This window comes from Rhopalosiphum maidis, chromosome 4 (genome assembly GCF_003676215.2).
Source record: "Rhopalosiphum maidis isolate BTI-1 chromosome 4, ASM367621v3, whole genome shotgun sequence".
NCBI lineage: Eukaryota > Metazoa > Arthropoda > Insecta > Hemiptera > Aphididae > Rhopalosiphum > Rhopalosiphum maidis.
Window position 1 is genome coordinate 2,942,405 of NC_040880.1, and position 288,358 is coordinate 3,230,762.

Below are 288,358 nucleotides of genomic sequence, written 5' to 3' on the forward strand. Positions count from 1 at the left end.
AAAGTGAGTCGAACTCTTTAAAGTCTAAAAATTAGTCTTAAATTCAGGCGTTTATTTCAAATTTGATAGTCGATTCAAGTTTTAAATAAAACGAACTGATTTGAAATCGAATAGAATAAAATTGTGAAACTTTATAATTAATCCATTTTAAAATAGTTCTAATTTTATAAAAATTTCTTACACGAAAAATAATAAAAACATAAGAAATATTTTCTTCAGTTTTCCCATTGTTTTTTCTTTGTCAATAAATACACTGTTATTTTATGCTTGTTTATTACTTTTAAATTAATCGTATTTGCATTATTGCTATTTTACAATGATGTGTGTTTTTTTTATGATTATACACAATAAGTAGTAAATAAAATGGTTCAATTATATCTTATAAATTATAAGAAATGTGGGATGTTTTGGATAGCAGATTGAAATTAGTTTGTACATGTTTGAGAATTGAATATAAAATTCAAATGAGTGATTAATTTCCGAGTTAAAAATACCAACATTGTTTAGTTACAATATTTTTTTTTATATGCATTTCAACTTAGAACTTAAACAAAAATTGTAAATTCTTTCTGGGATAATGCAAATTATAGTTTTGTAATTAGAAGTACATGAAAAATTCTGTTTATACAAGTTTTACAAGGTATATAAAATAAAAAAATCAATCGTATGTCAAAATAAATTGTATGAGCTTGTTTTATGAGGCTTCTACGTATGATCAAAAAGTTCAGTTAGAGTTCGGTTCGAGACTATAATATTTTTGATTTAGACCCACTGTTTATAATTGTATACTCTTATAACTGTGTAATGTTAATTTATTTCCACTACTATTAATAATTTTTAACCTTATAATAATATATGGCTATTTCATTTTATAGATTCTATATTTTGTGAGTATTTGTTTTTCAGCTATATTTTATATCTGTCTAATTAGTTTAAATGTATTTAATTTAAAGTTGTTTAGTATAATTTTATAGACTTAATGTTTGTAATGCATGGTTTATAAAAATTGTAATCCCACGTAGACGCAAATTATCATCACTTATTTTTGAGTAGGTACAAACGATTTAAAGCTACAGGAGTTAGAGATAGTTAAATAACTAAAAACTATTATAAGATTAAAAGCTAAAATGTAGATTTATAGCTTTAGTTTAAAAATAAAATAAAATTAATCTTACAAAAATTATAGGAGTATTATAATTGTTTTTTAAATTAGAATCTTTATATTTTTTTTTTATAGGTAGCCCAGAACAGACGGGTAAATATTTAAGTTATATATTTTTATTTATTGAAGTTAATTATAAAATGAGGGTATTGAGTGCTGGTTATGTGATGTCGCTTTTGCACTTGGTAACAAAAATTGAAATAGAATTTTCAAATAAAGTTATCTTCATTTGATTTCGTTACGCGTAAGTTAAAAATCTTGAGAATATCTCGTAAAGAGATTCGGAACTTGAGCTAAAAAATAGTTTTATACTCCGTCTTTAATTTAGCTAATGCATTATTATTTAGTATATTAAATAACTTCTCCCATACCTTTTTATCTTTGATTGTGTTTGATATATTATAATTTATAGTTGCTATCAGACTCTATATATGGACTGACAATATTATATAAGAGTCACTTAGTAGTAACGCGTTCCTGTAAGAGTTTCCGTGTGTGATATATCGTCGATAAAGTTGTTCAAACATCCCAATTTTTCGTGTCACCCGTTGATTACGTATCGTGTATTTATGTCATTAATAAAAAAAATTATTTTTAATATTCTCTTTATTAGATGGCATGATTTTATTCAATATTATATTATAATTAGTGAATATTATATGATAAATTATATTGTTATTGTTAAATAAATTATTCTTATTGTCTATTAAGCACAATAAAACAGTTATTATATTATTAACAATTTAATATTTTAACCTTTTTTAATAGAGTTAATAAGTAAGCTAAATTTCAATAATATTATTTCATATGGGTTTTAACCATAATAATTAATAACTCAGCATGCTTATATATTATGTTTTTATTTTATTTAGCTAGAATATATGGTACGTAATTTGTGTGTTTTAAATTACATTAAAGAATAATTGTATTTTATATTTTTATTTGATACGTTTCTCGTACTTTATTTTATAAATTTTCATCACATAACAAAAAGTATTGGAAACTACATAAATGAAAAAAATCAAATATGCTGCTGTTGTGTCATTATTATTTTTTTAAGTTCAAAATATTATTTTCACTATTTTGTATTGTTTAAATCATTTGTATTTATCTGTAAACATTTTTTTTTTTTTAAGTGGTGTTAAGTATGTGTATTTTTTTTTTGTTTTATCGTTCAGAATTTAGATCTTTACTTTGAACACTTTTGTATTTTCAATTTTGTATATTATAATGTTATTAATAATACGATTTTATATACATTTTTTTTGTAGGAGATATTGGTAAATATTATATATATATATATATATATATATTTAGTTATTGTATTTTTTGTTTCTCCTGATGTATATCATTGCGTGATTTTTATAATAAACATTTATTTATAAGAAGTAAAATATATAAAAGCTTTTAAATTAAAATTAGAATAAGAAATGTTTATTTAGAATATAATGGGAAAAATTATAAATTAATAAATTATAATTATTAGTGCTAAAAATGGTATCATAGGTTTTATGAAAAATAAATGAGAATCTGTCTAGAAATCTTTATATTCTAGATTTTAGACTAATTTTTCTATCATGACAACAAACTGGTAATCAGTCGATCAACATTTTCTAGTTATAAAGAGGTTATTTTATGTATAATTGACGGGTCATGTGACTGGGCAGGACACATTACCTGTAAAATGTTTATTATATTATGATATGTACCTATTAAAAACTAACTAAAATATTATTGTTCACAGATAATCAACGTACGTTTTTATTTTGTATATAATTAAAGTATTTTGTGTGAAACAGAGCCTACAATTTTAGATTATAAGTGAAGAATTTTGTAGAATGTATATTTTATATATTATTTGATACGGTAAAAATGCTTATAAGTGCAACAAGGGGTTATTAACGAAAATTAATGTTATGACGGCGAATAAATGGGGATATTTACGTATCACTAATTCTCGACACAAATAATTATAGATGTAATCAAACAATAAATCATCTGATCTAAACAAAGCTTTTTGGTTCTAACCTACAATGTTAATTCAAGTTAGTTGTAACTACGTGTTAAAATTAATTAGAGGACACCAAAAAGTATTATCTTATCTTTATTGAGAAAATAATAATTTAATACTAATTACCCTGGTGCAGTATTATCAATTTATTAAAATGTATATGGAACACAAGAACTCTATTTCGGCCGGGTGCTATGAAAACTGTTACTGACTAATACCTATAATTGTAGTACTGCGAGAACTATGGTAGCCCGGCAAAGACAGTGTATAATCTGAGAATCTCACGAATTTCTATAATGGATTTGAAAATGGTAGACACAAATATGGAGTAGGGTTTATGGTCAGTAACACAATACTATACCTTACAGGTAAACTAACACATAATACAAATGAGGTAAAATGAATTGTACTCAGTAGGAATATGGCCATATGGGACTTATAATATTAACAATAACAACGATTTGATACTCGGATTGTTAACCTTTAAACATGTAGATAATTTTCAATATTTATGATAAATATCAATTATAAATTCTATATGCACATTAAGGTTAAGTAGATGATTTAAAATGCATTTAATCTTACCTATTATGCACATCCTAATTTATGTTTTTTTCTTACATTACTTTAATAACTTTGTTTTTAGAGAACCTAGGTATGTGATTATTATATTTATTAAGCTTATGTTTAATTTAGCCATTATTAATTTGGAATATAAATTATAAATAGAACTGTTTAGAATCTAAACTACAGTGTTAAATTCTATTTTATCTACATTGTAAAATTAATTAGACATTACCAAATAACAATATCTTATTTTCGTTATGTAAATAATTTAATGCTTTTTGGCGGTTAAATATTATTAGTTAGATACTAAATTTTATTTCTCTAGAAATATACATTTAAAAAATGTCTAATTAAGCAAAAAAAAAATTAACCACTAAATGACACAACCGTAGAACTTATTGATTCCCAACTGACACTGTTTTTTACTTTAAAAAAATATATTATAGTTTGAAGCAGCTTTGCTATGCAGAAAATCTGAATATTTTTAAATTCTGATAATTCATAATTCTTAGTACATTTTAATACCTAGCTAATGACCAATTAGTAACAATTATAATTAATTTCTTTTAGGCCAACTTTCTGGTAAGTAAATATTACTAGTATGTTTTAATTTTATTTTTATGAAATTTCAAATTTGCATTACCTAAATATGTGTGCTCTAAAAAAGAAAAAATTGTTAATTTGATTTATTTTTTAAATTAATTTTATTTTTGTTTAATTAACTGTTTGGTAATCTTGTTGTAATTATTATCATTGTGATTGCGGTATCGGTTTGTTGCGTGTAACAATATTTTTTCTGATAACAATGCTTTCCTTTTTGACCGTTTTTAGTTATCACGTATCGCCGAATTGTTTTCGTTGTACCGTATATTTTCGCTAAGTATGTTGTAACTGCTTGTAATTTTTGAAGGTTCGTTTACTGTACACCTTTCGTGGCTTCGTCACCATGGGGCGAGACTATTTTCGACCAAATTTAAAATAGGTGGATTCCCTTTTCGGCCAAAATAAAAATAATAAACAAAATGATATTGATATATAATTTTTGTAAAATTAAATCAATTATATAATTATACAGTTTTGAAAATTATTAAAAATATATGTTTTTTGTAATTATTATAAATCAATTTAAACCATATGAGTAGGTTTGTGACATATTAACATACAAATAATATTAATATATAGATATTCTTAAATATTTTAAATTATTGTCGACATTTAATACTTATACTTTTAATAATTTTTTATAAATATAACATAAACTATAAAACATATAATATTAATTATTACTAATATTTTCCATTATTTTACAGCAATTATATACCAATAAGTTTATTATTAATTTATATATATATATATATATTATACACATTATTATTATGCTTAATAATTATTGACAAAAATTGTATGTTATTTTTTTGTATAATATTGTACATATTGTAACATATTAACATAAAAATAATGTTAATAATATATAAATTAAAAAAATTCTCTATATTTTATTTTACAACATTTTATGCAACTTATAAAATATTATATACCAATATTATTCTATTATTTATATATAATATATACATTTTTGTTTTGGCCGAACAGGGAAGAATACATTTTTGGTCGAAAACGGCCATGTCCTCACCATCGACCTTCAGATCTTCTCCATTAGTATTGTTTATTTTTACGTGAGGCAATCGTCACCACAAACGTATAACCTTTTCAATGTTTATAATTTAGTATTAAAATTACAAAAAGAATATTGAATTAAAAAATTATTTTGATAAAATTTGATAACTCTTCTATCTATTATAATTCCGGCGGTCTTCATAACTAATCACACCAATCAATACTACACACATTTATTCTATTCTTAAAAGGAAAATTTGAAAGGTCGATAGTTAAAAACCACTAACCACACACATTTTATTGACAGTTAAAAACTAAATAAATTTGATTGTTATTAAAAAAATAATAATTTAGTATTAATTAAAAATAATTTAATATTTAATTAAATTGAAATAAATGTACACCCTATTTTTTTTTTAACAATTAATTAAATTAATTTCATTGATAATGGAACGATCATATAAATATATAATCCATTATTATTTTATTTTTGGAACACCCATATGAGTTGTTTCTGTTTTACAAACGTACAATATAGCTAATTTGTCTTCAGACAAAAACTGATTTTTAGTTGTTAGCTTAAATATAAGAGGAATTGACTTATAGAGGAATTAAACTTTAAACTTGAATGTAGCATTTTCATCTATTATCTCTCGTAGGTTTTTTCGATATTTAAATTTATAAGTGAAGTATAATACATAAAATATTAAAAAAATAAATACGAATAACTCGCTTAAAAAAATCATATTCGTAAAAAATTATACGAAAGAAAACTAATATTATGTTCCTACCTTTAAATTTGTTTATTAAAAATTCATCATAATTTTAAAGCCAGCAATAAGTCAGTTATCACGAATTCAAATTGGATATGTTGTAAGATGATAAAACACATTACGATGTATTTTTTAAATTCAAAACACAATTGGTTTCATTTAAATGCAAATCGTAAGCAATTAAGATTTCTATACATGTATAACCCAACAAAGACGATAGTATATCATAATTTAATGTTTTCCAACGATTTTATTTAGTACGGATATTTTATTCATTGATTGTAATTAAAATTCACTTTATAAATATGATATGGATTCGTGGTAACCGTTCACATTTGAATAATTTGTTCTGTTCTAATTTATTAACTATGCAGTTATTTAGTCTGAAAGTGTGTGGTTAAAATTAATGAAACAATAGTGCATAAATAAGAATAGTTACACAACGCCAATTTTTGACAAAGCTGATTTTTTTTTTGTCTTCCATTATGAAATTATTTGATCTAAATATATAATTATTACTATTATTATAACCTAAGCATTGGGTCTATAACTACAATACTAAAATCATAAGGTTATACAACTCATAAAACATTATTTTATATTTATGCTTGAATTCGGTTTTTTATAGCAGTCAAAAAAAAATTAGATGAGACGTTTTATAGATTTTCAAATTGTTGACTGAACGAATAATTTATTATCGACATAAATATTTAAAACAAATAATTAAATAAAACAAAATGTAACTGTTTCGTTGTTTATTAGTAAGTTTAAAAGTTTTTTTTTTATAGAAGATAATATTACCATTTATAGAAAATTTTATTATAAACATTCAGTAAAACTTATAGTTATTTTTTATTTAACTACAACAAAATAAGATAATTGATTCTTGTCTTTCCATAACTTTTTTATATTAAGAGAGAGAACTATTAGAATTTAATTACTCTTAACCCCTAATAATGTACCGATCACCGACTTGACCCAAATTTTTACTAGAAACTAGGCATAAATTTGTAAATTAAACCATTTTTCATAGTAAAAATGTACTGTTTAACATAAAAAAATAATATAATAAATAAGAAACGTATATATTGTTACTATTTTAATACATTCATCGCTTGGATTTGAATATATGCATATTATCTCCACTCAGTTTGCAGTGAATGTAGCTCTACAAAGAAATTATTGAATAATTTAAAATTTAGATAATTCATAAACCTTAATTATTTTTAATGGTTATTTTATTATGAATAAATTATTATTAACAATTGTAATTACTTTAATTTAGCTCAATCCGTTCGTATGTAAAAATTATTATAAAATTTTAATTTAGAAAATATTTTTTTACATAATGTTCAGTGAATACAACATAATATTTCTTAATAAGTCTTATATCATATTTTTTTTATAATTAATTGTATATGCTCAGATTAAAATTTAAACATTTGGTCTGTAATTAATTTGAAGTAAATGCTTAAGCTCTACTAAAAAAATTATGAATATTTTAAAATTAAGATAATTCGTAAATCTCAATAATTATTATTAATAACTTATTTCTAACAAATGCAATACATTTTTAATAAAAATATGTTGTTTTCGCAGAAAATTATGTAAAAAAAAAATAAATATAAAAACTGTAATATATTTTAAATAATAATTGTTTTTCAATAAAATATTAATTAAGTAAAAAGTATATATTTTGTACGTAATAAAAATTAACTAAAAAATGATTTTCTGCAGCTGTCGAAGGTATATGCTATTATATTTTCTTTTGTATATGTTTATGGTATTTTTTTGTGACATAACCTACAATTATTTATTTTATATGAGAATTTTCAAAAATATGTGTTTTTATTTCATTTATTGAAATGGTAGAAATGCTACTTTCTTAATATTTTGAAAATTACAGTACACCGAATTATCGGTTTAACTCTTTTATCGTTCAGCACTGAAACCGGTAAAAGTAGCACTTATCATTTGTCATAATATATTTGTAAAAACAATTGATTTATCCCAGTATATTAAAGTATTGTTTCTATAATTTCTTAGTAGGTATTATAAATTATAACTTACAGTTTAAAAAAAATCAATATGTCGCTAAATTTTAAAAATTCACACATACTAAATATTTTGAAATTACGCTAATTCATACATCATTATACATCTAAAACATTATTGTTAATAATTTATTAGTAACAACTGAAATTAATTTATTTTAGCACAAAATGATCGTACGTAAATATTATCATTATTTTCTAATTTTATTTGTATGTATAATTTATTTAAAAAAAAAAAATTGTTAACATAATTTCTGGTGAATAAAACAACAAATTTCTTAATAAGTTTTATTTTAAAATAATTTTTATTATTAGATATTTTCATGATTCTTACTTTTTTGAATGACGATATACATTTCTAATTTTTCTTCTTAATTAAATTAAAAATTAATATAATATGCAATAAAAAAATTAAAAAAATGTTAACAATATGTGTAATGTGAAGAAAATAATAACTAAAATAACTTGCCGGAAACATTGGATGAAATTTTTCACAATCATCCTCCCTTTCTCTTTTCGTTTTCCAAACAAATATGTAAATGTATTATGGTTTGAGCTCTGACAGTAATGTGTATTTTAAGTTAACGTTTGCAGGGTAGTATATCTACATTTTATAGTGTAAACTTTACCAAACCACTCTACTCACCGAGTAATCGTCCAATTGTTAATTTTGATGTATTGAAATACTCCAAAATATATTCTGCTTCAGAATATAAGATTAAAAGTAAATGCCGTTATTAAAAAAATATAATAGTTAGATATGTTGTTTTATTTCAACAGAAAATTAGACAAAAAAAATATTTTCAATAACTTCAATACATTTTAAATAATAAATATTTGTATCAAATATAAATTTAATACATATTAAAAGCTAACAAAAAAATAATTTCTTGCAGCTGCCCAAGGTATGTGCTATTAATTAAATGTTAAAATGCTTCTTTCTTAATATTTTGAAAATTACAGTACAGTACACCGAATTATCGGTTTTACTCTTTTATCGTTCAGCACTGAAACCGGTAAAAGTAGCACTTATCATTTGTCATAATATATTTGTAAAAATAATTGATTTATCCCAGTATATTAAAGTATTGTTTCTATAATTTCTAAATAGGCATTATAAATTATTCACACATACTAAATATTTTGAAATTACGCTAATTCATACATCTTTATACATCTAAAATATTATTGTTAATAATTTATTAGTAACAACTGAAATTAATTTATTTTAGCACAAAATGATCGTACGTAAATATTATTAATATTTTCTAATTTTATTTGTATTTATAATTTATTTAAAAAAAATATTTGTTAACATAATTTCTGGTGAATAAAACAACAAATTTCTTAATAAGTTTTATTTTAAAATAATTTTTATTATTAGATATTTTCATGATTCTTACTTTTTTGAATGACGATATACATTTCTAATTTTTCTTCTTAATTAAATTTAAAAATTATAAAATATGCAATAAAAAAAGAATAAATATTTACAATTTGTGTGACGCGAAGAAAATAATACCTTATATAATCTGCCAGAAACATCAGCTGAAATTCTCTACAATAATTCTCAGTCAATATCCAAGATCCAACACCATTAATTTTATCATAGCCACCAAATTTCAAAACAAAATTTAAATTATTAAAATACTTAGAATAAGTATCTATAGTAACTATATTTCAACACAATGGCCTATGTTGCTGAGGGTCTTAGTTAAAAAAACAAACAAGTAAAATATGCAAAAACAATTTGAAAATCTTTTTATCAAAAAATAAATATGTATCTTCATATCGTATCCTATTTCTTCTACCTATTTCCCAAACAAATTTGAAAATGTATTTAGTTTTTAGCTCTGATAATAATATGTATTTTAAGTTAAAGTTTGCAGGGTTGTATACCGACGTTTTACAGTGTAAACTTTACCAAACCACTTTACTCACAGAGTAATCGTCCAATTATTAATTTTGATGTATTGAAATAATCCAAAATATATTCTGCTTTAGAATATAAGATTAAAAAATATACACCGTTACTCAAAAAATATAATTTTTATAATTTTTAAATATTTTGTTTCAACACAAAGTTACGTAAAAAAAAATATTTTCAAAAACTATAATACATTTTAAATAATGAATGTTTGTATCAAGTATAAATTTAATACATATTAAAAATTAAACAATAAATTATTTCCTGCAGAAATCCCGGGTACGTGTTTTTTTTTATTTTTGTATATATTTATGGTATTTTGCGTGACATATAGCCTACAATCTTTTATTTGTTACGTAAATATTATTTGTATTATCTTATTTTATTTGTATGTATAATTTCATTTAAAAAAATATTTGTTTACATAATTTTCGGTGAATAATAATACAGAAAATTAGACAAAAAAAATATTTTCAATAACTTCAATTTATTTTAAATAATAAATATTTGTATCAAATATAAATTTAATACATATTAAAAGCTAACAAAAAAATAATTTCTTGCAGCTGCCCAAGGTATGTGCTATTAATTAAATGTTAAAATGCTTCTTTCTTAATATTTTGAAAATTACAGTACAGCACACCGAATTATCGGTTTTACTCTTTTATCGTTCAGCACTGAAACCGGTAAAAGTAGCACTTATCATTTGTCATAATATATTTGTAAAAACAATTGATTTATCCCAGTATATTAAAGTATTGTTTCTATAATTTCTAAATAGGCATTATAAATTATAACTTACAGTTTAAAAAAAATCAATATGTCGCTAAATTTTAAAAATTCACACATACTAAATATTTTGAAATTACGCTAATTCATACATCTTTATACATCTAAAATATTATTGTTAATAATTTGTTAGTAACAACTGAAATTAATTTATTTTAGCACAAAATGGTCGTACGTAAATATTATTAATATTTTCTAATTTTATTTGTATTTATAATTTATTTAAAAAAAATATTTGTTAACATAATTTCTGGTGAATAAAACAACAAATTTCTTAATAAGTTTTATTTTAAAATAATTTTTATTATTAGATATTTTCATGATTCTTACTTTTTTGAATGACGATATACATTTCAAATTTTTCTTCTTAATTAAATTTAAAAATTATAAAATATGCAATAAAAAAAGAATAAATATTTACAATTTGTGTGACGCGAAGAAAATAATACCTTATATAATCTACCAGAAACATCAGCTGAAATTCTCTACAATCATTCTCAGTCAATATCCAAGATCCAACACCATTAATTTTATCATAGCCACCAAATTTCAAAACAAAATTTAAATTATTAAAATACTTAGAATAAGTATCTATAGTAACTATATTTCAACACAATGGCCTATGTTGCTGAGGGTCTTAGTTAAAAAAACAAACAAGTAAAATATGCAAAAACAATTTGAAAATCTTTTTATCAAAAAATAAATATGTATCTTCATATCGTATCCTATTTCTTCTACCTATTTCCCAAACAAATTTGAAAATGTATTTAGTTTTTAGCTCTGATAATAATATGTATTTTAAGTTAAAGTGTGCAGGGTCATATACCGACGTTTTACAGTGTAAACTTTACCAAACCACTTAACTCACCGAGTAATCGTCCAATTATTAATTTTGATGTATTGAAACAATCCAAAATATATTCTGCTTTAGAATATAAGATTAAAAAATATACACCGTTACTCGGAAAATATAATTTTTATAATTTTTAAATATTTTGTTTCAACACAAAGTTACGTAAAAAAAAATATTTTCAAAAACTATAATACATTTTAAATAATGAGTGTTTGTATCAAGTATAAATTTAATACATATTAAAAATTAAACAATAAATTATTTCCTGCAGAAGTCCCGGGTACGTGTTTGTTTTTATTTTTGTATATATTTATGGTATTTTGCGTGACATATAGCCTACAATCTTTTATTTGTTACGTAAATATTATTTGTATTATCTTATTTTATTTGTATGTATAATTTCATTTAAAAAAATATTTGTTTACATAATTTTCGGTGAATAATAATACAGAAAATTAGACAAAAAAAATATTTTCAAAAACTTCATTACATTTTAAATAATGAGTGTTTGTATCAAGTATAAATTTAATACATATTAAAAATTAAACAATAAATTATTTCTTGCAGTTGCCCAAGGTATGTGCTATTTTTTTTCCTTTTGTATATGTTTATGGTATTTTTTGTGACATATAGCCTTCATTCATTTATTTGATATGAGAATTTTGAAAAATATGTTTTTATTTCATTGACTGAAATGTTAAAATGCTTCTTTCTTAATATTCTGAAAACTATAATACAGTATTATACCGAATCATTGGTTTAACTCTTTTATCATTCAGCGTTGAAAATCAATAAAATTGGCTGTTATAGTTTTTTATAATATATTTGTAAAACCATCTGATTGATCTCAGCTTATTAAAGTCACAAATTTATCAATAACTTATAAATTAAAACTTTTACTTAATTTAAAATCAATGAAACTATATTTTAAAAACTGATTCATACTAAATATTTTGAAATTACAATAGTTAATAAAATAATCTTGATTCATTGTATATACTGTGATTAAAATTTAAACATTTTGTCTGCAATTAATTTGAAGTGCATGTAATTCTTTTTAGAAATTTCTGAATATTTTAAAATTAAGATAATTCATTAATCTTCATAAATCTCAATAATTATTATTAATAACTTACTTGTAACAATTGCATTTATTTTTTTAGGTCAAGTTATTCGTACGTAAATATTATAAGTATTTTCTTATTTTATTTTTATGTATAGTTTCATTTTAAACAATATTTTTTTTTACATAAGTTTCAGTAAATAAAACAACATATTTTTTAATCAGTTTTAGATAATAATATGTTGTTTTAATAGAAAATTTTGTAAAAAAAAATATTTTTAAAAACTATAATACATTTTAAATAATGATTATTTTTCAATTAAATATTCAATCAGTAAACAGTATATATTTTGTACATATTAAAAATTAACTAATAAATTATTGCTTGCAGATGTCCCAGGTACGTGTTTTTTTTTATTTTTTGTATATATTTATGGTATTTTGCGTGAAATACAGCCAACGATTTCTTATTTGATATGAGAATTTTCATAAATAGGTGTTTTTATTTCATTTATTGAAATGGTAAAAATGCTACTTTCTTAATATTTTGAAAATTACAGTACAGTACACCGAATTATCGGTTTTACTCTTTTATCGTTCAGCACTGAAACCGGTAAAAGTAGCACTTATCATTTGTCATAATATATTTGTAAAAACAATTGATTTATCCCAGTATATTAAACTGGTAAATGTTTCTATAATTTCTAAATAGGCATTATAAATTATAACTTACAGTTTAATCAAAACCAATATGTCGCTAAATTTCAAAAATTCACACATACTAAATATTTTTAAATTACGATAATTCATAATTTTTAATAAATCTAAATAATTATTTACATGTACTTTTTAAATTCGATATGTATTTGTGCTAAATTGTTCACATTTGAACAATTTGTTATGTTCTATTTTATTTACTATGCAGTTATCAAGCTGGTAAAGTTTGTAGTCAAATTTAATAAAATAATAGTGAATAAATGGTGAATATTTACTCAACATCAGTTATCGACTAAGCTGATTTTTTTTGTCATCCAATATGAAATTATTTTATCTAAGTAGTAGAACTATTAGGTTGTAACTAAAATATTAATATCAATAGCCTATAGATTATAAAATTCATAAATAATTTTTTTATATTTATGATCGAGTTGGTTTTTTAATAGTAGTATAAAAAAATTAAATAAAACGTTTTATACATTATCAAGCTGTTGACAGATAGAATAATTTTTATTGACATAAATATTTAAAAAATCAATTACTTAAAACAAAATGAAACATTTTATTTAAAAAGTTTTTTCTTTTTTTTTATTTAAAATTATAATATAAACATCCAGTAACACGTATGGTTATTCGTCATTACACTACAAAAAAATAAAAAAATCGATTCTAGTCTTTCTATAACTTTTTTCCGTCAACTAAGAAAATCATTGGAAATAATTACTCATCTTAAACACCTAATAATGTGCCAAAAACTTACTTGACCAAATATTCTACTAGAAATTAGCCACAAACTTGTAAATTTAACCAATTTTCATAAAATAAAAAGTGATTTTAAACACCAAAATTAATACCTATAGGTAGTAATTAAAAAACGTACACATCGTTACTACGAGACATATCCAGAAAGTAAGTGTACTAAGGCTCTCACGACCGCAGGAAATATTTTTTTACTATGTTCGCTACACTTCTGTATAGCTTTACTCCTCTTCTTTATAACAAGACCATAACAAGTTCAGTACGTTGAAAACTGTGGTCACAAGAATTTTTCTTGTGAATAATGTCGATCGAGTCTGCCGCCACCTCCTTTGATCACTTCTTGATCGCCCCTTCACTTCCTCGTCAGTAAACAATTTTTTTCCACCCGTGTGCTTCTTCAGGGAAGTGAACAAATGGTAATCTGAAGGCGCCAGGTCGGGGAATACGGAGGGCGGTTCAAAACATCTCATCCAAATAAGCCCAAAAATTGTTTCACGACATTGGCTGTGTGGGGTCTGGAGTTGTCGTGCAGCAGGCAGACTCCTCTTGTTAACAGACCCTTCCTTTTATTTTGAATAGCTCTCCTCAATTTTTTTAGGGTTTCACAATACCTTGCTGCTTTGATGGTCTCACCCTGAGGTAAATATTCAATCAATATGACGTCTTTGTGGTCCCAAAACACTGATGCCATGGTTTTTTTGACTGAAATCGGTTTTGAACTTTTTGGTTGAGGGTGAACACTAGTGTTCGGACAGTCTCTTGGTTTCAGGCATATAGTGTGCAACCCAAGTTTCATCTCCAGTAACAATAGACTTGAGAAAATTATCATCCTCCAGTTTATAGCGTTCCATAGAGGTAATGAATGACGGCGCGGATTTCGCACTTGGCGGCAAACTCGATCGACATTTTTCACGAAAAAAATTCTTGTGACCACAGTTTTCAACGTATTGAACTTGTGATGGTCTTGTTATAAACGAGAAGAGTAAAGCTATACAGCAGTGTAGCGAACATAGTAAAAAAGATTTCCTGCGGTCGTGAGAGCCTTAGTACACTTACTTTCTGGATATGCCTCGTATATCAATACATATATCGCTCGGATTTGAAAATAAGCATGTTATCTCCACTCAGTATGAAGTGAATGTAGTTCTACTAAGGAATAACTGAATATTTTAAAATTTAGCTAATTCATAAATCCTTATACATCTCAATCATTATCATTAATAATTAAAATTATTTTTTTTAGCACGTATTGATGGTACGTAAATATTATTAGTATTTTCTAATTTTATTTGTATGTACAATTTCGTTTTAAAAAATATTTTTTAACATAATTTCCGGTGAATAAAACAACAAATTTCTTAATAAGTTTTATTTTAAAATAATTTATATTATTAGATATTTTCATGATTCTTACTTTTTTGAATGACGATATACATTTCTAATTTTTCTTCTTAATTAAATTTAAAAATTATAAAATATGCAATAAAAAAAGAATAAATATTTACAATTTGTGTGACGCGAAGAAAATAATACCTTATATAATCTGCCAGAAACATCAGCTGAAATTCTCTACAATCATTCTCAGTCAATATCCAAGATCCAACACCATTAATTTTATCATAGCCACCAAATTTCAAAACAAAATTTAAATTATTAAAATACTTAGAATAAGTATCTATAGTAACTATATTTCAACACAATGGCCTATGTTGCTGAGGGTCTTAATTAAAAAAACAAACAAGTAAAATATGCAAAAACAATTTGAAAATCTTTTTATCAAAAAATAAATATGTATCTTCATATCGTATCCTATTTCTTCTACCTATTTCCCAAACAAATTTGAAAATGTATTTAGTTTTTAGCTCTGATAATAATATGTATTTTAAGTTAAAGTGTGCAGGGTTGTATACCGACGTTTTACAGTGTAAACTTTACCAAACCACTTAACTCACCGAGTAATCGTCCAATTATTAATTTTGATGTATTGAAATAATCCAAAATATATTCTGCTTTAGAATATAAGATTAAAAAATATACACCGTTACTCGAAAAATATAATTTTTATAATTTTTAAATATTTTGTTTCAACACAAAGTTATGTAAAAAAAAATATTTTCAAAAACTATAATACATTTTAAATAATGAGTGTTTGTATCAAGTATAAATTTAATACATATTAAAAATTAAACAATAAATTATTTCCTGCAGAAATCCCGGGTACGTGTTTTTTTTTATTTTTGTATATATTTATGGTATTTTGCGTGACATATAGCCTACAATCTTTTATTTGTTACGTAAATATTATTTGTATTATCTTATTTTATTTGTATGTATAATTTCATTTAAAAAAATATTTGTTTACATAATTTCCGTTGAATAATAATACAGAAAATTAGAAAAAAAAAATATTTTCAAAAACTTCAATACATTTTAAATAATGAGTGTTTGTATCAAGTATAAATTTAATTCATATTAAAAATTAAACAATAAATTATTTCCTGCAGAAGTCCCGGGTACGTATTATTTATTTATTTTGTATATAATTATGACATTTTGATTGACATAGGTATGGCCTACAATTTTTGATCTTGATATGAGAATTTCCAAAAATATATGTTTTTATTTCATTGATTGGAATGGTAAAAATGCTTCTTTCTTAATATTTTGAAAACTACAGTTAGTCCAGTCAAATTTGCAAAATGTTCAAAACTAATTCCACGAAAGCTGAATTTTTGTTTTTTTTTTCTTAGTTTATGTTTTACTTATAAACATACTAAAAGTCCTGACACCTATCCCTTGTGCGTAGCCCTCCTTAACTCTTCAAAGGGTTGTGCACCCCTTTCACTGTTTTTGCTTATAACTCGTCAGATTTTCAAGTTGAAATAAAAATATCTATTACAAAAATTAAAGGCCATACAATTTACTATAACAAAACATTATTTTATTTCACATACATATTTATAAAATTGAAATATAAAAAAATGTTGATTATGAAATAACTATTAACTATAATAATATTTAAAATAATTACAAAAATTGAAAATTATACATATATATATTTATACGATGTGTTTCTAAAACTTCAATACATTTTAAATAAAGAATGTTTGTACCAAGTAAACATTTAATACATATTAAAAATTAAACAATAAATTATTTCCTACAGACGTCCATGGTACGTATTATTTATTTATTTTGTATATAATCATGGTATTTAGTTTGACATAAGTATGGCCTACAATTTTTGATCTTGATATGAGAATTTCAAAAATATATGTTTTTATTTTATTGATTAGAATAGTAAAGATGCTTCTTTCTCAATATTCTGAAAACTTTGGTTCAGTACACCGAATTATCGGTTTTACTCTTTTATCGTTCAGCACTGAAACTGGTAAAAGTAGCACTTATCATTTGTCATAATATATTTGTAAAAACAACTGATTGATGCCAGCTTATTAAACTCGTAAATGTATCCATAACTTATAAATTAAAACTTTTAGTTAATTCAAAATCAATAAGTTGATAAATCTTAAAAATTAACTCGTACTAAATATTTTGAATTACCGATAATCAATAAAATAACCTTAATTTATTGTATATTTTTAATATAAATTTAATAATAAAAATTTTAATAACTTTTTTCAGATGCATCTCTTAGTAAATATTATATTTTTAAATTAATATTTAATTAGTTCATAAAATTACGTTTAATAAATACAGTTATTTTTTAATTGTTAACTAAATAGAACTGTTTGGTTTTAATCTATAATATTAAGACCAATAGGTTTTATATACGTGGTTAGATAAATCATAGATTACAAACAAATAATTCCTTATATTCATTGTGTGGTATTTTAATACTTATTTGATGGTTCAATATTATTAATTATTTTAATTCCGAATCTGTGCGTTTCTCTGGAAACATACATTTAATGCTGGCTCAAAATGTTAGCACTTCTGATTGAAAAAAAATAATTTAACAACCAAATGTTTCTACATTAGAACTTTTTGATAACTAACTAATATTTAAGTCTTTACTTTAAAAGATGATATTAAAAGTTGAAAGTTTAAGTAACTTTCCAACAGAATTTCTTTACATTATGAAATTTTGATGACTCATAAGTTGTATTAATATTGATAGACTTCGATTTGTATACATGATTATTAACACAATAATATTTTTAATTATAGCAGGGCAATTTATAAATATTTTGTAACTATTATTTATTACTTTTTTATATTATTACAGAATTTACAAGTACGTAAATAGTTTTGTTTTCTAATTAACAATTAAAATTAAGATTGCAACTTAGATTTAAAACTAATGGATATGACATTGTATAAAAGGTTGACGAACTTAACCTACCCTCCTACCCGATAAGGTATAGCAAAATCCTATGGGTGTTCAACTAGAAATTCTGCCAAATAGGCGTCTGTACTAAGCATTTGCCTTCGGGCCTCATGGGTGATACGAAAAAAAAAAACAGTTTTCTTAAGTGATGTAACGGTACAGATCAATTCATAGGCTATAGACTTTACTGTAGTGTCCAACCAATTGAATCGTACTGTCGCCCCGATTGGTATTTCATCTAGAACAAGCAATCGTGGATACCACGTCCGGTCGTCTAGTACTCGTGGATACAATCGCGAGTTCTGTAGAGTCCGACTATTTAAACCTTCGCACCGCCGCCGTCGGAGTGGAGTGCGAGAGTTACCGTCACCGCCGTCCCACTAGTAGTCATTACCGTTGCGCCGCGTTTTCGTGATAACCTAACCGGTACGCACCGAGCCGGTATCACTGTTCCACTGTCTCCACCTACCACCCACCTGGAGCTGCATTCACGTGAGTCTTTATATATGTGTCGATGTTCGGAAGCGAGATTGTGAATTACAAATTGTATTTAATTTATCCACTATAATACGTTAATGTATATTATATTATATTTCGTTTATTAATAAAAATGTACGTTAATGAACTTATTTAAAATATAACGTTTTTGAGTTCGTTACAAGTATAAACACATAATATTATTTTAATTATTATATTAATTATTTTTTTTTTCTAGGATTTGCGCGTAAGTATATTATATATTAACACATATTTTCATAAATTTAATTTATGGAACTTTGTAGGTCCATTTATGAAATTTGTTTCTTGTTCTTTTATTGTGATTATTTTATTTTTAAACTTATGAATACTTACTGATAATCATGGGTATAAAATCATTCAATAAGAGATTGACACAACATAATTTACTATTATTATCATTAATCTGGTTGCCATATTCACATTATCGAGACATGTAGATTATTGACAAGTAGTATTATAACAAACAATTTTAAAAACGTGTGTGTATATTTTGTTTATATTCTATCCCTATTTACGTTAGAATCATGCACAAATAATATCACATGATTATTACAATTTATATATATTTTTTTTTAGAGCTAGCAGTAAAATGTATGTATGATTTTTACTTAATTGTGTATAAAATAAATTTTAAAATATTAAAGTGCGTTATTTATTTTAAAAAATCTAATAAATAATATGCCTTTAAATAGTTTTAATTTATTCAAAACTGATATGAAATATAAAATAAAAACTATTAAATAGCAGAATATTTTGATTTGTATAAATAAATCACCTTACAATCACTAATGTTTTAAATTTTAATTGATTAATTATATAATATATTATATACTCTATGTCGAGTGAGTCACAATAATAGTATAGTGTTAAATATGAATTTAGTTATGTATTTGAAATGTATACGAAAAACTCTTGTGAGCTAAAACGTTTTGTCATCACTAAGTGCACTGTTTATTATTGCCATTTAAAAATATATTATAGTATAATAGGTTAGGTTCGGGTATTGGGTTATACATATATTAGTTATATATACACTAACTTTACTTATATAAAATAATTATACTATTAACGATTTCATATTTATTATAATATGTAATTTATTTTTAACAGCTATGGCAGTCGCGTACAAACGTGCTATCAGTAATGAAGCCACTCGACACCGTATGAATTATTCTATATCAATATTAATTCTAAATACCAAAATATTACTTATGTGGTTATATGCAGTATATATTGTGATGATATAACTTGTTGCAAAATAATAACTGGGTTATGTTATAATTTGTATTTATATTAATCAAGTAATAATTAAGTATATACAAATAATTTGAATCAGTATTGGCCTCGAATTAATGTATGTATAGTAATCGACACAGCCGGCGATCCCGGAATCATTGCTTGAATGAAGTATTGAATAAAATGTACAGGGTTTGAGGTAAAACTTTACCTTCATATTATTTGTATATAAACGATTCTTAAGGTTTTATGTTGGTAAATATTCTACTAATCTAATCCAAATTTATTTTCTAGAGTACATATTTGACCCGATAGGCCCGCTGAACAAATACTGTGTTTATATAAATGAAGTAAATTCTCTATCGTATCAATCGTATTATCGAGCACTTTTTTCTGCGATTATTACGGAGATGATTGAAAATCCGCAAGCATTATAGTTTTGATGATGACTATTCCAGGTGTCAATGAAATTTTCTTTAAAATAAAAAGTTTTATTTAATGAAACATTCAAGATTTATATATTACTTTTTTTCAAATTATTAATTTTAATTTATGTTGTATTCAGTAATTATATCCATATTCTTTAGTATAATGACTTTAAATGTTACAAGTTTACAATCAAGCAAATATGAAGTGTTACATTCAAATTCATTACCTAATTAAGAAACAATTTTGTAAAAAGAAAATGCAATAAACAATAATATAACTATGTGTGTACATTTGGATTTATATTATATTTCTATTTTCTATAATTAAATGGAATAGAAAATCAGAAACGAGAGATATTTTTTTTCAACAAATCTATTTTTTTTCATAATAAAATTTGGTTTTTTTGTTGTCAATTAAACAAATAACTTAATAATAATACAAATAAAACATATGGTTGTACTATCTGATACTGATGAAGCACCTTATTATTACTAGTGTGTTAATCTGTATATTTAAGTGTATGTAAAAAAAAAGGCATTAAATAATTTAATGGGAAAATAACATATTTTTTTTTTGCAAATTTAAAATAATAGCATAGTGTTTTGATTTTAAATATGTCGGGATTATTAATTTCAGAATTGAGATCTATGAAAAAGATTGTTAGTGCATCATTTGATAGTTTATATTTTATGTTTGTGACATTTCTTACTCGAGTTCAGTTAATGTGTGATGTAGTCTGTATAGGTTGAGTGGTGAAGATTTTTAAGACAACACGGTAAGGCTTGTCTTCTTAAGCTTGATATTTAGTGTGATATTCAATAGAATTTTCAATAAGCAATTCTATTATTTGGTAAAAAGAGTCTGATGAGTATAATGATTATTTGAGGTTTTTAAACGTGAATTTAAATAAGGATCCTTCATCGCCAGAATTAATTTTTTTTATTACAGAAATCAATGTAATTTATTATATTGGCGGTGGTAATGATGGTTGGGGAACGTATTCAGTGTTGATTTTGTTGGTTTCGTCATCAACGTTTAAGACTTCGTAACGGTTTGGCGTAAAGAAATAATTGTTTGTTTTGTTCCCGTTTGGTTGAGGAGACGTACCCGAAGAAGACGAATGCTATGTTCATAAGGTTCAGCCAGATCCGTTATTGTTTGAATTATTAGTGGAACTGAGGTATTTGAGCCACTTTGTATGGTCGATAGAAGGTTTATTTTTTACTTGAACGATTAGACGAAATCGTGTCACTAATATGGTTATCTACTGTTCAAAATACATCGAATGAACCCGCGGTGCCTCGAGGGCTCGAGGCGGTAATTAGATACCTAGTCAAAATAATAGTAATCAATTATACTACTTTTTAGTCTTGACGCGGTTGAAGGTGACTACAAGAAAACAATAACCATACGTAAGCCAGGATTTTTTTTTTTTATTTATTTATTTTATACTCCGAGTTAAAACGAAGTCCATTGAGTTTAGAGAAAGTGGTCAACGAACAACTCGGGAGTGAAATTACACACGTGTGTTTTATAAAGATACCCTAAAAAGAATAAAAAAATAAATAAAAATGATTTACCTGTGAGTAAATTGTTCAACCGAGGTTATTCTTTGCGTTTTGTTTAACAAATTAGTAGTAAAGTCGTAACTCAAAAGCAGCATACTGCATCTGCATAGTACCATGGATGCCCACGCAATAGACCATATTATTATGGCCATCCGTCGACCGTCATCGGGTTGTCCACATATTATCTATGTTGTTTTTTACTGTACGAGGCTCGAGGCAATGTTCGACGACGGTAAGTCGGTAAGTATAATAATATTATGTACATAATGTTGATCACTATGACACGGCTACGGCGGTAGGTGCTCAGTGAGTCCACGATGAACCGGTCAGAATAAAAGAACAACACGAATTTCACTATTTTTGCGATACGACTTACCCGACTAGAAGAACTTGTGTGTACGAGTTGCTATGTGTACGGGTGACGGCTGGACGGTGGACCGCGGGACTGCATAGTAATGTGGCCGTTGTGCGGTTACACTACGCGCTTCCGAAAAGAAAAACGTCACGCTCCAAGATAAGATTGAGACCATAATCCAGAATGTGAATTTTTATCAATGTAAATTTTTTTTTAATATTGGAATAGAACTGATTTTTCTATATAATCCCAAAAGTTTTTTTTTTTTTTATAATTTTGTGATTTTGAAATATGATTGATTTGTGTGCGGTACTAAACAATATTGTTGTTTTAGTTAAATGCATACGATATTATTGTTATTAATATATATCAATCTTTGCAGTTTTGAACGACGACCTTTTTTTTGAGTGTGCGACTATGAACGACGCCCAAATGTCCAATTTTTTTTAAGTACAATGAATTATAAGCTAAAAATCTGATACGAATATTTTCACATACCTATAGTGAAACGAAATATTCAAAAACATATTTTATCGAAATACATTCAATTCTACACATTTTTTTTCTCATGTTTGCACGATATTTATGTTTCCATTATTTATGAATTTATGATGACACAACACTTTTACTTACGGTATTATATTTTTTAGTTAGGTTAAAACGAAATTTCAAAATGCATGTTTTTGGAAAGAAATCAATTATTCAGTTTACTGTATAACTAATAGTAAAATAATTAGGTTAAAATCTGTACCAAAAACATAGCATATAAGAGTTATACTTCAAACGATGTACGTTGATAAACCGTCGTTTATTTATTCATAAAGATTTTCTTACACTACGGTCTACGATATACCATTGAGTTAAAATTTTACACATTTATTCCAGTAGCCAACTTGATACTTATCGTTCAGCAGAGTGGTAACCATTTGACTGTAATTTATCATAAAACCTCAAATTTTCTCAATTCCAACCAACATTTTTTTTTTCTAATTCCCGAATTTAAAATTAAAATATTCCAGTACGCCAAATTACACGAGTACACCTATAATAGTGGTCTACTCGACACCTAATGTACTTCAGAGTAATACTAACTAGATTACCCTTTTTTTACCCCAATTATTTTAAAAAATATTTTGAACTCTTTAAAGTACAAACTAAACACAATTTGTTATCAAAAATCGCTCTCAATTAAAAATTTAAAGATTTTATCGACAAATGATATTGTACATATCCTCATTATAAATAAACACACACAAACACATAATTTTAAAATCAAAACATTTAATGTTCTACCCCAAATCTAAAAATAGGGAAAAAGAGTGTCACTTTATAATATAATAGTTATAGTTGTTCAGATGATCATTGGAGGTGCTACATTTGAATTCATTCATATTTAATTGCCTTATAAATTGAAATCAGTATGTATCATATTAAATATTATGTTTTTTGATATTTTTATTAGGTAGTCATTGAATTTATGATAATTAATACGCTTCAGGTACAATATAATTTTATAAAAACTTTGCATTTTAAATTTTAACATATCATTGTACAATTTTGGGTTTATAAAAATAATTATTTACATTGATATAATATGGCGTTATTGCGTGTATAATTAAATTTGCGTTAGGATGCAGTCAACGTGTTAACCTAATTTTTAATATTGCTTTGCTAATATAACCAATTGATTACACATGTGTTGAAAAAGTAATATTATACAGTGGTATAGGTACGGTATGTGGTTAACCGATTGACTCACGAGTTTCTCACAGATAATCTCCTGAACTCAATAACCCATATAGCAGGGACGGATAGGGCTGTTTTATATTACCAGGAATTTAATTCAAGGGCTCAGAAGGAAAGAACCCAAACATTTTCTGATCGCTTCGCTCGCAATATATTTACAAAACAAGACTATATATAATTCTTACTCTAATATTATTTTATTTTAATATAAAATTACTCAATCATAATTATTAATACATCACTTTATGCAGTCACCTTTCAATAACATTAGGGTTAATTTTAGTAAACATTTCTTTTTCAATACTCATTGACATTAAAATTTCTAAATACTCTTGTGACATTGAATTTCTTAAATAATTTTCTACTTAGTTAAGAGAAAAAAATCCAGTTATTTTATTGCACTAATCATTAAATGATCATTTTTGTTATTTTTTCTTTTCTGAGTATCACTCATACATACAATGCATTTTATAATAGGCAATAGTATAATATTCATAGAAAACGTGCATGGACCAATTGCGCCTAAAACGAAATTTTCATTTGGGGTCGGTCTACCAATTGCGCTTGTAAAATATATACTAAAATGCTCACAAATTAAAACTTATTTAAGGACCAATTGCAGATTACTGATTTAAGTGATTGGGTATTTTATATCAGTATCGGGAATTTTATGAAACGAATTATAATGTAATATATAACTGGTATTTAATTTTGAATAATTAACCGATCAAAAAATAACTTGTATAATGCGAAAAAAAATTATTAATTTATTTATTTATTTTACTTATTATTATATTAAGGGCACGGGGCCCGAAGTGAAATTAAGTATTAATACTCATAAAAAAATCGGTTAGTGTTTTCATTTATTATACAAAAATTATAAGTTATTAATTATAATCCATAACTAACTAATACATTTTCCTTAGGTATTTTAAAATGTTTTGAGCGCAATTGATAAACTGCCTAGAAAACGTACTATAATATGTCTATATACAATGTCATGTACATCATTAACGTACAAGCAAAAGTATTTATTTCATTTTTAATTATAAACCAAAAAGGATATACCTACCAATAAAATAAACTTAATAAACTGTTTCCAAATTACGTATGGTTAGATATCTGTATTGTATGTTAGTAAGACAAAAACCGCACATGGGAGGGTAGCGTCTTATTTATTCAAATTGTTAAACATCAGGAAAGAAGAAAAAAAAATGCAAGGCCTTTAAATTACCCAAGAATTTAACAATTATTTTGTTATTTATTAATCAAGTCATACTTTGTTTATTATAAAAATAATCTATACATTTGTCCATAAAAAAATATAATATTTACGAAACTTATAATATAAATGTATAACTTAAATCCTAACATAACAATAGATCAACTATGAATATATATATAAATATATACATACATACACACACACACACATACGCAAAAGTCGTAAGTATTAAGTAATATGCATCTAATAACTTTTGGACTGAAAAAAACATATTTTGTACGCTAGTCGTAAAGCGGTATCAAATATTTTAGTTATTTTTTTCCGAAATATGCATTCTTATTTCCAGTAATTTAGATTGTACCAAACTACAAAAACAATGTTAAGTAGAAGTATAATATGTATGTGTGTGTATTGTATTAGTATACATTAATATTATACATTTATATAAATATATAATATTAAATATGTTATTCGTACAGGTTTAGTAATTCGATATTTGTTTAATGTTTAAAAAAAAATAATGTATATTATATTACATGAAATTATAGATGAAAAAAAATAGTTAGGCACTTTTGGTGGAAAGGTTGTGAGAAATAATATTAATTGTTAAATAATTTACAATTTATTGTTGCAAAAAAAAAAAAATAATAATAATAATTATATATAAAAAAAATAAATAAAAAAACGTGGTTGTTTTACAATTAATAACAGGACACAAATACTAAAAACTAAATAGGATATTTTTCTTATTGGAATGGCACAGTGTCGCGGAAATTTAATATAAAATTTTCGACATAATTTAATATTATTATTATTTTTTTCATTTCAATGAACACAATATTTTTGAAAAAAAAAAAAAAATCAGTTATAAGAACAAAAATAATTACATTTATTGCCTGATGCTTCATTCAGTCATTTGTAAAGGGGAAAAATACAATAGATTTACAAAATTTTAATGAACGTTTTATACAAAGTATAAAATAAAAATACGACCGACCTATTAGTAGCACCAGATATATTAGCACTGGTTAAGTATTTCTTATTAATTATTAATAAGGACTAGGTGGAGTGTAGTAGGAGTACATACAGTCTGTACCAATCCAATGGCTGTCAGATAATGATAAACACAGGCGGCGGATATGGTAAGAGATCATTTTTCCAATGGGAAATGAAATATATTAAAAATAATGATTTATAAAATATTTTTATGTACTGGACAATGGTTGTTTTTTTTTTTTTTTAGTTATTCAATTCTAGGGGCAAAATTATAACTAAGTAAAAAAAAATTTAGAAAAAAAGTTGTCAAACTATCACAGAAGTACATTTTTTTTTTTACATATTATGTAAATAGGTAGTTAAACATTAAGAAAAGCATTCAGTCTTCCCATATTAAATGGGTCAAAATAATAATAAATAATATTAATTCTATACAAAATGAACATAAAAAAAACAAAAATTGTCAATACCTAAGTTAGTAATCAACTTTATAGACGGTAATCGTCTCATGGAATGTTCTATAATGTTAATGTACCCTCATACAGCAGTAGACATGGGCATATCTGGATCATCAATCTCACATACATTAGTAGACAGTTCACTCTGACTTGGATATCGTTGTGGGAAACCGTATGTAACTACATCATCATCCTCGCTACGGTACGATAAGTATAACTCTTCGTCGAGTGTTTCCAAATCTCTGGCTGGATCTATTGGGTGGTCATACATTATAAGCTTAATGCAATATGAAAACAACATACACTTACCTATTATATGGTGATGTACTTCATCATTGCTGTCACTATGGAAACTAGAGGAATCGGGCACTTCACTACCAGGAACTTCACTGATATTGGGCAATGGGTTTTGGCTGCGACGCACCCAGTCAGAACAATCCCAATGGTAACCACCTAGTATTTTTGTGTCCTCATCAGAACTGTGCATTGACATTCTTGGCACTCTGGTTACATCAGGAATAACTTTGAGGTCTATAACAATTTTTTGGAAGACATAAATTTATTACCTTCATATCAAAAATGCATGACATATAATTTGCATTCAGAAGTTCATGTTAAATTTTATTTGTTTTAAAATATTATCAAATGTATGTTTAACCCTTTTTCTGCTGAATTATTTTTTCCCAGTTCATAGTACTGTGCTGGAATTAAATATTATTTTTAAATATTTTTTTTTTGTATTGTTTTAAATATTGTTATAGTTCAAATAATAATTATCGATAAAAAAAAAATTTCTAGTAACTTTTTAGCAGATATTAGTTAATTAAGTTAGTGATTGATTCCCAAATAGTCGATAATGAATTATTATTTCAGTTTATCAATTAATGACAATTTGGGACCCCTGGAAAATCAAATAAATTATTTTGCTTATAACTTTTTTAATAATTATCATATATTTTTTTTATTGTCTCTTTGGATTCGTCTAATTATTGACCATTTAATGATATTACCACATTATCAATAACGGCTTTTGTTGATTTTTAAAATTATAGAACGCATATGTGCATCCATAGCAGTAAAAGGGTTAAATAAAAAATTTAAAAAAATAATCAGAAAATACTGTTACATAAGTGGGTTTATTATATAATATAAATTGCAATCAAATGATTTTTTTTTTAAATAATGAACTTTTAAACTTTCAGTTTATTAATTATTTATACTATATTTGTATATTCTAACCTTTACCGTTCATTATTTTGTTATTGCTACCACCACGGTTTAAGTTGCGTAAATAATCAAGTGGAACATTTTCTAAGTCATCACCAGCTGAACCATAGCTTCTCAGAGTGTCTAAATTGTTAAGTTGATTGGCAGCTACAGTAGCCATGTAAGCTGCGTCTGGGTTGCTTGCTATAGCTGTATAAGAAACTGGCCGCTAGAAAACAAAAAATAGAAAATTAATATGATAAAAATAAAACAATACTATTTAGTGTTATGCACACACTAAATACCTGAGCAACTTCCAAGTTACTGATTTTTGCAGTTCTTTTGAATTCTGTGTTTAATACATGTATATTCTTGTTGCGACGGGCATTTCGACGTTTCACACGGCACTTTCTAATGGGGTAATCCAAAAAGTATACAAAATAGAAATAAGTATTATCTTATCTTAAAAACATGGCTAAACCTTAAATAACAAAGAAATTACTGACCTGCATATGATCAATGCACATATGACCATAATGATAAAAACCAAGGCAGCTGAGGCGGCGGTAAGTTGAATCCAAGTTATGTGCAAGTTAGATAATATTGGGGGCCAACAGGCAATTTCATTCCCAGCCAAGCAACGGTCGCCAACGCCTCGTGGCTTGTCACACTTGTATGTTCCATCAATTTCATTATCCGGTACACAAATTTCGTCTATGGAGCACTGGCACTCAGTAGTCATTTTATTTTCGCATCGTTTACCAACAAAACCTAATCGACAAGCGCAATGTGGTTGATGGGTATGTGCAGGTGCCACAAATGTCATCATATCTGTAACTATTGTCTGCACCTGATCTGCTAGCCAAGTTATACGTTGACTACAGACACCCTGGCCAGGCGTACAATTACAAGGTAGTACATTATTTGATATGACCAAACCAGCCTTTTGAAGAGCGTTATGCATGGTATTTAAATCAGTTCCCTGATTAAAATAAAATTTAACAAATTAGATGATAGCCAATAGGTATAATTCCAAAATTCAAAACATAATTATTCAACTTACACCCCTAATGTATAGCAAGATATCTAGATTGCCTTGTGGAGCATCCTGGATGCTGATCAAATTTACATCCTTACCAAGATTCAATTTTAACGTACGCATCAATAATTTCTTTTGACTGGATATGAAATGTTGTGGTGTTACAGACTTCAACCTATAACAATTTATAAATATTGAGGTTTGTCTGAAAAACTAATATTTTTATTGATTTATGTATACCTTATACTGATGGCTTCGTTTAGCATGTCATCGGTCAGCGAGTCTACAACCACATTAACTATGGAGTATGACCAAAATTTACCATCACTGACAGATACATTAATGGAATATAAGCCAGCATCTAACCCTTGTGGTGCTCTTAACTCTCCTGACCTCTCTTCAATTTTGAATAGTTCTTTGTTGTTCATTAGATAATATACTAATGTATCATATTCATCTTGATCAGTGGCATGTACGTGTCCTAATGATCCTCCTTCCCAACGGTCTTGCCAAGATCCTACCCAGACCTCTAGAGGTGTTATAATAGGTGGGAACTGTGATTCTTCGATTACCTAGAGAAAATTATGGTTAACATTTGTAGTTTTACTTTCAAATACAAATGTAATTAAAAAGTATTCAATTGTAAAAGTTAAATACTAAACTATACGTTTATTTTTTTTTAATAATAATTTATAAAAATATTAACATATACAATGTTTATTAATTTTTAATTATTATTCATATTTACCTTAATATGAAGCCATGTATCAGAATGCAGATATGGTTTGCCATTGTCAAACACACGTATTACTAGTTTATAGTTTTGTTGGAAACGATGGTCTAGTTGTGCAGCTGTCTTAACTGTACCATCAGGATCAATACTGAATGCATTGCCATCAGAACTATTGAGAATGTCAAAAATGAATGGTCCACCATTTGGTTCCAAGTCAGCATCTGTCACAGACAGTTGGCAAACAATCCAACCGGGTTTTTTGTCCTCCTGAAAAGTTTTTACAAAATATTATAAATAAAATAGAGGGTGTGTATATTATTTTTATAAAATTAGTGTAAAAATACTGGAAGGGGGTAAAGGGTGCTATAATCCCAATAAATAATAAATGCATGTTATTATACATAGAGGAATTGCATTCCCCATTAAAACTAATGTAATAATGTCATTTTTTCTTCCTTGTTCTACTATTGTAATTTTATTTGTAATTTTTTTACTTTTAATATTGTATTTGATTAACAATATTATGATTCCCAAATCAATAAATCCCTTTTATAATATACATTATTTAAATAATTGAATATATTATAGATTTTGTTTTGACAAAGTTATGTTTTATTTTTGATATTAATGGTACAGGGCATATTGTTACTGGGTGTTATAGATCCCCAAGTGATAATATTGATGCCTTTTTATCCTCATTAAATAATTATTTGACACAAAATTCTGAACTTAAAAATCATATTATTTGTGGTAATTTTAATATTGATATATTAAAATTATTTAAATATTTTTACTGGTTTTGGTTTTTATTCACGTATTAATAATGTAACGAGACAATTAAATACTTTTGCTTCGTGCATAGATCATTTCTTCGTTAAGATAATTTTACCAATTAATATTCATTCTTATATTTTTCTTTTTTCTATTACAGATCATTTTAGTATAATCTTATCTATTAACTTAATTAATAATCCTTTACATTATAGTAATTGTAATACTACTAATAAAGTTTTATCGATTATTGATTATGATGAATTAAATTTAAGTATTAATAATTTAAATTGGGATAGTATGTTAATTAGTAAAGACATTAATAATGATGTCACTATTTTTATGAACAAAATTGATTTATGTATAATTAATTCTATCAAAAAAATTTCTAGAAAATTTAACTCTTATAACTATAAATTAAAACCATGGATAACAAAAGGAATCATTGTTTCTATCAGACACAGAGAAAAAATGTATGGTCAAAAAATTAAAAATCCAAATAATATTACATTAATTTCTAAATATATCAAATTTAGAAATTTACTTAACATTTTGATTAAGAAAGCTAAAAATATTTATTACCATAATAAAATAAATAATAATAAAGGTAATGTTAAAAAACTTTGGAAAACAATTAAATATGTAACTAATAACACACCAAATAATTCCAAAAATACAGTACATTCATTAAAAAACAATGAGGGTACTAAGATATTAGATAGTAAAATAATTCCTAATATTTTTAATGATTTCTTTTCTACAGTAGGTAAGAATATTTATGATAATATTTTAAATAAAAATTATACTAAAGAAAATTTTCAGGATCTAAATAAGGGTTGTTATATCTCTGAAAGTATATATTTAACTTCTATTACTTGTGATGAAATAGCAAAGTATATACTTAAGATTAAAGATCATTGTTCTTTTTATGAAAATAATTTATCAAATAAGGTATTAAAAATGACTTTTACAACTATTTCAAAACCTTTGGCAATCATATTTAATAAAATAATTAAGTTAGGTATATTTCCTCATAACTTCAAAAAAGCACGGGTTGTCCCATTATTTAAATCTGGTGATAAATGCTTACCTGAAAATTATAGACCAATTTCATTAACCCTATCAATTTCAAAAATTTTAGTAAAATGTATTAAAACCAGAATGATTAATTTTTTAAATAAACAACATTTTTTTTCTTGTAGACAATTTGGTTTTAGGGAGGGAATGTCTACTAATGACACTTTATTTCATATTACTAATTATATTAATGGTAATGTTGATAAAAGTAATTATGTAATTGATGTTTTTCTTGATATTAAAAAAGCATTTGACACCGTAAACCTTGATCTATTAATTAGGAAATTACATTATGCTGGGATAAGAGGTAATATTTTAAAATTAATAAAGTCATACCTAAGTGATAGAACTCAAATAGTTAGAGTTAATGGGGAATATAATAATGTAAATAATATTTTGATTGGTGTTCCGCAGGGTTCTGTCTTAGGTCCTATATTATTCAATATTTATGTTAATGGACTTCTTAATGTTTCTATAAAAGGTGATATTTATAGTTTTGCTGATAATATGGTTATGCTGATTAATAATAAAAGTATTGAAGTCTTATTTGATGAGGTAAATCATTCATTAGATATTGTTCAGAGTTGGTATGATAATAATTTTTTAGAGTCAAACCTAAAAAAGTCTAATTATATATTATTTAATCTTAGATCTAATTCAGTTAACGTACATAATCTTTTTATATGTCCACATTCCATAAATTGTAAAAATAAAATTGTATCATGTAATTGTTAACATATTCAAAGAGTAAATCATATTAAATAATTAGGGTTAATATTTGATGAAAAGCTAAAATGGAATTATCATGTAGATGAATTGGTATGTACAGTCAGAAAACTATTTTATAATTTTAAAAGCTTAAAATATGTTTTAGATATTAAACATCTGAAAATTATATATATATATCTTTAGTTCAGTCTTTAGGTTACTATGGATTGCCTTTTACTTGACTCCGTTAAATACAACTATTAACAGTTTAATAAATGTTATTAACTCAAAGCCATTTTTATACCCAACAAATCAGTTATTCATTGACTTTAATGTAAAACGCATATCAATATTATATTATAAATCATTACTTGTACTTGTATATAAATACAGACATTGTTTGAATACCATAGATCATAATTATAACACTTAGAAATAAATGTCATTCTAATCTAAATTCTATTAAATTTTATAAGACTGTAATATCTCAGAGGCCTATTTAAAAATATACATTGTTGTGTCGTAAATTAAACTTAAATCTTTTTAACTTTAATAATATTAACTCATTAAAATTATATATTAAGTTTAACCAGTTTGATAATGTTACACTTAATTATGATTTATAAATCTTTCCCTTTCTTTTATTATTTTGTTTTATTTATATTATTTTTCATATTTAATTAGCTTATATTATGTTGTTATACTATTCTAAGTTAACGTTTATATACTAAATGTTATAAGAAACTTTCACTTCTTAGCACAAGCTTTTAGATTTTTAGAAGTGAGCCAATATAATTCAAATCTATCTGTTATATAATATTATTTTAGTTGTTTTTTTTTAAATTGTTACTTTTCTTATGTAATTTTTGTTTTTGTTAAACTATAATGTGATATTGGCGAAATAAACTTATTATTATTATTATTATTATTATTATTATTATATTGTAATAATAAATTGTATAATTTATTCAACAATTTTCCTAACAAAAAAAAAAAAAAGTGTTGGGAGTTATTTGCTCTTTTTATTTTCGAAGTTGAGAGGGGGCACTAATTATGTATATAATGTATATAATACTCACATGGACAAATGCTGAATAGTTATGTTGTGAAAACAATGGGGGATTGTCATTAACGTCATTCACTTGAACTTGGACTAACGCAAAACTCATGAGTTCAGGGACACCAGAGTCTGTAGCTCGAATTTGTAGATTATATGTTGATATCTGTGCAAAAAAATGAATAATATGTAAAACCAATATTCAAGTATTTTGCGTAATAGAATACCAATTAAGTAAATACTTTTTAATGAAACTTTAACATATTTAACATAATGAAAAATCCAGATGCCAAAAATATAAATAAATATTAGAATGCCTGTAAAAATATATTAGTACCTGTTCACGATCTAAGGGCTTGGCAACTGTTATATTGCCTGTAAAAGGGTCGATGGAGAACTGTTGATGGTGGTCTCCTTTGACCAAGGCATAACGTATTTTTCCATTAAGTTCGCTGTCCAAATCAGTTGCCGAAACTTTAATAACAACTTCACCAATGTGTACGTCTTCACTGATTTGAGTGGTATATGCTAATTGACCAAATATTGGTGCATTATCATTGGCATCTAAAATTGTGATGTTCACCAATGCCTGGTTACTTAATGGTGGTTCACCCAGATCTGTTGCTTGTATTGTCAGCAAATAGTCACGCACTCTTTCATAGTCGAGCATTTCAAATACACTTATAACACCAGTTTCAGGATTTATCGAGAATTTGTTGTGTTCGTTACCACCAGCAATTGAATACATAACTTCGGCATTTTTACCAGAGTCAAGTGATGTGGCCAATACTCTAGTTACTTCGGTGTCAATGGGTGCAATTTCAGAAACAGTAGCATAATATGTTCTAGAATGATAATTTATAGTTAGTTAAACAAAAATATTAAATATTAAAATATAATATATTTTATAAATATTAAGTTTGATTTAATTTACCTTTGAACAAATATTGGTGGGTTGTCATTGACGTCCAATACAATTACAGTTAATTGAGTAAGGCTTGAAAGTGGAGGGGAACCATGGTCAATGGCTTTGACAGTAATATTGTAGGTTTCACAAGTCTCGCGGTCTAATTTTTTAGCCAGTGTTACAATACCGCTATCGGGCGAAATAATAAAATGATTGTCTGCTGAATCTTGTAATGAAAATTTGAGTTTTCGATTTAAACCTAGAACAATCATAAGTTTTAATTATGTAAATCGTTCAAAAGGTGTGTACATCAGATTTTATTTTACCTATGTCAGCATCAGTTGCATGCATTTTAATCACTATGGTACCAATTTGTGCGTCTTCGGACAGGGAGGCAGTATTATTATTATTAGAAATAAATAATGGAGCATTATCATTAATATCCAACATTGTAATTTCCACTTTAGATACACATTCCCATTCACTTTTCTCTCGGTCTTGAACGTGTGCTTCTAAGTTGTAGCGTGACTGTTTTTCACGATCTAGAGCCACTGTTGTTTTTAATAATCCTATAAGCATGAACAATATTTTATGTTTAATATAAAATATAAAATATTTTATTTACATTAAATTAATAATATATATTTAATTATAAAATGTATGTTTTAATAATTGAAGAAATTAAATTAACTTGAGGAAAATTATTCTAATATATAAAATATAAATGTTTTAGTATGAAAGTTACCAGTATCTATGTCTAAACTAAAGTGTTCTGCTCCATAACCAGTTAAGTAATATCGTAACTTTGGATTTAAATCAGCATCACGAGCGTCTATCTTTAATATAAAATTGCCAATTGGCACTCCTTCTGAAAGCATTCTCCTGTAGCGGTGATGAAGACAGTAAGGTTTTTCATCTAATAATAAAATAAAATGATAATTTTTAATTTAGGAGTAGTTTTTTTTTTTTTTTATTATGTGTATGATATACCATTAACGTCTGTGACAGTGATATGGAGCTGTGTAGTCGAAACATAAGTTCCATCGGTAACTAATATTGACAGTTGATAATTGTCTAATGTTTCTCGATCTAACGTGTTGGCTACATATACTTCACCAGTTGACCGAATGGCAAATTTGGAATGCATATCTCCATCACGAATATGATACATTAATGTGGCCGGTAAATCATTATCATCATCCACTAATGTCAGTTGTACTACAACTGTTCCAGGCAGTGAATCCTCCTCAACTGTGATATTATGAATGCATTATATTATGATATTGATTTCAAAGTTGAAATAAATATATTACCTGATGCTGCATATGAATCTTGAGAGAAACGTGATGGGTTATCGTTATAGTCAACTAAAGATATATGTACTTTTACAGTGGAATTGAATGATGGTGTTCCACTGTCAAATGCCATAACATCAAATGTATAAGATGATTTTACTTCTCGATCCAAATTTGATACGGAAACACTAATTGATCCCGAGTATTGATCAATCACAAATGGAACATTAGATTTAGAATTTATTAAATATTTGATTTCACCATTTTTGCCTTCATCTAAGTCAATTGCTCGAGCTAAAATAACAAACACAATTATTGATTATGAAAATAAATAACCAAATTCAAGTATAAATATTGCATTACTTTTCACTACTACAGTGCCTTCAGCTATGGCTTCTGATATTTTGGCATTATAAAAGTCATTGTCGAACTCTGGAGCATTGTCATTTTCATCTAATACTTTTACATAAACTTCAGTCAATGCAGTTAATGGAGGAGATGATTCAGTATATGCAAACACGCCAAGTATGTGGAATGCTTGTTTTTCTCTATCCAACAAGCCAGTAACAGTTATTTGGCCTTTATCGTTTATTGTAAACAGTTTGGCAGTCTCATCAGATGCGGTTATTTTATATTTGGTTTCAACTTCAGACACCAATTTTACAGTTGTTACAATAGTGCCTATTAAATTTAAAACGTGTGTTTAAATATTATTCAGTTTTGGGATTAAAATATCATAGATCATACCAATAGGAGAATTTTCAGTTAAATTAAACTTCTGGTCTTCTTGAAGAAACACAGGAGGAAGGTCTTCAGGTGACAACACAAATAGCTCAATAGGAACATCAGATTGTCTTGGTGGTGTTCCACTATCCGTTGCTCGTATAAAAAATTGATAAACATTATTTTCTAAGAAAAAAAAATTTATATTAATTTTAAATTTGTTATTACTAAAAGATTTAAATTGGTATAAAAAAACTCATACTTAAGGATTCAACTGTTTTCAGTAAAACAAGAGCACCTGTGTACTTATTCACAGTCATTAGTTTTGTTATGTCACTGGGTTCAATATCATTAATTGAATAAGTAATTTGACCTGATGGTTCTTGGTCATCATCAACTGCTTTTACCTATTATTTTTGAAAAAAACATTTGCAATTTAAAATTTAGTTTATGATTTTTAATTGCATTAAACTATTATAGTAAGTCAGAAGTCTAACCGTGAGAAATCCTGTATTGACCGGAAGTGAACTGTGTATGCATGTTTTGTATTCTGGTAAAAGGAACCGCGGTGAATTATCATTTTCATCGCTCACTCGAACTCGAACCAAAGTATATCCGCATCTAGCTCCTTGGTCACAAGCTAAAACGCTTATTTCATATAGTGACGCTTCTTCACGGTCTAATGGCATCCTCGATATAATTTCACCTTTATTATAGAAAATACGTGTAATTGTTATAAATTATAATAATATATATATTATGTACGTATTATTTTTGATTATATATTATACATACCAGTAATATTATTAATATTGAATATTTTTGACATCTTCTTTGATGGTATTGAGTAGCTAACCTCACCATATGGACCTGTATCATTGTCTATTGCCTGAACACGAAGGACCAAAGTTCCTGATAATTGATTTTCTAAAATGCGACCATCGTATTGAAGTTTTTCAAATACAGGGTTATGTCTATTGGTTGATACCATTTCAATTCTAACTCTTGAGAAACTTGTATACACTCCATCACTAACTGATACATTGAGGACATGTTCATGTACAGTTGTTAACTTGTTCAAGTTTGAAACAATTATAATACCTAAACCATTTGCATTAAGATTATTATAAATATAAATATTAATACTGATATAATTTTATTCATTCTTACCGGATTTTGAGTTTATATCAAACATTTGTTGTGCATTTCCTCCAGTTATGCCATACACTAGGCGTGAGTGATCAACGATGTCTGGATCAGTAGCAGTCACCATAGTTACAAACTGCCCTCTTTCAGCATCCTCGGATAACCAGCATGAGTATGAAGATTGTTCAAATTTTGGTGCATTGTCGTTAACATCTAGTACTATAATCAAATTATATTACAAATAATAAATAGTTGTTAAATTAAAAGGGCATTAATATTAATATTTTACCAGTTATCCAAAGGTGAGTAGTAGTGCTCAATGGCGGTAGACCTGAATCAGTTGCTTCTAATACAACATGATGAAATGGTCGTGTCTCGTGGTCTAATGATTGTTTCAGATAAATTGAACCTTCTTTTTCATCTATGTGAAAATAATCAGTAGAGTTTTCATCGTCTTTTTTGATGGAATATTTAATTACACGATTAATATCTAAAAAAGTTCAAACATTTTATTTTATTTAATTACATTTTAATTTAACCTTTATACTTTAAATTCTATAAAATTGTTTACCAGTGTCATTGTCAGTAGCCGTGACTCTCAGTATAAATGAACCAAATGAGGCCGATTCTGATATAGAGATATTATAAGAGTCTTGAAAGAACTCAGGGGCACAATCATTTACATCAGTTACCATGATACTAACTAACACTTCTGCTGATACTCCAGACACACTGTCTGTAGCTCTTACAGTCAATGTGTAATGTTGTACTTGTTCATAGTCCAAATTGTCCACAGCATACAATAAACCTATTTAAAAGTAATTCAATTTGATTACATTGGTATATACAAGTAGTTAAATATAATTCATGCTACACAAAACACATATGTCTTAGATATTGAGCCAACTTGTATTCAGATTTTTTACTTAAAAAGCATATAAGAGTTATATTCCATACAGATATTTAAAAATACAATAAATTATAAAGAAAAAAAAATGTTTAAAATTAAATATATATATTAATGATCACCCAATAAAACTTGAACGTAGTAATTGAAATTAGGATTTTATTTTATTACAAAAAGCTGTGTTCAAAGGTTAGACTAAACATGCGCAGAAGTAAAGTTTTATTATAGTGCTTTAATTACTGATGTCCAAGTTTTATATTGGGAATCTAGAAAGACTCCAAAAAAGCACAAAACACACACAATAGAATAACTATAATGTGTACTCACTAGTACCACCGTAATCATCAGCTGTTGAGACCACCAAGAAAAGAAATAAAAACAAATAGTAAGTGATGTGTTATATAGAGGTATAAATATCACTAAATAGTAATAATAAATCAAAGAATTTATTATCTTTCACCATTAAGCGTAAGGTAATATAATGAAGAGTTATTAATTAAAATATAAAGTAGTTAATGAAAAAATAATTTAATGGAATACTAACCAGTGTTGAAATCTATAGCGAATTCTTCAAACGTGTTTCCGGCTACAATACTATAAATCAATTTTCTGGCTAATGGAGAGTCAGCTCTAATAGTCAACGGAATAGGTGCGTACAGATCAATATTTTCTGGTACAGATACGGAGTAGAATTGTTTATCAAACACAGGCATTGATCGATCCATGACTTTAACATTGACTTCTACTTCAGTGGAATAAGACTGTTGTCCTAAATTTTTTTTTAAACAATAGAGATTTATAATAAGACTGAAAATTAACTAAAAATTATTGTCGATCATTACCCCCATCGAATGCAGCAACAGTCAATTTGAATTCGCTTATACGGCCATTGTTTTGACTTTCAAGATTATGTCTTAAAAATATTTCTCCAGTACTTCTAGACACTCTAAACAGTTCTCCAGGTCCTTTGGTTAGTTCGTATCGCACAGCAGCATTTTCACCTTGATCCAAATCCACAGCATGAACCTAATTTATAGAATAAATAAATATATTATATTTTTAAATCATTTTAAATTTTTCTTTCATTATTTAATTACCTTTGTAACGAGATCATCTTTTTTTGCGTCAATAGATACAATTGCGTAATATGGTAAGTTGACAAACATTGGTGCGTTGTCGTTGATGTCTAAAATAGTTACATTAATTGGAACATGCGCAACTCTTAGCGATTCACTGTCAGCATCCATACTTTGGACCTTAATATTTATAAATACAATATATTAACTATGCGAATTTACTATTGTTTGACAATATTGAAACATACCTGTACAATAATTTGATAGATTTCTTTGACTTCGCGGTCAAAAGCAATTCCTGTTGTGCTGAGTATTCCAGTAGTTGAACCGATTTGAAAATGACTGCTTGGGTTGGAAATGGAGAATAGTAAATGTTCGTTAAGATGTGCTCCAATGACGGTGACTGCACAAAGGAATCTGACTTTAGTATCGTTTTCCACAATTGTTGCGTAATATATAGGTTTTTGAAACTTGAGACTAGAGTCTTCGCTTCGATACCAACGGACATTGACATTTCTAAAAAAAAAAACCATTATAACGTATGAAACAATGATATATTAGAGGGGGAAAGGTTACATGTGCCCCTTAGACTTTTTTCATTTAATTTAAAGCGGTATAATATTATGGCTATAACATTTTATTATCTGAATGATTTGATTTATTAATGTTACTAAATGTGGTTTTTGACGAATAATGGTTATTTTGTCAATATAAATTATCGAAAATAGTCTTATATATTGTATATGTATTGAAATAACCCTTAAATGAGTTTCATATCAATTAAAAATTAAAAATTGCATTCAGTTATAATATGTATAATATATATATATAATATACCATTGATTTTTTTAATTATTATAACAGATAAGTATAATGATATAGTATTCATCATTAGGTGACTAAAATTATGTTTATGGGTGTTGTCAAGAGATTTTTTCGTAGAAATGGACAAATTATTTTCATCGAAATAAAAATTTTATATTTCATTTTTCTACCTAGTAATGATATAGGGCGCGTTAATATTATTATGTTACTATATTAGATAGCCGTATTTTCAGACAGTAAAAATTTGACCATCTGCTTATTATGAAATTATATTATGTGTGAGCACACATGAAATTTGGTCAAAGTTGTTTTTATTGTCAATGATAAAACTAATAAAAACATAGCTTTATTACCTATTTTTTCTTCTTAAAGCACAGTTTTTTAATATAGTAACTACTAAAAATACCTATCATAGATTTTCATAGTATATAGGAGAATCGTTTTCAACCGGTATGCTACGACTGCTACGAGCGTTGGAAATCTGGGAGCAACCGAAAACGTTTAATCGTGCGTGTTTGACTTTAAACGAGTACAAAGAAAAAAACACGGCGCGTCATACCAAAAAAAAAAAAAAAAAAAAACGTTCTTTATATTATAACGAGATGCATAATTGGGTCGTCTATTGAATAATTCCATTAATACGTGTGCGGTGGTATTTACACACGTATTGTAAATCTCACCGACAGTTGGTAACAAATTATTAAGATACAGACTTTATTATATTTGTAGTATAATTTAACGTTACTTATACGTCGCGGTGACTTGGTGGCGTGCGTAATAATTTTGATAAAGTTACAATATGCCGTATTTTCAAAAATTTCCTTTTTTAAAATTATTATCACCGATACAAATAGTGTTAATAATGTATAATATAAGTATAGGAGAAAAAAATGCTTTAATTTTTCACATCTGGATATACTAGTCAGCTAGATTACGCGACTATTTTTAATACGATTTTATTGAGATATTACACAAATATACACATTGCAGTATAATATGCAACTAAAACAAATTCTGTATACCTGTCGTATTCAAATATAAGGAACTGGTGATTAATTTTATATCCAAGTGACTAGTCGTGCAGTTTCTTACCCTGATGTGTCACCATATATAATCCTTAGGAAATGGATAAGGCGTTTCGTTGGAGCGGAAGTGACGAGAACCGCAAATATACCTACATATATCAGAGACAATGACACCACTAAGATTTTTTTTGAAAAATTCATGGGTGAATGCAACCAAGAAATCTATTTCTATTAAATAAATTTTAACTAAAACGTATTTATCAAATATTTTAATATACGTGAGTTATTATTTATTCATACTTAGATAAAATAAATACCATATTACTAGTTGATAGTAATACAAATAAACTATAAAAATTATCATGATAGAGGCTGTCTTTAAAGCGAGTGGTTATCTCCTTAAATAATCTTATTTACGCTTATGTCTATATTATGTAGTTTTTATTAAATGCCGATATTTTACAGTCAGAAAATAAGCACAGATCATATAATATGTGGATAAATTAGATAAGTATTTAATATTTATTGTTCATAGTAATTAGGGCTGAAAATTGAACGTATTAAAAAAACCTCAAAAATATACTATAAATCTTGAAAATTTTATTAAAAAAATCAAAAGTTAAAAAGTTAAAAAATTATTAAGATTTATTGAAAAAAAAAATAAACTATAGTTTTAATATGAAGGAAAAGTAATACAAAAATGAATAAGATCTAAAAATACAAAATTAAAGTAGTATTCATTGGTACCTATAATTATAAATTTGTGATGAGGAAGACATGATATTATAGTAAGATTATATTATTAATGATACATTTTTTTTTACGATTCGCAGCCCTAACATAAACTTAAATAATATGTTCACTATCCACATAAAAAATTTTATTCGCGGTATTCGTTTTATTGTAGAATAAATGGATCAGTGAAAAAAAAAATAGCAAGAAAAAAAAAACCAGGAAAAAATGGTAAGATAAAGGCGGTTGTCTTTGTGCAAGAAATGTCTATGAGCTTTCTTATAGGTGATTGCCAATTGATGAAATATATGATTTTGGGTATATTATGTATCTTGGCTGACAGTGTCTAAATAGTCACCACTGTAATCTACACTAGGGCATTGCTTAACGGCTTACAATAAAATCAATAGTTATACTAATTTAACCTCGGTTAAATATCAGCTGATACAGTTTTACCGTACTTTTGATGTATTATAACAAATTAATAATAATGGGAATAATATGGAACAATTATGAAAATGATTGAGTCAAATAATTAGGACTTATGAACCGTAACCGTAGTGTTAAATTGCCTACCCAGGGCGCCGTGTAATAATAATCTTATTATTATATTAAAGCGGTATACGACTCACAAGTAATATGAAAAAGAGAACTATTAGTCTAACGACAGTGTAATACTGGCTATTAGGTATCTATAGAGCCATAAGAATACACGGAATTAAGCGTTTTTTAATATTATCCCTTACTTCGCTTAACTGGAAAACTGGGTCAACATATATCAGATTATAACTAGTTAACAGTAACGTATTTATTTCTAAAATCTTACGATTGACTGGAGTATTTTCCATCGGATACGGAAACAGCTAAATTATGAGGACTCGACTTGATGCCCAGATTAGGTTCTTTAACTGTTATAAGTCCTCTATCGGCATCGATTGTGTACACGTTTGCTTCGTTTCCACCGATAATTGAATACGTCAATTTTGTCTGCCCTGGAGAATCTCCATCGGTAGCGTTTAGTTGCACGACGGCCACATTGACATAGGTGGGAACTAACACGGATGCATTGTACTCATAGCTCGTAAACACTGGCGGACAGTCATTAACATCCAAAATCGAGATGAATACTTTGGCTAGTACGTCTGATGTCCGTCTCGGATTGCCTTGATCGATTACTCTGACGCGGAATGTTATATTCGGCGACGTCTCATAATCTAATAGCGTTGTTGTCCTGATGGCACCTACAAATTATAAACAAATAAAACCAATCAACAATCGATAATATTCTTTATTATATTATACATAGACGTGTACAGTGTATACTGTAATGTATTATTGATATTGCTGTATGTGTGTCACATTGGCGTATTTTAGATTATTACCTAATATTTTAAAATTAAATTAATAGATAGAATTATAGTCTTTAAAATCTATATTTTATACAATCTATGGATAGATCAATCGATACAAAAGTATCCAACAGCAAAGCGTTTGACATTCAATATAGTTTAAAATGAAGTAAAAATATAAAATGCTTCAATATTTTGACAATTTATAGATTCAGTATAATATTGAATATATATTTAAAAAATTAGGATTATTATTACCGATGATGTGCAATGGTTACCGTATTGATACACTTACCCGTGTTGGAAACAACGTGAAACATTCGACTCTGGATAAATTCCACTATTTCGTATTGCAGTAAACCGTTCGAACCAGAATCGGCGTCTGAGGCTTTGATTAACATCGGCAATGTGTCATTAAGAAGGACCAGTGAACCGATCGGCGCAGCTTCGCTGATGACACCCTTGTAGCTTGTGTTCAGCAGTACGGGTGAATTGTCGTTTCTGTCAAGTACGTGAACCGATACGCGGCAGACAGCTTTTGAACCGGCCTGTAAAACAAAACAATGAGGGGAAAATTAAATTCGAGTCAAAACCAATATTGAGGTGTAACAAGTGATTATCACATACAATATACATATAGGGTGTAATAGATAAACTTGACCAAAAAAAAAAAAAAATTTGCTATTTGAACGTATGACAAAAATTGTTAATATTATATGAGTAAATTATTTAAGAAATATACTCATGTTAGCAACTTATTAAAAATCATATTTTTAAAAATTCTAAAAAATAAACTACTTGACTTAGATAAATCTGTTTACCATCAAAATTGTTCTTAAAATCAGATTTATACATTTTACATTTATCCGAAAAAATATAAATACAATTTTTATTTTTATATTTTCAGTACTAAAACATAAAAAAATTAAATTATACATATAGCCCTAGCATTTCTTAATGATAAATAAAAATAAAATTGAAAATATTAAATAGAACAAAAGTTATTCCAAAAGTCAGTTCTATCTGTAACACTGTACATTGAGAGAGATAATAATTGTGACTACGAATTCAATGAATGATAATATCGTGATATCTTAAAATGCATTATGAACTTTTGAACGTAAATGTAACATAATATATTAATGTCTGCACCGGTAAACGTAGATAAAAACGATTAGACGCAAGATGATGTTAAGTGAATCGAAATAATTAGAGAACGATAAATTTATAGTACAAAAACTTACAATACCCCATTAGAAACAATATACTAAATTACTTCGTTAAAGCGATGAATTGGTTCTATAAGAAACGTCACGGTAAAAATCTAATACACGGCGTATTTCTATTTTGTCGATATTGTTTTGGAATGGGAATTTAATCATTCAGTAGTACCCGGACATAAATAGATGACTTTACTTTATTGAGATATTCACATAATATACTGAATAAATGTTAAAGTAAATACATAAAAATAGGTTATAAAAATGCATGCAAATGAAATCGAATTATTAACATATTATTATTAAAGCAATAAATATGTAATGCAGCTGCAAGTCAGGTACGAGACCATGAAATACCGAACAATTTAAAATCATAATAATTAAAACTGTCGTTAAATTGCTTACCATATTCGTAGCAGTGACGCTCAGGTTGTACACGTGACATGATTCATAGTCTAATGGCCGACGGGTGACCAGCACACCGGTGCTGGGATTCACCGCAAACAAGTTGTACGTATCGCCCTCGACTAGTTCGAACAGCAAAGACGATGTGCTCCTGGCTTGCAGACGTTTGACCACGGTCCCGGATGGTTCGTTCTCGTAGATTTCAGCAGATTCTTCGGGGTTGTTGAACCTTTTTTTTATTTTTTAAAAGGAGGGGCCAAACGATTTTTGAAAAATAGAGAAAAACACCGTTAATATACATATACTATACGTTCGATATTACACAATATACACTACTATTATAGGTATGCAGCCGTGGTACTTACTTAGGCGGAGCGTTGTCAGCCATGACGACCATTATATACACGGGTATGGTAGAGTACAGTGGTGGTGATCCCGAGTCCACGGCTTTCACTATTAACGTGTATTCCGACGATACGGACATGTCCAGCTCTTTCATGACGTGTAGTGTGCCCAGCTTGCTGTCGATGCTGAACACGTTGCCGATGTTTCCTGCATAGTGTTTAAGGTATTTTACAAATTATATAAATGAATCCAAAATGAGGGGCGAGAGAATAAGAGATATTTAGAGGTATTGCATAGTTATAACGGTAATAATGAAAATAACGAAAATAATATTGCAGCAATATTAATAATAAAATCTTGTAAAATATAAAACTTTATTATGAGATAACTGAACAGTTGTGACGATTATGATGAACTTACCGGATATGATTTGATATGATATGGCAGCGTTTTCGCCATGATCTTTGTCTGTGGCTAACAACTGTAGAACGCTAGTACCCACTGCGGTTGTTTCAAATACACGTCCTTGTACTATGTTGGAACTGAATTCGGGTGCGTGATCGTTGCTATCAATCACCGTAATCAAGACGCGGGCAAAATTCTTTTTGGACGGCGTGCTCTGATCTTTGACTACCACGGTCAGCTCGTGTCTAGCTATGCTTTCTCTGTAAAGGTTAAGCTCAGTAATATTAATTCATAAATTGTCAGAAATTACGTATGATAAACTTCATACCGACAAAGCAGTATAAAAAAAGAAAAAAGAAAAGCAATATGGCAAATAATACAATGTTAAGTGCACGATTTGAGTATGAGATAGAACTTTACACTTACAGGTGACATATTAAGTTATTTAATGATACATTTCTATTTTATTTGAATGTTACTCAATATAGAGGACAATTTTAGATTTATATAGTAGTTTCATTACGGAAACACTACCAAAAAGTCGTAAAAAAAATATATATTACACATTTACATTGATATTTGTGATTTACATTTAAGTAATTTCATTGCATTCAGAAAATATGAATCATAGAAGTTAAAAATTATAATCAAATTTCATTTAAATTAGTTTCATATTGACTAATAGTAATAAAACACGCGTGTGTATAATATTACCTGTCTAATGGTTGTTGTACCGACACGACTCCAGACTGATAGTCGACTGCAAATGATTTTTCCGAGTTGACGTGCTGAGCGCTATGTATGCCGTACAATAGCTTCAGGTCCTGGTCGTCGTCGGTGGCCATCAGCCGTACGACAGGAGAGCCGATTTCCGCGTTTTCCGTCACGTTTACCTCGTACAGGTCCTGCGAGAACTTCGGCCTGTACTCGTTGATGTCTTTGACGCTGACAAACAGCTGTGTGGCCGTCGTGTACACGCCATCCGTCACAGAAATAGTCAGGTTATACTCCTTCTGCTTCTCCCAATCGAGCTGCCGGGCCAGCAACACGTTGCCGTCGTCCTCGATCATGAAATCCGAATTTGGGTCACCGTCTTTGAAACGAATATGCATTATTATATATAAATAATTATATAACGCTGTATGATAATATGATGTATTTGATGCTGTACACTGTGAAATTTTTTTTTGCGCTTAAAAGTAAATCAGACCTATATAAATTGTTTTTTGCATATTCATGTGCAAACCTCTATATATATGTATACGTCAACTACGAATCGACTGCAAAACAATAATACTGAATACTGACGTACATCGGATACTGTACTGTAATTAATATGATATTGTTTTACTCGTATTCGTGAGATAATGTTTTAAACAGATGTATGCACATTCAATGTGTTTATGATTAATATAAAAACTTTATTTGGTCCGCGCATGTATTGGGTATTTTTTTTTTTATTTTAGTCAGATAAAAAAATATTCTTTAAAGCCATAGTAATAGAATTTTATAAATTCAAAAGTACGTGGCTACTACCTATAGTATTTTAGAAAACATTGCAAAACTTTTAACTGCGAAAAAGAAATTTAAAGTAATCTTTTTGGAAATAATTAAATAAGTCTTTAATACGGTAAATGATAATACATAAAAATGTGTATACAAATAATTTCGTAATAGTATAGAAAAACATTTTGTAGCCTTTGTATCTGAAATTTATGAATTAAATGAAGAATTGCACTAAAGTGCTTATAACAATGAAGACATTTCACAAAGAATTTAAAATACGAACATTAATAAGCATTTTATTGTTGTTTAGATTTGAGATGAAAAAATAAATAGAATTTTGCTATTGGAAATGGACGTAAAAGACAATAAAGACATAAAAAATGGTTTCGTTTGTATTTACTTATCAAAATCATAAATATAGATAGTGCTTTATACTTGAACGCGTAATTGTGTTACTGGGTGTTTTGAAGTTGGTATTTCCAAAACATTTTCTAGGGTTTTTTATTGTAATAGAAAGTTATACAAAAGAAGTTTGGATGATTAAGTTGTTTTAGAAATAATAGTACGATAAATGAAATGGTTCAAGTCCTTTCATCAAATTACACATTTCGGGTATTTTGTAATTTTGTGTTACCCTTAAAATGTCTGACATATTATTATATTTATTTTAAACTTGTTAATCGTTATAGTTGAAGTCATTACGTAAATATCAACGAACATTTACAACTTAATAGAAGACGTTGACGGCAAGGAACTCGGAGAGATAAAGTATCGATTAAATGATGATGGTGAACTTACTTTCGATCCGGTACCAAAGGTAATCTTGGTCTTTGTCCACAGCATTGATAAGTGCCACTATGTAACCGACAGTATCGCTTTCTGTAATGTCTACTTTTTGATTTGGATTTTGGATTTCGGGCACGTGTTTAGAGTTCTCGGGTATTTTTAGCACTTCAACGATTACTTTCGCTACGGCACTCATGTTTGGAGATCCATTGTCGGTGGCTCTTACCTAAATCACGAAAAAATTGTTAATCTGATACAGGTAGTATTATATTTGTTAAGCGATTCGTATTTGAGGTCATTTCGGTTATCAATTTTTTTTTTCAGTGAAACATGACGACCCCCTCGTTAGCACTAATGAGATGTTATAGAAAATAAATAATATGTATCCTATATATTCCTATATATTTATACGGGTTACGCGTTCATTAACAATATACGAGTCGATTTCTGTGGTTTAAGCAAAAGGGTATATTCGTGTATATATTATGTATACGTATTTAATATGTGTACGCACGTTATCCACGCGGTTGACTTATTATAATAAACGAAACCATCCAATTATAAAAATATAAAAATAATAAAAATAAAACCGATTGTTTTTATCAAAGAGAAGATAATTTTTTTTAGTAATCTTGTTGAGAAAAAAATATTTTCATCATAAAAAGTGGGACAGTTTTTTGAGTACCTACTTGTATAGGAATTACAATTTAACGAATCTGTTATAACAATATAATATTATAAATAACATTATGCATATTAATACTTTTTAACAGGAATATTTATATACGAGACAAAATATACCATAAAGGTTATACCTGTACAATACGTATACATATTTGATATTGTTTAGAATATTCACATGAAACTTTGTCACGATTCGTTCAAAATTGAAAAAGTTATAAACAAACAACTAATTGTACGTAACTTTAAGGACTAAATTTCCCGAGCTTTTAATATATTTATATTAACTCAGATTTGATTTTAAGCTTAATGTAGAAATATTAATCTGGCAAGTATACACAAATACACAATACACACATATATATACACACAGGTCAAACAAAAATAAACGCAAGAAGTTATTATTATAAAAGTAATGAAATATATTGTTAATAAATAATATTTATTAAATAGTAATTCATTTTTCACATTAATACTTGAATGCATTATTATTATAAATCATAAATTATTAAATAGTAATTAGTTTTTCACATTAATACTTGAATGTATTATTATTATAAATCATAATTTATTTTATTTTGCTTAGCAAATATTCATGTAAAAAAATATTAAATATAATACAGTACATTATACACTAAATAAATCCAATAACTAGTATATACAAGTTAGTATAGGCTATATAGCCTATAAATTGATATATTTTGTTGTTCATAATAATTCAAAATATATTTAAGACTTTCTAAAAATAAAAAAAATAAAAACGTCCGAATGACGAAGATTAAAAACAAAATCTACAAGGACTGCGCGGAAGCTAAACGATTTTCATGATTTAAACCGTATACAGTAATGTTAAGTGGAATGAATCCAAGATACGGATGAGTTTAGATGTTCGATCCGGAGTAAATAATGATGGTTCGAACGCGTATATGTGTCAAACAAAAAAAAGTTCTTTTTTCTACCGAGGAAAAATGTGTTTGGCTTTATACATAGAGATTCCGCATGAAAATAAATTGGATTTTGATGTTTTCATACCAACGAAGACGACCACGACAACGAATATATATGCATGAAACGAATAATGGTGTAATAAACCAAATGGCATTATAATCAGAATAGTATTAAAGATATACGCCCTCTGGTATGCATTGGTAAGTAAATTAGCATTAGAACGGAAAATGCGGTTTGAGTGAATATATAAATGTATATAAGTATATATTATAAGTCATCTTTTGCTGGTATATCCAAAATGGAATAATTAATTGGGTTGTCACTTATTACGAAAAAAAAAATAATTTCGAAAAAGAAGAAAAATTAACCAATTTTAAACAATAGTTAGTGTACAATTTTATAAAAGTTAATATATACTGGTATAAACTGGGTGATTCATTAAGCATGATCACCTCCATTTTTATTCTTTGATAATGGATTTGATAAAATTCAGGATTTCGAAACTTTAAAATATACTCAAGCTAAGTACTATTTTTTAAATTATTTAGATTTTTAATGATATTCAAGAATTGTTATGTGACTTTAAAAAAAAAAAATGATTTTCATTTGAAAGAAAGATGTATTTTACTTTACTTATAAATAGGATGTATTTCTAAGTATAATATATTTTTTTTCAAGTTTGTATATCATTTATGGAGTGTCCTAACCTCGGTCCTAACGTTACCAACTGTTTTTTTTTTTTAATTATACGTAATTTTTTCTAGTAAATTGTTTATCAAATTACTTTTTTGAAAATGTAGATGATCTAAAATTCAAATGAGTTGTTTTTAAAAGTATTTAATATTATAGTGTATTAATTTAATACTAAATAAAGAAAATAAATTTATGATAATGAGTTTGGAAGATAGTGGTTTGAAGACTTTATTAACTAACTAAAAAAAAAAAAAAATTATATTAAGTAATCATATTAGAGCTCTACTTATTACATCATAATAGTAAAATATTACAATTTAAGTGCATTAAATCTGAAATGAAACGTCGTAAGCTTCTTACAAACATTTTATATTCGATTAATAATAGCTCGTTGAAAGTATATAAACCCTATTATTTTTCTATTTTCATCGTAGAACACGAAATACTATTGGACGGAACAAGTTGTGTGTAAAATGTGAAATGATAAAAAATAAAATAAAATATAACAAAGGACAAAATAATTTCTATTAGTGTATGTATTTTATTTATCTATTTTAAAGATAAAAAAAATTATGTTGTTTGACTTTCTCATAATATATCTACACTAGTTTATAAAATGTTATTGATTTTATTCAATATTGTTAAATGTAATAATGATATCTTGTGCCGTCGTAAAATTAATTATAACACGAATTCATGAAATTACATTACGGGTGTTTAAAATGGCAGATATGATAATTACTTCGAACTGCAGTAATATATTTTAATGCCATAAACTATTTAAATTATATATTTGTAAAAAAAAATAAAATAAAATACCGATAATATTTTATGTTAAATTAAAATGGAACAATTATAGTATAATTCTATATTATATACTGTGATCTGCGGTTGAATAATAAATAACAGTCATTACAAAATGACTTAGTTATACACGTTTTTTATGCGCAGAATTCAAATAAGTCAAACGCAGTAAGTACAGATTAATTTCCAATTACATACATACACCAAATGGTTCAATTATTAAAATATAAATTATTATAAGTAACAGTTTCAAATAATTTTTACTCACGTAGAATGAAAAGTCTTGGTTGCCTCGAAACGAGTGGTCTGAATATATTACACCGGTGTCGGAATCCACAGAAAATATATCATCGTATCCTTGTGCGGCTTTCATAGTGTACGTTAATCGAGCATTATCTCCAGAATCCTTGTCGCTGGCCACGATCTATAAACGCACATAGGTATACACAAAAAAAATCAAGGAAACTATTGCACGCAGCATTACTGTAGATTTATACGTATTCTTTATATTATAGCGATGCATGGATAACTTAATGATATCTGTTCCAGTATTGGGTCATATTGTTTAAAAAGTTTCTATACATATCTAGGTAAAGTGATAAATGAAAAATGGAAAGGGAGAGCAAAAACTTATTTTGGCAATCACTAGATAGTTTCTAAAATGACTTCTAAAAGTTCGTTTACCCATCTCTTAAAAAAAAAAAAAAAAACAATCAATAATACCACGTACAATATACAGAGTGTTTTTTTTGTCGACGTAAGAAATTTATTTACTTAGCTCATCCTGAAAAAAATTAAATAAACGACTTTTTTTTTTTTTTTACTTATTCGAAAAATTTTTTTATCAAACAAAACTAGATTGATTTACAATTCATACATTTTTTGATGTGTCAAACCATCAAAAAAACAGCAATAGTATAACATATAACACAATGAAATAGTAAGTTTAAACGTATTATATTTATTATACCGACCCTGAACAATGCCGGTCCTGCGATGTCACTGGGTCCGAAACACGTCCATGGTTTTTTATCCAGCAGTTCGTCGATCTCAGCCGTTTCCGCAGTGACCGCGGATGTACTGTTCTCCTGGACCAACGGTTCTTGTACAGGCTGCGTTTCGGGGATCTTAAACCGGTACGCCTTTTTCAACATTTCAGGGGCGTTGTCGTTTACATCCTCGACCGCGATCACCACGCTAGTCGTGGACGAGAGAACTGGCACGCCGTCATCGATGACAGTTATCTGTTGTAACGAATACAGTCGTCAATAATAATGATATTATAATAATTCTATGAAATCAAAATATGTCATCGACAGATTTGAAGAAACAACGATATTTTATGCTTTGTGCACGTATAGAACCGCTGACCACGGAAAGCGTAAGTAATACGATTATAAAGCAGTTTTACACGAGTTAAGTAATTGGTTTAGAGGATTTTAAATTTATAACAATGTATTTTTTTTTGTGAATTGAAAAAAACTTTTCTTAAAAATAATTAAAACTGTGAATTAAAATATTTTTGGTAAAAAGTGTAAAAATCTAAATAAGACGAGAGGAGATGATGGTGTTATAAAAATAATAATAACGTGGTTTTAGAAAGGACCTGCTGCGCGTTGTTAACGTTGAATTTCGTTGCACGAAACTGCCATAATTTTACAGGTATTTGGAAGTAGAGAAAGAGCTTGTTTAGTTGTTATAAGAATGAAAATATTATTACCTAAGACAAATACATCCATTAACGGCATTAACTCAGACATATCTAGTAATAATTACATTGCAGATGCAGTAGGTACCTATTCGGTATTTTACTCGTAATGTTAACACTACCGAGGAATCGTGTTTTCGTTTGTTTTATGATTATTTAACTAGTTATAAATTATACATGATAATTATAAACATAATATATTAGTACCTCTAGTATGTGTTCTGATTCAGTCTCTCTGTCGAGTTTCCGTCCAGTAGTGGTTATGAGACCTGAAAAGAAAAAGTAGAAATTTATTATATCGCTAGTTAATTTTTCAAAAATGATAACAATTGTATTTTAAATTCTATGCACAGCCCTATCCATTTTCCTATCATATCATCGTCAGAACTTTAACGGATGCGAATGACGGGTAAATATTATGTATATATATATATATATATAAACATGTACCAGTCGCGCGTTAGTTCGAATACAATAGGCATCAGCTCTCCTGCTTAAAACTGCGTGATATTACGATGTCCTTTTGTGCTTTTCTAAATCGTAGACGTTATAATTATATCCTTTTCCTTATCCGCACATGACGTATCCCGTTTATTATTTTACCAGCGAGACAAAAATTAGAATTAGTAAACATTTAGTAATTATTTACCGTCGACCAATTATTGTTTAAGTACTTGTCACATATAATAATATAATACGCGTATAGATTATATGTTGGATATTGCGTGTTATGTGTTATACGCCAGTATAATATAGTTAAATTGGTATTTTTATTTTTCAAGTTATGCTTTTTATGAATTTAAATCTGAAGGGATGTTACGCGTCAATTAAAGTTTGAAGAGTGTTTACATAAATAACAATGATAATTCACTATTTTATTTGTGGAATATTTTTGTCTATTTACTCCATAATAAAATAAGTCATATTAATAATACAAGTCATAATAATAACGAAACTTCAATACTAAACTTTATACGAGTCATCGATTTTTTTCCTGCGTAATATGGGTATTACTGCGCAGTCATCGTTTTATGAATGAATAATAGATTAATTGTGGCAAAGCGGTTGCTTTCTAGATATTATAAAAGCTTTATTTCTACTGGAAATGCCAATAAATTATTAACACCGTTAATTAATGTGTATCGAGATCGCTGGAGCTAACTTATCGGCCGAGCGATCGTAAAATATATCAGTGTCTTCTCAAGTTAATATACAAGTATTAAAGCCCTACGATACCCTAAAGACTGTGTGCGTATACATGTATATAATATATACATAAATATACCTAATTGTACATACATAATCGATGGTGCGTTTGCATACCATTATTTTGCCAATGTCCAGAGGATAATTTGAATTATGGTAATTGCCGTAATGGTTGTGCTTAAGTTTAAAATAATCGAGTTTAGACGATCATGTTTTGGATTATGTGCAACAATGAATTCAAATTGTTTCAAAATCAATACACAAACATATATAATATCTGTATGAGTATACATAGACATACATATTGTATAGGGTAGGTAGTCTATCAAACTCTTGCAGTGGAGTTTAATTCGAGAAACTTAGGTTTAAGTATAACTTCGGCTGGATAATAGTATTTTGTTTAATAATTTAAACTTGTTCAAATAGTCATCAAGGAACATTCATTTTGTACAAAATGTTAAAAAAAAATTTACATAATTTAGGAGAGAATACGCTTAATCGTTATTTTTAAAAACGCACAATACATAATTATAATCTATGTGTTATAATATGTGCATAATATGTAGGAGAGTTGGAGAAAAAATACAGGTACACACACACAATGTCAGTGAATTCATTTCATAAAATTTTTCATCATTTGATAGTAAGTTTTTATGTGATATTTTTTTTTATAATAACTCAATAACATATTTTTTAAATTCATTTATTTGTTTGTTAAGTGTTACAGACAATTGTTAAATCGGAAGCGAACTAAAATAAAATGGAATCTCTTTATCCCCATGCAACAACGATAAATGGTTGGAAAAAGGAATACAATTTGACAGGTGATCATTTACAGAGACTACCTATTATGTTTTCCAGTCAGGTTTTTAAATAGATTAACAAATGTATTATTAGACGTTATGTTATTATAATCCATACATCCGACACACATGAATAAAATTTATTATATTATAATTGTAGATATGCGTACTAATCTAGATTATAACAATAACGGGTGTAAAAAAAATATGACAGATAATCATAAAAAGGGACCAAATTGCGAATAACGATAATTTATTTTGTTCAGGAATATAAAAAATTATAAACAAATATACGTTAATACAATATTTCGAATTGAAATACGCAAGAGATCTACCTACCTACCTACCCAATGTATTTATAAATGTAAAAAATTATAAATTAGTTAAAAAATAAAATAAAACTATCGAATGCAAACAGATAAAAAAATACGTCATAGTACGTTACCTTTTATAGATAACACATTAGAGATTAAATATTGTTCAATTTATTTATTTTTTACGTGCATCACCACATTATGTATAATATGTGAATGAGATTTGTGATGATAATCCTGTCAACCATTTCCGAATCAAGGGGTGAAAAATGTGTACAAATGTCGATACATTGTCGCTTTTACTGATGCAGTTTTAAATATTATAATGCAATTTTTTAAAGGCATTCGCTTTATCATTCAGTCATTATATTTTGAGGGATTTTTTTTAATTTAAAAAAGTTATAACAAACTTCACTGAAAAAAAAAATGTTTAAGCTTATTTTTGGTCTTAAATAGTAATATTTATGTATAATATTTGTGCTGGTCATTTTTTTTATATAAAACTATTAAAAAAGAGGGTATTTCTCTGCTGTATCTACATTAGGTGACGAGAAGGTTATACTATTATGGGTGAGTTAAATTTCAACTTAATGCCTCTATTAGTAAGTATATTTCATGAATGTTTTTTGATATAGTTATTTATAGCCATTTATTTTAAATATTACGGTAAGTTAATTTGATTTTTTTTTTAAATATTACATTTATTATATATTAGGTATTATAGTATTTAATTATTATATAATAATATATAAAACATTTTATATGAGTATCAACTTATATAAATTAAAATTTAATAAAATATTTCTGTAAATATCGTATAATAGTAAAAAGAATTCCCTAGTATAAATAGATAATAATATCTTAAAAAATAAAATAAAAGATGTCATGCATATTGCATATAGTAAAATTCATAGTTATAGTAATAAAATATAATGTATGTAAAAATGTTGAGTTCCTACAAATAATATTTTTAAATTATACCAAAATAACATCGTTATTGATGATTCAATATTGTATAATATTATTTTTGTCTAAATTTTATCATAACATATTTATAAAAATAATTGCCTTTACCTATTTATTTAATACATTATATAGTTTTAGAATGAACACTTATGAAGAATCTTAAATTACATTTTCAAAACTAATAGATATAAAAGAAAAATATATAGGATTTTCGTTAAAATTTTAACTTTTTATACACTTATAAAAAATGTTCGTGTCTATGCATTTTCGATATTCTTTATTTGAGAAATTAACAACCTATGAGAAAAACAACCTAGAAGCTTTGTATAAAATTTTCCAAAATTTTTACTAATCGAATATTTTTAATCGATGTTTCTAGAAATAAAACTAAAGTATTGATAATTTATCACACCTATAAATAGTTCAAAAAAAGTTGGAATATTTTGAAAATCTTATCGTATATAAAAATGGTAATATAAAAATTTAAAGTATCTACGTGCGGTTATTTGTTTTTGAGTTGCACTAAAAAAACCATAATCGATTTTGTCGAAAATTGAATTTGCGTAAAGATTTTCATTTTTCCTTAATTTCCTTTATTTTTTGTTTTTTCCTAATAATAAAAAAAGTAGAATATAGAAATTTTTAATTTTTACCATTACATAAGGTGCAATCTAGATCAAATTTGCTATAAAAAATCGAAGCATTTTTACTGACCCAAAATAGATGATAGATAGAAAAAATAATACATCATTGTAAAATCAATACATTTATCACTCCGCTCAGCATCTAAAAATGACCCAATAGTCTAAATTATTTATTATTACCATTTAGAAATTTAAAAATGTAGATAAAAAAAGTGTTTGAATGAGATACTACATCGAGAATACCTATACTATTATTCTGCTCATTTAAATTTTAAATTTTAAATACTTATAAATTACAAACTATCGATTGAATATTTTAAACTTAAGAATCAATATTTTGGAAAAATATTCTGTTAGAAAATTAATTTGCTAAAACGTAGTGTTTCGAATGCTTTAATAAAAAAATTGAGTAGAATATTGTTTTTAAAAACACGAGAATTTACTGATAAAGTGAATGCCCTATGTTTAAAAAAGAATCACCTTTTATTTTATGTATTATATTAAAATATATATATATACCTTCTAGAAGTGACCGGTATATATAATGCATATACAGTATACATATAGGATAAAAAAGAGGCGTGGGACGTGACCGCTTATTGTGTCTGTGATAGTGAGTAGGGGCGAGGGAGGTAGTAAACGAACTTGAGCGGATAACTATTATACTGTAGTATGTGTTTTACTCGCTGTAAAATTCGTACGTCTGCACCATCATATATATATGTATGTGTGTGTGTGTGTACATATTATTATACTCATGTATAGTTTAATCAAAAACTTTTTCGGGAAATATACCACAACCCCATTGCTTAATACACGCAACGCTCCTCCTTGGAAAATTGAACGAGCGAATAACTGCTATACGAATCGACGGTGGATATGTATACCTATTGTGTGTGTATATATATGATATGTGCGAGAGGGCGTTTGACGTTTTACCACGACAATATTATAATATACATGGTATAACGCGCGGATAAACATTAAAATCATACCTACGATGATAATCAAAAAATAAGAAAATCGAATTTAACGACATTTCATATTACCTGTTTATAAATAATATGCCCTATACGTATAATAAGTGAATATGTCTTTGACGCATTTGCTTGTATAATAAAATTTAAGCGCCACAATGTATTTTAGCTGGTTATGGTGGACACCTGGGCCTGTAGCATGGACTATATTATACAGCGTAAATTATACTCATATCTATCTTTCTTTCTCTTTCTATACATGTATATAATATATACGAACAACGAATGCACGGATGGATTTTAAATTGTGTCCGTTAAACGCGTTGGGCGATGCCGACAACGTTGGACGTCGCAAGGGTGGGTTTTGAATTATTTATATTTACCGACAGTTAACGGGAAACCTTATAGGAAACGTCATGTTTTAAATCTGAAAGCCGAATTGAAGAAAAAGATAGATAGAGCGAAAGAGGGTGATAGTGTGAGAAAGAGACGGCGAGAGCACAAAATTATACGGGGTCAAGAGTCGAGTATTGTGCAGTCGGCTAAAAATGAATGTATGAACGAGTATTTCGCAAACAGATCGATCACTGGAGATGATCAAACAACAGATGATGGAAGTATATGCTATCCATATTGTAGGTTTTTATTTATATATGAATTATTCCCTCTTAGGTTATTTCAAATTAATGTTATTTCATCGTTTTATTCAACCTATACATAATATACATAATAAAAAAATTACTCTCCTTTTAGCACTATCTTATATACATAATATATTTATTGATTATTATTAAAACTGACCAGTGTTTGAAGAAATTGTGAACAGTGATTGTGGATTTCCGGTGGTGATTTTGTACGTGATTCTTGTATCGGAAATATCAGCATCCTCGGCTTCCAACTGTATGATCGGAGTGTTTGACGGAGCATCTTCCTTCACTCGCGGATAATACACCGGTGCTTTGGTCAAAGGAACATTATCGTTAATGTTCTTCACTTCCACATACACCTATGAATAATACATTAACAAATTGTTTAATTACTATTTGTGTGACGTACGTGTAATTGTAATGGGTTGAATGAGCGGAAACCAATAATATCAATAATAAGCTATCACAGTAACAATAGCAGAATTATATAATTTCCGACGACGGCATCACCGTCTTAATTCACATTTAAACGACTTATGGATAGACGGAAATGTGATGTGTTACGTATGCATGTAAATATCCTCGTACATATTATAGTGCACACGTAGACAGATTGTGTGTACCCAAACAATATTATCTGTACTGCCACCTCTTCCCTGTATGGGTAAAGAGAGAATGTTATTTATAAGACTTTTTTTAGTTCATAACAGTATAGCGATACTTTAACGACAAAGAAAAAGAAATAAAAAAAAATGATTTTGATAACTGAATACAAAATAAATTAACGATTAAAGTTGTTAACAACAACAAAAGTTTTAATACATAGTCAAGATGAAATTATATTAGTGGTGCACGCAATTTTTTTTTTTTTTTACAAATGAGACTTTTTATATTGCGTAATATGTTGGAATATAAAGTTTTGTATAAATACGATAACTTTACTAATTATAAAAAAAAAAATCACCGTTTAAATTAATAGGTGTGTTTTAATAATGTACTAAATTTTTTTAACTGAGCCCACTAAAAATAAATTTATCAATGTATTATTTATGAATTTACTCGTATAATTTGTTTTATTACTTAAGTTTAGGTACGTTATTATCTTTACCAATATATTTTATAATATTCACGCATGCAATACACTCAAAATTACTGTAATCATTATAGTGCAAAGTGTATAATGACTACAAGACATCAAAATTTAATACATTGTAATAATCAACAACTCTAAACTATGAACCTTATTATAAGCAATTCGTGCCTATAGGTAATCATATTGTACGTAAATATGCATACATTGAATTTCTGTGCGCTCATCATTTCAAAAGTTTAAAAGTTTGAATATATTTTCTTAAAATATTTGTTAATGCTAAGAAAGACAACTTGGTTATAAAACTTTTACCTCCTTCTATTAATTTTAAACTGAGTAATTGTAATACTCTATTATTAAATAATACCAAAAATCTACAAAATATTGACTTTATTTAGTAAATATTTATTTATACCAGTAGTCTACCCCTGCAATTTTGTCACCATCAATGTCATACTAAAACTGTAATCTTGATGTAGTGTATATATTTTCCTTTTAAATGTAATTTATCGGTAAGTTAAATTAGCTTAATAATAACTGATAAAATAATTTTTTGAAGTATTATCTTATGTTATTCTTACATATAAATATACTTTCAATATCTTATTAAATTGAAAAAAAAATATATTCCTTTTGTTAAATATCTCAATAGATAATAAATATTAGATTTTAACACCAAAGGTAAGATATAATTCGAAAACTGATAATTTTCATAGTTTATTTCCGATAAGGGACAAAGAATCTTAAAAAAGTAGTAAATTTATATATTTAATGGTGAATGATGGGTTGAAAAATTAATAAATGTATAATAAATTAAATTATTTTAAATTGGTTTGACATTTATGTTTTAAATAGAATAATACCTCTACCATTATTAAATGTACACGTGAAATTAATAAAATAACATTGCCGATTGATAAATAATATATATATATGTATTTATAATTTACGGCAAGTGGGAAAAAAATTACGATTACCGCAGCTAGATGATTTGTACAGAAGGTAAAGCCGTTAGATGATGAAAAAAGTTATGATTTAAATTATGGACCAGTAAAGCTCAAAAGCGAGATAGTGTCAAAGATGAAGAGGAAATGAATAGTTCTAGAACGGGTGGTGGCTATGTAATGAAATATAAAACAGCTAGGGATGTTCGGAAGAATTGATTTCGATGGTGAACGACCAAAATGTGGTTAGTGAAGTGAAAAAAAAAAATAATAATTCTACGTATTTGCTTTGTACATTACAATATATTTTGATTTTTGAAATTCAAATGAGTATTGTTAAGATATTCTAAATGACTAGATTTTTCAAAAGTCAAAGGAAATCGATTGATATACCTATTATATATACATCAAGTTGAATTCAAGTTATATTTTGAGAAGTACAAATTTGAAAGCCTATTTAAATCACTTAATTATACTTGCAGAAAAATGTCCTTATTATAATATATAATTAGAATAAAGATTAAAATCAATATGTTTTTTTCTTTGAAAGTACCTATAATTATATCCATAGTTTATGATTCCTGTCTTGTGATATGAAATAATATATAATAATTAAAGTACTTATAGATTCTGAGCAGAGCGATGAATGTATGCGTTTTATAAGTATCTATTTGTTTTTTGTGTGACGCACTTTTAAAGCAGTATATAATAAGTTTAAATTTTCAATTTTAAGAGTGATTTCTGGTAGCAGATTGGATCTAATTGTCAAATGTATACAGCGGAATCACTCTAATTTACAATAGGTTTCGAGTGTACCTCGTTCATGAATCACTTTAATAGATGTGTTTAAATTTGAACTTAATGATAAATAATTAGCAAACATTTTACTAGTCTTAACACCACGATTTATTTTTATTTTTGAAACACTATTAATTAATATATTATAATTAGTGTGGATTTGTATTGTATAGGTCTACATGGCAAAATAAAATTAGACAGTTGTATAGGAATAACAACTCTGAACGGAGATAGAACTCTTGCTGTTTTTTTAGTATAATTCTTTATTAGCAATACAGCATTGGTTGAATGTATTTTTATCGAATACTTCACATTTATTTATTATTATTATAGTACCTATAATTTATAACATAATATATTATTGTTATTAACATTGTAGGTAATTTAGATTTACCATAAAATAATGAGAATAGGACTATGGTATAAATAGTATATAGCTTAAAATTAAATATTTTGTGTATAATATATATATATATATATATATATATATATATATATATATATACGTACAAGTTCAAAGTACCTTCGATTAATATTTTGAATTACAACAATATAATTGAATAAAATCGTTATTCTTTGTTTAAATATCCAATTTAATCAATATTTAAACTCAATAGTGTCTATAAAAAAAAAAAAAAAGAAATGTTCGTGTTTATCAAAAACTAGGTATTTATGATAAACCTATATAATATTTTCAAGTCTACACTAAGAATAAAGAACGACATTTTTAAGTACAGAATAATTTACAAATTGTATCAATATTTCAACTGAAATGATCCAAATCTAAACATTTTAATAAAAACTTGAAAAAAAAAATACTAAAAAAAAATTTAAAATAGAAAATGTCATAAATATTTTTGAAAATTAAATCATACATAAAAAATACTAATATTAAGTAAATCTATGTTAACTTGATTTTTGAATTATAATAAAATAATCGAACTCGTTGAAAATTGTTTTACATTAACATTATGGAAAGATTTTCCCAATTAATGAAGTATTAAGTAATTTTTACTATTGACCTTTCTCAGATCTGATTCGATCCAAATTGTTACCACAAAAGATATTGAAGTTAAAGATTGGATTAGTTTTATAGCGCCAAAATGTGATATAATAATAGTATTTCTCCAATAAAAACAATAACATATTCTAGTTAGAAAATATTATTCCACTTTAAATACTGATTTCTTAATCAAAAAAAAACTTCATAAAGCGCTTTAGAATTTATCTAAATGTATCTAATTAAATATTATGAATATAAATTAAGATTATAGTTATATTATACTTTAAATTTTACCTCGGTTGAAAGCTGGGTAAAAAAATAAAAACAATTGAAAATAATTCTTTTTATGTACTACAAAAATGAATATAGTACGATAAAATGTATTGATATATTGATTTTAAATATAAAAGGTATGCTATTATATGGGAGAAGCTATTCGTGTGCACTTTTTTAATAATGTTTTGTAAGTGTTTCGGATTTGCGTTTGCCAACACATTATTTTCTTTATATATTTTGGTATTCATTTTAAATAAATTATTTTTTTCTTTCTTTTCTTTAAGAAAAAATAAACAAATTCATCGTTTTTCATGCCCAAAATTAGTAATATTGATTTTATACAATTAGAAAAAAAAATGTACAAAAGTTCGTGTATTTATTCTATATATATATATAAGAATCAGCTTTTTGTATTCCTTTATATTTCCGAGTTTATTATAAACAAAAACCTACCCGTATTTGCGACTGTTTAAAGGAATCGAATCGATTGAACCGACATTTTATAAAAGAGGAATTTAGTACGTTTTCTCTTCAACATTTTAATATCACACTAACCGATTGAGCGTTAACAAAGTCACAAAGAATTTGTAATTCGTCTGCGTCGAGCATGGCACACACACTGCAGTGGATAGGATAATAATACGAATATATATATAGGTACGTAAATAGCAGCCAAAGAACCCAAAGAAAAAAAGTATATAAAAATAAACCATATTTCCGAATATCATGTACATTAAATGCATACTTGTGAGATCGAATCGTATAAATACAATAAAATCGGAATCGTATGTAGGGGAATGAAAGACGAATATGTAGCGAGACATATTATTGTTCGAACACTCAATATAGTCAATTCGAAAAGCTGAAACTATGTGTGAGTATAAACCAGACGACCGCGGAAAAACTATAACGCGCCAGAATCGACTGGTTTTTCGAAAATCGTATACTGTATAACGGTAGTGTTTTCCGGTTGTCATATAATATCGTAAAAAATTAATGCCAAACGGTACGTTATCCGCGAAATCTAGTCCATAAATGTTTCAAACGTTCAATATTTATATACGCGCATTATATACACATACAACGGAATATATATATATATATATACATCACGGACCCCAAATTCTCTTTCGCCGACACTCGATTTACACATTCGTCCAGTCATGCCGCCGGTCGCATAAATAATTGATGCAAATTAGCGTTATAATAGCATCGTACGTACCTCGAGCCGAGAGTGCAGGGGAACGGTGGCGTGGTCAAAAGCCATCACAGTCAACCAATACGACGATTTGGTCTCCACGTCCAGCACTACCATAGTCCTGATGTTGCCTGTGAAAACAATAATACAAATACAATTATTAATACATTAAATAAGCTATATTATTATCGTGGCGGCATAGAATAAAATCGCATAATAATAAACAGTGTTATGCTGCTCGCATGTGTGTGTGTGTGTGTGTGATTATTAATGTTTGTTAGAATGACGTTGGTGGTAAAAAAGTACACAGATTAGTTAAAAAATGTATACCGTTTACGTATTCATAACCAAATATCGCCGTATTGCAGCATATAATGCGGCGCAGAATACGATTCCCGCGCGTATTTGAAATTGAATATTACACATCCACGTGTCAATATAATAATATATACAGAGTATATATATATATTTTTTTTTGTTTTTGTTTTTCACAACAATAGCTTTTGACACGAGTAAATAATAAATATAAATATATACGTTTGTGCTTCTTCTCCTTTATTTATTTTTTTGCTATATGCATTTGGTGTTGTATAATTGAATTACTATAATAAGGCATTTATTTTGAAATGTATAAAGGGATATATTACTGTTAGACAGCTTGTCTGGACGAAAAGGAAATATTTGCGCCATAATGAACGCTGACAGAAAACCGGTATACGGTTTGAAATTTGATCAAAAACACAACTATTTTGCTACCCGACTTAGAGTTGTCTCGATAGGATATGATATTTTATAAAACGTAATTCCGGGAACATATACCGATTAAATTTATTTTGTCTTCAGTATATCATAATAATATATATATCGTATTTAATACATGATTTTGATTGATTAGCAAACGAATGAGCTGTAGTCTGTATATTATATGTAAATTTTAGATTGAATTACGGATTGTGTTTATGATAAAGAATATCAAATTAATGATATATTTAGTCGTCCGGAAAGGATACATAGTGCGTTATCGAATAATTTCGTCTGTGATGAATGACTAAGAAATGGACTTGCGAGAACTATGTTTCAAAGAAAGACGTTGCATTATATATTATATCCTATGGTAGCAGACTTTCTGAAAATTCTCCTGAAAAATGTCCGAATACAATACATTTTGCTTTTCGGTCGTATTATTATTATTATTTCCGAACGAACGTGCAAACATCATCGACTTCGACGTTTTGAAATAGTACACACCATATTATATGAATATTGCTGTGAAACTGTATATATGACGCCGTTTAAGTCTATATATATACATTAATATATCGACGAAACAGCATTATCGTTTGGTTTCGAGGGTATTTTAAACGACGTTCATATTTTTGTCTAACTTAACCCAACCTAATTTAACCTAACAACCGTAAAGAAGACACTACAAATATGACTGTACAAACATTATATGAGTCTGGTAATTATTATAAACGATTTCAGGTAAAAATTTCTCTTTGGAACATTATACAAAAAAATGAGTAAGAAATATTAATCGGATTAATTTAGATTTAGATTTTATTTTTAGATTCATGGACTACCTATATGATTTACAGGAAATGACAAAAAAGTCATTTTTTTTCTCAAATTATTACATAATATATACTAATGTAGTTTTATTATATTTTAAATTCATAGTAATAAATTGGTAATATTTTAACAAGGCTTGTGAAAATCAATTGTCCTTTAGACTGTACGTGACACAGCTACACGGACTTCCGAATTTGACTATAGATAATTTGTCTTAACGTATAAATGGTATAACTGGCGACTAGAAATTCAACTCGCGAACCAATTCGCACGTAAAGTCACTGTGATAATATATATTAAAACGATTATTATGCAATCATCATTATTATGTATTGTTATTTCTATGCCTCATCAAGATCGACGGATGAGTGGCGGTGTAAAAGTTTATGACGTAAAATTCCGGAGGTAGGTCGAGCAGATTTATTCTCTTGATTGAAGAAATCCTTCAGATCCCAATACTCGAGCATAAGATCACAACTATACTATATATTTTATGCCACTACAATCGTCAAGGCCACTATATCCATACAATAAATAATCGATTACTACGAGGTCTAAACGCGTATTTATTTTAGCGCCATTAACGCCGTCGGACGTCGTCGTTGTTTGTCGTTAATCAACATAATAATTTATGAGTTATGATACCAATACACACTTACAGGTTTGTTATATAGATTCAGTTAATTTTTTTTCGTCCGTCCCACAGGCAAACATATATTATATATACATGATATAAGGTAATTAAAAATTCCACTTGTGCGACTGATACACTCCTACACGGATCCAGTGATTATTAACCGAACGAGACTCTACAAGCGAGTGTTCAATAATATGATGATAAAATATAGATCACCTGAAATAACTTTTGTGTCAGCCGATTACTTATTGTTTATTAAATCGGAACAAACAATTGAACAGCGTGCTTTGTTTAAGTTGTTAGAAGCCTATTTAAATATTAAACGATAGAAAATTCATGTTTACGTTACTCGATAGTTTAAGAGTTTGAAAAACATGCAGTCTTGAATATTATATATATATATATATATATATATATATATATATATATATATATGCAGTACAATATAAATATAGTATATATCTATTACCTACACAATAAACGATGTTTATTAAATGTATGTAAACATTTTATGACTTTACAGAAAAATTATTCAATTATGCAGAAATGGTTAAATATATGTAATATAAACAAAATTTTAACCAATTTGAAAATGTATAAACGTCAGTTAATTTGCAACTCAGGCGTATTCGATTCAATACTGAATACGTTATATGCATGTTATGATACTAAATTTGTGACTCAGAAGTAATTTACAATAATTATACTATTTCAATGACTTGTCACAGTACAATTTTCTATTGAAATAATTTGCAAACAATTAAATCAGTGAATGCTGTGAAGGGTATCATACTCGTTTTAAATAAAGTCCTTTTTAAAATTAACAAGTATTGTTTGTTGTTTTAGAATTTTCCAAATACAAGTAAATTTTTTTAAGTACTATAAATGCGATGCGAATTTCTGAATGAATATATTTACGAAGTATAGATCTTAAAAAATGTTCTTTAGATCTATCTATACACTGTCATTTTTGAAAATAATTATACATCTTATTAAAAAGCAGTCTTAACCGATTTGATTGGTTCCGCACGGTAATTTATTTTAAGCACTTAGATCTTTTGTAATCAATATTTGATCTATCACGAAACATGCAATAAAATCTAATATGACGGACAACTTTGAGAAATAATTTGGTTGTCATAATACTATAGCGTGCGTGACTAGTACGTTTTTAGCTAGTATACAAAAATAAAAAAAAATCTGTATAAGTTTAATGTATTTCGTTGAGCCCTCGTAATCGAAACTTAAGACCAAACCAAACGCAATTTTAAATAAATTGAGTGTTATGTAATAAATATAAAAAGAGAAAAATCAACTTTTATAAAATATTATTGATCCAATGATTTCTGACGTATAATAAGCTATTTTTTTAATTTTTAATTTAAAATTTGATAAGTTTTTACTATTTACCTAAAAATGGATTACATATGATGTTAATAGTTTATTACATTGCAGCTGGCTTAAATTCGGTATATACGAGTATTATACAAAAATTGAACTGTAATAGCTGTACATTAAAAAATCTATGCATATATAGTTGCTCAGTGTTTTAAACGGAAACGACCACGTTGTCATTATACTATTACACTAAATTCGTCACAATAAGTAGACAGTTGAAAATCGCGTATGACGAGTAAATCGCGGGAATATACGCATACAATTAACAATGATTTTTGGTATTTAAGAAGAATGCACCCGAAATTTAATCTAAGGTCATGATGATACGTATTAAACGTATCATTATAAAATAATATAATATTATGCTTACAATATAGAGATTGAAAAGTTTACGGTTTACCTTGTAATATCATATCAGAAAAATGGAATTTTATACAACTATATATTATAAAAATGGCAGCCGTTTTCAATTCGATTTTATTCTGTCGACTTTTATTTATCTCTCCGATTCAAAATGGAAGCGCTCATTTCCCATATCTTTAAATGTGAAATATTTTTCTTTGAATACCTTTATGAAAACGCAGGTACGTTAAAAAAAAGACGAATATGGTAATATACACGGGGAATCATTGAAACATATTTAATTTGTTTTTATTTTTTATTAAAGTGTAAACACATATAATATGTTTTGTGCTAATTACAATAAGATCTCTAGCTGATATAACTGTATTGCTGAAATAAATACCAATACATTTATATTAGTCTTAACATGATTTTTAAACTATAAAATAGTTTTGTTCCCATGTGTTTTGAGTAGAATTGTATTACATTTATATATATTATATAAACATACGTTTATTTTGTTTCAATTCATTGAAACTATTTCTAAAAGTTTATACTCAAGTAAGTGCTCAGTGAAAATGATTGTTCTTTATGATTATTATTTTTCTTAATTATAATGAAATAACCAAAAAATAGATGTCGTTGAAAACAGCTAGGTGATGAAACTATATACAGTTTTTTTTTTGTTATTTTCTTGAAAACTACTTAGAAGTTTCCAAAATTGACCTCTTTAAAGTACCATCCGTGTCCAATCACCAATCTATTTGAAACTTTGGCACATTATTTTGACACGGAAAATATATACACATAACTGAAACAAACATGCCGTTGTCAGACCAACGAACATTTTATTCAGTACTTTATGAAACAATATATTATGTTGAACTAATATAGTACCTAAATTTTTTTATTTTTAAGGAATCAAATCATATAGGTATATAAAAATAAGCTAAGGACAATACATTATTTTTGTATATAAACTGAAGTTATTTAGTTGGTTTAATAAAATTAAAACTTGAGTATATATACTGTCTATTTCAATAAAATAAATTTAATATAAATTTATATATACATTATACGATAATTTATAATTTATAAATACTAACCGGTGATATTTAAAAGCGGTTCAGTTAAGGAATTATAATGTATTTATATTGTGTATAAGTATGTCCAACCTTTGAATTATAGCTGCATCATATAAGACCCCTACACAGCAGGAGATTGTATTCAGTTAGAATATGTTCAACGACTCGACGTAAAATGAACATTTTTATGATTCATACTTGATTCATAATAAATATTCTCCAAATTTCTCTAATTTCATAGTTCTTTAGCGTTCTAAGTCCTATTTAACATTCCTATACGAACCTGATATTTATACAAAATATTATCTGAATTGTAATACATTTTTGTGTTTTGTATTAAATATGTTTAATAAAATTTAAATATATTTTATTCTCCATGTACAGATGTAAAGATTCATTCAATCCGTTCAGAGTTTTAATCTTTGTACTGCAGCTGCAGCCTTAACAGAGATTTAAATTGACTCATATACCTTGAATATTTCCAACCCAAAGAAGTGTTTCAAATTTTATATTTTCTTCATGAAATTATATTTACTTTATCCTACTGCAAAAATCATTTTTGTATTATCTATACATATATACCAATATTATATTACTGTCATTGATTGACGTCCTATTGACACAGCTGTATTGAATTTGCCTATACAACACGCCGTCGTTGACAAAAGATTGGTACGTTTTCCTATTCATTTTTCGTTAATAAATTATAGTGAATTTATTGTTAATCATAGTTACAAAAATATTGTATACATCGTAAAAAACAGCTACGCTATAAATACACACTTATACCAAAGTGTTCGTATATTTATATATAGTACAACAAAATCACGGTAATGTTTTTAATAATCCAGTACGTTTACTGAATATTAAATATAAACAGTATGATTATATTATTATGAACGTATAGAATTAAATTGGTTGTAAGTATATAACTACAATATAAGCGTCTATGCCAAGTACAAACAAAACATGAGGTGAATGTGCAATGTGCAAGCATTGTATGTTTATGAATAAGTGCTATCTGTAAGTTTATAACGAGTGCAATAATATTATGGTGCGTAGCGTAATTTCAGTATTGCTCGATCATCAGTAAAGTAAAGAAGTGAAAATAATAATGAATTATAAAAATGCATATAGAAAAAAATTGAACTTTGATTACTTTTATATTTGTATTTTGTTTTACTTTTTATTGTTATGATTGAACGCCATTTTAACATTTTTAAATTAACGGTACAATAGTTCAACTAAGATCAAATAAATTATAGTCATTTTATTATTCCTCATATTTTGTGAAGATAATTTAAAGCTTTTTTTAATAATTATTTTCTATAACATCATAATAATTATATTATATTTTATTTTTTGAAACCAATTTCAATGCATTAATATTACTAAATATTGTGGTTTTTCAAATGATGACGGTAGTCTTTAAAAGTTTAAATATAATAGCAGGACTCATAGGAAAAATGAAATATTCTTTAATCTCCCCCTCCACCCGGACTCAATATATATATTATTAATGGTATTGCAACAACACAGTCGCATAAATCTTTAGCTAAGCTACCCTTAGCCATCGTAAATCCAAATTGAGCAACAGGCTTAAATTCGGATTATAATGTACCCGTTTATGATCGTAGACAAGTCCCATAGGTCTTGTATACAACCCATGTAATGCGTAAATCCTACTTTCTTTTTTGTTTTTTTTTTTTTTTTTTTTTTTTTGTCGAGATGAAAAACGAACTACCGAGGGATAAAAAATAAAAACAAACCAATGAAACGTCTGTGTTTTACAAACGATTATAGGTACATCCGCAATAAATAAAACTAAGATAACAAATTAAACTGTTTTAAAACCATTACATATTTATATAAATCTATTCCAGCAATAAATGACTATTGGTTGATTACTTTTTATTAACATAAATTAATTAATCAAAGGGAAATTAATTTGTAATCAAACGGAACGTGGAAATCGATGAACAAACAACCACAATAAAACTATGTGACACATTTAATTCATTTTTCGAGTCAAATTTAAAATACTTTGATTATGATTTTGTTCTCTAAAATATAGTAGTAGAATTATAAAATATTTTGCATAATACACATATACGTCGAATTAAAATTAATGGTATGGTCAGTGTATTATATTTTTATATTTTTTTAAAGACAATTATACTCAATTCAACAAACCCGATTTTTAATTGATTTGTATTGTTTAATAATAAGTGAAGTATATTGTAAAGTATATTATTACGAAACATCAATTTCGATAAATAAAAAGTAAATTAAAATTTTTAATATATTCTTTTTTTTCTATTACCGTATTTCGTATGGAATTCATTTCCAATTTTCTAATTAATTATCAAGTTATATAATACTATTTCGGGTATAAAAGGATTTAAGGATTTCACTTTATATAGTCCATCATTAACCATAAAACCACAAGGTGAAGTAGTTGAATATTTTCAACTATTATGTATATATTATAACACATAGTCATTGTATTACATGGTTTACACTAAATACTATGGTAGAATAGAATACTATATAATTTACCTATATAAATAAAATGTAATGATGTGCACACAAGCTATCATATTCTTTTTAAGTTTAAAATATATAATAAGATAATTATAACAACTATTAGGCATTAACGATAAGATATTGTACACACACACACACACATACAACAGTATATTATATAAGGACTCCATTCTGCTGGTCAAGGGACAGACGCGTTTTTATTATTTTATTGTGCGGACGGTCAAAAGCGAGTGTAAGAGACTACGCAGATCGTTCATACAATAAGACATAATAATAAGTTATTAATTATATATGTTTGTAGTAAATTAAAGTACGTGAATTAAATTTTGTTAAAAAATAGTTAAATAAAATTACAATAATTAATCAAAGAAAAAAGGTGTAACTATTTTAATATATAAATCAATCACCTCACGTTACATCTTGAACGCGAACTGCGATTTCAACAAGCAAGTCGACACAGGAATCAGAGAGGTAATATCACCAAGTTATAATTATTTAATAAGTAATGATTTAGAAATATATAATAGTCCCCGATTAACTTAGGGTCCTTTTTCTATCATTACAAAAATTTATAGAAATAACGTAATTTCGAAGAAAAAAATAATTATCATGTACAAGTTACCTAAATAAGACTATGTTAAACAATAAAAATATATAGTTAACACAAAACGCACATATACAATACTGTGTGTCCAGTTGTCAGTATGGTGGTTTATTATATAATATTAGCCGCCATCGGATACAGCATCTTACATTCAGACACGTATTATGATGTTTTAACGATATTGCCATTATATACGACCGGTGGACGTCAAGTAATCTAAACATTTCAGGTTTTATATAATATAAAATATACCGATTGTCCCGAGTTTAAATATTAGTACTTATTATTAATAAGTATAATGTATATACATTATATGCGTGTAAATCACGATATAAAACACAACACTAGCGAATGATCAACACGCAACCCCTTGTCTACCTTTAACTTGAAAATCGGTTGACAAAAACTGTTACATAGTATATGCGTTTACACTCAACGCGTGCTTAATTAAGACTTATTTATCGGCCAAACGCAGTTAAAAGTGTTTTTCGTCGAGTAATATAGCTGCATGTATGATTGTCATTCTCGTAATAGATTGCTGAAACCATTTCAAATTATACTATGATATAATATGTACACGAGTGCAACTGCAGTGTGGTCGCAATAGTTTTGGCAGACGCGAAGAAGACATCAGAACAGACGTTTACGAAAACAACGTCGTAGAGAAAAGGGACGACAGGGTAAACTAGTATTACACGCAAACTCAAGCGAATTCATCAAATATTTTTATCTTTTTCTGTGATGGTATTCACGGCGTTTACGTTGGCGGTTTCCATGTTTTGATTAAAGCGCGATTGCACATTATATTTTGGGCGTTTGATGCAACGAAGCGGCTGACTCCCACGCTTGCTTCGGCTAATTATTATTGTCGAGATTTACGACAAAATTGTTACGGGGCCGGGAAGTTCATAGTACACAGTACACACGATTGCAGGATGGCACGTGCTTTTGAGACAGGCCGTGACGTGGGTTTAAATTAAAAAAATAAACTTGAACAATGGAAAATATTTAATAATTGATTGTGCGACTGTAGGGTGGTCGCGTAAGAATCTACTCATTGGATGTACCCAATGAACACGTTGTTATAGTTATTCAGAACCCGAGTGAGGGAGCTACATACTATAGTGACTGTTATGTAATGATGATCTGTGAATAGGATTTTAGTAATTTTACTACGATTATTCAGAAAATTATAAGGCTAATGCAATAAATTCTAGCTTTTAACAAAATCTATAATTCTTATATATAATAATATACAACTAATACACAATCGACAATCTTATTGTGTAATAATAAATTATATTTATTTTATAATCATTAGTAAATTCGAAAATTTTACTATTAGATTGTAGGCGTTAACTATACATACATACATACATACATATTATATATATTATATACTGCTAGGTAGAAAAAATGAGTTATATGTTGTTTATAATTTTAAACTGTTTAATTATTTTGAATATTATTGATTATAGATTTGATAGAGCAATGATATATACGTTTGTGTAAATATCAGTCAGTAAATCGTTCCAATATTATATAATTAAACTATTTTTTTTTTAACTTTGTTGGGTTTTTACACTCTTAAATATGTAATTTTTTAATAGGAAGTAACTACAACATTACCTCACCTTATAATCACAGAATAACTGTTACCTATTCAGAGATATAATCGCTGTGAAAAGCAATACGTGATTGGTATAAATTACCTAAAGTTATCAACAATTAACCACGACTTAATGTTTTATACTGAATTTTAAGTTTATTAGATTACATACATGATGCATCGTTCAATTATTTGTCGTATTGATTATTATTATACATTTAAAGATTAAACTAGGTAGGAATTAAAAGAACATTACTTATTTTGTTTTTCACTTATCAGTTAGGTAATTACGTATTTACGATAGTAGTTTTAGTTTTAATCTTTTCTATACACAATCTCAACGGCTGTTGTGATTTTTTAATTACCCACTAATCAAGTTCTACCTAAAACTAGATTCCTTTGACCTTCAGATACACATAGTTATAGATATAGCCATTGTACGTATATTTCTTGCGGAAACAATAATACTGTATCATGTATTATTGGAGCAGCAAGTGGAAAGTGGCGGGGGTGGGGGGAAACTCGAAACAATTCTTCTTTTAATGTAATAATAAAAATAATGAGTGACACAAATGTATATAATATATAAATAATACTATTGTCTCTAGCTAGTCTCAACCGAAACCCGACGTTTGTCGGGCGGAGATTTTCGACGGCCTCTCGAGCGGTGGACTTTTAGTAGATTTATGAAACACAATACATTTATTATTATTTTTCCCTCACATAAGAAAGCCATAGAATCGCCGCCGCCGTTGACGTCGACAACGACCCCGTAACGCGCACTACCCGCGACGGCGGCTGAAATCCAATAAGCGTAACTCGGATACGCGTCGAAAGTGTTTGTCGGTTGTTGTTTTGTTTTTCGCTACGCGGACCCTCTGCGCGCATGCAAATGCACGTCGAAAACATAAATTTACATGTTTTATAAGCGATAGTGGAATACACGCATGGGGCAAGAGGGTGCTGAAATAAAAATAAAAACCAAAGATTTTTTTTTCTCCACGTTGAACAGTAAATTTCTTTCGCAAACTCAATATCGTTATACCACGCGCGTCCCACAACCGAACATACGGTGCGTTGTCGCGAACAAACGGTACGTTAAACCTTCAAAGCTATATATTATGTAAGAGCCTTCGAACATACGAAAACGATTAAAATACAACCACTAGTCGATTTAGACCAGCGTTTTACGCTCATCGATTATAATAATATTTAATGTACACTACCACCGCACAGTTCTTATCATATTATTATTGTCATCCAACTATTACCGAATAAATATGAAGATATGTATAAGTACGTGTAGTATTCAGTTATAATAAGTGCGGGTATGGATGAACGAAAATAATTCTTTCGTGGCAAAAAAGAATTAAAATTATATTTTAATCGCCCATCGATCATACCGTCATATTAATATAATATACATTATTAGTGAAAACGTCGAGGAAGTCGACACCAAAAGGCTATACGGGAAATGCGTTGAATATAGAAGCGATTGAATCGCGCCCGGCAATTTGACAGAATATCCTATTAAATGCGCGGATATGGGATTAGGAGCAAAGCCAAAGAAGTTAACCGATCAATATACGCACATAATAATAGTATTATATTATAACAATATCGCAGTCAAAATATGTACGTTATATATATATAACAATAGTTACGGGTTTCGACAAAAATGTAACAGCGGGGTTTTTCGTCATCCTAAACAATTAATATAGTCACGCTTTAAAACTTATTCGAGCGTAGATCTTTTGAAAACCAATACACACTTGTTTATAGGTATATACGTGATTTATATATATACATTTATATAAATATATATTATATAATAATAATCTGTACGGCTGCATCCGAATTGGTTCCCGATGTTCTAGGTAGGCGACACACGTCCGAATTGGTTCTCGATAAAGACTTACGAAAAAGCAAAATACGAATAAAATGAACTACTAATTGCTGTAAAACATTTCACAGCAAATTCAACAGTTGCTTTTATTCCGCACATCCGAATATACTTCAATTTATGGATGTATTAAAAGAATTTCAAATTGAAACTAATATAAAATTGCGAAGTTCAAACAAACTACAAAACCTGAAATCTAAAAATAAGGAAATATTCATAAAAACAGAAATGGACTATTATAAAAATAACAAAATCAGTAGATTTGAATTTTTAAAAAATGTTTGTTACAAGTTTTTACCTTGTTAAGAGTCACTGATGGGTGGCTGCTAAATCACAACATTCATGTTATTATTATTATTACACTCATCTAATTAATTTATTGTGCAATTGTGTATAGATTGTTTATGTCAAATAAAAATGAAAAAAAAAAGTTTTTACCTCAATAATAGAAAATAATAACTATAAAAAAACGATATATATACCTATATTTATTATATTTATTTTATATTTTTAAATTCAGATTTGAATTTTTTAAAAATGTATATTAAAATTATTTATAAAGCCACAATTTTTAACAACTCGGGAACCAATTCGGACACTCTGATCTGTACGTATTTGGATACATGAAAGACCTTCATTAAAGGTAGTTTTAAGTATAGTTTAAGTTCTAGTTAATTGAACAGAGTATTTATAAAATATACTCGTCGCGCCCGTACAACCACCAGAGATCAGAGACAGAAATACAAGTCGTGTACGGTAGGAAGAATCAGTTGAATAAAAACCTAACACATATGTGTGTACGATAAATATGCGTTTCAAAGTACACATAGTACTACTAAAAAAAAAAAAAAATCATTCGAATATGAAAAAATAATTTTAGTCAAGAATCAAGCACCTCAAATCCACTATCAACTATCATGCCCGATTGATGCTGTCATTTCTCTATCACTATGACACGGTGACATAAATTATATCATAGGTATCTATTTCCATTATGGCGACAATGTCATTAAAATATTATATCAGTTGATACGAGGATTGCGACTATATAACGGGTTTAATTATAATCGTGTAGACTCGGTTTAACAAATGACGGTGGAGATCGCCGATTAGATTTATCATAATCTAAATATTGAAAATCTATCTTGTATATTAAATTTGTGTATAATTTACCATAATATCATTACCGGGTAACATAAACAATAATTATTAACCATTGAACGAATCAATAGTAGGTAAGCGTATATGGTTCCTCGCCATGATTTGATGGTCAGAAAAGGTCAATTACATTTTAGTGAAAAATTAAATTAATCAATTATTTAGGCAACTCAGCATATGAGTAATACAGATAAAATTATGATAGTTGAGTAAGTATTATAAAAAATTTGGATAATGATGCAGATTTGAAAATATTATTATTAAGATATGTAAAATATGTAATAAAATAAATATATTTTCTATGAATATGGACAATATTATAATATTAAGCTTTTTCTAAAAAAAAAAAAAAAATAATAATAGTAATCTTTCATTTATTCCCTCACTGTTTTGAATTTATGATTTATGACTAGCATGTATATACTTTGTTTGTAATTTGTTAAATACTTTTCAAAATTAATTTAAAATGCTATTTTTATGGTATTCAGAATTATTTTTACAGGACTTATTGAAAAAAAAAAATGCCATATGAGATCTGGCCTTAAAAATCCCTTTGTATACTTTATTAAACACACTGCACTTCTGAACGTTATTTTTCGCAGAAATGATTAACTCAATATTCGTGAAAAAAAAATATAGGTACTTTTAAAATTATACACAGTTTTATCGGCTTGGAATTATTTAAAATTTTGAATTGAAATAGAACACAATAGTCCTTCATATTATTGTATTCCTATCATCAACTTACGCATATCAGTATATTGTAATAATATTATATTAGTTGGTATTTGTTTCAAGTTTTTAACAATATACATTTTGTACACATAGGTTGAGCTATTATACGTACCTATAAAATAAACCATATTGGTGTTTTATAAAATATCGAAAAAATAATATCATCGACGATTTTGCCACTATATTATGATTTACGTAATCTCTATATATAAATATACACTATACACATGCATTCAATTGGAGTTTATCGTGAGCCACGGAATAAGTTTAAATAATGTTATATTATGTATATTACGTTTTACGTAGCCAAAAGCCAACAAATATTAACATGAAATTTATTTTATCGCGTCAAAAGTTCTTTTCAGTTTCTAATATATGTAGATTACGAACAAACTTTAATATAAACTGGAACGGCATAATTATAGAAAATTCATATATTACACGGGGTCACAGCGATTAAAATTAAACTTTAACCTTTCACTTGTAACTATACCTATGTTATACGCGTGCAGGTAGGTATATCATTTTCGAAATTCTGCTATTGTTGTTATTAAAAAAGTACCTCTACTTTTCGATATACTCACCCCGATGTGTTGAGAGTACATGTCAGCCCGTTACATCGAAATCTAATAACTCAGAGGATCGATTAAAATATGGAGTTTCTCCGATGCACGCGCGCATATAACGCCAGAGGGTAGCGTGGGTACGACGGAAATATTATATAATATTTGGGTCATGTCGGCTCGACGGAAATATTATACAATATTTAAAACATTGTATAGTGTATAAATAATTTGGAGTTTATAAAGAACAGAATTGACGGTACCAGGGAAGTGGCGACCGTGCAACTGTATACTATACAGGGTTCACCCCATTTATATTTTTATTTAGTTATGAGTTTATTCAAACTTAGATTTTATATCATAAAGGAGTATTCTGTGGTGATAACAAACTTATTTTTTTTAAATGAGAACCTATCTTATTTTAACAGAATATTATTAAGCATCCATTTTTATTTTTTTCAAAACTTTGATGTACCTATCTAAATCAAATTTGAACTAGAAGTTCCTGATTAATAATATGTTACGATATACTCGTATATTAAGGACAATAATCCTTGAAAATGGTTTTACAAATTATAAAATTTTAAACGATTAATATTAATTACTCGAAATTTTTAATCCTATATTTATTCCGCGCTCATTATTATGCATTTGTTATCCTTAGTACATTACAAAATTAAATATCTTAAAAAATCTTCGAATTCCGATTTAAATACATTATGATTAAAAAAAAAAAACTATCTGATTAATAATTTATAGGGAAAATGTTCGGTTATAATTTAAAAGAAAGAAGTTAGTATCGCCTCATATAACTCATTAAATGGTTAAATGGTTAATAAGTCTTAGTATTTATACAGTTACTGAATAAAAATTATAAAAATCACAATCAAAATAAAATGTATTATTGAAGGTAAAATTAATGATGGCATGTTACGTGGATTACCCTGTATATATAATATTACACCCACTACGGTGAAGAATTATTATTATTGTTGTGATGGTCCGTCCGGATATCGTGTTCCGGTTAAGCCTTCCTGGACCCGCACACTACTATTATACATAAGCACACACATACATAATATATGTCTGTGTTATAAATAATATAAAATGTATAGTATACCTGAAAGTATTTTATTGTCGTCTATATATAGACAGAAAAAGGGGCAAAAACTCAACGAATCGCGTGCGCCGCGAACGTTTGTATACAGGCACATAGCTGAGGAAACGGGACTTGACCGGACGACGCTCCTGCGGTATAATAATAATTAATAATAATATCTGACGTATACGTTCTACATATAATACGATCTATACAGGACCATCAATGGTACATATTATATAAATATATGTGTGTGTGTGTGTGTGTGAGTGTACTTGATCTCGTGCGTATGCAACACTATTCGGGAACGTATATATTATTATTATTAAGATCCTACAATAATATATAAAAAACTTGCAAATAAAATTTTTTTTTTTTCTAAATATTCTCTAACAATATCAGTTAAAATACTAATTTATAAGCTAAAGATTTATTTATTCATTTATTTATTCATCTCATCATGATAAAAAATGCAACACATATTATGGTTAAAATATTTAAGAAACTATGAATTTAGTGTAGTTGTTTATTTTTTATATACACACAATATTCATATAATGAATAGCTTTGATTTGAACAATCAAAATTAAGTTACAAAATAGATTTTTAAATTTTAAAATCGAAAACTATCACGAAATAAAACTTCTCAATATTTTTTAACTGCTTTCTTAAAAATGTATGACTTATGCAAATGTTTATATTATTATGCAAAAATATGCAGAAATTAATTTTAACATTACATATTATATGACACGTACAGATTTAAAATCAGATGGTTCTAAAGCATAATTATATAAAAATACAAATTTGCATAATTATCTTGGGCCCAGTTGTTATAATATAATATTATTATACTTGACAATAACGCCGACAAAAAGAAAAGAAAACCGGGATTTCCCGCAATTATATACTACTCACTACAAGGCATACCACGTGCATGCATATATTATTATTATTATTCGATTTGATCGGGAAAGGAAAAGTGCTTTTTTTATAAGGTGCCGTTCCGACGACTCGGAATACGTGCAATTTTTTTCGTACACGAGGTCGACGCTTTTGTTCGCGGAAACAGAAGGAAAAAAAATAACTCGTTATTATTGTCACACGCGCGTGTCTGCGCGTCCCCCGGGACGCATCTGCCGGGGCTCGCGGAGTCGTAAAACCCACGGTGCGGATAGGCTATTGCGAGGGGGTGGGTCATCCATGGGTGATAGTTGAGGGGAAGGGTGCGATGGATTTTCAGAAAATAAACATCCTGGGTGATGGTATGGGCGTGATGCCATTTTTTGCTTTCTTTTTTTTTTTAGTCTGTGAACTTTGTTTAACCGGCGATGGTCAAGTTATTGTTATATACGTAGGTATAATATATATAGCCTATGTTTGGTTACATTTATCTCTTTACACTTTTATTTTTGTCATCTTTTGTTGGTTACTGTATTATGGCAAAAATCATTGTAACAATTCAAAAAAATCTCTTCCAAGTATAATAATTTGTGTTGAATTCTCCGTTCGTAAATATAAATAGGGGCGATTGTGCATAATATTGTTTAAATTCACTTTAAATACTCAATATACTCAATAACAAGTACTTAAAAAAAATACACATATTGACTATAGTACAACAAAAAGCCCATTTTCTTTGCTCAACTCAAAATAATAATAAAATAACTAATGTTTTTAACAATTTTTTGCATATACAAAGTTATAACATCGAAGAAAACGCGCTACTTCACAATCGTATCATTGTTATTAAAATATTCTCCAAATACGCGGCGCAATAGATGCAAATTTAAAAGTATATTGAAAATTGCAATCATGAGCTACCTTCAAATTTACCTGCACTTTGTGAAACATGGTAGTCTAGGCCTCTGTATAGGAATAATAATAATATTCGCGACAGTTTTCGACAACTTGACGGTAATTTTACGGTTCGGTTGTGAATATTATATCATGTCGTTACGCACCGCGGCGTATCAATCAGACGAAGAATTCAAAATGCTCCCACATTCGGAGCGTGTAGAACCGTCTTCGTCGTAAAATGTTTTTTTTTTCTTTCCTAAATCGTAACGTCTATAGATTTTTGTAGCCTGTCACGTTCAAAATTATTTTTACGCAGAAATTGTTTTCCTTTTTGTACGCATACGCATCGCATTCGTGTCACGTTATACCAGTCCATATGACGTTGACACAAGCGGCAAAGTAGTTGAACTACACGCGGCGCGGGTGTATACAAATTTGGCACTGCTTTATTTTTCATCACAAATTTTTTTTATACGTAAGTGCCTACGTACCTTACATTTTAAAACTTTATTTTTTTAGTTTCAAGAGGAATAAATCGTAAAAACCTTAGCAAAAAAGTAATTGGTGAATAAAAAATAATAATAAGAAACATTTATATCCGACGACCGTTTACATTTATATTAAAATAACGATATTCGTTCTACCGTTTATTTATTTTTCATCGACTATGCTTTTTGAGATAAAAAACGAGACGGGGCACAATATTGGTGTGTAATTTTACTATGGATACAAAAACACTACCGACAAATTAACTCATTAAATAGTAATTATGATTAATATAAAATATTACATTATACAGGAACGGACGAAACTGTTTGCCAACAGCAATGCAGTCAGACAATTATGTGCATTTTAATTATTATGCTCATTAGTGAATACTCTGTAAACACATATTATCTCTGTTCACCTATAATATTGTATATGATATAGACGAATTTAATTAACGAATCATTCTTCCCTTTGAAACACTGTAATTTATTATCATCAGCTAGCACAGTTTCGCGGATGTTGGAGCTAACACAAATTTTGTTCCGTCATGTGTATAGGTACGCAAAAATTAACTTTATTAAACGGTTATAATAACGACGGTTTAAATCGTATTTTACAAGAACAAATTGTAATATCTATATATTACGTTGTATATTGTATATGCACGGTATATATACAATATGCGAGAACTGAGACATAATTACAATATAATACAATTATACATTATATAATTGATGATGTGTATTTCTCGTAGATGAAACCAATAATTATTATCATTTGACAATAGACAGGTGTGCAGGTATACTTGTTTAACAACTCACGTAGTAATATACCACAAATAATTTTTAAGATTCGAAAATTCGACAATTGTCAGCATTACGTTTAGATATTATATACAGTAGTTCTGAAACTTAATTTTGAAGTTTTTGACCTACACTATATCATACTAACTATTTGCAGGTTAGTTAATATGAATTTAACTTTTTATAACATATTATAGCCTGACTCCAAATCAATCGACGAAAAACTTATTGACATGGTCCAAACTTCTAACGCGATTTTAAGTTATTTATGTTTCGGTAAGACAAAACACACTGAGGATTGTCAAATTAAAAGCTATAGACTACTCATCACAGCTTATTATCGACTATACTTGTTGATTTTTAATAGTATTACCTTGTCTAATAAAGTAGTATAATACATGTATTCAGCATATGTACAGTATAGAACAACTATGTATTTATTGATATGTAACAAACACTAAAATCTTTGAATTCCATAAATTTTCGTGTTTCTTACTTCATATATATATATATATATATATATATATATTAAGATAGTTCATATTGAGTACAAAAGTAAAAAAAAAACACGTATATAGCTATAAAGATAAGCTAGGTCGAAGTTAAGTATGCACATTATTGTAAATATATAAGAAACCCGATTTTTAATATCAAATTACTATCGTCTTAATGTTTCATGATTTTATTCATTTTTAAATTAGTTAATACAATACAGATGGAATTTTCTTCTACTATTGTTATAAAAAACGTTTATAATTGTAAACCTTTTCAGTAAATCCGCATTCTCGGAAAGTGTACAACATGCTTTTATACTATACAATTTTTTTTATATTTTTTTTTACTATTGAACACTCTTTGTTTTTTATTTTTATTTAATCTTCAAGAAAATAATGGGCCCCACTGAATATCTTGGTGTTCACTATGTATTTTAGTTTTATCTATATTATATTTATTTATATTTTTTTATACAAAATCGTGTCGATAATAATTTATATGCATCACATGGTGTCCATAAATGTCGAATTAAACTGTTTGTGAGCAAATAATAATGTATAACTTATATTAAATACCCTTCCGCGGATAGTCAGAGGTTTGAACGTCATGCCGTATACGAGGGGTGAGTGTGGTTGGGGGCACACGCGAGATTAAAAACACAATTGGATCATTAAGATGCACGGCTGCCAACGCTCTTTGCCAAATAGCAACGACGATCGCAATGCTTTAGCGTAATTTAGTGCCGCAGAACGGAAGAGTCCGATCGAATGAATAGTTCCAAACCGAGCTGCTCCGTCCGAATAATGCCAGGAATTGTCACGAATAATAAAAAAAAAAAAACAAAAACTATTCATCTCAAAATCGTTTCGTCTAAGAAGCTATTTATTTTATTGTTTACTGTATTGGTCAAGTTGTCCACGCACTTTAATCAAACCGTTATATTGTAATATACATAAAATATGATTGTATAATATATAGTTGTAGTTTTCGCATAAATTTCACAGTGAATTTATACAAGCGGGACATGGAAATGGTCGATTGTTAAATTGAGTTTGTCAAGTAGCAATATGAATTTTTAATCAGCTGTAGAATATTTAAGACCGTTGGGCATTATAGTACCATGTGAACGTTAAATAATGTAAAATTATTTCATAACTACATGAAAATGAGATAGGAAATGAGAAAATGTATTTATTTTGGTAACATTTAATCATTTCACTTCTCGAGAAACAATCTGCAGGGGCAAACAATAGCTAGGTCAGGGATTGGACCACGGAGGTTCACATATTTATTTTAAATTTACCAAACCATAACATTTTGGATCAAAGGTTTTTGCAAGAAAGTAAACACAAAATAAGTGATTATTATTCACCTAACATTTATATATGGAGGCATTATAGAAGCGTCAGAAATACAATAAAACTTCATAATATTATTATACATTATTTTAATCAACGAAATGTTTTCTGTCTTAATAAAAAGGAGTTTTCAACTGAATTAAATCCAAAGTATAGTCAAAGTAACGACCGATATTATTAATATATTTAGCAGCCTTAAAAGTTAAAGTTGTGATATATATATATATATATATATTTACGTATGTCTAGTTGTTTATTAGCCGTCTATACACTATGAACACACACACACATATATATATATATGTCTGAAGTAATTACGTATATACATATTTATTGATATCACTGCGATCGTCGTTTAGCAAATCCGGTACATTAATGCGCTAATCGTCTAACCAGGATAAGTTCAAGCACATGTTTAATGCACACCAGGGTTATCATCATCATCATTACCACCCATTGAATCGAAATTTAATCTCACGACGATTGCAGTGGAGAAGAGTTATAATACGTATTGACTTGGCGGATCACGGTCTCGTCCGCATTACGAACAAATGGACGCACCACCGCAGTCAATATAATGATATGGATATCGACATATTACATTATTACTATTATGATTGACGACTTGCATGATGGCAATTTCAATATTATATTATATACCACGCGTACTGTGCAGCAATAATAATAATAATAATAATAATAATGCTTTGGCGAAATTGACAATTACCGAGGGTTTGAGCCACTGCCGAGGGCAAGACCGATTTCCGTTAATCCACGCGCCGGCGTATATGTAGAGAGCTATCCAGGGCACAGTGGCCACCGTCATTGCACCGACAGACCCGAGGGTTGTTGTTTCCCTTTTGACCAATATAATAATATAATAACGACGTCGAGAAAATTCAAAAACGGAAACTCCCTGTGATTAATTGTGTTAATATAATAATAATAATAATGGTATATTATATTATTATATAATATGGCGTGTAGTATAATATACATGACGCGTTTGTGATCATTCTAGCGCGGCGTACCATGAAATGCTGTTCGAGGGTAGGAGAGGAAAATAGGGTGGTCCATATATTGGCAAATATAATATGACATAAGTATATATAGATGCACTATGAAATCGGTATCATGGGTATTTTATTTATAATACCATTACTACTATTTTTATAAAAAAAGTTTCTAATCATTCTGTATAAAATTGTAATCGACGAACACCGCTGGAGAGTCAACCAGTTTTTTTGATCCTCAAAAAACACAGCGTTTCCTTGACAAACCACCATATATGTTGAACTGTATCATTTGCGATGTGGGTGGAGGGTTAAGTGTAACCATGTCGACTCCTGCAAGAGCGAATTTTAAGGGAGCGTCATTCAAAATTGTCATTAAGAAAACAAACATAGCTGTAAACCGTGAGTGGCGGCTTATCGTAACACAAACATTCAATGTTGAAAACTATTGAACTAGAAAATATATATATTTACAGCTTTTAACGCAATACGCAAAATGAGGTACCTATATTGTTGTAAAATATAACGACGAGAAATAACGAGTTAATGTTGTCAAGTAGACTATACGAGTAGTTTTAGGCCAGAGTTAGAATAGTACGATTCTTATATACTTTGGGTTAGAATACGGCCACATATAATATAATATATTATGATGTCTGTGATGACATTTCATATTGTATACAGCCTATAGCCGTCATAGTTAAATCACTCACGATTACTTTATACTAGGTGTGAATTCGTATGCAAGATAGTGCTTTAAATTATGAGCGTTTTCGCCTAGATATATCTTGAGAAATTACGCACGTAGGGCATGTGCATATGGCACAGAATGAATATAATACATTATGGAGAAAAAGTATACCTTAACCTTAAGGCTTACCGGTTTTTGAAGTATATTTTCAAACGTTTATCAATGACATTTGCCTAAATGATATGGGTATATTTTTTAAATCTATTACCGTAATATGCATGGAAAGTTTTTTTTAGAAATAGGAAATTCCCGAAGAAACAAGTGGTTTTAAATACAGTGTTGGAACCGACGCAGTTTTAGTACTAACACACGGGAAAAACTCACATGCTGGCTGAAATTTCAGATTTCGATAACTTTTATTTTTATTTTTTTCATTTGAAAGCGAAAGACTTTATGCGTGTCGGATTGGATTTCGAATTTTTAAAGTTGTATTAAACGTATAAACATAAAACATATTTGAGTATTCTGAAACTATTTAAAGTTAATTAAAAAATCAATATCCAATGAAATCTGATACAAAGTTTTTCTTGGTAAAAAAAAAAAATTGTAAAGTACCTGTAAAGTAATTTTTGATAATTGAAGTGAGGTGATTATATTTATCTGTACTGTCGGTCTATATATCTAGGAATTGTATTAATTGTTATTCCATAATAAATAGCAAGATTCGACCACCATAATACACGTTATATGTTATACTATACATCAATATGTTTATATACTATATAGTACAATTACTTAGGATACTTTATGAAAAAAAAAAACTATCTACCTATAATGACCACGTGTATGGACAGTACGCACACGCCTTGTTCAATATCTGCGCTCCGATGGCTTCCATATTATAATTTGTTTCATCAGAATATCACGTCAGAGAAATATATTGCAGTCGTTGATGAGTGAAAATGTATATTGTTCGTATAGTGTGTTTTCTGACCGGAACTTTATTGTTCCCTTATTACACCCAAACGTCCATCTAATCGAAGGGCATCCTTTCGTTTATAGGTACCGCCGTTTACCCAGTGGGTAAACTCTACACCCCTGCCACTCATCCTACCAATACCTCTTTGATTTCGTTGGTATCTATATATATTTCACCCAACATTGTAAGCAGCAACGAGCGGATATATATCATTGGTATTGAAGTTTCAAAGGGTATTATGTCTGTCGAGGGTAGAGTGTGTATATACATATATATACTAATAAAGTTGTTGAAGAATGAATGGCTTCAAGACCCGGTGGAAAGGTTATCTTTGGTTATATTATATAGAGTGTTACCTTGAAAATTATTCAATACTACATCCCTTAGAATAAATTCTTCAAAACAGTTCTTTTGAATTATATTTTTCTTCTATTACAATGAAATAACTAATATTTTGACATAATGTTTATTATGCATTTGTAAGAACATTTAACAATAAATAGTGTTTATATAAACACGACTAAACATGTGGTCAGAATAAATTATTTTTAATTTATATAGTAGGTATATATATATATATATATATATAATATCTGACGATGTAAAAGAATTTTGGTGTCTACATACACATACACTGTAATATATATATATATATATTGTTCCTCGTAGACAAATACAAATACAAATTGAATTATAAATCATCATTACAATTCCTTTGTATGCAACTATAATTTCATAACAAAACGAATAAAATATTAGCAATAATAAAAATAAAAATATTATGAAAAAACGGTACGTTTTATGCAATTAAAAATAAGTTAAACGGTTTCTACTGGATTATTTTATAAGCTTTTTAAAAATAATTATGATGAATAAGTATACGACTACGTATAATTTCAAATGGAAAATATTATTTTATACCTAGGTAAAAATATTAATAATATTTGCACTGTGTAAACTTAAATAAATATATTTTCTGTACTTCTTAAAACAATTATTAATTAGCAATTAATTTACTTAACGTAATTTTTTGTTTTCAAAATAAAAAAAAGGTTTCTTTTCATTTATTTTAGTCAAATATAATATTTCCATAATGAGAAAACAGTCAAGTAAAATATTAATCATTAATTAATTGTATAAAATGCAGTGTAACCATTTGACCATCCATCGTGTCAATTATCGACGTTAAAAGTAATTTGGTTAAGAAACAACGCGTGCTATCGATCAATTAATTTTAGTTTTCAAAAGTAAACAATATGAAAATATATAATAGAATATATTTGTACATAAAAGGCTACATCGTTTAATTTAAATCCGCAGGTTTTGAAGTATTATGTTTAAAGGGTTGAATCGATTTTTTTAAACATTTTATTTATTTTTTCACTCCTCTACTTCTTTTTAAAAACGTTATTAAATAATTTAATGGTTTCCTATAATAATATAAAAAACAACTCTCCTTGTTTCAAATTTCAAAAAGTTTCATCGTATAAGCGTGAAATATAAACGAAACTGTCATAAAAAAAATATTAAAATATTAAAATTACTTGGGATACGATAGGTTTAGTTTGAAGAACGTCTTCAAGAGAGAACAAAAAGTTATTGTTTGTTTTTATTTTTATCACCGTACATTTTATTATTATAAAATTAATTAAACGGTATTCATTTTGTCAGAATACTTTGCATATAATTACTTATACGCGTATATTACAAAATGCATATGGTAAAAATCAAAATACTTCAGGCAATTTTTGAATGCATAGGACATATAACTTCTCTCCTTCTCTTATTTTATTTTTTTTATACATTAATAATATATGATATAATATAATTAATAAAATAAATAAAATATAAAATTTAGGATTCAGATATTTGTATTGGGTTAAGCCGTTTAAGGTTCTATACACAATACGTGTTTAAGAACATAAATAATATAATACATACGAGTCGTAATGATCTCTTTTTTATATTAAATAGTTTTAATTAGTCAACAGATAACAGCTTTTTTAAACGTGTACTAGATATTTTGCTTTATTTAAAATTTGTATTTTATGATACTTTTTTTTATATATAAATGCCTATTAAAATACGTACTTATAATCAGACATTTAATATTTATTATATTGTAACGCAACGCCAGTATTATTATTATGTTATATTATATTATGAAACATTCCGTATCTGCGTAGTAGGTAATATCACTAAATATGCTAGTTTACATAATATTAATTTAAAAAAAAACGTAGAAAACTCCATCAAATATGTTCATTGGAAAACCAACCGGGAAAGTTTATTATTATGCGGAAACACGAGTATATATATATGTGTGTGTGTGTAGGGGGGAGTAATTAACATAAACACAATAATAATATATATATTATATAGCTAATCTACCAAATGTAATAGATGATTTTAAATAACATTCAAATCATTGCATTCGATTCGTCATCATAATTACTTGTTTTTTCATTAATATATTCCCTTATCGCGCAAAGATTCGTTTTTGATAATATGTTAAACTTCACAGAAGTAATAAAAATCAAATTTAAAATGTAGATTAATTTTATTATTTGAATGTATAATAAATTGCATTTAGTTATTATTAATAGTATAAACTTCAATTAGGTATTATCAATTATTTTATTTTTATCAATAATACGTACAATGCCGTAATTGGGGGGAGGGTCCAGGGGTCAAATTTTTAAAAGTAGAAATATTTTAGTGATGAATATAGTTTATTGACTACACATTTTCAACCTTTATATATAAAAAATATTTTGGATCCCCCTCCCCGAACTTTTTTCAGTTACGGCCTTGAATACGTAATACGTAATAAATTTAGATATACAAACAATATTGTTTAAGAAATAGCAGTGCGATTTCAACTCTACATTTAAATTTAATCTACAAAAAGAGCAGATACTTTTTTTTTTAATATAACTAATGATTATTTATATTCCGAAATATCTAAATAATATGTATATGAGTAGGTAAAAAAAAGCAAAGAATTACATAATTTCCAAAAATCGACCATATTATTTATAATTTAAAGGCGCAAACATTTTTTTTTTTTTACAAAATTAACCGGTAGATATGATCAAGATATATTTGGCAAGTTATACGTATATTCTATCTCAATATATCAGATACCAAATATCATGATATGATCATTTATCGACGACACAATGTGGTTATAAAATGTGATGCTAATTATGTTAAAAGTAGGTATGTCAACATTAGGTTTTACTAATTTTAAATTACGTTGTTTTTAGTTTCCAGGATAATAATTAAAAATATAATACTTCATATTTCCCGAATGAATAATTTTATGGTATTGCTTCAAGAAGTGATTTTCAAACACTTCTAACTAAATATGCTATCGAACAATGTCTACTGTAACTACGAACGATAAACTTTTGTTGTTCGACTTCCATAACTTTATCGATTCGTTGTTTTTTTTTTTTTTTTTTTTTTTATCGAAAAATCATATACCATACCATACCACACAGCATATAATACATTGTTCTGAATATATAGGTACGATTGTCTTATTGTTGTTATTGAATTTAACAAAAGGGTAACGGCTTTTATATATTTTCATTGATAAGATATACATATGTAGTACGTACGTGTGTACATTGTACACTTGTTATTTTTTTTTCAAGAGGAAGAATAATTCACATTAAATTGATTACTACATTTCTTGAATAAATGGGATGGATGGGCGTTTTCACTAGCGAATATACAAAACATTATTTATTTTCTGTCACAAAAATCCTTTGCAAAGCATAAGAAATATATTCATCCCAAATACCACACATCCACTTAAAGTATATACCTAATGTAAGCGTACATACCATGTATACTATGTATGTAGTAATATAGGTACTAGTAGTTTAAAGTGAGTATTCAACACCATCTTACGCTGTCGTATTTTACAGAAATCAAATTACACATGTCTAGGAAGACTTGAAAATCATCTCACAAAAATGTACTTTAAGCAAAAAAGCAAAAAAAATATTATGTTATTATTATTATATTGTGACCTTCACTTGCGAAAGAGAAAAATAAATCCTCACTAACTCAAGAGTAGAAGTCATCATCATTTTGACGAATTTGGTGCACCGTATTCAATGTTTATAAGGTCCAATAGATAGGAAGTCATGGGAGCTGCCCTTATATATACGTATAGTGGTCAAGACTACGACGAAGATGACGAGTGGTGGACTAGCGATGAATCATTTGAAACGATGATTGTGGGGTATTGGGGTTGATATGGGTTGATCATTGTAGGGAGGCAAGAACTGTTTGAGTGAATAAAAAGAAAGCAAAAACGACGAATGGGGTTGAATATAACGAGACCCGTTATTTTATATACGTATTATATTATGTAAGGTATGACCGCGTCACATGTATGTGTACCGAACCGCTTGTCGTACTCGTTGCCTGCAAGAGAACTCAGCGCTAGTGATATTAGGAAAACTATTATATATATTTTCAGTGTGAAATTGTGATAATTTTGTATAAATATTTATACATGCAGTTTCACGAGAACGTTTGCCTCAATTTATTCAAAATACGATTTTTGGAATTTCAAATACGTCATACAATATACTTATTATTTATAAAGACTTATATTATAAAATACTTAGTTCTATGTGGAAATATAAATGATTTCAAATGTGAACCATGATTTAAACAGAAATATCAAACACAAGTATTTTAAACAAATGCAAAATTTAAGTATAAAATGGTAGTGAATATTATGCTTTAATTACCCTATAGTAGAAATATATTTACAAAAACTGTATTATAACATAAAATAATTTGTTATAAACGTTTCCACATTAGCATCAGAAACAATTATAATCCTTATTGATGAAAATCGCAAATCCGTCACCTATATAATATAGGTAAACGAACCACTGAATTACGATATAGATTATAGAATAAAAATGTAATTGTTTTCGATTATATTTTTTAACGCCTGGACGGCAGTTAAATATTTTTTAGGTGCACTTTTCTTGACGTTGCTAAAACAGAAGTATTTTATTAAGAAAACTAACGAACGCAAGGCATAGGCGAACCTTTGATTCTATTATACTATGACTTACAATCTCGTTAATTGAAATATTCGGTTGACCGATTTCTCACTATATAATATATATATATATGTATATAAAACATATAAAGAGATAAAAATTGAGGCGCTTAATATTTTCTTTTATTTTTTCATTCAATGAGATTTTGAACAGTCCAGCAATGCAGCAGAAAGGCCGAGTTGAAATAGAAAAATACACTGTACAGTTACCAGGTTTTTATTTTATGTTTCCCCTTCGCTGCGCTTCGTTGCATTCGAGTTTGGAGAATGAAAATGTTCAGAGGCTTAAAAAAGGGGGGTAAAAAAGAATTAGTGGCCTTTCAAATCGCTTTCCATTCCTCCTATATATATATATCGACGGGAGACGTCGAAAACGTTCCGAGAGATTAAGTCGGCGAATCGAAAGACCCTTTTCGACCGCCGTCGGTCACCACTCACAACACCCGAGAGAGATTTCTGTGCACATCACGGTTAAATACACACTAAAATCAAATATCCCGCTTAACACATAACAATTAACTCAGGTCAAATAATTACATAAAATTACGTTTTTTTTTTTATTTTTCAGCCGTTACTGATTTCAAACGACGTTCTTTCATGACCGAAATCCGAGTATACACATTTTTACGTACATGTTATATTAAAAAGATAGCCTCTTCGTGTTTAAAGTTCTTATTTCTTACGAATGGTTTTTTTGTGTTTTCCTTTTTATAGAAGAACACACGTCAAAATTTACAAATAAGAAACAAACAATAAATCTTCCGGAATATTAAAAACATGACTTGACGTATGATACATTAAAAAGTCAGTTTTCAGACGTAAAAAAAACAGTTTGCATTAAAACATATTTTTAGTATTGTGTATTATTATTATTTCCTTACCATTTGTAAATATATATACTTTTTTAAGACAAAATATGATGGTGTATAAACATAATCGTATTACATTAGTTTATTTTATACATAAAATCGCACTGAACGTACCTATACTTCAGAGATATCAAAATAGATAGTTTTTATTCGTGAATTTACGGATGAGTGTAATACATATCTTAATTCTTGATATATATATATATATATTTTAGATTTTACGGTATAATTTGAAAACACGACACTGATAAATTAAGTATAACTAAAGAATATGTTTCACGTATATTTTTGTAACTACCTGTATATCATACTGTCAAAAATATAGTCATAATAACAACAAAATATATTGTTTTATTTTGAAACCAATTTTTTTTTAACTAGGGCAACGGTCATAGAGATTTAATGGGGTTTAAAAGAAGAACAAGATTTTTTCAGAATTATCCCATGTGTAAAATTGCCATCGTGGCAATCATCTCAAGAATATCAATTTTTGGCACTGCACTTTATCCTTCTTTTCATAATATTCCGTATTCTTATTTTTCAGAATAAACAAATGCGATTTTAATGCGACAAGCGGTTTTTTCATATAAGGAACGAAATAAAAATCCGTCATCCTGTGCACCATTATATACCAATCTATATTATATTAAAACACGGAATTCTCCTCTCAAAAAAAGAAAGAAAAAACACATTTATAACATTCAAAAAACATTGTATTGCTTTTACCTTTTTCGTCAATGTGAGTAACTTAATAATAAAATAAAATATCAAATAATATATTAAGAATTGCAAGCTATGAAATTAAATTTATATCGAGACCACAAGGAAGCAACGAAATTTTGAAATATTAATCAAGTTTTATTTAATTTTAAATTAATTCGCTAAAAATAAAAATTGTATAATGAATAATATTATTGTTTACCCCACAGACAAAAAAAAGTTAATTTTGAATTATTCAAAACATTTGAATTTAAGTATTTTTAAATTGTTATAAGTTAATAAAAATTAAAATAAATAAAATACCATAGTATAAATATTTCTGAAAATCTGTGCGGAAAATAAAGATTATATTTTTTTAAATTTTACCACGCTTTTTTTGTACGTGTATGAAAATATTAAAATATTTAAGTTAAATAGATATAATGCCTTAAAACCATAAATACTTAGTCCACAGTTAATTATGTAAGATCATAAATTTTTTTCATCGACATTTTGTCTTTTTAGAAATTTATTACAACACGTATACAATTTGACCACCAATTATTTTAATTCAGTTAATCATTTCTCTTTAAACATATTTTTAAAACAATAAGTATAACGTAGAATAATAAATAAAAGCTGGGAAAATGGTAACTGTATAGTATAGGTTTCGAGTGTACCTTGTCATTGAGTAGGTCATTGAAATGGACGTATTGAATTCGAATTCAATGATAAATCATATGGTATAAAAAAAAAAACAAAACAAAAGAGATTTGGTGGATGAGGGTTTTATTTATTATATTGACGTAAGAATAGAATCGTGTATAGGTTATATTTTTGTGCAAATTATTGTCCTTTTATCTTGCAATTGTAAATGTAATATTCTTATAAAAATAAGTATAACAGTAGACGAAAACACTGTTTTTTTAAGCATGTCTCGTATAAAAGTAAAAAATAATAATAATAAAATATGTATATGTATGTATATATATATCTTATAATATAAAACGATATCACAAACCGTCAGCGAAACTATCATTTACCGAGATACCACCGAGAGGGTTCTCGCGAAATGGACACGAATAATACAATAACGATAATGTCAATCAACGCTTGTGGCGGCAAATAAATGACAACGCGAGTGTTGAAAATTCATTTATTTAACAGAGGCGACGGCGGGTCGGCGTGGTCGGATGGATTAAGGAAACTACAATATTAATATATTATACAGAACGTTTCACATATTATATAATCCTTTTGCTATGCGTTGATTTAAATTGTAATGTATGCATTTACGTAAAGACCTATTTTTCAAAAAAAAAAAAAAGTCATGTAGATATTTTTATTTAGGCATTATAATAGGTACTTAATTTCGACTTTAAATAAATTAAGTCAACGCTATTTTATATAGGTTTAAAATAAATATAAGAGCGTTATGCATCAAACATAAAATATATGTAATATTTTGCAGTCTACTTAAGTTGTATTATCTATATTCAGACAATTTTAATAAATTATAAAAAGCTTATAAATCAATTGAAAGGGATTTCAATAACTTTCCAAACATCTCAATACCTTAGGCCATTTAAAAATCCTTGGCACACTCGATGAAATGCCTTATATTTACGTATTTTCAACGGGAAACATCAAGTCATATATAAGTCAATCTGTGAAATATTCAGTACATAATTATTATTACTACTAAGCATTTATAAAATATCAGTTAGCAGCACTAGTATATATCCATAACTGTCACTCGATTGGTGGTGAGTGTTTTACGTTTGGTAGTAACATCACCCGACGAGATAGCGGACTGATGAAAAGGAATTCGTGGAACATAAAATATTATGCATCTCCACCTGTATAGATAGGTACCTGCCTACACGGACAAACGATATTAAATATCCATCGCGTAAATAAATATTGTTCGAATAATGATTTATACACGGATAGGAGATAAAAACGTTGCTCCGGAACGTGCAAGGGTAATATTAAGCGCTTGCGTTGATAATAATAATACTACATCCGCCGGTGCGAGGTCGGGTAAATTTTTGCCACATGGCCTCATTGGCGAGAGGAGGGGGGTCAGGTGGCAAAGCAACAAAACATGAAATGAATGATGGTCGTTTTCACGCGTTGGCCGGACTATTTTGTCCATCTATCAACACACCGAAGTACATTTATGTTGTATTATTATGGCTTTTATACGAGAATTTTTTCAATTGTTGATTGCGACCAGGGGTGATCGTCTCGATATGGAGAATCTACTAGTATTGGTCGTTTGTGCCGGATGTAGGTATAAATAATAATAATAATAAAAAAACGTAGGTACTCTGAATCGGATGTATCAGAAAAATAAATCGGCTAGGTATCGTATAACGCACAAGTTTAACCCCCGATAACACCGGCTGGCGGTTATATGAAATCGCCACAGGTACATTACGCGTATTTTAAACCGATATTTTTGTTTTCACCATTGAATTATTTTGACGAATAAAACAAGTTTTTTTTTACATCAATAGGTGTAGTAAAATTAGTTAAGATGTCAGAAGTATACGAATATAAGGCTATATATAATATATTATATACTTATCGTTTTAATAAATTATTTGATTCTCCTTTTCTTGGCAGTATATCGACAACGTTGTTTGAATATAATTGTTTTAACAGCGTCGAATAAATCACACTGTCAAATGTGGCTGTCAAAGAAAACCAAAATTTTTCATTTCAAATAACTCAAAATAAACGTTTTGGCAGCGATATTTCAATGCAGTTTTTATAATACGTAATACCTTAATAATAAAGATACATTGATATTCAATAAGAAAATACGTATGATAAATTCAAATATTTTCACATATTATACTTAATTGTTTGAAATTCTGATTATGAGAACTTATTTTGGTATATATTACGTATTATTTAATATGTAATATTATATAATTTATATTTATTTATTAAGGTTACTTGAATATTATTATATAGTCATTTTAGATTCAGAAAATCCTAAGATAAAACATGTTAATGAAAAACCATATATTTGGTTGAACATTAATTGGTTGAACGAAGAATATCTGTTATACACTGCACGTAGATATACAAAATAAAATATTTATCACGGCACAATAGAATTGTGGGAAAATATAAAAAAAAAAAAATATCTATAAATTAAGAAATACGAATAAATATGATAAAATAACAAACGTAAAGTCAATTCGATCAGATAAGTATAGTGCGTATATAACATACGTTAATATAACAATTACTTGCTATGTTTACATACAGTAAAATAAATAAATAGGTAAATGTATATATTTATTTGAATTAAATATTATAGTTTCGGTGATACAGAACGTTAAAGATTATTTGGACAGTAAATATGTGAATTTATTCAAGAGTTGATTATTTTAAGTGTAATTTATCAATGTGTTAATTAAGTTATTGTTTTTAATACACCAATAAAAAATAAAAGTATAGGAAAATACTCATTATAGTTAGATAATTTTCATACTATGTCGACTAGTTGCAATGTATTACCAAATTTTATATCCGACGTTTCTAATATTAAGATAATATTTGCTATTCAGTTTTAAGAATTTTTAGTTTATTTAAGTGCATAGTACTATAGGCTATAGCTTTGAAAACTTAGATATCAAACAATAGTCTTACGACGAAATGACGAATATAGGAAATTACCTGAGGGGTTATTTTTACTGCTAATAATGTAGGTCCGATTGATGACATTTTTTACCAATCGCAACGGGGCTATATGAAAGAGAGCCAAGAAAAGTACGGGTAAAGCACACCTTTAATCTTTTAGCGGGTCATTTTTCAGTACCTACTCTTCTTTTCTATGGCTTGTCAGTCTAGAGACTACTTTATTATTCTCTCATACACCCGCAATCTATCGTTTTTTTTTCCTAATTGTTCTCCATAAATTTATACATGGTCCAGACATCTATGTGTAAATAGATAGAGCATAGAAACTTTTTTTCACATTGCTCGGATCAATAACTTAGAATATACTAAAACATATATATATATATGAACTTTATACGACATACGTTTTTGATAATTGATTATAAAATCATTATAATATGATTAGAATACAGTTAATTATAAATTAAAATTGGCTGTAGTTTAAATTAAAATGAAATATATTTATATCATAATAAACAAAGTGTAAATATTTCATAATAATATAAGTAGTTCATTTCGTGTTTTATTCAAATATTTAAAAACAAATATCGATATTCACCGATTAAACTTCAGATACTATGACATGTAAATAATTTATATAAATTTAAATTTTATGTTAAAAAGTAAATAATAAATAAAAATAAAAAAAACTACACGTATATAGGTACAATAGCATAGTATGGACAATAAGAAGATGGTCATATAAGTATGACAAGTTTGGAAAATTTGTATAAATAGCATGATTGTGGTAAGGCGATAAGCTATTGAACAGAACTTTTGTGCTACTGAAAAATAGATAAACGATAGGTTGATCGACATCTCGGTAGTATAAAGGGAATTTAAAAAAAAAAGGATGCGAAGTAGAACACAAAACAGGATATTGTATGGTTTTTTTGTATATTTTATTTTGAAGGGCGCTTTTGGCCAAAATTTAAATGACACTCGGTAAAATGGAGCCCATTAATCATTGGAAAAGGTGCTCTCACCTGTCGACCGGCAAACAATTCAATGGAAAGAGTATCACTAATGGGATCTTTTTTTTTTGCGAAAGTGTTTAAAAAAAAAAAAAAAACAAAGACCGACCGACGATTATTTTTCACATTAAGCCTTTTGGAGAGAGCAACAAATGGTACAAGAACGTTTACGATAAATATTCTGAACAAAAAGCATAAGTTGATATTTTAAAATTTGACAACATTATGGGCAAATACAAATAAAATATTGCAATACGTTTTGTGAAATTAATATAGATTAAATTATTTCAGAAACCAATCTAACGAAAAACATCAAACATTTTAACTGTAAAGATAAAAAATATATATATATGAAATATTAAGTAATAAATAAATTATGTATAACTTAAAAATTAAATGGCGTATTTATAACTATTAAGCTGATGCTCATCTCTGATAGGTAAACAACACAATAACAAGCAAATTAGTTGGTAATTTTTAAATTGAAACACGTGTAAACAATTAATATAAACAATTACATTTTATTTTAATAGCAATAATTAGTACTTTTTTTTTAACAGACAATTTATATTATATTAACAAGTTAAATCAGTATTCGAATAAATTATGCACAGAGGCGTGAAGAATACAGATAAATGATTTTGATTAAATTAATTTAAGTGAATAACAGTGTGCTTGGAATAAGAATTAGTCGTTCGAGTAACTTGTTGTTTATACAATTACATGCAAATATTTTTTCATTATTTTAAACAAATATAGTTTTGCTGAAATATACTAATAACTAAAATAATTTAAATTGAGTACTTTAAACCTTAATATTTATTCTATAGCTAATAACGACGGCCATTGATAACAAAATACACGTTTAACATATTTCATTTAAATGCCCATTTTATTTTTGAATATACGCTGATCGGTTCTTATGAAAATGTTTAAAATTAAACGATAATTATTATGAATAGGCAAATAAGTATTATAATACGATAAATGTGTAACTACAGGCTACAGCATATAATATTTCCATAAAAGTAAAAAAAAAAATTGGGTTAAATATTTTATTTGAAGTCTGCACGGATATTTTAATATTTTAATCAGCATTCCCTGCAACTGACAGTGACCTGATGGATCTATAAGGGATAACCACGGTTTCCGTTACTAAAATTCAGGTTTTAATCAAAACTCCGCGATTTTTCTTTCTCACTCGTCTTTATAAAATATTCTTAATAACTCTTTGTCAGATCGATTTAATTACGGTCGAGGTCTTTGAAGTAAAATATTAACTTTCGAGCCACTATAAAAGTAATCAATAACTTAAAAGAGTTGTATAAAAGCGTAAAAAATGATTATTATTTAATCAATATAATAGCTAATAGGTATAGTTATTAACGCCTAACGGTATTTACTCGAATCATAATTGTCTTCAAACAATCTGCAGTCTTAAATAATAAAATATCGTAAAAGTATAATTGCAATCAATTCTCATTTTTGGCGATGTCGCGTCGCCGGTAGAGCAAAAACCCTATTCCGCACGATTACGTTTAAATCTCCAAAAATACGATGGACGACTTACATAAGCATCATGGGAGGTATGGGCATGAAAATATCGTTCGAATGCAGGGTGGCAAAGTTAAGAGGTATTACGTTGATAAGCAATCAAGTGTAGAGAGAACATGAAAGTTGGCAAAACGCCAAGCCATTACTTCTCGGGAGGTAAAATACGTAGCCTGAATCATTTGTATGACACAAAAGGAAACGGGAGAAAAAAGTAAGAGAGAATAGATAACTGTTTTTTTTCCATTTTCTTTTGCGGAATAGCGCCAACTGTGCTGTATACGGCGAATTAAGAACAGAGGTGTGATACTTTGTTGTGATCCTTTTCTCATTTAGACATAATTATTAACCGAGGTTGAAAAAAAACTAGACGATAATTGTGGTCAGGCAACTGTTAATCTTTTATTTTTTTTTATTGAATGTGTTTTAAGTAATTAATAGGATAGTGAAGTATATTAGATACTTATGAAAAAAATATTCATAAATAATTGAAAGAACTGAACATTTTATTAAAAAATTAATGATAATAGACTATTCAACAGTATTTAATCATAAAAATAAAATTGCTATAAATATAAGTATTATTATTTTTTTTTAAAGTGATATTTTAAATTTGTTTTAATATTAGAAATTTATTTCTATTATAAATATATACATATACGTATATATATAAATATTTGATAATATACAATGATATTAATGGTATTACAAATAACTATTTAAATTATTTGTTATTGTAGTCTGTAAATTAGTAAATTAAATACTAATGGTTAGTGTACGTTAATTTGTAAATAAGTATGTAAAATATTGTTAATACATTTTATAAAAATTAAAGATCCATTTCTCCTATGATAGGTTCTAATGTTAAACAGTAACAAAAAATAAGCTACCATGTTCTTTCAGCATGATTTACTTTCGAATTTTATTTTAGGCTAAATTATAGGTACACAAAATCGAATTTTTTGAAAAGTTTTAAACATGTCAAGTCAGGTGAATTATTGTGCACCATTTACTCACAACCAAGAATCTAAATTTACAACGTTAAAAAAAATGTCACAAAAGAGCTTTATTTCTTTATTTTAGTTGGCTAAATAATATCAATTTTGTGTAGAAATACTACGCAATGAAAAATGAAAACTCTTAGCGATATCTTTAGCAAATGAAATATGCGTCCCAAGAGGTCTTGTCGGGTATTAATCCCAGCTAATGAAAAAAGCTATTGCTTCGGTTAAATAAGAAACACGGTAGTCTACAAAAACTTTTATACACAGCTGGTTTAATTTCTTACTAGTTTAGCCTTTAGACCAGACCATTATTTACTTTTGAAGACGCGCACATCATATTATCGACGACGTGATCGTGGTTTTTAGTGGTAGTTCATTTAGGTATTTGAAGTATATATTCTTAAAATAATCTTAGTATGCATAAAATGGTTAAACTAAGTTTTGGTTCATTATACAACATAGTTTAATTTTCTCATAAATAGTTTAGAAATGAAGAATATTTTATGTTTTGCCGTTATATAATTTATAACGTGTTCGTTACAGTAAATCATTAATTACTAACATTAGTTTACTTATACATATACTTATAGTAATTTGATTTAGAAATATTAATTGGTACTTTTAAAAGGAACGCAAATAAAAAGTTTGGATCATCATAAATTATCCAAAAAATTGTAGAAAATAAAAACAACTAACAATAATAAAATCAAATAGGAACAGGTTAAGTATAATATGATAAAATAATATAAAGTTGCAAACATTGGATTTTAAGATTCGATATAAATTGTATGAGTAATTCATACCAATTATAAGCATCGTATACACGGTCTATCGGTAAACATTTATCGCTTGATATTATTCTACTCGTATTAAACCCATTAAAACCAGCAATGAGTGAAATTAATTTCAAATACATAATTGCATAAGTTAGTAGAAAATTGAATTGTTCTAATGATCACTTTCCATTAATAAACATACGAGGTTAAAAGCCAAAAAAAAGCATAAATAAATATTTGTTGAATTTTAAATCGCATTTAATAAACTAAAGTTTTACATATTTTTGAATCAGGACAATGATTCAATGAAAATAGTAATTCTAGTATTACCTCTTTCGTACCTAATTGTAAAATGGTAAATTTTGGTCCAGCAGAATCAATCTTATTTCATTTAACTTTAGTAATAAAGTGAATTGACATATCAACATTCAAACTTTAAGTTAAGAACGTGTGTTGGTACGTTTACTTTTTTTGTACGATATTTTCTATTTTTATGCAAGTTATAAGTACATAAAATATTACAATTTAAAAATTCACAAATATCACTTTTCATCTAGGTATCTAAATAGTGTGCTTATATCAGCCTTATGTCAAATAGTGCACTAGTTCTACTTAATGAATATTCAACTAACGTGATTAAATATTATTGTTAATATAATATTTAGCATTGTTTATCACATCTATAGAATATATGATTTGTATAATAACTCCATAGTTACTACTTATTAGTAACCGTTATATATATATATATATATTAAGTATCTCATAAAAAATGTATAAATACCTTCACTGTCGATTGAGAAGTAACCTAAACCATCACCGTCTACAATTGAATAACCAACTCTTGAGACATCTCCAGGAGGATCTGCATCCGTTGCACTGACTGTGGTCACTAGAGTTCCGGGTGGTTCATTTTCGTCAACGAATGCAGTTGCATAAAAACTGCCAAACTCAGGTGCAAATATGTTTTCGTTTACATCCACAATTTCTATTGTTAGACAAGTTTCTGAAGATAAAAAAGGCATACCCCCATCTGCAGCTCTCACAATTAGTGTGTGTATTTGTCTCTGTTCAAAATCTAATTCACTAGTTGTTCGGACAGTTCCGGAAATGGAATCGATTTCGAACATTTTGTCATCTATTTCTGATGAAGAATCTGATTCCAATGAATACGACACTATTCCACCTGTACCAAGATCAGGATCAACTGCAGTCACGATTGCAACGACACTACCGATTGGCAAATCTTCCAAAGCCTTGACAGTGTAATTTTGTACGAGAAATTCTGGCGCATTGTCATTCACATCGTCAACAATAATGCGTATTAAGGCTTCTGTATGTAATGTCCATGGTTCAGGAGCACAGTCTGAGACGGTTACTTTCAGTTCGTATAGTTCTTGACGTTCTCGATCCAAGCGTCCAGACACATATAGATTGCCTGAAGTTTTGTCAACCGAAAAGTGAGTTGTATCCGTGGTCAATGTATAAACTATTCTACCGTTTTCTCCTTGATCAGGATCTTGTGCATTTATTTTAAATATTACAGTCCCGTTTCGAGCGTTTTCACTGACCCGAAAACTAGAAACTCTTTTATCAACTTTGGGTGCATTGTCATTGACGTCTAGAATTACAACTTTTAATAATTTCCACGTTGTATGTTGGTGTTTGCCGAGATCAGATACTGTAACGTTTAATACATATTCATCTCTCGTTTCTCGATCAAGATATCCAACTACATTTAAATCACCGGTTTCTGGATCGATTCTGAACAAGGAATCATCGTCACCATCAGAGATACCATATACTAATTTTCCATTGTAACCTAGATCTCTATCTCTAGCACGAATTGCTAAAATTGTATAGCCTAATGGCACAGACTCGTTTACTTGTACAGCATTAGGGAAATTCACCAACTCAGGCTTATGTACATTTTCTCCATACCTGCTTGGCATCATAGCAAAATCATCGTCTTCACCAACATTGTTCTTTTTTGCGGTTTCTATGGCTTCATTTAATCGCCGAAGTACTCCCGTTTCTCGGCACTCTATATTGATTGAATCATCAGCAGCTTGTGTTTTTTTCGCATTTACTAATGTAATATGTAAGCTTGTTAAGTCTGAATAATGTGAACCGTCAGTGGCAGTGATTTTAACATTACGTTCTTCCATACCTATATCAGAAAGGTCACAAGTTACTGAAAGAACGCCAGATGAAGAATCGATAGAAAAACAATTGTCTTCATTTCCTGATTCAACCCGATAGCTTATAAAATTACCATCATCAAAATCTACAGCAGACATAGTCATAATTTCTTTACCAATAACAGTAAATCTAGGAACTTGTATTTTACAGTCAATTTTTTCAAACTGGGGTCTGTTGTCATTTACATCTTTCAGTTTTATCACTAACTTCATTTCAGTTTGTCTCCTATATGGATATCCCCAATCCGATGCTCTGATATGAAGCACATATTCCCTTCGCATAGTTTCAAAATCTAGAAGATGAGTTGTTTTGATGAGGCCAGTAAAATGATCAATATCGAAAGGTACTGGTTTTAAATTTGCAATACTATAAGATATATAACCATTTTCACCTGAATCTTTATCACGTGCACTTATTTTTACAACAGATGAGCCGGCAGGTTCATTTTCATTGATGGATACTTCCATAAAATACTTTTCAAACAGAGGGTCATTGTCGTTAGCATCAACAACAAATATTTTGACTTTGGCGGCAGATTGTTTTCTACTTCCGGCGTTTCCTTGATCTATCGCACTGACGGTAAGAGTATAAGATGATCTATGTTCAGCATCTAAAACTACAGCCGTATAAAGCATACCTGTTCGTTTGTTAATTCGAAACTCACCACCTTCATTACCACCGACGATTTCTAATGACACCTGCGCATTTTTACCTTCATCTTTATCACTTACTTTTAGTTTAATGACGGGGGAATTAATCGGCGCAGTTTCAGCAATATTTACTTCATATAACTCACGTTCAAACACTGGAGCATTATCGTTAACGTCAGCGAGTTCTATCTGAATCGATGTATAAGTATCTCTTTCAGGCGTTCCAGAATCAACTGCTCTAAGAGATAGATTATATCCCTTTGGAGCCGTTTCTCTATCCAACATATTTAGGACGACAATATTATATTCACCACTATGCCCGGTTTCTTTTATTCTAAAATGGCCATCAGGATCACCATCAACAATTTCTAAGCTTCGTATAATACCATTTACACCTGAATCTCTATCTGTGACTTTGATGATAGCGTATATGTCACAGTTAGATTCCTCAACTACGTGTGGTAAATGTTGTATTTCAATTTCGGGTTTATATATATTGACTTGTTGGATGTTAAATTTTACTTTTGCAGTACTTGGTTTAGAACGCCCTCGAATGCCACGATCCCGAGCTTCGACGATAAAATCGTACGATCTTCTGTCTTCAAATTTTAACGATCTAGTAATTGTTATGACACCAGTTCTTGGATGCATAGCAAACTGATTGGTTTTTTCCTTAAAACTATAGTATATTTCACCATTCATTCCAATGTCAGCATCTTCGGCTGAAACTTTTAGAACACTAGAATGGAGTGGCGTATCTTCTGGTATAGTTTCTTCATATACAACTGGATAGAATAAGGGACTTAGGTCATTGGTATCAAGAACTGATACAACTAAAGTAGCATGAAGTTCTAACGAAACACTATTTTTTTTTTTATCTTTTGACTTGTCGGTAGAAGTTGTAACTGTAGCTTTGACTTCCAAGACATATTCATCTTGCCGTTCTCTGTTTAGAACATCGTAATCAGTCTTCGTTCGAACTAAAAGGAACCAAAAATTTCCTATCTTTTTTTCTTCAGCCTTGAAGAATTTGATCTTTTGTTGAGACGCTATTTTATAACGTATGATAACGTCTTCATCTGAACAATATATACCCATTTTTTCTTCCGTCCGGACATACGTTTTGATAAGCGCATTTTCTGGAATCGTTGCATTGTAATGCTCTCTGGTAAAACGTAAATCGGCCAGACTTCCATTTTTTAAAGTGGTGAAACAGCTTGATACCAGAAATAATAAAACTAATATCAGAGGCTTAATAGACAGTGCTTTGAAGCCTGGTTCCATGGTAGTTACTCGCGGGACGTTTTTGTCATCTTGTCAGCTTGACTTGTTTTGACATTCTGCAAATTTTCCTGAAAACAAATTTTGTATTAGAATAATATATTAAAAACATGAATATAAAAATTAACAACAAAATATTTATATCATAGAAATTAAATAAATAATATTTTAAACTTTAGATACTTAATTTTGTTGTATAAATTATATTATTAAAATATTAATCAACTATAGATGTATGAAAAGTTTGTGATGTATGCTGGAAGAGTTACACTTTCCGAAGAGGTAATTACAAAGTGTGTTGACCCTATGGACCCTATTACACTGGGACAAAGCCAGTGAACAATAAAAATTACAAAAACATTAAGATGGTAAAGAATACACATTGTTACTAGAGTATTTCATTTGGGAAAAAATAAAGACAGATATAAACGAGTTCAAAAATTAATTTAAAAAATTTCATTTATATAATTTACAAATAAAATAATATAAGAAAAAATAATAATAAATCAAAACTTTTCTAAAAGACATTTTTTTAGAAAGAATAATTGTATTAAATGTATACATTTCTTTACTCAACCTGAAACGAATAAATTAAAAAATGTTAACAACCATAAGAGTTAATTTAGAGCCCAAGAAAGTTTTTTTTCTTTTAGTGCAAAGAGACTACGAAATTGTATATTTCTATAAAATGGGGTGCAAGTGCATCGAGTCCGTAATAGTAACACTGTTTATAATTATCGACGATTGTTCTGCCCGGGTACTTGAACAATAAACGTTTCTTCTGCACGTTAAGGATGGTGTATTGTATTTTAAAGACCAGATTGGAATTTTAAATACCATCGCTGGTTTCATTCAAGACCTCGTCATCAGGACTTATGCAAATGATGTGTTTACCATATTGAAACGAAACCCAAAGTTAAGAGGGTTTTAGACATATTCGTACAATTTATTTTTAGATTTTTATATAAAACACAGTATATTAAGAAAATTTAAAATACATCTATTACGTGTATATGCAAGGGAATTGTACGTGAGGGTTTATCCAATACAATAAACTTTACGTTTTTATGTGCCAACTAATAAATTCAATCTATAAAAGTATTAATTATGATCATATTATATTGAACAAATTATACAGCCAATAAATGCAATATTTCGACTTCCTATAAAATGCGAGGTTATTGACAGTATCGTTCAATATAAAGATGGAATTTTTCGATTGTTATTTCTACAATAAATATTTTACATAATAAGTCAAATATAGAACGCTATTATGATTACAGAAAAATACTAAGAAATTTTTTTAGGTAAATAAATGTTGAAATTAAAAGAACCTAATATTTTTGTCCCATAAGCAATTTACTTTCAAAATTAAAATCAAGAAATTATGAATTAAAAATTGAATATACAAAATACTAGTGACAATTTGATTACAACTTATTCAAACTTTATTTTTGTAAAATTAATCATATAATAATCTTAAAAAGTGTTTTGTGTTGAACTTTTCCACTTTGTAACAGTTTTTGCTTAAAACTGTTAATGTATGAAAAAAATACGTTTCCATGTCTCTTCTCGCACGTTTTTATATTACATTATTATAATTTATGTGACTTGTTTCCTTCTTTCGACCTCATCACAACCGTACTATCCGGTCATAATAATATATCATTGTACTGGGAATGGGCCCCTAGTTACACCAAGTACCGGTCGAAAGAGAGAAACTTGCGCTTTTCATATTTCTCTACCTCTCTACCAGCCGATCTATCTTGTCCCTAACACTACACACTGGAGAATAGCATCGTTTTTATGTACTTCACAAAGTCATTATCGGTATTTGTTTTTTTAAGTGGTAAAACACTTAAGTCTAAAACATATACTAATCAAAGCACCATTACGCGTAGAATTATTTAATTGTAAAATACAATCGAGTTAAATAAATTCCACCGTAAATATTATTTTTAATAAAATAATAATAGTTTTAAAAAAAATACCATGTCTGTAATGTCAAGAATGATTCAATTTAATTATAAATTTCCAATTATTGTTCATTGCCAAAAATGTCTATTATATTTATAAACTTATCTAATACTGACTTATATAATGTATATAAATATCAGGTAGGTACTTGAATTGCAATGATAGATTTTAAGATGGAGAACCACAGTGACTGTTATTGAACCATGATGTTATATTAATCGAATAGAAACTACCTGCTCTAAATAATTCGATCAAAGAGATTGAACGCACGCTTAAGTGTAGAATATATCCAACCAAATGCCTGTAAAATATATTATAATGTCAAAATATAAAATAAGTATGTATCTACCTAATAATATTTCTTTAAATATTTTTAATTAATGTAATAAAAATAAATTTATAATAATATTATTGTTAATTATTAATCTAATATTATATTTAGTTTATTTTATAATAGATGTAGTAGTTTTTTTTTAATTTTCCTCGCTAAATATAGATTGAAAGTAATTTTACTTGCGTCTTTTTCATGTGTACTGCGTGCAGTTTTTTTATAGTTTTAAATCGATTACAAATTTCAATGTAGCAATTTATAAATGTATTCCTATTAGGTACATATTAATGGTTCTCAAAAAAATTATTAGAATATTATATATTTATACATTGAATAAAAAATTGAGTTAATCAACAAGTTATTAAAAAAAAAAAAAAAAAATGATTAAAATTAAAAATAATAATAATTATATAAATAGTTTATACCAATTGATATACTGTTGATGAAGATTTTAAGGAAATGTTGTTTTCAATTACTTTCGGATGATATAAAATATATAAGTCACGTCCAAACTTGATAACTACATGAACAACACTTTAGGATCAATTGTAAAACGATTCGCACACATTTTAGCTCACCGTATAGTTTGCCCACCGTTAATCAGCTTTGAGCTTTATGTATTGGTTTTGTTGTACACGCCACTATATTGTTCTATTGATAACAATTTTGTCAGTATTACATTTAACTTTTTAAGTTTGAAACTTTAAAATCGGAAATCCCAGTCGAATCGTATACAAATTAGAGACCATGAACAAATAGTTGATCTTTTTGATGAGCCAATTTAATTACCTAATGTAATAAAATTATAGATACTCAATAAATTAATAAAAAAGGTAGTACTATACATATACACGATAAGAATTATAGTCTTTACATATTTTGGGTCTTCTATTCGTAAATTATATATACATATTATACGAGTTGAATAATAAATAAATTATGTTTATGACTGAAATACATTTTTTGCCGTCTTTCGCAAAAGTAATTATATATAATCTGAATAAAACGGAGTAATAATTGGTGGTAATCCTTTAAGGATAGAACAATTTTAAGGGGATATATTTTTTATTCGTATACAAATTATTATATATTATAAGTTACTATCAATTACACTATATAACAATATAATTATGGAAAATACATTTTTGATTATACATTTGGACAATATGGAGGAAGGTACCTTATTATTTATATAATTTAAAAAATTAAAAAGTTATACATTAAATAACTTTTGGAACCATATTGAAAACTTGTACTGTAGCCAGATTTTAAGTAATATTTACATTCAAATATGTTTTGTTGAGTTATAATTTCCAAATTATGATGATAATTATATCTAAGGTAAACACGAAACTTAGTTTAATTAATGTTAAAATAAAATTTAAAAAAAATTGAAATTGATTTAATTTTAATACGTTTTTGGTCTAAGATAAATATACAATATGAACAGTAAATATAATTGTTTTAGGTTCTATTATACACTTAATTCATAATTAATTATTATAACGTCTAAAGAAATTATTATTACCTACTATTGCCGCCTTAATAGAATAGATGTTAATTTAAGAATACAATATTAGATCAGCATTCCCTACATGCACACATAAAACGAATAGGTATAAACAGTATATAATTTTATTTATGAAGTTTAGTTTTATCATTGTTGCGTTTACTGTATCGGCAATTAATGCAAACGTAGCCCAGATTATGTATACCCATGAATAAATTTGTTTTTAGGTGTTCAGGAAAATGGATTAAAATTACACATCGGAATATTGAACTGAATAATTGAGAGCAACATTTCCGACATTCATTTAACTAACACGCAAACATATGTTTTTAAACAATTGGATTTACAAGATTGGGAATTTTGATTAAACGCATTTAGTATCGGTTTTCCGTGTGTATATAATCTATTATAATATTTATCTACAGAAATTCTGCTCAAATAATTTTCCAACTGGTTTATTGTTACTATCGTAATATATAAGTTGGTATTATATTTTTCAGATAAATATGATAAACGCATGATTATTGGATAATTGTTTTGAAGAAAATTCAAACTTTAAAACATAAAAAGTACATGTATATAATATATACATCATATATACATAGAAGGGATTAAGAAACAAGATATAGCGTGACACACTACTGAAATAACAAGGAACTATTAATAAAGTAGAATAATGAGTTTGAATTATCAACTTTGTGATATTTATCCATCACACATTTACATCATTAGAGCTACGGCAATTGTTTTTTACAAAAGAAACATACTAACAAATTTTACTAATAACTAGTACTTAATATATTTCTATGTTTCATGATTGACTTTTATAATGTGTAAGCTACCAGAATATTTAAGGTAATAAAACATACAAGCAATTAATTGTAAAACGTCAACAAAATCGTAATATGAACATGTATTATTAAATAAATATATATTTGTAGATATCATAGTCAACAATATTATTTTTTTATAGTTCAAAAAATTAAACTGGAGTACATAGGTAACAATATTTATTTACTTATTCAGTAAAGAAACAGTATTGATTGAGCACACATTTTATGCCAAAACTATAAAAATTTAACTTGTTAGCTTATTTTATAACCATTACTTCAATATTCCTGAAATTCAAAAAGTTTTAAAAAACATAAAAACTTAATAATTAAGTGGAAAAAAATATATAGAATTAACAGAGAAACTTGAAGAATTCTATGAGTTATGGCTTACAATGAACAAATTAGAAACTTGTACTTCAAATTTCTTAAGTTTGTAAGTACAGTTAACCTACAGTTATTTTATACATCATAAAAATTAATTTTAAATAATTATAACTTATTTTATTTTAAGTATTATGAATCTATTGTTAAAATTTACTTACTCAGATATTAGGTAAAACTATCTATTATAAATTATGATGTATACAAAATAGAAATAATAATAAGTTAAAAACTGAATTTGCATATTCCATGTATACTATTAATTATCAGTATTATTATAATATCATAATAACATGCTGGTTATACCTATACACATAAATTATATTATGTAATAATACAATAATGTATTTTTGGCACTTAAGCTGAATGCTATTCATTATAGGATTAAGAAAAATAATCTTTTGTTTTTTTTGTATGATAAAATATTTTTGATATCAATAGTATAAATGTATAACGTTAAATAAAAAATGTTTTATTCAGTTTTAATTTATTTATATTTTTCAATAGTAAAAATATAGCTATAATTTTCTGTGTGATTGTATGGTATTCTATTCTATATAAGTATGTATAATAATGTATATAATGTTTATAGATAATGAAAATTGTTGTTACCATTACATATATACCTGTCCTATTTTAATTAAAACCTGGTTACATTATCCATTATAATTGATGGTCTCGTGTCTCTTATATCAACATCAATATATGGTTACTGGTTTCTAATATATATTTTTTATATTTGAATTTTTAGTACAAAAAAATGTATAATTTATATTACGTATTGATTTTTTTTTAGATTTTGTGTAGAGTTATTGGTTTTACAATTTATAATTTTATTTTTATTTCTCTCCATAAACCGCTTTTTAGGGCAGTAAAATGGCTCAGAAAGTTTCATGTGGCATATAGGTTGGAAATCTAATACAAGCTGTACTTTAAAAGGGCCATTTTTGATTTTCATAGTAGTTTAAAAAACACTTATCTGAAAAATAGCGGGAAAACCAATATATTAATATCAGTTTGGTTTTATTTTTTTTATATATAAAATTACGAATAATCAAAGGTTCCACTTAGAATATACTTGGAAATGCAATGCTTTGTTCTTGGCTTAAACATATATCTAATATTATATTAGTAAAATATGACACCTAAATAAGTAGATACTAAGTGAGTACCTAAAAACTAAAGAATCTGTAAGTTTCATTTCATACTCACTTTTACATAAATCTACATTTTGTTTTTGTAACATCAAAGCACTTTACAAACGAATTTACCTACTATGAATGTTTATTTCTTATTTTTAAGTGTGTAATGCATAATGTGCTAAATTAAGATCCTGCATTTTCAACATAGTTTTATTATTACTAGAGTACTTACATTTATTTATTATTAAACTTAAAGATGATAATATTTATTATTCATGTTCTGTCTTATTGGATTTTTCGAAAGATTATGTGAATAAAAAATAACAATTTATATATACTTATTAGTCATTTTTAAATTAGAATATTCATTAAATTTGACTAGAAATCGCAGGTAATGTAGTGATCATAATATATTAATTTTTTAATATAATAGATGAATTTGCTCAAAATTTCAAATTAACAAAACTGTAATCGAAAAGTGCTACGTAATTTTGTTTATTAAACGTGTAATATACAGACAATAAATGTGCGTACTTAAAATTTTAAAACCATCTATTAAGTATATACAAGTCAAAATTTTAAACATTAACTGTATGAATAAGATTTAAGAAAAATGTGATTTATAAAAATTATAATGTAGTCGGAAACAAACCAGACGTAACTTTTATGATGATAAACTTTTCATGTTGTTTTTAAAACTTAATAAATACAGTTTGAATATTTTTATTGCACCAAAAAAATGTTGCAGAGGATTAAACACGAAGTGTCGGCACAATAAATATACAATGTATAATATTATACAAAACTCACATCACTAAATACCGACCAAATGAATGGGGCTGTCATTCAATAGGAGATTAAATAATTATTAAGAAAATAAATTTAATACAGCTGCAACAATAGGTAAAATATGTAAGTGTAGTCTTTATAGATATTTTTATGTGATTTCAACGTTTTACGAGGTTATGTGAAGAGTTAATATTTTATATGTAATTGACTATCTGTATAATATGACTGTCGCATATTAAAATAACTAAATACGTCAACATCGTAATGAATTTTTTGGTTCCCAGCAGATCGAATTATTTTTATCGATATAGGTACCTACGTAATATATTTGGGGTATGAATAAAAAATATGTATATTCAACTACTATATGTAGGGCACGCACATGCAAGAGCCATAAATGGACCCATTCACGCAGTGTATGTTGGGCAGGAGTGGTTAATGTGGGGATGGTGGAAAAAAAACAGAAAATGTAGACCTCATTGTGTGTTTGCACCATTCGATTACAGAGAACTGATATTCAGTCAGCGGGTTAATGGAAATCTGCGGGGCCCCGAGGTAATGCATTTTATTATTCTTAAATCCTCAAATGTGTTCTGAAGGCAAAGATCGTTATAGGTGTCGGAATAGTAAAACTTCTAATGGCAATTTTTTTTTTTTTTTTGTACATGTGTGAAGTTATTTGAACTTAACTTAAACGAATCACATTGATAAATAATATATACATACAAGAACGAAATTGAAAAGTTTAAAATTAAGAAATAAGCAATTAACGTTTTTGAATTTTAGACACTTAAAACTAACTTAGTGTCGCTTAATTTTTAAAGCTCTATGAATGACTTAAAACTTATTTCCATTGATATTAACAAACTATTTCTAACTAAGAAATATGATAAGTAAAGTAAGTACTTTAAGTATATACATTTTTGAAAAAAAAAACCGAGTATAATAAATGAGTGGAATGTTTTTAAACGGGTCATTTAGCTCACTATCTAAAGTGTAGACTACTTTTAAAACGTTTATATTCAACCACCATATCCTTACCTAGTTATTATGTGCATCCATCAAATACCTACCTACTCTCCGAATTTGTAGATTAATGTCTAGTTTTATCACAGCAGTTGCTTAAAATATATTCTTTAAAACTACCCATCACGCGCAAGTCTTATGTTGATCCTTTTTTCCTTGTATAATATATATATATGTGTGTGTGTGTGTGTGTGTGTGTGTGTGTGTGTGTGTGTGTGTGTGTGTGTGTGTGTGTGTGTGTGTGTGTGTGTGTGTGTGTGTGTGTGTGTGTGTGTGTGTGTGTGTGTGTATTAAATAGTTAAAATAAAAAATGTTGAAATAAATGAATAGGTATTACATATCATATTATGTAGGATTCAAATCAGTATATAAAATATCTGCAAAAAACATATCTTTTAGAATTTCTTTAAAACTTATAAAACTTACTAATATTGTGATATTTTGCGTAATTCTATAGTTTAAGTTAGGTTTCAGTAATCAGAATTATTCTTTGTATGCGGGACGTTATTCTTTTAAGGAAAAAAACCATTACACTTACGCTGGATATTACTGTGAATGAAAAAGTTTTTGAACGGGTCTAGATAATGCAGATACTACGGGCTGGTTATAGGCCAAACTTTTGTAACACATACCACACAAAAAGGAAGTGACAATAGATTTATATATACATGTGTATTGTATTAATACAATTCAACAAGAGTAAAGCTTTTTTCACTATTTTGTAATGGATATAGCATCGATTAAATAGTTCTTGTTTAAGAATATTAAATTAAACGGAAAAAGGTGTTGTGCAATGTACTATAATACATCGTATAACTTTAGAAAATGTAGTGTATGGACAACAAAGAATAGGTAGGTATCCTCTTTATTATTATTGTTGTTATTAAAATTTGTAACTTTTTTTTTTTCAAAGAACTGAGAAACAAATCAGATATTCGAAAGTTCTCTGAGACATTCGAGTTTTGAATATTTAAATAAATTAAATACTTCAGCGTGTATTTACGATATTTAGTATGAAAACAAAACTTGGAAAATATGATAAATAGTTTACATTTTTAATAATAAGTACCCTTAACGGTTCCAATTACTCAGGAACATTTTTGTTTGTAGACACAAATTAAGTTATAAAACATAATACTCGACATAATAATATTACTATGTACAAGTTGTACAATACAAGAAGAAAACATACAATGTTTAAAAGTTGTATTTAATTTGTAAAAAAAAATGTGTTACTTCTACTCTATTTCGTTTTTTGTCATGAAGTGGAGATCTTTCTTTTTTATATTGTACGTGAAAACTAATTGTACTAAGGTACTAATATTTTTTAATGTGATAAGTTATATATACACATGAATTCGAATTATTGTACTATGTTAAATATAATGCTTGAAATGCTAAAAACACAATACCATTTTATATTTTAAAAATTAATTAATAATTTTAATCATAAATACACATTATATTAAAGTATATACAGTACCTATATGTGTAATACAAAAAAATTATAAATCAAAATTACATTTATATATTATGTCAAATATTCGTGGTGTATCCTGCACGTAAAATAACATATTAAATTGCTGCGTAAATAAATGTTTTAAAATATAATTGTATATTTTTAAGTATTCTTTTTCTGATTAGTCAGAATTGTATACTGTAATATTCTTAATAAATTAAAATGATAAATGTGAAAAAGTAATAATAATTATTATATAATTTAAACTGTAGAGACATAACAATAAACTTTGATTTTATAAATAAGTTAGCGTTTAGTAAATTTGCAATTGTACAAAAAAACATGATAGTAAAAGTGTTTTACGATAGAATAATACACAGTAAATACAATATTGTAAACATCTTAAGATTTTGTTAGCTGGTAAAAGACTCCCAAGAGTAAAACAAAATAGAGGTTCAATCTTAAACAAAAATCTACAACTTACAAATAGAAAAATATCTTTCTTTATATAAATATGTAAAATTCTTTCAAATTTCATAAAAACTATAGCTTAGATTAAGAAATAACGATTTCAATATTTATTATAAGCTACATGAAATAATGCTTGTTTGTATTACGTGATTAGTTAATATTAATATTCTACATATTTATTTAATATTAAAAAAAAATAATTAACTTTATTTTAATTTTGATCAGTTTAAATTAAAATCTTAAGTATATCATATTCAACACTATCTCGAATAGTGCCATTTATTTTTCTATAAGGGATTATTTACTAAATACATTTTGTTTAACACGTGAATATAAAACATAAGGTCGATGAACTCGATATTGCTATCCCTAGTTAAGGTATTCGTTAGTTTCTCCAATAATTTTGAAAAACAATGATATTTTTACCTACTATTTACCAATCATAATACGAGTACAATATGAATATCAACTAAGGCATTTTTTCACCAGAAACTTTCAAAATTAGAAATCAATATTGTGTGTTCCAAAAAAAAATAAACGGACACTCAAAGAATCTAAAACTTTCAGAATACTTTAAACATAAAACAACTGACTCGTAATTAATAACATGACTATTAAAGAATGTATGCTGAGTGAACAAAACATATTACCCAGATGGAAAATGGGACTGAATTCAACTAAAAAACTAGAGTTACCTATAACTAGTGAGAAATTTACAATTTTTTAAAGTCCCTTGGTAAAGACCAAAATTTGACTCAAAGGTCATTTTTTCACAAAAGGACTAAGAAGAGATACAATAAAAATTATTTTATTGTTGAAAACAAAAAAATAAAAATTATAGTGATCAATAAAAAAATTACCACAAAAGAAAACAAATTTCCGAAAAGTGTCAATGTCTATATACTTTTATTTTCATATTTTTGTAAATAATCTCGTATATTCGTTAAATAAAATGAAGTTTTATGAATAGCTTGTATTACCATTTTTTAAAAATGTGTAAATTGACTAACACAGATCTACAATATAATTCAAATATGTTTAGATTAAGAATAATACGAACGATATTTTGTATTTTTATTTCAGTACTTATAGTTTTTTCAACGTTTTGAAATTGGTAAAACTATATCAATGAATTCATAATATAGAAGATATAAATAAATACTTGCGAGAAAAAAAGATTTATCTAAAACTACCTTTGGGACAAAAAAACCAGATGTTTAATAAACCCTTCAGCCATGACCGATTATTGTTTAGATTAGAACCATTATTCTCAATGTTGATCAGTTGCGTATAACATGTAAAAACCAAATAAAAATGTATATATAATATATATAAACATTAATTATTCACAACATTTGAAAAGTCTTCAGTGAAAGCATTTTTTTACCTTACCCATATATATATATATATATTCATTTTCAACTATTTCACCAGTGCTCTGGGATCGCTCCCTCTTTTAAACTCGAGATAAATTGTTTTCCCGGATCCTCTGTGAATCCGCAGCGGATTAGTGTCAACCTGTCACAATGACCGAGCGACCCTCGGGATATAGTGTTCTGCAAATGTGTTGTACTTAAGTAGGCACACAGTATAAGATACATAACACAGCAAAAGGAGCGAAAAAATTCAACACCATTATACAACTAGTGTTAATTTCTATCATTTTTTAAAAGTTATTTTTATAGTTCTTAACACATTTTAACATGATGCAACATAGCAATAAATTATAGTTTTAAAAAGTTATGAAGAGTGATATTCATATATTTATACAAGGTAATGACAAAATACTAGAAAAAATAAAATAAAATGCATAATATACTTGGTTGTTTCATTTTAAAAATTTCATTATTATCATTTATAGTATATGTTTACTATGAAATTAATTTTAAGTCTTTTTTCCATTACAAAAAGACTGACTTATCCAGCTCACAAAATGGAAAACTTAATTTTATAAACTAGACATTTTTCGTATGATGGACACTTAAGATTAATTTTGCTGAACACGTTTCTCAATTTGGACGTTTAAATGACACGATACAATACAAATGCCGAAATGAAAATGTTTAACTTGACTAATTATATTTATACTTATTCGTTATTACAATTACATATGTCAACACGTTGATGTTTAATATATAAATTAAGATCTTAGATAATAAAATTATTTATATTCAATTTTAAAAGGTTAATATTGAATAAAAATAGTGCGTTTTAATAAAACAATTACCATCATTATAAAATTAAAAATTTAGTATGCTAACCAAAAATAAATTTAGTTGTGTAAATTAAATATAAGTTATAAATTTTATTATAATTAAATAGTCACTATTTTACTCGTAAATTATGAATCTGATAATAAATTATGAAAAAATTAAATCTGCGAAAAGTTTAATAAATTTATTTGTCAATAGATTTTCAAGAAAACGTTCAATATTTTTATTCAGTAAAAATAATAATAATAAAAAATATTAGGTCATTCAGAATTGAAAGATGTATGGTTTTTACGACACGGATGGGGAAATAACATGAGTTTATAACCGGATTGAACGAACTACCCGTGGTTTCAATATAAATTTTGCATTGTAAAAACACTATACCTACCTACGCTGGTCGACTTTTACGATTACGACCCACAAAGAGTGAGTTGGCAAGGATGAGTTTGTGCTGCGAGAAAAAAAGTAAAAACCACCTAAAGCCTATGTAAATTTAAAATTAAAAGCAAAAAAGTTATGCATCTGGTCCACGTACAAAATTCGTTCCTTTTGATTGCACCTATGGTGAATTTTTTATAGTATAAAAGTAGTTTGAAAGGACCGGGGATAGAAGAAATAAGAGTTAACCAGACTCGGTAAATGACGTACCTACTTCTTTGTGATGGAATTCATTTACCAATATTGCAACCATACACTTTTTACATATTAATAATGCATATTTAGCGGTTATACGTAGTGCATAAAACTTTACGACCGGCGGTAGCACTGAGATTAAAAATAAGTTATACAAATAAATATTACACGTTAGTATATAAGTAGTATATATAATAGTAAAATAAAAATATTGACAGCAAATGAATCTTGATTTATAGAAATTATATTATAATATTTATTTTGAAATTTAGAGATATAATTATAATACTAAGATTTAATATGCATATTATGTGATTGGTATCTAGCAGTTAAATTATTTATGTGAACAATAACATACTCCATCTCTAAAAATCTATCTACATTAATTTATTTGAAAACAAACTATATACATGTATAGAACAATAAAGCATTAAACAATTTCATCATATTTTACTAGATACACAAATATTTATGCATTTTTTTCGTACATTAAAAAAAAATGTATAATTCAAATATTACGAACAATTTAGATAAAACAACAATAGTATCTATAGAATAATAATGTGATACTTAGTAGCTAAAAAAGCTCAACTAAGAATTGCTGGTTGATGACAACGTTTAGAAATAAATATTTTATTATTGTATATTAGTACTGTTATAATTATCTAATGCGTTTCGTTTATAAATAGAGGTATAGAAAACTGAATATTACAACATAAATACAATTGATGGTAATTAAAACATTAGTTTTACTGTCAAATGCTTTTATAAATGTAATTAAATGTTTAATACCAATCTATCATGATTTTTGTTTAAATAAAGAAAAAACGCTTCAATTATTTAATAATAATTTATTAAACTAATAACATAAATAAATTAACATTCAAAAGACAATTATAATTAATTTTATTTTGATATGTTTTTGAAGTGCAATTATTATTAAATAAAAAATTTAATTAAATGTAGGTAAAAAAAGTATTCTAAGTGAATTAAACACTAAAATGCAATAAAGTTTAACGATCTATGGCGTGCCCAAATTGTTTTATTCTATTTTATTTTTAAACATTACAATGTTGGAATTACATACAAAGGAATACATTTAAATAAATATATAAATAAATACTCAAACAAATGCATTTTTTTCCATTGGATGTTTAACAGTAAAACATCCCAGGTAATAGAAGATATCTAACGAATTTACATAAAAATACAATTTAAATATTGTATGTAGTATTATTATAGTTATATTTGAAGTCATAGCTATTGTATTCGTGCATAATTTTGTACGATAAACGATAGAAATCCAAGAAGACAACCACGATTGGTAAATAAAATAACACTTAAATTCGCATAGTTAAGAATTGGGAGGATTGTTACAAGAGTAATCACAATTTATAGGTACAATAGGTATATGTATCTGTGAGTATACTTAATGCTCCCCCTTTCTTTATTTAATAACTTATTTAAATCCTGATTTTTGAATTTTTAAGATGACATAATAAAATTCTTTTCATATACATACTATTAAATCTTGGTAACTCAGGAACTCTGTGAGGATAACTTGTTTTTTTTAAGGGTTATATTTTCCTTTAAATTGAAAAGATATAATTTTTCTGAAGATTTTGAAAATTAGGTAAATATTTAAAACATTATTGATACCATGTGTAATAATAATATATTGTATTAATAATAATTAATGTGTATAAATACAATGCAATCGCATAGTAACTCGCAATAATTTAATTTAATTTGAAAGATAAGAGGTAGACGTAAGGTATTATAATGCACAACTTTTCAAATAAAATATTTTAAAACAGAAATTTTTACTATTTTAAGTGTGAACTATTATAAGTCAATCGTTAGACACAGGTATACATGTACAATTTTAATATTATATCATTCTAATCCATAATTTAAAATATGTATAATTAATATGTTCTTTACATTTTAATTAGGTTACAATAAAACACATTTATTATGTAGGAATCTAGGCTTTCTACACAAATCAGCAAAATTAAATCTATCAACATGTTTCTATAGTATTATATACTCATTTATCACAAACTGTTCCTATCAAGTAGGAATAAGCACTGATACATGTCAAATACACCCAATAAAAGCTGGAACCCCGCAAGGATCAGTTCTTCGACCATACTGTTCTACATATTCTGTCATGATATCTCAAAACCATTAAAAATTTCAATTAGCAATGTATGCAGATAATACATTTATCATAACACGGAATAAAAATCTTGAAAGTTCAATCATAGACTTACAAAACTCACTTGATCAGAATGGTTTGCAAAATGAAAACTTAAATTAAACTCCACTAAAAGTGGAGCAATCATATTCACCCTAAGGAGATACACAAACCCAAACCAAGTAATAATGAATCATCAATCAATATTATGAAACAACAAAGATCAGAAAATTAAATACCTTGGAATTATAATAATATAATAACCTATTTTGAAATTAAGAAACGTCCAGGTTAATTAACAGGATAATTTTTTTGGAAACAATAATCTTTGAAAAATGAACGATAAGTTTCAATAGAGATACTCCCTACGAGTCGGTAATTGATATTGTCTACAAGTAGATTTATAGAAAATAAGCAAAGTGGAAACCAAAGATATAAACAATAGATATGTATCCAATATAAAAATTATATAATAATAATAATAATAATAAAATAAAATGTAAGCCGTGCAATTTATAGAGAAAATGCAGTAGCAAATAAAATGACGTATGTTGACTGGAAAACCCGAAGAGCACATCAGCCGAACGCGTACGATTTAAAACAGTTCACTGTTTAGTATTTACGGATAGCAAGAACCACTACAATAAAAACACATTAGACCAAACATAAAGTAACATAAATTGTATGTACAATTTAAGCCATTTCTCTAAAAAAATAAACGATATTATTTTTTAGCATGTTCTTAATATAAAACTTATTTTATATATATACATATTAATGCAGATGTTTGTTCTCGTAACTCTATAACAAATATCTTAGTTAAGTTATATTATGATAAAATATAATTGTTCAAAAGTTTGTACATGTATATTGTCCGTATAATATATATATAAATTATTTACGAAGTATAAATTATTTTTAGTCACTAAAATATTTTAAAAATCACCAAATGCCACGGGAATTAAAATTAGACAATCATGTTTTTATTCTATCTACTTAAATTATCATATTACATTATATTATTAAAGTTTACAATAATTTTACATGATAAGCTCTATTTAAGTTGACTGATTAAAGTTCACTATGATTTAGATAAAATGTATAATACAAGATCAACGTATATATTTTATGCTTAATAGTGCATATTAAAAGTTGTACCTTTTAAAAACTAAATAGTGAGTGAGTATTTTGTTTTAGAATTGGTAAAATAACTATGAGATAAAATAAGAATCATAAAAAATGAATACTTCAATAAAATATATATTTAGCTGCATAATAAAATAAAAAATGTTCAATACAATAAATATATTGCGTTTCAAGTTTATCCATATTCTTATTATTATTATTATTATTATCAAAATATACTTTATTGTAACACTAAAATTGTTGACTTGTAGTAATAGACTATACTGGTATTATTTTTTTTTCAGTAAGATTATTGAACTTTTGTTTGAATCCATATCCGTTCAGTATCGTTCAGTATAATTATTTACACTTCCCAGTTACTATTCTTACGTCACTTATTAACTCAGACATGGTTCAAGAGACTCGCTCTATAAGCTAATAAGCAGAAAAACCGGTTTTATAATTTATACCTATTTTTTTTATATAATAGATATTATTACAAATGATTAAAAAAGTAGTTTGATAATATTATCATCTCAATGTTTATATTCAAACTATTAAATAATTATATTATAATAAATTATAACTTATTCTACATTCATTAATTTACTATTATTCAAGATTATTTATTTTATAAGCTATCATATATTATTATATTATATAAATTATGTAGTTTTGTATACATTTAATTATACAAATATACACGGAATGAATGAAAGTATATTTTGGAAAAGCATTTATTAAACATTAATGCATTATGTAATTTAATACATTAAATTTGTTTTAGAAAAACAGTGTTAAGTTTAAATTATAAACAAAGATCAGGTAAGTTTTATGAGATAACTATCAACTGAGCTATCAACCTTTTACGATTTGGTTCAGACTATAATTTATAGTTTACATATTGACCAATGTAGGTTTCTTCTTGTGTAAAACTTAAGTATTAACAAATAGTAAAAATAAGGCTTTAAAAGAGATTACTTCAAATAAAATGTAAAGCTATTCAAACATTAATAATATTTTCAGTGGCAAAACGGCTACTATCTACAAATTATTATTAGTCCCGAGAAGTTTATACATAGATTTATTTAAATAATACAGCTCGAGGTAAATACCGTACATTAGTTTTTGTCGTCTTTAAAACCATATTATTTATATACGATTGAAACGTTTAAACATAAGTCATGAAAATGGTATACAATTTTCTTTTGTAAAATTATTAATACGCTTCAGCTAGTCTATATAAACTAATAAATAATATTTATAAGTACTCAAGCTGAGAATGAATTTAATGGTTTTTGTAATATCATATAACTATATAAGTAATTAAAAAATCAGGATATCTCCTAAGAAAATAAACAGCATTATACTTTAGTATTATTATATATAATAATTGTCTATTAGAAACAAAAAAAAATTAATCTAATTTTGTGTTGGGTATCTATCTAATTAAAAATTAACTTCATTGCATATATATATTATATAGTATGTCAAAGACTGTTAGGTTTTTAAATTAATAACCACACATTATTAGATTGAATTAGTTGATTATTTTGTAAATAAAATTCTATAACTTTTTCCTCTATTGACCTTCATATTCTTGATTTATACTTTTATACTTCAGTTCAAATCCATTAAAAATATTTAATATACATATGTATAATGTATTAATATATTATTATAAATATGTGGGATTATACAGACATATGATAATATTACATCTTGATATTTACACCTACTCTATAGGTTTATTAAAAATGTCTATTTTACATGATGGAAAAAGTTTTCTATTAAGATTTAGTAAGCAATCGTGTAGGATTGTGGAAAAGATAATTACGTTAAAACTTTGCTATCAGAAACATGTTTAATGCTTACAAAATATGCATTATTAATTTAATCTAAAAACTATCATTTCCAATTCAGTTTTTATTATAAATTTAAAATTGAAAATAGGTTCGAAATACACATTGTTTTTTAAATTACAGAGTGTTTCAAAAGTCTTCATCCGATTATAAATTTATATAGCTCGGCAATCGTTAGCCGCAGGTAAATTACCCATATACTAATCGAAAGATAACTTAATAAACTTGGTTATCTAATCTTTCCATTAGTATATGGGTCGTTTACTAGTGGCTAACATTTGCCGAGCTATATACATTCGTAATCGGATGAAGACTTTTGATACACTCTGTATATTGTTATATAGATAATACTAAATTAATGGAAATAAAATTGATATAAAATATTGAAGACGATTTCACAATAAAAAATAAATTCAGTTTAAAACAAATAATTATTATTATTATTTTGAAGTGTTTATTACAATTTCAATTCAGTTAGTTAATGTACATCACAAGATAGTTCATAATCAATAAAATAATAATAAAGAATTAAAGTAAATATAGAAGTAGGTCTTAGAAAAAAAAGAAGATAGTAAAATAAGAAACCATGACATAATTTCTTATTAGTTTTATAGAAATTACAATACAAAATATATATATAAAAAAAAAAATGAATTGAATTATACTTAATATTATTTATTTTATTTTTAATGCCATACAAACTAATGTTGTATGTAGCTTACCATAGTTTACAAGCCACATAATAGTATATTAATATTACATAAATTGATTTATTAAATACTTGATTAGGTAACATAAATAAATTAATATGAATAGAAATAATATAATTTTTGCATAGTAAAGTACACATACAATTCCGGATTTCCATTGAAAAAATGTAGGTTCCTACGAATAAAACTGTTGTGTTGCGCACTGTATGGCGTTTGTATATTTTATGATGGTCACTAAAATGAAGTTTTACATCCCGAGTAATTATTAAAATGCTAATAATAGTAAACAAACAATAGATTTTATTAAAAATACATAGTGGTAAAACGACTTAATGAAGTTAGCAATTGGATGCTACAGAAATCGATGAAACGTTGGTTTTTTTCAAAATATATAAAAATGTATATAAACGCATTTCAGAGGCCGTAGAAACGTGTGCTGATATTTCTGTTTGGGACTTGGTAAATTTATGGATGGTTGGATGTAGTAGGTCGTGTTTTTGTTTTATTGAAGCGCAAAAAAAATTGCGACTAATTTGAAAATGCAAATGACAGGCGGTGCGCCCACCCAAGTTTATAATTATGTCCGTTGCACGTACGCATAAAAACTGGAAACAATTTTAGTTATTACACATATAAATTATAAATACCGATTTATAGGATATAAGAATAATATTTAATAGTAAATCCTAGAATTGAGGTAGTATACGAATAGGAATCATCATGCATTGGGTTTTAACAATAACAATAATATCGTTTTAAACAAACAATAATACAAGAAATAATAGTAATGAGGGGTTGGTTAAGTATAAAGATAAATGCAAAAACAGTATACTTTGAAGAATATATAAATTATAAATCGATTAAAATTTTAAACATAACGATGAAGCAAAACTAGTTTAAAAAAATAATATATATTTTTTTTAATGGGTAATGATAATATTTTAGTTAAACTTATTAAAACTTTCAAATTGTATACAATTTAACTTCATAATATATGTATTATATTATATAATAATCGATAATTGCATTTAACTCAAACAAATTAAACATTTTAGCCAATTGATTCATCAAAATACAATGTCGAATTCTAAAACTATAATATATTATGCAACAATAGTGTATCACACAGATCATGTTATTAATTGATATATAGTATGTACAATATACATATACTGCATTCTATAGCCGTATCACATTAAATATTATTCCTTATAAGTAAATAAAGTGTAATAATGTTATAAAGTTAATAAATCATAATATTAATTATACACCGATTGTTATCTAAATCTATTCTTCATTAAGTTGCATATTAGATATCGATATTTACAACTGTGATATAATAGTCTCAAAAAAATATCCTGACGACCGCATTGACGTGTATATAAACAAATATTTAAAAAAGATAAATCAAAAAAAGGCTAAAGTTAAATAAAACGATCCGCGGAATAAGCAGCGTTGAATTTATACACGTGTAATTAACATAATCACCATAATTTAAAATGGTGGTTTACCATTTATACTATACAGAGACGTCACTGACCGAATCGTCTCCAATTGGCTGACGTTGTCGCTGAATTGAGTCACTACAGGACCACATTTAGGGTTGTCAAAAATGATTATTACTGGAATTCGTATTTATAAAGTTACACAAATTATAAACATTATAGTAAAGTACGTGTTTTTCACCCTCTTTTTCGCATGCGCACAACAATCAACAATAAATGTCAGCAACGCGCGCGCCACATTGCAGCGGGTTATGTGTGTCCAAATTCCTCTTATTATAGACACACTAAAATCAGATTTTACTCAACCGATTTTTGGGGCTGAACCCGTGGTACTGTCGTTGCCCGGACCAATCACACAGTCTCCTTTAATTGCTAATAACTTATTGCCACCCTCTACATAAAGGAAAAGTATAATCTGTCATAAGATTTAACATGAAAGGGCCATGTGTTCGAGAATTATACACATTGTTGTTTTGAAGAATTTTCTAATTTTATTTTCAATTATTACAACATCTATATGTTAATAGTTAATCAAAATATTGTTTATGTTTGTAAATATAGAAAACTAACAAAATACACACCATATAATACAATGTTCAATATCCTATATTTTCATTACGAATTTTAAAAACAATTGATCTTGGAATATAATATACATTATAGTAAATATATATATATATATATATATATTGTGTGTGTGTGTGTGTGTGTGTGTGTGTGTCTATATCAATAAGTAATTTTATCGATTATACAATTTTAAAAATGTGTCTCAGGTAAATTACGGGTTAAATTAAAAAATATGTATAAATTTGTAGATAAAATTCAGAATACAGGATATTTGAGCTATAAATATGAAAACCAATTCAGTGAATAAATTGATTATACATCAAAAGAGCATTTGTAAATATATATTTGTAAAAATGAGAACGAATATAATATGTTTGAATTTAACTTTTGTTATGAATGTGTCCCCTAAGCGAAATTGTTCACCGTAAAATGATAAAGATAGGAATATGAATAAATAAATGATTACTTCTAGCAACTTCTATCGGACAAAAGAAAAATACACTAAGAAAATCTGACATGCATATTGTACTTATTTTAAATTAGTAAGTACGAGTTTTCCTGTTGTTAAAATGATAACTTACATAACATAATAATAAAAAGATAAATGTACATCATTCTATATACAAATTATTAATAATCATTCAATCATTAGAATTTGATTTAATAATAATTAATCAAGGTTATTATTTAGAATTCAAATAAAAACTGAACTTAAAAACTATATATATGTTTATACATACTTTTTATTTTTATTATTTTATTACATACAATTGTAATTAAATAATAAAAAAAAATTTAAACGAATTATTGTCCAAATATACCAAATTTGTTAATTTTCAGCACTTACCTACACTAGAAATGTAATAAAAATAACATTAATTCTATGAAAAAATAAGAGCATTTTAACCTTATACAGTATAAAATAATTTCAATATAGGAAAAGCAATTATACCCCATACTGCACACTTTGGGAAGACTAACATCTGGTTTTATTTTCTAGCAGCATAAGGTTTAAAATTAGACATAACAGCACACCCTCGCTTAAATCTTTTGATAAAGATTTATAGATTTGAAATATTTAAGAAAGAAATTATATAATACCAACATATATCAATTTATATTAAAATTATCACTATTCATTAAAAGTTAACTATTATTTTAGTAATCCAAAATACAACTTAGTTACGCCCATTGAGTGATATAATTAGAGCACTTAATTAAAATGTAATATTAGACAAAAATATTAATTTACCGTATAATCCATGGTGATTTACAAATAAAAATAACTTAATAGTATTTATGAATTATAATGTACAAATATTATTTTGTAGATATTATTATATTAATACTATAATTTAAATTATTTCTTGTCAACAGTAAACAAGTTTGAAAGATTATAAGTAATATATGTATGTATTTTCCAAATGCACTGTTGGTGTATAACTGAAATCCCAAAGGATTTTGCGACGAAGACCAAAGTTACAAACTTCCCAAGAGCTATACGTACGTGCATGCGTGCATATTATGATCCGAGCATATGAAATTAGTAGACCCACGTGCTCCGGACGGCATCAATCACCGCGGTGGACCCTTATATACCGTTCTAGTGTCCAATTTGTATTTTCTTTAAAGTCTAATTTATTTATTAGTTTATTAAATTATTAGTTCATTCCCCTCTGAGTATCACTAGAAGTCTATCAAAATAGTCTTAAGTAGAAACAAGAAACCATATCAAAAATTCACAAACACTTGAATTATTGATTCGATTATATTTCAAGTAAAAATTAAAAATGCATACATATAAATTCACTATCACAAATTAAATTTAATGATACAAACGTTAATATGAAGCTAATTTTAATATCAAAAATATTTACAGTTATGATTTTTTAAATACAGGTTAGAAAAATTTAACATGTATACAAAAAAGTATGTTAAATGAAATATACTAATATATTTTAAAAGAAAATTGAATAAATACTTACGATAATAATAAATAAAACAATTATTTAATAGAATTCGATTAAGTTATAAAATATGATATAATAAATCAAATACAATACATCAATATCTATTCAAATTTTTTAAATTGATTATTTTAATTTAGATAATATGAAACGGATAAACATACATTTTAGGGATATCGCAGTGACTGTTAAAGGCATTATTTAAACTACGTATACTAATTTATATGCTTATTGGAAGAATAAGTTAAAAAATTATTAATATATATTTTTTTAATTTACACAACAATACGACCCGTTGTTTTACAAAATGAGATCGCATAACTGACCTGATCATAAATAAAACGTTAAAATGTACATTTGAATATAGTAATTTCCCCTGCTTCAACAATACCGTAGGGTAATACTAACAAAAGGCAAATTGGGATATTTGGACAGTATCCAAAATTGAGATACATATACCAGTTATTTAAATTATATACAATGATGGACTGTGACGGACGTGTTAACTGTGATGGTATCAAAATGTATATTTTGGGACTGAAGTCAGAGTTGAATAAATCAAAATGTTTTATTTAAATACGCAGAAAAAATTGAAAACTTTAGTTAAATCCATTGCAAACGATTCCTATTTATATCACGAGAAAAAATTTGTGGTGGTAATTAAATTCTTTAAATTCCTATTATATTTTATATTATTGTAATTGTTTGGTTTAGCATAGTATCATTATCAGTTAATCACTAACCTAGGTTTATCCAACGTTTTAAATTAAATTTACTTGAAATTCATACATTTTAGAGTTATAGAAAGGTGAACTTATTTTTTATTAAACAGCGCTTATTCTTATAAACCTTAAATTAATGATACTAATACCCACATCACGTTTTTATTTATTTAATTATATAGGTACTGCATGACGCAAAAGTACAGAGAAAAGTACTCATCACTTCTTGTATGTACAGTGAGATATGCATCTAATGTTTGAAGAATTTCTTTATTTAATTCTACGAGGCTTTCCGATGATTTATTATTAATCAACCCATAAGATTATCATCGTATAGTATTAGTTAATTACTGTCGTAATTAAACCCACGCCCCAGAGTTTTATCGCATCTTCTATCGTAGGAGAAGCTTTATTTAAACAGGCCTATATATATAGTCACCTAAATACTCATTTCGAAATAACATAGTAGATTTCGCAAACAAGCAAAATTCAGCGTCTTGTTATCTACAAATTCCATTGCAATAACGGTTAATTTAACATGGAGTAAGAGGTAAGGGTAAAATTTTATTCTAATTATCGGTATTACACATAATATTAAATATTTCAGAGGGAACACACTCACTATGTTTATTTATACACAACAGTCTTAAAGTCATAATGTTATAATGATAATCGTTTTCCGTATTGAAGACTTTTTAATTAAATTCCACATGATATTTTTGAACCAACGCGCACAATTAGGTAATATACAAGTGACCATAATAAACATAATAATAATATTAAATCCTTTCTTTATATTGCTATGGAAATAGTTTAAGTCAGACATTAACTTCAAAAATATTTCCAAAAGATACATATTATAATGAATTAATTTTCATAATCATCAATAACAAAATAAAAAAAAAATATCTTATAAATCGTTAACAGTATTCAACATAATATACCTAACCTTTGATTGTAACTATCTAAAAATATAATATAATTTTAACTTTACAAAAATTAATATTTTTTTCAGTATAAAATATAACCTATATATAAACATTTTATTAATAAGATATAATCTAAAGAATAATTTTAAAATATTTAAAGTTATTTCATAAAAAATTAATGTTACATATTTTACAATTAAAAGAAAGCAACAGAAAAAAATTAATGTCAAAAAATCATATCCGATTGAAGAATTATAACGGGAATATGATGGCGAGTTGCAGGGTTTAGGGAAAAGGAAAATCATGTTCTCGGCAGGAAGCCAATTACTGAGTTGGTCCATTTCAGAGGGGGGGGGGGTCAAAAACTAATCTGCTCAAATTTTAATTTCTATTTTTCAACACCGGAGGAGTTGTATGATTGCGTAAGTAAAAATACTGAGAGCGAATTAATAGTTTGTTACTCACTAAAAAGGGCATTTCTTTATTAATACTGAAATTATTTAACATTTTAATTTATAGGCACACAAAAAATCTTACCATCAAAATGTATATATTGAATTTATATTATAATATAAAGTACTAAAAATGTCATGTTAATGTTTAGCTAACTATTTACATTTAAATAAATATCTACTTAACGAAATAATTAAAAACTAGGTACTTGTTTAATAAACAAATAATATATTAGATTTAGATTTTCAAAGTAATCTAATAGTAAATTCTAATAGTTATTCAGGGGGTAAAATATATTTAACTTACTAAAATAAATAAATACAATTCAAGGAAAATTATTACATATACATTCATTGCGGTATGTCATATTATTCAAACGTACATAATTTAATGTTTATTTACATATTTTGGATGTTTTTGATTCACTATGAGAATGAATATATCAAATATTTAGGTACCATGTATTCTACAATTATACTAAACAGCATATACATAATAGTATGTTTGAAAATACCACATAGAAAATAAAGTCTATCAAATTAAAAATACAAAACTAAAATAAAATCAATTTAAGAACCAATGTGATAGAAAAAAGTAAAAAAAGAGATTAAAAAAGATATAATATATGTATTAGGTATATCTATAAATGCTTTATCTTTGAAAACAATGTACAGTATAGTGAAGGAATATATTAAACAGAAATTTAAAATTAAAGATATTCATTTAATATTAAAAGACATGCTATTCTATTATTGATCTAAGTAAAAATATAAAAAATATATACAAGCTGATTTATAGATAAAATTCTTAGTAACTACAGGACATCAATAAAACCATATAATTTGTATACAATTGATATTATATAGTATACAACAGCTACAAGAAAAAATTTTAAACACATTTTTATAATATAAACATCATTAAAATAAAGTAAAAATAACAAGATATATATAAACATAAATACTATATTAAATTTATATATATAAGGAATAAGTGGTCTCCCAGTGGGACCACAAAACTAACAGAAATTACCTCAGAAATATGATGTTCATACATAAATTGCTTGAAAACGGTTAGACATATTGCATGATCGTTTATAGTTTGCATATAGCAGTATATTTATATATATATATATATTAAAAGTAGAGAAATAAATGTACTCGAAATACTGCCAAAACGGGCGCATATAACAAGGTCGATTCTGGGTCAACCCTTTCACACATGAACACAATTTAAAGCGAATAATTTCACGTCGACATATGAAATTCGAACCCAGTGGAGGGGGGCTGAAAGAGAAATAGAGGGAAAGCGGTCATAAGCGAAGAGAAAAAACATCCAAACGTCCCTTACGTCCCATTTGGCTAGACGTCAAAAAACCTCATGTATGGGTTAAGTTCACTAAGCGAGTACGAGCATGCTGTGCACTTGGGGGTAGGGTTTTTGCCGCATTCCCACTGCATCATATTATCATCTATAACAACACACTTATAACGCACATTAAATAATAGGATTATTCACACTGACACATACATCCAAAGATACTATAATTTCTAAGCCTCTATTGCCGTTTGTAATGATACGAGTATATTATATTATGTTATTGTGCTAAAGAAGACGTTTCGAGCGAAACGTAAATACGTTCACCCATTGAAGTGTATTTGCAAAGACACCATGCGACAACGGCATTTAAAATTAGAAATTAGAAAAGTAACACTCACAATTTTATGAGAATTATAAAAACAAAACCAAGTATGAAAAAAAAATATAGAACATACCCTTTTAACTAGCCAGCTGGAATCTAGCTTCTTTACATGATCCTGCAACAAAATATAATATTTGTAATACTTTAAAATGTATAATCATTTTAAAAATTGAATACAATTTACATATTTATAAATTATTTTTAAAAAAAACATTGCATAATTAATTTTGTTAAGCCTCACTGTCAACATATAGATAATTTCCAGTAATATAATAATACCAAAGTACTCTCTAGTTGTATTCATACTTATGATACTACTTTATTAAAGTTAATTAATAAAACCCATGATATATGAATTAGAATAAAAAACACTTTTCACTTTTTTCTACAAAATATAATTATACAATGAATATTATTTAATTATACAATATATAAATAATTTTATAAATTAATTATAATATTATTGCATATTGAAATATATTTAGTTTATAAGGTAAAATCAAGCATGTTTTAAAATTATACCACTATTTATAAGATAAAAATAAGACGTTCATAAATTATATAGATCTAAAATCTGTAAAATGCTATAATAACATTTTTTGAAAAAAATAATAACAATAGTAAATCTAAGTAATATTACCCGACGATTAAGGTATAATAAATTTGGTATTATTATGATATTTAAATGATCAACTTAATATATTATTACACCCATTCTCCCTTACATCTGCTGCCATTATATCTATGAATAATTGGATAACCTAAATCTAATAAGATACGGAGAGTTGATGTGACATTAATTGTTACCGTCACTCATTTTTCGGTATTTCTGTGTGAACATACGACTAGTATTTTGGAATTACTTTTTTTAGATAACACTTTTTGAAACAGTAAAAATTTGAAAAATGCGTTCATCACGACATAAGAATCTAGACATAAAAATTTTAAAACAGATTAAAACTTATACAGGTCAGTTTCCAAAAATGCTAATATTTAGGAGACAAAAATGTTTAACAAAATTCTAGAGTACTCATTTTAAATAAAATGTTGACCATTTGTTTTTTATTATATCAAGTTTTACTCAGAATCGTTTATCTAACCACATTAATACTATATCTTTTTTTTTTAATTACATAGATACTCTTTAAAGAGAATTACTGTTTGCTAATCACTCTTATTATATACCTTCATATTATGTTTTTTCATAACATAGTATACATTTTAACTTGTAAGTGTTTAATTGTCTTGTTGTACACAGAGTACAATACATAATAAGTCATAACATAACCTATGTTATAACTTTACGATTGTATACATTATTATATTATTATTTATTAAACATCTAAAAGACATTTTTAAATATTAATCAATTTATGACTTCACAATTTTTGAAATTGTTATTATACATACATAAAACAATTTTTGGGGAAATGTTTCACTGGTAAGGTTATTATGAATAAATTAAAAAAAAGTTTCAAGATAAAGTCGTATTAATATATTACATAGGTAAGTAAGTAAATATTGTCTACCTACTTTAATCCCTGCAACCATCGCATGATATAGTAGTTAAGTTTACTTTCTCAATAACATTTCTGATAGTACGTACAGGCATATTATATTTATTAAATAATACTAATGTACGTAACATAATCTGACTTTAAGAATAATTATTTAAAATTTTGAAACACTTAAATATATTATGGAGTAATATATATATATATATATATTTACAATTAACAACAAAATATATACAACCAATACGAAATAAAATTAAAAATTAGTTTCAAAACCAAAGTCGCGTCTAATGTCGGGCAAAGTGACAACTACCTCCAAAGTCATAATTTTCATATTTTAAAAATGTCGTTAACTATTTAAAGTGCCAATAATCTATTATTTGGAAAATTGATTTTTCTCTTGGCGTCTTTAACTCTTAATCCGTCGCTGTTCAAATCTTAAAATATAAAAGACGATTTTACATTTACGAAAATCACCATTGTTTTATTAAAATACTACCAGGAAAATATTTTTTAAGGACGATGAATTTAAAATAAACTATAAAGTCTATCTCATTGGAAAAATTAATTAAATTATTTCGACGTGCTAAATACTGGATGAAATAACTACCAAAATCGATTTAGTGAAAAAATCCAGTCCCGATTATCAACGAAATGTGTTTTTTTTTTGTTATGTTAATGAAAAAGTTAAGCTTCATATATAATTATTTCGGTTACCTGATATTATGGAAGGAGGTACCTTTTAGTAATCATTTGGGACATTAATATTAAAATTATGTTAGAAACTGTGGAAACTGATGCATATTAATTATATAATCATTATAAACATAATTTATTACTTAAATATTTCATTTAACACTAACGATTAAATTTAAAATTCAAAATGAATAAGTAATTTTGATTTGAAATATTATTTTATGTTTAATACAAGTCACATATCAAGTTTAATATATTATACGTATCATCTCAAAATTATAGCAATACATTTAGTGCACAGATTCTGTAAAATAATTTCAAACAATAAAATAGGAACTAACAAAAAATCTGTTATATTGTATCTTATTATTAAGGTAACTCATCATTCATGGTTAAAACCATTGACAAAAGATATTTACAAGAAAATAACAGTCATAAAATCAATAGTTTTAACATTTTCTCAATTCAGAATCTAAAAGCGCAATAATATACATACTATTCTATATTTTTAAAATACGGAGGGGAAAGGTGTTAATGGCTTACTAATTTAGTTTAAAATGCTTTAAAACACCGATGATGGCAACTTTTATCTGCAAGTATAAAATAACTAAAAATAATCATCTACAAAATAATTGAACTTTTGTAATATTCTTTAACATAGTTTTAAGTATCGAATATCTAATTTTAGTTGGTAAAAATTTAAGTATCGAGTATCTAATATTGTAATACTCCAAACATACCATCACGTATCTATGTTTTATAGTATCTAGTACTACGATATTCTATTTTAAAGTACTTTTCTTGTCCCTGTATATGTATATATATATACATACACACATTATAATACCAGCACTAAAAAACAATGTATTAAAATAATTTTATTGTTTTATTAATAGTACTTAAATACGTTAAACATTAAACATATTTTTAAAACTATATGGATATCTAATCCAACGAGTACTGTAAGTAAAAACAAATACATATATTGTATTTCAACTGTACATCAAGTACAAAAGTACAATATATAATCGAATACATCGGATTCTAAATAAAACAAAAGATAAACATCCGTATCGAGAAAATAAAATTAACAAAAATTCTGTTTGACTAAAACCAAGTATTTGTTCACAGGTATGTTTACTACGTAGACATTTTCGCTTCAAGTGAAAAACGATTCGTTAAGTTGGTCCTTACCATTTCCGAAAAAATTGAAAACATATATATTTTTATTATCTAACTAATTGGACCGCTCAAGAAACTCGAGCAAATATACTGAGCTGAACACTGGAAAAACTAAAACTAAGTAAATTCTAACTATTATGTTGTACCAATGATTAAATTTATAGTTTTTCGTTTACGTTTAAAGCTTAGTATAATTTTTTTTTTTACAAGAAGCATAAGAGTGAACAGCATGAATAAGATGATATTTTTTTTTCATAATTTAAATAAAAATTACATTTTTATTAAAAAAAAAACATAATAATAGAAAAAAAAAATCAGCCAAGAAAAACTAAAATTAGTGCAATAAGAGTTAATTACGTTTATTTTATAACAGTAAAATATAAGTATACTTAAATAACATCTGGACTACTTTTAATCAACACAATTAATGGTATGTATGAATCGGTATCGTCACGCAAATTCCTAAACAAAATTCAACTAAAATGTCTAAAAGACATTCTCTCCACACAAATGAATAATTGGCTGTTTAAAGACATATACAATATGCTTAATATTGCCCAGTAATTAATAATATGGGGTTGTTTCCAAATCAGGATCGAAGGAAAGGCGTGAATTTCCTGTACAGGCTTTAAGAGAGGGAACGCCTATTGACGGCAAAAGTTAAAATCTGATAAGAAGAATCCGGGAGAATAGTGAAAATAGAGGGGAAGTGAGGAACTCAACGCCTTAAGGCCGGAAGCGAAAACGACGCTTAATTTTAGTACATAAACTCATTTAAATTTATGACCCAGAAATCTTTTACCTACATTCAGAGAGGTGATGAAAAAATTAGTAATGTAAATTTACTTTCAAAAAATATACATTTATTTAAGGTAACACTAACAGTGTTAATGTTTAGATAATATACGTAATAATAAAACAGTTTAATTCAGTTATTAATTTTTTGATCTTTTACAAAGTACTATAAAACTTTAAAAATTAAAATATAATTATTAACATTTGATAGCATTATATTTCAATTTTATCCCAAGGAAATAAAAATAGTTTAGTTTAAATAAATTTATTTTTAAATACCTACCTATTACAGTTATAAAAACATATTTTAATTTTTTAAATAAATAATTTTTTATATTATCAAACTCGTATAGTAAATATATAATCAGGAAACTACTATAGTTGCGATAAAGTAAATAAAATCTAGAAAATGAGTTAAAGATCTAAATGAATATAAATATTGATTTGATTGTAATACATACTGTTTTAACTACTTGACATTTAAATGGAAGATTTCCGACAAACGATTCTCGCTAATTCAAACATTTAATCTAATGGACCATACGACAATATTAAATAAGTTTATTCTTGGATTATATTCAAACATAATAAATAGTGTAAAGAAGTATCACTTTTAATACAATTTATAGACACATATAATTTTAATGAAAATTGTGACTACATAATATTATAAATAATTATAGTAAATTAAAATTAAAATAAAAACTAGTTACTAAAGGAATTTACCTAAGATACAGGAAACACCTAACAGTCAATATATATAGATAATGATAGTGAATAATTCAAAAATATATATATATAACACTTAAAAAGTACATTTTTGTTGAATTTATATTAAACCTATTTTAATTAAATGTGTATGTAGTATGTACCTAATATAACGATAAAGTCAATAAGTGAAATATTCAAAATTCATAAATATAGTTCAAGTTAAAAGTATAAAATGTACATAGAGTATTAATTTATAATTTATATGTAAGCAAACACTCATGCACCATAAAAAAAAAAAACATTTACCGTAATTATTATATATGATTTAGGAAATTCTCCAAAACATAATTCGGCGGATATTCCTTACCCAGAATGCTCGCAAAAATAAATAGATATAAATGTATAATAACAATCGTTGTAATAATCAACATAATTTCAATATATAAAACATTTACATAAACAAACATTAAAAAGGGAGACAGGGAAATTAGATAACTACTCAATTAAAGTTCCGAATGCTTCTCGTCATAGAATAAACAACTATAATGTAGAATGTGTTAAATTTGAATTCAATTATATAAATCATTGCGTATAAAAAACAATTCTAAGTGAGAAAGTCTGTCATTCTATTAAATTACTAGTTTATTTTATGATACATTTAAATTGCTATTTAAGTAATTTATTATTAACTATTAGTAATATGGTAGTCACATCATTTTTTTCCAAAAATATTGTGTATATAAACGATATAAACATAAAGTATAATAATGTACGTCAACAATTTCAAATACATCCGAATAATATTTTTAAATTATAATAAAATAATTAAAATGGTTTAAATATCTTACTTTATCCAAATCTTAACTTAAAACATCTATAAAAAATAAACTGTGATTAAATATATTTTACATTTATTATTTTGCATGAACTACTTAAAAAGGACCTTATTAATACAAAGCCAAATTTCCTAATATTAAATTAAGTATACGATAATAGGTATGCTCGATAATAAAATGCACACCTACACTTACAATGCAAACATATTATATGAGTAAAAAATGTATCTAATTATTTAAAATACATATTTTAAATTATTATATTGATAATATTCTAACAAACAACAACACTTGGCTGTACCTATAAGTACCTAATTTAAAATTCTTGTGAGTTACTAACTTTTTTTTTTGATAAAATGTTTGGTTATTTAAGTATAATAATTTTATGACACACACAATTGTCCACACAAATCTAAAAATTATATTTAATTTTGTAAGAGTTCTTTATATTTATAAAAAATAATTATAATACATCAGCGATATTATTCAATTCCACCATAAAAGAATTCTAGATATATTACGTATGTAACTTTAAGGTGTGTATTTGTGCAGCTAAAATATTAAGTTAAAACTTGAAAAATAAATATATGTACATATACGTCCGTAATGTTAACGCACGCATTATTACCATAAACCAGTGTACAGGTGTGAGAGATGTTACCACACCAGTACACATTATATTATCCACGTGATAACGCCTATCACTATAACTGTTTACCATAGTACAACATAGACACGATATAGAGAAGATAAGGTGATGCCACTCGTAAATATTCCGGATGCCAACTTGGACGGCAGTTTGATAGTACCGTGGGACGCGATAGGTAGCGCCACCATTCGTCGAGACCTGTTTTTCCTTTATGTTGCATGTAAAACCATGAGGTTTATGCAGGATTTTCTTTATAAAATAATGTAAGATTTTGAAGTTAAAACTTACCGAGTTTTGAACCAGACTCACTGACTGATATATTGTTTTATAATTTATATTTCAATGTGCTCATTGAGTAAGAACTATTTTCAATAATTAAAATAATAGAATAGGTTAGGTTACCTACGACCTACCTACTATTTACATTTCACTAATATTTATATTTATCAATCAGTCAATCAGAAGTCAGGATACATTAAATTAGTAATATTAAAATATATCAATAACTTATTAGGCAACTAATAAATAAACATTTTTTTACATGTTCCTTATATAATAATTAAAATAATGAAAAACTAACAATTATTAAGTAAGTATAAATTGTTATCTAAAAATAAAATTATAATGTGTGGGTAAAATGTAGTATTATAAAATTAAAATTAAAAATATTCTTTTTTAATAGTTAGGTACATCATTATTATTTATATTATAATTTTAATTGCTTGGCTAGATTTTTTTGTTTTTTATTTTTTTCTCTACCTGTATTTTCTACAGTACTCGCAAAATACATACGACATTGCAAATAAAAAGTTACAATGGATTTTGCCCATGTTCATTGCAACCAATGGATATAATTTTTAAATTATTAGTTTTCAAATATTCTAATATTTCAAATAATATATTTTTATGCATTTTTATATTTTGCATATTGCGTCTTCAAGTTGAAAATAATGGGTAAGTATATAATTTCTCGAGGAATACTGTTATTCCAGACTTCTTGAGTTTTATCATCCTAAATTAATTATGATTTATAATTTATATTAAATAATTTTATCAACACAATAATAAGTATAATTTATTGGTATATTAATATTATTATATATTATAAATGGAAATATCTATGAATTAAATTTATAAAAATGTATATAAGTAATAATAAATAATATAGTATGTGTTGAAATACACCTTTAGAATGACCAATAAGTTATCAACTTGAAAAATAAATAAAATTTAAATACCTTTAGTGAACTAAATAATGTTGGGGCTTTTTCATTACTAAATTTTAATTTTTTTGACTCACTGGCACATAACCTGTTTTACACCCAAGCACAACATTTTTTTGGCATTGTTAAATTATTTTTATTTTCACAACTGAATATATAAAAAAACCTTTTTAACTTTAATGTTGTTCAAAATTATCAAAATTGTGGTACCTAAGTTATCTGATCTACACAATGAATCATGATCTAGTCATTCAATTGCTTAGTAACTAATTTTATTACTGGTATTTACAAATAAATAAACTAATATTATACATTTTTATTTATTTATTTATTTATTTAAATTAATGTTCTATAACAACCTTTATACCTATTTAACATAAAATGATTAATATAATAATATTATCTTGGTTTATATCTATAAAATAATAATATATTCCACCTATTTTATATTCATATTATTAACATTATATTTATATTTAAATATTTAATAATATATTTTCGTATAACAACTTAAAATAAAATAGGCCTCCGGGCGAATAGTGGCGTACTCTGTTGAGAGATTTACGAACATTTGCCGTACATTTTAGCATCCATTTTTTTACATTGTGAGATTGGGAAGTGGTATCACCTTATCTTCTCTACATCGTGAACATAGAAATGGCACTCGATCAGCTGATCGAGATTTTGTATTTATCGACGATCTGAAGTCTGAACCACCGAGAAACATGGAAACGAACCCACGAATTAACCTGAGAAGTGAGGTTATAAACGTTTGTTTACCTATAGTTAGGAGTAAGGAAACGTTTACTGTCGCAATTAAGGCACTGTAGAGATCTTTATAGGGCCCTATCGCAGTGTTCGACCAAACCACTATGTCATAGGCCTGGTCATATAACAAAATATAGATGAAATTAGAATAAAATATTGTACACGATTATTTACAACCAAAAAATATTTTATATTGTCAGCCTATTTGAAATTTTGATTAATAGTATCCATATAATATGCTAGGCGGAACTCGGACATTAGGTTCTTGACTATGTCAGGCTTATTTCTACCCCTTTGTAATTATTGTGGATATAATTTTATCTATTCTGTGGTTTAACAGTGACACAGTGCTATAACTTAGTATCGGCATAGAACAATTTTCTTGATTTACTGGCTAATATTATTTATTTCAGCGTAAATTATTGAAAACATATATTATTATACGTTTTCGTTTTTTGTACACTCTCGTGAACAAACCCGATTTCCTAACCATATAAGAATTACATGGAACGTTTTCATACACAGAAATTGACAATATTGTAAGATTATTTTCAATACAAGTATTTAATATAAATACAATATTTATTGGTTATAATTTATTAACAAAATAGAAAAATTTAACTCTAAAATAAAACTATAACGATAATAAAACTATATAGAAAATGAATTTAGATTAAATTAAATTTATAATTTTCATTTTATGATTTTAGTCCAAGTAAAATATTTTCCAAAATCAGTTTATCATACATTATTAGTAAGATAAAACTAACCAATCGTATTTACATAACTATATGTCTTTATGTATACTAGTAAAAATAAAAATTAGTACCTATTGTCTAGGATTATATTCATATAAAACTTTTCTTTAAATATAAATTCAATTATTATATCTAGGAATGTATTAGTGCTAAATAAAATTATGAAGAGTATTATTTTCCTTAAATTTGAATCCAATACATATCCATAAAAATGAAAAATAGGATATGTATAGAATATAAAAAAAAACTAAAGAGACATATATCATCATCCTGCACTTTATTTCGTACCTATCTATAGACATAAAAATTGATAGTGTTTGAGTGTTTTAAAGTATACGGTTGATTTGAGGTATATTCTCTACGGTAGCCGCATGTATAATCAAACATTATTTTTCCTGGCATGAGATTCGATTGGATTTCCAATTGATGCGATTTTTCAATGCCGGTGACGCGATGTCACCGATCTCACCGGATACGCGCAACGAAGCAGGTTGTTCACTAGTAGAAAAATCGCCGGACAGACTATCCGATGTTTATTATTCCGCATTTGTCTATATCGGTTGCACACGAGTACAGAAAAAAAATGGACGGAGAAAGAGAGAACTAATTGCCTGCTATTATTCACACGTCGGAAAGGTCCTTTGAAAAGGTTCCAGTTTGATTAAAAGCTGTCGGTAATGTTGAAAAATAGTACCATGTTCACCCGCCACCACTATCGTGAATAGCGAAAAAATTGGTAAAATTTACCAGAATCGATGGACGATAAATATATACCTACACTAATGCACTACATAGGAACTATTATAAATAGGTAAGCGTGCGTCAAATTAAATACATCATATTCATATAAATAAATTCGTTGTCCATACTATCATATATACTTAATAAAATATAAGTTGATTTTTAAATATAAATAAATATTCAACAGGTTTACATTACAGAAAATCTGGTATTTCTTATAAACAAAAAAATAAATATATTTTTCTTAAAATAAAACAATCAAGTTAGATAACATCCGGTATTTTTAATTATTGGAAACAAATAATATTATTTTTAATAGTTGAAATAATATTACATTTATTTCATTATGTTTAACTGAATCAATTTAATTTTTAACACTGACATACGAATTGTGATTACTCGAAAATGTTTTTTTTTTTTTTTAATTGAAGGTATAACAATATATATATTATAATATACATGGATTAAAAAGTTGGATAAAATGTTTAATTCTTATGAATATAAAAATTAATTGTTTACTTCAATAACTATAAAAACCTCGATAAAAACATAATAAAATTTGTTTTAAGTTAAAGATTATTTATTATTATTATTATTACTATTTATTTTAGTAAATTATAACATTATCTTAGTTCATATAGTATACATAGAACATTTAATAATATTAATATTTTCTAATTATGAAAACCAAATCCCAAATACATTTATTTATTATTAGGTACTAATAAAATATATTTCAATTTACGCATTATTAGATTAATATAGGAACTTGCTTAATTATTATGTATTTATTTATTATCTAGTTTGAGAAAATTTTACACTTTTTCTGTTTACAAAGTTATAATTTTATACTATATTCTAAAATATGATATTAAAAAATGTAGAGTACATATTTTAATCAAAATTTTTCTTTTATGAACACTTACAGTTTAAAAAACCACATAAAAATTTTGCAAGAGTTATGATAAATTAATCTTCTTTAAAAGTAGATATGACGTAACAAAAATAATACGTTATAAAATATAATTAGAATATTTGTCTAAATCTGTTTAAAAATAAAGTTGTCTTTGACAGATAATGTAATGCAAATCTACATAACTGTTTCCCGCGTTTAAACAAGAGATAAATTGTAAAATCTGGTCGGAAATTTAACAGCCGTAAATGACTTTCACACGCGTATGTACAAAATACGCACGAATAGTCATAATATATTTTATGTATATATGCATTATATACTCACGCGTTGCAGAAGGAGATGTAATATTATAATACCCGTCGGAGAGTGACGAACGCCCTTTTTCAAGTCAGAGGGGGGATGAGAGGCGAACAAGAGCGTTCATTGTGCTTGGGATATAACACATATATATTATATACTAATAATAAAATATGAATGTCAGTGTAATGAATATCGTATGAGTATAGCATGTATACGTGCATATATGTATAAATAGGGTGCGAAAGTCGACTGGTACAATAAAATAAGCTTTCAGCAGAAACCGCTGCAACGTGACCGACGCACGTCGTTTCCATTGTTGTAGAATGAGTGACATTGTTGTAGGAACATATTTCGCGGAGACGCTTTCGCACATATATATAGGCTGTGTCCGTCACAACACGGACCATTGCATTTGACTTAAAATAACGACATAATTAAAATAGTTAAACAAATCATAAATAATCAGAAAATGTATTTTATCAAAATTTGAACTTCAAGCAAGTAAATAAAAAAATGTGACTAATTTTGATAGTTTTTAATTGTGATAAGAATAACTTATGTGAGAATATTATAATACATTTTGGAATTTAAAACAAAAATTGTATTGTGATAACATGCATAAATCGAAAAAAAAAATTTAAAAAATCGAAAACCTCAAATGTTCTTAATAGTATAAAATACAACAAAATAAATATAATATACATAATATCATAATAAAAATGTTTGTTGATGATTTTAAATTTCTAAATGTATTTTTAAAACTTAAGTTACGTGAATTTAATATTCTGAGCAATATTTCTATTTTCCATAATTATTTTTACTTTCTTTCAATAATTTTGAAAAGTACGAGAGATGTTTTACTTTTAACCAACTAGATCCAATATTCCAATAAACCACCTAAAGAGTTGAAGATCGAAGCATTTTTCTTATGCAAAATGTGAAGACAAGTAAATAAAATAACAATATTATGCTCCATTAAGAATCTAAAACCACTCATAAACAAAAATCCATAAATCAAATTCAAAACACAAATAAAAATAAAATTGTTCAACATAATAGAAGATATTAAAAATGTAAATTCCTTAAAAAATTAAAGATAAATAAAATCAATAATATTGTTTACTAAACGTGGAAGATTTATTTTTTTAGCTTACTGTTTTTCAAACATATGATAAAAAAATGTAGGCAAAATATTATAAGATATAGAAATGTGTGGTTAGTGGTATAAACATTCAGGCCTTCGGCCGTAAAAAAACATCTTATTATTGTCCTATATGAATATATGTACCATACAAAAGACAGGTGCATTGATGTATTTAATTCTCCTTCCACTTGCTTGTTATAGCAAAAACGATGGGTAGTATTTATATGTGGGTATACAGGATGGGCGCTGTGATGTTTTCTTCTACCTATAGCGCTCGCGGCTAATACAAAGTAGTTCGAGTAAACACCATAGCACACCGCTGTATACACAACAGCAGCTACCTACGATATACAATGTACATTTTTCTTTTAAATTATATTTTCCTGGTTTCACCGTACATCTGGTAAATAATGTATTTCATGGTTTACGTAAGTTATCCTTAATGCGTTCGTGGGGTCCGAGTACAATAGATTTTTCGATTGGCCATTCCCTAACTGTGAGAACAAATTTTATTAACGCGTGATGCTGTGATCAAATATAAAATAAACTAATCTCAACATTCATGATGATGTTATTTGAAAAAAATTAATTTTGTTTATTAAAAATAATTACAGTTATTCGTACCAACATATATGTCAACGATTATTGGAAAAAACAAATATTAACTATTCCTTTCAAATATAGACAATAATGAATAAACATATGCTAATTAGTAGTTACAACACAATAACTATCTAATAATAAAGATATCAACGATTTGAGATTGTTTATTTATTAATCTATCCCAAGAAAGTTTCAAGTAAAATCTGGTAAAAATCTGTATTTTGTGAAAAAAAATCACATGACTATTACATAGTATTTCATGATTTTAAAACACGTAGAAGTAAAAATGAAATGTTGTTGAATAAGAATTCGTTGTTACCGGTTCAACTATTCATATTTATAAACCATCAGCTAAATGTATTAAAGGCCGTAAAGATTATAGTTGTATTGATAAAATACTAAGAAATCAAATAATTTAAAAAATATATAGTATATAATATATATATATATTATATATATATATGTATTCATTCACGTATATCATGATTTTACTTATTGTTAATGTGTACCAACTATATTATAAAGGTTATCAATAAATTCGCTCGTTAAAATTAATTGTAATATCATATTTTTTTTTCTTTATACTTAATACTCAATTTAAGGTTACTCAACAAAGTTTTTTTACATAACATTAGTATTTACATATTTAATACTTTTATTTTTAATTTTTAAATCAATTACGATTTAAGTTTTTTAATTTAATTTAGATTTTACATTATTTAAATACATAACTAAGTAAAAATACGTATATGCTTTGAACTTAGCCTTTTTTATGGTAGTAAAATAATTTATATCACCAATACTATTGGTGTTATATTTTACATTAAATTATAATAGTAAAAAATAATTATCACTTGTATTTTAGATAACGATGATGCGCATATAAAAACAAACGACTTAATAAAACTACTATAATAATATAAGATTAATATGTATGTATGTATGTATGTATTGAACACATTAGAATTATTCTAGATAAAATAATCAACAAACAAAAGTACATTTATCCCATATTCCCATCTAAGAAACAAAGACAAATTAAAAAGAAAAAAATTGAATTATTTCTTTAAATTAATAATAAATGCATATGTGTAGTACATCAATGTAGAGCATAGTATAATGTTTAATATTTACCATGTAATCAAATATAAATTAAGTAAAAATTTAAGTACTCACTAAAATATTTTACGGATTTCCAAAACGTTTCATAGTAAACCTATCAGTATGTACATGATAATATAATCTTTAGTATTGAGTTTTTATATAAAATTACAACCATAAACGTGTAATTATAAGTAAAAATCAAGTTTAATTATGAAAGGCCTTACATTTTAAAATTACATAAATACTGGGACAAAATACCTTATGTAACTTTAACAATTTTAGTATGCCAAGTTTCTGGTTTAAATAGGATCTTGTTTGTACTTGTGCGGGGAAGGAGGGGTGTTAAGAAGAGAACATTTTCCAATACTTTTAAAAATAATTAGATAACATCTCAAACAAACATTTCATGGAAAACAAAATTTTTTATAAATTTAAAATATTATATATATAATATATAAATCTTTCTATATGAAGGGTAGAAATCAAAATCCTCCACCTTCTCAATTTATACTATACCATATAATACCCCAAAAAACTTATGTTATCAAATTTCTAAAAATACATAGATAAGCTAATTGTTTTAGACTGCATATTTAAACAATGGACCAAATAACACTCAGTGTATAATTTCAATTATTAACCAAAAATTAAAACCATTAATTTGAATACTATAAGATAATCAAACCATATGCAAATTAACTTTTTCATTTGTTTAATTACTTGTAAAAATAATTTCACATTCATCCACATCCCAGTAAATCCATACAACTATGCACTTGTAGAGCAGCAGTTAAATGATCAAATTTTATAGTCGATTACATTTTTTCTAAAGAAATGTTCACATACTTTTACGTTTGTAAGTTTAAATTAGTAACTTATAAATTTTATAATAGTTAAAATAACAAACAAAATAGTTTTAGCAAATCATACTCAATAGTATCATACAGTGCTTTAACAGCAAGTGTTATGAAATATTTCTTACAATTTTCATAACACTAACTAATACTTAAAAAATAAAAAGATAAAAAAAAAGGAATATTTTAAAGTCCATTACACTAATGGCATTCGAGTATCAGTGAAAATACAATAAAAGTAAGTAGGACTTAAATATTAAAAAATCCTACATAAAAATAATTTAATTTAATTTAAATAGATTTAAATACTATACAAATAAATAGAAGCCTGTAATATAATTTTGAAATTATAAATATTATGAACATTTTTCTTATTAATATTTTAGATTCTGAGCAATGAACGTGTTCATTTTACTATGATGTGCGACTTGACTTATTTTGTGTCTATCATCACTTTTTAGAGTACTAAGAATCGTGCACGTTAACCACGCAGGTTAAACTTAATAATTGCTCTGTAGTTTTAAAAATAATCAAAAAAAAAACTAAAAACGGGAATATTTACTCAACACCGAATTTTGATAAAATTGATTTGGTTTCTTTTGTAGCAATTTAAAAATAAACAATCAAATATTTATAATAGCATTTTTAACATGATATAATTTTCAAAATATTTTGACTATTTTTGAGTTTTCTTTTACCGCGAACTTATTGCTACTGTCCTATACAGTGATAATAATGAATATTATATTATTATATTTAGATTATAATATATATGTCATAAGGATTTTGGCAAAAATGTATTTGATCTACCATACTATTCACAGCAATGATACACTCGAAACCTACTATTTAGCAAGTGTCCATCTGTTTATACTCAGGATTTCTAGTTGAAATCCAAGTCATATGTAATTAAACAATAATTACATTCATATTATTATTATTATTATTATATATATATATATTAAATGTATTATGTATGCATGTGTGTGTGCTATATTTGTATGTACATGTAAATAAATACAATAACTTATTATTTTTGCTAGCTGAAGAGATCAATGGAAATCTATGTTAAGTGCTTATAGAATAAGTACAGTTTATTTAAATAATTACTTGCTATTTAATTTTAAGAGGATGGTACTTTGAGATACACATAAAATACTACCATCAACATGTAAGCTGCGACTATCCTATATTTGTGTACTACACAAAAGCTCGTTTATGTCATTACATCTTAATACTTAAACAATGTATCTGTTGGTTTTAAATTAAAAACTACAAATAACTACATAAAAAATTCAATACCAATCCAATCGATCAAATGAAATATTATTATTATGAGCTTTACGCCTATACATTATTTACATAACTTATAAAAGTGTATAACACACACAGTTTTAGATTCTGAGAGGATTCTTACAGTAAATTTACAATGATATAAAAATCACAAGAATTATTTTGTAGTTAAAAATTCATAACATTTTTAATTGTGTAATACGTAAAGCTTGAAAATATAATATTATACAAACTACATTTTTTTTAATGAGCATTTAAAGTTCAAATTGTGATAAAATATAATATTTAAACAAAAATGTTTTTGTTATTTTGTTGTTGTTCAAAAAATAATTTACTGTGGGGACTTGGAACTTTTTAAACAACGATTATTTTTTTAACGTATCAAAATGTTCAAAATATTTAGACTAATTGTAAGCTATTTGTAGGAACCTAGTTATACTATATTTTAGTATTGACTTAAAGCATACATGGAGCTTGTGCAAATAAATTTATTTGGAAAGACTTTTGATCAGCTCTACTTTTTATTAAGCTTTATTATTAATATGAATATAAATTCTCTATACAAAATTAATAATTAACTAAAAAGATCTAATTTTATACGTGGTAAGGCTTCACCTCAATTTTGGATAAAAATAGTAAATTACTACTAAATTATACTAATAATAATATTAATATACCATTAACTACAATCAATTTAACTAGTTACTAATTTACCCTTTTCCATCGTTTAAATTGTTTTTTGGTATACGATAATATTAATCATTGAGCTCAGATCGAACATGTCCCTTTTACAGTATCGTACTTAATGAATACTACATTTGATAAGTTAGAACCAAACAAAAAAATACAAGTTAAAAAATCGAAGTTTTTAGGACAAACAGGGTCAATATAAATATCACCTGTATATTTTATACTTATATGTGAGCCTACTAAGAGTATTGACTATTGAGTATATTATAAAATAAAGTGAAGGTAATAACACTAATATAAGTACCTACCTATATAATAATTGATAACAAATATAAAATATTATAGACTATATTTTACTTATTTACTATCAATTAAGTCAGCTTAAGTGTAGCTTTCAAAAAAAAACTATCTTATCTTAATAATATAATCAATGATAATTTTAGTAGTTTTTTAAATTGTTGTCAATACTAGGTATATATCTTTTAATATCTTATACTTTATTTGTACAATTATAATTTAATAATTAACAATGTTACTTACAGTAATACTTGCCACTCGGCATTTAAAAAAAAAGCAATTTATTGTATAAAGTATTTCAATTATAATCCCATGTATAACATAATACAAATATTAATCAAAATAGATGTGTAAGTGGAATATCAACATAATTAATATCATTACTTGTATTAAGCATACATCAATATATTAAATAAATAAAAATATCCTACAAAAGTTTTAATAAAAATTAATTTTCTTTTATAATTGTTAAATGCTCAATTGTTTCTGAAATATAATTTACAAGGGAAATGTATATTAACTTTAGAATTTTTTTTTTTAATGACATTATTTACATATAATTTCATATTTTTAATCTTATGTTTGTCATATGTCTAAAGCTTAAAGCCTAAATAATTTAATTAAAGTATACATTGATATTAAACATATCATACAGTATTACTTATATAGTACCTATATATTTGTTTATTATAGAAAGTTAAGCAACTTTAAACTTTATAAGCTTCTTAACAAAATTCAACTCGAACCAGAAGTTTCTACAGCGCTATTAGTGAGTATAGTGATCTATAATATTTATAGGCAATATCAGTGGTTTTCAAGCTGGGTGCCGCGGTTTTTCCATAAATTACCGATTGTATTAAATTGTGATGTAAGAAAATGCGAGTATGTGTCAACTATTCGTCTAAAAATTAAAAATATTTGTTAGCCCATCAATCACATATTTCTTATTAAATGTATATATAATTATAATTAATTCAAAACAATTTTGTTCATCTAAAAAAAGGTCAGTGTGCCGTGAAAATGTTTTGAAGTGTACGGTGTGCAGTGTATAATAAAGGTTTGAAAACCACTGGGCTATATATTCTCAATATAACCAGTAGAAGTAATATATTTCCAATAATTTCCCACAATTATAAGTGGTAGGATTTATCTGTATAATCAATTAAGTTTAATAAAAATTCCTTTAACCACTTATTGATATAATAATATTAATTTGCATTAAAATTTGAATAATATAGATACATAGGTACGTAAATAAAATATACAACCTATATAGTATACAGTAGCTTAATTTAATAACCAATAAAATTAAAATTAAATAATTTAAATACAAGATTAATTTAAATTAGTCAGTTTCCTTTATCTGGTAGTTTAGTATTTAAAGCACTTTCATAAAATGAAAAAAACCAAGTCCGATAGAATAACACAATATTATATTAAATGTGCCAAATTCAGTTTAATCAAAATTGAAAATATGATTAATTCGGATTACAAAAGCAAAATTTGTAATTAGCTTTGATTATAAAACAGTATTACCTAGAATTTTAGTTAATTGATAAAGCAGCTTCAAAGTTCAAACCCAAAATCATTACCACCTTATAAGCAAGTAGTAAATACTGTCTATACCAGAATCTTAGTTGTTATTATTACAAACCAACAAATTATTTTCAAAGATATTAAATATAAAAACTAAGCGATAATACATTAAATATAATAACACTTACCAATATATTTATTAGAATTAACTTATACGTTAATGCTCTGAAAAAAAAATAGATAATTATATAATATTAGTATTGATCTTCACTTAAATGGCGCTTAATAATATTATAGACCAGGGGTCAGCAATCAGTGGTCCACGCGACTATTATATACGGCCCGCTACAAAATTAAAATTAAATTGAATATTTTATTTCTTTAGCCATTTCCTTAAATCTAACAATTTACATCTATAAATGTTAATTTAATGATTGAATTATATTTTATCTATGCGTCTCGGTCTTATGTTATATCAAAAAAATATACAAATTTTGGGAGAAAAATGAGAAGAAGCTTCCATACTTAAAAATGAAGTTTGGATTTCTGAACTAGTGTTTTTTTATATATATATATTGAAGTATATGAATTAATTCAATAACAAATTATAAGGTAAAAATCAACTTATTCCTGATATGTATTCTCATATAGTGTTTTGAAGTAAAGTTGAAACTTTTACGGTCTCATCTTAGAAAAAAATTAATTAACACATTTTCCTGCTTGTAAAAAATCTTTTTGAACTGTCAAAATTTTCGTTTTTGTCAGCTATATTCGTTGAATCTATTTTGACACTTCAATACTAAGTTAATAATCGCTTTCAAGATTTTAAACGATGGTTAAAATCTTTTCAATTACTCGTCAATCCATTTAATATTGATGTTGACGATGAGAGGAATAGATATGACCTTCAAATGAAAATAAAAGATTTTCAGTGCTAAGATGTTATTAAAAATGTATTAAACAATCGCCTTTACTTTTTTATTCAGAACTTAGTCCATCACCTTCTAAAATTAAATAAATGGATGCAAAATATTGTTGCATGTTTGAATCTGCATATATATGCGAACAGGCGTTCCTCATATGAAAATTATTAAAAACCATTAACGATCATACTTATAACATATGATCATCTCCGTCGTGTGCTTAGAGCGTTCACCAGTAATTTTGGTATGGAAATCGAAAAAATATAATAAACTATACATACATATAGGTATAATAGTAAAAATACATTACATGTATTCACTATAAGTATTCAAATAGTTGTAATTTTACTACTCCCTAATTTGTAACCGTTAAATTGTAACATTTTTACATAATAATTTAACATTTTTAAAATAAGATTAAAAAATTTAAAAATTTTGTCTAACACAATTCATGAAACTTTTTTAATTTTTGAGTCTAAAAAAGTTCCCAACCACTTGTAGACAATTTTCTATTGATAAATGAAAAGTACGAATTTCTGATTTACACCTAGATACATTATTATAACATCAAAACTACGATTCGTTTTTTTCCCTCCACGTGTTTTTGAAGAATAATAATTAATGTTCTTTAATGGCTTCCCGCGGATATGTGTAGGCGCCCGCATAATTACTATATACCGAAGAGAATTAAACTGCATAACAGTAATGTACCGTCCACCCAAAGTAATGAACTATCTAAACCCGAATTATAATAAACATGGAAAGCACAAACCTATTTTGTCGACATTTATTTATTTTTTACTTTTTTTTTTATTCTTTTTACTTTAAGTTTTGTAATTTCAGTCACGTACAAGGCGCCGAAATTCCTATTTAGTTCTTGGCGATTTCACGTAATACTATGTTTTGAACTAATTTAATTTAAAAAACCACTTTCAATGAACAAAATGTTACCATCAGTAACACTAAGTGTACAAAAATTTCTTTCAGGAAATCAATAAAATATTTCACAAAAAAGGTTCCGACAATGGATAATATTATTATATATTTTGTAATAAGTGTGCATGTTGTTTACCATACTTGACAATTATTTATTAAGTAATCAACATGAATCATTATAACTATTAAGTATTAAATAATTGAAAATATATTCTTATTAGTATTAGATAATTAAAATAAACATTTGGTATTTACTATTTCTATATTATTATTTATTGATTAAATATTAGGTATATATTAAAAATAAATAAATAGCAATAAGTATAAAAATTATTTACCTACAGCTAGGTATTTATTTAAAATTGCACTCGTGTTTTTATTTTCTACATTTGCAAATAATATACTTTTTAACATTATTATCAAAACAATAATAATAATATAAAAATAAAAATAAAACTATTATATTGTTGATTTACTACAAACATAATTATTTTTTCGCCATCTGCAAATAAGTATCTAATAAATAAACAAATGAATAATTTGATAAAACCATAAAGATACTAAAAATTGAGTATTATAGGAATATAATATGTACCCATAATCAATATTTGGGATTTTAAACAATCAACAGTAATAAATTCAGAACATTTTGAGTTCTTTAGCCCAATATGTTCTTCACTCAAGCACTTAAATATTTTTCATAATGATAATTATAATTAAATACAAAATACCTCATAAATCGAATAAGTCTATAAAAAAATCCTATAAAAAGAACTCCAAAATTAAAATTCTCAACAAACATTGTGATAAATGATAATTATCCACAAAAGCTATAATATAAGTAAAAAGTCATATTTTATTTTTCTTCGCATTTAAATTATGTTTATTTGTCTTCAAATAATTATTGATATATAATAATTTATAGTTAAAAATCTCATTAAATAATAAAAAGAAAAAAATATAAGTTTAGAAATATTCATTTAAATTCTGTATTTTATCGAAATACAATAATATGCATGTTCCCTAGCGAATAAAACAAAACAAATTTTAATTTGACGTCGTATTTGTTTTGATATTACTATTAGTATACGTACCTAATGAATGATATTTTTTTACGAGCTATGGGAATCAAGAAAAATTAAAAATAATATTAACTTGAAAAATGGAAACAAAAATTAGTTTTATAATAATCGTCCAACAAGACAAAAAAATCCGGAGAAAGATTATGACAAAGTAAAATACCGTAAATAACGTCGAATCAAATAAATTAGATTTATATTATACGTAGGTATAAAAAATAATATTTAATTACTTTAAAAAGGGTACACTAGTATTGGCCAATTATAATTAATAGCAAGTGATAACAATACAATATATTGTCAATCATTTAAAAATATTATTGAAACAGTTAAGACTACGTGATAGATTTATAATAAATTATTGAAATGTATAAATAACATTTATAGAATAAATATACATAGATATTATAAAATAAAATATATTTTTATGAATTCTATCTCTTTTTTTTTTAAATTCAAATTTAAATAACAATATTATAAGTAAACCGATGATACCTATATAAAAAAAACATTGCCTATTACAAATTGACGTACTACTTGTAGTAAATTTTATTTTATTTTATTTTAGTATTTTTCAACTATATTTACTTCTCGTATTTTCAATTAATTTATATTTTAACAAACAGTGAATAATCGAATTCAAAATAAATTATAACGATAAAAAGTCAGCAAATTAAGTTTATTTTAAATCAAATATAACTGATATCTTGACAATAATCTAAGTTGATTAATACATAATCAACTAACACTATTTACTATTTTAATAATTAGCGGTAAGATAGAATATTATAGCTTGGTACTTATTTAGCAAACATACATATTAAACACATTCTACTTAGATACAATTAGGTATATTCAATATATTATTTAGGTATATTTAAACGATATAACATTTTAATTAACTAATCTAATATCTAATTATCTATATAATTCCCCATTATTAAGTTATAGGTAACTTAAATACTATAATAAGCAATTAATTCTAACTTCTGTAACACTAACCTTATTCAATTTTAAAACCACAACTAAAATTACATTGAAATCTCTCTAATTATATCAAATATAACTGCAATATCTCGTATTTAAATTTTAATGTTTGGTAATTCACACGGGGTAATTATTTACCCCGGTTTATTTTAAACATGATAAACATTTATTATTTTGTGAATTTTCGATACTTTATTAAATAATGCTATCTTTAAGTACTTGTCATATGGTAATCAAAAATTAATTATTTCAGATTTAACAATTAATATACATATTAAATAAAAAGTAAAACAAAATGTTTTAAATTTAATAATAAATAGGTACTTATTAATAAAAGGTTATTTAAAATATTACTATTATTTGAAGAGAAAAATAATACCCTCACAAACGCAATTATTTGAGTAACACTGAATTTGCCTCCCAAATTTAGGTGATAACCTTTTTTCACTAGTATTAGGTGTTTTCGGAGACAATACGAGTATTTCCAAACGGCTGCAACCGAATTGGTTCCCGATATTCTAGGTAGGCGACACACGTCCGAATTGGTTCCCGATAAAGACTTACGAAAAAAACAAAAAACGAATAGAACGAACTACTAATTCAACAGTTGCTTTTATTCTGCACATCCGAACATATTTCAATTTATGGATATATTAAAAGAAGTTCAAATTGAAACTTATATAAAATTACGAAGTTCGAACTAACTACAAAACCTGAAGTCTAAAAATAAGGAAATATTTATAAAAACAGAAATGGACAAAAATAAAAATAACAGAAAAATAATAGAATTTTATTTTATTAGGAATTACAAAATGATAGGAATTAAGTATTTAATGTACAAAAAGAAATTAAATTAAATATGTACAATTATTATTATTATTATTATTAATCAAATAAACCAAATAATATTTAATGTTAATAACGATTCATTCCAATTTTTTTATAAAGGGAGATTTTCTTCGCGTATCACCTATAAGCTTTTTGCGTACCATAGGTTGAGAAGCACTGGTCTATCTACTCGAATTGCCTCCCATAGCATACTTAGATTACCGATAGTTTTACCTGTATTATCGATAATTATATCGATTTCCGTAATGTTCAAAAAAATTATTTTAAAACATACAGTATTTCCCAGACAGATGATTTGTCAAATGCAACAATCTTGTCGATCACTGATTATCAGTAAAAGATTAGTCCGTCATCACCAGTTCAACCAGTCAGTTTCGTTTGCGTATAATCATATACAAGTTTAAGTTTATGACTGCAGTATAACAAAATTATATTTCGTCTAAATTATTTTATGTATTGACAATTTATTTTTTTTATTATTATTAATTATTACTATAAAGTCGGTCTGTTTACTAAAATATTATAACTATTTATTAAAGTTTATTTAATATATCTATTAGTATATAATATATAAGGATATATCTAAATCGATTAATTATAGCTATCGGAGGCAATTCTAGTACAAGAGGGTCACTCTTAAAGTAGGAGGCAATTAAAGTGAATGCTTATTTTGGAAATCGGGAGGCAATTTGAGTAAACATTTTAAAAAAAAATTCACGGGAAGCAATTCGTGAGTGCCCATATAATGAGTATACTATTACTAACATCACTATAAAGGTTAAATTTATAAAAATACTACGCATATTAAACATAAAAAAAATATATAAATCTTGTACATTAAATATTAAATATAAATACTTGGTATTCACATAACACATTAAAATACTATTTAATTTAACAGGAAAAAAAGTATTTAACTATAAGAATAAAATAAACCCAATGTATAAAATGTAAATTAATCTTCCAATACTATATATTTCAGACATTTAATTTTTAGTTCAAATACACAATTATTTTCCAAGCTCGGAGTAAGAAAAAAAAATAGTCATTTGACATCGGTAATGTGGGATAGTATGGCTTTCTGAATACAGTGAGACCGTTTTATTAAGTTCAATTTAGTTTCATTATAGCAACTGCATGGGTCGTCAACTATTATAGCGAATAAACAAAATTAAAAAACATTGTCAATTAATCAGGTCATATAGCATCAAAACTCTAAACAAAAATCACTTGAATTGTTAACCTCGTATTTTTTTAATAAATAAAAGTTTAGATATCATAACTTAAAACTTAATTTTAATTAAAGTTATTAAAACATTTTAATAACGTAGATTTTTATTGAAAAATTTATCTATTAACTATTAAGTAACATATTTCAATATTATATAGTAGTAGATACATATAATATATTTAAATCTATCATATTTTAAGAAAAAAAAGGGCAAAAGTTAAACATTGAAATGGATTATCTTAAATCTTATCATAAAAAACATTTTTCAAAATTAGTGAGAAACCGATGTGGTATTTCTCGTTTATCTTCACTTACAATTCCACAACAATGATGTATATTTATTTAATATTATAAGAAGACAAAGGTTTGTTAGATCAGTGTAACACACATGAAATATACAGAAGTCGTTGAACGATTGAAAAATTATTTAAGAGTTATACGCCTCGAAAATTCCCTTTATAATAACTATTAATGAAAATAATATTTTAGCCTTAATTTACTAAAGAAAATTGTGAGGAGTTCACGTGTAAATCTTCTGTAAATGTATACTTAAAAAATGTCAATACAAATAATATTAGATACATACATTTATATAATATAATTATGATAATAATAAAATTATAATATTTTAAAAATAATATTCTATTAAATTTGAATAATACATATATTTTTTTAATAGCAATACTATTTTAATTATTTTTAAATTATTTAAGTAATTGTTTTGGTATAACTATTATATTATAAAAGAAAAAAACAAACAAACAAACAACAATCCATGGTTAAGGACTCTAGGATACCTTCAACTTATAAGACTTTATAATTATTTAGAAATCATTAGGACTCTAAACCAAAGTTAAAGATGATTTATTTAAAATTGAAATAGATAATAAAAATGATAAGTGTATGAAACAAGTGGGAAAAGCTTAGTTAAATCATAAGTAATAACTTATATGTAGATTTTAAGCATCTGCAAAATAATAAATATTTCACTAACTCAGAGTAGGATTGTTGATTTTTATTATTGTAAACATTTCAATTGCATATACAGTTTAAAAAAATAATGATTCTTCATTTCTGTGTTTAATTTTAATAACATATCAAGTTATTAGCGTGATAAATACTTAATATTATTTCATATCTGATTTGTATTTATATTTCCTACCTAAATATTATTTCCTCGAAACCGTTAATCTGATATTTTACTTTTATCGTTGTATTTCAAAAATTCAGTTAGTCTTAGGGTATGCTCATTTTGAGCCTATCATAGATGTCAACAATTTTTGATACTTGAAAACTATTTGTTTTGTTAATGGATATTAGTATTTTAGTACCACAGCGGTAATGTTGATGTTAGTAAGGTAAGTAACTAAGACGCCTATAAAAAAGCACCAGAGAGTTCCTGAATGTCAGTATACCTACCTTATTACAATTATGATAGTATGCTTTTAAAAAACTAAACACAAAAAAATAACGAAACAATATTCCCATGTAATAGAAAATATTATACTAAATTTATCTTATTATTATACCTACTTTCGTATCCTAAATAATCGACTATGAACAAATGCTTGTATAATTATATCAACTATGTATACAATTATTTTAAATATTAGACACCGTAAAATTAAAAAATATTTTTTTTTTAAGTAAAAGATGAAATTAAATTATATTAGGTACATAAAAAAATACTAAAATTTGAATAATATAAAAATTGATATTATATTCATCTTATAATATTCTGAATACAAAACATAAGACAAAAATAATTTAAGATCCGTCTCTATCTACGAACATCGTACATATTAGATTACTTATTATATGTTATTATAGTAGAATAAATTATATAAGAAACAAAAATATATAAATTAAATAATTTATATATTAGTTTAAATTGAGAATAAGATCAAATGACAATAACACCAAAAACCAAATTGAGCCATTTTATGAGATAATACAAGTAATTCATAGTTTTTAATGATATCAACACTTTACAACATATATTATACTATAGACCTAGCTATTACCTACATTTAATATAAACTATAATTATATATACAATACGAGATATTTTAACTTAAATATTTCGGAGGATGTTAAATACCATAGAATTAGGTATGCATATAGTAAGTTTCGAAAATACATCATCATTGGGTCGCTGTTGTAGTGATTGTATTACATTTTTAAGACAGTAGGTTATAATTGTTAATCATTTTTAATAGATATAAAATAAATTATAAGTTTGAAATAAAATCAATAATACCTCAATTTCAGTTTTTTTTCTTTTTTAAAAACTGATTAAAACAAATTGTTTAATGTAAACAATTATTGTTTTATTTATATGTATACAATATGAATAATAAAAACATATAATTGTATACTAACGTATTTATGAAAATAATTCCTATTTAGTAATAAATACAATCATAGCCATCTTACAATACCAAAAATATAAGACATTTTTAATTTTACGATTTTATTTTAAGAAATTATTATCTTTATTTTAAATACGCAATATATATTTCTGCTAATTAAATGTTTAAAGTATTAAATTACAAAATAAATACAAAGTTGAATTAACTTTCACTTTCATAAAGTAACTCAAAATAAAATTATCTCACGTTTGAATTTATATTCTATAATACCTATATTATCCTTTACTTTTGAAAAAAATATTTTGGTCCTACAAATACTATAGATTTCAATACTACATTGATCAAACTCAGCCGACACTTCTACCCTCTTCCCACCATCATATATTTTGACCTTTTATTTGCCAACGGCACTTGACGAGAACAGCTGCGGTAGCAATGTGCTGCGTGAATGAAGGCCGACAGCCTACGCTCACGCCTCCTCATGGTACATAGTATAAGTAGTATAAGAACACAGACATACCTCAGGCAGATTTACTCGGCGCGGATGGATCGACCGGTTTTACATTATTGTTGTTTCATTTGTCAAAAAATCAAAATTTAGTAATGATAAACAAAACATATACGTAGATTTAAACTATTATATGCTATACGCTATACGATATGTTAATTTAAAAATTTCGTAAGGATCTTAGTTTGTGAATCCTTAAACTCATTGCACCAAATTAGGTTCAAACAAAACATACCAATATTTACAAATCATAAAATGAAAACGTGGCGGTTAAAATTTTAAATTTTACAATATACCTATTAATATATTTGCATTATCATAAATTATGACAAAAACCTATTTGACTAATTGCATTACTATATTAATATATGAGTTAAAACGATAATATATTTTGTTTATTATGTGATTAAATGCAGTCATTGTTTCAAACAAACTAAACGATGGCGGCAGAGTAATATTATTCACACCAGAGCCTACTCTGCTATCGACTTTAACGGGTAAAAATCCTACTTTATAAAAATAATAATTAATGGCTAAATTCTACACACATTTCTGATTGACAATAAATGGAATCCCTTATAATTATTTAAATATTATTTACCTATTACTTATTAATTTATTAGTTACTACTCGCATGCCATACCTCAGTGTTTCTCAACGAGAAGATCGCGAAGGTAAAAAATAATAAAACACTGTTACAAAATGAACCTTTTCATTCAAATATTTTTATTGAACAAAAAAAAATACTTAAAATAATATATTTAAAAGAAAATAATAAAAATTTTATAAAATAAATAATTAGAGTGATCATTGATTTATATAGGGGGGGACCCGCGATGTAATTGGCAATATTTTATACCTTTTTGGGGAATAGCGTCGTCACGAGACTAAAAAGGTTGAGAAACGGTACAACCTAACAACGACAGTGTGCATTTCATCAATATTTTATTACAGTTTTTATTTTACTTAAAACATTTTAACACTAGATCTCGCTTAAGTTCTGTTTTCTGTTTATTAAAAATAATTATAAATATAAATTTCATAGTACAAAGTTGGTTAAACTTACAGGCTGATTATTTCGATAGGAAATAATCTCTATAATAAACATTTAAATAATAAAAACAAATAAACCTATTTTGTTTAAATTTACTGTCTAAATCACATTCATAATTATTCTGTAAGTATTCAATTTTATGATTTAAGATTATAATATAATAAACGTACAAAAATTGATACAAATGATGAATTATTATTTTTTAATAAATTTGTAAATACAGAATCCAAACAATATTATAAGAAACATAATATGCCTATGTTACCTAGACTCTAGGTCCTAGAGGATATTTTTGAAAATTCAACGTTTCAATTTGTTATTCAGACAATAAAGTAACTACCCAGAAGAATAGCGATATTTTTTAGCATACCTACTGTATCCAAAATAAAAAAGACAATAGCTAGTCAATTCGTCGTACATACTTTGTTTACACGTAGGTATTAACCCATTATAACTTATTTTTTCCATAGTACATTTTGCATTTCTTAAGTTAATAGATCAACGTTTACAGCTAAATAATTAAATACCCATAGAAATAAAAAATTTTAGAAAAATTTACAATTATTATTTTTATATACGCTATATTATACAATGCAAGTACTTAAATGTCTATTATTATATCTTTTTCTACATAACCCCAACTATGATTAAAATATAATTCTAAATATAACGAATTACGTAAATTAGTAATAATATAATAGAAATAAAAATTCATAAATTAGTTAACTATTTTATTATTCTATACAATAACATACTTATTCTTTCCACTTCAACTCTGACTTTGTTTGAAGTACTCATGGCCAAAGTGCTTAGGGCCCGTCAATGTAAAATGTTGTCGAGCGGAAATAATACTCGTATTGATAATACGAGAAGGGGGATCGCAGTATAACTGTTAATAATATACCTACTATAGTACGTACAAGATGAAAAAAATGCAAAAAAACATATTTAATATTATTGTCTTCCATACACAAATTCCTTGTTTGAGACAAGTAGAAACTTTCACAGCAATCTTACTAATAATGTATACGATTTAAGAAATAACAATGTGTCTTTAGAAGTAAAATAATTTACACATTTTTATTTCTTCTTGAAGTTATGCCTAAATCTATAAATTACTATTATTGTTAAAATGTATTATCAGTAAATGATTTTACTAATAAAAATAAAATAGATAAACTATAAATTTTATACTAATAACAATACTTTTGAATAAAACTTTTATAAATTACATGGTAAATTACTAACTCACAATTTAAAAAATATTCAATTTGCATATAACAACTATTTATAATAGATTTAAATATAATATAGATATAAAAAATATACATAACTGATTTTATCATTTGTTGTCGTCTATTGACTGTCATAACTCGTTAGCATGAAAAGCATTGCAAAATATGTTTATATATTTACTTTGATAGTTTGATACTTCCAATTCAATTTAAACTAATGATAACCTATTTCAATTAACAACATTACGACTAATTTACCTAATTGAGACAACACAAAATGAAAGATTTAGCTATATATTTAGTGATTTCATACAATTACAGTACATTAAATGTTCAATATTTTAACATATAAATTATCCAAGTTAATAGAAAAAAAACATTTTCATTACATATATGTATATGTAGGTATTTAAATTCTTAGAAGCTTTTATGAACTTCATTATAGAAATCTCATAACATCTTCATAGTTCAGGAGACTCTGAATAGAAATTTTAATCATACACTGTATATACACATATATATAGGTAGGTAGACTTATATATTTATCGTGGTTATTATGCTTACCATACAACCGTATACAACATTGAAAAGAGTAAAGACTTTATATTTAAACGAGTATTTAAACAAAATATTCCTGTAACTGAAGATACTTAGCAACGATGTAACACATAGAACACAACTCGCATGTCTCATTTTAAAATTATATTCTATTGGGGACTAATAATTAGGCTTTAGTTCAAGCTTAGACTCAATCTCTATTACTATCTATTTTAAGTCTAAAATATAAAAACTCGCTATATCTACTAATATATTAACATTTAGTTATAGTTTACACTAATTTTACAGTATTAAATAAAAACAACTACCTATTTATTCTACACGAAAAATTAAATAATCAATTATAATTTACCGCAGATATTTGATTTTCAATCATGATTTTTATGTTTATGTAAGCTACATTTAAATTATACAAAATAATCAAGCATTTTATACAAAATATTTGTACAGACCATAAGGTTTTATTTTTTAATTTTAGTGTCAACATAATAATTGTTAATAAATATTTAATACCTAATAAATTAATAAATAATAATGAATAATAATTATTCATGTATACATAGTTTTTTTAACCTCAAAAATAAGTTTATTTTATTATCTAAATTGCTACTTGTTTCGATTAAAAAATAAAGATCACATTCGATCGAGACCCATGCACGTTCTCGTCAAAATAGAAAGAGGGGACTAAACGAATCGTTCGATGAATGTTTATAGTTTACACTCTTTCCGGAAACATGTTTCTCCGAATCATATAAGTTTGCACACAAGCAAAAATATTAGTCACCAATGCGCAAGATAAAAAAAAAAAAATAAACAAAACGATATTTCTCTGGGTTTTCCGTCCCTATTCACACCGTCCGTTTCAATTATTGTATTGTAAAATTAACCGTATCTCAATAGCCAATACAACAATAAACGTGTAATAGTATAATAATAAGTGTACCTCGAAGTGTACGTTAGGTATTATTATAATATTATCATCCGGATGCATTGAACCCTTCATGTAATGACTATTATTTATTATTATTATTATACCACACCTATATATAAAATACGAATACATCAGCTATTATAGCGCCGACCAGTGGATAGATGGTCTGTGTCCATCTTGTATTTCATTAATCGAACGCAAGACGAAACTAACGCATTTTACGCACTTCGAGAGAGGACGTGCAGGTTAACGATGAACAACAGCGGAGAAACACAGCGGTGGAACAGTGCCAATGGAAGAGAACCAGACCGAAAGAGTGTGCGCGCGCGCTTTATAGCGCACATACAATATTATTATTATACCTATATATACCTAATACTCTGAGACGACAAACAGCCCGAATACTGCCGCCATCGTTTTAATTGGACAACGGTTAGATGCGTATATTATTATATGTATATGTAAATTGTGGTCGTCAGTCGGCAACTAATAACTAAGATGAAAAATGAAAAAACGGGTTTTATTTAACAATCAATTAGGTACCCAAAATTGTATGACTATTATTTTCTAAACACTATCAGTTACTAACTTCAATATTATTTCCTCAAAATTTTACCAACACTACCAAGTTTCTTTTGAAGTTAAATCATAAAAATTAATACCTTTCAATTGTGTCCAGCGATTACATGTACCGAGTTTAGTTTAAAAATTAAATATACAAGTGTATACCATCTACACCAGGGGTCCCCAATTAATATTTTTGAAGGGCCACATTAGGGATCTGAATTCTAAGTACATATTTACATTATTTAAAAACCAATAATATTTATCAAAAATAATAATTTACAATAATAACACATATAAATATCTAATGTTGTCGTAATATGTGTTATATATTATTTGTCTGCGGGCCGGATAAAATGTGTTCGCGGGCCGCCATTTGGTGACCCATGATCTACACTGTATATGGTTGGAACTTACCATACAATTTAAATACCTTTTACTTGTGAATACCTATGAATCAAAATCAAAATATTATCAACCAAACAGGTAATATTTTTATACAATTGATTATAAACTAGATAATGTAAATGATAAAAGCGAGGATAAGTCTTACACGAGACGTGATTGGGACAAGTTTTTTTCTTGAGGATAAAGGATTTAAAATAGAACTACCTACTTGCTAACAAAAAGGATAATCTCAAGGATAATGATGCACACATCTTACATACCAAGTGTATAAATAACCTAACATATTTGTGGAAAAAAAAATAGAAATGTATGAAGAATTTTGGTGTTTAGCGCACACGTGGTATATGATATAATACGTACATCTAAGTAATATAAAACGGGATATTAAAAGGAAATCGTGAAATGCTCGGTGGGGCATTCTTTGTGTTATATTATTATTATTATTTATTATATACTTGAAATTTGACCCAATGGAGACGGTAGGTAATACGTTCTTTTCAACCAAATCGTCCGATCCCATATACAGCAGACCTGATTTCGTATGGCACGAGTAAAGAACACTTGTTTTCCGTAGGCATACCAACATTTAAGGACCTTGTATAATTAAAATCCAAAAATAAAATAATTGTCCGTACTATAAGACGATATAAGTTCATAAAACAATTATACGATAAGCCTCAACATAGATAAGAACCTATATCAAAAATACTCTACTCTTTATTGAATCACATTAGATCAAGTAAAATTGAGATATTTAAAACATTATATTTTTTTGTAGGACTAGTAAATTCATTAAACTACACGACTTTGTTACATTCCGACAGAATATATAATAAATATAATGCAACCCCTTACCATTACCTGCAGCACACTAGTTTCACTTTGATTTCTCTATAAGCCATGGCACGAAACGTAGGATTAGATTAACCGGGTTTAAATTCTGTCTTATTTTCTTTGCTCTTGTTTTAGATAGGTATGATATAAGTGCGTTACAATAAGTTACACACGTTTCCGTTGTTCTGTGAAACTATTCGGTTATTATTTACTCTCTCGACTATACATTTTTTGCAGATCCATTTTATACAGGTAAATATAAGACAAGCCTGTATTTTGTTCGGGATAGCCCAGGGGTATTGTGGGAGTCGACGTCGAGGAACGTGACTGACTACGCTCAAGGATCATTCTAAACTGTTATTAACAGACAACAGTGCGCCAGCAATAAAAACGTTTTGTTTAAGGTTCTTTTATTTTTTCATCTCTCCACTCATCCGATCAAGGGCACATTTTTTTACACCAATTCTAAGATCTGATTTAAGAAAGAAAGAAAAAATAGTTTCTATGTTAGTCTTGGCAATGTTTTCTTCGCAGTGATTCGGTCTGCTTTAAAAATAAATTGGGAAGAAATCTCGAAATAAATAAATCCAAACGACACATGACGACGGTAATATAAAACATCCGTTTAGTTTGATATGCAATATAATTACATTTATATACATTTTAGGTGGGTACATATAGTACCTACTCTAAAATATCAAAAAATAATTGTAGGAGTTTGAACTTAAAAAAGATAACGAAGATTTCATTCGGAATTATTAACTTTGTTACATACGTAGGTACTATGTTCATTCACCTTTTTTAAACTACTGACCATTTAATAATGTATGTAACTAATATTAATTAATATGATTTTTACTAAGTAGCCGCAATATAACCATTTAATAGTTGTAAAAATAAGATATATTATACTTACATACTCGTAATTTATCAATCAATCTTATTTTAATAGTACTTGATTCAAACTATTATTATTATTAATTAGCAGTAAAAGTAATAAGTAGATATATATATATATATATAATATTAAACTGTATTACACTCGATATATTATATTTGATGTACTATTGATTATAAATTACTATTTTAGTATTTATAATCAATACTAGTAAGTACCTATAAGTACCTAAAATTACCAAGATTTTACCCTGTTAATTTTAGTTTTTTAACTCAAATATTATCTAAATGATTCAGTATCATATTATTACTTGTTTCTGAAGTTGATATGTATTTATTGTATTAAAATTAAATTTATTTAATACCTACCTATAATATTCAGATAGTTTTGAAAACCTTATCAAATTCAATCTATATATTCTTTGTGGAATATATGATAATATATACTTAACAGATTTTGCATTTACTTTTCCTAAGTCGACGTTCTTCTTGTTTTCTACAAATAGATATAGATACCTATCGTAATTAAACGTCGGTAATGTAAAGTTTTTGTTAGTTTAAAATGTACAAATAGACAAAATTGAAAACGGGTCCGTACATTAGTATCGTCACTACTAGCACTGCCTTCATCACTCCTTCCACTACAGGAATACCACAGGAAGTTTGGTAACCCATTTAACACGACTGAAACATTCTGTGGTTAAGACGAGAATACGATCAGATTAAATCTATGTGTAGGTATGTTATACTCCTCGACAGTAACATTTAAATATATTTTGTACTTTGGTATCTACCTACTAACAATTTCGTATTGTAAATTATCCATAATTTTTCGGCCACAAGCCAAAACACGTTGTAACAAGTAGTAAACACGAAATCCTATTAAATAATCTCCAAGAAAAAATGTGATGGTTATCTCAAATATCTTATAATTATTGCTATTAAATAATCCTATGTTATTATGACTTATCCATTTGTCAAACATCTTAATTCCAGAAAAAAAACCAAATTAAAGTTTCATAGACCTGTACTCGATGCGTTATGTCTTACGTGATAGGTAAAATTACATAGCAAAAGGTTTTAAACGCATTTACATAGAAAATGGGTCGAAAATGTAGTAGAAATAATAACTGTAAGGAAAACTTCCTTTTTTTTTTTTTTTTAATTCCGTAGGTATTTTACGTAGGTACTACGAAAGAAATTATGTTTTGTCGGTAAACTTAATACTAGTTGGGCGAAAAAAAGGTAACTACACAAGTTCTCAATCAATGTCAAGGATACATTCTGAATCGTTACACTCGATCCGTAACCGTTGATTCGCTTTTTCGGCAAATGAAAAAAATACGTTTTCTACGCGAATTCTTAACGACCGACAACCCATGCGGAGCGAAAGGGTTTTAAAAATATTAACAACGAGTACTCGGAGCAGCAAACAACGGTTTCGTTACGAAGCGCCAATAGACCGACTTACTATAATATTACGTGTACCTAACGACAATAAACAATAATCGCGGTCGTCTCGGTGGATAGGTAAGTTTTGAAGACGCAAACTTGTAGATCGGAACTTAACAACGTATTATCATCTGTCCTTCGGTTAATGTTATTGCAAACTAGTTGTGTATTACACCTATGGCCGTCGCTTAACGACGTGAAATTTTAAGAACCGGTTTGGACGGCGGACGACGACCACAACAAGCGACACAGCGGACGTTAAATAATAATAATATGATAACGTTGTAAACGGGCGGCAAGTGGTAACGGACGTCGTCGTGGAGAACCGGTGGAGAGACGGAGCGATGTGTGTGGAAAAATGTAGCCGGCGGTCGGCCTACACCTTATAACCTACACGGGTAAAGGTAATGGACATTTTATTTTTCAGGCACGCGAACCACGACGGACGTGCAACAAAATGGGCGAGTCCGCGGAGAAGGTAAAACGCAACGTCGTCGAGTCATCGTCGACCGCATACGCGCGGGCGCGCGCACACACACGCACGTGTTTATCGCGGATCACGGAGAAAAGAGGCATATCGCGTACCTGTCGTACCAATATTATTATTATTATTATTATTATTATTATCTAACTCGTCGTAACACACGTGTGCGTTTACACATCCCACTCGGGTAGCAGTACAATTATACTGAACAGTCGTCTTACCTTTTTGGTGGATTTGCCGGCCGGCGATCCGCTTGGAAAACGGTTTTCACGATATATCTTACACGCGCGCGCGACCGGTTGTAATGACGACGATATTTTATCGCCTGTCGCCGAAAAAACCGGGAGAAAATGAAGCGCACACGGTAAAAATATTAAATTGAAAAAAAAAACAACCGGTGTAAACAATGCGAGCGCGCGCACACACTCACGCACCACCGCCGGCGCGTACGGAACACAACACAACACGCGCACGCACGCACGCACGTTAGGACGACGACGACGGCACACGTCACGCTGAGAGACGAGAACAACGGCGGCGACGGCGACGGCGACGGCGACTGGACAACCGTACGCGGCAACGGAACGCGAACGACTGACTAAACGCCGTCTGTGTATCCGCTGCGCCGCCGCCGTTGTCTCGCGTGCGTACGTGTACGCGCGTTCGACTCTTTGGCGGCGGTGGCGGTGGCGGCGGGCGCCGTTGCCAGCCGGTCGGTCTGTCCGTCGCCTACGTCGTTGAGAACGCGACCACGCGAGTAGAGCCGCCGCCGTTATTGCTGCTGTTCTCGCTGCTGCTGCGTATAGCTGACGCCCGATGACGTTTTTCCACGGATCAAAAACAGCTGTCGGTGGGGGCCGACACACCGGTTCCAAAAATCACGACCGTCACAATTTCATCGTTGTTGTATTATGGTTGTAACGATTTTTCGAAACGAAAATAATAATAATAATAATAATAATAGTATAACACCATTATTTCTTCGATCTCTTGATGACGTGAGTCTTATTTTTTCGAGGTAAATGTTTCGCCAGAAATATAAATACGGTCAAATGTGTCTACCAACTGGTTTTTAAAGGGTTAATAGTCGCTACTTGTTAATACCTATATAAATATTATTATGTTTCGAAACGTACGATTTTTTTGTGAAGAAACGATCGAAAACATACTTTATTTAATTGCCGTTTTTATTTTTTACTCTCGTAACCTCGTCTTTATTACGACATTAAAATCATAAATAAAAACTATTCGTATTCGTAAATACTAATTAGTGATCACCTGATTAGATACTGTAAATATTATATGAGTCTAAAATATGCTATAATATTATACCGATATTTCCTTTCGGTCCCAGATCGTAGCAATATTAATATTAAACTATACTATATAATAACTAATAACTTAAGCTGAGCTTGTAACTAACTTACATAATAACTTATAATACCTACCTACCTTTAATAGATAGGTATTTATACTCTCTTCTCGAATAGTAATATTCTGTAAATACTAGAATAGTGCAATGAAGTATATATATATTTATAATGTAAATTTTCAAACCAACTTCATTCACTTGCACAAAGTTAATGATATTTACTTTATTAGTATATAATTTTAAGTTATTATTGCTCATAATGTAAGCGAAGGAAAATTAATTGACATATAGGTACAATATAAAACATAAGATGATTAAAAAGGTAATACAACAATGCAGCATAAAGCCATATATAGGTACATTGTTTTAGTATATAATTAATAATGTAACTTATTACTATTAATTGAACTTCCTAATTACCTATTAATAAAAAAAAATACATTGTATTAAATATATATTTTAATGACGCATAAGTGTAAAATTTAGATGTAGTGAATAAAAACATATTCGAGTAAATGGTGAATAAAAAACCTATCATAGAGCAATACTATACGCTATATTATTGAGAAGAGTTGTCATAAGTATTTTATTTTACTTGAGCTGGGACAAATGTTTTTGGAAAATTTTTATGAGAGAAATTTTATTACTCAAGATTTCTCCTCGATCATCTATCAGTTATTTTAGTATCTTATTTTTCAGTGATTTAAATACCACTTATAATTGTCAGCATTTTACGTTGTATGTTCATAGACGCAACTGGACCAATATTTTTAATAGTCCACAAAAATGAAGAACTCAAAGATAGCTGTGAACTTAATAGGTACTTATTCTTATCAATATACAGTATAGTACAAAATATTTTAATTAATAATAATATTTACTTCAAAATAATCCAATTTTAATAGAGAAATGTTTTTATTTTATGGAATGCACAGTGCACCCCCCCCCCCCCATAGTTGAACTTTACTCGTATAATATAAAATAAATCTAACTGAATGATACAATGTATATACATCAGAATATATAATTGATACAATTATCGATTAGCAATAAGTGATAACAAAAATTGTCATGATATATTTTAAAGGAAAAACAATGAGCGTATTCATTATTTAGCCGGAAAAATAATTAAAAAATAGATTTCGTCTGTCAATCAAATAATCAAGTTGATTATTCGTTTATTATTCATTAATTATTAAAACAATATTGTTTTTCTACAAGAAATATTTTATAAATATCTAATAAAAAGTAATATGTTCAGTACATATTATATAAATTATTGAAATTTATTTCCAAGGCAATTAGAATTTAGCCGTCCCAAAACGCTTTATCAGAATACCAGCACGCTTTTTTTAAAACCGGCACGGTGTGGTAACTGTTAATATTATATTTAGGGTTCTAAATTTGAAATATTTCATTTGAAATGTTTCAATTGAAATATTGAAAAATATTTTTTCTTCTTTTAAACATGATCGGTTATAGTTGATTAGAAATAATATATTGATTAAACACAGATAATATTCATAGTAAATATGCAAAAATATGCACTATAAATTTTTGATATTTTTTGAATTTATCACTTGAATTATTAATTGGATCCTTATTGATTATTATTATTATTATTATTTATTATACATAATTTCTTTGTTTCACACAATAAACCAACTTTTGAAAATTTTCACTTGCAAGTTGACGTGACTATAAACTTTAAGATATAATAATTTATATTTTATTTTTTATTGCAATGAAATATTTCAAGAAAATAAATTTCATGAAATTTTAAAACCCTAATTATATTATAATAATTACAACAAATAGTACAATAAGTGATATTAAATTTAGGAACTTTCTATGTCAATTTTTTTTGAAATGTTATAATTAAAATTATTACATTTTAACATGATCCTATAGAATAACCTATATTAACTCTTGATTAATAAACGTTGACATTTAAATTATTAATATTTATTGAATTTAAAAATACATTTAATAAAATAGAATTTACACACTTTATGGCCTGTATGTATATTGTATACATTAAAATTTATTTGAATATTTTAGAAAAAAATTGTTAGGAAAATTTATTTTAGGAAATAAACAATAGTATAATTCTCTATATGAATAATATTTATATGTTCTACTATTTAGTTTACAAATAATAATTATAAATTCGTTTACAAATACAATTTTCCTTATTAATTTATTGTTATAAATACTATATAGTATATAATATACATATTTATCAATTTTGCAACATTTTAAATTATTAACTATTATTAATTAATTTATAACATGATATTATATATTTTATACGCCATTGCCATTTACGTCATATAATAATATTATACTAGGAACAAAATGTATATCATGAAATAAAAGAATAAATACGTATTTATTTTAGGTATACTTACCGGTATACCTATATAATTGTATAATTATCACATCATGTAGCTAGGTATCTAGTATGTATATGGTATAATGGTATATATTATATTATATTGCACTTTATTTAGATAGTATGATTTGAGTAATTTTGATATACATATTTACATAATATATTATTATTATGTAACGATTTTAAAATGTGTAAATACAATTATATAAATGTATGTTTGTAAGCTTAAAATGAGAAATGGCTAACGGTGTTTGTACAATATTAATTTTCAGTCTACGAAATTAAATTGTATATCAATTTTTCATATTATAGTGCTATTTGTTATTAGTTGAAAATTTTGATTTTAAATATTAATCACATTCTACACTCTTTAAAAAAACTATTTGAATTTCCTAGATACCTAATTTTGTTCTAATTTATCGAATAATTCATAAAATTACATTATTTTTACAAGTACTCATTATATCACATATCTTATTATTATATAAAATAACAGACATAATTAGGTATACATTTAGGTATTTTTTTTTTTACAATTTTTCACCTAATAAAACTTTAAAATAGTAAGCACTTAGTAGCTTCGAACTACATATTTTATAAGCTATTTTCTTTGTTTTAAGTTTCATAACTTTTACTTCATAACATTGATTGATGACCAATGAAAAACTTCGGAAACCCTTTAAAAATGCACAAATTTTATTTGATATTAGATACGTTTAAAAAAAAGATGATTATACTTTAGTTGGCTGTCACGTCAAGTAAGTTTTATTAACTCTGTTTTATCTAATTTAAATATATGGACTACGGTATATTGTAGTTAATTGTTCAATAATTTAAATGTATAATATCTACAGTGAGCATTTAAAATATGTTAGCATTGCTATATAAACAATGTTCTATTGTAATTGCTAGGCTGTTTATTTTTTAATGAAATCTAATAAAAATTTTCTTATTCAAGAATTTTAATTTATAAACCGTTATAATATCAAATCGATATTAATAAAATCATTTTTTTTCTTATAAGCTTTGTTTTGTAGTTTTTTTATCAAATATTTTGAATAGTTCTGCATTTTGATATAACTAATAGTATTTTAGCCTCCAGGTCTCTTATAAACTTAGATTATTGGAAAATCATAAATTGGTTAACTATACAATATACAAAGTCTAAAAGTTAAACTTAATTCTGAAGTAAGAATATTCAGCCTACGGTTCATTTTGTTTTTACTTGAGGTACATGAACTATTCATGTACACTTTTCAAACATAGCATGTATTTTTAGTTATTTGAATTATGTTTTTATTTCAAATGTGGACCGCTAGATTTAAAAAAAAAATAATAGGTTGCCGGCTACATAAAAAGGTTGACAAGCAAATTAAACCCTTAGATAAGTTACTAACTTAGATGATTTAGCATGATGATAATATAATCTTATAACATCATATCTCCAATAACAACATTACTGTTGTAACTTAAAACTATTATTATAAAGTAATGAGTAATAATGTGATGCTTAATATTATAAGAAATATATTATAGCCCTCGTATACATACATATTTATAAAATAAAAACAATATAAAAACAATGCATTTATGTTTAAAAAATGTGGTATATATAAACTAAAAATATAAAATTATTTATCATCAATCAAAAATAAAAAACAAACCTTTAGGCTAAGAGAAAACTAGGAAAACTAATAACCTACATACTTTATGTATACTGTTTACATTCACAATCACTAAATTTAAATTAATAGTTACCTACTGATTATTTATTATACTTGTCTTGAAATCATAATATTCTTGCACTTGAATTATAAATATTATATATTATACATTATCTACGTATAATGTTAAACACTATTGACCAACAAAAAAATTAAAAAAAAAAAAATTCAATTGAACTATTTTCATCTCCTTATCAATGAACCAAATGAGGTGTAGCCGATGTAGGTACTATAGTATATGTATAAACAAACTGTATCGGCTTGTATTTTATAACATAAAATGTTGGTATCTCTTTGAAATTGTTATTTAAATGTTTAAGTCAAAAACCTAATATTGTACACGCATGAAATAGGTAGGTGTAATAATAATAATTACAGTTTTATGAATAGTTTGGTCAGTTTAATATTACCAATTAAATTAAAGTATTCGAACTATATAGAAACACGCAAAAAATGGCGTCAGTTTGTCGACAATTACCTACCAAGAGTATCGTGTCGATACACGTTTTCCCCCTTATAATTCATTACCCTTATATATGAGTGAAATTCTTGATATTATTAGTAATAATAACAGACATTTTCAACAAACTAATTTTAACCTTTTGCAATGAAACAGACTTTTTGTATTTTCTGTCTGTATAAATAATATTAATTCAACCACGTCCGTAGATTAAACATGTGATGTGCATAAAACCACACAAGAAACCACAATTAGAGGAATTTATCCTTTGTCCTTTGGCATGCATGTCTAATTATACAGAGTGTTAAAATAATATTAAACCAGCAAGTCGCAACTACCACCACTGAAGCTACCATTACGTCTGCCAATATGACCAACGTAGTGCACATGTGCAAAAACTGAGAAGGTAAACAGTGCGTATGAACTTTATCCGAGTCTTTTATACATACCTATATCGTAATGGGCTGTCTCAGACCGTTGTTAGAGCGAGGGTGGTAAGTATACCTATACCAGGATCCACACTGCTCAACTAACGATTTTTTTTTATGATTTGTAATAATTATGAAAAAAAAAACAAGAAAATATCTTAACGTAAGTGGGAATACTTAGTAGTAGATATTTGATGATAGCGAAAAGTCCGGATTTTAATATTATGCCGCGTGACTATCGAACTATTATGCGCACGCATATGGAACATATATATATATATATACCAACACATGAAATAATGGTTTTGAATAGTGAAGGTTGACAGTGAAAATATTTTTATGATTGATCGGTTCACTAGAATATTAAAAAAATGTATGCAGGTATAAATCTATATATTTTGTTTATTCTTCATTTATTTAAATAACTACAAATTATAATCATCTTTTGTATTCCATTGAAATATTTGCATTCATTGTTGTTCTATAATATTATACATATTGTGTCTATAATATAAATGTAATACAATTTAGTACAAGTACACCGAATATATACTGTTTTTGTAAAAACTTTAAATTACAAACAAAAGTTTCTATACTATTCAAACATGAAAAAAATCAATCTAAATACCTGCAGACTATAACTAAACTTTATTTTAATGGAAGGCACTCCATAAATACACACCTGATACTTTAATCAATACAGGGTGATTCACTGATTTACTTACAACGAGTCCGGGATAATATCAAAAAGGTATAGTACTACCTAATAAATACATTTTTGAATAATTATAAGTATAATAATATAATACCTATATATCTTTTTGTTGTTTTTTGTTGTTACAGTGGTAGTTATAATTTATATTAATCATAGAAGTATGATAAGGATTATAATTTCTAAAATAAGTACATCTCATTTTAAACTCTAAGAGATTATTATTTTTTAAATATAATGTCTGTAACTACATTAATCTGAAATGTAATATATATATAGTTTAAGTTGGGGTAATAATGATATAGCAGTTTAGCGTATAACGCAGTTCCTCCCTCAGCCCACGCCCCAACGATTTTACTTGGAAAAAAATATAGTCTAAGAATTTAAATATATATGTATACCTATCTACAATATACTCAATGATATAATTAACAACATATTTATTTACTCTATAAACATATTACAGCTACGGAGAAAAAAAATAATGATCGGTAGTTGTGACCTGTGGGATGTGGGCAACGTCTGGACACGTCGGGTCCGGATCCGACGTGTTTCATCTGGTCAGTTAATATAGTGGCCTTTGAGTGATATGATAGATATCGGATAATAAACTGTCGCAGTGGTGGTCGTTGGATGACTGGCGACACCCATAAGAAATATTTTCGATCAGTCCACCAAAAAACATTTCGCATTTTCATTCATACAATCACCTCCCAGATAATGAATATCGTGTATCTTACATTAATAATATCAAAGCGGCAACATCAATCATTTCGGTATTTTGTATTTCATTGCGTTACAATATAGTATTATTATCATATATACAATATATACTTACTACGTACATCGTCTTTCAAAAGATAAAGTCGCATACATTATGATATACTATATATAATTATATAGCTACCAATAATTACGTCCGATCTTAATCGCTATAAAAATATAAGGAATCCATTGTACGATTAAAAAAAAAAATGAACATTTGTTTCGGTTACAAAGTTAAAGAATATAATTTGAACAATTTTTTACTGTTGTTTTTTCTCAGATATCATTATTATTATCGGCCTACGCGTTTTCTGAATTTGTGCATAATCATCTTTCATTATGTTATATTAACTTAAGAGTCAAGACTAAGTTTAAAAAACGTAATCGTGTTAATAATATTTTGTTTTCGTTTTAGTTAAGCCTGTATATAGTTTAATTGGCAGTATCAAAATTACGTTAGTAATACACTTCTTTTCAAATAGCTGTTTTACTTTTAAAATATATTTAAATTAATATTTATACTTTTTTTAACAAATTAAAAATATATTATATGATATTATGATCATTATGTAATTATTTGATATTTTGCTTTTACTTGATTATATAAACATTCAATAATTCGATAAACTTAAATAAGCACGTGTAAAACATTTTAAAGTACCGTTAATATTATTTTAATGACTAATTTTACTAATTTGATTGCTTTTCTGTAGATCCTATTTCATTTCGAATTATAGGATTTGTGAAATGAATGAAATTGCATAGATACTTAATAAAAAAATACATTAAATATAAAAAAACTGTAACGTATGTATAGTTATTAGTAGTTAATTTAAAGGGAAAAATATTAAAATAGATACTTAATGCAGAACACGAGTCCAGGCACATTCATAAAGCTGTATCCAACAAATAAGTATAAATTAAACACTCGTAAATCGGGTTACTAACGTTACCAAAGTCTGGACTGTACCATATGTACCGAGTATACCGGTTTTTAATTTAGTGTCTTAAAAAATGTTGCAACCCTATTCGTAAGCCGTACCTTTAAATAATGATTATCCATAAACATACAATATTTTATTATAAAGTGTTGATAGTATCTCTTACAAGAAACTATGAAGTAATTAACACCGTTTTGTAAACTAACTATCTATTATAGTTATTATAAACAAAAAAGAATCTTTGAAACAGTATCTAAGAAGGAAAGGCTTCAGTCTCCATGTCCAAGCCCCCTTCTCTCTCTTTGTACCTCTGGGTGTGGGTGGATGTCCCTATATTAGTTGGTGTTTAAAATGATGTAATACATTAATATATTATTATGTGTATTGTATAATACAATCGGGTGGACATAATATAATAATGTTTATTTTGTCTCCGATTTACAATTTTGAAATGTTTTTGACGACCTCATAGATTTTTACTTATAAACAAATTATATGTAGATCAAAAATACTGATGAGTAAATTGATTTTATTTTTAACAACCGCTTACTTTAACCCATCACACATTGTATAATTAATAGTGTTTTAAAAATTTGTATCTGACTACAACAACATCCGGTGATTATAGTTCCACTCTAATCGTATAATGTGTCATGCAGCTGAGGCTGAAGACCACACCAATTTTTAACTATTCGGACATCATATTATTAAGAGGATGCTACCCAGACAAACAAAACCGTGAAAACCGCATGCAATGGTCTACAGAATGTAATTATTAGAAACCGATGATGTGTCTATAATTAGTAATCAACTTAAATTTTAGTCACGACTGGCAACTTCTATTGCATTAGAACTGCAATATCTGTTGGTTCCGGTGAATCGGCTATACAATCGTGAAAAAGTCTGTTTTTCATATGCATCCTAGCCTGAACCACAGGACGACTGTATAAATGTTTATGCTTGTTAAATAATAATCGGAACATAATACTTGTTTTAAACTTTCTGGTAAAGTATTTTTTTAACTTTAATATTTTACAGTTTTTACTTATTACAATTATTTCATTCAGAAAACAGATTATCTTCACACGCTTCAAAATTTATATTGTTACCTAGTGTACCTATATTATTACAGTTATTATTAATTATTTATTATAATGGAATTTAATTTTCAAAATCAGTTTAATATAAACTATTATTGTACACGCACAGCGCAAAGCTGATATTAAGTCCTTGAATTCCTGCCCTTACTATACATGTGATAATTTCACACAACAACGCGCGAATGTTTGGAAATAATTGTTATTGTTTATTTTATTAACAATAATATTTACGATTTTGAAAAATTATTCTCAATTTCTGGTTATTTTACCTTAAATATACCCACCAGAATTTAAAAGTGTATACAAATGTACTATTATGTATATAAATATATATAATAATATGAAAATGTAAGAACGTAAAGAACAACATTGTGCGTTTAACAGTTTTCCTTTAGCGCACCACTAATAATTAGCAATTAATCTGATTATTAAATTATATATAACTATAATACTATAATATATTATATGCTTTACTATTATACTTGTAAAAACAAAAAATACAGTTATCGATATACAGTGTATATACTATACACAATGTAAACATAATTAAATTCGTCAGACCTTACCGAAATTAATTAATTAATCAAAAGGTTCTCGAGTCTGGATTAAATTTAATAATGCTGTTTCGATCAAATAACACATCCCTTGGCTCTCGGATCTTATATAAAAAATGATTAAATTCTATGTACCTATTATATTAGCTTAACTTAAAAAAAATAGTTATTTAAAATATTTAAAATATCTGTATTATTTGACATTTATTTTTATAAATTTATAAAATAAAATTATGAAATTTAAGTGATGTTGGAAATTATAGAAGTTTTCAGTATTAACTAATAGGTTTCAGGTGCGACTTGTTATTGAATAGTTCACTGTAATAGATGTGTTATTTGAATTCAATGATTAATTGATAAATCATTACACACGAAAAATGGAAAATGATATGTCATACGACTTAACTTCTAAGAATATTTTATAATTTAATTATATTACTAATTGTAATTTATCTTTCTATTATTTCAATTAGTATTATAGTATATAGAACTATTTGTTTCCAATAATATTACATATTGCATATATTATATAATATAACAATAATTATAATTACATTATAGTTATTAACTTATAAATAGGTGAGACTTATTATTAGAGTTAACTTGTTTTTCAATAATCATTCAAAACACGCGATACAGATGAGTTGTGATAATTCAAAAAACTTGACAACTCGAATATTTTTTGTTACCCTAGAAATATGTTTAAATTATTTAATATATAAATTAACATAAATTCAAGTTAGATATCTCGAAGCAAGTTTTTATCTCCTTCAACCAATTTCGAGTTATCACGACTCGATTTTATAATAATTGTTTTATTTTTACATAATATTTTGAATGTTAAACTATTTTTTTACGTGTTTATGCATACTTTATTATACTCTCATCATAATTGCATTCTTCACTTATATTTTTAATTTAATGTTTCAAAAAAAAAAGAACACGTTTTTTTATATTAAACTCAATTAAAGTATAAGTGTCTAGTATACCTCGTATGAGGTTACTCATCAATGTAATGGGTTATAATGTTTGCATATGAAAAACGATTAAGTATTAGTTTTGCAATAGTCTATATTTCTACGGATATTTTACTTATTATAATAAGTAATTTATTTTTCTATTGGCGAAACAGTGTGTTGAACTGTTTTTAATAAATAGCAAATATGGGGACATTTTTCAAGACCTTATAAATTATATTTTTTAAATTGCAAAAAAAAAATAAGTAAAATCAATATTTTCATCTAAATATACAATTGCAATTTTAACTTAAAATATCTATAAAAGAAATTAAGCATTTTTATTTTTGAGATTTTTAGTTTTTTGTGTGTTGAATACTTATAAGAAGTCTTTTGTACTATAATTTCAAAGCTTTTTCTCAAAAAGAAAAATCAAATCATACATTATATTTTTAATAGGTAGCACAAAAAAAAATTGATTTTCTAAAAGCAAGATTTTTATTAAAAATTCCTGTTTCCTTTTTTTTTGATTATTTTGAGTAATCGCACATTTTTTGTTTAGTTATTCACAAAGTATTAATAAATTGCAATGTTCTACAAGAAACACTAGTTAACCCTTGAAGTATATTTACTGTTCCAAAACTTGATGATAGACTAGACATAAACACACACAATCATTGTAAAACAAATAAGTTTATTCGTATATTCATCGCTCCCCTCCAAACGTAATAAGAATATTTTAGTTATACCATTTATAATACAGAATATATTAATATGCTTTATTTAAATATTTCTATTAAATACATAATATAACGTAACAATATTATTTTCTATTTAAAAGTATGCGCATTCTACATGTGTGTAATATATTTAAATTATACCTCATTGGTAAGAGACAAGTATTACGATTTATTAAAAATTAGAATGTTAACCCATTTATGTAATATGATATAGGTAATATATGTATAGGTGCACTTACAATCAATAATTTCATTAGTATATTTACTGTATTTGAATTTTATTGTTTATCTAATTTTTCTGGAATTCAATATTTTAAGAGCTTATCAAAAGGTTTTTTTTTATAAAATAATACCTAATACTATGTTTAAGAATGTATTTGTAACTGCATATTTTATTATTTTAATTTATAAAGTTTTAAATACTACTTATCTAAGTAATTAATTATTATACATATTTTATAAAATATATACTGTTTAGTATGATAAAATCAGTAGGTAACCAGTTGGTAGTTTTAAGGTTGTTATGAGTAATGATTAAAATACTTTGGATCTATGTCTATTGTTTGTTTATTTATTTACCAATGATTAAAAATTAAAATATATTTCATGTAATATGTGTGTGTATAATTTTTTTTAATTACTTACCATAGTTATTCAATTATATTAATAATAATGAGCAATCATTTAATTAATTTATTATTTTTATTATTGGTAGTAGTAGGTATCTAATAGTACTCAATAGTAGTAGGTTTATAGTGCTATACATACATTAAACTGGATTATATCTACATTATTAGGTATAATTATAATTTACGTCATAGCTCATAAAATAATATTTCCCATTAAAATAAAACATTTGCAACAATAATTTGAAATTGAACTACAAAAAATAAATAAATACACCTCTGTATAGTGAGCTTTGTAACTGTCAGTTATTTAAGTTTTGTTTTAAAATTGAAAAGTTAAAAGTTACCCAAACAATAATTAAAAATTATTAAATAATTTAACTAATAAGATATCGTTGATACATATGATACATATATTTATATATATATAGGTAACGTATATTATTCAAGCTTCACATAAACAAATATAAATAATTAGGAAGTTAAATAGTTATTTATAAAAGTTAATAAGCCCATAATATTATTATATAATATACAAAATAAATAATTAAATTTATTAATAATTTAGTTATTTTGCGGTAAAGTTATGTTGTATTTTTGAATACAATATTTTTTTATAAATTTATTTGAAATATATTGTTCAAATCTAAATATAACAGTATCTATAGCATTTTGGATGCCTCATGCCTGCAATGGTTAGGCATTGTATTGTTACAGTGGCCTTAATGTATGTACAATTAATGAAATTATTTGCATCACAGTATTTATTGGAATTTATTTAAAGCACAAAAATTTATAAAGACGAATATGTGAATTGAAAGGCATGATTGCATATTATGTTATGGATTCAAGAGCACTGATTTAAATTCTTGATTTAACGTAAGTACCTATAATATTCTTAGTTGGTATAAATTATTAGTATGTAGTACCCATAACCTTATGCTAATTACCACAAACCTTTACACATTTTAATATTTGTATATAATTCTTAATACATTTTTAGTATTCAATTGTTTATTAAATTATACTAACTTTTTATTTTTCTAAATTCACCATTAACATTTCATAGACTTGAATTGTATATATATATATCTGCGTACTGCATTCATTCCGGGTGATACTACAAGAAGTACCTATGCCTAAATTGGTATTTGAAATTGTCTTTAGTGATTGATAGAAATTAAATTATTGTTACAAGCAACTTTAGGGGATATTCCATGAGTGAAAATAAATATATATAGTGTTAACTCTCAGTAGGTTTAACCCTCCATTTTGTAAGCCAATTTGATATTAAGGTGAATTTGAAAGTTTTGTGGAGCATTTGTTGGGTCATTGTGAGTTTAAAACTTACTTTATTGTCAGTATAGTCAGCTATTGTTGCATTTGTGTACAAGATAAAATACGGAATTGGTACGATGCATATGAATATAAAATTGTAATAAACATTTATACAATAATAAATATATATTATAGTATATTTTGTGTTCTTGTGAACGGTTGTGGAGACTGGAGACCCTATGTTGTATTATAATATACCTCTTATATTATTATCTATATATTTTATAGAACTTTCAGTACTAACTTGAAAATATCTATTAGGTAATAGGCGCAACCATCAAAAATAAACTATAAATAATAATAGTTATAAAATATTTTTGTCGACCATAAAAATATAAACATTACATAATATAATAATTATTAATAGGTAATAAATTCCATTCCGAGAATTATTTTTCGAATTTATTGATTAATTTCACCGTTTAAAGGCCAAGAGTAGTGATTTCGTAAATAATATTAACTGTTTATATATTTATTTCAATTTAAATTACATATTTCTTTCGCAAATTTTAATTGTTTTTCGAGGACCCGTTAATCATTATTCATGTATTCATTAAGTATGTTGGTTGTATTTTTTTATGATACTTATACTTATTAAGGCAGATAGACCTGTTTTTATTGAAGTAAAACGGAGATTAAAGTTAGATAAAAAAAAATAACGTTTGTTTACAAAAGAGTTCTTACTTACACACAAATTTACCTAATTTCCCAAAGATGCTAATTTTAAGCTGTTGTTAGGAAGTGTTAATTTGACCCCATCTTAGTCTTGCAGATATATTCTATTGTACATATTTCTAGAGTAATAATAATATAAAAATCAAATCCTAAAACACATTTTATTATATAATATAATAAAAGCTTCATTTTTGCATATCTTTTATTGTGTATATAAATTACACCAGACACAAACTAACAATAAAAACTGTTTTTATTTTAAGTTTCAATTTAATAACATCAAAAATCAAAATGATAAGATCTAACATAAAGCTGTTTAGACTGTTCTTTGAAAAAAAAAAAAAATAAGTAATAATATTTGTCTAGTTAAAATTTGTATTATTGAACCAAAAAAAAAATAATCTAAAATCGATATTTTTGTAAAGAATGAACTAACGCAACTATAAATTAAATAATAATAGAATAAATAAATAAATTGTATTATTGTCAACTATAATTTAATCACATACAAGTATCAGGACATATTATTCAAAGGTTTAGAATATTTTAGTTCTAAGATATTTGTTTTACGAAGACTTATATAATTTCACATTGAATATCTTTGAAAATTCTTCGTTTATTTAAATTCGTATAGATATATTATAATAATTATTAGAAAAAAAAGTACATTTAATACTTCACTAATTATTATTAATTTAGCATCATAATAATATATGCGTACACGATTACACATGCATCATATACTTACACAACTATACATTTAAATTAATTTATAATATATACCTTTACCAAAAAAAACATGTTTAAATTTGTCTTACATAACCTTGTGTCATACAAAATGTTTTTGAAAACATTTTTGAGGAGGTTTAACGTATATTACATAACATATTTTAATATAAACATAAATAAATTCTTAAAAATGTGTAGTTAAATTCGTAGTTAATGGAGTAGTTATCTACCTAATTACTTAACGTCAGTTGTTATTTATAATATTAATTATAGATAAGTAAATATAAATAAGATATTGTGAGTGCACCAAATTTAAATAAATATAATCCCGATAAAAATAACTATAATCATTTATGACTATTTGATTCAATTAATATATATTAATATATTATGCCTATATAGTAGTTTAATAACGATCAATCAATAATTGTCAATGATCAAGCATGGTCAATAAAATAATAAAATAAAGTTGTTTCAGTAGCCAATTGTAGTTATACATTAAAAATGTTTAATATTCGACCGTTTTCGTCCAATGGACTTGTTATTTAATACTATAAGCAGTAGTGCAATTAGGGTATATCGTTTGAAAAGGGATGGCTGACAGTTGTAATCCAAGGTAATTAAACGGGAAAAAATGTTCTAAATAAATACGTATTGTTTAAAAATTTTGGGGAGTTAATTTTACATTTGAAAGATTAAACTCTCCTTCGAGTTCCATTCTAATAAATTACGTAACTGCAGAATTTGAAAAAGATACACCTCTTCCGTATATTGACGATATAACGTTAGAATCAAGACATAAATATCATAGAAATAGTGGAATATACGTTGCAAGGAAAAAAAACCAAAAATATTATTATTTACCGGAGAAAAAATATTTATTGCGATAAATATTTACGACAGGAAGTGAAAAAATTAAATACGACGATCGATGAGCTTGGAAATATAAACAGAGAGTGAATGGAAATACGATACTAGGTAAAATCCTAATTCACAAAATATATAAGACAAACAAAATACAAATATTTTAAAAAGGATTTTTTTACATACCTAATTTTATAATATATATTTAATATTTATAGAAAAATAGAAGAAATTTGACACCAATAAATTAACTGTCATGCGATCTTGTTGAGTAAGTATTTAGAGTAGAGTCGTATGTTTCGTGTTATCGAATAATCAGAAAAAAAATCTCGAAAATAATACACTACTTACAATAATACTGAAGAGAGTATATACATTTCTACAAAAACATATAATATAGATGACGTATAATATTATTAATGGTTGTATTTGTGTAGCAAATAATCAAATTAAAACGGACAATATATTTAAAATACAGTTTGCATTATATTATAATATAATTGGTGTAGATGTGTTTTTTTTTTTCATTAAACAATTATTCTGAAAAGTTAATCATTATTGGATAGCTATGTAATTTTCATTGTGTTTTTTATAATTAGTTTCCTTATTATGATAGTTATATGTTTTAAATAGGTACACGATTTGTTTTTTCTGATTTAATTATTCGTATGATTGTGGTAAAATTAGATTGATTGCGTTACATTATTTATGTCAAGACAATTATTTTAAGTTTAAAATCTAAACTTTAAAATTTAATATTTTATAAATTATTAGAAGTCTTAAAAAAATGAAGTATTATTTAGTACAAAATGGGTTTCATTAATTTTTTTATGTCAACATCAAATCATCATAAACATTGAATAAGGAGTTAATTCAAAATAATATATTATTGCACGACTATACATTTGATATATATTTTACTCTTCCGTTCTTAAATGTATTAATTAATCATTGTGTGACTGATAGGTACCTAATTTGTGATTCTACGTGCTTATATACATCGAGGACAATTGTGTATCTATTCTATTAATTCAATGGTAGATAGTTAACTTGGTTGATGGACCCTTAAAATACATTTGTTAATTGTAAAGGTAGATACAGCCTTAGGGAAGGTAGGTAACTGATTGATATATAGTGGTTATATTAACATTGGTAGAGATTATTTTTTTAATAAAATGTATGTTCATTGAAATGTGAGTTAGTACTAATTATTTATTTAATGCAAGCAATGCAATCCGTTATTTTGCCATGTTCTGCCATGGCTGTGAATAAATATTGGAATTTCAACTGTATTTTTTTTATTTTATATAACCCACAGACATAATGCAAACAGCTAGTATTTCGTTTCCGAAATGCATGTTATTATTTCATCGACATATATAGGTACTATATATATGTTTTGTATTCAACGATTTGTTTCAAACATTTGGCTCGATGATTATTCTATTAATGTTTTGTGGAATACTTATATATCGCTTGACTTTTGTCATGTATAGAATAAAATTATCACACAACCAAAATCGTGTTTTATTTTATCATAACGTTTTTAATTACATTTGAAATAATTTTTGTTTTACTCATTTCGTTTAATATGATGTTAGGTGTATATTATCATAAAAGTTACCTATTTGTAATCTGCACGGCACTAAAATAAAACTATTGAACTATTGTACAGTTAAAATCCAAGTGGGTTGGTAAAACTGCAAGATATGAATCTGAAAAACGAGTTTGATAGTCATAGTTCGTTAGTAATATAACATTTAAATTAAGCTAATAAATATTGCTATCTGTTTTTATGTTCAAAGCCACATATAGGTTCGTTATCGTAAATTAGGTAAATAAGTATCAAGTCAAATTTAGAGTATTCTATTTATTTATATTTATTGTTATTAATAATTTTAAGGTGAAAATATGTATAATATATTGAGAAATCAAAGCTATTAGTTTTTATTAATTATATTACACCAAATATCTGACTTGAAAAATAGAATCAAATCCATAAGGTAGTATTAAATAAAATATTAACTTTAATATATTTATTAAAAAAATGTATTAGGTTTCTAATTTTAAAGTGAAAATTATAAGTTGGTATTGAAACTAACTATTGACGTTTTTAATTATTTTAACACAATGTTTATCATTATCAATAAAGGTTTGCATTGCTTATTTAAAAGCATTTATACGTGAAAAATTCGCCAATTTATAGTTATATTTTTGTGGCAATTATATCATAATATTTGTGGATTACATAAATTTTTGTATTTCATCCAACTTTATAATCTGCATGCATATCTATAATGCTGGATGTTGGTATTAAATATGGTTTTTAAATAATGTAGGTAATATATACACATTATTTTGCATCTAATTTAATAATCTTGATCAATCGAAAATATCTTCGTCAAGATAAAGGTGCATTTTTTTAATATACCTATAAGGAATAAAAAAACAAAAATAATGAGAATTGATTCGGAAACAACATACTTCAGTTAATATTTTATTTAAATTCAATGTTTTCTCTTAGTACATGTCACATGACTCGATGTAGTATTGCGATTATATACTGCGATTAAAAATAGGTTTCATTAATATTGATGTATATCTATTCTGAAAAAAATTCAATTAAACTCTACCTTTATTATTTAATATGCTCTAAATTTTCATATTGTATGCAGTGTGTACCATTAAAATCCAACAATAAGAACACTATAATTTTTATCAATTGATGATTATTAATTAGTTGGGTAGGTAATTAAATTCGCCACTAATTATATTGTATATGCGTTCATATTATGTATGAGATTTTTTGTAAAGATAAGATGTATTTTTTTTTAAATAATCAAAATACTTTAATTTTTGTCCTTTAAAAGATATATAAAAAAGAGTTTATTAGTATTTTCCAAAAACAAAGTTTAAACCTTAAAATATTGTTTTCCACATTTTATAAGTTGTTAAAAATCTTACTCCTATTAGCTGTATGTATTCTATATGTATAATATGCATGTACACTATAATCAAATATGCAAAATCATAAAATTCTTACCACCAGTAATAAGTTGACGCAACTAATAATTGTAGTATAGTAGCTAAATCATGTATAGTAAGATTGCAGTGAATTCATTCCCAATCACATTTTGGCATACTACATAGTGTAGTACGGTAATTTATATTGTATGTACTTATGTAGTCATGTTGGGTATAATCTTACACTGCGCCACTGGCTAGACACGAATTCATGAATTTTAAATCATTGTTGCTGGTTACAGTTACATGGTTTGTTTAGTCACTGTTTGGTCGAAAGCTATACGTTAAAAATATAGTGTTATTATTGGCGTAATTTAAGAGGTGATACGTGCCCTCCCCTACCCTCTTTCATATCGGAAGTGGGCCTAGGTTTTTTTTTTTTTAATTGTAGTTATATAATAATAAATTTATTAAATCTGCATCAAATATAATCAAAAATGAATATTACTGTTAAAAAACATTAATAAGTTAGTTATTTTGTGCGTGGAGTTGGATGAAAGTCTTATGGATCAAGAACTGTATCAAAAGAAAATTAATCCCCTACCCTTTCACAACATAGTCGAGCATCAGATATCTACACCACTGAATATTATTACAGTATATATTCATTATTATATACATCATTATAATAACAACTCAATGATTCGTGAATCGTGCAGAAGGCACTATATTTAAAAGCGCTTTTTTCCAAATCACACGGGAGAACAAAAAAGAAATTGAATTTCATGCTGTGTTCTTGTTATGGAAGCGTTACACGGTTTTTAAAATATAACTTTTTACTTTTATCAATAAATATTATAGTACCTATAAAAATAGTTAAAGGAATAACTGTAGTTTTTTTAAGGTGTAACATTATAATATATTGGATTATATGTACAATAAATCTCGATATTGAAGAGAAAAATGTCACGCTGTGAGTGCCGTGACTTAAAATTGGACGTTCAATAATTATATAACACATTTATTCTCTTTTCAATAGTTATTCGTATTCGAAAAATTAATCAAATTGTACATAGGTGAAGTACGAAGTTCTCCAATGTGTGCACGGTCCTTGTTTTCGTTGTTTTATATATTTTTCTTTGCGAATACTAACTTACTTTTCAATTGGCTTTATTTAAATATTATTGTCCGCTATCCATAGGTCGTAAGCTTGTACTTTATAATCAATAACACAAAATATGTATACCTACCTAAATTGGTTATTACTGGAAACGTATTAGACGTTAATATTTGTTACCATCCTTCGAAGTTCAAATACGTAGTATTTATACAATATCGTAGTACTTTGATTGTTATGAATCGGGTCAGTATTTCAATTTTATAATACAATATTACAATCATAAGTGTTTTCTAAACATCTTGATTTATTTTACAATAAATAATTACTTATCAATTTTCATAATACTTTTATAATATATTATTCTATGAAATTATTATGATTAATATGTACATTGTACTAACTTTTACTATAAAGACAATTATAACTATAACCAATCTATAAAGACGTTTAAACACTTTTAATTATCTGTTCTGGACGTTTATTTTATTTTTAAATAGTCCATTTTGTTTTAATTTTTATTTCATTACCATTATTTTTTTTTTATATTCATGCTAATTTTTTTATGATTATAAAAGTTTTGAAAATATTTAATTAAATATAAATTGTTATCGATTCGATTCGTTTTTATTAATATTTTTTTCTTTTTAGAAAGTTAATGTATTATGATTTATTTTATTACTTCAAATAAATTTCTCTGAATTCATCGAAGTATGTTTAATTGTAATTTATTTTAATACACAACGGGAATTGGTGCGTGTTTCTTTGGAAATATACACTGTAATTAAAATTAACAAATCATAGACAATTTAATAATATAAAATATATAAGAGCAAATAAAATAACTTTATTTTATAAGAAGAGAATATACTAGCAATACAATAATCATAATATGTTTAGGAACTGATATTTCTTTCATTTTTGTATTAATTTTAGGTGTATAATATAAGAGTTATAAGGTGACTTAGAGACAAATATTACATTGAGTAACTTCGAAGTAAACGAGTGAGAGTAAAATAGGAAAGTAGGTATAGTTAAATTTTACCGGATTATAAATTATTAATAAATTTAACACTTAAACACGTTATTTAAAGGGAGATTTTCTAATAAATACTTTTTTAATTATGTGGTTAATAAAGTATTATAAATCGAAAATATTTACAAATGTTAATAAATTCATCGAACATTTGATGTATCATCTACAGGTATTATAATTAATAAATAGATAAATAAATAAATAATAATAAATAGATTACAAAAATTATCATAGTTTGACAGTTTAACAACCGAAGATAATAAATTCATTTTTTAAAATTAAGTATAGGTTTTCCTATCAACACGAATTTTCAATTAGATTTGATTCAATGAAAATATTAAATAATACACGTGAGACTCGCATAAAACGTAAGTACTATTTTCTAAATATTTTACTAAAATATGTCCTTTTTCTTTCAAGAAACTTTTTTCAGTAAACTAAAAAGTGAGCCATGATAAACTATCTACGCTAATGGAATAAACTCTGTTGTGTTAGCACTATAATACTTCAAAAATAAGCATATTGTATGGACAAAGAACTCATAGTACCTAATAATATATATTTTATATTATATGTCTGAACTATTTTACGACAAATATATTTTTCAAAAATAAAAGAAAAGTAAAGATATACCTTTCTCATAATATGGTGAATGTATATATAATATATATATGTTTAAGGTAAACCTTCAGCAACTGAGCCCTTTACTGATAATTGTTGTCTACTGATATAGTTATTTATCAATATATTTATTATTAATATGTTCATAATCAACACTACTATAATAGTTGTTTTATTTTTAGAACAACTATAATTATTATTTTTATTCAAATATATATATATATATATAAATTATATTAGTTCTAAAAATAAAATAATGATAGTAGTGTTGGTTTTGAACATAATAATAAATATGTTTATTCATATATTTACATATGGGTTGTAACTTGACACTCGGATGGGTATACGTTACTGTTGTGTGTTACTGTTTAAAATTTGAATGCAAATATTCATAGCTTTTAAAATAATAAAAAAACACTTTGTATGAGCATCAGGGTGGTGAACAGTGTACGTGAATAAAATGAAATAGGTACATACACAGACACAGAAATGAGAGAAGAACGGACAACAGTCTCGCTTCGGTAACCTTAGCGCAAGGCAGTATTGTAATATTACTACATTTAATTTGAAAACAATGATAAATCATTGCAAAAAATAATCATTTTTTATTTGTTAAAAAGGAAAGTAATGTGCAGTAAATTTGACCTTTTTTACGAAGTTTTTTACGTTTGATTTTTAAAATTAAAAAATTCCATAATCTTAAATATGGAGAGTATTGAATTTTCAATTTTAAATCTATACTAACAGAATCTGACACAACTCTCAAATTACTTTTCTAAAAAAAAAGTGTTTCAAAAAAAAAAAATGCAGAACATAATATATTATATAGTATTCGTATATAATTATTGTATATCAAATTGTTTCGTTCGAAAATTAAAAAAAAAATCTTAAAATTATTAATAAAAACCAAATTCAGATGAATTATTTACACTTATATACTATATAAATTATACTTAGACCCACAAATCCTTGTTCAGTCCTCTCCTATTTATTTAAGATATCATTTAATGGATTAGTGGCACTAGCATACGTATATTTTAGTAGCCTGCTATAGAAGCTTAAGACTTTCTATATATTTTCTACGCCTATGGTAGAGTTTAAGTTTTATAAATATATAATTACAAGAGAACAAATTATAAATTATAAATAATAAAATCTTGATTCAGAAAAACTTTGAATTGAAAAACAAAACCACTTTCATAGTTTCATAATATATAGATGAGGTAAATAAATTATCTGTTTGGTATTTGTGTAAACTCATTCCGCCTGCTGCTGTAGGTAGTCAAAATGTAAATAAGACTCCGATTCCAAATCTCTCATAAAAAGAGTAACCTACACGCAGTCGCCTAAAGAACTAAAGGTAACGAAATAATTTTGATACCTACATAAAAAGACAGACAAAACTATTTACTTATGATAAAAAAAATACACTGTGAACTTTTATACATCTTTTAAAAGATCATTTGGCATTATATTATGTAGCTGCAATAAACATAAATATGAGTTAGGTTGTTTTCGTTATCTTATAAGCACGAACATGAATAATATAATATAAAAGTAAACAACCATTTTAATTCAATTAGTAATTAATTGTTAAAAGCATTATTTAATAGTGAAACTGCCATTATAAATATACCTAAATAATGTAAGTAATATAGGTGCAAACATTTTTAAGCAAACTATTAAGTCCCGTATAATATTGTCAAAAGAAAGACGAAGGGGGAACTAAATATATTTAGTATTGCAAAATAATTGAAAAAAATCTCCTTGAGTTTGGTAGGTGTTATTTGTATAATTTATCAAGTAAATATCAAGTAAATTAAGTGAATAATAGAATTTTTAAGCATAATCAGAATAAAAATATCAAACATTTTATGATTTACGTTTGATTCATTAAAATAAATAATAAATTAAATTATAAAAAAATACCGATAATTATATTATATTATGCTACAATATTCTTAAATAAATATTTTATTTTTACTTATTTATTTTACACGCTAGTTATCTTTTTGAATTATCCTTATAATATAAAAAAATCAACCAAATTAACTTTTTTTTATTATTTTAACTAGCTTAATTTTTAAGTATCATAATACTTTTTGTTCAATTATAGTCTATACCTAACATATTGCATAGTGCTGCTATCAAATACCATAAAAAAAAAATTATTTTTCGCAAAAATTAATAAAACATTACAAACCCAACTGGTTTCCTTGCATTTTAAGAAAATCTATATATTAGGTACTGCGCATCAATTACCCAGCATAATAATTTAAATTATATTTATTTTACTTTCGATTATGTAATTTAATAATAATAAACTATAGTAAAAATGAACATTAAATATAGTTCACCTACAATACTCATTATTCATTTATGGCTTCAAAAAATTATAAGTTGTACATTTTTTTAAATGTTCTAAAGATTATAGTAAATATAATATACAGAGAGCATATTTTTTTGTACTAGAAATATATACGGTGTAATTTACTTTCTACTAACTTTGTTAATACACTTTACATATTATAAAGGTCATGATTACGAACGACCCGCGTCTAAACCCCAAAAGGATATTACAAAATTAAATTAAATAAGCATAATATATTTTAAAATATTAAATATTTATCTTAATTTTGTATTTTTGATGTACCAACTATATAGTTGGTAAATAACATATCCCTGTATAGTATAAGTTGTTATTTTAAATATACATGCGCATGTCTACGCATTGATGTATTCTTTGAAATCTTGAAAAACTCTTATTTTAAATAATACTTTTCCTTTAAATATTATTCACATAAAAACGGTCGTAGGTACCTATACTAATACAGCATCACTAACTACTACTGATAACACGCAATAAATATGATAGTTTTCGTGTTAATGTATAGCGAATAGCGATTGTAATAAAATAAACTCAATGACATCTCAAACATATAAATTGACGCTGCAGTATTACGGAACAATAGCTAATATTCTTTCTTTGTAAATTACCACATTGATTACAATATTGTTCACCATACAGCGACACAGTGTTTATAATTTATTTATTCTACATATCCGGACTGGTGTGACTGTACGAGTTCATTTCCAGTTCAATACAAATAAGTTGCATTGTTCGATGTAGTGTAAAATTTGTTAAAACACTATTTTAAATAATACGTCTTATTGTATTTTAATTTCGAGATGCGATTTTACCATCGCACGATAAAATCTATAATATAATAAACAAAACGTTTGACGCTATATTTATATTACTACCGTCTACCATTATTATATTTTTGTTTAATGCAACCTCATACCAATTTTATTGATTTAATTCTAATCGATTGCATATTATACCACCGACCTACATTCTTACATTAATAATCCTATTAAGTAATATAATGTCATGTATATTTAATATAATAAGTGTATTGAATGTAATAAATCATTACGCGAAAATAAATATATTTATAGGAATAATTATCGTTTATTCGTTTAAATTTTAGTTGTTTTACTTTGATTTTTTTATCATAATTTTTTATTTTAAACCACACTAATATTGATTGTTATTCGCGCTTAGTAATATCGGAATAGTAACATAAGCATAAAAATAAAAAGTAGAAAAAATAGAGCCACATCGGCTTATTTTATTTTTTGTTTCCAATTCTTAGGGTTGTATATTGTATTACTTTACAAGTTTCAGCGAATTCTGTTGTCCCGACAAGCTATATTTATGAAAAAAGGATATGTATTGAAATTATTGAAAAAAATGTCTGAATAAAATATTATAGGACAAGTCATTTCTCGATTGGTAAGAAATATTCACACAGCTGTCGTATTGTCGTAAGTACTATATACTACATACTAACATGCAAATCACATTTGAAAATCATAAATAATAACATATATATTATGACTATATAAAAGTTAAATAATAAGTATTGTATTAATAAAACTATACGATAGTATAATAAATACAAACTGTAAAAATAATAAAATGTTTACACATGTGAACTATGGCTTACGTTAAAAACAATAAGGACCATATGATGTGCAGTAAATTATTTATAAAAAAATGTATTGACGGTATATATTTAAATATTTTTATCTTATTTTATTGACATTAATTCATTTTAGTCTAGTCAGATTTCATTAGATAATATTAGATACAATATTTTGCTTAACGATAAAGTTTGTAGACTGATCCGTTGATGTAATAATGAAATGTAATTTCAAAAAGGAATATAAACAATAATAATAGGCACGTACATAAAAATTATACATGTATATTATTGATTGACTAAATTACATAATATTATTATATTGAACAAGTTGATGATGCCAACTTAACTATTATATATGATAAAAGATAATTTATTTTTATCGCACGAGATCGATTTTAGTGACAAATTTAGTCGACCCAAGGTGGCAATGTGAATATATTTATGTTATAGCACAATGACATCCGTACAACTCCGTTCAAATGAAAATGGCTGTGATGTCACTTGTGTATTATAGACAGTGTCATATTACCGTGCCTCTATTTTTAGATGCCACGTAAAGTATATACTTTCTCGGCCTAAGGTACAAATATTAAATCAAGTTCCAGCCGATAATTGGCGATTTACTTTGCACGATAATCCATTCCAAACCATTTTCAATTCAATTTCGAAAAAAAAAAAAATTAACGAATTTTAAAACTCAACCTAATACGTACGTCAACCTAACTCATCTACATTATAATCATATTATATTCACGTTTGGATCTAATTTATGACGTAATAGGTATTATATATGAATATAATATAATTGGTTGTTACGTGAAATGTGTAGGTATAACACTACACGATTTATCATCCAAACGATATTGGCACGAGATCTAATTTATCTGCGCAAATTGGCCACTCCGAAAAATTACCTGGCTCATTTTTATCAAAAGAACAATACGAAGAAGATTTTGAGATAGAAAACCTGGGTTGTTTGACCAGTTCGTGTCGTGGAGTTTTGGATTACCTATAGTTGCATCAACTTTTCTCGCAAGAATAAAAAAAAAGAAACGGATCAAAAGTTAAAATTGGTTATTTGTCATTTATTTATTATATACATTGTCGTATCAAATAATGTAAATTTTTCAATTTATCGATATCCTTATTACATGTTAAATTTTCTTGTCAAACTTTTTTCGATAATAGTACATTCTATAATATAGGGATGAAATGCGTGATGTCACGATTTTGAACGATAGGTACGGTGCGGTACAACTGTAGTAAAACAAACATAATATAATATTATAATAAATAAGTCGGATAGCATGAACAATCACTAAATATATAATAATAAATCAATAGTGAGCTAATAATCTTTTAAATACGATTTGGTGGCCCGTGTGATTGGTCCATTAACTTTTAGTGAATCATCAAATCAGCCAATTTTTTAAATGACCCGGGAATAATTTATTATATATTATAATGTCATAATTGTTCCTATGAACATCGTATTATTCCAATTAAGAAAAACATATATATTTTCATTAATATGGGTAATTTATTAATGTGCAATTTTATTAATAAGTAAACATTATAATAATTATAGTATCGTTTATTAAAGCCGTATCGTTAATTGTTTCCATAAAAGTTATAATTATTAATTATACTCGTACAGGATAATCTTTTTTTTTAACACAAAAGACTCATTATATATATAAATCAATTCATGAGTTTTTTTTAGAAAAAAAAAGGTTTTATTTGATTTATATTTTATAACATTAATTTAAACAACAACAAAATAATAATAAAAATAATTTAATACTATTAATACTCATGATTTAAAAATAAAAATAACAAATACTAAACAAATAGTTTTATCTTTGTAAGCATTAAAGTTTTGACGAATACAGTAAATTATAGTCATTGCTGATAAAATATAGAACGTGTTTATTCAAGTTTTGACTGTTATACTCAACACTAAACTACTACTGTGAGACCTCTAGGATTTATTATTATAATTGATAAATTCAATTTGACCAATTTTATAGTAATCAGTTAAATAAGTAAATACATATTTGTACGTGTTATTTTAAATAGGCAAGCTATGCGGTATTTTAAACAGAACTGTAAAGTTGGATTGAAAAATATCTTAAATGAAGATATGAACCAAAATAAATTACAGATGTTTTTTTTTAGTGACCATATTGGTATTCTACTGAAATAGGTACATTACCATAAATAAAGCAAAAAACTTGTTGACCGCCCATGTAAATGCATTATACACTAATTTTTTACACTCTGACGCATGAGCAACTCAAGAAATTTACATAGCCAACTATTATAGGCATATATTATAATTTAAAATGATTAGGTATTTCCTATTTTTTTCCATTAAGGCAATCGGGGCCGATAATTTATGAAGGGAAAAAAATAGTCTATTTCTAGTTATTTACATGGCGCGTGTGTTCATATAATATGAGCTATAAGAAAAAATAAATTAGACTATTTTAACGATAAAATATGACTGCATAGGAAAATACAATGATGCTTCATAGTCGGATTTTGTAGATAATTTTTTTTATTTTAAAATGGTATATTTTATTCAAGTTGCATTGAACATTGATTTATAAATTAACTTTAAACAATAATTCTAAAATTTCAAAATACTAAAACATTCATGATATAATATAGATGCTTATTACAACTTTTGAAAACAATTTTAAGATCAGCATAATGTCTTCATTATTACAATAAACGCAAAAGAAAATTTCAAAATCTAACTAGGTATTTAACGAGACGTCAGATTTTCTAGAAATCACGTTTTCATACTAGACCGATGTTATTTTACCTACCATCTACCGGTATTAATATAATATTATATGACATCTTGTTATCAAAATAATAAAAGCAATACTTTTTCATTTTTTTTTTAAAGACCAGTTTTTTGATGCTATCGCCAATTTAAACGGTAAACTTCATTGACACTTGAAAGTTCAGCGTTCGAATCACAATACTTGATTACAGTGTCGCCTATAATTTACAGATATTTCATTACCAAAAGTTATTTAATTTATATGGCTATAACTGTTTTGAAATACATCTTATATATTCAATCGTTATTAAGTTGGGTAACTGCGTGTATGATGTTTGGGACGATACCAATTGTGATGCTTTGACAATTATACAAATAAACAGATAACGAACGATCAGCGATATTTAAAACATGTAAAATCGGACGAACATTATAATACTACTATAGTACTATAAATTAGTATATAAATTGTATCCAAAAGAATTTACTGCTATTATGATATTTTTATTATTTTTTTTCCATAGTTCATTTTCCAGACATATAATATAACAGGAAATACAAACGGTGATGTATTTTTTTACGATAAATCGTTGTACGTTCTATATCACTTGAACAAGTTTGTTGGCGATCCTATTACTTCCATTGCAATGCTTGACAGTCAAATTTATGTAGAAAAAAGTTTGGTAGGTATTAAAATGAATTGTACCTCGACGGGTTTATAGCATATATGTTTCCGGAGTTGTATGATTCCTGAATATAATATAATAATTTACCCAAGCGAATGAAAATTCAAGTATTTATGAAAAATCTGAAAAAGTATCACAAAATCAAATTATATGTACTGTGGACGACCGTTGTATGATGTCTATAGACTTATATCACGATGCAACAATAGCTCCGGAGTCAGTTCCAATTTTACCATTGATCAATATTTTAAATTCAGTCCATTTTTAGCAAGTATCTATAATTCATATATGTATACATATTATAACTACACACTAGGTTAATCGATCGAAAGAAATAATTTCTATTAAACATGCATATTGTAAATGTGTCCACAATATCTAAGAATTATTAAATTAACATTTCCAAAAAAAGTTTTAATTAAATATTTCTACACGTTAAGTAGAATTTATCACTGTATTGATAGTACACCCCTACCGTTAATAGGTCACATTATTTCTGTGTACAATGTACATATCATTTTTTTTTATTATTATAGAAGCCACAAAAAGTAAATTTTATAACTATAATAATATTCATAACTGTAAGAGAAATTGTATTATTTATAATTTATATTTATATAAGAGAAATACGAAAATATTGGGAAAATAAACTGATAGGCCCATTTTAATTATAAAAACAAAAAAACATCTATTATTATTAACGTAATATATTTACTTATTGTAAATAACTTGTATTAATTTAAATTATATTATGCTGGTGATTCCAAATAATTAGTTTGCGATCCTCAGCTTGAGAAACACTAGTCTAACATGTACGTCTTATTCTGCGATATTCATAATATGTTAATTTTTTTTGGATTTCCAAACATAATTATGCTGTAGGATAATTCGTTTGGTATAAGGTACATGTATAACATTATACTGCTCCAGGATTAGAAATAATTTAGTGTAAAATACTATGGATGCTTCAAAGTACGCGCATAATAGCAATCATTTGAAGTATTTTAATAACCGAACACAATACCAGTCTAATGATTTATACTTAACAACGTCGGAGCGGATCACAGAGTCGTTGGATTAGATTTTAGTGAAACATAATCATGGCATACACTTATGCGAAAATATAATGAACCATTGCAGTAATTGGATTTTCAAACGAGCTTATTAATAAAAGCCAGATTGTAATGCTGATGAAATGTTATCACATTAATACTTATACGTAAATATTTATAAGTATATTAATTATAAATTTATAAATTTATAACGTCAACCTTTTGAAATTTTTACAGAAAACACAACGATCGCCCATAACTCATAAAAACGGTAAGAAAAGAATCGTATAACCAATTGGAAAGCATTATGAAATCGATCATCGAAAAGGGATTTAATTTAATTATTAGCGGTTGTAACCTAATAAGTAATAACTTATATACCTACATAGTGCTTTACCCATTGGCTATTTGTTACATAATATTATTGTTCTGTTACGTTTATCCTCAAACGACAATCGTTGCATCAGGATCCCTCTATAGGAGTCAATCGGTCAAACGTTTCGATCAGTAGCTTAATTAAAGTTTTGATATGAGATGGGGTGGGAGGGTGAAGAATAATAAATGAGTTTTAGAAAACAAATAGTTTATTTAATATTAAATAAATAAAGCTTCAAGTCATATTAGACGGTTAGTAGTAGCGGTTATATGTAATATTAAATTCAATTTTCTGGGTCTTTTGGAGATACCACCAATAACATCGTTGTAGTTTAATTTTGATATCCTTGTATACTGCCGACATTGTTTATCCTATATTCGAAATCGTTTAATCGACCCTAAAAGTGTTTAAAATTATAAAGCAATAATAAAGATTAAAGAGAAATTTACTTAAGCCATTGTATTCCGTTGGTCCGTTTTAACTCGTGATTTTATGTTCAATTAATTGTCATTATAATTATATTATATTGATAAAAATTTTATAAGTAAAAAAATAAAAAGATTTTGGGGGACATATTCCCCTCATCCGCCCTTAATTACGTCTCCGATTCCGAGTTGTGGTAGGTACTTAATAAGCAATAATATTATCAAGACGAGCATAACGTGACATTTATAATATAAGTAAGTACATGCTTTAACACAAAATAAAAAAATGTAAGTTTGTGGTTTTTAAATGTTTATTTTATTTTTTCTTAATATTTTTAGATTTTTTTGAATTAATACTAATAATAACAATAATTATTATTATTATTTTCATTATTAATCATCATTTATTGAGTCATTCAAGTCATTTTTGGGATTTTTTTTAATATTTAGAATAAATATTATAACCTATATTTCTTTATATTATTCATTTGTTCATCACTTATTTAATCGCATCAAATACTTTATATTATAAGGTATCTTCGTAAAATTATCTATTCTCAGTATTTGAGACGCACAAATTGAATTTAATACTCGTCAGTCGTTCGTTTATTGCTATTTGCTAATGTATTTTTCAAATATTTCATGATATTTTTAGATGATATTAAAGTGTATAATGTTATTATTATTATTTCATTATAATCATATTTATTTTTAACTTTAAAGTATGCTATATCACCTTATCCCATCTATCAAATGAAATAATTTAAAGCTTATTTCATTCAAAATAATATTATTTTCATCAATTCGAATGTTAGTAATTTTAAAGTATTTTAATTACAATATTATACATTTTAATTTTATCCATATCAGTTTCATAATGATCGATTTTTCTACAAACCTATATAATATTTAAAAGTTCAGACATATGCTTAAACATATATATCGATCCCAATTGAGCCTTTCAAAGGTCGATCTGATCGAGTGATTATTAATTATACATATATTCTATACTACCGAAAACTATCCAATACAGCTATCGTCAATTTTGTAGTCGATAAATGAAAACATACATCGATGTTAAAAAAAACTATACATGTTCCCAGGAGTCCCCCGAGTACAGCAGTAATATATATTTTATTGCAATGATATAGATTTTTTACGACAGCCCATCGATGGAAACCCGTACAAAAACGTGGCAGTGCTCGGTTCCGGAACAAAGGTCAGTTGGCTCTATATAATCATAGTCATATGTTAATTTACTCATACATATTATATTCTGAGACAATAAAAATTGTACCTATGATAAATTCCGTCAGTTCATCGAATAAACCGATATACCCTGTCCTACGTACAAGACAAATATAAAAAGCCATTTACGTTCTATAATAATATATATTGGTCATGTTTTAGTAAAAAAAAAAAAAGACTTCACCTTTTAGAGGAAATATGTATAATAATTTATAGCAGGATATATATTTTTTAGAGTCATTATATGATTAAAACTATTTTTTAAAAAATTAAAATAATTATAAGCCATCAATATGATACAATATTATGTATTTATTACGGTCTGGTATTTTTTTTTGTTTTGTTTTTTAAATTATCAATATTGTCGTTTCAATAAATAATATAGTGTGCACTGTTTTAGTATTAACGAAAATACCTGTAACTCTTCGATGACAATATGGTCTGTGCATATTATGTGCTAATAAAACATATCCTATACAAATAAATATTGCAATTATTATACAAATAAAATGTACCAAAACAATTGAATATGCGTGTAAAAAAATACTATACGACTGCATGCGTACCTATACTGTGGATGTTATTATTCGACATGCGGTCGAGTATAAAAATATAAATTTGCGCATCATTACATTAGGTACATATATTATTATGCATATTTTCCATTAGAGTGAAATCTTTTTTTACAATTATATGTTTTTTTTCCAATAGCTTTTTTCCAATAAACTCTGTTTTGAGTAGTCTTATGTATACCTAACCTAACCTACATATCCTTGTATATCGATTGGCAATTTGGTGTAGTCAGTAGGTGTACCTACTTTGAATAAGTCATTAAAATAGTTTTCCTATCTGTTTCATAACATTTTGTTGAAAAAATTCTGATAAAGCATGATTAACCTAAACTAACCTACTCGAGTTCTAAGTTTAGAAATGTTTTTAAATTGTTTAATTATGCGATGATTTATCTCCATGGCTTTCAAATTTATAACTTCGTGCAATTTACGCATACATATTGTATATAACGCTTATACATACATGTAAGTTATACTTAATGTTTGTTGGTTGACCCCTTCGTATACAGAGTGATCCATTTTATGTAATACTCGTTATTTCAAAAAACTCTTATGTTTTTGAAAATATTTCTTTTGCTTAATTTCAAGTCATTAAAAAACATTGTTCATGTAAAATATTTTATTTTTGCTATTTTTATCGTTATAATTTTTTTAAGTTTTTACTGTTTTGAATGACAAAATACATTTTTAATTTCATATTTTGAATTAGAATATTATTTGGGGTATTTCGATCGAAAAAATTAAACTTCGGATAAGTAGCTTATTAGTTATAAAGATTTAAAGTTTAAACGAGGGAAAAAGTGGACAAAAATTTTATCAGGCCACTACTGGTTACTCCACTGTGCTCAACTAAGCTTTAAATACTTTTAATTCATAAACTAACCTCACCTAAATTCTATTTTTATACAATGAAGTACTCCAAAAAACATCCTGCTTTAGAATAATGAATTAAAGATATATTTTTTATGAAGAATGTTGGTTTTTAACGACTTACAATTATGCAAAGAAAAATATTTTCCAAAACTTTAATACTTTTTGAAATAATGAATGTCTTACGTTAAATGGATCATCTGGTATTTTTATGTAAATTCTAAATATATATTTCATTTTTCATTAAGCTATTTAGATAAATTAGAAAAACATGGCGGTGTTGGATTAAAATCATACGGTTATCTTCTATAAGGCGGCAAAATAGACCGGAAATTATAGAATTAAAAGAATATTTTTCTTATGTTCAATTAGCAAACGGACGGAACCCAGAAACCACAATTAACAGCGATTACGTAGACGTTTATAAAGTATCTTTTTTCATGAGAACGATAGGATATTTTCCTACTGAAACAGAAGTAAATCGAATAATCGCCGCAGCACTTAGTTTGCCCTTCACGTTGTAAAAAAATATTCAAGTATAGACTTTTTATAACTTTTTTTTGCCTTGTGTCAGTATTATATTATATAAATTTTATTATTTTAAATCATAGTGCGCATATTAAGTTTATAAATTTATATAATTATATGTATCATATTCTGTGAATTTTCGTTTGTACAATATTATTGTATCGTATGCTGTTCATAGTACACACACAATAGGGGCTGTGATTACTTTCAATCGGCTATATAATAATATGCAATATACTTAGTTTAAATTAGACTAAATTATACTTGTTTGTTTCAAGTATTATTCATACTTTAATATCCCAACTGTCCAATATGGTATACGAAATTTTCAGCAGAAAAAATAAATAAATAGAGTATCCTACCACGCAATAATGGCATTTGAAAATGTTATTTTGTTTCCGTGGTAAAGAAATTAAATGTGGAGAAATCTGCCAGACGTCTCTAATCAGTTAATAAAAAAAAAAATAATAATAAAAATGATTAAATAACCCATTTGTAGATACCTACTAACGGATAAAACAAGATACTGACTAAGGAATCCAGAGAAACGATGATTAAGAAATCATAAAAATATAGACATAGATTCAAACGAAATTGTTAATCTAACTATATTGATATATTTTAAAGACAGTTTTTATTGTATCATTTTTTGATATTTCTACAGATATTATTTAATATTTAACATTTTACAAAAATCGTTATTTATTTATTCATAACTATATGTATGTAAATTAATTCAAGACTTTTAATTTATTGAATAGCTACATTGTAATTTTTAAATTACTAACCCATAATTTAGTCAGATTTTTTAGGATAGATATAGTACTATGTAGCTACTTATATTTCTATTTAATACATATAAGTGTTGCACACATGGATGATGGGTATAACACATTGTAGTTTTAATAGATAATAAGAATAGATAAATAATAATTTACTATGGGGTTTAGTTTGTAATAAGTTATTATTTGGCAGTTTTGCGCCATATTTAAAGTACCTACCTATTGTATCGATATTACAATGTCCATTCTTTGTAACGCGATACATACATATATATATATATATACTAAAATAATACTAATATGATATTAATTGTTTTATTGATTTTGCCTACAAAATAAACACCGATGTAACTTGGAAGAAGATTTGGGGCTTAAGTTCCCGCAAAAATGTAAAGTGGAATATTTTGCATAGCTCAATGACTGAATAATATGATATTCATTTTCTAATATTTACAAAAACACATTGGTATTATACCCTCAAACCATTATAAGAAAAAAAACGGATAACAGTAAGTAAAGTAGGCACATTCAATGATCAAATTAATATTTTATATGCAGTTATAACCCCTACTTTAAAAACTATTTTATTAATATAGCAAAATTAAGTGGAAAAAAATAAACGTCATTTAATAAGAAATAATTTCAAGTGACTTAGTCTCCTCTCCCCAGACAAAATGTTTAGTTACGCCTACGAACTCGTAGATAAAATATCGAGGTTATGGTGATTTGAAAATTATACTATTATCGCTGATTATCTATTTAAAATATGGTGGTATTAATCTGAAAAAAAGTTGGATTCGCCACACTACACTCCTTAAAATATATTATAAACAAATCCATGTAAGTACCTACTTATCTAAAAAAATAGCCTTGTACTTAAAATTCAAAAAATCAGAATTTAAATAAACGAATAATTATTAAAGGATAAAAGATGGGTGCGGTCATGCTTTGCAAATCCTCTCGTATAATAATAAAATATACACTGTTTCTCGGCGACGTAGGAAATGCTGATGTTGCTACACATAATATCTGTACCACTGGTCTTGTCACATACATGCTTATAATGATATACATTGTGTGTTATAATACCATACATGGCTTATGTAGATATTTGTTTAAGAATGTAAACGGAGAGTGTATATATATCTACTACGACCATGTTTTTAAATACGCACGGTGGTTGTCGACAAAGTATTAAAATCAAATTGGCATCGATCGATTGGTTGCATAAGATTCAATGTAAAAGGGAACATTTGAATAGTCGATTAAACGAATTTTTTTTTATGTGTGCGTTGTATACTCAACCATATAGCTATGTATTTCAAATACTCTCACAAATTATATGTATTTAAAATAAAATAATTTTTATTTTTAACTTATTTTGTTTGTTTAATGTAAAAACCATTTTGGAGATCATCTAAAATAAAAATAAATATTGAGAATATACCTAATATAAAAACCGTATACTCATATATTATATAATAATATACATTTTTTATGTGGTTTATGAATTATAACTAATCGACAATTAAAATACCTACTTTAATAAAAAAAACTAATAATAAGTTTATAATTATTAGGCAAAATGATAGGTGTACATTTTGTATTAAATGCAAATGCTAATGACAAATTTAAAAAAAAAAATCGTAAGCAATTTGAAAGTATTTTAAAATATTATAACTATAATTATATTTTTTAAATATTTGTATTTAAATTCAAATGTTTTTTAGAATAAATATTTGTACCTATAAATAAGTATTTGAATATACTTTTAAAAAGTATCTATTCCAAGACTGATAGTTAGATGATAGATAATCGTGAAAAAAATAGTACCTAATAATAATAATAATACAAGTAATAAGGTAATTTTAATTTTTTGGAGCTTCATAAATTTTAATACTTAACTAATTATTAATTTTTGAATTGTTATTTTATTAGATGGTCACATTAACTGTATTTCTAATAGTTGAAATACCCATAAATTGATAATACTATTATCACTAAAAGTAGTAATATTAATTACTATGGTTATTCACCGTGCCGTTTTCTCGTGTACCTTTATAATGTTAAGAGTATAAAATATAATTTTGTATTCCATACTGGTTGGTTATTTTCCTTCAATCATAATATTATTGTGTGTTGCGTGTATATTGTACAGCAAGTGATCGAACAAAAATCCACTGTAAATATTTATTAAATTTCCCACATTTTCGTAAATCCGTAAAAACGTTTGTGTGCGAGAGATACCTCCAAATTCTCTCCTCGGAATAACATCAGTTATTTCAATGCAAGTACACGTCTATTATGTTTTCATATTTGTATAAAACGCTATACAATGTGGTTTTTTTCTTTACGTCCATTGATAAAAATGCACACGACCCGTAAAAAAAATGCGAGTCTATACCGATACAACATTGTAATATTAATATGTGGTTGTGTATATACTATTATTGTTGTTATGTCAATGTCACATCCCGTCCATCTGTGGCATGATTGGTATGATGGTTGATGCCGCCGTATTGCTGTATGGTAAAGTTTTCGTCTGCGTAGCGCATATACCCACTTGGCGACTTCGGTTACACCAACCGTGGTATGTAATACGCTATATTATACCGGCATATTATTATTATATTATGCGGTCTTACGTTATAATATAATACGATCGTGTAGTTTATTTACATCTGCGGCAGTGAAACGTCGATTCACCCGATTATAATGCAATATAATGAAATATGTACATAACATCGGAACTGAACGAAAAAATCGCAATCGCTCGCCGCGTCATATGTAATATATATACAGGGTTCGTTATTATGATTTTACTTCTTAATAAACGAAACTCCCAACTCTATATATTATTGCTATACCGATAAAACTGTTTTTATTATAATATGCGTATTAATTTATTTGATCAAACTGACAACATTTATTTGTATTCCCTGATGATTTGTTGGCCAGTCCAGACTTGTGGATTCGCTATATTATAATATATATGAAATATGCGTGTATTCGTGACATTATTCAGATAACATAATATATTTTGAGCGCATTCAAACCTCGTTCGAACAGGAAATTTATACTTATCGTGATTTGTGGTTACATATGGCTTGGAGTGGGATATTCGCTCTCTAATTATTGCAATTATTAGACGTTTTTAAAAATAAAAACTACATTCTGTATAGTAGTATGAGTTTGATGTCGTACAGTCGAACTCGAACCAATTTCGGCTACATTATGCTACATAACGAAATTCATGCGTGTGCATTCGTCTTGTATACATATATTACAATAAAATCTAAAAATGCATTAAAAAAAAAAAATCACCAGCTGAACACTAGCCCCACATTCCGTAACTCAAAATAGCAACGATGATGTAACATTTGTGTCTGTATTTCTGTCTTAAACTAACTCATTAATTCTAAATTAAATCCAAAAGGAAATACTTGGGCATTACATAGGATGGCGAACTATAATTTAGACTAAGGATAAAATTCCAAACAGTCGTATCAATGTATATCCGTAGCGTTTTAGCAGAGTTTCCACCGCGTCTGTTTTAATTTTAAATACTATAAAAATAATATTCGATGAGCTACAGCTTATTATTACATTCAATTAAATTGTAAGAAATCATTTTTTTTTTTTTACTTTTTTGGTTACCTCACTCTTCTTTGATAGTATATATTTTGTACGTTTTTGCATAATTGGCCGTTTATTCATCGATATAGTTTAAAGAATTATTATTTGTACTTTGATATTCTTTAATGTTTACTATTAATGCATCGTTTGCCAATAAATATAATTAATTTATTGTATATATTTTATATTTGTGATTGTTGGTATTTTAATTTTCTTTACAAGTCGTAAAATAAATTTCTTGCTGATGATATAAAATATTTCTCAAGTACCCAGGTGCATGCTAACTTCTGTGTTAACTATAACAAAAGTAATACGTGTAAAAATTTATATTATTAATTCATTACGTTATTAATGAATCTTTCTAAAACGTTTGATCATAATTATTGTAATCGTAAAATATAAGCTATGACGTTTTGTTTATTGAATAATTTGAATTATTTTTATGGCATACTATTATGAATAATTATGATAGGGTATCTACCTATTTATCGGTGTAAAACTGTGAGTGCAGACTCGGTGAATTGGTGTCTTATTGATTAAAAAATAATAATTTGAGTGAGTTATGGATATTTTGATAAGTGTATAATGTTTTTAATATTAAATTAACTTATGTATATAGTTACGTAACAACAGACAATCATTCACTGTTATAATAAGATATTACATATCGAAATTAATTATTACTCATTAGTTGGCAGTTGTATTACATATTTAATATAATACATGGTACGGTCAATAAAAATAATAAATATTTTTCTTTCATTTTAACTAGATTTTATGCGACAGTTTATTAAAAGTTAAAATATTTGTCAAAAAGTATAAGCTATGTGATCAGTATTTTGGATTTTATTATCATCTAGCTGAAACGTAGGTACTTTGTTCGTATAATTTGCATATGCATTACATTTTATTTAACACCTTAACGTGCAAACGACACGACAGCCATAAAATGTAAACAGTTTACGATTAGTGTACTGATTTACGCCTATTGTTTCATTCAATTTCAAAAGCCCACATTAAAAATAAAAGTTTTTTCAATCATATCCCATAATAAAATTGGTATAATGATAATATTGTTATTACAATTTTTGAATACTTTTACGATACTACTAAGTATCAAAGCTGTATTAGGAGAATATAATTAATGTGACCTTACAATTACAATTTTTTTTTGTGATTACATTTAATCAAACATATTGAAAAAGTATAATTTTCTTTACATATTATATAATTTTTTTATCAGCCTAAAATTTGATTTATTATTGAAGGCCTTCTCGAAATAATTTATTCAGTATAATTAATTTAAAAACACTAAAATATCTCTGTTCTGTTTTCAATAAATCTAATGCAGTGAACATAGGCTTATAATATAGTTGGTATATTATGCTAAAATAATATTCAGGGTTTCCGTGCAGATTTACTAATTTAAAGTGGCGAGTTAATGGGGTATACAATATTATTCCCCACTGATTCTAATTACTATTGCAAATCATCGTGGGACATATATTATTATTATTATCATCATCTACATTACTATATTATTCTACATTCTTTGATAGCTATAGAAACTTTAAAATGCACGGTGTTGTGTTACCTACGATGATGATAGTAATAATAAAAATAATAATAATAAAAAAAAAAACGAAACAAAGACAGTAATAATTTTTGAATTTTAAACGTTTTTATGGGGTGAAATAATGTTAATTTATTTCGTTTGGTAACTAAACGTATTATGGTTTGTTGTTTTTTTTTACATATTCATGCGTATGAATAGTATGTATACACAGATAAAAAAAGCACGTGACATGGTTGTAAAGTGCACGATATTTAAATTGCAGTTTTTATACACCAAAATCTTGATGGTAATCGCCCAACGTTATATTTACGGACGTCTGCGATTGGCCTCTCATAATGGGGTAGAAGGTGGGGAGGTATTCAATGTATGCATAAGAAATTAAGAAGTACACATATCAGATTCGGTCACCTGCTGCATCGGCGCAGTGTGTTATTATGTGCCGCGTCGTCATTGTATTGGCGATGAATCAACAGGTCGCCGAGAAAGCGAATGGGTGGTCGGTCGGGCGGTGAGGGGGAGAGAACTGACGAGAAAAACGTGTTTTACAAAACGGCAGGTGAATATAATATTTTTTTTCTTCTCGTTTTGAAACGCAGGTCGGTAGGTAGGTATCTATCATTTAAACACGGGAAATGTAGCATATAACAGATATACACACCACACACACACAAAATCACTGTACAATCCCCTGGGAAAATGTTTGTACGCTTGTATGCGGTATATGAGCAGCTATAGTACGAAAAAAAAAATGTATAATATACATATTATTTTATACTAATTTAATAAAGCGTAGTACGCCTCCGAGACGGCCTAATCGTTTCGAATTGTTCAACGCGTGAACAGTTTTTATTAACTTACGAGACCGTGTTTGTAGTTGTGGAAAAAAATGCGTTTGGACGTTACATAAAATATTATTATGTGCACGACGACAGCGCCCGGGGATGGTAAAATAATTCTTCCCGGGCGATGGAAATAAATATCGTTATTGTTTAGTTATACGAAAATAACATTTTATTATTGTTTAATTAGTAAGAGATGGATATCTAGTGGTTTGTGCAGTATATATTTTAATCACTGCTGTAGAAATGTATAGCGTAGTAGTTCGTAGAAAACATTAAAAATAATCATTTTATTCTAATGGTTTCCAATGTGCTAAATTAAAAAACTAAATTATATAATTTTGCAAAATGTAATAACTGTCTCGACCACCGTACACTACTTGACGTCATGTATAGACCTTTAAAACCGTTTACAATGAATTGAATACTCAATGCAACAACATCGGCCATTATGTTATATAGTATGTGCTTATATTTTATAAAAATACACATTATATTAAAATAAGTTGTGAGAAATATAACATATTATAATATATAAGTATTAAGTATATTGTGACTATATATAAGTATGATTTTTTTCAAAATATATGTATTATAATGTTTATAGAATGTTTATTATATTCCGAGTTGTGATAAAGTCATCTGAAACCGACAGACAATAAGAATAATGATTTACAGCGATATATTGTGTTTGAGGTTTTGAAGTAAGGACACGTGGTTAATATTTTATTATACATTTGTTTTAAAAAAAATATATATATAAAATCTTTTAATAGAGCGGAAAAGTAAAAAAGAACTCTTAATTTACCAACGTACAAATCGACAATTTATGGTTTAAACAATAAAATACATTTAATCTATAAAAGACGTATAAAAACAATAAAATACTAATCATTATATATATAGTAATACTGAATGTCTGAATGGATATTAAACACCGAGTGTGGTATACTATGTTTAAAGAAAAAGAACTATGAACACTTTATTACCTTATTGAAAAAATGGATCCAGTATTATGAATGTTTCATCTGTACATACAAACAATATATTTATTATAATAAAATAATCACGTGTAAGTTGAAAAAAAGTATTTTATGATATCGAATTTATTTTTATTTTTTAAATGCTAAGAGGATTATGTTCAGAACAAATGTAATATAAATTTATCCGTTAAAACAAAATGGGATTGAAAAAAAAAGTTAATTCAATATTTACTTTTGTAAAATGGCGATTGTATTTGCTTACAGTTATATATTTATATTTTTGTACACGTGATGTAAATAATGAAAACTTTTTAGGATGTCTTAAGCCACTTTTGTCAAACTAATTTTTTTTTTTTATCTAGAATTAAAGTTAAAGCTTATATTTTATATTTATATTTTTATTTAAATTTTAAATAGATTCTATAAAAAAGAACAACAAATTATTAACGTTCGCATTTTTGCATAATATATAATTTTAACGTTATATTATAGCAGTATACTTGTGCCCTTTCAAAAATAAATATAAAAATATTTTTTAAATAAAATGTCATCGTAAAACTTAACTTGCACTTAATATCTTTATCATTATAAACAGTTTAATATATCATTTAAGCTCATCTCTACCACATGTTCCTATTTCCTCAAATTCATATTATACAACATAGCTTCTTATACACTATATTATATCTAACATTTACGTCACTTGGTCACCTAATTGAATATTCTGGATGATATTCGTATTCAGAACTCGAATTTCGTTTTCATGATATGTAATATTATATTTTCTGTACGATGTTTTTGAAAATAAAATTGATCGCATTTTATAGTCGAGTGTTTAAAATGTGCTCTTTGCATTTTATTTAGTTTACATTTTTGTATCGTTTATGCCGTGTAAACTGTTGTTGACAATAAACAAAAAGGTCGCATACCTAAATACTTACAATGCACCATTATTATATTTAATTATACTGATATAATTTCTATTTGTAATACGCAGTAAAAATTGTTCCGTAAATTTGTCCAATTCACTCAAGTTGAGTTTGTGTGTGTGCAACATTATGATACTATAATAGTATTATTGTAATCTGTAATCCGTTTATATATAATATATAGCATGTGCTTTTGTTTTGCAAAGTTCCAAACATTTCATTAATTTGGGTATCTACGAGAAATTTTTAATTAACAAAAAAATAATACAACGACGTTGCAAATATATGCTGGTTATAAATTTTGATTGTCGAGTTGTGAAGACCTATTACCGGAAGCCGAAACATTGATACTGACATATCATATAGTTTAACAAGCGTATTATCTATTACACATATCTATATTATATTGTACTCTTGTCGATAACATAGGCAGAGCTATGGAGGGGCTTTAGTGGCGGGCAAATGTAAACTGGGCCCGTGGTTATCTCGTCCCAATAATTTTGACCAATAAATATAATAATTAAACAATTTTACTTATATTTTTACATTTTTTTACACTAACAATTTTGCATAAATACATTTTACTTATATTCTTATACTTTTTTATACTTAAAATTTTACTTACATTTTTTGTATTGAATACTCAAATTAAATCCAACATTGAAACATTTTATCTACATTTTTACGAATTTTATACCATAAATTAAAATATGAAAATAATTTTTGGAAGATAATGAGAATCGCCTTCTCGCGGTGTCCTCTGGGTAATGCTAAATGGTTCTTAAAAATATTATAATAAAATTATAGGTTTATTTTTATTCGGGCCGACTTTACACGTCAATAATTTTTACCTGAAAAAAATACGGGCCGAGCTTACAATCGCTCTTAGTGGCTAAGTCCCCCTAAGTTTCCGATTAACCTCTCAAACGTGTACCCTATAGTTATGTACTTACAGTTTTGTATCACTGTTCACAAATATACTATTTAAATGGCATAACAACACTAATTTTTTTTAACCTAAAATTTAAAATAAAAAATATTATTTAATAGAACAATTAAATTTATTTCTTGTACATCAGTTTTTTATTTTACTGTTCATTTTTCTATTTGTAGAAATATTTCAATACTTTGCAATAGATTAATTTAAGTTTATTTTTTCATATTTGCATTGGAATATAATTAGTTGACACACGCTGAACGTCGGCTGGTTTTTATTTTTTTTTTTTGTAACTTAAACGAGATTATTTCTAACTAAATATGTAGTTGTTAATTATTATTTTCACTAAGTAATCTAGGGCTTGAAGCGCTTAAGCTCCCCCCCCAATTAAATTTATCAAGCTCCGCCGATGGTCGATATAACGAATAATAAGCGACGTGTGTGTGTCTCGTTTTACGGTGTTGTCCCGTCCCCGCGAGACGATTTGCGATTATCGCATGAAATACGAAATTTTTAAACGCGTCGTGCGCCTATATCGGACCGCAATAGTCATCGCACGCTGTTACAGCCTTATTGATACAAGTGTGCGCGTGTTTAGCACAGAATTCAATATTAATCAGATTTGGGGTGGAATTCATCACGCCATATCGTCGTCGTCGGAGCAGCATCAGCAGCAGCACGACCATATCACCTGCGACTCGTGGGGGTAGACGAAGAAAACAAGGACAAATTATATTGTTTCGTCATCCCGGCGGAGGATAGGTAGGTAATACGTTTCGCGTGGTCGCGTCTATACATCTCATACCGACGTATATATCCGTGCGGACATATCATTGTATATCTGTATATTCATGACACAAACTCAGCAACACAATTATGTAATTGTATTGGATGAAATATACATATATAGGTATGCATCTTGCCGTGGCTTATCACAGTATTATATTATAACTGTGTAGGGTGTATATATAATATTATGCAAACGTTTATATATATATATAACATTATAATATGCCACGCGTACTTCCTATAATGTTATGTGTTTATATTATTATTATTATTATTATTATACACTCCACGCAACCCTTCATCGAAGAAATTCCGTTGCGCTTTGTCATTATCAATCATTGTCCCCCCGGCTAGACAATAGATATACGTACATTATATCCTATATATATAGCCTATATAGGTATACCGTGTACACGCTATCTTGCGCGCCGTTCGGCGTGTAACGGCGTTCAGAACAAACGTCGTATATATTTGCTCTTCGTCCACAAACAATATATCCCATACTGTCTTGTGCACTTAAGTCGCCCGTGTACGCATACCCATCGCGAGCGTTTCTTTAAACCCTCACGGTTTCCTTCCGAACAACACTTATTTGGGGTTATTATTGATTCTTTTATCTTACGAAACGGTCGCACACACATCACGCTCCCGCGACACGATAACGGTCGCGACGAATGTACCTATATAATATTATTATATTATAATGACGTACACGTCGTCGGGAGCGGGTTATTGCGCACATCGCTCGTCGTGACTATATACATCGTGTATAATACGCCTAATGGGATATATGGGGGGGAACTATATTAATACGATATGATGTCGTATTGTAAGTAAGTGTCTTATAAAACGTTCGAGAAAGTTATTTTTTCACACATAAACTAAACACATTTGTTTCGACAGGAAATACACGAAGTAATATGATTTCTATACTGAGGATTAAAGCTTATTCGAATTATACATTATACGCATACGTTATTATACCGCGGCATGCCGTACTAATATGAATTATTATGATGGCGATGGTACGAGATAGCGATCATAAATAGTTTAAGCGATATAATATAAGTATATAATATTAATGGGCAAGTTCATTTATAAAAGACCTTTTAAAGTAATTAAAGTAACTTGAAACCTCTTAAAGTAACTATTGTTCGATGTGCAAAGTTACGTGTAACGTAATCGAGTTCATATTTGAACAAATTAAGTTCGCTGAAATTAAATTTTGTTCAGATGTACATTAATTATATTTTTGAACGAAACAAGAAAAAAATATACTTTTTCAAGTTGTAAATATATACATTTAATCTCTACGTATACTAGAATCTAATATATGCAGATTTTAATGGGCTTAATCGGTGATTAGATTAAAACGTTGTTGCTTGGAGAAAGAAGGGCCAATGCCCGATGTGAAGAAAGAAAATTACTGGAAAATTTAATTTTAAAGGTCGATCAAGAAAAAAAAATATATCGGTTATGAGTTTTAAATTAAAGTTTTGGAAATTTGATAACTTTATATTTTAATTTTAGATGTTTTAACATCTATAGGTAATTTCCGAGATAAAAATAGTGTATTTTTTTTACATTGTCTTTCTTGATAGTGATAAATATTATTAATAGCTGACAATGGCCAAAAACTGAAATATAAAATAAACATTATTTTTTATTATTATTATTATGAAAATATAATAATAATATTCAGTTGCACATAGTGTTAGAAACATTTATATATTTTTATAAAGTTCAACGATTAATTTTAGTCAACGTCGGAACTACTGATAATGCGTTGCTCGCAACGTCGAGATGACGGGCTCGTAATACACGAGCAATATAATATCCTAATACACACTTCTATCGATTAGGTAATGTCTGTATAAATATCGGTATATATATAATATGTATATTACATCAGATATATTTGCCGTTTCAACACAAGTGACATAATCAAATAGTCAGGTATAATAGATATTGGTCAAATAATTTCAAAATTCGTCCAAATGTGACATTAGTCCTTCTCAGGCTTTTCGCATCCAATCGAAAAAATGTTGAAAAAGAACTCGTAAACACATTATACTAGAGAGATTTGGTTTCATAACATCGTACGGCAGGTGTAATTTAATTTTAAATAAAAAGGCGCCTCGCAATTTGAATACAATATATGGGTATAGGTATTTCCACTGACTATATAAAAAGTAAGCTTTTATAATATGTATATATTTAATTTGCTATAATATATTATGCATTATCTGCTACAGGTCTCAAAACGGTCCACAGTCGACGTCAGACCGATTCGTTTTTTCCGACCATGACAAAAAAAGGCTTTATCCCACAAGTCGTCGGATAGCAACCCTGCAATATACACGATAATATACTGCAATGCAACGATATTGTACGTATAACAACGATCGGAAATATTGTTCGTGTTACCTCGACAGCTGCAACTGTCGATTACAATATACTCGTACTAAAGTAATCCGTTCTTGCAAACAGCGTCGCGTACTATTATTATGAGCCATATAACATAATAACATCGTGTGTATCATTGTCGTACGGCTATACTGCATATCTACATGTAGTATTATAATATTATGCTCGAGTGCGTTAAGTCTGAGAATCGTTCTCCAGACCACCATAATACGTCAAAAGGATCTGTGTATACTCTCTACATGTACCTACAAATATATTAATTATGTTACGCTTATAATTTTATGCTTGGCAAAGTTATGTTATATTTTCGACGAGCTTCTATGGGTAGTATACTATCCACATATATGTTATCAGAACTGCTAATGTTAAATTTAATAGTGTACACATTCTCAACTTCTCAAGTTATTTATTTTTATTTTTAATTTATCAAAAAAATAATATTGAGTTTTGTCAAATGTTAAATGCATTTTGTTGTTATTATAATAATTATGTGATTTTAACATACTTATTATTATTACTTAAATGTTTTTCAAGTATTGTATTTAAACTTATTTTTTTTGTTTTTGTACTTTTACATTCTGAACGAAACGATAAATGCATTGATTTTACAATAATGTATTTTTATTTACGTTATCGGTTTACAATACAATTTTAAAAATATTTCTACATTTTAGGATTTTTTTTTTTTATAATCGTTGTTTAAAAATTATTTGCCGTGTAGAAATGATCGACAATTTAATATAAAGCTTTTTTATAAGTTGTTTATTTTTCAATTAAAAAATATCAAAAGTCACATTATTTTTTTATAAACGTTTTTTGATAGAAATTTGACAACATTTATAAAATTCGTGAAAATCGTTCATTATTTTGTAATTGGAAATTAATTATTTTTTTTTATATCTAATATTTAAAAATAAATAATAACGTTTTTATGTGTTGTTTAAGCAATAAATGTGAAAATAAAATATAAAATTATAATATTATAAAATGTTATATCGTAATAACAAGTCATGCACAAAATTATTTATATTATTTACTAACATATTCCTATTTTGATTAATTATTATTACAAGCTATGTTGTGTGAGGTAGAGAATGGCATAATTTTCAAGAAAATACAATAATTGTTAATTTTTCTTTTAAATCTGCAATTTGATTTAAGGAAAAGGAAATCCAAAATACTTTTTAAAAAGGTAATGATTATGAGTAACAATTGGGAAGTTATTGAAGTTAGTTTTAAATTTGAACTGGAAGGTCTTTAGTTCTTTACCTAAGTCTTACCGTCTACCTCTGGAAGGTATTTTAGTGGAATACAAAGTGATAACGATTAAGTAAATGGAGTCTAACAGATTCCCCAATTTTGACTCAGATGTAAAAGATAAGAAAAAAATATTCGAATACAATTCTGATGCTTTAAAAATATATGTGTAGATACTTTCAAATACTTTTAATTTTTTTGTTTATTAAGAGACCATTAAGTCTATTGTTTTTAAGCATTTTTATATTTTACATTAATTTCGTAGATCATTTTACATAATTTTTATTTTTATTTGAAGTGATTAAATAGAAAATAAATAAACTAAAAATAAAATTTTTATTTTAAATCTTGATAAATTGAGAAAGTGCTTAAAATACGAGTATAAGATTTGAGAAGGATAAAATGCACGTAAAATTATCTACTCAACAATGTATGTATGTTCATTAGATAAAAACTGAAGTTGCTGATCAGATAATTTACAAGTATTTAGAAGATATTGAAGATTTTATTTTCATCAACCTAAAAGTCAAACTCTTATTTTAAATTTTAAAATATTTAACTAATGAGTTGTAAAATATAATCTTTTGATTATAATACGTAATTATAAATTTATAATAATATCATAACTAGAATTTGTTGTTATTTAAAAAAAGAAAATCGAGTAACGGAGTAATACATAGTTCTAAGAATACATAAGTTGAATTAATTTTAATACCCCTTGAAATTTTAGTTATCGAGACTCAGCTGTTTATTTTATAATTATATATGAAAAAAATCACAATTTTACATACGCAGTTATTTCAAAGTACGTGTTTTTGCATGATTTAGGGTATTTAGAGCGGTTGACGAACAATTATTTTTTTAAGTATATTCAATAGCTGTCTTGTAGGACGCGCGACGGGAGCTTAAAAAAAATCCTTACTTCACCTTATTTTTAGTTATTTATAGTCATTATATTCGACTGTAAATTTAATGACTGAAAGGTTAATATTAAAAAGTGGCAACGAGAATTAACGTACGAGTGATAGTGGTTCATAATTAATTTCACCCTATCGCCTAATAGACTAGGACCATGAATTATTGTTGTTGATATTTATCTACTCTTTCCATTGTAATTTCTACCAATTATGTATAGCGCCAATGTGGCCTGAGTATACACACGAAAAAAATATGCACGTCAATGATGACACTGACACACCAATAACATCTATTCCGCGTTTTTCTTGTCGACCACTGTACTTTATTTCATTCACGTTTGAGAATGCCATAATGAAAAACTAGGTTGATAAATATAAGACGTCTAAAGGGAGACATATATATATCACTACATCAGTGCCGGTTCATATGTTTGAAGGCCAAGGAATAATTTTAACTATTTCCCAGGAGGTCTCCGTTTATATTATATATATATATATGTTTAATGCGGACTCATCAGTCGATTTATTTGACGTAGGTATTTTAATGCAGTTGGACGTTCGGGATTCGCTTACCCGGCAGAAAAATAATGTCGACTTTACAAAAGGGTTCGTTGTTTTTCTGTTTGAATATTGTACCTGTGATATTATTATATTAAATAGTATATTATATATATTAGGCGTGTATTAAATACTGAATTCGATGTCGCGTGATCAAAAAGTAATCGCGTCTATAACTAACGACTTTGAAATTTTTTTTTACAAACAATTGATCGATAGATGCAATTGTTCCTTAATACAATTTAAAACAATAGTATGTCATAACTTTAGACGATACATTTATGCTTATTAGTTATTATATACGAAGTGTCCCGTGAGAATTTACCCAACGCGATGTATCCTAAAATAATGGAGATATCATAATTATGTTTTTTTTTTTAAACTCACAAGGATACGGACTACAAATATTTCATGTTTTAATTTAATTTAATGTTTTGATAAAAAAGTAAAAAAAAATAATTTTTTATTTAATGATTTAAAAAAATTGAAGATAGCCATTATGTAGAGTTTATTTTTCTGAACATTTTTATGTTTCAACATTTTATTTTCATTAGCATCGTGATTTTTAATATATTATATTTTTTTAATTTTGAGAATTATTTTTATATTATTATTATTTGGGCATTGGGCACGAGCTCGTGAACCACATAATATTTGACAACACTGACACTTATATGGTATTAAATAATTCACAATTTTTCTCAAAACTAGAAACAATATTAATAACCATGAGATAATGAAAATAAAATGTTGAAACGTAAAAATTTTCAGAAAAATAAACTACAAAATTATGTTTTTATTTACTTATTTTACCAAAATATTAAATATTTGTAGTCCTTATCCCCGTGTTTCAAAAAAATAAAATAAAATAAAATTATAATATCTCCATTATTGCAGGAGATATCACAATGGCACGATGGGTAAATTCTCATGGGATACCATGTATAGTAATTGTAAAAATTTCAAACACAGTAGAGGCTTGATCATTTCAAAAATGTCTTAAAATGTGTACGTTTTTAGCCTTTAGGTGATCGCCAACATCATCCAGATTTTGTTTTTACTCATGGGCGTAATATATTGTTATTATTAAACTAGATATTGTTTGCACAATTTAAGTTTAGTATTTACACTGCTTAGCTATTATTTTATATATGTACAAAAAAGAAAAAATATTTTTATATTGACCATCATTTATTTTATTACGTTGTAATATATCCGTTATATGTTGTCCTAAGATATTTTTGCTTGGATTTTATTTTTTAGAATCCATAAATATTTTATTCATTAGAAAAACTAAATAAATAGAAAAACGTTTTTTTTTTAATAAAAAGTATGTTTGTGAATGCTGTCAAAATTAAATACAATCTCTTTTTTTTTGTGTGCATCAAATACAAAGATTAATTTAATCGAATCTTTTTATAGTAATGCTTAAATTTACAAACTTGTTTATTTTAAATATATTTTTGAATTATACGACTATTAAGACTGTGTACAGTTTAATACTTTGTGCCTTATTGGCTAATCCATTGTTATTCATTAATGTACCAAAAATTGTATATTTTATGACTTATGAATTATGAGTATCTAAATATATATATATATATATATATATAAATAAGTAGTCTAATAGGTACACATATTATTATGCACAGTTTCATCATAATAAACTCTGCTTTTGGTTAATTCGGAATTAATTGTATTCAACGTTTGGCATATAACACTTCCTTACAGCGTCGATACGTATGTGACAACAATTCTGCACTCTTCAAGTTTCCGTTGAGTGCTTTAGATTCTGAGAAAGCAATGAATGTATTAATTTTAAAATGATTTGTGTTTTGTGTGTATGTATTTACATGATAAGTAGTCAAAAGTATGCTTCGAATTTCAACTGAAAGCGTAGTTTCGTACAGAAAATATATCTAGTTTGTACTTAAGACGGTCAAAAGAAAAAAATTCACAGAATTTTTTAAAATAGCTTGGGAAAAAATATAAGTAAATAGGGCTTTTCACACAAATCCAGTTTTCAACAAAATCAATTTTATTTTTTTGGTGTAACTCGGAAATTAATAATCATACTTGAAATTTTCACCAGGTCTCTATATTATGATCTTTTTCTATACAATACAACTTTTAATAGATTTTGAATCTTTTTGAACTATTTTTAGACATTTAAAATTTACTATTTTTTTGTTAGGTTTTTTAAAATACTCGCTGGATAAAGATGCTTTAAAATTTAATTCTAAGTTCCTTGTAAATTGTAATTTTAGTGATTAAAAAGAATCAAAAATATATTTTCCCGATGTTTTTTGATCAGTATCTAAATTTAGAATTTCGTAAAATTTCGAAAATCTCGAAAATGTTCAAATTATTTCGTAGTAAAAATACACAAAGGATAGTATTCTTAAATCTATAAGATTTGAAAATTTTATACAGGGTTATTTTTACGTTTTTCCTTACATTGCATATTCATTCGTAAAATAAATATTTCTTCTCAAACAATTTTTGATATTTTGTTGTGATTAAAAAATGTACATTTGAAATTTCGACTAAATATCAATTTTATAAGCGATTTTGGATAAAAAAAATAAATTAAGTTTATATTTCAAAGTGATAAAAAGCAAAAAAACAGCTTTTATCTAAAAAACACGGGGAAAAAATAAAAATAAATGGGAATTTATAATTTTCACATAAATCCAGTTTTCAACAAAATCAATTTTGTTTTTTTTTTTATGTCACTCGAAAACAAAACAAATAGACGTAGATACTTGCAATTTTCATCAGTTTTCTACATGATAATTTTCTATACATAATATAGTTTTAAAATATTTCTACTAGTTTTAATTTATTTTCAATTATTTTAATAAATTTATTACGATAAATGTCAATAAAAATATTTCTTTCTCACCTTTTTTCATTTTTTTTTTCAAAATAATAATCGTTAGTGGTTTTCAATCAAAGTGTATACTTCACGCATATGTATGTTCGATTGACAACTAAACATTCAATTTAATATGTTAAATATATTGTGTTTTTATATCATATTATACCTACGTGGGAAAAAAGAAATTATAAATGTTTTTCAAAGGGGTGTGGTGCAATGGCCCGTTGATTTTCCGGTGACGATTTGTTGAAAACAGCTTACCGCCCCCACTATTACGCCACACCTATTATTTTAATTTTTTAATCAAAGACTACTAATCTCGATTGATTAGTACACAATGCATATAAATTATATTCTTTCGTTCCGCTGTGGATATAGTTCGATTAAAAGTTGTATAATATGTATTATTAACGTTGCATAATTTGAATAGTTTGGTATACATAACGTACAGTGTAGATACAGTAACTATAATTAGATACGATAACACCAATAATAATATAATAAAACTGTGCACAGAAACGAGAAATAATATATAAGGTTAAGTTTATGTATTTTATTACAAACGCTGTTTATAATTACTAAAAAATCAAAAAAAAAAAATCACAAACACCCTAAAAAGTATATTTTATCTTAATTGCTTAAAGTTTTCGCTTGCAAAAAAAAAAAAAAAGAATGTTAATGCATAATAAAATATACAAATGCAATAAAAATATGATTCTCGACTTCCTGTAGATTTAATTTTCGAAAAGATAAATTTGACCATTAACGCGTTAAATTATTAATTACTTTTCTCTTATTTCATTTACTTGTCATGGCATTTTTTACTCACTACTTGTGTAAAGTTTTTATTTCCCGTTTTGCGTTGGCCAGTGACAGATATACCTATGCATACTTAATATTTTATAAATGTTCGTATTTTTAATGTCACCGGACTTTGGTTAATTTTTCGGCTCCTCGGTTTTCGTATTTGCTAATTTGATTATGTCCATAATTTTATACAGTGTAATTAATGATCTAATTTTTTTTTTTCATTATTAAATTCCTAAGAATGTGCCACCTATTTGTATTTGTATACCTTATATAGGCTATTTATATGCGTCTTATACATACTATATATTATATAATATATATATATCCACTTTACTCAACTACTCCAATCTGCGAGAAAATTTAATATACCAACGTATAATATTGTAGAGTATTAACATAAACATTTATAATTTAATTTACAAAATATTTCACTCTGCGTTTATAATTATAGTACCTATCGCCAATCGTCATTAATTCAAATCGCATTCGTCTTCCACGTATTAAATAATTTAAAATAAATACATACAACATATATATGTAACACTATATCTGGATTGTCTAGTGGCGTAAATATAATTTTGAGTGTTTCATTAAATGTACCTACTTCTATGATCACGAAATCATTAGCATTTAGAAATATGCAAATATAATATCACTTGCCTACATGATTCACATGGATTTATAAAAATCGTTATAATTAAATTGATTGATAATTATAGGAGTTTTTAAATTTCCTATTCTGATAAAAAAAATAATTCAAAATTTGTAGAGAAAGTTTTGTATCAACATATATATGTTTTTTTTTTATGGTGGAGTAGGTATGATTACCATGTCACCACGTATACTATGACCCCCTCTCCCCCCAAACATCATGAAATTATATTATTAGTATCTAATTTTCGAATTACTATTGTCACCATTTCCCGAACTCTAACTCGTTCGTTCATTTATAATTTCATCATGTACGTATTAGATTATTTACCTTAATCTTGTGTATTTTTTTATGTTTTTATTTGTACCTATTTCAGCCTATCGCATACTACGTGATCGTTGTTTACCGTTTGATAATCCATACAGTTCACCATATATCATTTGCTTAATTCCACGGCTAAACATATCAATCAACAAAAACGAGAATCCTAATGCATATATTATACTAATGCATATAGGCTCGCACTTTAAAAGTAAATATTTTAATCTCCTCGTATTTTCTGTATTAAGTTTAAGCTTTAGCACTTTATAAATGATAATATAATCATTTCCGCGGACGACGAAAACTTTTAATTCCAACAAATAGTAAAAAGTTTTCTCATAGTATCTTATTATCAAAACACATTTGAAAAGTAATTGCTAACATAATTTTTATTTTCACTAGTCATATTAACGTATTAAATAATGCATTTAAAGTTTATTTTCAATTTTTGGACGAGACACATTGCAAATTGGATTTTTCGAAAAAGTTTATTTTTATCTTTAATTGCTAGAAATAAAATAATTAATACTTGTATTTTATAAAACGTGTATAATTAATTAAACGCATTTATTTTATATCATTGTATTCTAACTAATATTGTTTTTAAAAGTTGCACAATAATTAAAAACTTTTTTTGTAATCATTAAAAGTTTGATTATTTTAATGAACCAAAAAAAAATTTGTATGTCGATTAAATATTATACTTATTGTTTTTGCTGCGAAATCAACTAGGTAGGTATATTTTAAGGTTTATATATATATATATATATATTATAAAATACAATTAATAAAAATAAAAGGCGTACAGTAAAATGTTGGTATTATATTATGCTGTTTAGGTACATTGTATACTTAGCTACACAATAATAATTGCTATAATTTTTAATTTTCATTGTGCAAATTAATTGAATTTAAAAAAAGAAAATTAAATTTAAACGTTTTGATAGCAATTAATCTGCATCGGACTCGGAGCTTCTTAAGTATATAGATTGTAGAGAACTTTTAGATTAATAAATCAATAAAAATATCGACCAAAAATTAGTTTACATAAATATTTAACATATTTTGAAGTTTCAACCTAATTTAACGCATGACGTAGATTTTACGGCGATGTATATTTTACGTTTATTTTAACACTGTGATAGCATCGTGTCAAATATTTTATAATGATATTCGGTATACTATTACGTACCCACATGTACAATAGATAGTATCAACAATTTATTTGCTTATGTGAAAACGACTAAAATTGAAAAATCATACGCATAATAAAAACCGGATCCGCCACACGCGTCGATGGTTGTTATTTTTTACTACGGAATTCTCTGTTGTTCAAAATATATAAAAAAAAAAAAAAACTGAAAACTTTTTAACCACAATACTATAATAATATATATTGTTGTCATCGGTTACTAGTCGTCACATTTTATTTCACGTTAAATTTTTGGAATTATTTCTCCGGAAAGAAAAATACTTGACATCCGACCGTATAGAGTTGAGGAATTTGAATAACCATAATCAGTCGGAATCTAACTATCGACGTCGTATACAACTCGCAGAAGAAATGGTAAGTGGAGATGTGGCGCACAAGATTTAATATAATATTTTCACTGGAAATACATTTCACATAGTGCACCCCCGAGGGTCAGTAGTAATGTCGGTAGTTATAAAATATACCTATGTATTTTATGGTGGAACGTGAGGAGCATATTTACAGTATGATTCACCTTAGCATTCTCACCCCTATTTTTTTCTATAGTAATGCAATTATTCAAATACTGATTTTTAGAGTCTTAAGTAAACCTACTTAAGGTCTATGTATTCAATTATTTAGGTGTTTTATACCGTTTAAGCGTTTTCCTGTGGTGATGCAAACTTTTTTTTTTTTTTAAAAAAGAGGACTAATGTTATTTACTGTAAATTGTAAAGCAAATGGCTTTTTTTTTAAATATTGATAAATTGAAATTACGAGTGGGGGTTATTTCTGAATTATACATATGTACCAAGGTTTATACTATAAGTACTAAAGTTAATAGTCCTTAAAATAGTTTAAAATTGACGTAATCTTGAATATAATATTTATTTTATTATGAAAATTAATAAAAAATGATAAGTTAATATAGATTAGTGATGTATTCAAAAGTTCCCCTCACCCTATCATCCAAACTCATTATTATAGACCTACCATCAATAGTTTAGTAAAGTTAGGTACTATAAGTACACAACGTTAAATAATTCAATAAAATAAACATATTTCAATATTTTCTCAAAAAAACAATTTTTCATTAATAATTTAAAAAATAGAGATTCACATAATATCTTGAAGAAAAAAAAGTTATTATTGCTAAAGGAAATGACTAAATTTAATATTGTATAGACAGAATGTAATTATCGTTGTTATTTATAATATTTAATTTGTGTAGAATATTATAAAATCATATAAACTTGTAATGGTGTAATTTTATTCCGCCGTCGTCGGTATACCACTTCTCATGAAATTTTTAAACCTTAGACACTTGTAATATTGTTATTATTATGAATGACCGCCAGAGATCATATTCATATAAGACAATATGTAATTGGATGACGCGTTAGGAGGAGGAGGTGCCACTGGTATTACACGAGTGACGGGTTCACCGCGTATGGCACAAAAAATTTCAACTGATAATACCTATGGTATTTCAAATAATCTGCAATGAAAATATTGAACATTGCAAACACGAGTCTAATAATATCCGTTCATCGACGGTATTGGGCCGATTTAATTAAATCGCCTTCTTTAAAATATACGGACAACATTGTACAATGATACCAATGATAATATTATTATTAAACATCAAACAACGTTATCTGGTTATCATTGAACTATATAAGACGCGTTTTTTTTTTTTTTTGGTAGCTTGCATGAACGTGTAATAAAAGCAGTAAGTACCTATTTTACATTCCCACGGGACTGCTGCACACTGATGCACTATACGTAAACATGAGATTGTTATGTTGGAAATTGCAAAATTATGTGGCAAGATCGTTCCAAGAAATAACTCTCCTCCCTCCCTCCCCCCCACCCAGACAAATAGATAAAAACTGCAGATTAACGCGGTTCGCCGGCACTATCAAAATTAAACGGCCAAGACATACGACCACTGTTTAACCATATTAATTAATCACGCGATTAAATAATACCAGGAAAAATACAACATATTTATCAGTATTTATTTTTTATATTTCCACACGGTCGATATTCATCACGCGGTTCGCACTCTCCGTACAAAATTATTGCGCAAATAAACATCGATTGTCATTTATCCATTACTCGCTATTGTATTATTCACCGAATCATTATGTTATCGTCGATTGTCATGCGCGTTTTGTGCACATTAAGCGAACTCGTTAATTCAAATTTCAGGCTTAAAAATCGAAATGGAAATGGAAATTAAATTAAGTCTTAACTGTTAGGTACTTTCAACACCAGACATACTACAATTTGATTTTGCAGTCGACCTCTTAAAAATTCCTCGAAATAACATATTATTATTGATTAATGCCTGTGTAATCTCAAAAATATTATATGAGATAACAATTTTAAAATAATTTCAAAGCGTAGAAAAGAATGAAAATAAATTTAATAATTATTATATTATTATAAGCGTATAATGTTGTTAACAATATTATTACCTACAGCTATGTAGCTGTATAATGATGTATACATACGTGATAGGCATTGAATTAATTTGTTGAAACGATAATAACTCGTAAAATCGTAATATATAATACTTATAATTATATTTTGTTATTCTCGGACTTTTGAGTATGACGTCTCTGATTTAATTAGAGTTTAGATATCTTTTCACGTAAATAAAATTGATGCATAAAAAATTGAATACATGCACTCAGTATGAGGAGTGTATCGCTAATTATTTAGGTAGGTAATCCACTTAGACGAGTGTATTATGATACCGTTATTATAGTATACACTCGAAAGTTATTTCAAAAACAATTCGGAGTAGAACTCATTTTATATTAAAATGTTACGAGAAAACAACAAAAAGTACAAATGGAATACAGGAACTTTAATCAATTAGTTTAGTGAAAATCAGTTATAGTAGTATTCGATAGAATACATTTTTCAAGGAAAATGTAGTGGTAAATCATACACTTTGCAATTCTCGGTTTATAACACTCGTGTCTTGACGCATTTTTTACATTTTAAATCAGCATTAAAAAATATGAATTGTGCGCCATCGATAAGTGCATTTAAGTGCGTATGTAAATATTAATTTTTGGTAATCTCCGCCACTCTTTTAACTGTTGGAATTAATTTGATAAATTTACTGAACTCAAACCAACTACAAATGTTTATGAATCATATCGGTCACGATTCAATTCAGAGTTCTATCAGCTACATCTTTATTAATTTTATGGACGTACTGGAAATATTTAAAATGGACACTTTAGTTAAAATTATTCATTTCTTAAAACGAAATTCCACTTTAAGCAAAAATACGTTGAAATATTGTCAGCTGCATACTAGTTACGTCACAAAGATATCTATTAAAAACGATTTATCCGAATGGCGGCCCAATTTTTTTTTTCATTATATCAGAGTCGCGGTCTGATTGATATTTTCTATGTATTATATATCATACTTATTACCTACATAATATTATTTTTTTAAATTTTGTTTGTGTTCTACTTTTTTTTATAATGGCGTATAAAAAGGTAACTGTGTAGTGAGGAAAATCACGAGTAGTTTACGTATTTTTAATCGATGGATGTGAATTTAATTTCCATAAATGTTTGAAAAATAATAATATTGATCGACATTGCTATATCAAAAATACTTGTGAAGCACATATTCAATTAAATATACATAATAAAATTATTTAAAAAGTTATATAAATCATAATCACGAAAAAGATGGTGATGAAACATTAAACATACAACATTTACGTAATCGAGTGCAACAAAAAGCTGTTGATGATAATAAATGAGAAGCCAAATAAAATTATTCATAACCACATTTCATAAAACGTTAACACTTTGACAACATATTCGTTAAAAATCTTGGAACGCAGTTCGTATGTATACCTTAAAAAAACCTAGACCAAAATTCATATCTCAAAAAAACTTCTAGGTACTGCAATTTAGAAAAATAATTTACCGCAGGACGCAACTAATAGACAAATATGATAATATGAAGATAACAAACAAAAAAGTAAACTAATAAAAGCATTTTAGTTTTTTCAGTGCATTACAAATAAAATAAGAGTGAGCAAGCTTGGCATTATAATTTTGTTTTATTTGAAAAATTAATTGTATAAAATGTGTTTGTTTTAAAACATATAACGTAAATAAATTACATTGGAAATTGGCTATTAATATTATACAAAAATTGGACAATGAATTATAATATTATAATATTCCTGATTTGTACATATTTTTTGTTATTAACTAAAATTCATATTTCTTATTTATACATAAAAAACGTATGCCTAAAATTACATATTTTTTTTTTTACTTTAAAATATTTAATAATTTTCTTGTAATGTACCTATCTATAAAAATAAACTGATTGATGAATGATTTAAAATGCATATTGGTGTAAATGGCGTAAATTATAATTTTATAATTATACAAGGTTGCACAGGTTTATTTTTATCTAAAAAATACGTGGTAACTCGTGAATTATTGTGGTACCCACTAGTATAACATATATATTGTCGCCTAATTAATCCTATTAAGTTATATACCTTATATTACAAAATTAAACGTAAAATAAATTAAATGCCTAATTTTTATGCGAATAAAAAAATAATAAAAAGTGATTTTTAATATCTTTAAGCGCACAGTAAGAATTTTTTTATTAACATAATTATTATCATAGCTTAAATATTTAAGGTACGACTCTAACAATATGTTTTTAAAACGTCAACAATTCTATAGTTCAAATATTGTTAAAATTGTTTTAAAAGTTATTTAATAAAATACTAAAATAATCGAAGAAAATTTCATGTCTCTTGGATTATTAAAAAGTTTTCTTTAAACCTGCAGGCGTCTCTCGCGTGTTACCGTTAAGGCGACGCGTGACGGTTGGAAAATTCGAAAAATGACCTCTTTAAAGTACCACCCGTGTCAAATTTCCAATCTATAATGGGAGGTTATATGAAACTTTTGGAGTACTCCTACCGAGAAAAGTGATTATACTCACCTACCTGAATATAAAACTAAAGAAAACAACATAACGTTGTAAAACCAATAGAGCTCACAGGCCTTTCTAGAATTTAAAAAATATGAATGGTAGGTTACTACTTATTAGATTTTATTTGGTCAGTTAAAGAAATTATTAATAATTGGATGCATTTTTCGAAATTAAATATAAAAATCAACAATATTGTCCATTTTCAGATAAAAAAATATATTTAATATTTTAAATGTCTTAAAATAAATGTATAAACCAAGTTTGTAATCTCAATTAATTTCAAATATAAGCTGCTTAAAGTTTCTCACGCTAGTAGTATCAGAGAAAAATTATCAGAGCACATTAAAACAGTATGTAACCTATAATTACATTTTTATTATACATATATATATATATATATATAATTATAATAGTTAGTTATGCAATATATAATTAAAATGAATAGCTATTATGTGTGCATAGATGTGAAACAAAACATAATCGGTACCTATTAATATACGACGTCTATATTTCATTTAGTTGTGTTGTATATTTAAAATAGTGATGTTCAAATAATATATTATATAATAATTTATACAACCCCACAAAAATACCGTTTTTAGCAGCTGATTTTATATCCATTGGATTATCATTAAATTATATTAAAAAAAAAAAAATACATCCCTCTTTTATAACATAAAATAGTTTGGTATATTTTATCTTCTACATAATTTAGTCGTGGCAACAAAAACAAATTAAAAATAATAATTATTATTAATTGAACTCTTAATTATCTTAAAAAAAATATATTTTTATTTTTATCCTTCAAATATTTTATTTTTAAATATTATAATTTACAAATAATATTATTAGTTTTAAAATTTTCCAAGATCTAAAGGGTTGAAACCACTAGTGCGGTCGACGTAGACGGGCCTGGGGTCTAGACCGGATTGGTGAACAAAGCGAATGGTATGTATACATATATAACATATATTAATATATTACCATGAAAATATAATTAATTTGTTTAAAAGTTCTTTAAGATATTTAGTAAATAGTTGCTTCGAATTTTTAACAAACCACATTTTTACTTAACTATAATAATGTTGAATTATGAAAGATCGATTCAGAAATATTCAGATTTTGGAAATATTATTCTACATGATCATAATATAGTGTGTAATAAATAACGACGTCACGAAAAATCACAATGGAATCATGAAATAATTCTAACAATATATTTTGACACAACGGTTTAATATATTATGATCATATAGGTAAAAGTATAGACCGTTTATAATTGTCGTCATGTTAAAATAATTTTCTTTGCATCAAATAAAATCGTGTGTACCTACTACGTCAGTGTTAAATCTAAAAGTGTTTTGTGTGCAATAATCATAATAATAATAATAATAATAATAATGTATAGATCGAATAATAATTGTTATGCTTTGTGCAGAGTCAACAAATTATTTTTGTTGTGATTGTTGAGTAAATACAATTAAATGCACACAATGTCTGTTCGTCAAAGGGAATATACGCGTATAGCATGTCTCTAAAAAAGTATTAAGTCTGGAAAATTTACATTTTAGTGGGTGTTACGTAATATTATAATTTATAATCACATACTTATAGATGCAACAATGAAAATAATTAACAACTTGTTTATCAGACACTGTTCTAGCTGATAATAATATTATAATATAATACGAATAGGAAATACGTTTTGATGAAATTGCATTTTTTTTTTTTACTGACCTAAAATATTTTTCTCCGAAATATAAATTGGTTTTATTTATTAAAGATTCAGAATATATCAGACTTATTTTTATATTTAACACTTTTATTTTTATTTTTTTTTTTTTTACGTACTATATTATACAAAAGAATGCATACCATATTTTGTTGATATTTTACGTGTGTCTTCTGTCTATGTGATGTTACTAAAAATTTTGGATTGGAAAATTCGGGTACATTCACAAATCGTAAATAAAATAAATATTCATAGGTATGTTATTATTTTACCGTACATATTATAATAATTGGTTTCTTTCATTAATTGCTTTTTAATTGTTAATAATTATTCAATCAATGTAGATACGATTGTTATTCACCCACCGCCATTTTTCCATTAAAAAATGAATTTATTTAAATTTAAATTTTCAGAATTTGTAAGTACCTATACATGAACTCATTTTAAAATATTTAAATCATATAAACCTACCTATTATTTAAGAGTATCTTATGGCGATATCAATTTAATTTTTTCAAATAACCATCTTTTTAAATTTTTTAAATTGATATGCTTGAATTATCAATACTATAATACTAATGTATATGTTAATCCGAATCGAAATTCAAATAGTTGATTTCGAGTCATTTAACTTCATACCCATATTAAAGATAATAGGTTTGTAAGATGTGGGAGCTATGATGAATTTATAAATAAATAAATAAATTATCTATCATCACTTTATATTTTGTAAAAATATTTCAAGTATAGTAAGTACTATGGAATACTAGTTTATATTACATTACACAGTAGTCAATTTAATAGTTATGAAAAACCATTTTTAAGGAAATTATCCTTAGTATTTTATATTTTAATAACTCAAAAAATGATCACGTTTTTTATTTATATACATTATAATTTTCAATAAACCGACTGCTTTGTAATTTACGATAAAATGGATTGATTCAAATTTTAAATGAAAAGGTAAATATTAACATAGGACACTCCTTAAATGGTATACAAATCTAAGTAATCAAATTTTGTTCTTCAGTGTAATTAAAAATTACTAAAATCGGAATTTACATAAACTCATCAACCATCATCAAACGAACGACAAACTGGGAATAAACATGTTTGGTTATAACGATCTTGTACATGTAACGTATCAGATTTATAATATAATTCGACCGTGTACACTATATGTTTCTAATTGACACAACTGTAATTATACACAGCCATAATAATATTATGTACATCGCTCTAATACTCATCAAGTTTAGCACACGAAACGTGATCTATATACTGTCGTGTGTTACAAAACACACGCAATTTATTTTTCGAACGTTAAAAATGAAAAATAAAAAATGCTCATTGTCCCAGCAGTGTACTTTGGCAGCGCGTGTTTACATGACACGTCGTTTACTATCCTCACTCGCGGACATTCATTAGTCGCCGACGACGACGGTATATATAGTGGTGACTATATATAAGGACTTTTCATTAGGTCCGACGTCAAATACACATTAATTCGATTGTGGCTTGGTGATGCGGGAGAGGCACACCGGTAACGAGATTTTACGAGAACGGCGGCGTTGCTCGATTTAGAAATCCGCTCACGTCCGCTGAAAAGGGCGCGAAAACGGATCGCAAAGGCGTTGGCAGACGTACTTAAGGATGTCGTAGGCACCTGGAGGCTATACTTCTATAGAACGGGACGTATTTCGGGTATACGAATATTGTGTGTACACACTTATACCCGTGACCAACAATAATATTCTAATGTACATCATTATACAATGTATATATAATGCATAAACTATGGAGTAGCGAGAAGTTGTGTTTGGACTGATTCTCTTTGTGCAGACAACTACGGATTATGTACATTTCATTGCACTGAGCGATAACAAGTTGGTTTCTCTATCACCACGTTATTATTATAACTATAGCATGATCGCATCGAGTGCAATAAAAATCAATTGGAGAATTAAAAACCGATAAAATTCCGTATATTACAATACACAGGTATCAATATATTATTGCGTATGCCGTATAGGATAACTGGTATATATGTGATAGGAGTCTCCGCTATTCGAATAAAGTACAAACGATTGTCTATAGGTATTTTTTTTTTTTTTTTATTGATACACATAATTTAGTAAATGGTTTTAATTGTTTTACGCTGAATACTGTGATAATGATTCAAGAAATTTAATTAAAAAAAAAAAATGAGTTAATCGTCTACCTATTATACATATAGTATAGTCAAAGAGTCAAATGATTAATATCAAATTCTGCCACTTAACTAGTCTAATAAATACCAAAAAGAAACTTACTTAAGATTAAAGAAATTCAATTATTAAGGACTAACATTTAACATTTTAATATTAATTATTAATTAGCAGTGGTCAAGAAGCAAGGTGTCTGATGGCATATAATAAACTGTAATCATTATATTTTTATTATTATTATTATTATTATTATTATTATTTTAACCTGTTACAGTAATATTAATTTAATAGGTATAATTATTATTAATTATTAAATATTACTTTTGATCTTAGTTTTGTTTTTCACATAGGATGAAAAATTAGTCGAGAACGAAGTAATATTATTTCCAAATATAAGTTATAAATGTTTATACATTTCATCTCTTAGATTCTATCCAAGGATGGTTTTAATAATACAAATAATAATTTCTATCCGAACAGAATAATATAATTCTTAAAAGTCACTTTAATTACATATTTAATTAACCATTATCTTTTGATCTATGCATAGCAATATGATTCCAGTTATTTATATAAACTTTAACTTCTCTAACTTCTAAGATTATACAATTCTTTTATAATAATATATTATATATATATTATTTATATATTGTATTAAATTTGTTTAGATATACATATATTAATTAAACTAAATAATACTTTTAAAGTTACATAATATTTAGTAGAATAACTTATTATATTTTCAGTAAGTTATTTCAATCAAAATTAAGATCAAAGTTAAATGGTATTTAAATAAAATAGTTTTCAACATTTTACAATGTTTTACAATCGATATAGTTTTTATGATAATACGTAAGTCAAAATGCAGGTATGAAATTAAAAATACTATTTTAGTACTATTAATAAAATACAACTATGATGATATTATAATACCGCTTTAATATGTAAGTAAATAGTAAAGTGTAGTTTATTCATTTTTTGCATTAAAATCGTTTATTATATTTTTTTATTTTGCCGCAGACAAAAGTACTGACTAAAAAGGCTCGAAGGTAAATTTATTCTCATATAACTTCATTTGACGTACCTACTTTTTTTTTCATTAGAATAAAATATAACTCAAGCTTTTGAAGAATTAAATAATTAATAATAATAATAAAAAAACATACCTACCTGTTTCCTCTTTGTAATATTTTCGTCCGAAGGCATATTTCCTATCCCATTCAAAGGACTCATTTGCACGAGAAACGGAAAATTCTAAAACTTCAAACCACTTGAAAACATCCCGAGCACACGTCGGTGTTTTTTTTCTCTGCTTTACGTATTTTTTCATTTTAGGTACTTTTTTGATGTGTTGGCGCGTGTCACCGTCATTCTTTATTATTTTGTGACACAAAGGTTGGCCGCATCGTATGTGCTATTATAATAATATAAGTCGTACGACGATCGTGTACAACTATGTACACGTATATTGTATAGTCTGTATAGGTAGGTACCATGATAAGTATAATATAGACATGACAGCGAAATGAACCTCAAGCGTTTAAACCTCGAGCGCGTAATATAATAATAATAATAATAATAATTATTATTATTATTATAATCATCTCTCTACTGCAGTGGTTTTCAAACTGGTGTGCCGCGGTTTTCTCATAAATTACCGATCGCATCGAATCGTGATATTAGAAAATGTTGGTGTGCGTCAACTATTCGTCCAAGAATTAAAAATATTTGTTAGCCCATCAATCACACATTTCTTATGAAATATTTGTGTAATTATAATTAATTAGTGCGCCGTGAAAATTGTTTGAAGTGTACGGTGTGCCGTGTATAATAAAAGTTTGAAAACCACTGCTCTACTGAGTTTAGCTTTTATGAAAGCTTCCACTGCGTAAACACCATACGTGTGTATTATGTCGGTACATACGTATAATAGTATATACGTGTTGTAACGCGGCGGACGTTTCTAAAGGACGCTTGCCAGCGTTTAAATTGAGACCAATTAATAAATATTTCGCACGGTTGTTATACGACACGGCGGGTAGGCAAAAACAAAAACAAAAAAAAAAAGCTTTTTAACGACCCTAAATTATTACGTTATATCATTATATAATATTTCCACAAACCTGTGGCGATCTCATGCACCGAGTACATATTATTGTTTTGTTCGTGTCAATATATAATATGTCTTATCTTTCACTGATTTCCTTACTTTTTTAAATTTTAAAATCTATAGAAGCGTATAAATATATTATTTTTAACACGTTTATGTGGGTATTTTTCACCTTTCACGCCATACACAGAAAATACAATAATATAATAACTATATTTATATTTATATACTTATTCATCAATATTAATTCCATAATAGCAATAGTAATAATAAATTTAATAAAAGTGTACACTTTTATATATAAATATTATCAACTCAACTATGTTGACTAAATAAAATAATTAATATCTGCATAAAATAGTTTTGATATTTGAATTATGTTTGTTCCTTGTATGCAAATAATGATCAAATATACCCATTACAGTCAAAATTGTAATAGTATCTATACATATGATACACAATAATTTTGATATAAATAGTTTAAACTTTTTAAATTAAAACAAAATTAGAATAAATTAATTTTACTGAATATAACCTGAAGTTCCTTTAAATTATCTTCAATAAGTTTTTAATCGTTGTATTAAGCGAATAAAGATATGATTTATAAGTACATCACAAAACATATATATAATAGAATATTACAGATTTACCTAGCATAAAATAAATAGCTCTAACATTTTTTTTTGGCTTAGCATTTTTCTTTGGTATTATTAATTTATTTTATTTATTAGATTATTTTATAATTAAATTAATAAATATATATATATCTGATTATTCCATTTAATATTGAAGTAAAAAATGTTACCTAAGCATTTTAGTTTAACATTAGTGACCTTTTCAAATATATGGCAATAACAAACTTCTAAGATACTTAAACATTTGAAATCATGTAATCACAGTTAATTTTTTTAATTTGTGTGTATCTTTATAATATACGAATTTCGTGTATGGTGGATATGTTCGTGATGCACTTCGAAACTACTAATTTTGATGAAATTATAACCAATGAGTGAGATTTGGTCTCCATTATAAGATAGGATAGTTTTTATCTCGATTAATTACTTCAATATTACCTCTTTATTATGTTTAGGGCTATGCCATTAATTTATTAATCGATTGAAATTTATGCATAGATGCGACAGTTATGTAAAGTTGATATATCGAAAATATCATCTATGCACAATATCAGAAAACCAAAAATATTATTTATCCTCACGCTAAATATTAGTATTAGGCGACCAAATTTAACACGGATATGTTTTGTATGGGCAACGAGGTGCGCAGAGTTTAACTAGTATACATATATAGATTTTATATTTAGCTGAAGAAAATTATTATTTAAGTATGATTTTATATAATTAATACATTGAATCGCTAAATTATACAATTTTACAATATTTTTAAGTTCAATAAAATTAATGCATTAGCGAAATAAATAATATCTCTCTCAATTTTAAAACTAATTAAACTACATTTATAATACCAATAATGAATAACATGGGACACAGGACTATTCCTTGAGGAACTCCACAGTTTACCTTTAAGGGATATACTAATATTCGCGGATTCTGACTACCTGCGTTCTATTTGTAAAATATAAACAAATCTAGTACAATATCACGAATATCGTAATATTCTAAATCTTCGATCCGAATACTATGATCAATAGAATCAAATGTTTAATTCTATTAACAAATCAACTACCTTATAACCCTACTTAAGACTAGAATGAATTTAATTTGAAGCAGATATACTATCTTTTATTAAGCCAATTGGTTTCCTGATAAATAAATTATGTTTACCTATTCAAATTTTTAACTAATCGTTATTTTATATATTTTAAAAATATTTTAGATGTCAGAAAATTTGAGAAAAATTAAATATCACCTGATTTATATGACGTAACGATTAAGGTTTTAAAAGTTTGTAAGTTTGCGAGAAAGGTTCCAGTTAATAATGCTCAATTATGTAAAATTTTGAAAGGGAACGAAATACTTCTGTAAAAATAAAAAAATAAATGCTTTTAACAACTCTATATTGCGTTACACCATTATATAATATTTAAACAAATCTGTGACTGTAGAAAATGATTTTGTTCGTGTCAGTATAACCTCTACTTCTTACTTAACTTTTCTTTTTAAATTTTCATATCAATAAGAGCGTTAAATATATTTTTTAAATGTTAACATGTATATGTAGCGTTTATGTTTATGCATTTGACTTTTCGCACCAATTATAGAAAATGTATACTATATTACTAGTTAGTTTCCTCTAAAATGAATAATATTCTATAATCTATGGAAAAAAAGTCGAATTTTTAACCGAATTCGATCTATATGAAACTGTTTTTGTTTTTTTATTCTATAATATCAGTCTATAGAACTAATATTTTAAAATATTTTTTCAATGTCTTAACATATTCGGTATCACTTATTTTTACCACGGAAAGACTACGCGTGATTTTTTCCCAATTATGTAAGTTTATAATTTTTTAAGGTATGGATTATTTTAAGTTTTTGCTTAACATTATATATTTTTACTTCATTTTTCCCTCACACTGTAAAAATGTATAAAAATGAACAAAATTATACTCTAGAGTTATTATTATATACATCATGGAACTCTATATATTTATTTTACACAAATGCCCATACATTATTCATGTTATGGTTTATTTAACCTTACTACCCTGTGGTACCGGTCGGAGAAATTCACTGGGGTGACAAATTATTTAAATTATATATTCTAAATTTTTGTAGTCTCTAAATTTAATTAAAAAATGTTAAGTTGTATAATAATATGGTCAATATGGGATATATATACATTTTATTAATATTATAAACATAGTTTATTTCAAATCGTATAATAATATAAGATATTTTTCCCTCTTAAGCTCAAATTGACGAAAAATCACATCTCATTAATGCATCGAATAATCGTATAGGTACCAATTACTTCACTGCCTCACATATTATCATAATATAATTGTATACACTTAAAATTAAGAACATTGACTAGTAATTTTTATTTATCATACAAATTGTGATACCGAATTTTTCAGTATTATATTAGACAAAAAATAATAAATATTCAGAGTAAGCCATGAAAATGGTTTTCCTAAAATTATCGTCACAAGAAAAAAAGGATTTTATAGTTTTACAATGTGATAAATGACAATTATTATAATATCATGTTAACTCGGATTGATATAGCGGTTAATATTGAAAATATGTTTACTATTTTTGCGGTATAATATAGCAAGTTGCGAAATAATAATAGTTTTGATAATATATATTAAAAAAAGTTACACGGGTATAACAGTCACTACTGCCTTTCGTTACTATACACAACGGTTCCCGTGACCTTACCTAACACAGCTACTTTATATGTATATATATACGTACAGTGAGTTCGGTTGTTGTATACATTATATATAAATCCTTTGAATGTTATTGTATGAAAGCTCAATTCTGATAACAGTTGGACGAATGTGGTTTTGTGATCGCGAACAATATAACTCTGATAGGAAGTCTTGCGAATCCTATGGATTAAGTCACTGTGCAAAATATTGCTTCCGCAACAACTGCAATTGTGCTTTATTGCGCGGGTTAAATTGTTCAATATTCTCTAAATCGTCGATCCGTCGATTCTGCGCCATATTGTACGATAATAACTAATGAGCAATGAGTAATAATAACTGTACAACTTATGTATCAAAATCAGTATCAAATGTTAATAGTATTATAATAATTGCAACTTTTAGTTTTAGATGTTATTTATTTTATTCATATTAAATACTCATTTTGTTTTTATGTACGTACGATTTACGGTTAATTCAAATACCGCGTTGTAAAACATCATCATTATGATCGCAACCATTGTAAATATACCGGTTTTAATTTTTACAAGACTTTTATAGATGGTTAAAAAATTTAAATTAAATCTTATTTTTAAAAATATATAAATTGTGCGCTACTCGCTTAAACATTTTATTTTTACGTTTATCCTAATTTAAAAAAAATGCTTTACTAATAAAATAATATTTACGTGCGAGTTTGATTTCAAAATAAAATTAATCAAAAATTACGTTTTTTTGTACAAACAATACATTACAACATAAAAAAAACCAACATTATCATTCTTATTCTCAAAATAATCTCATTGTTTTAATTAACTATTATGCATAGTCAAAAATATTATGTTTAATTAAATTAATTTAATTATATATTATAGTTTTTAAAATGCTTTCGATGTTTTTGTCGTGATCTACTCTAAAAACAATATTAGCTTATAATTTAAAAAAAAATATGTATATATTTTAGATTAATTAATTTTTAATTTAAATCAAATATATTATTATAGAAATGTTTATGAAAAACGATCGTTCAATCAAATTAGTTAGCAAACTATTTTGGTCATTTTGGGAATACCGAAGTTTAGACAAGACGGACGTTTCGAGTGAAGTAGGTTATAATTATGAATGTTAATTGAGATAAGACATTTTCGAACCTTCCTTTAATATAATATCCAATATAATCTTTCTAGGGTAGTCGTACGTCCAATCTTGGGAAACTTGATTATTTGATTGAATGAAGAGATATATTTTAAAACGATTTGTCTGGCGTAGAGACGATAAAATTATTGAAAAATACGTAATTGTTTTCTCGTTTTGACACGATATTTTTGCTATTATCTATTTCAAATTAATTATTGTGAGGACTGGTCATTCCGGTTTTTAACAATAGGTATTTTTTTTAGCTTTTATATGTATGTTATAGAATACTGACTGTTCTATGTGGTATTCAAGTAACGAAAAAATAAGATGTAAACACTGAATGTCGACCGCGAAGGAGTGGAAAGATTTTTTCTATAACTATTATATACGAAAAGTTGGTGCGGGTTTTAGTAAGATAAAATATAGCTACCCTAAACGTTTCTAGTATTTCACCTCCCTAAACTTGGGTGATTATTATTTTAAAATCTGCAAAAATGACATGTCATTCATTAATACATAGGTACATTTTTTTAGAGTCAAAAAATGTTTTAAAAAAAGTTTTGTAACACTTTTTTTGTTACACAATATGAAAACCAATTGTTTAACACTGTTTAAGACGTACCTTAAAGTAATATATTAAATACAATATTATGGTATCTCAAAACACTTATCATCACTCAGTTAAATTATACCCAGTATAAAGATCACAGACCAAACATAAATCATAACATCATTCGGATATTTAGAATAATCGCTTACATTTAATATTTATCATCGACCTAAAAGTATACCATAATTATACGCGGTGTGTTATAGAGATATGATATTTGAATGTGTCAGATCATTGTGATACACTCTGATACTTCTGATAAATATCTTTCTGAAACAATTAAAATATAGCTTTATACTTAAAAACGGTAACCATCGCGTAATTGAAAAAAAAACATCGCATTTCCAAACCAAATCAAAGCCACGATTTTCAAAACATATTACAATAATGTGCCCACATACACGTCATATTATACAGTGTCGGACACGTTACATTATCGTCCCGTCCTGCAGACGGACGTAGTGCGCGTGCGCCCCGACAAAATAGTACGATTGCAGTCTCCGCGTAATAGTTGTTATGAATGTTATATTATTATTTCCTGTCTCGTCCGTATTTATGCAGCCTCTACCGTACGCGATGCGTTGCTGTGACGACTACGACGCGTGACGATCGTTTACATCGGAAGTGCGTGATGCATGTGGTTGTAGAAATTATATCGTTCTCCGGACCCTATTATAGCTGTTGGTGGTTTACGTGACCGATTTTCGCTCGTATACATCCGACCGAACCGCGCCAAAAGTTGTGATCGCCTGCAAGACGCGAACGTGTACACTAATTTAAGCAAGCACGGGAGTTAAACTCCGTTCAGCGCAACTACCACACAACTACAGGGTGCACCACATTCGACAGTGCAATACCGTTATCTCGTTTATCGTGTAAAATGACATTAATATAATAATGTGAAGTACGTGTCCGCGCGGCAGAAATATCCCGAGGACGAACGATAATGCGTAGTATCTATACAATATTATGTATCGAGTTTATTTTTCGTGAATTTATATTATAACAATAATTTGTCGTATGATATTCGCATTATTGCTATTGCAAATTATTTCCATCGAAACCAAATAAATTGCACAAGAGTGGCAGGTCCCGTTTAGACCGGAGTAATTTATATTATCGTTATGCAAATGTATATTATATATTATTAATTGAATGATTATCATAATAAAGGATAATGCTCTTATTGGTATAATAATAATGGTATATTATTATGTAACACACATTTAATGCAATTGTTTTGGGATCTGAGCGGACCCGATCAGTTATTGAATGATGCGCATTTTTTAATTTTTAGTGTTTTAATTGCATCAACTCTTAAACAGACGTTTACGATTTCAAGTTAAACTTTATGGTTACTAGTGAAAATCGAATCTAGTTCTTACTATGGGAAGTCAAAAGTAAATAATTCTCAGTAATTTATCCAAAAATTATCCAGAAAACTAAAAAATAAAATATGAAAAAATAGAAATATTTAAGCAATGATAGTTGTCGACAACATTGATTTTTAAAAACTGAACGATAATTATTGCATTACAAATATTTTATATTATTATCTCCATTATTTTCAAAATGTTTTCCATTTAAAAAATTATAACAGCTTCAATTTTAATAGTTGAGTTTTGAAAATTGAATTTGTGGTTCTTCATAAATTATTCTTAGAGTTATCTAAATACATAATTTTTCCAACAACTTTTTAATAGACATGAAGTTAAAATGTGTTGTCAAAAGTATAGATATTTAAATGAAAAATAACGATTTTTCTTCTAATCATTTTAGTCATTAATAATCAATTATTCAAAAAATATTGATAATAACCATAACAAATTTCCGCCATTACGTATATTATTGTTTTTATATACGCAATAAAATTTGTGACATATTTAAATATATTTTAAGCTATTTGTACCACGACGTCTTACTCATTGACGAGATACTGTCAAAACCTAACTACTACAGAACGACATCCAACTTTTATTTGTATGCCCATCATACTCGTGGCTTGAAAACAGAAATTAATTTAAATGGTGAACGCGAAACTGTATAGGAACTTGATTCTTATTTGCAATGAATAATTTATTATAATATAATTATTAGTTACAGTGGACCTACCATTTGATTGTAAAACGCTTTTTCGCTTCGAGTGTTCGTATAGTGAACCTATTTCATACCAAGGAATCAACGCGGCTGGTTCTGCGGTGTCCGGTGTTACTGGTATTTATTATTATTATTAATTTTTTTTTTTTTTTAATAGTTTTTAACAGTCCACTGGTGACTAAATGATAAAATTTTAACACGTCAGTAGCGTATTATGTAAATATGTTATATTTTCTGAACAAATATTACGGGACACCGGGAAGTGAACTCGTGACAGATGTGTGGCTGAATTGCCTATGCAATACTCCGCGTTAGCATAATTTATTATTATTGAAATGTGAAAAAATACTCGAAAAATATACTCAAAGCAGTACGAATGTCAGGAATTGACGCTAGTAATCGTGCACCGGGTACACATTGTTATCTTTCCTCGTGGACGTATTATTGTATATTATTATAAATAGAGAATTTGTGAGATCTAAAACAAATCGTACTAACTATTGGGTTATTTGAAACTTTAAAATGTATGCTTATTGTAAATAATTCATACGTATATTGCCATGTTATAATCAATAATAATGATTGTATTCATTATTATTTAGTGGTCTACTAGCTCCGGTCGACTTCGATAGTGCTAGTGTAAAGGGTACGAAATTCTATCGAACGCAATGAGTCACGTATTACATAATAGTATGTATAACGCATACACATATTAATATGACCGCGGCTGTCTAGCTATAAAATATAATAATTATTATTTGTGTTTAATGGCTGTTATCGTGCAATATTATTATGCACATCATTACTGTAAATGTGGACATATGGAATTAGGTATTGTCGTGGTATATTTATAATGATAATTGAATTTCGACCGTCTAAAATCATAGTTTGGACAACTTATACTGTGCGTGGGCAAAATGTGGGTTATAAGTTTTTTTAATTTGCTCAATTGACTGAAACGTTGTAACGTTCCTTGAGTGGCTGTATGAAATCAAAACAAATGCGTGTAATCCGGCAGATGATTAAACGAAAGAAAAAGCATCGCTATGGTCAATACTTGGTAGGAACCAGAAAAATTCATTGACGACGGGTTTCTTCTACTATAATAGTTGTCTTTATACGATTGTAGATTTGCGATTGAAATCTATTCTTTTCTCTATTGTTTTTTCTTATTTTATCGTCTCTTTTCTAAAATTAACTTAGAAGAGCAATATTATTATTATGTTCTTTTTATGTTTTTTTTTATGTACAGTACAGGTTTTATAAAATGTAATATAATTTTTTCTCCTTCATCGTATTTATTTTCTTTAATTCATTTATAATGAAATTCTTTTGAACTAAAATCAAATTATTGCCCTGCAATTTACCGACGATTTTGAGTTAAGTTTAAATTTTTGTTTGTACATCAAATTGAAGAGTTAAACATTATGCACATTACGACAATATAGAGAAAAATGTTTTTTTAGATGCGAACCAAAAGACACAACAGTCAATGTAAAACTGTTTAAATAGTTTTAGAATATGAAGTTTTCGCATTATATGGAGGGAACTTTAATCGACACAGACTTTATAAGGATTTATCTTGTTTTGAAGATAAATAGATGGTGAAAGACTATATCTGATGTTTTTGTGTAAATAAAAAAGAGGTTTAAGTCAAAATTAATGACTAGTTATCGATCTTATAATATCATGAAGTAATATCTTAAAATTATTTGTTTGTATAGGAAAAAAATTAAAAATACCTTATAAATAAACAATTCCTTTTACTTAATTTATAAAGTATTCCAATAATTTGTAAGTAATATTATATTTTTATACTTTTATATTAGTTTTGAAGTATTTTTGAAATTTGGAGTTGAGCGATGAATGTATTGATTTTACAATGATGTGTGTTTTTTTTGTGTTTGTCAACACGATGAGTAGTCAACAAGATGATTCGATTTTCTACTTTGAGAATGGTTTTGGATAGGAAATTGGATCTAGTTTGTACTTTAAAGAGGTCAAAATTTAAAACTTCTAGTATATTTTTATAATCGGAAAAAACAAATAAAATATAACGAAAAATGGGAATTTTTACGCTAAATCAATTTTCAAATAAATTGATAGATTTACTTTGTTATAATTCAAAAACAAATAACCACAAAAACTTTTCACCAAATTGAAAATTTAATGCAAAGTTTATAAGTGATTCATTTCTCAACTAAAAAATATCAAAGACCAGTGTATATTAACATAGAAAAATTAAGGTCAATAGGTTACGAGTTTTCAACTAGTTCAGTTATTATTGATATTACATATTAAATTCATGTCATAGTAATAATATTTAAATGTAATAATATTGTCTGTTATTTATTGGAAGACGTGTTTTTTCAATATTGTAATTTTGTTACGAGTTGTGGGCGTTTTTAAATGACACTACTCCGGCACGCGCTTATATAATATAACAGGCTCGAGGATTATTATTACACACGAACGAGCCACACAAACGTCTGGTATATATCGTGTATATTATAATAAATTACTGTAATATTGTGTTTTAGCCATTACTGCAGTACTGTGCTCTTTTTAACTTAGTATTACATATGGTCTTACTGCGGATAATTTTAGTCATTGGATGTACACATATTCAAAGATTGCGGATTATTTAAATTTTATTTCAGAAATGAAATTTTTTTTAAGATATATACGAGTATAATACTAGTCTACTAGAGTTATCAATAATAGCCGTACATATTTTTATTAGAAATAAATATATTAATACTATTATTTCAGAATCGTATATATTAATATACTACAAATATTTTTAGTATTTTTTTATTTGTTAGTAGATAAAAATAGTATTAAAAAACAATGACGAAATTATTAACATCAAGTCAAAATATAAAATGTCAATAACTTAGTTATTTTTACCAAATATGTTTATTGTTTATATTATCTTTATCTGTACATAGTATAATTTTTAAAATATTTTGACTATTTTTGAGCTATTTATAGGTATAAAAATACTCGATGAGTCAAAGTACAACAAAATATAATACGAGATCTCACATAACTTTTCATTATATCTGTATACAATATTATTAAAAATACGTAGGCACAATTTTTTTTTTACAATAGAATCTTTTACAATATTTATCTAAAACACAAACATCATAAGCTACAAATATGTTATGTAGTAATAACTTAACAAAATGTTTTCATTTTATATCGAAGTTTTGAGAACTAAGTACAAGATTCCTCAAAAGTAGTTTATATTGAATATTGAAACAATAAAATCTAAAATTTCTAAAAAATAAAAAGACACTATTTTTTATACATTTTAAGTTTAATTTCTAACGATAAATAACAATGTTAATTATTTTATTAAAATTTACAAACATAATTAATGGGGAATTTAAAGTATATTAGTATATTACATTATTATGAATTTTACTGTACGTATTGCCATTTTGATTTATTAAAGATATTATCTATTTATACTATGAATCTGTTTTTACTATTTTGTGGTATTTACAGAAAGATGTTTTTAAATTTTGAGTTATATAAATTGATATAATGTGAAATAAATATGTTATTATTATTTAAATAATATAATAAATACAATATGTATTTTTAGAAAAAAATAAATCGATCTTCCGTTATATTAAAAGCGAAATAAATGACTTTAATTGATATAATATATATAAAACTAAACATATATCATGAATTATACTTAGTGATATAGGCTGACAATCTGTCTCCGCTCAGAATCGTTTTTCGTATACAATGATGTATCACTGAATTCAAATTTAACGCACCCATCACATTTTCCTACCTTTTCTTGAGATAATTTTGAGCTTTGGTATATTCATTAAACTAATCAAACCTATGAATAGGGAGTATTGGATAATTAATGATGCCGTTTTTCAGATTTCATTTAATTTTCAAAAAACTACTATTGTGGTTTTTTACACGACTGTTGGAGATTGAATTTTAATAAATAAATCAGTGATATCGTTTAATATATAAGTAATAAGAATTTTGATTCGTATTGTTAAATCAAAAGTATTATATTGTGCGCGTAATATTTAAATATTTACCGTTGAATTTTGCACGATTTGGAAGTTGAATCTATCGTGTAAGTTTTGTCGTCGGGATAAACAATTCATTGTCGCACTTAAACAAAATGTAACAAATTGCGATTTTAAGATAGACAATAAAGTTAAATTTTTTCGACTTTACCGGAAATACAAATTTATCACGGAAAACCTAAATATTTTATAAACTATAATATTATATATAGTCTATATCTACGGGAGAAAAAAATATTAAATACAATTTTGTTGATAAGATTAATGTGATAAAATAAATTCGTAAATAATTCGAGACCATTTTATTGTTTATTGTAATTTATCTCCATAAAACTTACATATAAATATAATACTATAAATGTGCGTAAAAAGTGCTATTATTATTGCTATTGTTTTTATTACATACAAAGTTTTGCGAGAGTTAATGTCCAAAAGAAAATTTTCTAGAAGCTGATAAATGTTACTTCGCCGATAGTGGCAGTGATGGATTTAATGAACAAAATAATGTGAAAAGTAGGGCAAGCGGAATAGTTCAAAAGTGCCCACATTTATAAATCGCTATGCGATTTTGTACTTAGAAAAATGAGCTTATAAAACTCTACAGCGAGCAATACAACGCGATGACAATGGCGCTGTTTTTGCTGCGGCGTATGTGGAGCATTTCTTTAATACGAAACGCACATAATGGTATCGCCGCCCTCTCGGGCTAAAAATAAAGTTTTCACGTACTAATTTAATAATATATGGGTGGCGTCAATGATAAGTTTATTGTCCCGGAGACATTTTGAATTGCGAACTCAATGAAACCTGTTTCTCCTCATTGATTAGATTTATACGTTTTCCTCGTCCCGGTCGGAAATGACATCAAAACGTCCCGACCAAATAAAGCGTTATAAATTTAAACGAATATTTATGAGTTAATATAAAGGCGAAGTACAAAACGAACACTGCGGTGTCTTGCAGATTAATTGAATAAACACACTTTGTTTAATACTCCATAGAACCGTGAAAATAAGCTGGTTTTCGATTATATATTTGGGTGTATTGCAGTGTATATCAAAATATAATAGCAACTAATATGCTAATAAGTTGGTTTTCTGGATATTTTATAGAAAAACATAGAACAATTTTGGCATTAAAAGTATTGGCCTCGGTATGCCATCACGATGACACGGTAAGAAAAAAATTTTTTTTTTAAAAACAGCGCACTGAGAGACGGTTTACTTACACATTTACACCAGACGTCGACGATCCGTCTAACATACTAACACAGTAATATGTTTAAGGTTATAAGATTATAAGGTGTTTTCGTAGCCGTTACCGCGACTTTTTTTATATTTCTATTAATATTATATTAAACTAAAAGATTCCACTGTGCGGTAGTAGAGCACATTTGCATATTTCAGATACCTCGAGTGCGATAACTTTCAAAATATTTTATTATATCAGAGTTCGGGGATACGTTAATAATTTTAATTTGGCTGTTGTTTAAAATATGAGTTTAATGGTAAATAAACAAATAAAAAGTTTAAAAATTAATAATAAGTAGTCGATTACATTTTTTTTTTTTTGAAATACCTCAGTAAAATTTAATTCAAAATAAAATACAGCTCGAGTCTTATTAGGTCTCATATTTACAAAAGCCGAAGAGAGTGCCGAATAAAATTGTCTTATTTCACCGTTCATTTACACCTACTACATAAACTCGAAATAGCTTTAATAGTGTAGTCGACGAATAAGGGTTGCGGGTGACAACGACTTGAAACATACCACACGTTCCCGATATAATTGATGTAATGTAATGTGTCATTATAATTTATAATGATGACAGGTATAATGTAAAAGAATTATAGTTTATTATCATTTTCACATCAATGTGCGGTATTGTTGTGGCAGGGCACTGCTGACGCACAGATATTCGAACGATTTATAGTATTTAATTTTTGGTTGACGACACTTCATTATTTTGTTTTTGTGCTTTTAAAACCGTTAAGTACCTGCGAATTATTGTATTAACCATTTTACCTACGACTCTGAATACTATACCTGATAAATATTATGGCAATAGTTATACTTTGTTTTTTTTTAAATACGCAACTCGAAATTTTTCAATTTTATAATTTACTATCGCATTACACAGATTAATTTGATTTATAAAAATTAACGGTGTTTTTGCCTGGATCTGGTCTGATTGAATTGTACTGAGTTAGAAACGATGAGGACCATATATGTGACATTCAATTAAAATGTGTTGTACTGAAAAGCCAATAGGATTTATAGGATACTCGCATAAGACCTTATTCTTCATTTACCATAAGAAATTCACGAGTAAACATCTGGCGTGTGTCTTATGCGTAGTTGATTTAATACAATTTCATATTTTCTTTTTATAGATTCTGGTTTTTCTGTCTAACAGGACCTATTTGTATTTTAATTTGATTTAATTATCTCTACAAATGTCTAATATACCTACTGTTTATTATTTTTATTTTTAATTTTGTTTAGATGTCATAAAATTATTGATTAAAATAAAAAATACTCCATTATTAGTTGTGGTTCATTTAACATTTTATTATCCATTTTATTGCTTTATAGATTGTCTATGTATTCAATATTCATGTATCCAGACAATTACTATAATATTTTTGTTTAGTTTTGATGTTTCTAATATTAGTTTGTTGCAATAATTGTATTCTAGTAAATATTTTATTAGAGAACACTCTGTGATTCAATGAGTATTATATTATGTTTCGTGCGTTTCTAATCAAATATAATGGTCTGTATTGCCTCGAGGATTTCGGTGCTTCGCTTGAGAATATCAAGCAGTTCTCCAAGAAATTCTATATCAGTGTTGTATTGAAGAATATTATTGAAAAACATATATCGTTTTAGCAACGATTCTATAGACTCTATGGAAGGTTTTATAAATCTTTATTTTATACTTTTGTATATTTCGCAGGAAATTGTTTTTGTTTGAGATACGTATTATTATGTTAAGATTGTATTACAATAGCTTAGAAAAAATACATCCCACACACGCAGTTAATTTTTTTTTTTTAGACCATTAGTATATTGGCACCAGAATATAATATTACCGTTGTTAAGTAAATGATAAATATGTGGCCGTTATAATGTAATCACAAACCTTAATAAGTTAAGTTGAAATGATATATTAATCGTATAGTGAATATTAGCCAATCACATATAAATTGAAGACTTTTTTTATTATAAAAAAAAAAATATTTACATATTTTGTTCCACTCAAAATTAAATTTCGTATGCGTTTGAACTACCTAGGTGTAAACAATACATCGTTGACCTCGTAAACGAAATATAAAATAAAAATCAATATATTTACTTATAGGTAATATTAGTCTACATATATCACATATGTGTGTAAATGATTAATATTTGTTAATAAAAATAGTTTGTATGATATATACCTATTGTTTAAGAGAATATAATATGTATACGTCAATTATAAATTTGTCCTCCATAAATCTGGCGAAATGTGCATGCTCGAAAATATGCTGAGAAATATTTTGCTGCTATTTGAGTGTAGACAAAGGACAATATAATATGGTTCAATATACACAGGTATGTGGTCGACTGCATATACGTGGTTTGTATAAGAGTGTACGATCTTGAATATATTAAACATACGAACTACATTTTTATTTTATAATGCAGTCTGTATGATAATTGTATGTATATTTGTATTTTTGTTTTCTCTGTAGTATGTGCAATTCATCTATTCATATTACACATGCAAATCCTAATATTAAATCCTGCATATCCTAAAACAAATTGTTGGAGAAGTCTGGAGTAACAACGTTTACGATAAAACGACGGTGCATGGAAATTATATTTAAAAATTTTTTTTCTGTCACGCACTGCCGGGTAAAATTTAGTAAATGTATGAGCCTGTATTTATCGTAAGAAATATTCCAATAAAAAACTCCAGTTATAAATATAAAATAATGCGATTTAATAATCTTCTGATTATTTTAATGAAAATATTTTTGGTAATCAATTGTCTGTATAATGAGTACCTACTACGCAGTAATCACTTGTTTTTAAATAAGTTAAAAATAATAGTAAATATTTTTTTTTTTTAATAAGCGAGAAATATGAAAATTTGTTTTAAAAAGAAATATTCAATTATATCATAAGAGTCATTGAATTTAAACGGAAAAAATTATACAAATACATTTATTTTAGGTACCTATAAAATATGATCTGTCGATTAGCGTATATTTTACAATTCTGGCAGATGGAATATTTGGTCAATATGTATAAATGGATATGTAATACAGTACCGCATCAAAAACTATTACTAGGTTAACTCGCATGAAATTATGTCATATTAATCAATATCTTCTGGTTCGGTATTCCATAAACACCGCTCAGCGTTACTACCACGAGTTGTAAAAACTTTTAACTAGAGGTGGAAATATTGTTGAGACCACATCAACAATATTATTACTCCGTTACACAATAAATAACTGGTTGCCCTGTTAAACGCTTTATACCTTATACCGTCACTCCGAAACGCCTGAATAACTATATATTATATACCCTACAACTAGCCTATCCGGTTACCGATGCAAAGGTCAATTGTTTCCGGCGATGGGAGCGTCCAACAGGTCTCGACTCATCGGATGATATCACATTTTTGATAATAACGGAAGCGTCTGAAACGTCATGCACCGCAGACCGGTAGTAGTATTATTATAATATTATGTTTATCGATAAAATTGATAACATCACTCGCATGATAGGCCGTATACACAATCACTTATGCAGAGCGCTGACAATATTTTATCATAATAACATTCTCAACTGACAACGGTATTATAATAATAATAATAATTCTACCATTATCGTAGAGGGAAATCGGATGTTGTCGTAAAATAACAGAAACGTTGATTTACGAGTAGCATATTATTATTATCAAAATATAACGTCGGTCGGTTTTAACTTTTAAGCCATCAGACCAGTTCCTTACCACCTTTGAATACCGAATAAATTGGGTTTAGGTACGTATGCATAATATTATTATAATAATACGATATTATAATACAGTACTTACGTCATATAATATATTATACAACATTATCATTATAATAATAATGCGCATTGCCGCCATTCTGTCTTAACGTCGTAACAAATAAACTTTCAATTCGGAAGGAAGTTGCCTGATTTGATTGAATTATAACAATACGTCTATGTCTTTGTCCGTTTTAAAAAAAATAATACGCAACGCTTTTTTTTTCTTTTTTTTTTTTTTGCCTGCACGTAATATTTGACTCGGATGAGTGTCCGATTAATCAGTGCAATAGCTTAGGTATACTTAATAATAACATAATATTAAATACAATCACATATATCTAGCCGTGTAATCGAGTTACTGATTTTGCGAAACATATTACGTTCTACGGTAACGAATACACTTTACGCATTGAGGGACGTCTTATTCGGCGATTTTACGCACAACACCGCGAGTCGAATATCACAGTAAAAATAACGTTTGGTTAAATCATGCTATTTATATCGAAATACAATAAATAACTTAAGTATTTGCATTACCGTGTTAAAAAAAAAAAAAAAAAAAACATTTGTCAAATTTAAAATTTCTCTCATTATTATACGTTTGATGACCGATTACGCGATAAACAAACTGTATACGATAACGCGTTCAACGTCGTATACGTTAAATCATAAAAAATAACCGTACTGGTTTTTTGAAGCGCATGCGCATCGAAATATTTCGGTTAATAACGTTAGTGCGGATTTATCTAAACGTGATTTTCAACCGGCGCTATGCAAAAACGCCCTAATAATCGAACGGTGAACGTGTACACAACCTTTTTTGATCCACGACCCGTAAAATTATTTATTTTGATAACACGACCCCTTCTCTTACCAATGTTATGTATATTATGTAAGTGTATAATATATATTTTTTTTCATTTGGGGTAAAATTATTGGCAACCCTCTAATAAAATTTCGAGACCCCCTAAGGGGTCGTGACCCTTCGGGTTGCCACCACTGGTGTACACGACGAGTAGACAGAAATTGTCTGAATCGCTAATTCGTGTATTTCGTAGACAAGTAACACTCGGGTAGAATACACTATACACATTAATCGCATGCGTACACGCAGAGAAGGAAAAAATTTTAATTTATAATTTGAAATTGCCCGTCGCCGACAAGGACGTACAATAGGATGTATAAATTTATTATGATTATGAACTATATCCTAGTGCATTGATTGCACATTTTATAAAATGTACCTTTAAAAAATCTGCATGTGGTCGAATGCGTTTATTGTATTATTCATATACATTGAGTTTTAGACAGATATATGTGTGCGCGTGTGTGTGTGATTATAATATACAATATAAATTGTACGCAAAAGTTCAAATTATGCGTGAATTTCACGGGCACAAATACGTACGAAAACATTTGATAAAATTGTGTGCCTTTATCACGTCTGCATAAAATAATTGCAATCAATTCATAGCGTATAATTTATTGAGCTAATGAAAGCAATTATTATTTTCCTGTACCGCGTAATATCGTTTATATTATTATCCTCTAAGGTAATTTAGTAATCGATGATGGTGCATGTACACAACGTTAGATAATTTTAAACTAATAAAGACCAATGATGTAAGGTATAGTTACTATATCACACACGATATTTACGTAGAGCAAGTTGTTTAAATGTTTTCTCTTATCGTAGAATGCTACACCAAAAAATAAACAACTTAGAATTTATTTTGATCTGATTTATCAAATTAATAATAATAATATATGTTTCTCCTTCTTCTGGATCAACCACTAGAACGGGAAAGGCGAACGCTATGGGTATTACTTTTCTTCACACCTTGGGTAGTAAAAAACCAGATGTACTTTTTGTAATCCGTTTTTGACGAAAACAACAAAATCGCGGAGCGTACAGCTTAGCTGTCTTTGACAAGCAATGTTGGTGATAAGTAAAAATTAGTAAAACCAAAATTGCATGTAAAATCCTTATATAGATTTTTATAAAGTATACATTTTGAATCACCGCAATGCTCGGTTTTAGAGTATATAACTAATTTAACCATTTTTTATAAACTTTACTTTAATCATTATTTAGGTTGTTTAAATTCATTTTTCTGTTAAAAAAAAAAATATATTTAATTTTATAATGGATAATAAACAGAAAAACGTTTTAAATTAATTACAAGTTTAAGAATTAAATGAAAAAATATATATAAATAACCGTAATAATACAAAAATACTGTTAAATTCTTTATAATTTACTTAAATAACTACCATTGATAATTTCAAGATGACATTTTTCAATCCTAATATCATATACCATACCTACATAACTACTATAATACCTATTATATTGACAGCCGTGTTAAGATTAAATATTATTATAAACTATATTTAGTCGAATAAAGGCTATGTATTACTTCCCTATATCGTCCCTATTCTACACTTTTTCATACCGTTTGATATCGTTCTACTGTAAAAGGCATTTACTGACATTGGCATAATATATTATACAGCACAAAGTGCCTGGTATTTCAGACCTAAATGTTCATAATTGTACCGATCACACATTTACTCGCAGTCTGACTTTTAAAAGGTCGTGTCGCCATTGTATTATTGTTCGCTGTCGATTTATACACGCGTATCGGTAAGAAAAAAAAATGAAAAGTGAATATCTTTGTACTATTCCACAGTATAATAACGATATTAATAAATCGATAGCAATGGGGCAGACAAAAGTACGAGTGCGTGCCTACCTTACGGGTCTATAAAACGAGACATTCAGACATTCAGTCGGTACGGATCATATAATACAATTGTGCAATAGTTATAAACCAAATTATAATTATAATTAATTATAATCACTGTATATATCATTCAAGTTCAACCAACAGACCCATTTTTTCGTTAGATCAATAATTGTTGTCATTAGGTCTCAGCCTCTCAGGAGTAAGTGACGAGCGGTACCTATACCATTTGGTACCTACACGTTTTTCTCGCCATTTTTATTTTTAGTACATAATAATATCGTATACACTGCACGGTTTACACGTTCTAGATATCCTAGTATGTAAATTATTATTTTCTACTGTCGCGTTCAATGATAGCATTCGACATATTTTTATGCCGATTGGATACAAATGTAAAACTGAAATAAAATATGTTTACTATACAGTTTGACTTTTCCTATTTACTCGGTTTCGATGATAGTAATGAAAGATAACGCAATTGCTGACTATCTCGCAGTATCTCTACCGGCATTTTGAATTTATTTCAACTTTTCTAGTAGGTAAGTCATCTTGTTGAGTACTTTTGTAACAATCGTCTGGGAAAGTATAATAGGTACAATACGATCCCATACAATTCAATGTGGAATGATTTTATCAAATTTATTTTTAGCACAAAACTTGAAAAAATATTTAAAATGGCTTAATATTTCACAATAATATAAATAGCTGAAAACTAGCCAACTATGTTTTAAATCATCGTATGCCTATCTCGATATTCACTTTAAACGTATAGAGTTAAATAACATTATTTGTTAATTTTTAATTTATAGTTGTATATAAAATGCTTAACATTAATTTGACTAAACTAACTCAAGTTGATTTTTGCTCACCTTTGATTATGTGTACCTATACATAGGTGATAATGCTTATGACATTTTCAACGAGATTTGTTAAATACGATTATTCTTTTTATGTTAAAACGTTATATTCATCCTCTGAGTGCCATAACGGTTTAATACAAAAGAAGTTTATAAATACAACCTTCACTTAATGCATTTCGAATAAGAACAGCTCTGTTTAGCTGTGTATGAAACATAATATATATATATAGTATGTTTCTCGTCTGTCGCCAGCGATTGTGCTGCATTGTAACTTATCTGCATTGTTTATTCGAAACATCCACCCATATTATTATACAATATACATTTTATGGAATTTGAATGATTTTATAATTCTATAATTCTTACGAATAAAGAAGAGGATTTACCATTCATGCTTATCCATATTTTTTCCTTTAATAATTAATTTTTAAAACTCTGATTTTTGTATACTGAAAATTAGCTCGACCATTTTTTATAACATTTAAGGAAATGACGGAATAAGCTTCTTTTTTAAATGAGAATCACGTTTATACTTATTGTAAACTACTAAACAGATGATATATTTTCCTTAAAACTATGGTGTATATAAATCAAATGTCAAACGTGTATAGTTTTTGAATTATTAATCTTTGTGTACCTAGATACCCAGTATAATAGATTCAACGTTCAAGAATAAAGTCAATAGTCATATTAGGATTGAAATCTTGATAATTTTTAAATTATAATAATAACTAATAAACAATAATAATTAAATATTTAAAAATATATAGAAATTATCTGATAATATGAAGTACTAGACTACAAATATTATATTTATTTTTATTTTATGCACTACGCAATATACAGCACTCTTTTAAATATTTGGTTATTAACTGACCAACTGTATTGCTTAAGGGTAAAAGTGATGTAAATTCACTATATTATTATTATGAATATTATTATATTGTATATATACATAATGTCTCTCAAGTAATGCATTGCTATGCATATTATACACTTATCACAAGTTATTATTACCAGGCACGGCGCCAGAATTTTTTTTGAAGGGGGATAGTAAAGTGCAAATAAATTTTTTGAATGGGCAAGGTCAACAATTTTACTTCTTTTAATAATAATTTAAAAAAATGTTAGGTAATGATTTATGTATCAGTGAACACTGTAATACTGTATAAGTGCATTTCTGCATATAACATAAATTTATTACCTAATAGTAATATTTAAAAATAAAAAGGTGGGCAAGTGGATATCGCTCTCTGCTGTATGGTAGAGATGGAGAGTAGATCACTGGTCACTATAATGGATGTGTTGAATTTGAATGCAATGACATATTATATCATTGTATAATATACGAAAAACGATTCTGAACAGAGACGATTTGTCAGTTTAGGATAATTAGTAGAATATATTATAATATTACCTATATTAAAATTGTAATATATCGTATTTTTAATCGATTTCGTAAAAAAATAAATTTCATACGCTCATAAAATTTTTTCTATATTGACGTTGGAATTTTTTTTTACAGTTACTTGAAGAAAAACTTATGGATAACTTTATATTGGGTTTTTTAACCTTAAGTATAAATCACAAAAATTCTACAATTTTTCAAATTTAAAATTCCTTGTAAATTTTTGCAATTTTGATATATTTCGTAAACATTTGAACTTTAAATGCTTATAAATAAAAATTGTGACAAACGATTTTTGATATTTTTTTTTTACTACGATAAGTAAAACTTATAATAAACCTTGTATTAAATTTTAAAGATTTTTTGGACAGCCAATTTTTTCTTATAGTCATTCTAAAAATAAAAACTTAGAAAAATCGAAAATTTCAATTGTCTATAAATAGCTTAAAATTTATTCATAAACGTAAATAGATAACGGTGTTATAAACATTTGGTGAAATTATTTTTTTGGTTGGTTTTTTAGTTAAAGCAAGATAAAAAAATCGATTTTGTCGAAGACTGATTATGCGTAGAAATTCTCGTTTTTTCGTTACTTTTTAAGAGTTTTTCTTGACGCTTTTGAAAACTACTGGAAATTTTTTACTTTTGACCCCCCCCCCCCCAAAGCACCAACAAGATGAATTTTTCTTTTCAAAGAGGGGCAGAAGTCAATAATCAAAGCATTATTTCTACTCAAAAACGTGATGACAGACATAAGAATAAAAAAATAAATAAAAATAAACATGCATCGTTATATAATCAATACATTAGTCAAATCGTTCAGAATCAAAAATACAATTAAAAGTACCTAAGATTTTAATATGAAAACATTTTAACTGTATAAGTGCATTTCAGTATATAACATAAATTTAATACATAACAGTAATATTTAAAAATAAAAGTACAATTCAAAGTAAGATTTGAGTAAGAAAAAAATTTAAATAAACATATTTATGTTTAAGCCGCTATTTTTAAACATTTTGAATCGTGCCACTTTTATCGATTACTTATATTGAACAATGAAGATAGTCTTCCTGTTTATTATTTACGATTACGAAATCATATGTCTTTCAAAAATAAATACACTCGTAAACTGAATAAAGTACAGCACTATAGTGATTATTGCATCCTCGTCGATTAAAATTATGAGGAAATCAGCTGGCCATGGTCTGGTTATTCGAAATCACAGAATATTATTTGTGTTCAAAAATCGTTTATATTATAATATTTGGGGATTTAGCTTGGTCTAGTCATTGATTTTAGAATATACTATTGTATATTCTAAAATCAGTGGTCTATTGCACCACGGTCACACACCAGGTAACATAGGTGTTAAAATATCTGGTGGGGGGGGGGTGAGAATTTACCCTGGGTGGGCGACCGTCCCCCCTCACCCCTTTGCGACGTCCCTGATTATTACTACTTACCACAAGTCTGTTAATGATGTTTAAGTTCAGTGTAACTACGATTGATGTCAAAGTTTTTTCTTAAAAATATTGTTTGTATTAAGTTGTAATCGACTTAGTATAGTATGTGTGAAAAACTACAAAGTTTATATACTCAAATAAATTTATAGTTGCTACATTGTAACTGATAGTGAACCATTTATGTCTTATATGTATATTTTAATGAATTGAGATTGAATAAATTATACAAGTGTCTGCAAAAGATTGTTTTAGGCTACCAATTCATTCAACGATATAAATCACTATTAATTTAGTCAAACTTAACTTTATTGTCTAAATAACTAAGTTAATCTACTTTAACAAGTTTAATCCCGAGTTTAATTTTATGTGTATAACTATATAAGTATTTACTTATTGTAATATTATAGTTAGTTATTTTACTAACAGAAAAAAATAATTCTAATTTTAGTTATATTTAGACTTAACCTTTGGGTTACTAAGTAAATATTTTCAGAAAAAAAGCTTATAATTTTATTCAAATATCACTGTAAATTGTAATTAAAATATTTTAATTTATTCATAAAATAAATCTTTTAAAGAAATTAAATATTTTAATGTTATCATATCAAAACTGAAATAAATGTGTAGAAATTATATTTTAATTTCTACATTTAAACGCTCAACATATTGTATTTATATTATTAATTGTAATTATAATTTAATAAATAACACAACGTCAAATTATCTCTTTATATTGTATAAATTAATTCATTCTTATGTTATTGTAAATTTAGATGTCAATTTTTCTACTTAGCCAAGTCTTATAAAATTTTTTGTTTAAACATCTCTGACGGGCTTTTCGTGTAATTCTTTTATAGATTACTGTTGTTGTGCATGGTATAAAAATTATTATTTTTGTTATTATTTGTAACAAGTGATGTAAAGCATTTCATTAAATTTATTAGCAAGTACATACTTACTAAGTTTTTTCGTGTAAGACATTTTTTTTTTTTCATGAAAAAAAAAAAGTTTTAACACTTTTATCTTTTACTGTGGATAAGTAATAGGTATATTATTATAGACAACTAATGTTTAGTTCATATTTTTTCTAGTTTCCAATTAAGACAAACGATATGAACACAGATTAACTGCATCTTATCATCCAGAATATTAATTATTAACGTGAGAGATTTCTCAGTTTGAGTCATTAATGTAAAAATATATCAAAGTATTAAATTAATAATTATTCTTGTATTACATAATTTATTTTATCGATTTTTTAGAGCTCAAAAATAGCGTTTCTTATCAGGATGTATAATATGTTACGGTCGACTACGTTGATGTGGGAAATGACGACATTGACCGGAAACGTTATTCATTTCCATAGAAATTGGGAAATATTGAAATTCTACACATTGCTCGGCCATTGTCGCCAGTGGCTAGTTGAGTTGGTCTTTCGCAATAAACAGATCTACCAAAGTCATTAATCGGCCCATGGTGGTTTGTGTACCCGTCGACCAGCTGTACGGTTACCGGTTGATATAGGTGATTAATGATTATGATAATATCAACGACAAAAGATAAAATGACAACAGCAATGCCCTATTTAATTTTATTGAGTAATGAAATTGTTTTCAGTAACTAACGACAATAAGCTAAGCTAGTCAATAAGCACGAAAATACAACTATAATTAATCTTTATTCGTTGGACTTGGTGAGCTTACGAATTTGATCATTGTGTTTTCCGTAATCATAAAAATAACTGAAAAATAGTTTTCAATTAAAATTTCGTCCTCGAGTTAAAATTTCTATATTTTGTTATCTCTGACCACTAATTTTGAAAATTTACTTCTTTGGCTGACAAAATACGACAAATCTAGTACGAAATTCATTGTTTTAACAATATTTCCCTTTATATTTGATAGTCTATTTTGTTGGCATTGCTGATATTTACCAATCATCGTCTTTATCTATAGCAACTATATGTACATGGACAACTATGAACTATCAATTATATGTCATACGTTAAGTATAAAAGTGCATAATATATTTTATAATTGAATCATAAAAATCAATTTTTTGAATTTTTTTTAAATAGTTTTACATAATAGATTATTAATATTACATACAAGGTCAAATTGCAATACTTTTTTCGATATAACATCCAAGAAAATATATGTAATTTACAACTATTACAGATAAAAATATTATATTTTCATATGACGTATGCTGCAGCATAAAACGCTAAAATGTAAATTTACAGTAATCAATTATCGCACCTTATAGTTTCAATTCACCAGTTTTATTCAATTATAGTTTATACAACATTTTGACATTTATGTAAATATAATTCTATAACAAAAATCAATGATTAATCAGAAATCTACAAAAAATGTTTTCTATATCTACGTTGAAATAGGAATATTTTTTTATTTATCTTAATGAAACATAAAAAAAAAAAAATACTGACCAAAACGATTGAATATAATGACTCTTGATGAAAATTTTAATTTAAGAGAGCGTAAAATTTTTATAGCTGTATTACACACGTTTCTGTAAATACATCCCTCCGTGTTTCATTAACTCACTATGAATATAAAAGCTTGACAGTGCTAGAATTTGCATAATATATAAAGTTAAATAAAGATATGAGCATAAATAAAAATGTAAACATAAAAAATATAGTGAATGTTTAACAAATATAATTCAATAATATGTCTGACCCGAAAAGTAGCAAAAACGTAGTTATAAGTTATACCTAACCTGTCATTAGTGTAAAATTAAGCTTTTTAGAACTATTTTGGTTACATAGAAATAAGAATAATTAATATTATTTTCAGGTGTATTTTAATAAATGAATATAATCAAACACATTTTAATAATTTTAATTTTTTTTTTTATTCACTATTCAACGAACTATAAAAAAATAAACAATAAAAATTGGAATCAAGATTATTGTAAATTATATTTCATTTAACAGATTTATGGATATGTTCATACATTGGAGCAAATTATTTTTTTTAAATTTTTTTTATAACCTATATGCATTCAATCGATACTTTTATTGTTGCACATAATTAAAAAAATGAATACAAATTTAAAGTAAACATATTTAAAAAAAAAATAAAAATATTTGTTTTTAATTTTTTTTATATATTTTCAATTTACATTTCTATTTCAATTGCGTTTTTAAGTTTATATAAAAGCGCTAAGAGTTATAAAAATTAATATTATCTGTGTTTTCTTGAAAAACTTTTTATATTTTCATTTTTGAACAAATTATTAATTTTTATTAATTTTTATACTATTCTTAGTTATTAAACATAAATATCATAACATTTTCCAAAAAATCACAATTAATGTTATTTTTATATCTTTTATAATAAATAATATTAGATGTTTAAATTTCAACAACATAATCCAAATAAGGGATAAGTTTAAACGTTTATAATATACGTGTGTAAGACAGAAGATTGATGATACCGGCGTGTAAATAAATATGATAATCAAAAAAATTTTGAACTGTAAAAAAGTAAAATTATAATTTTTTAGGCACTGATTGTTGTATCAATGTTAGATTTACCAAGAATTAACTTTATTTTTAAGTTTTTAACAGTTGAACGTTATTTCGTACATGTCAACTGAACTGAAGATTGTATTTTTAGATTCTGTCTAAATATGGTTCTTCACAAGTTATTGATGGGTGTATCCAAAGTATTTCTCTTAAAACCTATCAGAATACTCGATTAGGCTTGGCCAGAGTAGAGTCACGTTACCGCCCTCTACGCTATTATATAGATCCTAATCGGGTTAAAACTAACTCTTAGTATTTTTTTTTTTTTTTAGAAAAACGATAAAACAGTATGTCAGTATTGAATTCTGTTCGATGTTAAAGCAATCCATTTAATACTTTAAGTCTTTTAATAATTGCATTTCAATAAATTATTACTTACGGAATTATCAATCAACGCATTAAGAATTTATAATAGAATTAACAATTGTATTCTTTAGTTCTTTATTATGTAATACTTTGGGGCTAAGTCTTAGTTATACAATTATTATCAGATAAAACCATAAAAATTAAATAATTCCTGCATACATATACATACATCTAAAACGCTTATAATTGTAATTTTTAATGTTTTTACCAAAAAAGTTAATTCAGTAGACAGTGATAAAAATTTAATTTATTTGTAAAAATAAGTTCAAACGTAAAAATAACTGAGAAACTCACTTTGGTGTAGGTATAACGGTACAAGGTGATTCATTTAAGTATCTATTCTTATTCATTAAAAAAGTTTTAAATTTTTTATTTGTAATTTTTTTTTTTTCGTTTAATTGTATGATTTTAAAAAAAATATGATAATTTAAGAATTTTTTATGTCTAACAATATTTTTAAATATCTTACTTTTTTGAACTATAACATATATTTTTAATATCATATTTCAAAACAGAATATTTTTCGTAGTATTTTGAAACATAAACATCGTATTTCAAACCACTATCCAGTGGTTAATTAGTTAAAAGCATTTAATGTTTAGATGAGCAGAACTGAGTGATACAGGGATACGCTTGGAAAAAAGTTAGTTCACTACCTCTACTCATCCTTATTATGAACTATATTCAAATGCTTTTAAAATTTTCATGATATTGATAACCTTATTTTCGAATTATTGTGGGTTTACACTCAATTTTTTTTTTAAATATCTCAAGTTTAATAATTATTATTTTTGTAATTTTTAATGGCTTATGTTTATTTATATTTCAAACTTTTTCTAAATTTTTTTTGTAACCTATAATAATTTATTCCTTCTATATGTTGATCAATAAGTTAGTATAAATACAATAATAATATTAATAATAATAAAATCTTACGTTATAAAGCGTCGTTTAATTTTTAAAACTTTTTATTTAAACATAAATTACATTTCAAGTATATGACAATAATATGAAAAAATATGTTTTTAGAAATTTAATAACTATTTTTTTCATTGTGTGTATCGTCAGATTAAAAGGTAAAAATTCAAATTCTGTTTCATTCTATATTTAACACGTATTAATATGTTATGAAAATATTTAGACTTATTAGTTATTTATACATGAAAGTTTCCACTAACATATTATTATGTTTTTTAAAAATTGAAATTTAATATTCCTTTATATATGGTAGAACTTTGAAAAATGTTCAAAAAGATTGAAATAAAATACAACGGTCCATATAACTAAAAAGTTTTTAGTAAGATAAAATGAAAAAAAAAACTCTTAGAGTTGACTGATTCATAGATAAAAAAATAATTCAATTCTTCATAATATGAATAACAAATATTTATATTAATATTATTAAAAAATTAAAAATAAAAGTGGATTTTTTTCATACATAATTAATGCACTAAAAAAAAGTAATTTTGAAATAAAAACGATAAATTATAGTACCAATAAATTTAAACTATATTGAACACTGCACATTTCGTAATTTGACATTTGTAATAGATAAAAATTGAACTATACATCTGGAACATAACATATTCATTTTAAGTTCATAAAAGGGGTAAAAAAATTATAGTGTTTAACTATCTAACGACTAACTTAGTAAAAAAAAATTGTTGAAACTTTGACAGTAATAGTTAATAAACAAAGATTATACAATAAAAATATTGTAAAATTGAAATGACACTTCGATAATTAAAGGTGAATTATTCAATCTCGTTACTTACTCATTCAACTCATTTTCCAACCATTATTCGGAATTTAGGTACACGTTTTTATTTAATATTTAATTTGATATTGTAACGCGTAAATAATTTGAAAAGTTATTAATTATTTTTGTATTATGCATTTTTATTAATTTTTTATAAGCAAATTATTCTGGATTAAAACATAACTTTTTAGTTTAGCCTAAATAATGTATAATAATGAATGTGTATACATTATATATGCTGCTGAGGTATGAAAAAAACCCGTAATAAATGTAACTAAAAGTTAGAGTAAATAAAACTATTTTTTAAGCTTTTTGTGTAGATTCAAACTTTGAAAAAAAAAAATCACGAGTTTAGATAACACTATAAAAAGTAAAATAAACGAAGTCAAACTTTTTTCTAAGATCTATATTATCAAGGATTTTATACATATAATTTATGGCACATTTTTCCAAGAAATCTCACTTTTGACGTGAAACGTAGATAATATATTATACGCGGCCATATAATATATTTACGTATTTAGCGCATTATTCAGGTGCAGATGTTCAATCCGATCGCTTTTTAACTTCACGTATTAGACATTTTCTTTATACGCTTTAATATTATAATAATACATAAGTCGGACTTTTTTGTTTTTTGAATTTTCGGTTTAGTTTCGTGGGTGATGTTTTTACACACAACACGCGGTCTTGTAAATCACATAAAAGCCACGTGCACCGATGCAGATAAACTCGGGAATATTCATAGTCTGCGGAGAATGAAAACGGTAGAAAAAAAGCCGTTACTTATCCTTTTTCTTTTAGGCAGGGTCGTAACCGGAGCGACGGAATGAAGGAAACGCCGATGTCTGTGCGCGTATTCCGCTGTAAGTTCGGGATATTTTTTTTTTTCCCAGTGACGGCACCGCCTTCGCGTATACAATGCACATAATAATATGTTGTATACACCACTCAGGTGCCGAGTGCAAACTTATATACGACTTTCCGAATCGATAGTCACAGTTTTTATTACCATTTTGACATATTGTGCATTTGACGGAAAGCAATGTTCTGACGTCAAACGTACAGCGTGTTAAGGGTATTCCGACGATTTACCTATGCTATAATCGTTCGAAAAAAAAAAGCAGTTGTATTATATTCATAATGTATCAATAGCTGCACGTTAGCGCATAGTGCGTAGACATAATATGTACAAACATTGTACTTATCGAATTCTATGTGTGATAAGGTTTGTTGTATACAACGAGTATGTGTTGTGACTTACGACGTATAGCTTGAATATTATTGGTCGGCAACTATATTCACTACGATTAAGTTTTTACGAGTAAAATAGTTTTGTATGCTTTCTAATTATTAAAAACAATAAAATCATATTAATTTCATAAAAACAATGTATGACGTATAATTTAATCGTTGAATTTTCGTACAACATGTTTAATGACTTATATACTCGTGTATTAAATAAGTCATGGCCATAGTTATTTTGGAAATATATAAATTAAATGTTAATACATTTCTTAATATTTTTGACAGCAATGTCTGCCATTATGTCAATCTTAAATTAATTTTCAAATTCATATTGTAGGAGTTTTAAAAGCTTATGAAAAAAAAGTACTTTTATTAAAATTCCGGATTAAGAATTTAAATGAGAGACTTTGAAGAGGTATAAAAGGTATTTAAATGTTATTAAATGGAAAAAAAGTACATATATTAAAATCCACATAAAATATTCACCATTTTCCTAGTAATAATTTCTTATTTAAAGTCTAAACCACGGAATCAACAATTTAGCTAAAACTTATTTTATAGTTTATGAGAGCAAACGAATACCTAAGAAATACAACAATTAAATGCAACTTTCTTCAGACAAGAATTACAATTCAAATGATCAATTAAAGACGTTCATATCGTTTATAAAAAACTTTTCTCTGGCCTATCAATGTAGACTAGCATTATACATTTGAAATTTGAACGTATATTATATTAACAGAGAAAAAATGACTGGTAAGAATCAATTCAAATCAATATACAGAATTATTAAAATTCATAAAAAACAAATTACCAAATTAATCATATTATTTTTTTTTATCTATAAAACAGCTTATTCACTGGATAATAAATCAAACAAACACTTTGATAAATTAATCATATTTAATTTAGTAGAAGCTTTGAAATTAGTCAAATTGTATAATAAAAACTATTAATTTCACATTAATATTATGTTTATATTTAACCAATTGAAAATTCATTACGTAATGTTCATTTTCACTGCGCTTTAATTTAGTTTAATTATTGATTATTAAGTTTTAAAATAATGTGATCACCTTTCTCAAAACAAACATCCAAAGCAAACGATGCATGTGTAATAACAAAGATAAAAGAGCGCATTGAATACGGATCATATCAATATCGGCATCACTCGTTGTCCATATACGAATTTATTTAATTTATTAAATAAAGTTATTGCCAATATAGTTATTATTTGCTATTCAATATATATCTAAGTAAACACAATGTGCGTCATACGCTAAAATGTCAATTAATTTAACTGCTCGTAATACAATGGTAATATACTACTGTAGCAGGCGATGGTAAAATGGCGTGTAAAACATAATGTCTTAATCGTACGAAGTTTCTATAAATATTAATTTAATTGTAATACCACACGAATTAGACGCGAAAAAAAAATTTAATACGTTAAGTGTGTTAAACATTAAACAGGATATTGAGTATGTACGAGACCCGGGAAAATAGTGTTCAGTCTAAAAGGTTGAAAATCCACATTCACCTAGCGATATGTGAATTTGGGAGGTTATTTTCAGAGGAATGCGGTTTATTAGGAAAGGAGTTGTAAAACGAGTCTTGCGAGATTATAGACCCCGGAATATAACTGAGGGGGTAAAAATAGGGATTCGGATCGCACCTGATAATAATATATTTCGTTATGAACTATAATTGCATCCCCGACGACGACGATCGGCTAGGATAGCGATCCGCTGTCGTGCTGGGAACGAGGAATTTTTAGAACGAGTGAGACATGGCAATATGGCATTTTACAGTCAGATGTTGTACCGCCCATAAAGATCCTACAAGACACGGCCGTATTTATTATATTTCGAAGTTTAAATTTAAATTTTATTCCGATTAAATATTTGTTTTTACGGTCTGACTATACTTATAATTATTTACGAACAGTTCTTATAAACATATACGCGTAGTTTATTGGTATGTTGATTACTGTATGTACCTATTTGTCACGCAGCACAACCTTGTGCATAATATTGCGGTTAGTCAGTTTTATTGATTTTTAATGGTCACATATAATATTAAAAATATACGTACATATTATTTATTGTGTGTTTTTTTTTTTTTTTTTTTTTTAATTATTAAAAAGTGCATGGTTTATACAGCTAGTGCATTGTAATGAATTCGTAAAATATTTTACATTTTCCATATTGTTAATAATAATTTAATCTGATATTATGTTTTACATGCACAGGTGATTGGAATTTGTTCAATACGAATACAGTGACTGCACTATTATTATATACACAGTATACGTGATGCGTCACATGCATCATAGGCCGTAATGATATTCGCTGAACATACAATATTATTTTACATTTTTAGTAGCTCTTCCCATTAATGGTGAAATGAAAACAAGTTGTACGGGATATAATGGTATCGAAACACGAATTGTAAATTATAATTAGTTTTATGATAGTAATTTCATCGTACTTTAATACACTTTGAATTCCGTACAGCTGCGAGACGACTATATGTATACTTTTGCTACAACGTTCAACAACTATAATAATATAATTATGTTAAACTATATTAATTACGATCTTAGTGTACTCGTAACATAGATAAACTTTAAGTCAAATTTCTGCAAGCAACATATTTTAAATTATTATGAAGTTGAATATTAATTGATTGGATTAAGACATATTATGGTTTATTACACGCGCTTATTTACCCATATTACTATCCCTATATTATTTACAATGGTTAAATTTTATTTCTCTAGATAACGTTTGGAAAGTTTGAATCTTCATCGATCGAGTCACAAAATATTTAAACTAACGAAGATATAATTCTTTATTTTAGCTTTTTCGTTGAGTTAAAAAAAAAGTACACTTTAATGTAAAACAAACACATTCATATTTTATTTTAGTCTAAAAATAAACGAAAATACTTTAAAAACTAGTTATTTACAATTTCCTTGTATAAATATTATATTATATTTCAACATACCTATTATTTATTATAGATATTAACCAATAAGATTTAAATTGTATTTAATTCAATCAACCGATTTATTTATTTATTGAATATCAGACAAGTTATTTCATATTTTTCATGAAAAATGGGTGGGAAATATGTAAAATTTTATTTGAAAATAAATGATGTTCAAAATTGTAAACAATAAGATTTAAATGAAAAATATTAGTTTGATATAGGTAGCATTAAACGCGTACACATTTTAAAAAAATGCATGAAAATGTTTCAATTTTCATTTACTATTTTATAGTTGAACGAGGAAGCCCGTCATTTATCATAATAATGTTTTCTTGCACGTGTCGTGACCATATATGACTTAACTAACCTAAAACCAAAATCCTAATATAAACAACCACAAATCATACACCATAGATATTATTAGCAATACAAAATCAATGAAAAATAATTAAATTTTTATTAAAAATATAATAAAATGCCATAACGCGATTTATTCATTTTCTATGCTATATTTTAAATTGCCTGCTACATCTATACAAGATATAATATATATATTGATACATTTAAGTCGTATTAATTGCTAGTATTACTGTTTAATCAAGTTTGTTCTGAATATTTCAGCTTTGAGATGAAAACAATTTTCGTGTTTACTAAAATTAAAAATTTAAACAAATTCAAAAGAACGTGTACACTAAACATTGCCTAATAGTTAATTGGCATACTAAATCTCAATAATTATGCGCGGAACTTAAATATTTTACACTTTTTTTCGCAAAACAATTTAACCGTGATAATGAAATTTGAAAAGTGTTTGATAATACACGTAATTGGATCACTTATGGTAGGTATTAAGTAGTTTAATGAATATGTGAATAATGGCGCAACTAATTTGTGTGTACGCATTCAGCTCCCTCGAAAAAGGATTGCTTCCGACCCTATTAACTGTATCAGATCACGTCAGTAACCCAAATGATGGACTGCACGATGTACTCATATACCCCTTTGACCCGCGAGAATAATGAGTATAACCTTCGTTTTTGAACTTTAATCGTCACAAAACAATAAAACTTCAGCGCTCCCGCAAAATCCAGCAAGTAGTTATCATTTAGTTACGACGCACTTCACAAGTATTTTCATTGGAATTCTGTAGGAAAACAGTGAATATATCGATCCGGTATGCGCTGATGCGTACCCACTAACGAAAATTGATAAAGACATTAACAATTTGGATATCGAAGCAAACTAACTGCAGCTAGATTAGATCCATAAACTCCCACGTAAAACCCATCATTGCCCCACTTTGAAACACGCATACTAATAACATAGCTACTACATCGTGATAATTAGCATAACCTAATATATATATATATATATTATATACATAGAGAGAAAGAGAGGAGGATTTCAAAGGACCTAAAACAATTAAATTTTGCCACATAAAGAGTAGGTTTATGCTAAAATTGAATATGATGTCGCAATTTGAAATTAAACAGAATAATTAATAATAATTATCTGCGTTGTGAAACACACTGCAAAAAGAATTATCGACTGCACTAATTAACTACATAATGGATACTATTCAAGTGGCTTCACTCTGATAGGTATCTGGTTAGGATACAATGCAGCCACTCGGAGAACACTAAAAACATTTAAATAAACAACGTCTCTCGATACAACGAACTATTAACCGTGGTCGAGCTCAATGTACTGTTTGAAAAAAATCACATATTGTTGTAAGTGCCAATTTCAACTATTGCTATAAGCAGCTTAGAAAAAAAAAAACAGTGACAGAAAACAATATTTTTATTTTATTTTTATTACGTACGAAATGTATTCCATAGAAGTATAACTATTATACCGTTAAGTATTTTAATGTCGAAACGATGTAAAATAAAAAGTCAAGACATTACCAAATAATTGATCGTTAAAAAGTTTATTTAATTACCTGCACTCTAATATTCATCATACTATTTGTCCAAATTACAAGCGGCGAAAACAGAAGTTTGTCATCTAATAGGGAATTCGAAAACTATAGAAATTAGCAGTCTGAACTTACATAATTTGCATGTTATTCTTTCTTTTTGAAATACCTTTATTTGAAAGAAGCTAAATATACGCCTCGTGCTTATGTCAAGTCAAATTACAAATTTGTTTTTAACTTTTATACTAATTTGCTTATATGTATTTTAATTATTTTTAAGTAGTTTTAAGAGTATTTAGTGCGTATATTTTTTCATTTGAACAGGGACGAACAAATATTTTAGTAGTAGTCTACGTGTAATTAAATTTTACATTTATGAAAAATGAAATATATTTCGGAGTTCAAGTTTATAATATTAATACATTTTAACTTTGAAGTTTGATGGTACATAAACAAAAAAATCGGTTAGTCACTGTACCGTTTATAGTAAGTTTTACAAAAAGTTTGGAGTGTGTTTGCTTCGTCATTGAGACTGGTCACTGTAGTGGACATCGTGTTAAATTTGAATATAATGATAAACCATTAATACGATTTTAAGTGGAAGCGATTTTCATCGTACAGCATCTAATTTTATTTTTTTAGAGATATTTGATGATTTAATTATAATATATATATATATTTTTGTGATTTATTTTCCTCGAGTAATACTATACTTTCAATTAATTTTTGCTTAAACTAACCAATATTTGACTAACAAAGAAATTTTGGAAATTTTAAAAATGTTTTAATGCCCTCTATACCAAATCAAAGGAACTTCCTTTTAGGTATAATTTGTATAAATTTTTGACTAAAAATACATAAATCTAATAGAGAAATAAATAAAAAACACTATGAATATTTCAAACGTCCATAAATAGGTCAAAAAGATCCAAAATGTTTTGAATATTATTTAATGTTTCTAGAACACGATGACGTGAACATTCGAAGAACATTTCAAGTCTTAATCACAAAAAATAAACAAAACTATTTTTTTCCACCAACAGCAGCTATCAGAAATCCCCTCGACATTTGAGATTGAAACATATTTTCTGATAAAAAGACACACACCCGCACTGTTGAATAACCGATATATCTGCTCGCTCAAAAACCATATCGTTGGCTTATCGACCTGTTATGTGCCCTAAGTTTCGAGGAATCAATTTACCTCGTCCACAGTAACTCGGAAAATCCGACAACTCGAATTTCCTTTTATTCCCCAAGAAATATAAATTCCACAGAAATTGATATAAATTCGAATCAGATATTATGTCGAAGCGAATTTTTATCTCCCTCGAACTTCGAGTTATCGCGACTCAATTCTATAATTATATATATGTTTCGTCTCCACACGGCGATGACTTGTGGACGACAACGGTAACGTATGATATTATGTATAGGTGCCGACGTGGACGCGAAATGAAATGGCAGTCACGTCTACGACACTGCAGAGACACAGATGACCGAACGCAATCATAACGGCGGGCCGTACGCGCCGTATAGGCGCACGTGTAAACCGTGTAAACGATTTCGCCGGATTTGCATGGTGTCGACGCGGGAAACGCGCGATTTCACAACTGCGGGCGAAAAACGTCGTTTCCGACAGGACGTGTGTGCACCAACGGCGGCATAAAATAAAATCGTATGTAATCACATTGTTGTTTATTAAACGGGTGTACAACGCAAACATTGTGATTGCCGGCAAAACGTGGCCTGCGCACTAGACGCGCGCGCACGTCGCCGCCGCCGAGGAGATCGTCGCCCCGAGTGGAGTGTCGTCGAGGACGGCGCGGCCGCCCGAAAATGTCGCAACGGCGGTGTTCAATCGAGCGGCGCGGCATCCGTTAGCGACGGGCCGCGCACCGCAGCCGCCGCCACCGCCGCCGACGGCCACTGGACCGCGTAAACACGAGGCGCCGCCACCTGTTGTTGTAGCCTCCGCGCGGGTTGCACAAAACGAGAAACAAAAACAAACACAAAAAAAAAAAAAAAATGTCGGCGGTAGCTGCAGCGCGATGGTGGCCGCGATTGAACGGTCCCGCGGCCGTTTGCGACACACTCCGCGACCTTGCGCGAAGACGTCCATCCGTCGCGGTCGGTCGGCTCGCCGCGCGGAGGGGGCGCCGGCCCGTTTTCGTTATTTAACCGGCCGCCAACCGTCAACCGGCTCATATCGCTTCGTACCGCAGCGCCGCCGTCATCATGTACAACTCACTAGTCCTGTCAATGCGTCCGCGACATCGCTTTTGGACGGTCGCCGCGGCGCTGGTCGCGGTGGCTGCCGCGCTCGCCGGGCCCGCCGCCGTTGACGCGGCCGCCGTCGCCGGCGACATGGCGGCCGTCAGTTCGGACGCGCACCACGCGGTGACCGCCGCTGTGGACGCGGTGCCGGCCGAGTCGAAGAAGGTGGCCGGCAAGTCGGCGCTGATGGACGGCTACGTGCGGACCGGCTCGTCCAAGGGCGACAAGGGCTACAACGAGGACGACGTGTACGGCGACAAGGACTCGGACAGCTACGGGTTCGGCACGCAGGTGTCGTACGGCAGCAAGGCGGGCGACGGCGGCAACGGCGCGTACCACGAGTCGACCGCGTACGACGACAACGGCCGGTCCAACCCCAAGTACTCGGCCTGGCACTTCGAGGAGAAGGACGGCAAGCCGACCAAGCGGTACGTGTACGACTCGCTGAACAACGACGGCACCAAGAAGAAGAAGTACGACCCGCTGGCCGTCGAGGCCGAGGCGTCCGAGTACGACAGCGTCGAGGCGTACGACGACGGCGACGACGGCGGCACTCACGCCGGTTACGAGGTGGACGACGCCGAACCCGAGTACGGTAACCTGTACGACTCGGCCGACGTCTACAACGACGCCGACGCTTACTATTGATCACGACATCATACGGTCTGACGAGTTCAATGTCCCTCCGTCCTCCTACTCCTCCTCACCATATATAAACTCTATTCCTCCCGTCGTCCCGTCGCGCACCCCCTCGTCCGCGGTCCGTCCCGCCGTCCGGACAAACGCCACAAGCGCGCGTCTCCGCGTGACCGTCACCATACCTATACACCTTCGGTAATGGCATTTTTCTATCAGTCCTCGACGACAAACCGGAAGTAACAGATATGCACACTTCATCTCACCGCAGCCACGTGATATAATACATAATATCGTAATCCGTCGGTAAAAATCCGTGACGACACAGCCGTTACGTAAAAGTAGCGAGAATAAGAATAAAAAAAATTCGATAAGTACATTTTCCTCCCGACCTATCCGCTCTTTCTCTTTCGCTCTCACACGCGCACAAACACGTCTCGAATTCGCCCGGCCGTCCGTCGTGTCGACGTCCGCGCACCGTAACTGCAGGTATAATAATATATTTTAATATAACACGAAATAATAAAAAAATTATCGTTCCCGGCCCATAAAACGCCTATAATAACAATAATATATAATATATTATAGCTTATCCGGTCAAGTAGTATTGTTTTAGTTTTTGTATTGTTATATCGTTATTATTACTATTATTATTATGGTTATAATCATTGTTGTTATTGTTGTTATTGTTATTTTTCAACCATATTTACTCCGCTGTTTTTCTGTATTTTTTTTTATTATTATTTTTTTTTACTTAGGATTATAACTACTATCAGTTGTTTAAATTTTTTTTTTTTACTGTTGAATTGTTTATTATTTTTTATTACTGTTGTTTAAATAAATATTTGTAAAGAGTATAAGTATAGTGTATGTCTGCGCATAAGAGCGAACAAGAAGTATTCCTACCCACGACCTAATACCGATGCTATTAAATTACCCAACTCACTCGTATGTTTTATAATAATATTATGATTGACTTTGTTTTGTTGTTGCATAGCGAAAACTTGAAGATTGTTTCAAACGTAAAATTAATTGCGATTTTTATCGAAAACTTTCGACGACTCGAGTTCGCAAGTGCAACATAATTTTATTATGATCATAATTTATTCATTTCACAGACAGAAGAATATTTGATTACATGTTTATTTTATAAGTCCTGTATACGATATCGAGATATATTAATTAATAACTCGCTATATTATTGTGTGTCGCTATAACGTGATAATATATAGTCTGAGAACAAAGTATTATCGGTACGATCAAGTGTTAAAAGAGTACTAGAACCAATTTATACACAGCTGTTTCTCCGTAAACACGCGATTCGTAATAATTACTTGTTAGTATGACACGTTATTAATTAGGTTTTTATTTTTGTTCAGATCATATTGTTATTATAATTGTTTTCCCCTTAATATTAATTAAACTACGGTTTTAATCGGTCTCTCGTTTGCTATAGATATAACGAACGTGATAATGTAATTAACAAACGATTTGCCAGATTAATAAAATAATAACAAAAAAAAATTTACCTTTCAATGTTGTCGTTGCACAGTGTTGTTGGGAGGTTTTTTTTTTATCTAATTCCTATTATTCGCATGATCGATTCACGGCTGTCATTAACGTTGTGTCGTTTTTCAACTGTTTGTTCATCGAGCTACAAAAACGATCAATCGGTCATTGATTATATTATAAACGACCGCGCAATAATAATTTGACTAATAAAACACGAGCTCGCATCGCTTTATCGCTTTAAACAATAACACACAGTGACGAGTGAAATAGTATACACGATATATTCGGATCTTTATTGTCATCTGAATATATAAATTGTTTTATATAGACTTTTACTGATCATTGTATAAGTCGTGTATAACCGAATGATAGAATATTAAGCGAGTTCGTCGGCGTAATATTATTAAAACTTTTAAATAACTAATTTCATAATAACACTACATCAAATCACGAAACATAAGAGCGGTTTTTCAATTTGTATTTTAAAAATTTAACCGTACAGTTAGAATGTACATCGCCATCACACACACACGTCATGTAATGCGTATATACCTGTTACATACACATACGTATAGTTGTTATCCCGCCATATATAAATAGTAGGTACCCCCATAAAGGATATGTTGTCTTTATGGAAAATCAATAACAAAACTTAAACTCACTTGATATCACCTATGTAGGTATAAATGAGTACGTTTCGGACGGCGTGCGTATAGGCATTACACAAACAAACATAATATCGTTCACTATTATAATAGACCCTCTTGGGGGATCTTACATATTATTATATTATTATGGAACGTGAGTTCGACTCAATAGCAAAAGTCGAGTTCGCAGGAAAATACAAAACAATAACAATTTATAATATTATATTGAAACGATTGTACATACGTTGTTTGTTTTATATTTTTCGTGTTTAACGGCATCAGAAACGACTATGAGTAAAATCATACAGACGTGATAAAACTGGTAATAATAGTGCGCACGCGTGCCGCCCGAGTAAGAAAAAAAAATGTAATTCAATGATAATATTATGCAGAAATCCGCCGTATCACTGTGCCAGCTGATGCAAAAACAATACACCAAATCAATCATTTCGAATTGTTTGATGTACTACCTACCCATATTTACGTGACCGCCGCATCCGTACGCACCCCCCCGATATGGTCATCTAATGTAGATTTGTTGGATCCGACAGAGGCTCCTCTTTAGCGATATATACATATTCTGATAATATTATATTCCATAAACGATGCAGATGTCATTCACCGGCAGGTACCGATGACGCGAATCTATCGAAACGATCTATTAACGCTCTAATAACGATTTAATTAACTATCGAACTTTGTACAAATACCTTTTAATATGGTAGTATATTAATGCGTGCATAGGTATGTTTAAATTTTAAATTTGTCGACACACGACATTTTTTAACATGACCTCTATTGCAAGATTTGCTTCAAAAAACAATGATTGAAATTCGGATAGCATATCGATTAATAACTATATTTACGATAATATACGATTGCGATATAATGATATAGCAATAATTGTTATTAGAATAGCGCTGAAGTATATCCGACCACATTATTATTTATATGTATACCTAATAACAATATATATATATATATTGGTAATGTGGATAATTAATCGGTATTACTGCAGCAACAATTGATTATCATATTTTGATAATAGATAGGTACTATAAGCGTCCGTATTATAATAATGTTGAAGGGTTTACTATTATAATAGTGGTTAGTACTAACTACATTAATATTGTAATTATTACTAAAAGAGAAAACAAGTGTACGTATTTTTATCATTCATAATTATTTTATAAATTACAAAATTAGATAAGTATTTAATTTAATTTTTTTTTAATTTGGTTTAATTGTGGAGTATAATAGTTTTTTAAGAAAAAAGTTAGCATAATGTTAACGAAATGAAAATATAGTTTATTCGTTGCTCGATAACGCTGCACATCACATAAATTAAATATATGCTTACGAGTGTGATAAATGTATTTTATAGTTTTCTACGCAATAGTTTTTCTAAAATCGTATACAGTTTATTTAGTATGAATATCTTCTTTACTATTATGTAACACTGTAACACTTGTATTATGATTTATATTTATAATAAACGTAACATTAAAATAATTAATGCATTTTCTCTATTTTTGTTTTTGCGTTTTTGTACATTTCGTTGTTTTTATATCGTTAGATGACCGCTGACTGAAAACTATATTTGTCACGAAAAATAATTGTAAGTAATACAAAAATGTGATTATTCTATTATTTTACATATATAATTCATAATACATTACATACCGTCTTAAATTAAAAAATAAAATAGCAAACAATAGATTTTGTTTTTTCTGTGTGAATATTATTTCATCGATAATATCACTGTAATCATATTTTATAAGCGTAGAATGTGTATTTTTTTTTTTTTTGCTTTTCTTTGCTGTAAATGAAAAAATATGTAGCTTTAACAATCACTGTTATTTTAAAAACCAAAAGTACAACAGATGGTTAGACTTTGACAAGAGAATATTTCTCTCGGTGGTCATAAAAGTTTTGACAATTGTTGAATTCAGTAAAACTTAATAATAACTAATAACACATTAAACGTTCTAGAACGCTATTAAATAATAATTTTTTTAATAACAAACTTAACAAAATTAACGTAATATATTGATTTTACCGACACATATTTGGAGAAAGTCACAGCAACAATTTCACAACTCGAACTCGCACTTATTAGTTTTAGTTCAAATATATTATATAATAAAACAAAATATGATATATTTTTAGTCATAAATTTTGTTCGAATAAAATGTCCATTGTATTAAAAAAAGCTGAATTCTCGGGGGACAAAAAACTATATTAATATATTTTCCTCCCCTTTGGAGAATGCGTTGATTAAGTCTAGAATTTCTGGGAAACAAAGTTATTTGAAAAATGCAACGATAATGAGATGCAATAAACGTAGGTGTATTCTGATGAGTAGGTATATATACGTATGTACCCAATATAAATCAACTCGGCAAAATTAATTAATAAATTACTACGACGCGCTTATAGGAAAAATAGGAAAAGTTGTCCTCAAAGCCGTATAATATGGATCGTCAGCGAAATAATAATAATTTTTTATTGCAAACATCTTTAAAAATAATTGTTATTGCGGACGACATAATAAAATAAGGTACATCGAATTATGTATACCTACCAGAAAATACCCGGAGGACAATAAAGGGATTACGTCTTATAATACTACATTACTATCTAAGTTGCAAATCGGTATTTATTTTCCACGCCGCGATCGATTACTTGTTTTTTCGTTTTAAAAGCGAACGTGTGTCAGGGATGAAAAGTGGTAGACTGTTCACGGGCTCGTATATAAGATATTGAGCTCTACTCTTATACTCGTAAATTATGATATTTTTATGTAGGTATATCGTGTCATCGGATCATCAGTGTAGAAGATAACTCGTATTTTGAGATAATTGAGTTAAAACAAAATGTTAGACAAATCGCTATCACATATTATGATGCTCATTTACGGTCAAGCCTCTAAACATATTTTGAGTCAAATCTATATACCGTATTAAATTATTACATTAGTGTTTGTACGAAAATCGTGATTACTGCACAATAAACGATGACATAGTGCTACATTAATTTTCTGATGGTACCACAGACGGTATAAGTGTATATACTTATAAGACACATATATTAATATAATATTATGTGTTTAAGTCATACCACTTCAGAAACATTATCATTTGTATTGATGTACTGCGTGAGCTTGTCCGTTTAAGTGCTTGGAGCACGTCTGAGATTCTGAGATACGAATATACAATGGTTAATAAGTGTATCTGAACATAAAATATTTTTAATTAAATTATTTAAAATCAATTAAATCGATATCATCGAGTTTAATACTCTAACAGATATGTGTAGTTAGAGTAAGTGACGTTATGGAGTTGTAATAATAATAGTAAAAACTAATATTTCATAATAACCAGGGACTCGAAAATATATTATAAATAGGGGTGTAGTAGTCGATTTACACCATAATGGACCCTAAATATTTACAACATGTGTGATTTGCATCAACATTTTCAAACTACATTGATAACTTGCACCAAAATCAAAATCTATACCTTATACATAACAATAATAATAATAATACACGACAAACATATTATATAATATTATAATTATTATATTATTTTAGCCAAAACTATAATTTAGTATGTATTTTTGTGCTAGAAAAAAAATTGTATTTTTATAAAAATTACTATTCGATAGTATGGACTTTTCGATAATACTCATTACTAATACATATTCATTTTGGTGCAAATTACACTCACTATTTTCGGCTATCTGCAATGGTGTAAATTAAATATCTTTATTTTGGTGCAAATAATTACGAACTCCCATAAATAATCCCCAGATTTAAATGCCTTTAGAAATACCCAAACATGCTTTACAAAATAACTAAAAATATCCTTAAAATATATTTTTAAAGTCCTTAAATAAAAATTATCAACATTTTTTTTATGGGCATGCGATAACACAAGCGATAAGAAAACGATGGTTTAACTTTCGGTATTTTTAAACTTTCTTTATCTTAGCTAACAATAATATAAAAACAATTTATGTATCGATTAAAAATATATAATAACTGTTAAAGCAAATATTATAAATACTGTACATGTATTGTTTTGATATAATATTTTGAATTTCTTAATTTAAACTAAAATCTCGTACAATTTATTTATCAGTATATAATAATATATGCGTTAACAATTTATAAAATGCCTCAAAAACACTTTGAAATGGAAAAAAATATCGAAAAATTCGAAATATAAGTTCATTTTTAAAGTAAATATCACATAAAACGAATCGCGTCTACTTAAAACGTATTGTCCAATAGCTAGAGTACCCCCTAAAAATGCATTTTACATTTAAATCCAAAATCTAATTATAAACTATTATATGCGACTCAATTCGATTATTGTTCGATACGTTTTGTTTAAATGAAAATGCGCACGACGCACGTCCAACGCAACTACAGCAATAATTATCGGTTTTATTGTTAATGGTCATGTCACCTGCAACGGACGACTGGGCGTTAATGAGCGGAACAATAACAGCGTGTATTTTACATACTGCGATACAATACAGTAAGCGTCAGTGTTTCTGTAAAAGCTTACCCGAACGTGGAATTTAACGACGACCGCGTTATTATATAATTTTTGATACATTATCGCCATTATCGGTTCGCAATATAAACGGATTCAGATCGGTTTGACGGGGGGGGGGGTCCAATAATAACATTTATGTATAATAGGTAGGTGTATACTATACAGGTGATTATTTTAAAAGATAAAAGTAATAGTTCTCTGGAAAAGTGTTAACGTTTTTGAAAATTTTTTGTTTTATATAATTTGAAGTCATCGCAAAATAAGATTGATAAAAAGAAAAACAAATATTGTTTACTATTTATTAAGTTTTTATTTTTATGAATGACTGTATACATTTATAATTTCAAATTCCGGAGCAGATTGTTTTCTGAGAAGTTTGATACACAAAAAATACAAAATTAAACGAGTAACTAACTACGGTTAAATATTTGAATGTTTAATTAGCGGAGCAGAGTGGCACACCGTAGCCCGAAAAATATTGGTCCGTACTTGGCTGGTCACAACTTTAAACACTCGATAGAAATTATCTATTCGTTCGAAATTCAATTTATATGTATTTTAACCTTTAAACAAATTGTCTTATGTAATTTAATACTAACTAGTCTAGGATCAAAAATCATATAAACTATAATGCAATGATTTTAAATTCTTAAAGTTTGTTTTTATTTTTTACTTGGAATGAATTATAGTTAACAATTTTATAGACAATGATGTTGACATTAAAAAAAAAAAAAAATTTTTCAATTCTATCATTATATTTTTTAAAGTTAACAATGTGTTAAGTGTACCAAAAAAAAATATCCCGAGTATGAAAAATACATTTTTGACAAAACAATTATCATAAGGATTCAAATTTGTTGGTTAATTAGGTAGGTGCTTTTAGATTAATAACCTAATAATATTCAAATATATTAAACTATTAAATTATACTCCCTTAATGTAAATGGACTATTTCAACTCAAGCAAAATAAATAATCAATACGGATGGTGTCAAATTTGTAATGGTGGCATATTGTTTATTGTATAAGCTAAGTGAATTCAGTGGTTACAGTGATACTTAAATATCGATTAAACATGAATGAATGGTGTGTTTTTTGTATATTATGCTCTATATATTATGTCAATAAAACACTAGTAATTGAGGCACTTTATATGTATAAATATATACAATGAGACATTCTCAGCTTATGACCTTTACCGACGACTTTTTCTCAGTCTGAACTCTCGATATTTTATTATATTTTTAAGCCAATGCCAAATATTATTGGAGAACAAATTTGACGATTATTTTAATTCACCAAATATTACATTTATTGCATTTTTGTATTAATACTTTAAAGATTTTAGGAATTAAAAAAATTCCAATAAGTTGACAGCTTATTATATGTCTATGTAAATATTTGTGAAAACATAACGTCCCAAAAGTACAAAAGCAACACAATTTTCATAGTTTTTATAGTCTCTCATAAAAGACAATTCTATGACATTTGGTCGTCAAACAGATGACAAAATTGGAAATTCACATCATAAAAATCGTAGTTTTTTTTGCGGTCGGAACCCACTACCTTATCGATCAATATTTTAATATTTACCCTTGTATTGCATTGCGCTTTCGTGATGTTTGACACGATGCTTGTCAAGTATACCCTTTATTTACATTATGTACTTACTTCCGACACGAATATGTTTACTTTACATTATGATGATTTTTTTTTATCTTAAGTAATCAATGGGTACTAAGTATACTAACCACCCCTAGGAATATATTTAAGCAAATGCACTACTATTTAAATATAATCAGTCATTGTCCGATGATCACGCACTTCTCAATTCGTTCTTTTTGGAATCTAAACTTACGAAAAAAATTCATAACAAAAATATCTCACACGTGGCCATAACATATAATAATATAATAGTCTAATCTATCATACCTATACTATCATACTATCAAATATACTATTAAAGTGTGCACACGTCTATCGCGCAGTTTCGATATTTATTATTGAATACATGCTACATACTAACTATACAACAAACATTATTTTATTATATTATTTAGGGTTTATTTGGTATTTAATTCTAAAATTTTAATCGGAGCGATCAATATATTGATTTATAATGATGTGTATCTGACATCATTATATTATAATCAATCTTTTTCTATTATAATAAAATTGAGAAGATATAGGATTTCTTTCGATATTAAAATTTATAAATTATGGAACAATAAATTTATTGATTTACTTATATTACATTTATGTGTGTCTGATATAATCTTTCGGGAAGAGTTTCTTTTTATTGGTGGGGGAAATAAAAAAGAAATTAAGTATGGGAAATAATGAAAAACAGTTATTGAAAAAATAAGAACACGTATTTACGAATTAATCAAAAAAAAAAAAAAACTAAGAATAAATTGAGGAAAAATATCCCGTTTTTAATGAATATTTATTTATTTTTCGACATAACTGAAATAAATACTTGCAATTTTCAATTATCATTTTTGGTTTATTTTTTTCTATAAACGTTGATACAAACATTTTTTCTCTTGAAAAAGCTTGGATATTTAATACAAAGTTCATCATAAGTAAGTTTTCGGTATAGAAATTTAAAAATATTGAATAAACAATACACCTAAAAACAATTATTTTTATACATATTTAAAGATTTAATTTTAACGAAAAATAATAATTTTTTTAGAATTTCAAAAATATTAATCGTAAAAGTTAAAGTTTTACAATTATGTATATTATTATTTTCTATACACAAAAAATGTTCAAAAGAGGTATTTAAACTTTCTTTGAATTAATGTAAGTTTTTTAAAAATTAACTGACGTTTTCGGTAAAAAACATTTTTACCTATTGTATTGCCATATTGTAGTATAAATAAATCATAAAATATTAATTTTTTATTAAAACATAAAACAAATATTTCGTTTTAAATACTTTTTTTACGCGGTCGAAATTGTATTGGAAGTACCCTTAATGCTACGACACATTTATGCACGTGTGGAATACATAATGTTCTGTGGTGCAATTATACGCAATGCAGGACTGTTTAATTACTTCATACGACGTGGTATACGGTTACGAACAATTGACAATAGTGTATGTTTACTAACCGAGTATAGCCGCCATAAATAATGTTGGTGAATAATATAATTTTCCGTTATATATTTAAGTTTGTGATGTACAATAATCTACGCTAATGGCAAGACTTGCAATAAAACGGCGTTTTATACACGGATATTATCCCGTATATTTAATCGTACGCGTATGACGTTTATTGGCAGATTTTTTTTTTTTATTATTTAAAATGCCATTGGTGATATACATAATTTATAAATAAAATACACATTTCACAAGTATACAATTAATAGATTGTTTACAAGATGCATACACAATTATTGTCCTTGGAATTTTTTCACATAAAAATATAAAAAATATTAAGCTACATAAGATTAAATTAACACGTAAGATCCGGCTACTTCTTGAGGAAATAATAATTTTAAGAGATTCATAAAACCACAAGACGAATACAGGCCAATGAATCGACGAAATTCTACTATATCTTACATAATTGGTTTAATCAGCACATTTGATCATCCATTGATCAATATTATATAGTTTAATTGAATTACACTATATACCGACCACCACTTACTTTATCATTATAATAATTATATTATATTATATTATACATAAATAAATAATTAGTTTAATTATTACAAATCCGTTAGGTTTGAGCTTAAAGTTCAAACGAATATTATTATTCAATGGAATTAGAGCCATTAGGCACATATTACTTATAGTTTCATATAAATACTATATTACTATAAATTGATAAAATTGTGAAATGTATTAAACAGATGTTAAACAATAACTATATCTATAGGTACCTATCTGTTATCACTATGCGTTTAAAAAGTATATTTACTTATTTGCAAAGAGTATACGTATTGTTTTTAGAAATGTAATGATATAAAGTGACAAATGTTTTTAAAAGAATAATTGTAATAATACAGTCTACTTTCGTTCAATTTTGAATACAGACTTGATTAGAGACTTTGAATTTAACTTTTTTTTTGTGGAAAAAATTAAAACCAAGTGTTTGAAAATTGAAAACTTAATGTTTTAAACGCAATTTCAACTTTATTATTTTGTTTTCCTCGAAAGCATATTTTAAGCACCAAATTAACTCATTTGATAAAAACTTATGAAGATATTATACAGAAATACTAAATAGATTCCATCTTATTTTAGTTTTGTACGGGAAAGTTTCATAGCATTTCAAATAATGTTATAGTTTAGTATCAAAAGGTTGTATTTGCAAAACTTTTAACTTTAGAACTGAGTTATTTCTATTAATCGTAAAAGTAATTAGTTCGTTATAAAAAAAAAAAAGAAATATTGTAGTATTCATTTTTTATATTCATTATAATATATTATGTGTTAGTTAAATTTAAATATGATCAATTATCAACTAAATAAATACATCTATTAAATATTATTTGCAAATCCTAAAAAAAAGAGAGCTAAATTTTCAAAGATCTAGAAAATATTGTAGCTAATAAAATATACGGATACAAACAAATTAACATATGAGTAATTAAAATGTCAAGAAAGCATTTGTAGATCACATTTCGATAGTCAACTATAACAATTGTATTTATATTCAATATCATATTGTATGATTTATAAATTTAAAATTTAATATTTTATTATTAAATACGTTTTACATATAATGACAATACACTAACATAACCGTTTTCTCCGTTTTTCACACATATAATAGCTAAAACTTCTCACCATTCTCATTCATTTTAATTACATTGTTAACATTTGCTAATTATACTTTCAAAATGATCAAAATATTAATAAAATCTCTTGACAAAGCTACACAGTTAAAATCCTTAAATCATTCTTGTATACGGTGATATTTTTTATTATATTCTATGCATGTAAATAAGATAAATTAACTAACCTGTTTTAACCTCTTTTGTAAAAATATAATATTATTTTCATATTTATTAACCATCATTCACTTAGTCATTCACGACATTATTGTTATCGATACCAAATTAATTCAATACCTATTGTATTTTTTCAGTTATCTGATTTTGCTTTTTCATTTTTCTTAGTCACCAATCACATTAAATATATCACATGAAGATAATATGAAGTAATTTCAATATTACCTTGTCAGTTGATCAATATTCAATCGATCTTTCACTCAACACTGTACATGTGGTGATAATTAGTGTCCTACTATTGATACACCAACCTTGCAATGTATTACGATTTACGATAACAGTTAATAACAATGTTTATGTTTCGAAGTTATGCCTGGTTTTTATAAAAAAATAAAAAAAATACGAAACATGGTAGGTGGAGCCCAATTATTTTCTTGAAGAATAAATTAAATAAATATAAAAATATTATATAGCCCGCACATATTTTTACACTCTAACCATCATAAAACACAGTTTACACGTTAAAAAGTACCAAGTAATAATCTTACGAGACGACGCATTCTTATAGGAAGTGGTCACTTCTCGATTGTGTAACTGTAAATCAGCACAACAATATCTAAAACATATAAATATATTGTAAATGCTTAAAATTTAAACGATGCGTGTACGACTGAAGTTATTAGATAACGAATTTAGCTATATAATCAATAAATAACAATTATTTCTTAAAGCTGCTTCTTATAGTCCGAAAAATTATATGGTATGTGAAGAATTAATATTATTTGAACGTAAATCAATGTTATTATAGCATATTATATATAATATTATGATACGTTTTATAAGTGTATATACGTACATTTTACGCGTACGTGGCCTTTTGCTATTTCAGTCCGACCAATCCATGCATAAAATGAAAACTCAATAGAAATAAGTAAATATTCGCTAAAGCAGTAAACAAAACTAAAACAATATACACGCCCACATATATCGTATGGCACATTTATTTTTATTTGTGATTCTAAATCATTGGAGTGTAGAATTTTCAACCCTTTTCAGTGTTTCGTTCCCGTTATAGGATATAAAGAAATAACTATTGCTGTAATAATACCGACACGAAAAAATATCGACAATTCTGTACGGCACTTTACGTAATTCATTTCAGCTCTATATCGCCAATAGTGTGATCGCACACATAATATCATATAAGTCGCCGAAATATTATTATTTTATACAATCGGATCGAGTAGACTACCTGTCCGTTGTATATTTATGTGAATATATTATAAATACTTATTAAATAATACAACCTGCTATTAGTTTAGGGATTGACGTTTTTAATATAAATTTAAAGTTATATGATTGTACCAGTAAACAGGTTATTAAGTCAAAACTATAATAATGCTTATTGGATTGTCATTGAATTACAATTTGAACTGAACAAACGCATAACACGTAAATAAATTATAATATATTCTCTTTATTTGATTAGAATTGAAATTTACAGTACACTGTACACATTGTGTGTGTAAGTGTGTATGTGTGTGTGCGTGCGTTTGGAAAAGAAAAGAATAACCATATTTTGGCTTTTATTATGCATTCGTATAGGTTATTGTGTCGTTAAAAGACGCGTAAAAAATTTTCTATCAAGAACTGATTTCTCCAATTTCGACTTAACGGTTTTGGGATTTTTAGATTTTACGTTGTTTATTTTTTATTATAAGATTTTTAGATATTCTAATACCTAAGCTAATACACGTAATAATATAATTTAGTGTAGACGTCGTATAATACCTCTATAAGTGCATTGAAAATCACACGCGTCGAAATAATCTTCACATATTTACGCATTATATGTTTAACCCAGATACATCGTCAACAACTACGCATTTATACAAAGATAAGAAAATATTTTTATCTCATGCTTCAAGTATAATCATAAGTTACAACTGCTTAATATAGAATAAGCGCCCCTGCTAAAAAATCGTTTTCATATTTCACGGTTTAACGAATAATATTATTTTACAGCATATTACATTTTATTTTATTTTATTATACGGGATGGACCCATTTTTATAAGACATATTGTACAGTTTACATTTTAATTTACATTTAAGATAGTTAGTAGTTATATTATAACAAAGAAGAAATATAGAATATTATACAGTGAGAACTTAAAGTAGAAAGGAGGGATCCGCATTTATTGTGATGGTTCGAATCGTAATATTTTTAAATTAAATTTTATTCTATTCTGTTTTTGCAGTTTTATCTATTAACAACCTGTATGTTCTAGGAATTAAAATAGTACCACTGTATAAAAATTTAATATTTGATTACAATTTTTATTTTTTACTGTTATAAAAATATTATATTCAATCATTATTAGCTTTCATTATTTATTTTTTTCCCCTCGTTCGTTGTTATTTATTTTACAGCAGGTAGGTAATGTTTGTATGACAATCACAAAAAAATATTTAAAACAACGTTGATCGATCCATAACTATTTTATTGTCTTTAAATCTTCGTATTTTAAAATAATGAGGTCTTCCTACAAATATCACTAAATCTTTACTTCATATTATATATGTACGTTATGCACATAGCACATTAATATTAAATAGAAGTTATAATAAAATAGTTTATAATTACACTATAATATTGATATTATATACCACTTGGTTAAGACGCCTTGTTGTTCTATGATGATTAAATCGTGTTTCGATCTTTGGTATTCATATTTTGATTACAGAGAGAAATTTATCAAAAGCTAGCAAGTCATCGTAATATCCGGCAACCTGTTTTCGCAAGCAGAGCACGCGAAAGTCTTATACAGTGGCGTAAGTATAACAGCTGTATATCGTATCATATTTTATACGTCATATAATGACAAGTGCGCGCGCGCTAAGACACACGACGTGCGGAAAGCCAGCTCGTATTCGACTTTTGACGCATGTCTAAAACAATTTTCTTTTCGGGCCAATTGAAAAACGTGTACGTGCAACGACTTTTCGCGAGATGTTGAAGGTTTGACGCAGGACCCGACCGTTTACACGACGCCTATAATATAACATGTTAGCGAACAATAAACGTCGTAAGCATAATAATAATAATAATAATAATTGACTGGTAAACATACTTATTGAGTAGGAACCATTAAAAAAAAAATATAATAATGTACTAAGCCCTATAACGAGTTAGAAAAATACACGTTCGCTAGTCATTACGATCGAGACGGATGTATGTGCAGTAGAAAGAATTATACTAATTGACGTAGTGGTGCGTGTTGTATGATGCACACTTAAGGGTAACCGTCATCGGTATAAGACACAAATTCACGCTCGGTTGCGGCTCGTGAACAGTTAAGTACGATGAAATATGAAAAAGTGCGTGCGGGAGACGTCAATTATTTAATAAAACAACATGTCTCACGCGTGAGGCCTAAAATATAATCGAGAACTTTAAGAGCTCGGTATGCGGAGGAAACCACGTTATTATTACGATAGACCACACTAAATTATTAAGTATAAGCCAATTTAAGTAAATCCAAAACATTCAAATACATAGTATTGTTATCCATGTCTGGTCCTATATAGTAAAACACAGCAGAGTATACAATTATAATTTATACAACTCTATGGTATCAAATTTTGTTTTGCGTATTTTCGAGGTTTTTGCAAAAA

General features: G+C 26.9%; 1 protein-coding gene across 4 annotated transcripts; it reads right to left on the reverse strand.

Annotated features, from left to right (window-relative positions):
* Window positions 1-26,563: 26,563 nt before the first annotated feature.
* Window positions 26,564-168,763, reverse strand: LOC113549927 (fat-like cadherin-related tumor suppressor homolog). Of its 4 annotated transcripts, XM_026951453.1 has the most exons (44): window positions 168,442-168,763; window positions 151,107-151,143; window positions 132,382-132,423; window positions 102,453-105,872; window positions 64,143-64,249; window positions 58,964-59,168; window positions 53,460-53,521; window positions 52,519-52,788; window positions 51,813-51,968; window positions 48,431-48,644; window positions 46,841-47,219; window positions 46,142-46,386; window positions 45,742-45,928; window positions 45,377-45,605; window positions 44,047-44,299; window positions 43,229-43,643; window positions 40,069-40,336; window positions 39,842-40,000; window positions 39,587-39,770; window positions 39,289-39,513; window positions 39,072-39,092; window positions 38,409-38,645; window positions 38,127-38,327; window positions 37,862-38,056; window positions 37,487-37,792; window positions 37,189-37,397; window positions 36,954-37,098; window positions 36,716-36,877; window positions 36,332-36,649; window positions 35,987-36,262; window positions 35,664-35,924; window positions 35,419-35,589; window positions 35,000-35,242; window positions 34,701-34,932; window positions 34,104-34,611; window positions 33,789-33,932; window positions 30,169-30,420; window positions 29,661-29,992; window positions 29,445-29,595; window positions 28,888-29,363; window positions 28,687-28,792; window positions 28,415-28,610; window positions 27,485-27,706; window positions 26,564-27,427 (listed from the first exon to the last, which is right to left on the reverse strand). In XM_026951453.1, exons 4-44 carry the CDS (start codon window positions 105,802-105,804, stop codon window positions 27,255-27,257), a joined length of 12,447 nt encoding a protein of 4,148 aa, XP_026807254.1. In that variant the 5' UTR covers window positions 105,805-105,872; window positions 132,382-132,423; window positions 151,107-151,143; window positions 168,442-168,763; the 3' UTR covers window positions 26,564-27,254. The 4 variants fall into 4 exon arrangements, with proteins under 4 accessions (XP_026807254.1, XP_026807255.1, XP_026807253.1 ...); XM_026951454.1 differs by lacking the exon at window positions 151,107-151,143 and having other exon boundaries at window positions 28,421-28,610; XM_026951452.1 differs by lacking the exon at window positions 151,107-151,143.
* Window positions 168,764-288,358: the final 119,595 nt, after the last annotated feature.

Bases quoted from the DNA above. Each gene is read 5' to 3' on its own strand.
- LOC113549927 (XM_026951452.1), bottom strand. From the start codon at position 105,804: ATGGAACCAGGCTTCAAAGCACTGTCTATTAAGCCTCTGATATTAGTT. The intron at 35,925-35,986 runs GTAATATATTTA...ATAATATCACAG, and splicing joins AGATTCATATGCAGCATCAG to TTGAGGAGGATTCACTGCCT. The intron at 29,364-29,444 runs GTAAGTTGAATA...TATTTTAATCAG, and splicing joins TCTTGCTATACATTAGGGGT to GGAACTGATTTAAATACCAT.